This window comes from Macrosteles quadrilineatus, unplaced genomic scaffold (genome assembly GCF_028750875.1).
Source record: "Macrosteles quadrilineatus isolate MER2022 unplaced genomic scaffold, UCM_ALF_1.0 Scaffold_3__2_contigs__length_128488019, whole genome shotgun sequence".
Taxonomy (NCBI): Eukaryota; Metazoa; Arthropoda; class Insecta; order Hemiptera; family Cicadellidae; genus Macrosteles; species Macrosteles quadrilineatus.
The window spans coordinates 62096901-62358215 of NW_026542596.1; the positions used below are offsets into that span (position 1 = coordinate 62096901).

A 261315-nucleotide genomic window follows, 5' to 3' on the forward strand; every position below is an offset into this window, starting at 1 on the left:
ACTTTAACAGTAAGAGAATACTTGTAAATGTAGAATCCATGTTAAGAATAAAATAAAATGAATGCCAAGCTAAAATCTGGGTTAAACTTTATAGTGAATCTAGAATTGGCCATAAACAGAATATTTGTTCAAAACACTTCACTGATTGGACTATAAAGCGAGTAATACGGAATTGGCAGAAAACGATTTTGAGCATCCTAAAGGGGTACTTTGAATAAACTGCCATTCTTATTTAAAATAATGATTATTTTAGTTCAAATTAGTGAACTATTCACTCTGTCATTGTTTACTTCGACATCTTCCAACAACACTACTGAATATTTATATTTTGTTATATTTAAATTTGTTTCAAGTAACCAAAGTATTAAATAGAGCACAGAACAAAATGAGAAACACTGCATTAAACATAGTATGGTATTGGAAAAGACAACATTTTCATTCTAAATATGTTTTGAAATACCTAACAATAATAATAATTTCAATAATAGAGAGGTGAAAATATAAATTCCAAACCTATACTATTTGAACTTGAAAAAGTGACTTTTGTTTAATATTTTGAAGTCAATTTGAAATGAATTTTAAGAAAATTGGTGTTCAGGTAATTTTGTTAACATGACTTGCTTTTAATTGAACATATACCTACCAAACATTTTAAATTTCCCTTCATTTTTACTTCATTTTTTTGGAGTTCATTTTTACCGGAAGTATATTGTTAAATATGAATCAACTGACAGGCTAAACTAGCAAAGGTAGAAATACAATATTTGGAATTCATACTCTTTGTTAAGATTTTGCAATATTCTTAGCACTTACGGTATGTTATGTGTTACTCTATAACTTTTCATGTTAAAAAGTTTGAAAGGGTGATTGAAACAATGTAAGTATATATTATTAACTCATATAATTGAATGATAAAATATAGAAGTGTAGAAAAAGTACACAATAATACACACAAATTAACTAGCAAATAAAATCAAATACTAAAAATACTGAATGGAATCAAAACACAAGGTATATACAGTAAACAATAAATTCGATTAAATGAATGTGAAGCAAGATCATAAATAGCTTATAATACTGAAATGAAGAAATGCCCTTTTCAGCACCTGATACTGTCTACGAACATCCGTCCAAAGGTGACCTACAAACAATATCACATTCAATCCGACATCCAACAGTGAAACTCGAGTTGAAATACAAAATAATTGCTTAGCCGCCTTACACAACAGATGTTGGTTTTTATCTCAGATATACAATTTAACAATGTTTTACAAACTATATAGATTTACAAAAACTAAACAATCACTAGTTTGCTGTCAAAACAATAGGTTAACCAACACCTGCCTTAGAATTTGTTTACATATCACAACAGCAAACGGTCACCGCATTAAAATGAGTGTTTTATTAACTCTTTAACAAACAACATATAATTAGAATAATAGGATTTTCGATACATTAACAGTAAAGATGAACACCAAACTGTACAAAACTGTATAGTACAATATATATCGATAAAGGCCTTCCTAGCTCTAAAACCCCAACATTTATATTACAAGAGTCGAACGAACGACCCTCGATAATGAAAATATATCCGATTGTATCGTCCGGATTTGCTCCGTTTGGGAGATAAAGCTATAAAATAATAACACGTTAATTAAATAACTCTATAAATCTGTCGTTTGAATAATCTAGCTGCTATCAAAATATCACTCGCTAAAAGATAAGAAAGGAATGTAATAGAGGAATGAGACTGGCAACAGCGGAAGGCCAAGGAAACCTCTCCTCAGTGCTTGATAAGACTAAAACATAGGTGATAGGTGCGGAATAATATACAGAGACCTACACAAGGCTCTAATATATATATATATATATATTTCAATAGTATAACTCGATATATAGGCTATAAGTTACACTGTACGCCTGGACAGGCAGAGTCCTACAACTATCCGCTATTCATCGTAGTCGCTAATTGAAAAAATAATCACTTTCGAATTCGACAATCCTGAATGGAGATTGAGCATTTCATCTTTTAAATAATACTCGGGTTACGATACGAGTGCTTGTAGAATTAGAGTCGATACGCTCGCGTGATTCTACGCTAAAGGCTAGTTAGGCCAGTACGAATACGTGATAGCTAACGTCTACGCGATGGTGCTAACATGCGATCGTTTATTGTTACTGTACCGTAGGTTACTCGATGAAAGCGTTATAAGCTAAACTATTCTAGATTATCACTGCTAACGGAGAGGAAGGCAGAACATTTGCTGCAGGATGCCGCGCGAAGGAGGCCTTTCCAGTTCCGGTGATGACGTGAGGTCGAAGAGGTCATCAAAGTGGCGGCACCCCCACTCGTGACGTCACACGCAGTCTTCTAGTGACATCAGTAGAGGGTTTACGTACTCGAACCCTTCAAACTCTGACTGATCGATCTTGTCAATCACCCTCCTGCAACAGAACATCATTGTCAAGCAGCTTACACACTAAAATAAAACACCCCCGCTGCAGCAAACCTGCACACTGAGCAAATTCCCATTTACCTGGCTGGATTTCTACTACAATATTCCCTGAAAATTGTCAGATTTATGTTCTATTAAAAAAAAACATTAATTTTAATGAGTACCTAGGTTTGCTGCTACAGGGAAGGTATTGAGTTGTGTTTTTTATTTAAATGTTAATAGCTTAGTATGAAATAAACAAAATTGCTAAATATGATTAAAATATATCCATAAACAAGCAAAATACAACAGTTTATTTAATCTCCACAAACATAACATGGGAATTTTAAATTTTAAGTTTTTTTTTATTATCTCCATAACTGTTAGGCATACAACAATGCTTCAATATACAAAATTATTTCTTTTTAAGCTGTACAAATTGGTCTGGAAAGAAATTGTGAAATTTTATGTTTTTTGAATAAAAAATGGGAAAAACCAATTTTTACCCCATAAAACCCCCATGAATCCCCGTTCCCAAAGTCTGATCATGCTAGTCCGCAAACTCGTTCAAATAAAAGTAAATTTGTACTAAATTTCATCAATATCGGATCAATTTTGCTCAAGTTTTGCTCAATTTTGCTAACGGACATATACATATATATAAATTTATATGAATTTGAACGGAGGGTGGTTTTAGCTTCTGGGGACCTCAACACGAAAAAGTAAATCAGTTCCAGGTCTAGGTCTTACCATGAGACCTACGGTAATGGCTTCTTCCTTATATGGGAAATTCGCCACTGCAGAATTCTTGCACAAAAATAACAATCACCACAAAAAAAATATATGTTGCATTATGTTGTTGGGATTGTGGAACTCAATTCTTGGATAAAAAATATTTTAAGTCTAACTTTTTGATAAAACTTTATATACAACCAAATAAGGCTACATGTGATTCATTTCACTCAAGGGAGTCCACACAAACAGAAGTTCACTCTGCACTCAACTTTTACATTACGCTTGCCACCTGTTTAACCCCACAGATGAAACTTTCCAAATGAATTTCCTGTGACATGACAGGGGAAATATTATATTCCACAACACGGCAGTGTGATTTGCAAATGTTCCTGGGAAAGACTGCTCTATTTACTTATTCGAGGATGCATTTATATTACAGAGATGCCCAATGTTTATCTTAACACAATTTTTAATTGTGTTGTGCAAAGATAACATGGAACTATTTCTTGACAATAAAAGTCATAGTAGAAAGTTGAACAAACTTATATTTTTACAAGAGATAATTTAAAGACTACACGTCTCTAGTCAAAAATGTGAATAATTAATAAGGTAGATTTTCATATTCACGTTTATTAAGGACAATTTTTTACTAATCTCTAAATTGAAACAATATACAATACCCTACCATACTTCAGATTATGGTTCTTATCCTTAATGGTCAGTTAAAATTGTAAAAGAAGTTACATTAATATAAAAATTACAATCCCACATCAGATTTCTGTACATTATTTTCACAGAACATGTTTGCAAAAGAAAGATATTTAGAGTAATAAAATAAAAATATGTTTCTAGTTATGTTTCCTTCAGAATACAACTTTCTCAATAACCAGATTATAGGGAATGGCTCAAAAACTTTAAGAGAGGTTAAGGTAAATTAAGATTAAAGGTTTCCAAATTTATTTATAATCTAAGTAAAACTCAACCAAGTCCCACCTCAGAATTATGATGAGAGGAGTTTCAAAGTAGGAGTAATTCACATGGAAAGTTGAAGAGAGTTCAAAGTTTCAACAAAGAACGTAGAGGGAGTTGCAGTTTAGTTTCAATTCGGAACTCGCTCTTGTGTATGACGCAGGATTATCCGAGCAATTGCATTTTCATTCCCTGCCGCAATTTGGGCCTTCCTTCAGATGGAAAACTTTTCAGAAAACCGTTTTTCTCATTTGGCCTGACTTGCCCTATCAGCATCTGGATTAAAACTTTATTTATAAACTCCCAGAGATGGTTTCATCACTTAGTGAGTGTTTGACAAAAAATATTATTTATGAATAGTATAGAAAACTCTTTATGAAGGGTGTGAATCACTTTAGATTGTGAAACATAGCTTTTATCTAAACTCGCAGCACGTAGGCCACTACTGAATTTAGCTCCTGGTTTTTGTAGACATTATTGATGATGTAGTTTAACAAAATTCAAATACAAAATAGTATACTAAAACATAAAGTTTTAAACAAATCAGCAAAGTTTTACCCTTACATTTTTATTGATTATAATATTTTCAAACTGGACAATCAATTTAAAGCCGTCACGAGATTTAATTTCAGTTTCGAACAGCTCTCAATAAATATAAAAGTAGATCAAATCGGTCTAATGACACACTTGAAACATATGGTTTCACTTATACTGTTAACTCACAAGATGGTAAATACATATAAAAGATGATAAGAGGTGATTGATTTTGATTGGACACTCTCCAACCATCATGCCTATTGGGTCGAACACATTTCAATACAAAACTTAGAGTGAGTTTGTTTTCGGATAGCACAGTCAAGGACTGGTAGGTCTGGAGAGTTTAAAGACTTTTGCTGGTACCTTGTGATTTACACCTTGCATGTCAAACTTCAACACGAGTCATAGCTTTTATTCAAATATCCCTGGTCTAACATGTATGGGGCGGGGTACACTCATTTTGTGTTATCAAAACACTTAAACCCATTTGCTTTTCTGAGTTAGGTGACTTAAACTCATTTGGCACAAAAAGTAGAGTGGAGTATTATTTCTCAGATTTTACTTGGGTGGTCAAGATTTAAAATCTTTCTTATATATGATAATAAGACTTTATTATAAGTCAAAACTATGTAAATGTAATTGAAAACTATGATACATATTGTATAGTTGACCATAATAAACGTAATATGAATATTGAAAAAGAAAACTTTGGACTAAGTTTTTCCATAAAAAAACAAACTGCCACATTCGTAACAAATAGGCTCAACGAACTAAAGAGATTTTTTATTTGGCTTTCACTCTCATCGTTGGTTTGATGACCTATTAAAATAGTAGTTTTGTCTAAACGAATAATTAATTGTTCAAAATTAGATTGTTGTACAAAATATGCTTCGGTATATAAAATGAATAACCAACAAACAATATAGAAACCTACCTAGGAATATGGAACCTTACTGTATGAAAATATTTTGAAGATGCACATGTCACGTTTACCGTACTAAAAACATTATTTAAAAAATCATTCAAAAATTCTATGTCATGCAAATCCATGCAGAGAAATTCCACACAATCATAAAAAAATAAAAATCATATTGATGAAATAATAGTTACATCAAATATTAAATACAAATCTAAAAGTGAATTTAAAAATTGCTAATTTAAAAAATACTCACTTTCAGCTGTGTAATTTCTTAGTTCAACAATATGTTTAACATTTTTTGGGAAATGTTTTCTTCTTCTGTGGGTATTGAATTTTGAATTTAGGAAATAATTCAAAATATTTCACTATGATACTAAAAAGAACAGACTTGAACTTTTCTTGAGGTGATAATATTTTGCACAGAAATGGACAAAATACTCCATTAATTGCTTGGCACTAACTGAATCGTCAGTTGAAATTTACAGACGTTTCACCCTTGTGTTAGCTAGACTGAGAATGAGGTATTTAAATGCAAAGAAAAAGGGACTGGTGGTTACCTTGTTAAATATGACAACACTATTACTACATATTTACTATTAACAAAGAAAAAATGGATGGATTCTGACACTGTCCGCAAAAGCTTACACATTACGATCAAAACATACTAATAGTGTTTGCGAAAGTCAGTTCTGTAATTACCTCAAGGGTTATTTTATTTCGAGAGTAACTTTACACCTTCCTAATCTTGCTGTTACGAGATCATTAAAGTAATACTCTCGGCCACAACTACACTACGAGTTACTTACTGGTCATCGGGTGTCAAATGAACCGGTTCGTCTGTGAATTCCGGTGGGAAGTTGGCAAGATCACGTTCCGAGTCCAGTCTCGGCTTGTACGGAGGGGGAACCTGCTTCTGCTCCAGCTGGTAACAAGCAAGCGTCACAACTACGCAATACTAAGCAACAGTAACAATGGCTGCTACATTCTCCGTCGCAAGCTCCACAACATCCCAGGAACCTGTAGGAAAGGTGTCCCTGCCCTACCTTTAAATCTTTTGGGGACTGAAATGTTCATTTTGTTTACGAACCCGTTGAATTAGGGTGTTGAACTTTGGTCTTCAGAACCCGTTGTTGAACTGGTGAAAATAATGGTCAAGTTAAGAATGCGTTGCAGCTGTTCAAGGGTTGCATTTGTAGCCCTGAAGATTGAACGCAGCAAAGCACTCAAAACGTCAGTGTTTTCAGTTTCACCAGTTCACCTCTTCCGAAGACCAAGAATTCAACAGTCTACTTACTGTGGAATCCTATTTTCTAGATTAAAACGTTGGATTTGTTTGAAATTTGTATTCTGAATGTAATATTTCATATAATACGTGAATAAACTTTTGGAACTGTCAAATAATTATGTGGAACACCATATGATTGTATTTGAAAAACGTTTTTATTTGGGTTTTCAAACGGGTTGGTGAAGTTTTAGTCGGAAATACCTTTGGCCAAAAGTAAAAATGTTAGATTTTATGCATTACTTGGGATTTGAAATAGGAAATCTGTTACACTACATGTGAAATGATAATTAAGTTGATCCTAAACAGTAATCAGAAATAGTTTAATAATAAAATGTGTATTTATAAATAAATTGAATCAATAAAATATCACTTAAAGGATTTTAACGTTTTTAAATTATCTATTCTCCCAGAAAATTTATTCAACTAACGAAATTGTACTGACAAAGAATAAAACACCACCTGATAAAATTTGAAACACAATTTGTTTAAATGCAGAGTCACATTATGTATACAACTTTTAAGGGTCGAAAAGCTCAGAATCTTACCATTACCAGGTCCAGCAGGCGTTGTGGCGAAAGTAACATTGCAGCTTGCAACTACTCATACCCTATAAAAACTTAGCTATAAAAGCACTATTGAAAAACATGCTATTCTAGCTAGGAAAATGTAAAAAATCTAGCAAAAATCATTTCGAGCAAGGACACCTTTCATGGCAAACCTTGTAAAAAACAAGACAAAATAATAAATGAAAACAGAATCTGTAACAAGCACAAGACAGTAGCAGGGTAGTGAGGCGACTCACTGGTCGTCAGGTGTGAGTTGTACAGGCTCCATGGTGAACTGAGGATCAAAGTTGTCAATGTCTAGGTCCGACTCTAGAGTGGGCAAAAACGGAGCTGGCAGTCGCCTTTCGTTGAGCTATAACCACCACATATTGACTAGGGATAGATCACCTGCCAGTGTTTTCATCTAATAGACTGTGGATATGGAAACAGGTTGTTTCGAAACTCTCTCCCGATACTCCGTGATTTTCATTTTTCTAAAGGTCATAATAAAGGTATTTATTAGCAGGTCTGCTAATTTATCGAATTTGCCCAAATTCGTAACTTTAACTTCAGAAAAATTTTTTTTTCAGAATAATTCAAAAACCGATGGTTTTTGAATTATTAAGCTTTGAAAAATTAAAATAGCCGCCATTTTGAAATTGTACAAAACCTGATGCTTTGCATAGCATTAAACAAAAGAATAGTTCCTATTAGTCATCATACAGGTACCAAGTTTGAAGTTGGTACCTCTAGTAGTTCAAAAGTTATGGGAAGTTATGTAAAAAATACATTCATAGTGACAAACGGAAAACAAAGTGAGATAGGGCATATGTTTACATTTTTCTGTTTGTTTTGACCTAAGGAACATGTCCAGGAGTTTCAGGAGAGAGTTTTGAAACACTCTGTGTTATAATCTGTCAGTATGTACAGTAGGCCTACATTTGATATTGACTATGGATATGGGAATTATATATAATAATATTGACTTTCCATGATTTGTCAGTGCCACAATGTACATTTAACATAGAGTATGGATATGGTAATGGACATCTGAGGTATATTGGAGGTAGTTTTTTTGGAGCCCGTATGTCTGTGTATCTGTTTCAGGTTTCAGGAGAACAAATCTACTAAACCAAATAGTCCTTAATTTTTCACAAAGTTGGATTATGAACCTGGCCAACAGCTTGTTTCTGACTTAATCCTATCAAGCTACGCCCCATGGATGTCCAAAGTTTCAAGGCAGATATTTTGGAAGAAAATATTATTTCAATACAAAAGCTATTCAAATTTTTACTGCTCAGAACAAGTAGCAGAAAAGAAATATCAAAATACAGAATTGTTAAACATTCTGTTTCTTTGACACCTATTCAATGAGATATGTCCCTTACAGGAAAAAAAGGAAATATTAAATTGAAACAAATCAAAACAAAACAGTCCTTTATTAAAATTCATGACTATAAAACATGAAATTGTAAACATTATAGATCAAAAGGATAATGGGGCATGTGTAAATGGGGCTATTTGGCACGATACTACCCGTACTTTGTCATAACATGAAACTGGGCAAAAATTGTCTTAATGTCCATTGCAACTCACGAGTCCTTGTCCTTAACTTTTATAAATTTACGTTGACATAGTATTCAATTAATACCCAATTTAAAAATAGTTACACAGTTTTCATCAAAATTGAAAGAAGATAACTACACTCCATAGTCGTTTACTTAATCATAAAAAACCATTGGTTGTAATAATTTCTATATAAATAATTATACTTGTGATTATTAGTCAAAAGTAAAACATTATATTGAGTTAAATAATTTTCATTTTGGCATATTACGTAAAGAATGATAATGTAGGCTGAAAAGTTAATTTGGATTTAAATTTTTTATCACAATTAACAAAAAAGTGTACCTGCCTAACAATTTATTAAGATAAGTCTTTGCAAATACAGTAAAATATTATCAGGTAAAAATATCCCAGAGAAAAATTTACATGAAAATAGATAGATAATAACATAAGCAATTGTACTCCTTGTATTGTATGCAATAGTATCCCTTCAAGGATTCTTATGTATACACGATTAATAACAGATGACCATAACACATATAGTTTTACTGAGCTTGAAAATTAGTAAGTCACAAAATAGAAACTAGTGATGTGGCAACACTGCTCAGTTGGCAACAGACATGACAGCAGCCATTTTGGAAACTCTCATTCACTTTTAAAAGTTTCCCAGGGAACAAAATGTTGTGTCTTCTGTATGTTCTATGGCCCTACCTATACTTCTTCAAGGTAAGCTAGCTGCTATCCTCTTTATTTTACAATAAATTCAATGTTGTAAAGATATTTTTTTGTTTTTTTACAATTGTAGAAAACCCTGCTTACACAGTTTACGACAACATGTTTACAAACGTTATTGACAACGGCTGATATGAACAGAAGTCTTAAATATTTTGTGTAAGCTTCAAGGTAAACACGGCTTTACAACATAGCTAATTTAATTTCATTATTTTGAATCAGCAGATTGAAACTGGATGTTATCTTCTTTTTATACGTTTGCTTATCAAGCGTAATACCCCCGCCGCAGCAAACCTGCCGACTAAGCGAATTTCCATTTGTCTCAATTGATTTTAAATTAAATCTATTTAAATAACATTAGGTTTAACGAGTACCTAGGTTTGCTGCTACGAGGAAACTAATAAGAGTGTGTTTTTTGTAAAATATTAATAGTTTAGTATAAGATGAATAAGTTTGATCAAAACATATCCATAAAAAAGCAAACTACAACATTTTTCAATATACTACCAAAGAATATACAGTAGACTCCCTCTTATCCGGATTCCTCGGGACCGAGGCCAGACCGGGTAACGGGATTTCCGGTTAAACCGACGTCCCCAAAAACTTGTTAAAACGGACCGTTTGAATGCATACTGTAAACATATTTGACTTAAATTTAGGAGAGCATTGTATTTAGACACGTGATCACTGGTCTCAAATCTTTCCCACGAGAGCTGTCGTTTCAGTACCGCCCATTTCCTGCCGATCTAGTCCGGTTAAACCGATGCGCTGATAGAAATTGTTCGGTTAAACCAATGTCCGGTTAAAAGGTGTCCGGATAAGAGAGAATCAACTATAATGGGATTTTTATTTAAAATTTTTTGAATTTTCTCTTTAAAAAGGTCTAGAGACATAAAAAATTTTATGTTTTGAGGGTCAGAAAAGAAGAAAACTTAGAAACCCCTTTTTACCCCATACAACCCCCTGTAAAACCCTGTTCCCATGGTCCAATCATGTTGGTTCGCGAACTCATTCAAGTTTATCTTGCTTTACACCTTCAAACAAAATTTCATCAAAATCGGGAAAATCGGACAAAAATTACTCAAGTTATCGTGTTTACGGACACATTGTATATCTCTCTCTATATATACATGAATAAAAATTTTAGCGAATGCTGTTTTTGGCCTCTGGGGACATCAAAATGAAAAAAGTAAATCGGTCCCGGGCCTAGGTCTTACTACACCACCTACGGTAACAGCTACTTCCCTATAGAGAAACTCGTTAAGACAGGCTAACTGATCCTAATAAAATGTTCTAAACTCAAAATCCACATGATTCTTAAAGGCCTTAAAGAATCTGCATAAACAACAGATTTTACAACATTACACAGAATGAATTCCATATTAATTTGAAACTGTTTTTCTTTGTCACAGCTATTTTGAGAGAACGGCTGGGCGTATAAACTCGGTAGAGGTGTCTAAAGAATGGTCTTGGTCTGTAGATGAGCCATCAAAAGAGAAACATGGTGAATTCCCTTGGGGCTCTGCCCCCGTGGCCTTTAAATTCCCATCCCATGTTATTCTTATGGAGGAAAACGGGGTTTTTGTCACAGCTAATTTGAGAGAACGGCTGGGCGTAGAAACTTGGTAGGGGTCTCTAAAGAAAGGTCTTGGTCTGTAGATGAGCCATCAAAAGAGGAAAGAGGTAAATTCCCTTGGGGCTCTGCCCCAGAAACCCTTAAAGTTGCCTCTTCAGATTTGTTTACATTACGACCATATGCATAATTCTACACTACTTTTTAATGCAACAGCTGTTAATATTTAAATTGTGATTTTGTAACGGTAAAAATTTTACGAGATCAGAAAGCGAGCGTTCGGACGATTTCAAATGTCCCGCGCAAGGTCATTAGTTCTCCGAGCGGCCACGCACTGCGCTAGCGTCGCAACCCCTATAAAAGCGGCGCAGGACAAGGCTCAGTGGGACTTGATTGCTGGGCGAATAGCTAGCAACATCTCCCTGGTAGGGCGAGGGCGGAATAGCCCGGTAAATAAGCCAGTGGTGAAATAACCCTGGTAGCGTCGAATACTAGGTGTTAGGCCGAGGGTGGAATAGCTCTCGGATCCGCGCATATACATCGCGAAACCGTAGGTCGAGGGCGGAATAGCCCGGTAATTAGCCAGTGGTGAAATAACTCTGGTGTCGTCGAATAGTAGGTGTTAGGCCAGGGCGAAATAGCTCGGTGGACCCGCGACAATCGAATCGGTTAATTGTAAGTATAATTGGTTTTAATTCCATAAGTGAAACACGGTATATCCATTAAGTAGAGGTTTTATTTTATTTTCGAAGTTAAGATTTTAGTTAATTACGACCAGTGTTTCACTCACGGAATTTACACCTAATTACTAATTTGTTTAAATTAAGGCCTAACCCGGGCAGTGATGAATGTGTCATTTACTGAAAGCTGATGCTTTAACGACCATATCTGAGCCCATATTTTAAAACTTAACTATTATTATTACTACTAACCCTGGACTAACTCAATTAGATTAGCTATCCGAGGCCGACAGTACAATTTTGTCCCAGGACGAAATTGCACCGTCACAATTTATTGAATTTGTCAAAATGAAGTACAGTATTTGCAATGGATTTTTCTGATTTCAAAATTGATTTTCTTCTGCATCGTGTCATGTTTTGCAATATAATGTTCTATTACCAAATCAGTGAAAAATCCTAATATCACAGTAACTTTTAAAATTATTTCTTATGGAGTTAACTTATATCTAATGTATGGGTTGGTTTCTGCCTTTTTTACCACTTCTTGGAGATTGTACGTAGGTGATATTCTTTGGCATATTGCATCTGTAGACGAAACTTGGGTTGGTGTAAAAATTACAATGGAAAAGAGCGAGAAATCCTGGACAATTTGATATAGGCTAAAAATAAAACTGAATTAACACTGTGCTACATTTCTTGAGCAATCATTGAAATAACCGATTTGCAAACAATGGAAACATAGAAAAAGTCATAGAACACAACCAAGTAGAAAAAATAGAAATAATGTTTTTTTGTTACACTAAAAACACTAAAAAACAAGATCAGCTTTTTGAAAAAAGATAAGATATTTACAAAGGATTTTGATTATATCTAACTGTTGTGTAGATCGTGAGTATTTCCATAATCTTTGAGTCGCCTGTAATGCTTCGCAATTGCTCGAATTCGAGCAACAGGTACACTAGTTCCATTTATTGCTATAGTAAAGGATGTAAATTACAGAACTACCATAAAAAAAAGGAAGAACTTTAACTTTAAGTTTAACGATATACAATTAACCACCCACATTACCTCTGCAAATATGTTTTGTGTTTTCAAAAGGATACTATAAAAATAAAATACAATCTAAATTCATTTGGAAAAGGCTTAGCCAATGCAAACATTTTCTAAAAGTTTCAAATGTTTAGAACTGCTACTCATTTTCATCAGTAAAACTCAACTTACCATTTCCCAGTCGATGCTCTTGAAGAAGGCGTGGTTGGCGATGTCAAAGAAACCAGTTTCTCTGTGACAGCCGAGACGATCCCCGGGGTTCTTGTTGAGGAACCCCTTGAGTACCGAGGCTGCCTTTACTGATAGCGACCGCGGGATTCGGATAGTCTTCTCCAGGATAACTGATCAACATACAACAATGTGACATATGACACAAGTACCTAGTGAGTTAGGAGATTTACGAGGATATCACAAATAGTCCACTCTAGAACAATAAACACAACACTTAGGATACACAATTAGGATATTATATTGTCACTGACAGCAATTTTATCCAATGAAGATTTGAGTTGTTGCCTTTTTAGGTACAATGGTGAACAGAAAGATGATGTAGACATTGTCAACAATGAATATAATTTTCACTAATCAGTTTATATATGTCATCTACAAAATTTTCTTAAATTGACTATATAAGTATATGTACAGTAAAACCTCTTAAACCGCACCCGTTAAACCACAACCATTATATCAAGATTAAAATCAGTGTTTAAATGAATTTGGCAACAAGAATTGTTTACTGTGGCACATACGGCCTTGGCCAACAGAATGTAATGGAGTAGATAGCAACATGGATCTCATACTATGATAAAGATAGTATACATAGTGTGTGGGTAAAGATAGTATGTGGGTGAAATAAATCCCCTAAGAAACCAAGACCTGCACCACTACAACACCTGTCATGGCTCCAAATTTGTCCTACCAGTTCACCGAACTACTCTTTGGGAGAAAAAAAACCTTCCTACACTGGCCGCAAACTGAGGAACCATCTACCTGACTACCTGAGAGACCTGACTGGCAACAAGCTACATCAGGAGTAACTTTAACTGTTAAAGAAGTGGCTGACAGCAAGACCGCTCTACACAAAAAAAATGTATGAACATTCTCAAAATGAACATGTACAACTTACTATTGTATTGACACTATTGTAATTCTTGATGAATGAACAATAAAGAATATTGTATTGTATTGTAAGATCGGAGAACTAATTTTAAAATTACAGCAATTAAAAACACATAACAACTACTGTTATAGATGTCTTTGAATAAGTATGATCTTTAAATTGCTACCATTGATAGAATAAAATATATAGCCTATATGTTATGAATAACAAATTTGTCCCCTTTTTCGGTTAATCAGTGTTTTGCTGTTTGTGAGCCTGCTTAGGTTGGATAATGGAATTGGTATGATGAAATGTGTTATCATCGGTTAAGGTTTGGACTCGTTTGGAGTTTTTCTTGATTAGGTGAACAGTCCTTTTCATTGACTTCTCCAAAGCGTACGACTCGATCACTAGGAGAAAACTCTGTAAAGTAATGGAAAAGTATGGAATACCTAAAAAGTTATTAAATCTATCAAATTCAACTGTTTCAGGATCTAAATTCAAGGTTAACGTCAATGGAGAATTCTCAGAGGATTTTGATATAAATACTGGTGTGAGACAAGGAGATGGTTTGTCCCCATTGTTATTCAACCTAGCTCTGGAAGACTCTCTACAAGAATTACAAAAGCTAGAGGCTGGAATTACTATGGGAACCAACATAAATATCCTGGCATTTGCAGATGATGTGGCACTTGTGGCCAAAAACGAAGAACTAAAAGTTATGGTCTCAAAACTCATAAACCACACTAAAAAAGTTGGCTTAAATATCAATGTAGACAAAACCAAGATAATGGAATGTGGAAGAGCTACCCAATTAAATAATAAAAATCATGTAGAAATAGAAGGACACAAATTTTATAAAGTAAACAATTTCTCTTACCTAGGAGTAATGCTGACAAATAATAATGAAGAAGACTCTGAAATTCAGCAAAGATTAAATGCAGCTCATTAAAGTTTATCGGCATGCCACAAATTGTTGAGTTCTCGCCTACTCTCACAGAAAACTAAAATCTGTATATACAAAACTATAATAAGACCAGTATTACTATATGGCTCAGAGAATTGGGTGATAAGCAAGAGAACTGAGAAACGACTTATAGTGTTCGAAAACAAGATTCTAAGGAAAATCTTTGGACCAACCTTTGAAAACGGATAATGGAGAGTTAAGCACAACAGGGAGTTGAGAGAGTTGTACAGGGACCCAGATATTGTGGCTGAGGTGAGAAGTAGGAGATTGAGATGGGCAGGCCATGTGTTAAGAAAGGAAGAGGGATCCTTAGTAAGAAACGCCCTAAACAACAATCCTGAGGATAGAAGACCTCCTGGAAGGCCCAAGTTGAGGTGGAGAGATCAAGTGAGAAGAGACCTGAGAAGAATGGGAAGAAGGGAGGATGAAGCAGTGATCGTGCAGTATGGAGGCAGTGTGTTGGCGAGGCAAAGTACCTCCTTGGGAACCAAGAGCCACGGCAGTAGTAGTAGTAGTAGTAGGTGAACAGTCTCCATAAGATGGAGGAACCATGACTGTGTCAAAGCATAACAAATTAGACATAATAATCTACATGTCCATCAAGTATGAATATGGTGTTATCTGATTAAACTGCTGTGGTTGAGGGTGTAATCCCTATAACTTTATTACCAGTCGACAGACATCTATGGAGAAAGTTATTCGGAAGTAAAAATGTGCATTAGTGTTGGTAGGAGTTTGGAGAAGATCGTTAACGTTTCTATGATAAGGCTGGCCATCGTTGTTAATTTTGTTTGAAGCAGTGACTGAATTTGGGGAAATTTTGTTTGGATCAATGTGCAACCGCACAAGAAACTGTCATTGAGGGTCTCTAAGACTATCATGGACGTCAGTGGTCTTACAACTTGCCAATCTGTAAACTTATTTAACTTGTTCACCTGTCTCAAAATATAAACATCTGTGGCTGGCCCCATTGTTAAACTGTTTAAGATGTACAGTCTTCTGCTAACCTCACTAAACCACTTGAGCATATTTATTAGGTACGTCAACACTTATCTCTACACACATCTGTCAACTAGAAGTGGATTTCAACAGGAGTGACCTCCTTTCTTAAGATATTAAGAAAGGTGCAGTTTTGAGGCAGTATAAATTTTACCTTTTATCGGGAACAACTACTAGAACAAGAATAAACGATAAAATCGACAACATGTTCATTCAACACCACATAATCATATTGAGATGATTTTGAGGATGATTTTATGGTGCTGTGAACACATTATTATTCTGGGTTTTAGCATAGACAAAAAGAACTAAATATAGACTGTCAGCCGTTCTGTGGTTACCATAGGTTCTGGCGATCCTAGTGGTGTGCGCCAGAACCTATGGTAACCGTAGCACAGCTGACAGTCTATATTTAATTCTTTTTGTCTATGGTTTTAGTATGGAACAAAGGGGGGACCAGCTACATTAGGATAAGGGAAATCGGGTTAAGTACGGGGTGCAGGAAAAGACTACCAGCTTGCTTCATTGGAATGGATGCTTTTAGGTAACCTTAAGTTTTATTAAAACTAGGGATGGACGGGACGGGATTTTTATTTCCTTCCCAATTTTCGGAACGGGACGGGGCGGGATTTTTTCCTGTGCATAAAAAGAAAGTCTTGAGTATTGCAGTTACCAAACAAGACAAACAAAATCAATATTTACCATTTATGGTACTGATCTATAAAAACAAGAAAATGGGTAGGCCTAAAAATTTACAGGTATAAAAATGACTCGCGGTCACGGTGCGATCGTCTAAATGACTTGCGGTCACGGCATGATCGTCGGTATGACTCGCGGTCACGGTGTGATCGTTGGTATGACTCCGCGGTCACGGGTAGATCATCGGTATGACTCCACGGTCACGGCGCGATCGTCGGTATGACTCCGCGTTCTTGGCGTGATCGTCGGTATGACTTTGTGGTCACAGCATGATCGTCGAAATGACTCGAGGTCACGGCGCGATCGTCGAAATGACTCGCGATCGTCGAAATGACTCGCGATCGTCGAAATGACTCGCGATCGTCGAAATGACTCGCGATCGTCAAAATGACTCGCGATCGTCGAAATGACTCGCGATCGTCGAAATGACTAAGCGTTCTCGGCGTGATCAACGGTATGACTTTGTGGTCACAGCATGATCGTCGGTATGTATCCGCGGTCACGGCATGATTGTTGGTATGACTAGTGTTCACGGCGCGATCGTAGTATGACTCTGCGGTCACGGTGCGTTCGTCGAAATGACTTTGCCTCCTGCGTTCGCGGAACTATCGTGAACATCTTTCGCGATAGCGGCGTCATCGTCACTCTCAAAGCGGCAAAATCGCCGACGATCGGACCAAATTCCGTCCTGAAAAATTCCCGATTCAAATGTAATCCCGTCCCAAAAATCGGGAATAAATTTTTCCCGAAAATTTCCCGAAATTTCAGGACCCGTCCATCCCTAATTAAAACTCACAGTGATATCTTTGACTATTAATACAACAACTTCTGTATCCAATAGTCAATGGTGATATCCAATGTAACCACTTATAAAAAATTTTATTTTTATGATCCTAAGCAAACGGTTTAATTTGTACAATTGGATGTACCACAATCATCAGGTGTAATTAAATATAGCTCATTTCACGTTACTTTAGTGCTTTCAAAATTAATAGATGAAAAAACTCAGATAATGGTATACTTTACATATGTGCACTCTAACATTGGCTGTGGTATCGAGTTCTGGGGAAATGCCACTGATAGTAAAAAAATATTTAAAATACAAAAGAGAATTATAAGAGTTATTGCACAAGTTAATCCAAGAACATCTTGTAGAAATTTTTTTTAAAGAATGAAGTTTTTACCTGTGCCCTCTTTGTATATATTCAACACTTTAATCTTTGTCAAAAAACATTTTTCTATTTATGAAGAGAAAAGAACTAACTCCCAATACAGCTTTAGGCCCTTGAGCTCTGTGTTGCAGTACCCCATACATAAATCTGCTGCTTATGAAAAGAGTGCTTTTTATATGGGTCTCAAACTGTATAATAAGCTTCCTGTATCACTGAGAGAGGTAGAATCATTTAAAAAGTTCCGGTTACACTTACTGTCTTACCTGTTAGACAATTGTTTTGTACAGAATTGAGGATTTTTTATCAGTCTGATTGTAGTAAACATAACTTATTGACATTGATATAACTTATTTGTAAACTTTGCTAATAACCGAACTTATTTTAAAACGTTTTTATTAGGTCGCTTTCTTGTCCGCTACAAATTTTGCAACCGATTTTATACTAACTTCCCGATGAGCTAGGGACTTGAAACTTGAAACATATCTCACAAATGGAAGACAATGCAATATTATACAATTTAATTTTCATATTTCCCTTGGGCTACGCCCCATGTGCTTGTTTTTATTAAATAGATTTCTTGCAAATTTTGATACTTCCCGATGAGCTAGAGACTTGAAATTTGAAACATAGCTCACAAATGGATGACATTGCAGTATTATATCATTTAATTTTCATATTTCCTTTCGGGCTACACCCCATGGGCTTGTTTTTATTAGCTCGCTTTCCTACAAATTTTGATATCAATTTTAAACGATGTTCCCGATAAGCTAGAGACTTGAAATTTGAAACATAGCTCACAAATGCATGACAATGCAATATTATATCATTTAATTTTCATATTTCCCTTGGGCTACGCCCCATGGGCTTTCAAATTTTTCATGTTTACATTTTGAAAGGATGTAAATATATCAACTAAGTCAGCTGTAAATACTTAAATTTGACAGTTCGAAGAGCAGAGGTTAAGAGGTATAGGTTATGCTCCCAAGAGATTATTTATACAAACAAACATTTCAAAATAAAGATAAACAATCTGATTGCAGGTATCAAGGTGTTTGTAAATAATGTCAATTTTTGTTTATTTAGTATTCTATAAAGTAAACAATAAATATTTCGAGTGAATGCATTGCAGAGAAATTCCATAACAAACTATAGTTAAATTATTATATATTGTGAGTTTTCGGATTAACGAACTGTAAACATGTAATAATATCAATTATTTGTGAATATTGCATGATAACTCATATTATGGTCAAGGAGACATTCACCCAACGCAAGCGACGCCTAGAGAAGGAAAAGAAAAAAGACTAGTTAAGCTTCAACAGGAATCGCAGGTTTGTAAATCGGCAAGACTACTATGTCAGCGTCAGGCCTATGCTCAATCCACGGCTTATTGGAAGGAGACAGCCTCCCAACGCAAGCTACGGCTAGAGAAGGAGAAGAAAAAAAGACAAGTTAAGCTTCAACATGAATCGAAGACTTGTAAATCTGCAAGATTAGCAAAATGGCGTAAGCGAACTGCCCAAGTACCCAAACATGCTAATGTCGGACGCGAGAATGTCAATGAACTATTGGTCCAAGCGAGATCGGTTGAGAATACCGAAGCGCATATTTCTCGACCAGAATCGGATCGTTTGAGACATTCTGAAAATCATCCAGCATCATAACTGAGCATATTTAAAAATAATAACTAATAAGTACGGTATAGATTTAATTTCAAGTAACAATTTTATCAAATATATTTATGAATAACATTTCTTTGTACTATATTTCAGAAACATTTTGTGATTAAATAGATTGATATATTTATAGTTAGTAGGTAGGCATACATGCAATCTAATACATAATTATATGCAAAGAAACTCAAATAAACCTTAGATTTCCCACATGCCTCTGTCTTAATCTGATATAGATGCTTGAAATAGATTTAACATGCACACACATTAAAACTAAAAAGTATAAAATAATTTATAAATAAAAAACTTTTTTAAACAAAACGTTTTTAAACGCCCTAAAAAGTAGAAAATAATTTACAAATAATTTATAAATATGTTGAGAGAGTATAAATACATGTACGATTTCAAACGAAAAACGTTGGGTGCATGCAATTAATTGATAATAAAACATTAGTTCAGTAGGTGAAGGTAAAATATCTATTGCATGCACCCCACGTTTTTCGTTTTAAATCGTACAAGTATTTATACTCTCTCAACATATTTATAAATTATTTGTAAATTATTTTCTACTTTTTAGGGCGTTTAAAAACGTTTTGTTTAAAAAAGTTTTTTATTTATAAATTATTATACTTGTTTTTTAATACTGTTCAATACTGTTAATACTTTATTCTTATTATGTTTATTACTATATTTATTATTATGTTGCTTTTATTCTATACTAGTACACAATGTATATTTTGACAATTTACCAGCCTGCGTGCAGAAGCACTCCTTAGGCGTTATGTGATGTATTTTAATAAATAAATAAAAAAGTTATGACTGCGAAATGTGATGAAAAAATGCAATACCTTGGAAGAGATAATCCTCTGTATTTTGATCAGGGTTTTCAGAAGCGCCCGCAATGTCAAAAGGACTTCTGCCGGCCAACATCTCATACAGTAGAACTCCCAGCGCCCACCAGTCCACACTGGAGCAGAACATACATTGGCATTAAACTACTTGCAGATCAGCTTGAGCTGACATTAGTGTTACATACTAAAGACAAGTGGATTGAAATATAAAGTTAATTAAAGCTAGTCGAAGAAGTACAGTTATAGAAGTCTTGATTGTTCGATCTTTGTTTATCTGACCTTCTCCTACTTTTTTTTATATAAGAAGTTAACGACCTCTTTCCCTGCGGACATTAAGTAAAAATCATACTCTATTGCTATGTGAAGTGACTGTATACTGTTAACGTTGTGTTGAATCATTACCTTTTCCACCCCTATCTGTTTAAGATCCATGCAACTTGACTGTACTTTCTGTTTTTAAATGCTGCGTAACACACACATCGTCTAATCCTTATACCCACATGTCTCTCTAGTCTCTAGTACCTTTCATGTCGTAAGTCGTGTATTGAAAGAAACCTGTGACTAAATGGACAAGAATCACTATCCTATTTTTTTTAGAAAAGCAGTGGTTTACTTTCTACAAATTATTGTAATATTTAAACAAACTCAGAATCAAATTATCTATGTGAAAAGATAGATCTCCTTGTACACCTTGTAGATTTTCTGTATTTTTCAGCCTATCTGACCTTGCCACGACAGTTTTAGATTGGTAAATGAGGCTTGAATGAACTTAAAAATTAAAATGGTAACTAATCATGTATTATGTATTTAAGTCGACATCAGAAGCCATATAATGCAACTGATGAGTCGAGTCAGAGAATAACCTGGGTCTGCTATGCTTTGATATTGAGAAAGCAACAGGAAGTCTAAGATAAATAAAATCATATGATTAACACAGAAAACTGTATGGATGTGGCATATACTGAAAGAACCAACACTTACAACAGATCAATTTAATAATGATATGGGGAAGCATTAAATTTGGTAATGTGAAAAATTAGCACTTAGATGCAAGATTAAATTCTTTGTAAATAAGTTAGCTTATTCCCTAAAAATTAGCACTTGGTTTGAAAAACATGAGTAGGATTTTGTGACATGACATGGATGCAAGATCATGATGTATATGCACTAAGCTAAAAAACAAGAGGTTTAGTACCTCATCCAACTGTAAGAGTTTTATCTCATCACCCCTCATTAACATGCATGAATAGTAATTGAGTGCCTTAGGAGTTGCTTCAGCTTCCTGTATAATCTCCCTGGGATTTTTAGCATTATTTACGTTAATTCCAGAAACTGTAATCAGTAGTATAGTCTACATACAGTGAGTAACTTGTTTATTTATAAGTCTATGGACAAAGTGAGTGTGTGTTTGACAACAAAGTAGCCGTATGCAGTTGGCTATTCAAACCGTCCAAAGTCTACTGTATGAGTGCACAATGAGTTACCTGAAGCCGTAGTCCTCGCCTCTCAGTATCTCAGGTGCGATGTAGTTAGGTGTCCCACAGAATGTAGATGTAGTGTCCCCAGGTCTGATACCCTCCTTGCACATGCCGTAGTCCGTCAGCTTTATGTGACCCTCATGGTCCAGCAGAACATTGTCTAGTTTCAGGTCCCGATATATAATGCCTGGAAACATTTGTGAATAACAGTGGTTGTGTTATTTGTGCACGGCAATTACATGTAAAAGGATCCCATGAGCTTGGCACATTTTAAGAAGATGGGATTGCGGTAAAAAGGAATTCCGAAGAAAGGAGACTAAAAAGGCCATGGCAAAAATGTTAAACCTAACACATGATTCAGGTGTGAGAGATTTAAATTTGGAGGGACTTTGTTGGTGTAACCGTAGTCTGTATGATCGAAGCTGTCTGCTAACCCTAACTGGAACTTAATACCTGGGATTAAATATCCAGAAGTAGAAAGGCTGGGAAGGACGCACTTAAAGTAATCGATTGGCATAGAAATATGCACTGTGTTTCTTGGCAAGGCTATCACCTCAGGTGTGCTTGACAATTTGGGCAACAATAAGTATTGTATCTTGAGTTAACAAGTCTCACAACAACAGATTAACCAAGGTTGTTGGGACAGAGACTTTTGTGGGATGCAGCAGCACAGTGCAATGCATCTACAAAGGTTTCACATACTAAACTTATCTATTCTTTTTGGTAGAAAATATCCAGGCATTAGGCAACAAACCATTATAAATTTTAAGGCCTGATTTCCTTGCTGCTGACTATCATTGTGATTCTACGCTGCAGTGTCAGCACTGAGTCCCTGTCGAATTACGCAGCGACTGTACGTCGCAGCGGGGTATGGGACTGACTGCTCTTGGAGCAGTGACCCATCCCGAAAAGAGGTAGACACTATCGTCAACTGTTTATAGAACACTTGTGTTTGTCTGTGGATTTCATCAATGTTTCTTTTTCTGCTGGTGAAACTGGACTCTTCACCCGATTGCATGGTTAATTTTAAAACTCTTCTACAACAAAACTCTTTAACATATGCCTAATACTGTTCACGTGTGACCGGAAATATCCTTTGAACTTCGTCAAACATGGGTCTGGTAATTGCTTGAATAGTAAGCTCCTGGGTAGTAAATATATTACTTGTTTTTTGGCTTGAGGAGTATTTATGTTAAATAAGAAAGTCAGCATTAGCGTCTAAGTCCTAAATGAGTGAAAAAAGATCAGAACAACTCTTTCTTTTCATTTGCTTAGCAAAGGTGTTACGTTTTTAACAACCTAACCCCTCTCTGCAACAAAGCTTAAACGCATTAACTCCACGCCGAATACCACAGTTGTTGATTGTATAACCCCACAATCGAATTCAACAGCGTTTTACAGCAGCTAGGAAATCAAGCCTTTAGCGTTGTTAGTAAAACTCGACGTTCATATGAGATTTGGCATTGAGTTGATAAGGACAGTGTACATTATTTCGTAAAATGATCATAGTTTTCACTATAGTAAACCTTTTTCATGAAGGAAGTTGAGTGCTAAGCTTATCTCCGCTGCGTAGAACCTCGCGTGTTCCTCGGGTAGCCTCCTCTGCCGTTGCATGTGGAACATGAGGTCTCCTCCTCTCACAAACTCAATCACAAAGAACAGCCGAGACGGCGTCTGGAAGCACGAGTGTAGCCCAACCAGGAATGGGTGGTTGGACGCTGTTTCAAACACATGTTTCTCCGTTTGCACCCAGTCAATGTCCTGAGAAACAAAGAACAGGTTAAGTTTGTACAAGAAAAGAAATGTATTATGCACATTTCAAATAGCAACTAAAATACTAATTTTCTAGAGAGAAGCCAAACAAGTTAGGGTATTTGTCACCGCAGCAGATGAGCTTTGAAATTTATTTGTCGTAGGACTGCGTTGACTGCAAGTTCACCCTCCCAGTGACGCGCAAATGGTGCTCATCATCTTCATCAAAACGCTGAACTGATAACCAAGTAGCCTATTCATTTTGGAAGACGAGTGAAAGTAATCCCCAGACTACTATTACAAGACTGAAGATGTAACTTATGTAACCTTTTGTGTAAGTGAAAGTAACTCTAGGTCTGAACTATACAGTGGTTCAGGTAATATCTCCCATTTGAAGGAATGGAGGAGATCTTGTGTGCAATTTGCTGTGTAAGGGCATTGCCATGCAAACATACATTTTGACATCAGCTTTATTTTGGCCATTTGGAAACTTGATGCAGCTTTTTCCAGACAGAACTTTCATTATGTTGCTTTAGTACACTTCACAATAAAATTTAAAATGTCTATAGGTTAAGTTTATGGCCATCAAAATTCAAAAACCATATTACCGACCTCACCCATGTACACTAGTAGAAAACATGTACACTAGTTGAATTTCCAATTGCGGCACATTTTTTTTCTCTTTAATATTGTCACAATGGTCAGCACGACACTTCTGTTGTGACAGATGTGTTATAGAGGAGGTGAACACATCTGTACTAGGAAGCACAATCCGTGTCAGGCGGAATTTGTTCCTTACTTTCTGAACAGCCCTTGTACAAACAGTACACTCCAGATTAACCGAGGTTGTTGGGACAGAGACTACCTCGGAGACTGAGAATCTCGGACAACACGAAGGTCGCTTAGATTTTGAGGTTAGGAGTTACAGTACCACATTAGGAAGTCAAATACTTCTAATGTATAACTTTTTACAATACATAGCAAATAAAATTGATTATATGGCAACAATTGCAAATATTCTTCTGAATAAAGTAGTGTTAAAGAAAACGATAACATTAACATGTTCAACACTTTTTAAATCTTCTTGGAAAACTTTAAATACAGTATAATACTGTATTATTAAAATTATGATAAACCAACTCACTGCAGGATTTAACCTTCCGTCGGGCGCATTGATTTTCAAACACCAAAGGGCGCTCACGGAAGCTACCTCCGGGAGTACAAAAACTATACAATGATGAGTAAAAAACATTTTAATAGCAATAAAACTGTAAGAAAAACATTTTTTATGAGTTATTACACTATTACTTAAGCTGTATATCAAATAGAAAATGTTATAATAACAAATAAAAATACGTAAGTGTCGTGGATAAAAACGACTAACTTTTTGTACTTATACAGTACTATTGTAGGCTATATAAGAAAACAAATTTCAATATTGTATGATATAAAATCACGTACATGGTCTAATGAAAATAATCATGTTTATTATCGATAATAATCTACTTACGTATGCCAGTAGGTGTTAATTGTAGATAATTATGCTGTACATGTTTCGAGCCTAGTACGGCTCATCTTCAGCAGCATTGTTGTATGTAAAAATATTTCACATCGAGAGATGATTGTCGACTATTTACAGGAACCACATATATACACAGAACATTTTGATTTTAGCATGCTATTTACACGTATTTTCGTAGCGTACGCTCGTTTAGGTAAAACTCGACCGGACGAGTAGGCCTACAAATGTCGTCCGGTCGAGTTTTACCTAAACGAGCGTACGCTACAAAAATACGTGTAAATAGCATGATAAAATGTTCTGTGTTTTTGTATATATGTGGTTCCTGTAAATAGTCGACAATCATCTCTCGATGTGAAATATTTTTACATACAAGAATGCTGCTGAAGATGAGCCGTACTAGGCTCGAAACATGTACAGCATAATTATCTACAATTGACACCTACTGGCATACGTAAGTAGATTATTATCTATAATAAATATATTAAAGGTGTCAAGGCTGAATAATTTGATTTGAAAATAATCATTTTGTGCATGGAAAACTCATTCAATCAAAGCCCTTAGACAAAAATTGCATCAGTGTATGACATAAAAACACCTATGAGATTATGAAAAAAAATGTTTCATAAGGACAACTTACTTTGCCAAAGCTCTTAAGAAAAAAATTACAATGGTGTTCAAAATAAAACACCTATTGTCTAATGTAAAAAATCATTTGTGTCCTTTTAACACGTTTTGTCAAAGCTCTTTTTCTTGAAAAAAAAAAGGTTTCCGAACTCACGCACCATTAGTTCTTTCTACTAAATGTTGTTCCTTGTCCTCTCTTTCAACATTAGCCAACAATCTCACAATAAGTTCTTCTTCATCCATTTTATAATATCGCTAAATAAGGTCAAACACAAGCGCGCACACGGAACTAGGCTCCGGGAAACCCGTTACATCACAGGGCGCTCACGGAAGCTACTTCCAGTAGTGACGCAAACCACTCCCCAAGGTCGACTGACAACTAGGAAAGGGGTAAGAGTATAAGGTAATCCTAAACCGAATCCGCAAATAAGGTTCGTGAGGTAAATCAGGCCACAGCCCTGCCGAACACATACTATGGTATTTATAACGAAAAAAGTAGTGACCTGGAGGTAACTTCCGTGATGCGCCCGATGGAAGGTTAAAAACATAAGGTGGATCTTTCTAGTTTCAAAAGCATAAAATTACTTTTCATTTGATTTTGACCTGAGCCATAACTTGGCTAAATCATGTGAACATCAAAACATCGTACGTAAACAAAGGCTAACTAAAGCCCATGCCACTTTGATTGATTCCCAGCCTGTAGTAATAAAAGCAATTCCCAAATTTTGACGCAAAGAATCGGCTTACGTAATTAATATTAAGATATGCCAACCCCGTACAAAGGACGGGTACTCTGCTAATATTTTATTATAAAGAGTACAGTAGATTTAATCATAAATCAATGTGAACAATGTTAGATGATACAAAGAAAACATTTTAATACACCTTTATAAATTCATAGATTGCAATACAAATTATCTGCATTTGCTGTTTTTAATAACTGCATCTACAAAAAGGTAATGACGATAACATGAGTTCTAAGGTGGAAACTGGATTTTTCCCAGTCTTGTGACCAATTCCAATCCTCGTGGCCAAATACCCCATAATAGTCAAAAAATTAAAAATCCTTGGACAAAAATAAACGTTTGTGTCAGCAGATGGCTTTGATGTCACCACTGACAAGTTTATCTGCGGAAGGATGTGATTTTTTTTATGAGGGCATGGTAGACCATGGGATTGCATCGCAGCTGAAACAGCATATTGTGCACCCTCATTCACAGGTCACTCTCATTCTCCATCAAATCCCAGGTTCTTCCCTTTGATCTCCAATAGATAGGCCAAGAGAGCTCACTTGCAGACTTTGTAGGGCTGGGCACATAAATATCACGTGGAAGGCTGTCTCCTCCTCCTCTCCAAATTTTCTACATAAGAGGCTCTCAACTTGAATTCCCATCTTGTGTAGATGTCCACGGAATACCCAGTGGCCGCTGATGAAGCCAACCACTTTCCACAGGTTCTTCCTATTCAGCCCAAGGGCATCTGCCGCTATCGCACCGGTAGGTGTCTGCAGCAGTCTCTTTGATTGTATATTGCCTTCTGTTCTTTCCCAGCTCTTTCAATGTTCTTTGCCCATCCACTGGCAACCACACGTCGGCTCTGGACCCGTGAGCGGGCTTTCAGCTCCTTTGTTTGCCTACTGATGTGATTTGCACTGATGAGTATATGTACAGCAAAGAATAATTACATGCTCCTTATCTTATTAAACCCAGGAGCACATTTAAAATTTTTATAATCCAGGGTTTTTCCTAAACATTCCGAAGTTTAGTCCAGTCCCATTACAATTAAAATTTTGGTCAGACGTTAATCCCTCTTTCAAAACAGTCTCCTGAAGTTTAGCTCGGAAATTACATATTTCTGTTGATACTCCCAAAACACTCAATTGCCTTACACCTTAACGTTTCTTCCAGCTATCGGGCCATCCCTCACTTCCTGAAAAATTAGAATCACCATCTTTAAATACCTGATGAAACTGAACAGCCTTCGCTAGTAGCATCGGACAACTTACTGGACTTCCCTGCCCTCTGAGTTGAGAAAACCAGAGAAACAAGGCCTCAGATGTCTGCTCGTAATCACTCTTTTTTAGTTTTTCTTGATAAACCAACACCATTACATCCTGCAATACTTTGAAGTTACCATTTTGCAGTTTCATCATGTTTTAATTTGTGACTTCTGCCTTATTTCCTGAGCTACTTTTCTAGTAGAAATTATTCTTTTTATGGCTTTATACTTTGTTTCAATTGAAACCATGTTTTGCACTCACTATACTGTTTACGTTTTTCACGCATTATACTATTACGGTAAACACCAAAACAAACGTCACTCAAACAACGACACTTTAATAATTACAGGCTGACACTGACTGACTGACAAGTTGCAGACTGCACGGATATTGTACACTGTATACTGTACTGTCTACTGTGTATACTGTGTCTGTGTGTATACTGTGTTGTCTGTGACTGCACAGAATTTCTCGGTTCGAGCTGATAGTGCCCAGGCGGAAATGCCACAGCTATTGTTTATGTTGTGCAGCTTGCTTACGGCTCGTACAGCTTGCTTACGGCTCGTCCAGCTAGCCAACGGTTACTTAACGTTAGTACAGAAACATACATTATGAACGTAATTATAGTATTTTGACCGATATCAATAAGCAATATACAATAAGCAAAAATTACTATTTAGCTTAGTGTTTATATGTTAGTGAGAACACGAGTTGACGATCTTCAAATGAAGCATCAGGACCTCCTGAGCCAAGCCTAAAGACGCATACTTGGAATAGTCAAAACTACTTGCCTTGGAGCATAATTTATGATTGCACAAATACATGTGTACCAATGTTTAGTTAATTTAAATCGCTGAATAATTTTATAGAACAATGATAAGTTCAGTGAAATACGATGTGTGATTTAATGGCATGTACCTTTTTGTATCATCGATGTTCCTGTTTGCTTCATTGGAATTTAATGGGAAAAAACTGATCATCAAATAAATAATGTTAAGGAAAACCAAGTTATCTTTAAGGTAGAAAATCCATCATATATCAAGCAAAAATTTTAGGTATCAAGCAAAAACCAAAAATAAAAATGATCAAAACCTTTAATTTTTTTAGGTTAAGTTTAATTGTTTTAAGTCAAGTTTTTTCTGAATCCTTATTATTATGATTTGGTAAAAATATCATTGTCCAATTTTGTTTAGTACATATCTTTTGTACCCTAGTTGATTAATTGTCTCTTTTAAGCCTAGTCCGTATGTTCTAAAAACTGTGCCTTTGGACTTAAACAAAATGTCAACTAAAGATGGGTCATGTTGACTATTGTTTGTACACAATCTCTTAGCTTATATGACTCAAATTGAACTCAACCCATTCATTTCCAACATGAATCCTAATAGTCCAGCAATATAAGTTGTCTCACCGACTTTTTGTCTAATTTGTTTTGCATACTTTGGAAAGCTTTGTTAAAGTTTGCATTAGCTAGGTAATCTGCTGGTTGAACTTCCTTGTAGGCTAAAGAAGTGTGGCCTCAGTACTCTCAAGTCACCCACCTCAAGTTGTAAATGGGGTGACTTGAGTCAGAAGTGAGTTAAAATTCAAACACTCAATCTTACTCCGCTGTCTCCTGATCAGAGACAACAAATTACACCGTTCACCAATGGATAACAAGGTGAAGAACAGATAACAAGATGATCAACAACAAACGAGCCAAAGCGTACACTAACCTCATCATCAGTGACCAGTGCCTTCTTGATAACTTTCATCGCGTATATTCTTCTCGTCTTCTTCAGTTCTACCATGAGCACCTTGGCGTACGAACCTCGTCCGATCACTCTGATCAGTTCAAAGTCGTTGAGTGAGTATTGTCTCTGTGAACCCGGCTCCAGAGATTCATCACCTGTTTGCCAAATCATATAAAATATTTTAATCAAAATTAAAAATGAATCTACAAAAACTACTAGAATAATTATGCTAACTTTTAAAATTTTGAACAAATTAATTCATTTTTCATGGCAGGAAAAACAGCAAAATTTAATTAAAATTGTAACCATTGTGAAATTAAAAACTGGTCGGGTCACTTTAACAAATATTTAGAGTTTAACATTGAATGAATAACATCCACCATTTTATCCACCTGCTTTAATATATGGGGTGAATTGGTAAAATTAAGGTCTCCAAAACATAAAAATCGTACATTTTTTGGCTGACTGTACTTTTGTTGCTATCAAAATTCTACCAAGTTAAAGTGTTCATAGACCGCTCAATATTGTCCAATATTAAAGCTAATTTATCCAAATTATGAAAGCTTTTGTCTTGCATCTTGTATATCTGTTGGACAATTGACAGAAGGTCTAGATCATGACGATAGGTTAGTTATTCACATCCCTTTGTTGCTCAGAGCTTACTTGGCTTTGTGTGATCTTCAATGGGGACGGACTCGGGTGAAAGATCAAGCGGAGGTTCATGGAAATCTTTCAACTCAGGTAACAGTTCCGAAGGAGGCGTGCCTGCAATGATACAAACAAAATTGGTTTTCTTTCTTTTTAAATGGGCACAAAACCTTAAAAGAACAATTAGTGAAAACGTATTTACTGGAGGTGATAAATAGTAAGTTAAAGTTGTAGTAGATATAGATTACTCATGATAATAAACTGAATCTGACAAGATTAAATAAATTCTATACATATTACAGTTATTTAGGTAAACCTTGAATCTAAGGTATGTTTAAATAAACCAAATAATTCACAATCTTCCTAGTGGTCTTGGAAAGAATTTGGTCTATCCCTGCTCACTGGTAATGTTGTGTTTATGTGATAATCCTATGATATTAAAATGATTTATTTCTATGTGGTCATGTGTTGAGTGTATGAGATTATTCAAACCATTAATACAGCTGATCAAGTATTTTCTTAACTGATGTGTCAAACAATGGCATCCCACAGAAACAAGTAATACCTTAAACTAGAGAACCCGTGCGGCTCAATGAGCCGCATAGTATGAAACATAACTCCAAGGAAAACGTTATGCTTAAATTTGAATAATTCTAGTTACATCTTAGAGTTGTTTAAACCCTTGTTAGAAAGTAATTTTAAATATCTCTATTTGCATCGTAAAAGGTTTACCTAGGCCTACATTATTTCTGCTCTTAGTTTTAACTGATAACTTCTAATGAATGCTAAGCGATCTGCTTCAATTCGAGTTAACATGTTACAAAAACGTTTTTCCAGCATTGAGAATTAAAGAAAACTGTTGCCTTACTGATAGCCTGTGTTAAGTAATTTAAGTTTGGGTAATTTTATTTCTTTGATTTAAGACTTCCCTCTAATCAAACAAATTTTCTCCGTAGAGAATACTGAAAAGTTGGGTGATATAAACCATTTCATGTACCCCATGTTTTACCCACAAACTCTGGGTTACCAACTGGACAGCCATAATCTGCTTTGAATAGGCTAAAGCAGCAACATCATTGAAAGTTGGTTAACATATTTTAACGTGTTGTCTGTCAGTCATAGTATGTGCCCCGCATCAGAACGTTCTCACGTTGTTCAGTGGAATTCTTCTTTTAATACCTGTCCCAAAGTTTTGAAAGTATGGATTCATATGTCGAAATAGGTTGGATAACTCTTCAAGCTATAAGATTTGGATATCAATTTTCATTTTCTCTTTTTGAAATGTGTACATTATTTGCCTCTCCTGAATCATAAAATTAAACTTGATTGAATATGACAAACTTTAATATTTACTCCCAAAAAGCTAATGAGTTTCTTTTTATAAACAGCTGTTTTTGTTTTTAAATTTGTTCTGTGTATTTCTTATGGGAAAACTCCGACCTTTGAGAGGGTCTCACGCCCTTAAGAGTAGGAATTTTATAATTTTAAAACCTTATTGCAAAACTACATATTGAGACGAATCTGTTGACACCTTAAAAGTTGAAATTGGTCCACAAATAAGGGAGGAGTTGCGTTAACAAAAAACGGCTTCACGTATTATATATATAGATAGATGTAACATTTGAAACTGATGACAGGTACTGTAAACCCCATTAGTTAGAAATAACCTTTATTCAGATGATATTTAAGGTTTGTCTACAAATATGCAAGGAACTTCAAACAGTTTAAAACTAAATAGTCTTCATGTCTGATTCAGATAAGTACAATGAACACAATGTTGTGATTTGTTGATTCAGTACGGAATAGAAATTCAACATTTTTGCAAAGAAGACGCTGAGACATTTATATTCATTGTATTATTCAGGGAAGGTCCCTATGGAACTAAAGAGAGAAAGGGACTTATGATCATTTAAAAATACATAGCAGAGACCTTCCCTTCCGTTTTAGTATCTCGAGTAAGAAAGATATTTTATAAAGTGAAAGACATTTTGACAAGAGAATTTTTTAAGGTCGTGTTTCTTATTTACATAAAAGTTTTAAACACATTATTGTGAAGGAGAGAGGTTTATTAACACGTTATGCACGGTTTACTTTTAACTGTTTAAGAGACGTTTTTCAGTCAAAATGTATCTAATTTCGCAACACATTTGGAATGAGTCATATATGTGTTTAGCAATGTCCACCTGTTGTAGTAATGCCCAGTCACGTTAGAACGTTTATTAGGTTATAAATTAACAAAATCTAGCAAAGTTAAATATAAATTGACGATACAAGATTCAAAAATCAAGATACAACAAGACGTAGTATATGCTTCACTCTCATGTCACCAGGAACTTATGAATGAAAATGATGAATAAAATGTTAATTCCTTAAGAATGGTGAGCTGAGCATTAAAAGTACTTTTAACATTAATATCACATAATTTTTAACCAAACAAAACTGCCAGTTAGAGCGTGTCTCCATATAACTAATAAGAATCCAAGTTTAATTTTGTATTATTATTTCTCAAGACGAATATTGGGCTATTATGATTTCTTACTATACCTTAGTGTAGGTTTTTAAATGTAAACAAATTAGAAAACTATTGAGGGATAAATTTCAGTTATCTGTGTGTGATGTTAATCGGTACTCAAATAAAAGTCCACAAAACACAGTCTAATAGAGGACTTCATCAGAGGGCAGATTGAATAGAAGTATGATTTTGAGTACAAAACTGGAGTAAGATAGCTGAAGTCTATCTATAATGTTGAAAAACATTTATATCTACGAAAAGTACTCACAAACGGGCGTACCATCGCCATTAGACTCATCCCTGACGATCGGTTCCACTGCTTCGTTGCTGCAAGGTTTTTGTACAAGTTTGTGACATTTTTTGTGGACCAACAGTTTGCACTGGATGCATTTGAACCCCTGTCGACCGAGTCCCCAGATGCGGTCTTGACAGAAGGCACAGAACGCTCTCTGTAACATACATATCAAATGTCAAGTAGGCACTGTATGCGACATCAAGTAAAATTTCACAATGTGACACTCATAAATCAATCAAGTAGGCATTGGCTTATCATCCCAGGGTTATTACTCACCCGAAAACACTAATACACAGAAATTAAATAAAACTAAACTACAACGATGTCAAACTTATCAAAAATACCTTCACAATGTTCAATACAACTGCGAGTATCAATAAAATCAAAATTACTTTGAGATAGTTTAACAGATGTTCTGAATCTATGAAATACTTCCACCGAGTTGACATCTTATCTCAGATTGACCTCAAAGAATGAGTAAAGCATGAATAAATATTAAATATAAACAAAGTGCAGCTTAGTGACACATCTAGCCTATTATCACACTAAGATACAAATGATGGGAAATGTGATAAGATTGTAATTATACTGCTTATCATTATTTAAATGGCCCATCTATCAGTGAGAAGAGAAGTATTGAAAGAGGATCATTATGGTATTGTAGAGGAAATTATTCAATAACCAAGAAAATTTAAACTTACAAAAGATCTTTTAACCAACTATATAGGAATGATTGTAGCTTTTTAAATTTAAAATAATCAAATAACTCTATAAATTGTTTACATACTCACATAGATTACAATTAATGTCTGCAACTGTAGTACAGTAAATAATTGTTACTAAAGAAAACTGTTTTACTATTTTGGAGGTTAGCTATTTTATCCGACAATAATTTAACAGACAATACTTAATTACCAAAGAAATGTGACTTTTATGCATAATCATTTCTGAAGCTACTGATAAATATCTGTCTAATTACATTTCTCCTCAACTAATGAAAATCTATATTTTATAAAGTTTATTAAAAAAGACACTGATCAAAATTATTTGATTGCGAATCCACCATATTTAATAGCGGTTTAATTTTCATCTATACAGATAAAAAATAAAATAGGTACACCTAAGGCTGATTAAAATATGTCTCAGGTTAATAGGCATAGAGTGATGACGTGTGCATTTTGGGTAACAATGTAAGCTTTTAATTATGTTTAAACAGCTGTAAATGCAGGAAGATACTATTGGAATTTAATCATATGTTTAATTAAGGTTAGATTGGTTCCATTTTATTTTGCTGGATTCCTGTGGCCACAATACTTCACTAACGTTTGAATTTCCCTACAAGTTTTGTTAAATCAAACATAAAGCCACAAACCACCCAAAATTGTTTGTAAAGGCGTGAAGTTATTTAGTGGTGGGAAATTTCCGTAAAATGATTCACAGGCATAAAGAAAAGCTGACTGAAAGGCTTACAAGGGAGCACTAACTGGTTCACGCTTCATTTACCGCCGATAATTACACTCAGGGCGAGCCTAGGCTTTTGGTTTTCAGACCTATTCAAACCAAAATGCAGTAAACATTGCATTTAATAATTGAATTCATCACAGAAAAAGGTATTTTAATCAACATATTAGATCAGTAGATGGTGCTGTGCATGGACCCACCTAAGCAAAGGTTATCCACAATATTTATAAAGTAGGTAAAATTAAAATAGGCCACAAATTATAGCTCATAGCCTGTGACTATGTTGTTGTATTTAGCTCTTAAAAAGTTTGACTAAAGCACCAGAGACTTTAAAGCCAGCCAAGTGGGTTTTATCACACAACTAAGTTTAAAAATATCATTCAGTTATCATGGCGTAGGTCCTTTTCATTATCATATACATTACTTTTGAGTCAGGAATGCCCTGAGGTGCATATGTTATATTTATGAATGCAGTGGAGTGAGATCTTCTGAGTAGCTTTGCTTACTTACTGGTACAAGAACTTTTTAACATTATTTAAACTCATCAGCTCAGACAAATGGTTAGTTTTACTCTAAATTATAGCTTTCTAATAGAATCATTTTTAGGACTGTCATTACTTATTTTGTAGCAAACTAAATAAACATAATAGGCCTATGCAATTAAAAAGTAAACGCATATCTTCTCAAGCATTTTAGGACTTAATTTAGTCAATGATGTTACTTATAGACCACATTTGGAGACTAAAATGGAAAATAGAAAATACAACTTTAAAAATCTGTCTGCTGCGTTCATAAAATCAGATTACATGCTACAAAGACTGTTTGGTTCATTTCAAAAGTAGGACATCAAAGGATAGATTATCAAGAACGTTCATCTACTCTACTTTGGTCCACGCTGCAGAATCAGTTGTTTTCAATGTCTTTTACAGCTTTGCATCTTAGTTTCCTCTTGATTAGCGTACAACAGGAATATTGAAAGGATAAATGATTTATGGTTTTCAAAGTAAAGTTTTCTTCTACACAGAGAATGTAGGACTCTTTACCTGAGAGATCATTATTTTCTTTGCAGCTTGGTGGATTCTATTATCTATCACATAGCTAAATGATTGGCGATGAGCGGGATTTGAACTCCTGTCCCTCACACTATTCACAAGATTGGCCTTGCCCCATCCTCCGTATTTATCCTTTTTGATTTATGGTTTAACACAGCAAGACAAGGAATAAAATCTGCTGATTTGCATTGTTTTACAATAAGGGATTTTTTCATTCCTCTTATTTCACTACTTTTAATAGTGGTTGAACAGATGGTCTTATTCATCATCCCAAACTCATCCTTCATAATTTGCTTGAATTAATTTAAGCTGAGTCTGACTGGTGGTGTAAACTTTAAACAACTATTTGTTAATTGCATATTATCGGGGTTGGTAGAATAAATATTCCAAACGAGCGATAGGCAGTTGAATACCTCAATCACTTTTGATCTGATAACTGATATGGGCATAAACCAATTTCTGTGGCCTCTGTGATTAGCCAAAACTCATAAAACAAAACCATAAAAAAAACCAAAACTCATTGTTACACTAGATTAATACTAATATGAACTATCATGATTCAATATTAAAGAAATATTTTGGATGAATCAAATTATAAAATAGTCAAATTGCAGCTCTAGAACTGAATGGATGGGGATGGGAAGTTGCCAGCAGTGTTTGCAAGAGACGACTTTGCAAAGTCCCAACTCAAACATCACAACTCACCTAAAGATGTAATTAGCGCTTCAAGTTGTTAACGTTTAAAAGACAATTTGAATGAGAATTACAGCTATGGGTAAACTGCCTTATGCAGCTGCCAAGCAGGAGTTAGTATGTGTTTGAATAGTGACTTAACATTTTGTTCAAAGTCTAAGAAAAACTTAATTGCTTAACTTTTATAACTGGGAGTGAAATATTACCCATCCAGTGAATTAAAAGAGAAGAGAAACTTCAGGAGACTTTAATTAGTAAAACAAAATCCCACGCAATGTTTGATTAGAGAATCTTCATAAAATCTTTTTTCATTATAAGTTTTAAAACTGAAGTGTTTTAGAGAATTGTAAACTTTATTTCATAATTAAGACTTTCCCCCTAAGGGTACTTTGATATTTATTTTCCACAGAACACATAGGAACTGAAAAAACTTATTTTAAATCATCAAAGTGATTTCTTGATAAAGTTGTTTCGCTGAATTAAGGCTTAGTTTTTGTCTAAAAACTTCTAAAATAAAACCTGAGCAATATTTATTGTTTCACAGTTGGATATCTTCTTTCCGTTGTTTACCCATGTAGATCTAAATGAGAGGAAGGTAGTGATAAATTACTTTATCACTTACTTATTTTATTTTACTACTTATTATTACTACTTTATTTTACTTACTCTATTAAACCTCTTCGCTTGAAAAATATGTCCATTGACTCTATAAAGTTTCCTCCATCTACGAGCACCACGTCTGTATATACTTCCTGCAAACATAGAGAAAAATGTTATTTCCACATTACTCTTTTGAGGATACATGTTACAGTTCCTTCAAAACTAAGCTAAGCAACTTTATGGTAACTACACCAAGTCAGTTTTATCTTAAATACAATGTCTTATAAAGGGTGAGCCATAAAAACCTGATAGTTTTTATATTGCTCAGCTGTTATATTATCACAGAGTTCATTGTTGCAGACAGCTGTTGTTTTGTTAATGCCATTTTGATGTTAGTTACCATGGCATCAGTGGCTAGTGCATCATTGTTCTTTAGTGATTGAAACCATTGACTATATATATCTACAGATATACCTCCTGTAAGTATATATAGTCAATGTTGAAACATAAAAATGAGTCTGTTATTGTTACACAACGACAGTTTCGTGCTCAATTCAACATTGGTCGTAATGGCACCTTTCCTTTTCAAAATACGATTTTAAAGTGAGTAAGTAACTTCCGGGATACGGCTTCTGCTCTCAAAATAAAGCCAAGTGAGAGGCCTCGTACAGTTAGAACACCGGAAACTATTGGAAATGTTCACGCAAGTGTACTGCAGAGTCAATAACGTTCAGCATGTAAAAAGTCTGTTGCACAGGTCTTAGATCATGTGACTTTTGGTATGGTGCTATCTGAAAAGTAAAGTTTTTTTGTTGAAGCCTGTGATATAAGTGAGCTTAAGCAGTGTATAAGAGATGAGGTTGCTGCTATTCATCAATCAATCTTAGGCAAAATAATGGCAAGTTTATAGAAAAGATGTAAATGGACATCACTTGAGAGAAATCATCAGCCTTAAATAAAATAGTAAAATCATGTAAAGATTTTAGTTAAATTTGCAGTAATAAACTCTTTTTTGCTATCAAGAATTTCATTTTTGAAGTGTCACATTTTTTTGGCTCACCCTTGTACTATGGAATCTCTATACACCTCCGAAATTCCATACAACTAAAGACTATAAATATAAATTAAGGGGTTTGGTATAGTATTTGAGCTAGTACAAGTATATGAATCTATAACATATTGTAACACCATTAGTATTTTATGTTTTTTCTTCTTTTGTTGGAGGATAGTTCTAACCCATATCTTGTTATTGTTTGACTTCAACAGTTCTCAGACAGCATTGATTGAAAGCCGCATGAAAAACAGTATCTGGGAATCAACACTGGTTAGGATCAAACCTTCAGATTTTAAGGCTAACCACTCCGCTACAATTGGTACCCTGAGTTATAATAAATGCCAATGTCTCATGAAAAAACCACTCTAAACTAAATCATTGTTTAGTAGCTATTTTTATACTAAATGAAAACAGTGAAAAAGACAAGTTCTGATAAATTAAAAACTGACATGACCTTCCTTAATATTTTTAAGCCTGAGTCTCAAATTCGAACTAGTTGGAGACATTAGTGGCGACAATGAAAATCGACCATCCTCATCCATTTCCTATAATGGTTTATTTTGTTGTAGAATGAGTGAAATTTCCTTTACACAAATGAAAGGATGAAACAAAAACGACAGTTTCTTTTCGGACATTACAGAAGAGATTAACTAGAATTTCTGTCTGCATTTTAATCACTAGAAACAATTAAAACGTCGGACGCTGGACGCAGGTATTTGTTTTCAATGGCAGACTCTTCAACACTGGCTCGCTCTCCGCTCTCGTTATTGAGCACAGTTCCCAACTCCTCTTCAACCATCATTGCATTTCCGCCCTCATCGCTTTTTACAAACTCGCTCAGTTATTTACTTCCTAACTCGTATCCCACTTTTTATTTTGCGTCGTCCGATCATAGATAAAGTTGGCAATCGATAGATCATGGACTAGATAAATCTCTGTTGAACTACGAATTTGATTTCATACATATTTCACTTTTTGGTTTGGTACAATTATACGCATAGTAAACTCCCTTACATAACTGACTCATAGAGATGCAAATTTGTTATACCTCATTTCCACATTGTCACTCAAACAAAATAAATGTTCTCAAAATAGTGGTACTGTATTCACAAACAACATATTTAGTAATGGAATTTAAACAGCTGTTTACTATGGTGACAAAAATTCACAGTACTGTATATTAATACATTTTGAATAAACATAATGGTACACTTTTTTTAATCCAGATTAAAGTCTGGCCCTATAGTGTCCAAAAGGGAAAAGGTTTTAAACACATTTTGTTTCAATGTACAATTCTATGGACTTTTAACTATCAATTACTCATTTAGTGATTTTCGTATTCTTGCTAGCTTCCCGTATAACAGCTTATTGATTATTGGATTATATCCTATACTCTTATATGAGCAATGTTTGCTTGCATGTATGCTTGTATGCTTGCTTGCACAAAGATCTCAAAAACGGCTTTGACGATTTCCTTCAAATGTTGTAGATAATTAATTTCTGGCCAAAAAACGTGTTTAATGCAGTTAAAACTGCATAAAAAATCTAATTACATAAAAAAATGAAATTGAAAGTCAAACCTTTTTAACATATGGCCTAATGGGTTGCTAATTTGGTTTGGGTGGCTAATGTTGGTTGAACAAAATAACAAGGAAAAAGTAAACAAAAGACATGCAGTTTAACAATGTGTTCAAAATAAGCCATCCACCCACATTATACTAGCAAATTACAAAATACAGTACAAAAGGAAAACATCAGTTGTTACTATTGAGCAAAGATTACACTGAAGACAACTCATTTGGATGAAAATAGTTCCAAGTTCCGATCGAATACTGATTATTTAACTTGGCTCTCTCCTACAAAAACTTAATCCTCAAAGTAATCAGCTGTTTTAATTTAAACTAAATGTCAAAACAATGTTTAAGCAAGTATAGGCCACAGTGACAGTATAAACGAGCTACCTTTCATTGACAGTAAAATAAATAAATGTCTTGAGGATTGCCAGGTTGAAATTGTCATCATAATAAATTGAAATTCCACTGTAACTTAAATAATAAAAGCCAAAATTAGTTGTAAATAAAACGTGAGTTTCCCTTACATTACTTTTACAATCGAAATAAACTACACCATGGCTCGGTCCCCAGGTACTTGTTATCATTATTGGAAGAACAACAATATAAAATAAACTTGAACATTTGGTGTATAATCATGCAAAATGTTACAATTTGGGTACTTAAGAATCGTCAGTTACCAAAAAGTATCTGTAACAATACTACTAAGGAAGGTATAAAGTTTTTAAAACAAAAAAAAACTGGAAAACTATTTTTACAATCTAACAAAACAAGAGTCCTGGCCTCACATATCAAAGGAATGAATAAACATAAATCTGAGTTGTCTGCACAAGCATCCAAATATTCTCTCTCTGTCATAGATGAAAAGGAAACGAATATTGCTGGCTATTTTTTAAAACAAACAAGAGACCATGGTTATTTTAAATTAACACATGTGTGTGTTTATATGATGTTTAAATTGTAAAATAAGGTTTTGTGAGAAAATAAAAATAAAAATTTCAGGATTTGACAATTTTTGCCTGAGACTAAGGTTATACCTAAAATAACATATTGACCTTTAGGACGTTTGTGCTGTTATTTACATTAATGCAACTAAAAATTGTTGAACAAAAATTAACTAATACATTAAGAGTGAATATATTTAACATATCAGAAAATAAAAAGAACCATTGTATTTAGTCAATGGTTTAAAAGTAAAGTACAGTATAGTTTTACTAAAGATAATAAAACTTTCATTCCATATGTAAATGAGTTTAAGACGAAATAAACAAAGAAAATAAAGAGGTGAAAAGCATGGATTAGCTGTGCTTTGTCTAAAAAAAGAAAATGTAGTGGTTAAATTTTAAGTTTTTACCATTAGTTAAGAATCTTAGTATAGAAGAACTAGGCTATGATAACAATTAGTATTACTGAATGATAGTACAGTCTCTTAAGCATTGAATAATCAGGAATTAGGTTTAGGAGTAGAACTGTAATGCATTCAATGAGAAAAAGAAAACAAATTGTAGAAATGGAGATGGCTGGTAAATAATTAGTGGAGGGTCAACTTTTAGCGAATTCCCTCTAAAGGAAGAATAGCTAGGTAGGTCACATTGTAAGACCTAGCCTAGACCCTGAATCGATTTATATTTTCATTTTGATGTCTCTAGAGACCAAAAAAATAGTTCAAATTTGTATGAATTATATATTGATCATGTTTGTGAACTAGAAAGATTAATGGTGAAAGAGTGTTATGGGTTTTTTTTTTAATTATCCCAATTTGTATTGCACCCATGGTGAGGTTGTCGTAGAGCTTAAAAAAACAAATAATTGTGTACATCATAGCATTGTTGTACATCGTTGAACATTTAAATGGTATTTTTTCATACTTAACTATTCAAATGTAAAAAAAAAAACATTTTTTTCGTTTACCTGTAGAAGCGGACCTAATAACTCATCTGTTATTTAAGAAATCCATATCTATACTATTATATAAAAATCTAATGGTGTCTGTCTGTATGTGTATTACTAATAGGTACAAAAACTACTGAATCAACTTGGCTTAATTATCAAATGGTAATACAAAATACTCTTATTTTATCTTAACATAGCTTTCAGTTCACATTTACTTTATTTGATACATTTATTATTTGTGATTTGCCACACCACTGATTAAATTAAACCAAGGAAAATATCATAAAACTAAGCAGTACACAGTGTTTTTTGTTTCTAAAATCAATGAAATATCTGTTACTATGTTTACTTAATGGTACGTGTGAAAATGTAAAGGCAATAGACGATGGAACTGATTAAAAGAACTGGTTTGCATATTAAGTTGTTTCTTGATATTTTTGTAGAGTAGAATCAGAGATGCAATGGAACATATATACCGTTTTTGCTATTACATTTTTTAGTCCTTGATGCTTTGATATTCATATTAGTTTTGTCTGATGTATTTAATGTTAAATTATTTGTTTACATTTTTTTAAAGTAGGGTTTAGTTTCTTTAATATTTCAAAAGACACACTTTAATATAAGGCACAACATTACTTCTAAATTTTAAAACAGCTGACATTAGTTTTGCTAATGATTTATTGTGAATGAAGAAACTGAAGATGGAAGGATTTGTGATTTAATATGAAGAAGAGTGAAATAAAAAAAATGTTCATTTAAATTTAATAATTAGTATTTTTACAACTTCAAAATATAAATTTAAAATGTCAAAAATAAAGAAAATAGATATGTAGTTAAGGGAGATGAAGGTAAATCATGTATGTAAAAATTTTATTCGAAGATTTGGTCAGTTTTTTCTCATATCAGCCTACACAAGATTTAAAATTAATCAATACCAAGTGGTGGCATCCACTACTTACCAGATTTAAAAGTCATAACTTAAAAGTTTCTATTACGGCCATAGAAGTTGAATTTTGTTTCTAAAAGCGTTGGCGGATGTGTAACTATTATATGCAACAGATGTAAAGATTGAAATGTTTATATTTTGTGTCCTCTTCCCGTAAGAAATAACAAGGCACACGTGACAATGACTTGTAATGACTTCAATACACGATTAATCACATGACAACCACACCCAGTGAATGAACATGATCAAACAGAGGATATATATTGCAGTCCAATCAACCACCACTGGCCTTGTATGGGGCCTGATTGACATTATCAGCTATTGTACTGAGAAAGCATCTGCCACACCACCATAGGTGAATGGCGACTTAATAGTAGATAACACTAACATAATTTGTCTATAGTGGTTGTGGTATTTTCAGTAAACAGCTTATTTTTCATATTTAGTTAACTCTCTCCGAATAAATGACAGCTGAACAAAACAAATAAGGTTAAGTTTATTTTAAATCTACAGGATAATGTCCGTATGTATCCAATACAAAAAAATTATACAAGAGAAGTTTAAACTTAAAGTATACAGCAAAACAAAATTTGGTTAAGAAACAAATTATTTATGAAGATACGAGTAATTAACAGTAGGTATATATACAGAGAATATTTTTCGTTTGCCTAGTTTTGAAGTGCATAATGACATTTATTCCTAACCAAAACATGCTAACCTCAATGTTTTAAGAATGTTTGAGGAGCTTGTGCAATTTTTATGTATTGTGATTTTTACTTATATAAAAAAGTAATGGACATTTCCGAAAATGTAACATTTCAAATACTCTACCGGAAATAGCGGGGAAAGCGCAATATAAATATTAAACCTATAACATCTAAAATATAGGGAAAAGTGAGAAAGATAATATGAAATGTATATGCGATGAATGAACAATAAAACGATAACAAGACTTTGTCACATAATAACAACTGTATATGATAGCTGATGTGCTTTTGTGTAACAAATCGAAAATCAAACCAAAATAAGCAACATTTTTCTGATGTTAAAAAAGTACCAATTTTCTCAGTACATTGTAATAAAAAAAACAAGCTCAAAGTGTTATGGAGAAAGTATATTTTTCGTCAAAATTTTCGAGTTTGAGTTTTGAGTGGGTATATCTGTTTTTGGGTCCTCCTGAACAAAAAAGTGGTTTTAGAAGCGATGTGTCTGTGTGAATTTGTACAGAGTTACAGACCACAGCTATAGTCCGATTTTGATTAAATTTGGTATGTAGGCACTAATCAATCTATGGTATCTCCACACGTTTTTTTTCAAACGGAAAATTCAAATACCCTGCTGCAGCAATCCTGCAGACTAATCTGACTTCAATTTACCTAATTTGAATTTCACGAAAATATTACATAAAATGTCTGATTTATTTCCTATTTAAATAACATTAGATTTAATGAGTACTCCAGTTTGCTGCTACAGAGAATGTAATACAGTGTTTTTTTCAGCGAAATGTTGATAGCTTAGTATGAAATAAATACATTCGACAAATATTATCAAAATATAGCCTATCCAGAACCAGCAATTAAAAAAAACATTTCACCTAATTATAAAAATAACTGGCAATTTTGAAAATTACATATGCTTTTTAAAATTTTATCCATAACCGTTAGTCGTACCAAACGCTTCAGCATACTAAATTAATTTTTTTAAGCTCTACAAAATGGTTTATAAACAAATTGGAACCTTTATATTTTGAGAGTTGAAAATGGGAAAAGCCAATTTGACCCTATAAAGCCCTGATCCCATTGTCTGATTACCCAGGGGTTCTTCCCCAATAGTATGGGCAATTCACTAAAACGACAAGACAGTAGAAAGGAAAAACAAAACACAAAAATGCAAAGGAATATTGGTGGTCGTCTGTTCTTAAAAATAAAACCCCCGCTTAACAGTAACTTTGAAAATTTTAATTGCAAATATGTACCAACAACATATGGAATACGAAATGGTTAGAAATAGGTAGTTTAATCACAAATTGGTTGATAAAATCAATAACTACAATAAATTATGCTTTATGTTTTAAAGTTGGTATGTGTAAAATCCAAATTAAAAAAGACGTATGCAATTTTGTATTAAGATATAAAAATAAAAATAATCAAACAATTGAGTAAAACAAAATTAATTACACAATTCAAACCAACAAATTGAATTGCAATAACCACATGATACAACATATAAAGCAAATATCTAACAGCAACAAAAGGAAAGTAAAGCTAGGTAAGTTAAGCAAAAGCCAAACAAATATAAAGTAAAAAACTTACTATCCTCTCCTTGACATGGCATACCAGGAGCAGGTGGAACATTGGGGAAAACTGAAACAGACAAAAAATGACATCAGTGATGTGCTTAATGCATCTTTCTTCCTATACGGAATACACTGAGTACAATAAATACAATGTAATAAATATAAACAATGTATCCATACGACGAAAAAAAACTTGGAACAACGAAAAACACTGAATCAAGTTTTGTCCGGTTTTAGCGAATTCCCCTATAGGGAAGTAGCTATTACCGAAGGTGGCACAGTAAGACCTAGGCCTGGGACTGATTTACTTTTTCATTTTGATGTCCCAAGAGGCCAAAAACACAATTTGTTTAAATTTTATATGTCCGTGAACACGATAACTTGAGTAATTTTTGTCCGATTTTGACAAAATTTGGTTTAAAGGTGTACCTAAGGCGCGATAAACTTGAATGCGTTATCAAGTTTATCCCGTTTATATCAGTTTTAAGTTTAATGACGTTTTTATTGTGTCTGTCAGCTCATAGATTGTCTTAGGTTAACATGTTGTAGTTGAAAAAATTATACTACGTTTCTATATCATACCAACTTGTACCAAATTGACAGAAAAAATCTCTCTTTAAAAAACTACGATCACCTGGAGATATTTATTGCAATTAGACACTATTCTATTGCAAGTGTGACCAAAGCTATAATGTTTAGCCCAAACAGTCGTGGGAGAAGTTTGTGCGGCTGTCGGAGCCAAATAAGTTGTAAACAATATTTGCGACTTACGCCAACTCCAAATACCGTCCGATTAATGCTACAGGGATTGCTTTGACCCAACCCTCACACAGTTAGATTCAATTTGGAAATCCTTAGTTAAGTTAAATTGTACACTACATTTTACACATTACTTGTCTTTCAACTGTAGTACAAATTGATTAAAAAAATTCATTAATGAATTCCTAGGTAAAAAAAAAACAAACAATAACTTATTACCTAAAAAATTTTAAGAGAAGTTTGTTCAAATTGATACATTTTTCCCTTAAAAGCCAACCTTGTTATCTAAGTCTTTTGTAATTTGGCTAAGCCTTTCTCCAAAATGTTTAGCTTTCTTTTCGGATTTGACGGTAACATCTTCAGACGGGGAAAAAAACTTACGCAGAAAGGTCGCAGAATGGTTATTTATGGATTTAAAATTAGTTTTATAAATAATATGGTGAACAGAAGAAATGCATTTTTTCTTGGCAATATTTACTTTGTTTAGCTATGTTCATACTTTCTAGCGGGCTTAAGATTCAAACGGAAGATTTGTATTAATTTAAATATTATTTAACACCAGGACACTCAAGAAAATTACGAACAATTTAATACGACAAATTAGTTACCGTATTGTGTTATATTAAGTTTTATCTGGTACTATATTTTAAATCATAAACTAGTTAAAAGTTATTAAAATACGACCCTAAAATTACAACTTAATTAATAATTATACCAATAGGTATGTTTTTTTAAACCCGCAGGAAATCTACTTACCTGTCTACGCAGAATTTCGCAAAAATTCTATTTGATAATATTTTTAAACAATTTAAAAACGTTTCTTTTGTGAATTATTACCAAAAAACTCTGTGCAGTTTAACGAATTTCCCAGCGGGATGTAAAGCGTACCCGCAATAGTTGTTTACTGCATGTAACGGAAAAGCACTTAGACCCACTTATCTCGTCATTTAAATTAAACTCCAACAAACTGACACTAAATAGAAATCCCGCAGCGCAACCAGTGTAACTAGACGACCATTGCACCATTCGCAACTACCATCAGCCGGTGACAAAATAATAGTTGTGTGGTTGTGTACGGTACTGATTAATTTGCGTAATATGTTTTTGTTGTCCTAGGACGCTAGGAACGAGCCCAGAATCGTTTTTCACATTACTTCAGACTAGACCTAGGGGTTACGGCAATAGCACTTAGATAAAATCCATTGGTGATTTGGCAGGGTTTGAACCCGGGACCCCAGGAACCGCGCTCTAACCACTAGACTAGCTCGCTCCCCCACCTCATGCGTACATTAAGACATAACTCAATGAGTAATTTGCGTAATAATAAACTGTAATAATAAACAATACAACATGGATAAATTTAGAACCTAACATAGTTATTCCATATTATCTAATCCTCATATGGATTTTAGAGAAATAGCTTCTCCAACCTAAAAAAAACTCTTCATCTAACTCTATCGTTTCCTTGGTCTCTGGGTAAGTGGAGGACAAATGTTTGAAAACTCAAATCTATTGGTGATTGGAAAGATTTGAACTTGACGCTATACAAGTCCAGCACACCACTAGATCATCCTAGTTTCCACTATTGCTGAAATACAATTTTGTTAACTTTTAAGACGATTTTCTTCAGACGCTTTTGATCGAACCTCATTTTTAACCGACTTCCCCACTACCAACAAAGGAGGAGGTTCTCAATTTGTTTGTGGCGATGTTTTTTTTTTCTATGTATGTTCACCAATTTCTCTGTGATTCTTTTACCGATCAGTGTGGTTCCACCACCAAAATAACCAGGAGAATTTCTATTTGGTACCTTATATATTATGTTTAAGTATAATATTTGTTTCGGTGAAATTTTCTGAAAACCTTAAATATTCAACATTTGTTTTGTTTACATTTGTGCAGAGAAGGCAATAAATAATAATAACATTCCTACAGCTGTTAGTTGAAACCATTTAAATGAAGCTAGAGACAATTCTTAATGAAACAGTTGCTTCATACTGATCAATATACTATTTCTTGCCATGAAGCCTTTGAATTACATTGAGAAAAATGCATTTTGTTTTGGTTACTATAAAAAATGTATTTTAACGTTTGACCTGATTTGTGTATACAGTAATTCTGTTATTAGTATTGAATATTCTGACTTACAAAAACATATATGTTTCAGTGAATAGCTGTATGATATTGACAAATAAAGGTGTATTGTGAAAACCAAAGCATTCGTAAAACAATTCTAAATATAAATTAAATGCATTTATTCCTTGCACCACTTTTAGCTGAACCAATCTTTCATATACATATTTCATTTGCAGATGTGGAGTGTTTATTAATATTCTCTACCCAGTTACTATATCAGATCAATACTATTATGCCTGCTTCGGAAAGTCCTAGAGGAAGATGATTTGCAATTTCGACTAGGCTATATCTTGAGCAAACAAAACCCCCTACATGACTTACACCACTTTAAGCTGAACCAATCTTTTATATAATATTTTCCAAAGGTACTATACGTGTTAACAACCAATTTTCCACTTTTGAGAGATTTTTTAGTGCTGGTAGCTGAGGAATAACTTTCATTCTAAAAGGCTTGAGACGTTACTGCATTTCTTTTTATAATGTAGAAGTACACCGATTGCAGGAAACGATGATGTCTGATATTTCAATGTATCTAGAAAAGACAATTAGTTAGGCCTAATGTAATGGACAACTCTTTCCTTCTTAAGGAATATCTAAAAATGTTTATTTTCATACCCATTGATTATGTAACCTGAACAGGTGACTCAAGCAGTTTTAAAATAATGATTGTTCTGTGGAACTTTTGATTGTGTCAAACAGTTTTGCTTATCAAAAATCCTCAAGTAATTAATATATAAAAAATTATACAGTCACTAAAAATCATGAAATAATTTATTTTTGTAAAAAAATACAACCGACTTCAAACGCTCTAAAAAGAATGAAATAATTTCAATAAAATAAACTTTTGTATTAGGCAAGCTCACGTATTTCAAGTCGGCGTGGCTCAAACTGCAAATATGATTGAAACTAAATATTGTGTGTGTATTTTGAAAACTAATAAATTGTAGCTGGATAACATAAATATATAAAAAAACATACTGAACTGTTTCGTTTATATATTAAAGGAAATATCTTCTTGTATTTTATGTTTAGGCCTACTTCAGAATAAATGCATTATGAAAATAACACACACAAATGTTCTATATGAATAGGAAAATAATTTTGTTTGATATTATGATAGGGAAAAGAAGCTAGTTGTAACAATTCAATATTTTCACCAATATTTTTTTATAGAATAATTTAATTTCCACCATATGTTTTCATTTTATCTAAACGTTAATCCCTTTTCAAACCATATATAGTAATTAATTGTCCATGCAGACCAATAGGTAATCAATTTAATACAATATAATATAGAAATTTTCAAATAACCTAATATCATGTAAATATATAATAGCCTATAACTTTTGTAACAAAATTGATTCAAATTCAATATAATTTTATTTAAATAACTTTTCAAAATTATAATTCAGCTCTCTAGCAAATGAAATGTGTTATAATATATATGTGTGAACAGTGGCCTATAATTTTATGTTATTAAGTCGGCATTGACATATGTGAGTGCAACAATACATCAGACCATCATCACTTCCAATAGAGCCAAGATAGTATGAAGATGCAAATTAGACACTACATATTTAATATCAAAATTTTATAAAAAAAGTACATTATTCGGACAAAATTTGTGAAATTTGTTGAAAGAAGAACCATCCTTGTGACGAACATTCATAATTTATAACATCAAGAACTTTACTTCAAAGAAGACATCAATTTTGGTGAGATTACTCCAATAGACTTTTACCCCTTTGGAAGCCATTAAAACTTTTTTTAGGCCCAACCTTTGGACATTTGTACTCAAATTCAAAGTCAAGAACTTATAGAAGCTTAACCTATTCAAAATTATTATTAATTCAACCAATCTATAATTCGAACATACTTTATATTTTAAAACAAAATTTAATTAGGCTTATATATCACAAGATTAATTTCAAATGCCGCTCGATCACCCCACCTGAGAAAGATCCTTGCAGTAGCCTAAATTATAACATTGAACTTAAATAATTAAAACCATTGTAATAGGCCTAGCTTAAAGTTTTTTTTTAAAGTAAATTCATTTCCCACTGTTTGTACAATTTATTGTGAACCCCCTTTCTTTTCTTTCACTATCAGATTTGTATAATAATTAATAAATTTAAGTTTCGATTTGTACATGGAGTTTCCATTGTAGACCTAAGTTGAAGGTTGATTACAAAAATGGCGCACCAACGTATTGGCAACGAATTTAATCTTGTGATCCAAATGAAGCAATTTTGAAACCTTAGAACGAAGTTTGTTAGCAGTTAAGATAGAGAAATAACAACTCACAATTTAGTTAAAGAGATTTATTGAGTTAACATACCATAACTGTAAATAATATCCTTTTCCCTTTTGTGTAATCCCATGCCCCATAATTACAACTTAAGGTCCCGTAATACCATTCCCAACCCAATAATTATGACTGACACAGTTGACAACGTCCAAGTCCCCACTGACAATAATAACACTTACAACATTCACACAACACAGTTTGTTCGTAAATCCCGCACAACCCGACAACGTAATAACAGAACACGAAGACGAACAATCAAACAATCTACCCGGGCACAATAATAACGAACTTTTCACCGAGTTTAATAAAACCGAAGCAGAAGTAAACATGGCAGACGCCATTTCGCAAGCAGACACTGACACTGGAACTCGCCATCTTGAATGTCAAGGCCAACCGATGCCGATCTTCGCCGACGACAACACCCGAACGCTACCGAAGACTTCCGATGCTATCCCGTCTCCTTCTCCCTGCCAGCTGACTCTCACAAAGTTAAACAGTGACGTCACTGCACCTGTCAATGCCTCACCAACTAAGTCGACAGTCGTTACGGATGATTTTCAATGCAAATTAATCTCATTATTCGAATTGCTTGGAAATAAAATCGATAAAGGTCTTAATGAAGTAAAAAGCGACCTAAATGAAGTAAAAAGTGACCTAAATGAAGTAAAAAGCGACCTAAATGAAGTAAAGAACGAGGTCAAACACGAATTAAACGAGGTTAAAAATGAATTAAATTCTAAATTTGACACTTTAGCAGAAAATCAAAACAATATGCGCAAGGAGCTAGACGAAATCCGTGCTATCCAACAAGTACAGACTTTGGAACTACAACAAATTGAACACAACATAATTAAAAAGGTGTATAAACAGAATGACGAAATTAGAAAAGAAGTGTCCAATATTGTAGCCAATGAACGCATTAAGACCAATCAAATCATCACTGACGAAAGTCGCAAAATTGAAACCAAATTGACCCTAAATATCCATGAAACATCCCAGAACACTAAATCAGATTTAGAAAATTATGTAAATGTAAAAACAACTGAAATTAGAAATGAATTGGCACCGGTAGTCGAGCACAACCAAAATACAATTCGGCAAACAACAGAAACACTTAATCAAGTAACTAACCTCATACATGAACAAGAAGCTAGATTTACTAACATTAAAGTCGAGCTTGAACAAAAGCTAAAACAAGAAACCACTTTTCTAACACCTCAAATCCATGTAACTTGTGGAAGTTCAATCTTAACCAACGATTTGACTTTACCTAAATTCAGTGGTCGATCCCATAATCCCCCGGAATATCTAACACGTCTGAAGAGATATTACCAAAAATTACTTTCACGGCAAAGCACCGAGCAAAACCCCATCGAAACCTTAAAAGACGTTCTTGAAACAAGCCTTGAACACCAAGCTTCACGATGGTTTTCATTGGTAAAGAATGATTTGAAGTCATGGGAAGATTTTGAAACACAATTTATCTCGAAGTATTGGAATCGTGACCTTCAACGGGCAATCAAGCACAAAATCGAATCCGAACAATACAAGCCCAACGGAAAGTTAACTCGATCCGAGTATTTTATTGAACGAGTCATCACGCTACGATCCCTCACTCCAGCGCTGACTGAAGATGAAATAGTCGCTATTTTGTCAGACCATTTCTGCCCACTTATTCAAGACGCACGACGTGTGCAAAATGCAAGCAGTGTTTACGAGTTTGAAGCACTACTTCAACGACAAGATCTACACGACGCAGAGAAACGGCCTAAAAATAACTCCAGTCCATCACCATCCCACAATAACCAAAATCGAAACGATCGTCCTAATAACTACCATAACAATCGAAACTACCAGAACCGGCCCAGCTTTCAAGTTCAAAATCATTACCAGAACACTAATCCCCATACCTACAATCCAAAGACAGAAAAATCTCAGTACTATCAAAACCACAGGCCCCAACATAATCCAAGTTGGCAGCCAAGATATCCACCACCACCACAACAACAGCGAGGCAATGTGAATTACATGACGGTTACTCACAATCCTCAACATAACACGAATCAATTCCATGACCGTGAGTACCCAACATCAGAGCAAGTCCAAATGTGTAATTCAATTTCGCAAGTTCCTTCACAACACCGACCGCCTAACAGTACGACACAACAGTACAGCGGGCAGCTGCCTTTAAACGGGTAGGCGCTGTCGAAGCCGCATATTCGGCGGAAGGCGGTCCTAGGGTTAACCTATTCAAAATTATTATTAATTCAACCAATCTATAATTCGAACATACTTTATATTTTAAAACAAAATTTAATTAGGCTTATATCACAAGATTAATTTCAAATGCCGCTCGATCACCCCACCTGAGAAAGATCCTTGCAGTAGCCTAAATTATAACATTGAACTTAAATAATTAAAACCATTGTAATAGGCCTAGCCTAAAGTTTTTTTTTAAAGTAAATTCATTTCCCACTGTTTGTACAATTTATTGTGAACCCCCTTTCTTTTCTTTCACTATCAGATTTGTATAATAATTAATAAATTTAAGTTTCGATTTGTACATGGAGTTTCCATTGTAGACCTAAGTTGAAGGTTGATTACATAGTTTAGTATTAAAACGTTACTTTTCCAATTAAGAAACATTTAAATGCGTTATACGCTTTTTAAAGATACTCGTTAATACCACTATAATGCCGATCTCTGATTACGGTAATAAAATAACACTTAACGCATAACTATGAAAAAGACATGCAGATTAACACCTTTAGTTATAGATAGTCACCTGCAATATGGACACCCTCATTCAATTTTGTATCAAAAATCATCATAGAGCCGCGCCGACTTAAAATACGTGAGCTTGCCTAATACAAAAGTTTATTTTATTGAAATTATTTCATTCTTTTTAGAGCGTTTGAAGTCGGTTGTATTTTTTTACAAAAATAAATTATGTGTCAATTGATAAAAATATTGCCGTGAAGAATTAAAAGTATAATTCACATTCTTAATCTGAGCCTGTCCTCATGTTTGTTACGTTTATAGTTTGGTTCATGTTTATCTCATATTTTAAGGATAAAACGTGTAGTTTCCTTTGCTTTTTAGTTATCAATACTAACTAGTGTACCTGTTGCTCGAATTCGAGCAATTGCGAAGAATTACAGGCGACTCAAAGATTATGGAAATACTCACGATCTACACAACAGTTAGATATAATCAAAATCTTTTGTAAATATCTTATCTTTTTTCAAAAAGCTTATATTATTTTTTTAGTGTTTTCTACAAATTTTTCCCTCTCATAGCCGCATTAGGTTGTCTATGAAAACGATTATAAATGAAAAAACAAAAATATTTCTATTTCTTCTACTTGGTTGTGTTCTATGACTTTTTCTATGTTTCCATTGTTTGCAAATCGATTATTTCAATGATTGCTCGAGAAATGTAGAACAGTGTTAATTCAGTTTTATTTTTAGCCTATATCTAATTGTCCAGGATCTTTTGTTCTTTTCCATTGTAATAATTACACCAACCCAAGTTTCGTCTACAGATGCAATATGCCAACAAATATCACCTACGTACAATCTCCAAGAAGTGGTAAAAAAGGGAGAAACCAACCCATACAATAGATATATGTATGTTAACTCCATAAGAAATAATTTTAAGAGTTACTGTGATATTAGGATTTTCCACTGATTTGGTAATATAACATTATATTGCAAAACATGACACGATGCAGAAGAAAATCCAATTTAAAATCAGAAAACCCCATTGCAAACACTGTACTTAATTTTGACAAATTCAATAAATCACAATAATTTAAATATTAACAGCAGTTTCATTAAAAAGTAGTGTAGAATTATGCATATGGTCGTAATGTAAACAAATCTGAAGAGACAACTTTAAAGGCTTCTGGGGCAGAGCCCCAAGGGAATTTACCTCGTTCCTCTTTTGATGGCTCATCTACAGACCAAGACCTTTCTTTAGAGACCCCTACCAAGTTTCTACGCCCAGCCGTTCTCTCAAATTAGCTATGACAAAAACCCCATTTTCCTCCATAAGAATAATATGGGATGGGAATTTAAAGGCCACTGGGGCAGAGCCCCAAGGGAATTCACCATGTTTCTCTTTTGATGGCTCATCTACAGACCAAGACCTTTCTTTAGACACCTCTACCGAGTTTCTACACCCAGCCGTTCTCTCAAAATAGCTATGACAAAGAAAAACAGTTTCAAATTAATATATAGATAACCAAAGGAAAGGTGGTATTTTGCACGTAGATATTTTTATTTGTTAAAATAGTATAAAAATTGGCAACATCACGGAAAATGTAAGCAAACTAATATTTAAAACACTCCACAGACAAAAACATAGCTATAACAGTAAAAGTTAAATCGAATTAGTTTACATTGGCTCATTACTTAGGATATGGCTTGCTTTAACAATAATTTATGATGTTACATATGCCAACTTTCATGATATTATGATGAGCAGTGCAGTATACCCCACAATCAAAAAAGTTTCACAAATTTATAAATAAAAAACCTTTTTAAAAGAAAACGTTTTTAAACGCACTAAAAAGTAGAAAATAATTTCTAAATATGCGGAAAATATAAATACGTGTAAGATTTAAAACGAAAAACGTGGGGTGCATGCAATAGATTCCTTACCTATTGCCTTCACCTATTGAACTAATGTATTATTATCAATCGCATGCACCCCACGTTTTTCGTTTTAAATCTTACACGTATTTATATTTTCCGCATATTTAGAAATTATTTTCTACTTTTTAGTGCGTTTAAAAACGTTTTGTTTCAAAACAGTTTTTTATTTATAAATTATTTTCTACTTTTTAGTTTTTAATGTGTGTGGATGTTAAATCTATTTTAAGCATCTATATCAGATTAAGACAGAGGCATGTGGGAAATCTAAGGTTTATTTGAGTTTCATTTCATATAATTATGTATTAGATTGAATGTATGGCCTACCCACGAACTATAAATATATCAATCTATTTAATTTATTGTTTACTTTATAGAATACTAAATAAATAACAAATGACATTACTAACAATCACTTTAAAAATACAATCAGATTGTTTATCTTTATTTTGAAATGTTTGTATAAAGAATCTCTTGGGAGCATAACCTGTACCTCTTAACCTCTGCTCTTCGAACTGTCAAATTTAAGTATTTACAGCTGACTTAAATTAATTGATATATTTAAATTCTTTCAAAATATAAACATGGAAAATTTGGATGCCCATGGGGCGTAGCTTAAGGGAAATATGCAAATTAAATTATATAATATTGCATTGTCATCCATTTGTGAGCTATGTTTCAAATTTCAAGTCTCTAGCTCATCGGGAAGTATCAAAAATTTGCAAGAAAGCGTGTTAATAAAAATAAGCCCATGGGGCGTAGCCCAAGGTAAATATGAAAATTAAATTATATAATATTGCATTGACATCCATTTGTGAGCTGTGTTTCAAGTTTCAAGTCTCTAGCTCATCGGGAACTTAGTAAAAAATTGATTGCAAAATTTATACCGGACAAGAAAGCGAGCTAATAAAAACGTTTTAAAATATGACGGATCCATTAAATAGTTCGTGAATTCTACCTTCATGGCATGATTCGCTTGATGGTCAGCTGGGTGGTTATAGGTTTCAACCTCGTTTGGTAGTCAAAATATCACCGGTTTCGTCAAGAGATTTTTGTTGGTATAAAACTGCATTATGGTAAGAAACAACTGATCTTGAGCAACAAAGATTAAGAGAAAAATCCAATAGTTATTTGTGTAACTAGTGGAAGTTTAGTGCAGCAAAAGCAGTTTGCAATCGTGTTACACAATATATTTGTCCTACAGTTACTATAAATCATTTATAGTCTTTCAAACAAAGTAAAACACGTTTTTAGGTTAGGTTAAATCCAAACATTGAACGAAATGGGAAACGCTGAACCAGCTGATCGTAGTCGTAATGTCTTTAAGTGTTGTCAACTTATTTTCAAGCGTACACGGATTACGTGCATAACAAAAGCACGTTGTTTTGTGTTGTTTGGTTGGAATACTGGTGTGCGCCAAAGTAAGGCTTTATGTGCTATAATCTGTACAAGGAAGCCCACTTTGTCGGGTGACTGAATAAAAAAATTCTTTATGGTTCCAAACTGAACCCAGATGTGTTCGATCATTGGGATTTTACTAAATCATCCTGCCCAAGTAACCAGCTGATCTTAGTCAGTTACAAAGCTGTCAAATAGTTTATTCAATGATTCAAGACGCATAGCCTTACATGACGCACCCTGGTATATCGGTGCGTATGTAATGTAATGTATGTAATGTAATCTAATCTTTACTTTACAGATTCCATTTCAGACTCACCCTGCATATTTGGACTCAAATATATAGTTAATGTATCAATCTTAATTGGAAAGCATGTAAATAACATAGCATACCTTACAAGCATAAAATATACTTAACATAAAAACTATTTATGGTCATGCATTTTAAAACACCATAATTCCTTGAAACGGTTTAAAATAATCAAATATTAATTTGATGTGAGTGATATAAGTTGTTGTTATAACTGAGTCATACCATAGACTAAACGTCATACTCACAAAAGAATTTTAACTGGTTAAATAAAAGGCAATCGTGAATAATAAAATTAAATACAATACTCAGCAATCTCATAATAATCAATAAATGATCACAATCTAATCGACAGTTAGTCAATATACAATGTAAATATGACTAATTTGTAATATCCTATGAAATGATAGATGAAACAATATTGGGACACAACAGTGCTGAGTTGGCAAAGTAATTAGCAGAACAGTGTGACAATTACAATAAGGGCTTGTTTGGTAGTATTGGTCACATCCATCGTATATTGTATTGGTATAGTTCTGTGTTAATGGTGTTAGTGTGTATTTAGTATGTGGTCATTCGTTTCGTGGTCTTAGGTTTACAAAACAGCTAGTCAATACGTTCTGAATATGGTTGTAGACACTTTGAGTCTTATTTAATTAATTGTTGCAACGTACTTAGTTTTTAAAATTACATATACAGGGTGAGCAAGATCACCCGTGCACATACATTTACGGGAGAACACTGTCACCTAAAAACGTTAAATAAAACTATTCCCACCTAAATCACACACTAAGAATCCATTTAAAATACTTAGAACATAATCAGCACAGGGTGTTCCAGAAATGAGGGTCACGGGTTCGAATCTCGAAATTTCACTATGTCAACCTATATCCCATTGTACATTTTTAGAAAGGTATAACCTAAATTTATTGGAACGAGTTCGCGAACCAGCATGATCGGACTATGATTACTGGGGTATTTATGAGGAGTTTTATAGGGTAAAAAAGGCTTTTCCCATTTTTGACCCTAAATCACAAAATTTCACAATTTCTTTCCAAACCATTTTGTAGAGCTTAAAATAATAATAATATTTTAGTATATTGAAGCGTTATTATGCGCCTAATGGTTACGAATAAAATTCCAAAAAAATTTTAATTTTAAATTCCTATGTCATTTTTTATGGAGAATAAGTAAACTGTTGTAGTTTGCTTGTTTATGAAGATATTTTGATCAAAATTTGGAAAATACATTAATTTCTTACTAAAATACTAACATTTAAAAAAAAAACACGTTTTACCCTCCACGTTGCAGCAAAACTAAGTACTCGTTAAACTAATTCTATTTAAATATGGAATAAATGTGATATTTTTTAAGGAGACATTTTAGTGTAAATCCAATCAGGCAAATGGAAATTCGCTTAGTCTGCAGGTTTGCTGCGGCGGGGTATTTGCCTATTTCCATGACCAGAAATTTTTACAAGACTATCACTGACTTTCTAGAATATGCCTTACGTCTTCTTTATACGCATTGCCAATATCTGTCTCCAAACAGCTATTAACATTACTTTTTGAAAAATTTTAAAGTTTTCATTTATTTTTTTAAATAAATTTAACACACACTTTTTAAAAAAAAGTTCTATAAAATTGTGTGTTAAGTTTATATTGGAAAATGATTCAGCCGCTTGGCAATATTATGAAGAAACAAAGTTTTCATTTAGTTATTTTTTACTAATGTTATCTGATAAACAAAAAATCTCAAAATACGACACACAAATACCACAAACGTAACAATTTACATAAGTAAACCGATTCGACACTTATATACAGTCGACAAACACGCATTGCTATACAAGCGTATAATGTAGACAAAAACAAGCAATATAATCGCACTGTATCCAGCGACAAAAGGTTGTTATTGGAGGGACGAGCGAATATTGCATTTGCTCCACTGCAGCAACGCCCCTCTACATTGTAAAACGACATTGTGATATTGTCAGGCCAGATATCGCTACTGTGTAAATGCTGTATATACTGCTATTGAAAAATGCCATACACGTTTTAAAAACCGTATCAACGTGTTTGGCGGAAAAATCTTATAGACATGCAATAGTGGAAATAGACGGAATCCTATATAAATATTAAACCGTCCACTTTAAGAGGATTTTCAATTGCTTATATACACTTGTTTATTACTGCTTGAATGGCCTGTAAATGCTACACAGATCATCAACTAGCCTATATCTAACCCTCGCCCTGCACTCGTATCCATATCAAGAAAATCTCATCTTTCTACCAAATTTAATCAAAATCGGATCATTTTTGCTCAAGTTATCGCCCAAACGGACACATATAAATAAATATATATATCTATATCTATATGAATTTGAACGGAGAGTGTTTTTGGCCTCTAGGGACCTCAAAACGAAGTAAATCGATCCCGGGTCCAGGTCTTACCATGACAATAGCAATAGCTTATTCCCTATATGGGAAATTCGCTAAAAAGAGTAAAGCACAACTAACTGTAACAATCACTTAACAACGAATAAGAAGTCCACGTGTGGTATTCATATTGATTGTTAGAAGTAGATATTGGACATGAGCTTCATCAAATGTTAGTTTAATTTGTAATCATTAAAAACTACGTTAATGTATAGCGTGAAAAAGGGCAACAAATAATTATCTAAATACATTGCAAACCATTAAAAATATGTAATATTGGTTACTATTTACAATACAAACTATTGAGTAGAAAAGAAGAGTCAATGTACAAGGCCAGGTCAAGAAGTGGGGAGAGATGTTTCCTCGCACAGTTATGTTGGATGGTCGTACATTAAACATGAATCTCAAGACCAGCAGTTCCAACTGTACACCCACTCGCGCTTTCCATTCTGTGTAAGTTGTACTTCTGTTACAGTCTTGGTTGCGAAATGACAGGTTTTTACATTCTTAAGTGTTCTTGAATTAGCACACGTTGATGTCTGACATTTATGTCTTGGGCTTAGTGAAATAAAAAAAGCTTGAATCTATTTTTAGATAACATTGAATACAGCTATTTGAATTTTCATTTTGGATAGCAACCTTTTTTTACAAAGAAACTTGATCTGTTGTAAAATAAGTTTTAACAGTTGTACCTCCGTTGTTCGTAACTTTAACTATACATTTTTGAATTGCATGATGTATTGTGCTTAGTCACGTTGAATATACGTAATAGCACAAAATTTAGTTCTGTATCCTGTGGCAACATATTCGGGTCTTTTGCAGAAAATCCAGCACGTCCATTACTCTGTCTGTAGTTGTGAAGATATGTTAAACATGTACTTGTATTTTTCCAGATCATAGTTATTTATATAACATTGAAGTTATTTAATTTCTTGGGTAAGTGAAAAAGTAATATGAATTATTCAGACAAAATTATTTTTTTGCCTCTTCCCGTTCGATTAGATTACATTAAAATATTGTACATTATGCATTTTAACTAACTAAAATCGTTATACTAGAGTTTACAGGTCACTCAGCTTGTAGAAATTGTACATAGTAGCCGGAATAATAAAGCTCCTAGCCGGTTTTCCAATTTTTGTTTAACAAAAATGCATTTTTCGAAAGATTTTCTTTGTATAATACACAGTTTTGCACGGAAACCCTTTACATCCTTATAGCAATATGGAAAGACAACATATATCTATGACAAAAACAACGTTGAGTTAAGTTGAGAAATTTCTTTAACAAAACGACAATTTCATAGATTTAAATTAATGATATTACGTTCAAAATCAATGGTTATGTTTTAACTCTGACTTTACATTGAAACCTTTGTCCCATCAAAAAGGTTTCAGTATTAAAACTCCTAAAAACCTTCATATTTTCTCTATACTAGCGGGCATGAATCGCACCAACTGACCTGAATCAGGCAGTCGGGTATTCCTAAATTGCGCCAACTACTCCAGGGAGCCACCCGAAGACTACACAAAGTGGCGTCCCTCTTTGACTGTATAATTGAGTAGGTTAGGTTAGGTTAGGTAAACAAGGACATTCCTTCTGACAGCAACTCACAGACCTCTGGCTTGGGCTTGGCACAACTACAACATTTTTTGGGACCATTTGAGTGCTTGGAGCAATTAATACACGTCTATAGACACTGTTTTGAACAGAACACGTTAAAAACTCAACCCATAAACAACAAATGCCCGAGACACAAAAACATTGGCGTGAGTAGAGTTGAGAAAGTTAACAGCACGGTGTTTGTGTTACAAACGAGGTTCTGTCGCGGGCTAATGATGACGTCATCAATATCGGAGGGTTATTGTTTGTGGACCAAACTCCGCCCAACATACGTCTTGTTAACACGGAGCGAGATAACCACAATGTTGACTACAGTGAATTTCATTATTGGCAAACTTTTGTTCATACTTTTATGTATCAAGGCGTCAAGTAGCAGATTAATTAAAAAATCAACACGTTTGATATAAAATAACCTCAAGCTAATTAGATGCGGGTTATCATTTTACAACATCCTTTGAATTCCAAACAGTTTTTAAATATAATGTAATTGTTGAAATCAAATTAATGAATCCAATCGTTGGACGGGATTGGTATAATTCGTTCGCTTATTTTGTGTATTGCTTCTACGAGACCGTATCCATATATGTTTCTTAAACCATAGCGTCTTTAAATGCTTAAATAAATAAACATGCAATGCATATTTGTGATTCAAGTACCTATATATCTTTAGAAATAGTACTTTTTTATGAGAATAGGAACCTTCAGTCTGAAAACATAAAATTTACCAATTTCTCTCTAAACCATTTTGAATAACTTAAAAAAAAAATAATATAGTATCTATATTGAAGTGATTTTTCGGTTATTGGTTACAGAGAATATTCAAAAATTCTAAATATAAAATCCCTATGTTATTCTCATCAAAAATAACTAAACCGTTGTAGTTTGCTAGTTTATGGATACATTTTCATCAAACTTTACAAATTTATATATTTTATACTGAGCTATTAATACTATGCTAAAACACCCTTTATTATTCTCCCTGTAGCAGCAAACCTGGGCACTCGTTAAACCTGCTATTGAAATAGATTTAAAATCAAATCAGCAAAATGGAAATTCGCTTAGTCTGCAGGTTTGCTGCGGCGGGGGTTATATTTTATTTACTACCTCTCCAGATGTTTAAGGAGATACGAAAGCCTCTAAATCTCTCTATTCTAAGGATGAGCAGAACCATCGCCGAATTGTCTCTACAGTATAAACCGTACTGGGTTCCAATCGCTCCAGGCAATGTCAATATCGAGACAGATGTCTCGTGGATCAAAGTTTTACTTGAGATTCAGATTGTGTCTGGTTCGTTGGAAATTCACACAAGGTTTACGTTTTAAATTAAAAAAAATTGACATTTCATTTTATTTTCAAAAATGCAACACCTTTGCTTAATGAATTTACCAGAAACAAGTCACGGAAATAAAATCACTTAAATAAATCAAATTCCAAAGTTCTGTGATAAGAATGCATTGTTCACCGGTGAAACATTGTATAATGTTTTGGCGGATAATCTCTTTCAAAAACTCATAAGAAATGTTAAATGAAGGAATCTAACACGGTTATTCAAACCGAGTTATTTACAAAGCAATTTTTATGGTGAGGACTTTTTAAAATTGTTTAAAACATTTATATGTGTTTAGTAAGTAATATTTAACTGTGTGAGGCAATTCCCAATGTTGTATTTAGCATTAAAATATATATAACTGCCTATATCGATAACAATATCGAGTTCGAAAACATTGGGCCTAAAACTCTATGGCAAGGATTCTACAAGATCTGCAATTTTTGTCTAATTTTACTTTTTATAAGCATTGACAAATGTATGAATTACAAAAAGTAAAAAATATAGGCTATTACAAAAATGTACCTTAAAATGTTTTTTGTAATAATTCGTATAGATAATTTTAGTTCTTTGTTGCTCACTGTAATATATGATTTTGAAACGTGATCGTCGTCTAGCGCGATCGCGGCAATATGATGAACATTCCCAACTTTGATATAAAATAAAGACAAAATCCCGTATTTTCAAGACCATTTCGAAATTCAAAACTAATTCCCGACTTTCCCGTTTTTCCCGACTTCTAGACACGCTGGATTTAGAATCAGGACGAACCGTTTTCCCGACTTCTAGACAGCCTGGATTTAGAATCAGGACGACGGAGGTTTTTATTTTAAATTTCGTGTATCTCATATTAATACGTATGTACTTATTTTGTACGTATCTTAAGCTGAACATAAATCCAGAGAGATCGTAGAATTGAGTGGATCTGTAACTATGCAATGTAGTCCGTTCACAAAATAGCAGTTTAAGGGGAATTGTTCCTGGATTCCCCAACATTTTTTTTAGTTTATTGTATTTATCAACTGATTAGCTGTAAGAGTGTGTTTAATCCATGGTTCAAACATGTGACAACTCTCCATCGAAACTCAACCTTTGTACGAAAACAACCATATTCACATAACAAAAACATCATAAAACAAAGCGAATGACATGACGGGGGCGCCGCATGCTACAGCCGTCAAAACAAAGAACTTAGCCAATAAAGTAAAACAATTAGAGCGTGACGACGGAGAACAAAACGAGAAAAGTGTTGAAGTGAGAGCGTGCTTCCAATAAATGATGGAACTTGCCGCAAGACTGACGTGGAACTTGCCTTTGAAATGTTTAGCAGCTCCGTACATCGGATGTGGCTGACAGCAGCTGAGAAGTTGTAATATACTTCAGCTGAAATATAAAACCATTTGGGCACTTTCCACTTTTAATATAAGACTAGCTTCACGACGTTTTGAGATATGAAATCTGTCACTACCTGTAGAAAGGAGGAGCGTAGAACCATTGACTATTAGATAGTCAAAAGTAGAATTAAATTCCATTTTGTAGCCCCTGAACTGCTTAGTACAAACTAAATTAAAACATACCTCGTCTTGCAGTTCAAATAAATAGTGTCTTTTTCAATCCACTACATGTTTCACCATGTTGGCATTTTCAAGTGGTATACAGAAACATTGAAACTTGAAACATTATAATATCCGAATTGGACTCGTCAAATAGTAGAAGTTTACATTTAAACACAAAACTGTACATACATTTGCCACGTACGAACGAAACATTATCACGTAGGCCTAAAGTACCCTAAAGTACGTAAACCTAAAGTAAGGTACGTAACCTAAAGTAGAACATTACAAAAGTAGTTGAAAACAACATGAGATCAGCCAAATTTAAAAAAGAAGAGATCAATCAGAACTCAAGTTCTTGATCGGTGCGATTGTGATCTTGTGTGGAGTAGGATCCATCGATCGATCTTTTATAGTTTTCCAAACTTGTTTTTGTTATTTCCTTTCAAATCCACTGCTTAAACTTGTGTGGTTTACTTCAAATTATTGTATTCTTTAGCGCTGTCCAGTTTGTGAAGTAATATTGACAAAATTTTAGAGGGTTTCTCCCCACCTTGAACAAACGGAACGGACTACATGAAGCAAAATGTCTCAAAAACTGTGTTTATATGTTTTTCCGTGTTATGAGTAATGGAAAAATGATCACGCACGAAACTGTACATCCTTAATCAACACAAACATAAACCAGGAACGCAAACTTTTGGGACTTACATCACAAAGCTGAAATTCCACCCAATGAAATACGTTGCACCTAAGTAAAGATGTGCCATGTGCAGAGCTTGAAGAACAACGTGTGCGCGAAAATTTGGGGTGGAATGATCGATACAAACATTTAGATGAACTGTACCCAACAAAAGTTTTATCAAATGACATATATATCGTTTGCAATTTTGAGAATTTCTGAGATGTGTGTTGTTTTTTTATTAAAGAAAAATCTACATAAGGCTGGTCCATATTTATACGATGTTTCACAAAGTCATAAACATTATGAACTGCAATCGGACAATTCACGTGTCAACGAAAAGCTATTAGTTCACCTAAAACAGTTAAGTTCCACAAAGTTCACAATCAAAAAGCATTAGGCCCATTCCTCCAAATAAAAGACGGCATAAATCTTGGTTTAGTTATTTATAGGGCCCGGTGCGGTTTGTAGTGTTATCCGGGTTACGTTGCCAGCAACACTGATAACTGTTTTACCCTACAAGAAATAGCTTTAAGGGATATTTGTGCAAGACATAGATTAGCTATAAACTAACACATGGCCTATTTTAAGGCAAGAACTGCACTATTTTTATATACCCATGTTACGTTTCAAAATAAAAATAAAAACTAGAGCAGTATTCAAACGTTTATTTTACTCAACTAAACATCTTTTCAGTTGGTATCTTAAATTCAATGCTGATACCGTACACTTGTTACATACACACAAGTGGGTATTTCGGATAAAATTACAGAGTCTCTAGTAAACAGTTTAGAATAACAAGCAGGTTAGAATGCAGCTCAGAACTCAGCAGAGGCTTGTAGAGCCAGGAGGTTTATTCAGATCACGATGTGCATGTATCAACCTTTACCATGTTAGTTACACAAGACTTGCCAGTAGGAGCCCTTATGATACACCAAAGGAATGTGAACTGGTCTAGACCATATATCAAACATACTCTCTTATAGTTTTATCCCCCTTGTAGATTAGCTGGACAATTTTAACTGTCAAATGTTTTTCAAAGTTAGGGTGAGGTGAATGAGTGTAAGACAGGCTGCCAAGAGTAACTGTGAGAAACAAACCCTTCGGAATAATCAATAGGGCACATGGACAGCAAACTCATTTAACATATTTTAGTTAATTGCAGTAATTGCGCCAACTGACCTGAGTCAGGTAATCGGGTATTCCTGAATTGCGCCAACTAACGCAGGGATCCAACCGATACGTTCATTATCGGCTGGCGGCCGTCTTTGACTGTATAATCACATAAAACATACTACTATAACCTTTTTCTATGGTATAATTGAGTAGGTTAGGTTAGGTTAGGTTAGGATGACACGTAAACAAGGACATTGGTTTATTCCTCCTGCCGGTAACTCACCTCTACCTGGTTTGGGCTTGGCGCAACTACCAGGGTACCCACAGAAAATTTGTCATTAATTTCAATGACTTTTTATGACTATCCATGACCATTTACCATTAATTTTCCTTGACTCACGAGCTTTACTCGAAAATTATAATATAACATACTAACATGAATAATACTACCTAGACAAATTATTTCACAGAAAATACTGAAATATGTATTAACAGATAACAATGGAGAACAATAAGTACAAAAAATATCTAATACAATTAAAAACTCATAAGCTATTGACTGTAGTAAATTGAAATGTTATACAATTGTGAAAAATCCTGAAAAATTCTATAACAGTCGGGGTTACGGCCGACTAAGGCATTGAAAAGTCCCCTCAAATCCATCCATCATTGGCGATTTCCATGACTTTTTGCATATTTCCATCACTTTCAATGACCATAATTTATTTCCATGACTTTCCATGACTATCCCTAACTTTCCAGAATGTGGACACCCTGACTAAGAAACATTATTGGAGCCCTTTGAGGGCTTGGCGCAATTCAGGAACTCTTTGGCGCAATTAATACACAGCCATTTTAACCACAAATCGGCAAAAATCATAAAAAATATTTCGCCAACTCATAGCCAAAGCGACAACACAAGACAAGTTTTGCAGCATCATCACATCCACATCGCATCCAAGCTTCAGCAGATATTCCAGCACTGAGATTATACAAACTACCGTATTGACATATAAACACATAGAACCGCATACAGATCGGGTACCGAGGGGTGGAACTGAGCCAAATGTTGTTGTTAAATAATCCATGTAGTTCTGTCCCACATACCCCCCACCCCTACCCTAACCAACCTTACCTACCCAAGCCTTGCTGAATAATTACACCTACCTACACGCCCAACATGCCATCTCGACCCTGTTGTGGTGGGGCTGTGAGCTATAGCTTTGGTTTACAGTACCTTTCGGTACATTGAGATGGTAAGAGAAAACATACATACATTCACATACATACATATATACATTCTTCATTTGAACTATGAGCCACTATTTCTACTTTTGAGTAACATATATGTATTACATTCAAGCAAAAGGTATATGTATGCGATATTTTCAATTTACACACAATTTGGCATACGTTGTTTTATTGACCCTTTTTTGGTACTGCAAGTGTGTCAAACTCAAGAATGTACTCGTCCACTATACCCGCTTCAGGTATTACTCCTTTTGGGAAAGCATTTTGAGTATAAAACTATATAATCAAACTATTACTGATTATTATAACTATAATTCATAAGCTGCATAACTGAACCTCGATAGAACAATAGAATCTCTCAAAATGTAAAATGTACAGTATTGTAGGCTACCTGCTAATCTAAAGCGTTGTTAGCATGTCAAAAATAACACATAATCATAAAAACTTCAAAAAAAAACTATTCGTTACTTTTAACATTTTACAGTGAGATTCTCACTCTTTATGTGTAATGGAGGGTGAGAAAAAGTTTATAATAACGAGTTTTCTTTGGTTAAAACTGTTCGAAATTACGACTACTAACCAACCCGGTTTGTCTAGATATACCGGGCAAAAACACAAAGCCTTTAGTCGATCCATAAGGTCAATCAATCTATAAGAATGCATTTTCATTATACAATTTATTGTGCTCAATAAATTAGTTATGTAAGGAGCTTCCCACATAATGTTTTGAAAGTGGAATCTGGAAATTAATTTCCAACGTCATTCTAACAAAACGTCACGAAAATATTTTCTTTTATCCAAAAAGCAAATGTCATCGCGCGTATCTCTGTCTGTTGAAATTTGGCAGGGTGGATACGTTCCTTCTCCAGCAATCAAAGTGAGATGGGCAGAGTAGCACTCAACAATATTGAGAGGAAAATGTTTTATATTTATATTTTATATAGGGTTTATTATGTAAAAAACATAGGTCAGCTTTACCATTTGGTTTTTGTCGAAAATAAAACAACGAATGAGTACGATGATAAAATTTAATAAAAGTTAAATATCTGGTCAAATAGTTATGCAGTTACATACAAGATCAATATGCAGACAACATACAAAACGAAAAAGAAAGCTTAAGAGACCAGATACACCAATAATTTGTATAAGTCGAATACCTACGTGAGAATTTTAGACTATCTAGACTTACGAAATATAAAGAGTAGATACATAAAAAATATAAAGCCAAAAAGTAGTTTATCTTAGAATTCTGCTCATTATTAACTGAAACCATTTAAAAACTGTAAAATATTCAAGTTTAAACTAAGGGTGCTCTTTTTAGGTCTTTGCAAACACAATTATTGCAGATGATCTAAAACAAATCATTCAATGTTTAAGGTTTTTGACAAAATAATGGTAGAATACTTTCATTCTGGAATACATTTTTTCATGATAATAAATGTAACACGTAAACTAACTCTTACAAGTAAAAAAAAAAAAAAACTAATTCCTAGTAAGCTTTTAAAAGTTAACTGTCCAATGTCACACTTGAAAACAAGGTTCAAACTCACACTTAACCTTTTAAAGAGTTAAAATACCATTAAATGAATCCACGATATTATTGTAAAGGTCAAGGAAAAGAGTGAAAAGAAGCAAGGTCAAAAATGGGATGTTTTCTCAACTCTGCAATGTTAGTAAGGAGTCATCCATTATACATGAGCCTTGGGCCTACTGTCTACTGCACTACGGTGGCTTTTACTTTAAGATAAATTATTCATGTACAATAGCATACGTCGTTTAGCGTTGAAAAAATTAAACTAGACTTTTTAACTATACAGACACGACTTTGTAAATATAAAACGCAATTAAATGCATTTTAAAACTTACTAAAAAAATATTTTACTATCAGCAAAAAAATCACAAATTGAAATGATATTGCGTTAAGTTAACGGAAGTAAATAAAACTGGAACTGTGGCGTTGCCCTGTAATCCATCAACTAGGTTACGAATTGTGGATATTTATAGGCATGCACTGTGGATGCGATGCTCCCTGGTGTGGATTAACGTCCGCACTCGTGAGTATTACTATACGCAGTACTATCCTGATAATTAGACCAATTCGTTAATTACAAGGCAAAATGTGTTTCGGATTCCACTATAAACTGTAGGTCCCTTAGTTGCCATACTGTATGGACAATTAATTAACAGCTGTGTCTAAGGAACATGTCATCCTTAAGTCCCTAACAAGAATACAAGATCGCGCCCCTCATCCTACACTCATTCATCACTCATATTTGGGTTAAAATACGCACATAGTAGCGTTTAAAGCTTTTATAATTAATTGATTGATTGAAGTATATCAGAGCTAACGGCGTAATATGCGATACTAGCGCGTAGTAATCAGGATTCGCCGCTGTCACGGCTAACAGGTGTGTCACAATCGCGATACCAATCATCGACAGTGACAGTGACAGTGATGGTACATTGACAATCGCGACACTGCGCTGTTATACGTTATACAATCCCTTGTTAGTTTACAACCTCGAACCTCTATAAGACGAATTTCAAGGAATTGGGTAAACATTCGTATTATGAAGTATTTTTAACAATGAGATTCGTTTTATCGAGGTTTAATACTGCCATTATATGTCTTATAGAGGTTTCTCCTTGAGGAAGGAAGAGGGATAGGTGGGGGTTTCATGATGAGACAAGCTTCTTTTCGTTTTGAAAACTACGTACTATAGAGGTTATGATATAAAATTCGTCTTAGAGGTCGAATTCGTCTTGTAGAGGTTTTGTACAAAGAATATTCGTTGTATAGAGGTTAATCTGTCCTAGCCCACGTCACAAACAAATTCGTCTTAAGGAGGTTTTAGACCTACAGTAATTAGTACGTTGTACAGAGGTGTTTTAGCATTAACCTTTTATGAAAGTTTCGAGGGGATTTTAGAAAATTCGTCTTATCGAAGAATTCGTTATACAGAGGTTCGTACTAACTCGACTTTATAGCCAAACGTTATTGGCAATGTGTTCACCCTGAGATGCACTATACCTATTGTCAAACTTCAAAATACAAGTTGAGATGTATTTGTAAAGAATTGCATCTTTCTTGGACCAATACTGTAAGTATAAAAGGATGCGTGACCTACGGCAACCCTGCTAAGTAACTGGTTGATCGTTCTCCTAATGCTGACATTATGGAGATGCATATTGCTGTCAACCATGCCAGAAGTCGATAACCAACTAAACCAAGCCTTGCGATGTTTTTATATTTTCATATGAACCACATAGCCATTTAATATTTTCCCAACAGTCACCTGACAAAGTGGGCTCCTTGCACTGATTATAGTACAGCAATTTGCTGATTGCCGCATTTACTTACATTTACCGCACTCTTTTTACTTTTGCCGCACTCCAGTATTCCAAACAAACAACAAAAAACCGCGTGCTTTTAAGCACGTAATCCGAGTAGGCCCTACGCTTGGGAAAATGTTGGCAACACACTACGTCTACGATCAGCTGGGGCAGCATTTCCCATTTCGTTCAACGTTTGATTTAACATAACCTAAACACGTGTTATAGTGTTTACAAGACTAGTTTTTATGCAAATTTGTAGTAGCTGTAGTAAAAATATAATGTGTGACGCGTGTAAATGTGTTACACAAATAACTATAGAATTACTGCATTCTATGGCCCCGCAGAATTACAAGTCGTTGGCAAAATTACGATTCACAAACCAATTTATTAAAAAAACTACCACGAAGATTACGGTTGAAAGGTCTTAACAGCCACAAAACAATGCAGCAGACCTACTGTGTTATGTTTATACACGTTTGAGAAGCGGTAAATACAGAATACAAAGTCAAAACAAACACAAAGCCTCCAGATAGTGCTGACACGCCGTCGCAGCATAATATGCGTCTTCCGTAGAGAATATCGCACCACTATATGCGAATCTTCCAGGAAGACAAACATCACAGTCTCCACAAAACACACAAGCTGCGTAGGCATGCACTCCTCATATCAATACATTGTAGCCGCGTTTTGTAACGGTATGTAAAAGTATTTTTTATTACTAGGAGCGAAAGTGGCTCTTTTTTGACGATTAAGTACCAAAAATTCACATTGGCTCCGTGTGATGAACAACTTTTTTCATCATACTGTGTAAATAACCTTCTAATTATTGCTACAAAATGTGAGGTTATTACAAAGTCGTCATCAATGTTTACATTTCTGTTGTTTGCAAATATAACTCAAAATATCGTTTGATTAGCAGTTTTTATAATGCACTGATAACATTTTTAGGTTAACGAACCGAAATATTTAACATATGATTTTTTTCTGTTCCCTATTTGAAGTTTCCCGAAAACGATTAATTTGCGGACGATTAAGAGAACTTAAAACGGCTGCTTTCCAGACAGTATCACGTATATACAGTACACGTATATACACGGGCAAGTGCCAACCTGTCTCTATAACTCACAATATCCTGCCACCACACAATGTAAACCTCTTACACTGATATAAAACTGTACCCTGTGACCACGCAGTTGCACACATTGTGTATGTTACCGTGTGTTTTACAGAGGTCCAAGACACGTATATACACGGGCAAGTGTCAACCTGTCTCTATAACTCACAATATCCTGCCACCACACAATGTAAAGCCTCTTTCACTGATAAAACTGTGCCCTGTGACCATGCAGTTGCACACATTGTGTATGTTACTGTGTGTTAGAGGTCCAAGACACGTATATACACGGGCAAGTGTCAACCTGTCTCTATAACTCACAATATCCTGCCACCACACAATGTAAAGCCTCTTACACTGATAAAACTGTACCCTGTGACCATGCAGTTGCACACATTGTGTATGTTACTGTGTGTTTTACAGAGTTCCAAGACACGTATATACACGGGCAAGTGTCAACCTGTCCCTATAACTCACAATATCCTGCCACCGCACAATGTAAAGCCTCTTTCACTGATAAAACTGTACCCTGTGACCACGCAGTTGCACACATTGTGTATGTTACTGTGTGTTTTACAGAGGTCCAAGACACGTATATACACGGGCAAGAGTCAACCTGTCCCTATAACTCACAATATCCTGCCACCAGCCCCTGCGGTTTCGGGGTTAGAATAGAACCGCAGCCTTCCCGGGCTTGTCGTAAGAGGCGACTAAAAGGGTGACCGACGCTCTCACTGGGAGTCCTTGGGAGTGCCCCTGTTGTGTTTGCAGGGGTTGATGTGTGCTCTGCACTGCCGATGGGTATTCTCAGTGAGTCGTGAGAAACCAGCCATTTCGGTCCTTGGTCAGGGAGTGCGGCATGGATGTAGAGGTCGGGCTCTACATTGTGACGGGTGACCCCCGGCACGTCAGGTATCCGGTGCTGGGAAAACGGAGGTTGGGCCTCGGGGAACTGGGGTAGGGGCGCTGTCCCCGAGGGTATACCCGTTCCTGACTATTCCGGGCCGCCCCTTGCCGCACGATGCGCTGGTAAACACAAGATGGCTTTTATAACAAATACCCTGAACACATCTTTAATAAGTAGCTCGAATGAGCAAGAAAAGAAGTCGGAAGTAGAGCGAGACCCTTTTGGGCGAAGCTCCAAGGTCCAGAGATCGCCAACATTGAAAGGCGTGAAGACGTCCCCTCCACCTGCATCTTTCAGGTGTACAAAAGACTTGACTTTGGGATCTCCCTTGACAAGTGGAGAAGGAAACGGTGGACCACCCTCTAAGTCTGGTGAAGGGATGCCGGAGGAATCCCTAACAACAGCGTTAGATTTGGAAGTGTCGGGAATGGTACTTCTGCGTCAGCAATATCTCGACGCAGAAAATGACATTGAAAACCGGCTTCGAAACATGGAGCAGACCATAAAGGCAATGCTTGAAACCTTTAAGACGCAGAGAGGAGTTAACCAAGTGGTTAAAAATGGCATGGCTAAGCTCGAGGACGACCTTGGTTTTGTCTTCGCCTGCCGGCTGGTGAGCAAGGCGGCCATGGAAAGGATCGCCGAGAAGGTGGTGTCCCTACCTGACGACAATGCGCGACCTTCCAAGAAACGCAGGAGGCCTACATCAGAAAGCCCTCCAAAAAGAGAAGAGGTTGTTCAGACAGCAAAGCCTAAAGTTAAGGTCAAGGCGACCCAGACTTCTAGGTCCTTCTCTGACGTAGTTGCCGCTCCAGCGAAACCTCAACAGCCACAGCAACCTGCGACACCCATTGAGGGTAGCTCCCGAAAGGGGTCAGTCGTAGAAACACCATCTGGGACTGTGTGGGAAAAGCGCCTTACGAAAAAGGAGAAGAGGAAATTGAGGCACGCGGAAGTCGGCTCCAAGACATATGTGGCAGTGAGGGCGCAATCGACCGGCGTGGCCCAAGCTGTGCCTGGCTCGGCACTCGCTAAAAAGTCGCGGCCCAAAAAGCCCAGGACTGAGGCAATTTTGGTCAAGCCTTTGGAGGGAAGATCATTCGCCGAAGTCTTGGGTGTTATCAAGGCCAAGGCTAAGCCAGAGCAAACCGACACGGTTGTACGGTCGATTAGACAAACCCGGGACGGGGACGTCCTCCTCGAACTGGGTAAGTCTAAAGATAAAGCCGCCTTTGCTGCCGAACTAAAGGCAGCTGTGGAAGGTCAGGGCACCGTTCGTGCTCTCGAACCCAAGACGTCCGTCGAGGTTCGGGATATGGATTGCGTGTCAACGGAGGATGACGTCATTGATGCCCTAAAAAAAGCTGTCCCCGAGCTTGCCGGACAAACGGCTAGTCTGAGGGTGTGGCTCACGAAACCAAACCGGAGTCAACAGCGGATGGCGGTCGCCGAAATGGCAGACGCAAACGCCAGTAAGGTTTTGGCACTCCAGCATTTGAGGGTTGGATGGGTTAATTGCAGGTTGAGACGGAGGGTGGAAGTAACGAGGTGTTTTAAATGCCTTGATTTCGGCCATTCCTCCCGAAACTGCGAAGGGCCCGACCGAGGCAAGAACTGCCTTCGATGCGGGGAGGTGGGTCACACTCGTAGGGACTGTAAAGTTGAGACCTGTTTCCTCTGTAAGGAGAAAGGCCTCAATGATAAAAACGCTAAACATATAGCTGGGTCTGGGCAGTGCAGTGCATTTAAAGGCGCACTACAACAAGCGAAAGCCCAACCACGAAGATAAGGATCCTCCAGTGCAATGTAGATCGATCCAGGACGGCTGACGCGCTTCTCAGTCAGCTTGCCCTCGAACACGGTGTTGACGCGCTCTTGGTCAGCGAACAGTATCAGTACCGGGACAGGGACCCATCTCTTTGGTTTCCCGATACACTTGGTACTGCTGCGTTCTGGGTTCGTAATACAGCTAAAGTGCAGGTAAGGAGTCACGCGAAGGGCCGAGGATTCGTTTGGGTCCGGTGCGGGGATGTCACTTACTTTAGTGTATACCTCACCCCCAACGAGGCTATCCGTGACTTTCGTGGAAAGATAGACCGCCTGGAAGAGAGCGTGCGCGATACCGCCGGGCACGTTGTCGTGGCGGGGGATTTCAATGCTAGGGCTGTCGAGTGGGGAATGACTCTCACTAATTCCCGGGGGAAGTACATCCTGGACTTTGCTGCCAGGGCTGGACTTGTTGTCATAAACGAGGGCAACACGCCAACTTTCCAGCGTCCCGGAATGAGGGGAACGATCCCAGACATCACGCTTGCATCTGAGTCCCTCTTGCCGAGGATACGAGCCTGGAGAGTCCTAGAGGATTATACGGCCAGTGACCACCAGTACATCATTTTTGATGTCATGGATAGTCATCAGAGACAAGCTACCGTGTCTCGGCAGGTGCCCGTTCGGTGGAACACCAAAAAGCTGGACGTGGCCAAATTCACCGAAGTCATACTACGGGGAGAGCCAGTGGTACCTGCTGCATCCGGCGTGGCTCACGCAGAGACATCAGTTACATCATTGATGAGGCTGATAGTCTCGGCCTGCGAAGAGTCAATGCCTCGCAGGATATCCCGGTGCGATAAGCGACCTGTGTACTGGTGGACAACCGAGATCGCAGAACTACGACGGGCAGCATTGAGAGCCAGACGTCTTGCTACCAGGGCTAGAGAACCTGAAGATAGACGTCTTAAGTCTGACGCTTACAAGGTGGCAAGGAAGTCTCTTCGCCGGGCCATTAACCGGAGCAAACGCAGTTGCTGGGAGAAATTAAGGGACGATGTCGATTCCGATCCGTGGGGCCTTGGTTACAAGATAGTAACCAAGAAGCTTGGCACCCGCTCTCCACCTTCCGTTATGGACGGGGCCTCTATGGAGAGGATCGTAAAGTCCCTTTTCCCGACTCACACACTGCGTCCATTGCGGGAGTTCGGAAGGGTGGACGACGTACCGCTTTTCAGTCTCGAGGAGTTGGAGGCGGCCGTTCTGTCCCTGAAGAACAACAAGGCTCCTGGACCGGATGGGGTACCTGGTGAGGCCCTGAAGAAAGTCTTTTCAATAAACCCACAAATCCTTTTGAGCACGTACAATGCCTGTCTGGCCGAGGGGAAGTTTCCCTTCTGCTGGAAAACAGCTAGGCTTGTGCTCGTGGGGAAGGGAAAAGGAAACCCAGACCTACCCTCCTCTTACAGACCTCTCTGTATGTTGGACACTGCTGGGAAAGTCTTGGAAAAGTTGATCCGTTCCCGACTGAATTCAGCCGTGGTTGCTGCAGGGAATCTATCCCCTCGTCAGTACGGTTTCAGGAAGGGACGGTCAACGGTTGACGCTATTGAGGAGGTAAAGCGAGCCGTAATGAGAGCTGAGGAGTTTAACAACTATTCTCGTCGGGTTGTGCTGCTTGTAACACTTGATGTGCGAAACGCATTTAATTCCGCGAGGTGGTGCGATATGCTCGACGCACTGGAGAACACTTTCCACGTCCCGGCATACCTCATGCGCATGATAGAGGACTACCTCCGGTACCGCCTCATCATTTACGACACTACAGAAGGCTCCAGGACGATGGATGTAACTTCTGGTGCTGCTCAAGGATCCATACTGGGCCCGGACCTCTGGAACGTCGCCTACGACAGCCTCTTGAGATCCGAGATGCCTGAGGAAACCGTCCTAGTTGGGTATGCAGATGACGTTGCGGCTTTAATAGCTGCACGTAGCATTGAGCTTGCCCAGCTGAAACTAAATCGAGTCATGCGAACCATTAACGCATGGATGGCAGAACATGGTCTCTCGCTCGCTCTGAGCAAAACTGAGATTGTCATTCTGACTAAAAAGAGGATTGACACCATCGTGCCTTTGATGGTGGGGAACGTTGAAGTCCAAACCACTCGTGCCGCAAAGTACCTTGGGGTCATGGTGGACAGCAAGCTCAGCTGGCGAGACCAGATCACCCGTACGGCGGACAAGGCCGCTAAAATGGTTTCTTCCCTTAGTCGGTTAATGGCCAATGTCGGAGGTCCACGGTCCAGCCGCAGAAGGCTGTTGATGTCTGCGGTCCAGTCAGTGCTCCTGTACGGTGCGGAGGTCTGGGCAGACGCTCTCAATAAGGAGGTATATAGGATGCGGCTCGCCCGAGTGCAGCGTCAGGCAGCACTAAGGGTAGCATCTGCCTATCGAACAGTGTCCGAACCCGCCGTCCTGGTGGTTGCTGGAGTCATCCCCGTCAAACTTTTGGCGGCGGAGAGGAAGGCAATTTATCAGCGCCGTGGGGAGGACCAGGCAAGTATTGAGGAACGCACCCGGACCTTCCAGCTGTGGCAGGAGAGCTGGGAACAGGAGACAAGGGGGCTCTGGACCAGGCGACTGATACAACAGGTCCAACCTTGGGTTAATCGGCGGTGCGGAGAGGTGAACTTCTACCTCACCCAATTTCTGACGGGTCACGGCTTTTTCCGGTCGTACTTGTTCAGGATGGGCAAAGCCGTGTCACCCGATTGCATATACTGCCCAGGCATTCCCGATGACGTGGAACACACTTTCTTCCACTGCCAGCATTGGGAAAGGCCCCGCCTAGAGGCTCAACAGTTCGTAGGACTGCTGTCGGTGGACACGGTCATACCGATGATGATGGAGGGTGAGGACAATTGGACCTGTGTGTCACTTTACATCCAGGGTGTTCTCCGCGCCAAGAAGCTTGACCTCGACCGGGATGCGGTGTAGGTCAAAAAATAAATAATGCCAGAAACGGTGCGAGCCCTGTGGGCTTAGGTCACATGTTGGCCTGACTTGAAGTAATGTGACAAACAATTCCAGGTCTGTGTCCAACAGAGTAGAGGGGGTTTTTTAGTGAGTAGTCTGTGATAAACTCAGGAGTCTCACACTACAGGCTGGCTACCTGTGTGCGTAAAAGCATTTTCCCTCCTCACCCTAAAAAAAAAAAAAAAAAAAAAAAAAAAAAAAAAAAAAAAAAATATCCTGCCACCGCACAATGTAAAGCCTCTTTCACTGATAAAACTGTACCCTGTGACCATGCAGTTGCACACATTGTGTATGTTACTGTGTGTTAGAGGTCCAAGACACGTATATACACGGGCAAGTGTCAACCTGTCTCTATAACTCACAATATCCTGCCACCACACAATGTAAAGCCTCTTACACTGATAAAACTGTACCCTGTGACCACGCAGTTGCACACATTGTGTATGTTACTGTGTGTTTTACAGAGGTCCAAGACACGTATATACACGGGCAAGTGTCAAACTGTCTCTATAACTCACAATATCCTGAAACCACACAATGTAAAGCCTCTTACACTGATAAAACTGTACCCTGTGACCACGCAGTTGCACACATTGTGTATGTTACTGTGTGTTTTACAGAGGTCCAAGACACGTATATACACGGGCAAGTGTCAACCTGTCTCTATAACTCACAATATCCTGCCACCGCACAATGTAAAGCCTCTTTCACTGATAAAACTGTACCCTGTGACCATGCAGTTGCACACATTGTGTATGTTACTGTGTGTTTTACAGAGTTCCAAGACACGTATATACACGGGCAAGTGTCAACCTGTCCCTATAACTCACAATATCCTGCCACCGCACAATGTAAAGCCTCTTACACTGATAAAACTGTACCCTGTGACCACGCAGTTGCACACATTGTGTATGTTACTGTGTGTTTTACAGAGGTCCAAGACACGTATATACACGGGCAAGTGTCAACCTGACCCTATAACTCACAATATCCTGCCACCGCACAATGTAAAGCCTCTTTCACTGATAAAACTGTACCCTGTGACCATGCAGTTGCACACATTGTGTATGTTACTGTGTGTTTTACAGAGTTCCAAGACACGTATATACACGGGCAAGTGTCAACCTGTCTCTATAACTCACAATATCCTGCCACCGCACAATGTAAAGCCTCTTTCACTGATAAAACTGTACCCTGTGACCACGCAGTTGCACACATTGTGTATGTTACTGTGTGTTTTACAAAGGTCCAAGACACGTATATACACGGGCAAGTGTCAACCTGTCTCTATAACTCACAATATCCTGCCACCACACAATGTAAAGCCTCTTACACTGATAAAACTGTACCCTGTGACCACGCAGTTGCACAAATTGTGTAAGTTACTGTGTGTTTTACAGAGGTCCAAGACACGTATATACACGGGCAAGTGTCAACCTGTCTCTATAACTCACAATATCCTGCCACCACACAATGTAAAGCCTCTTTCACTGATAAAACTGTACCCTGTGACCATGCAGTTGCACACATTGTGTATGTTACTGTGTGTTTTACAGAGGTCCAAGACACGTATATACACGGGCAAGTGTCAACCTGTCTCTATAACTCACAATATCCTGCCACCACACAATGTAAAGCCTCTTACACTGATAAAACTGTACCCTGTGACCACGCAGTTGCACACATTGTGTATGTTACTGTGTGTTTTACAAAGGTCCAAGACACGTATATACACGGGCAAGTGTCAACCTGTCTCTATAACTCACAATATCCTGCCACCACACAATGTAAAGCCTCTTACACTGATAAAACTGTACCCTGTGACCATGCAGTTGCACACATTGTGTATGTTACTGTGTGTTTTACAGAGTTCCAAGACACGTATATACACGGGCAAGTGTCAACCTGTCTCTATAACTCACAATATCCTGCCACCACACAATGTAAAGCCTCTTACACTGATAAAAAATACATTATAGTAAGTACAGAATAGCTGTCTGGCAGCCTAAATCATCATAATGTCTATTGTTCCTTTCTTCAATATTAGGTAAGTCACATCACTTTTTTTCACTTTTAACGATCAATAATAATTCTTTCTTTTTTTACAATTATAAAACATGCACAATATAGCTATACAAAAATACGTTTAAATAGGTACATGCATAATAATTTAAAGATATTTTTAACATGCATACTTTTTAAACAATTTTAAATGTATAGAAACATCCTTTACCTTACGCTAATATATTATGGCACAACTTCATCCCTATCATACTGTAATACAAAATTTATGACCGTTTTCTTAAATACCTCCCTACTGTCCACATAAACTTGATTTCCAAACATTTTTACCAGATTATTGAAATGCTTGGGCCCGAGAGCACTGAATTGATGCCTACTGATTTCTTTTGCACAAAACCTCTCTTGAATAAGATTAAACTGTGCTGAACGAGTATCTCTAACCACTGGTCTAGCATTAAACAGACAAATATACTTTTTTACATACATTATTACGCTATAGACATGCAACTGGTTAAATGTTGATAAATTATTTTCGAGAAACAAGTGAGACACACTATCATAACGCTTAACATTAAATATTGTGCGGATGGCATTTCGTTGACACATAATAACAGATTTCAAAAGAGTTGGGTATGTACCACCAAAATGAATTATTCCATACCTTAAGACACTTTCAAACCATGACAAATAAATATTTTTCAAATAAGCATTTTTCACATGATCTTTCAGAAAGTACAAAGCATAGTTTATTTTTCTCAATTTACTACATAAATGGTTAATCTGTGGACTCCATTTCAGATATTCATCAACAAACAAACCCAAATACTTAACACTACTGACTATTTCTATACTAGTACAATTACATACATAAACGCAGTGATGCTTGTGGCACATGATATTGAAATGTTTTGTCAAAAACTCTTTTGAAATACTTTGGTCAAAGAACAATATGCATTTGGATTTTTCCGTATTTATCACTAGTTTATTACTCACCAGCCACTGTGAAATTTTTTCCAAATCACTGTTTACTTTTAGCCTTAAAGAATTCTTGTTGTAAGAAGAACATACAAGTGCTGTATCATCAGCATAAGCAAAAATTTGTGAATTTAAATTTAAACTTAACAAATCATTTACATAAATAAGAAAAATTGCAGGCCCTAGAACCCCTCCTTGAGGTGTCCCATATTCTAATTTAAGTACACCACTCAAATTGTTATCTATTTTTACTACCTGCATCCTGTCTTTGCAAAATGACATAAGCCATTCCAAAGCTTTCCCACCTATACCATACTTGCTGAACTTATGAAATAAAATGTTTAGATCTAGTACATCAAATGCCTTTTGGAAGTCCAAATACAGTGACAGTGTGTACTTATTTCTATCCATTGATTCGGTGATGCAGCTAATGTGCCTCTCTATAGCCAAGTCTGTTCCCTTGCCTGGTTAAAATCCATATTGATGATTCGAAAATAATGATTTTCTTTCAAAGTATTCAAATATTTTTTTCTTAATGAGAGATTCAAAGATTTTAGCTATTGTATTTATAACTGAGATTGGACGATATGAAACGATTTCAGAGGGGTCACCTGACTTGTAAATGGGGACAACAGTGGCTACTTTAAGTTTGTCAGGAAAAACACCCTGTGTCAACGACAACTGATAAATTTTACACAGGAGAGGGGCAAAAATATCTAAGTTTTCCTTGATTACAAAAATACTAATTCCATCAATACCTACACTAAACTTGTTTTTCATGCACTTAATAGTATTAACCACCTCCTCATCTCTAAAAGTAAAATCACTAAGAAACACTTCATACTCATCTACATCTTCCATAAACATATCATTCCCAAAGTTTTCCTGTTTTAACCTAGGGACAACATTAGCAAAAAAATTATTAAACTCATTTGCAATAGTATCCTCATTTCCTTTACGCTGTAACAACACATTGTCCACTCTTATGTTGTTAAACGACTTTTTGCTTTTTTTAATAATTTTTCTGATAACTTTCCAATACTCTCTTGAGTCACCATTTGATCTCTCTATAAGATTTGAATAGTAATTCAATTTAGCTTGTTTGATGCGTTTCGTTACATTTTTCGAAAAAGCTTTATATTCTAACTTTAACTGACCATTGTCTCTATTCTTTGAGTACAATTTATACAGATTATTTTTGCGGTTAATCAAACAAACCAAATTGTCACTTATCCATTCACTTCTTTTCCTATTCTTACTGCTGATTTTTTTTTAAATAGCAAGAGCTATCATAACATTTTTTGTATATTTTATAAAATTCATCCAAACAACCATTGACATCATTACAACGAACAACAGGTTCCCAGCTGGACAAAACAAGACGCCTACGAAATAAATCCTTATCCACAACCTTACAAAATGAATTTTCCTTTTTTTCTTTAATTATATTAACAGAAACTGATATAGCGTAGTGATCAGTTATACAAATTTTTTCCAAACAATGCTTAAAATCTAAATGACTAGAATTTCTAATAATTAAATGATCAATGCATGACAACGAATTGTCCATTACCCTGTCATTACCCCATAGTTATTGTGTATGTTACTGTGTGTTTTACAGAGGTCCGAGACACGTATATACACGGGCAAGTGTCAACCTGTCTCTATAACTCACAATATCCTGCCACCACACAATGTAAAGCCTCTTACACTGATAAAACTGTACCCTGTGACCATGCAGTTGCACACATTGTGTATGTTACTGTGTGTTTTACAGAGTTCCAAGACACGTATATACACGGGCAAGTGTCAACCTGTCTCTATAACTCACAATATCCTGCCACCACACAATGTAAAGCCTCTTACACTGATAAAACTGTACCCTGTGACCACGCAGTTGCTATCAAACTATTTTGTAAGACGTAAATACAGCTTTTTAAAACTTACAATCCTTCATTTTAAATAAAAACCACCTATGATTACTGATACATAATACAAAATCCACGTTGAGATATCAGATCTTTCATACTGCGTTCTATATCTTATATTCTAACCTCCGTTAAATCGTTATATGAGTTTGATTGTTTTAACAAAGAAAATAAAATTACATTTAGAATGTAGAAAAACTGACACCGGGATGAGTGTTTATGGAAAATATGCAATTCTTGTATTTCCCGGTACATTAAACTATAAAATACTTTCCCGGAACTTAGGAATATCTTATAGGCGCTTTTTAAAGAAGAATTACAGAACAAAGTCATATACACATAGATACTAATAGGGGATGAATTTAATTTTCTCCCCTACTTTTCGAGAACACTTCTCTTTTGCGTAACGGTGGTAATTTCCCTAAGGAAATGAAAGTTATTAAGAAGAGTATGAAAAGCAGAGGTAAAAATAATTGAACTTTCTAGAAGGGTAGAGGAACAAATGACGAAACATTTCTCTGGAAAGTGTCTCTTTAGCGTTTTGAAGAAACTTACACATTTGATACCGTATTTTCACAGTTATAAATATATCGGATAGGTGAATGTAAAAGTGGGTACATTTCATTAAAGACTGGATAAGTTGGAGCGAATAACTTGTGACCTAAGAGTTCTTGGAGGCTGGCGGCCATCTTGGATTATTTCAAACAGCTGTTGAAGGGTTATTTGTCATCCAAAAATATTTTTCAAATACCAAAGTTATTGAAATTTAAATCTCTAGTGCACTGTGATATTACACATTTCCTTCCTATTTTTGTAGCTGTTTTATGAGTTAAAAACGTCTAGGCTCCAAGAACTCTTAAGGTCCGGGTTTAAACCACACAAAACCCAATGGTCATTAGCTTGTTGTATATATAGTCAATGCTATGTTCTAGCATTGCGATCCTAGAGCATGTTCTATTTATTGGGGAACTTAATTCACTTTTTGGTAACATAATTTAGTCTATCAGTAACGAAAATAATAAAGGTATTTACTTAAAAATAACCTAACTTCTGGTCATGTAAAAACCACACTTGATTTAGCCTTTTATACATAAATACACCTATAAGCCACATTTGCTGACTTTAACCTCTAAATAGTTACTTACTTTATTATTAGTATTTATTTTCGTCTCCTTTAACGTCATTTGAGTTTTTACGTACAAACAAGTATCAAAGCAATAAAAGAAACGGTATTGTCATTTGTTATTCAGTCGAGAGGGAATATTTCAAAGCACATTTATCGTGACCTTTCAACAGTAGTGGGTGTAACTGATGCACACGCAGTACAGATATAGAGTTGTCAAAGTAGGAATGCTCATCGAATATCTGCGAGTAGGAGTTCAGAACACTATTGGAAATATTTACGGTTACATTAATACTATAATCGGATTAGTGTCAACATTCAAAGTGCAGTAGCCTAGAGTAAAATGTCAATTTTAGGTACACAAATTCGTCAAAAACTCGGGGAGCTCCCCATAGGTGTCCGGAAAGATGGGGACACGGAAACTTGGGAACAAATCGGGTTTTGAGCCGAGGGGGAGGCAAACGGAGGCTGACTAAGCTCTGAGAACGACTCTTTAAATCGACTCGTTCTCTATTGTTATTGTACCTAGGTCTAGTTGTAACTACGACTTGTTGTATTTATATCTAGTTGTATCTCCCCTTAAATTGTTCACCTTGTTTAAATGGTTACTTTTATAGAGCTTAGGGACAACAGATTTAGTACATTGAAGTGTTTAGTGCGTTGAAGTGTACAATGTGCAAACAAAAATACAATTTATTTCATAACGTTTATCGTAGGCCTACACAATCACAAAAATATTTGAATTTTAAACTAATTACGTCAGCATATCTTAACAATGTGTCAATACATTATAAACAGTAATATTATTGCATAGAATGCGTTTATATTTTCTGTAATATATATTTAACTTACCCAAAATGCGTAAAAAAGAAGCTAGGAAACCTAGGCGATTAGGCCTGAATCAATCAGTACTTGACTGACTTTTAACATTTTTAGGTTTATTGTTTGGAAATATTCTAATTATGATTTTGAAGTCAATCCCGTTACTGCAGCTCTCTGTGAACTGAAACAGGAGAACGATTCGTTATAAAAGAGTCGTTTCAGAGCCTAGTTCAGCTATTCCCTCCCTCCCCCCGGTCGAACCCCTATTTGTCCCTAACTTTCCGTGTCCCTAACTTTCCTTGTCCCCATCTTTCCTAAACTCTCCCCATAGCCCTCTTGTTTAATAGGGGAAGGAAGGGTAAGTCTTGGTGGGAAAGATGCACCATTTTGTAAAATACATCAAGTGGAGTCTACATTTTCAAACTGAACAATTAAATAAATATTGGAAAGTGCAGGTAAATTTATAATTGCACAGTAAAGAAATCGAGGTAATTGAGCTAAAGAGTATTGTACCACGAGAAAAAAAAAATAAAATAAAAAAATAAAATAAAAAACACCTACAAAACAGTTAGATTACTAACTAATTCTGAATTGATATACTTCTTAAACTCACTAAGGCGTGTATTTAAATACAGCAGAACTAGTTGTTTGGAATTGCGTTACGAGGAATTAGTAAGCGCTCGGTAATCTGCAATTGTACAAATGTCCATGAAGGTTCATGTTTGGCTACAGGAGTTAGGAGTATTTTAAAGCGTAAACCAAGGACCACGATAGATTAGTCTGTTGGTCAAACACTTAAAATATATCTTTGTTTATTTTAAAGACAGAACATTAACAGCTACAAGTACTAAGTTAAAATACGTATAAGTTAGGTTATGTTTCCAAGAGGGTCATCATAACACGTGTTCACGGAAACCACAGCTTGCGATACAAAGATAAAAAAATACGAAGGTACATCTATGTACACGGAAGCATAAGAGTGTAGGTCTATTATTTTCCAATAACGTGTGCTGGATTGTTTGCGTTGCAGGACCAACGTAGGTTATCTATGTTATTAATTATGTAAGCGATTTAAAAAATCAAAATTGTAAGAGTTTGGCAGCACGGATAATGATCGGAAAGGGCTCAAATTGGTCCCAGGGGGTCAGAAAAAATATAATATTATGTTCAAATCTACCAGAAAACGAGAAATAAAGAAAAATATCTTCCATTTAAAATGAATTGGGATTGAAAAACGCCAGCTTTGTAAATTAAGCATGTAATTACAAAAGTATTATGATATTATTATACTTTTAATTTTGTTAATAGAGTACGTGATGTTTGTTTACTAACCAACAAATAAATAATTTAGATGAATTCTGCTTTCGCTCAAATGGTCTGAAATGACTAACTTAAAATCTTTAGAGCGATATATGACTTGGTAAAATGAATTATCTTTCGGTTGTCCTTTAAACATTTTTATAAAGCAACCGTGCACAGTCTTCAAAACTTGGTTATGTCCCTACAATCCACTGGTATATTTTCAAGCTCTAGTGGCAAAAAAATTAAATTTGATTTGGTAAAATTTTCTTTATTCTAAATAAAATATTGTCATGATTCACACAGTGATAAAAAATTCGATCCTACTGTATTAATTACTAACACCTGGATTATTTCCACTCAGCGTGAGTTTTCCAAGCTCGAACAAACTGGGTCCATTGATTGACGTATAAGAGGGGAGTGACCTTTATTACCTGGATAGGTGTATTACAATTCCTCTATCTCCAACTCCTATGTGGCTTGACATCCATTTTAATTACACCTGTCATTTTACTGGATGTCACATGACAACATGACAATCGTCGATCAGGAACTATCTCTCGGGATGCGATACGATGCAAAGTGAAGTACAGTATAAGCTTTATTTTATCACTGCAGGCCAAAATATTCTGTATTATTTGCAGTAACTACATAAGACTGTGTTATTAAAGCACAGATCAAATGAATACACACATTTATATTTTTGCGATCCACAATCTACTCCTTTGCAAAAACATGAACAAACAGAACAGACAAAAAGAAAACAACTTTTAGCGTCACTTGAATAATTGATTTAAAGTTTTAGCTAAACAGGATTCTATTAAGTTGTTTAGAATACGATATATTAAACATACTCCCTAATAAATTAGACATCTTATATTTGGATTAACTGGTGCCTATTGAAGTTTATGATTTTGTTCGGTACATTTACAATGTGTAGACTGTTTTGCGTCTTCTTGTTTTCAGCCATATGTTAAACTCTCTAAGGACAGAAAAAGTTATCCTCATCTAAGGAATGTATTTATTTCTACCATCTGTGTAAGGCATTATAATATCGCTAAAGCCATTTATACACATTTAAAGGGTTTAATTAGCTTATATTTTGGTCGTTAGTTTCAAAAACATCTCGAATAATAAATGTCACCATATTACTTCGCATGCGTAACTGCAAACAACATAAATACAGGTTCACGGGTACTCTCCGCATTTAACTAACTAAACTAAAAGCTAATTCTTAACACAAAGAATAGAGTATATTGATAAACTTCCGGAATCATTTTACCTTACAGCCTGTATTTACACCATGTTGGTTTCGTCTTACCTGTAAAAAAATAAAAACTATTAGTTTCGTCACAATAAGACTCTTAATTAATACACTGATTTGTTTGGTTACATAGCCTAGATGAACAATGACACAAAAAATGAAAATAATTCCCTAGGTAAAAAATAATGTATTCACCACAAAAATACGATAAATACTATAACAATAACACCCGTATACAATCTCTACGAAAACAAATTTTAGTACTCTCGCCCAAGTGTTACCCTAACGTATGGCTATCGAATTTACCCCACTAAAATGTTCAGTTCATATCAGTTGATTTTCAGGCTGCGTTTCAGAGCGCGGCGCAAACGTTTATCAGTTTACTGTAAAATAATTTCCACCCGATTCCGTAAACGTAATTGATCGTTGGTTTACCGGTTGCGGCTGGGGGGGAGGGGAGGGAGAGAGAGAGGGCGAGTGAAGGGGGGGGGGTAGAGAGGGGCCAATACGATTGACACACGTCAGTTTATATCACACAATCAACCTGATTGAGGTCAGGTGAAACTTTACTTTATAATATTAGTAGGATAAACTCGCATTTACTCGAAAAATTAGTGAGGCTCCTACTCTGCGGCGTGCCGCACGCCGCATGTTTGTGCGGCGGCCATGCCGCCACTTGGGGTCGAAGTGTTACTTGGGCCGAGAAGTGTTACTTGGGCCAAAATGTGTTGCTTGGGCCGAAGTGTTACTTGGTCCGAGAAGTGTTACTTCCGCCGAAGTGTTACTTGGACCGAGAAGTGTTACCTGGGCCGAAGTGTTACTTGGGCCGAAGGGTTATTTGGGTTGAGAAGTGTTACTTAGGCCGAAGTGTTACTTGGGGCCGAAGTGTTACTTGGGGCCGAAGTATTACTTGGGGCCGAAGTGTTACTTGGACCGAGAAGTGTTACTTGGGCCGAAGTGTTACTTCCGCCGAAGTGTTACTTGAGGCCGAAGTGTTACTTGAGGCCGAAGTGTTACTTGGGCAGAAGTGTTACTTGGATCGAGAAGTGTTACTTGGACCGAGAAGTGTTACTTGGGCCGAGAAGTGTTACTTGGGCCGAGAAGTGTTACTTGGGCAGAAGTGTTACTTGGACCGAGAAGTGTTACTTGGACCGAAGCGTTTCTTGGACCGAGAAGTGTTACTTGGGGCCGAAGTGTTACTTGGACCGAGAAGTGTTACTTGGGCCGAGAAGTGTTACTTGGGCAGAAGTGTTACTTGGACCGAGAAGTGTTACTTGGGCCGAAGCGTTTCTTGGACCGAGAAGTGTTACTTGGGGCCGAAGTGTTACTTGGACCGAGAAGTGTTACCTGGACCGAGAAGTGTTACCTGGACCGAGAAGTGTTACTTGGGCCGACAAGTGCTACTTGGGCCGAAGTGTTACTTGGGGCCGAGAAGTGTTACTTGGGCAGAAGTGTTACTTGGACCGAGAAGAGTTACTTGGGCCGAAGTGTTACTTGGACCGAGAAGTGTTACTTGGGGCCAAGAAGTGTTACTTGGGCAGAAGTGTTACTAGGACCGAGAAGTGTTACTTGAGGCCGAGAAGTGTTACAACACGATACTGTAAGCATACGTAAACTTGCATACATTACACCAAAGACAAACAGTACGTACGGTACATATGTTGTGTTCAAATGTTCAACTAAGGAGTTAACATGCCACTCTTTCATTCCAAGAAGAGATAAAACTTCAGATACGAAGCCCGGCCAAGTTTCCAACAACTTAAATGTGTAACAACTGTTTTACGTTCGTCGTAAATAAATCCAAACTAACTTCTCTGGTTTACTTTACAAGAAGCTGCCATGTATTTATAGTGGTTATTTACTTTTATTTTGCTACTATTTTTACCATACGTCTTCAATATGACTTGTAGAGCTAAGTTATTTCAGTGCGAATGGGCAAATCATTGAAACCAGTAAATAAGACAATTTACTATTTATGTAGTGTTGAAGCTTTGGTAGTATCTTGAGTCCCATTTTCCTCGTCGTGGCATTTTCATTGAAAGTACGGGGTTAATTTGATCTACGATAGCATTGGAAATTTTTAAACAATAAAAGTGAAACCAAATTTAAAAGTGTAACTTTGCTGAGCTATTACTGACGAAATATTTTCATGTTTTTAAAATTCTGTTGGCACCATCTCAAATGTTTGGTTAGCGATTATAATAATATACCAAGGAAGTCACCGCGATAGGCCTTGCACCCTGTATGATAACAGTTTATTACGATTCAGTAGAATATGTTTTTTACGTTCAATGGCTCGAACAATCCGGTTTTACGGCAATTTCTGCCTGTAAGTCTGTCTTTGACTCTTAGAGCACATCCAGTTTCCGATTCACACTCTAGCAATTGCCAATCTTGTTCCAGCAGGTGTGTTGTGACGTTTCTACGTTTTTTAAACCAAGGAACCGAATCTGGGGCCTTCTGTGCAACGTGTAGTCAAAAATTGCTGTTTACAAACCAAAATTGTCAAAAATGATCAAGTCACGTATTAAAATGGCCAACTAAATTTAAATATGCAACAAAAAAGGAATTAATATAAACGAAAATTATATTTTGTACTTGATAAGATGATTCAAACATACTAAACTCAATATAATTTACTATTGCGATCTAAAGTCTTAACTACGACTGAGGCAAGAAGCGTGCGACACTGCGACACACGCACGTTGCGAAAGTCGTATATTTTACGTACAGAAATGTCACGTGAACATATACAGACCATGCTTTATGTCGTGGGTAATAACACGCATATAAAACATTCATCTTGCGACATTTTATAATTTCGGAGCGACTGCGAGATACGAAGGCATAGGTCAGTTGGCGCAACCAACGATGTATATCGTTGGGCGCAACTTATGCCCGCCCAGCCAAACGTTATAGCGAGAGACAAAGATACACAAAACCTAAGTACTTTATAAAAAAAAAACACTACTTGGTGTACCAAATAATAAAAAAATATATATCTTAATCGTTTTATTTGAATTGTTCAACTTACTATGCAAGCGCTTCACATACATAAAATATTGTTTCCCCATTTGCAAAGTGCACGTGAGTGAAATAGCCACCAACACAAGTGGTCGATATTCCTGACGTCAGTTGAAGAAGCATTTAAAGCTATCGACTCCGGGGTTGGCAGCGATAATTACCCAGTCAAGATCCACGACAGTCTACAACTCAAGAAGCCTGCAGTATACACGCACACTGCATCATGTAACATGTATATCAACCCAGACTGTACAAACTGTGACAGCTGTTAACGAATACTTTGAATGAGGGGGTTTCATATTGTAATCATGGCGGATAATAAGAGCACTCGCCTTGTATCTCTGAGTAACAGGTTCAAAACCCCCCCCCCTTACGAAAATTTTCAACTATTGCTAAAATGTTTTGACCCAGTGAAAACTACTATCCGTCCAATAATTTGAAAACAAAATAAATGGTATTAGCAATCTGACATATACTTTCTTCCATTAGCTTCACCCTATGAAGCGGTGGGAGTAACTATGATATTTTATGGGAAAAGTCCCATAAGTTGCAATAGTACCGTAATGTTTACAGTGATAGGGTTGTCAACTTTTGTTTGGAATAAAGGACTATACAAAATTTGAATACAAATCGGTCAAGCCGTTTTTTAATCCTACTTTTCTGTAGTTGTATGGGCGTTAAAGAAAATCATCATTAAAAATAAAATACAAACTCTAAAATGAAAAAAAAAAAACATCTAGATATACTATAAATTAGTACCCAAAAACCAAATTTCATCAAAGATGTGGCCTGTAGCTCTGTACAAATCCCTACCCACACACATATACATAAACACAAACATCACGTTTTTGGAAAACCACTATTTTTGATTCAGGGGGCCCCAAAACGGATGCATCCATCCAAAACTCGACCTGGAAAACGTTTACGAAAACCATACTTTCTCCATATAACTATGTATAGAAAGAGAAATTGTTAAAATGCTTGCTATTTCAGACAGAAAGGTTACTCAATAATGTAAAATTCCTCCGATAATATCTACACGGTAGTGTTTAATTTTACTTTTTGCGGTAATTGAAAACAATTTATACTTTAGTAAAAGTTTTGTTTTTAATAACGGTCGAATGTTTTTCTTCTTTTTTAGAAGCCATAACCTCTAGGTACACTACCTTTATACTCTATCAAGTGATACTTGTTACAAAATACGAATAAATGCAAAAGAATCACGAAGTTTTAAAAAAACTAACGTGAATATATATTTTTTTTTATTGAAATTTAAAATATAGTATGAACAAAATGTTATTTCAACATCGACCCTAATGAAGGTATCTCGACCTAAGAATGAACATTGAATTAGTTGTGAAATTTACAACTAATTCGAATGAATAAAAAATAAATATATTTTACTCTACTCCTAAAACAAGAATGGACATTGTACTAAAAACGTTGGTTCAATACGAAATAGAATTACGTAAAGTCTAAATCATTCAGCACGTTTTTAACTTGCCGTGTATGGAAGAATGCTGAGTACCAGAGGGTATAGAGTCGGCGAGAAATGTCTCATTTACATATCTGTACACAAAGAAAGGCGCACTCAAGTATGTTACCACAACACAAGGCGACACGCTACCGCAGTTAATTGGCCACCAGCATGCACCGAATGAATTTCATACATCGATTTCTAAACTGGCTTTTCTAAATTTAATCTCTCGCACAGCTTTTATAAGAGAAAATAAGTGAACTGCTGTGTTGGTAGAAACCACTGACTTAACGCAAGCTTGGATGAATGATAAACGTCATTACAAGGTACGGTTTGGTTGTTTCAAAATGAAAACACTCCAAAATGAAGACCGTTGGCTGCAATGGTAGCCAGGGTAACCATCTGTCTATTTAATATGTTTTTTTGTTGTTTGTTATGGTTTTTTTATATTGCTCACTTTATAGTGTGACAGACTTTGTAAGCTTTAAACACAACTAAAACTTTCGTTAAAAAGTACAAAAACTATGACCAAAAGAAAGAATATTCATAATATTTATTCGGAATCGTTTTGTCTTTCTAGAGCAAACCCCTAATAATGTTCAAGATTTAATTTATTGGACATTATACACCTAAAGGTTAAGTGGTACCTTGATAAAAAGACCTTCGATAACAAGTCACCCTTTATAACAAGTTGCATTTTCAAATCCCCTTAGATTTATTTTACCCCTAATTACATGTTATTTACAAACCTCGATAATAACTCAACCTTGATAACAAATCTTATTTTATAATCCCCTTGAAAGTTTAGTTATCAAGGTTCTAATATCAATAAACAGATCACTAAAGTTTAAACAAATTCTTTTAAAAACCAATTAACGTAATGTTTTTTCTTTGTTGTGTTTTTCTTCAAAAACGTAAGTACATATAATCCACTTGCTAGGGGGGTTCCTGTGTGCATTTTATGTATAGAAAAACACCCTAAGGGATCATGTAGGTACTATGTGGGTTATCATTTTTCACGTGGGTGCCAGCTTGGCAGAGTGGGCATAACCTCAGAATCCGCCATTTTAAAAATGGCGGCGGCATTTATTACATGAAACTCATTAGGAGCTTATATCTCGAAAACGGTAATATATAGCGAGTTACTTTTATAACAATAAATATTGCTTACACAATAAGGAAAAACTTTTGTATTTACAAAAATGCCCTAAATATAACTATTTAGGAGTAGTTGAGCAATTTATGTTAATTCAACCTATAAATTTTTACTTTGTTTGACAAAAAAATTCTAATATCTTTAAAAAACTGTTCCTTTTTAATTTTGCACATAGCACTTATTTCTCTTTATATTTAAGGTCAAAATACCCCCACCGAAGCAAACCTGCAGACTAAGCAAACATTTACCTGGCTGCATTTCTACTAAAATATTAAAATTGTCATATTCATAGTATTTAACCTATACATTTTATCTCGGTTGCCAAAAAATCAAATAATTATAAAAAAAGCTGTTATTTTGTAATTTGGCACATAGCAAAAATTATTTCTTCGCATTTAGGGTAAAAAACCTGCAAAAAGCATTCGAGAAGCTTCTGGCAGATATATAAGCTATTAAAATAATATAACATATTTTTAAATTATTTTTTTGTTATTAAATGACGCATACAAATATAAAAATAAATATAAGTACCTTTCTATATACTGAATTTTTATTATTACAAATAATAATAAATCTACGGATGTAATAGAAATTATTATTATAATTCATAACATTTATTATTAAAACGGCGATGGAGCGGGAACGGGACCGGCGGCTAAGTTGGTGCATCGGCCAAGCATTGACGTCGCGTTAACACAACCAGTACCTTGACATTGTCCTTGGTGGTAGGCTGCTTTGGACTGATTGTATTGATATTGAACTAGTTTCGTGGATCATAAAATTTGAGCGCAGTTATTGGATCTAAATTATAAGCCTTTTGGGTTAAGAGGAATTATATCTGTTCCCTTTTATAGTCATCAGAAAAATTAAACTATTCACAATATACTTGTGAGCATTGCGGCAAAGAGTAACCACCATCACTGTGTCCAAAACTCAAAGGATCGAGTTGAAAAACGTGTTCTTCCATGCAATGGATTTGGATGTATGTAGGCTACAATAAAAAGCACGTAAGATATGGTGTATAGTAGCTCTACCAGACAGAAAATCTTTACGAGCTAAGGATATTCTTTGTACAGTGACAGTGTAAGTATATCCAGTGTCTTAGATCAATCATAGTTTCACACTGAGTATCCTTTTTTTTAATGTGAACTAGATACTTCACTGTGTTTTTCAAACTTTATTCTATCTCTTCCTCCTCATCTTTTCCAAAGTCCATTAGCAAAGTACTGTACTTGGATTACATTTTAGGGTAGCACGCTTTGTTCCAAATTTGCTGGCAAAGTCACACCCCGTTAAAATATGGAGTGCTGAGAGAACTGAGCAAAGGTTACTTCCAAGCCTGTTTGCTATAATGTGAACTAGTACATATCATGAAGTTCTCTGGCTGTACCAAGTCGCATCCACAAATCCTGCAAACCTTCCGAAGTGAATCCATTCATAAAGTGTAAAGCCAACACTACGACATCTGTATCCGAAGACAGAACTACGACTTAATTTGATAACTCGAGCAAAAATGATCCAATTTTGATGAAATTTATCATAAACGTGTAAACCTACGTTTTCAGACGAATTCGGACTATTATACCAGCACGATCGGACTATGTGAACGGGGGTTTATGGGGAGTTTAATGGGGTAAAAATGGATTTTTCCGATTTTCGACCCTAAAAACACGACATTTTATAATGAACGAAACCATTTTGTAGAGCTCAAAAAATAAATAACTTTGTATATTGAAGCGTTGTATGCCCAAAAGTTACGGAAATAATTTAAAAAAAAATTTAAGTTTAAAATTCCCATGTTATTCTTATGGAGAATAAATAAACTGTTTTAGTTTGCTTGTTTATGGATATATTATAGTCAAATTTCAAAAATTTTGTTTCATTCATACTAAGCTATCAACATTTCAATAAAAATATATAAAAAACTCCTAAATACCTTCCCTGAAGCAGCAAACGTAAGTACTCATTACAAATCAATGTCATTTAAATAGGAAATCAATCAATCAATTTTAATATTTTAGTAGAAATGCAGCCAGGTAATGTTTGCTGATTCTGCAGGTTTGCTGCGACGGGGGTATTTAGACCTTAGATGTAAAGAGCAATTAGTGCTATGTGCCAAATTTAAAAAACAGTTTTTTATTTTTTTAAAGATATTAGAATTTTTTGTCAAACAGAGTAAAAATGTATAGATCAAATTAACATAAATTGCTCAACTACTCCTAAATAGTTATATTTAGGGCATTTTTGTAAATACAAAAGTTTTTCCTTATTGTGTAAGCTACATTTATTGTTATAAAAGTAACTCGCTATATATTACCGTTTTCGAGATATAAGCTCCTAATGAGTTTCATGTAATAAATGCCGCCGCCATTTTTAAAATGGCGGATCCTGAGGTTATGCCCACTCTGCCAAGCTGGCACCCACGTGAAAAATGATAACCCACATAGTACCTACATGATCCCTTAGGGTGTTTTTCTATACATAAAATGCACACAGGAACCCCCCTAGCAAGTGGATTAATAATATTGTTGATCATTGTCCTCACCATATTTTTTGGAAATATTGTTAATAGATTTTAGTTTTTGAAACAATTAAATAGCTGAACTCAAGGGACATTTTGTGAGCCAACTAACGTTAAGTGCCTAACCTGAATGGTTGAGGTTAAGCCAGAGAGATATCCCTTGGATAGGCACTGTAACATGGGCCTCACCACACGAACCTTTAGAACCTCAATATAGAACCTCAATTAGAACCTCTAGGGAATTGTACGACAAGGGTATTACTACAAACTGTAGCGATGTACACTTTCTTGTAGTTTTAGGATACACGATTAACCTGTTACAATACTTAAAAGCGTACAATCGACTTTTGATTCTGATAATATACTTATTTTCCTTACTCAACTTGAGCTGTTTTTGTGTGGACCATGTATTGTGCTGAATGTGCTATGTTGGGGAACTAAATATTCCTCTCTTGTTCTGAATATATTGTTTTCCACTAAACTAATGTGTAACAGTATTAAAAGACCTATTAAGAGGACGATTTGATAATAATGAACGGTAAACTAATTGACATAATAGAAATTAAAGCATACCCGGACAAAAATGGCTTGAAACGGCCCTTCTCATATGATCTATAGAATGATAACTACATGAATGAGTATTTTAAATCTATTGTACATACATAAACGCGAAGAGTTTATGTATCAATTATAAATTTTGTGTAATTTTTAAAGTAAACTGTTGGTGGGAGTGACCATTATTAGGAATAAGTTATTGAAATAAAAACGTCAAGACGCCAAATTAGTTTTACAAAACGAAAAATGTTAACGTTACGAATTACAAGAAAATTTACTGTACACAATTATGACACAATGGATTAAGAACCATCGTTAACCAAAGTGTAGAAATTAAACAAAATGCCCAAAACAAACAATTTATAAGTACTGTATTTATTTCCGAAATTAACTCTTGCCTGAACATCCACGGCCAACGAATTCAAATCTCAAGTGCCACCCATTTTACATTTAATTACAAGGTAAGTATAACCCGGTGGTTCGGAATCATGACATTATCATAACCTCTCGATTCAGAAATTACCTCACAACAAGCATTCATCTTAATAAAAACATAAAATACTTATATCAAGTTTCTCCTGACACTCCACTACTCATGTAAGCGTACATATCTGTGCAGAGTATTACAGGAGGTATTGTACGTGGCAAGATCAACATTACTAATTACAGTAATGTTCAGATTGGATTATACAAGGCTTACACCTCTAGTGTGTTACTGGCCACACTCCACTACTCATGTAAGCGTACATATCTGTGCAGAGTATTACAGGAGGTATTGTAGGTGGCAAGATCAACATTACTAATTACAGCAATGTTCAGTGTGGATTATGCAAGGCTTACACCTCCAGTGTGTTACTGACCCCACTCCACTACTCATGTAAGCGTACATATCTGTGCAGAGTATTACAGGAGGTATTGTAGGTGGCAAGATCAACATTACTAATTACAGCAATGTTCAGATTGGATTATGCAAGGCTTACACCTCCAGTGTGTTACTGACCCCACTCCACTACTCATGTAAGCGTACATATCTGTGCAGAGTATTACAGGAGGTATTGTAGGCGGCAAGATCAACATTACTAATTACAGTAATGTTCAGATTGGATTATGCAAGGCTTACACCTCCAGTGTGTTGCTGACCCCACTCCACTACTCATGTAAGCGTACATATCTGTGCAGAGTATTACAGGAGGTATTGTAGGCGGCAAGATCACATTACTAATTACAGCAATGTTCAGATTGGATTATGCAAGGCTTACACCTCCAGTGTGTTACTGACCCCACTCCACTACTCATGTAAGCGTACATATCTGTGCAGAGTATTACAGGAGGTATTGTAGGCGGCAAGATCAACATTACTAATTACAGCAATGTTCAGATTGGATTATGCAAGGCTTACACCTCCAGTGTGTTACTGACCCCACTCCACTACTCATGTAAGCGTACATATCTGTGCAGAGTATTACAGGAGGTATTGTAGGTGGCAAGATCAACATTACTAATTACAGCAATGTTCAGATTGGATTATGCAAGGCTTACACCTCCAGTGTGTTACTGACCCCACTCCACTACTCATGTAAGCGTACATATCTGTGCAGAGTATTACAGGAGGTATTGTAGGCGGCAAGATCAACATTACTAATTACAGTAATGTTCAGATTGGATTATGCAAGGCTTACACCTCCAGTGTGTTGCTGACCCCACTCCACTACTCATGTAAGCGTACATATCTGTGCAGAGTATTACAGGAGGTATTGTAGGCGGCAAGATCACATTACTAATTACAGCAATGTTCAGATTGGATTATGCAAGGCTTACACCTCCAGTGTGTTACTGACCCCACTCCACTACTCATGTAAGCGTACATATCTGTGCAGAGTATTACAGGAGGTATTGTAGGCGGCAAGATCAACATTACTAATTACAGCAATGTTCAGATTGGATTATGCAAGGCTTACACCTCCAGTGTGTTACTGACCCCACTCCACTACTCATGTAAGCGTACATATCTGTGCAGAGTATTACAGGAGGTATTGTAGGCGGCAAGATCAACATTACTAATTACAGCAATGTTCAGATTGGATTAAGCAAGGCTCCAATGTATTACTGGACCCACTGCTAATATATTACACATGTAGACATAAGTATATCCGTTCATAGTATTAAAAGACTGTATGGGAAAAAAATAGGTCCTAATGTACGTATGTCTGTATTTCTGTAGGCATTCCCTTTATACCTTTACCTACGATTCATTTGAACGCTGTAGCTTCAGGAAATAAATTTTAAATGCCTGGGAATGTCTCAATCTGATTCTCAATGTTTAACGCGTAATCTGTTAAGGTTCCAACCGAATATTCAAAGTACCGAGGTAGAGCTATGAAAAGTTAACTTGTCTTAATAGAAACAAATAAAGAATCTATAATGTTTACATTAATATGTTAGAATATATTCATATGCTATCATTCCATGTTGTTATACATTTTTAGACAGTAAAGTACATTTTCTAATGGATCTATCTACCATCGACTATAGAACTTTGTTCTACAATCAGGAGTGACACATGTTTTAATTATTATAAAAATAGCTGCTGAGTAATAATATTACTCTCTAACGGTTCTAAAAGATTGTAAGTTGAGTCAAGTCCCAACATGATTAATAATACTTGTCAGGCAGTCGTGGATCCAATAAGCCGGAGTAGGCCTATCATACAGCGAGGGACAGTTGAGGATTCATATTCAACTGAGGCTGTACGTGAGCAGTCTTCTGTGTAAGATGCAATCTTGTAAATGTATCAACTTTACATGTCTGGCGTTCTTTACAATGTCCTCTCTTCGTTGCAGCCTACTTGAGTTATAACAAAGTGGTTGAGACGTATGATTTTATAGCTTTAAAACACACTTAAAGGTGTCAGTGCCGTTAATGGACTGAAAGTGATGAAATTTTACACATTTAATGTGTAGGTTTCGAAGATATTTTGTTGATTACTGAAATTTGCAGAAACAAAACGGCGGCAAGTTGTTTGTCATTGCTCCTCCGATAATTGAGGGTTCTTTGTACTGCTGAGTACAGTGTGCTGCTAAGTATGGTGTACTGAGTGCAGTGTATTTAGTGTAGCTGCTGAGTGCAAGTGCCACATACACAAGTGACGTATGCCCGTTGCTGAGTACAGTGTGCTACTAAGTATGGTGTACTGAGTGCAGTGTATTAAGTGTAGCTGCTAAGTATGGCGAGTGCCACATACACAAGTGACGTATGCCCGTTGCTGAGTACAGTGTGCTGCTAAGTATGGTGTACTGAGTGCAGTGTATTTAGTGTAGCTGCTGAGTGCGAGTGCCACCATACACAAGTGACGTATGCCCGTTGCTGAGTACAGTGTGCTGCTAAGTATGGTGTACTGAGTGCAGTGTATTTAGTGTAGCTGCTGAGTGTGAGTGCCACATACACAAGTGACGTATGCCCGTTACTGAGTACAGTGTGCTACTAAGTATGGTGTACTGAGTGCAGTGTATTGAGTGTACGGAGCTGCTGAGTGCGAGTGCCACATACACAAGTGACGTATGCCCGTTGCTGAGTACAGTGTGCTGCTAAGTATGGTGTACTGAGTGCAGTGTATTGAGTGTACGGAGCTGCTGAGTGCGAGTGCCACATACACTAGTGACGTATGCCCGTTGCTGAGTACAGTGTGCTACTAAGTATGGTGTACTGAGTGCAGTGTATTGAGTGTACGGAGCTGCTGAGTGCGAGTGCCACCATACACTAGTGACGTATGCCCGCGGTGTTTACAGGATGGATTATTTAACAGCGCTGTTCCACCCTTATCCTGCTCCTCATTTGTTACTGTCTCGGATATAAATTATACTTCTCATAACAACTCGGTGTTTTCGGATATTTTACTTTAACCATTCAAATTTGGAGTTTATGATAGTAATCCCAAACAAACTAGACCGAACAGATAAGAGAAATAGAGTTCTTATAGACTGAGTTTTTATTTTATCTGGATAGACTGTAAATTACAATTTTTATCGATCCTTAATATATATTTAAATACATTTTAACTCTTAGTTCAAAATTGTCAGGTAGCACACTCTATTAGGATATTTAAATAAACTTAAATGATTAGTAAAAGCGTGTTTAGTGACCTACTTAGGCCATGCTTTATTTACTGTATTGTTCTAAACAACTCAAAACAATCCTAAGATATCCTAAGATATCCTAAGATTTTCGGGGAAGTGTGCTGGGTTCGTTTACTTTTATTCAAGTTTTAACCTCTACCCTACTTGATATGATAAATAAAGACTATTTTTAACGACTGGAAATAAATATTGACTTAATACAAGTAGTATTGTTTTAATACCAGGACTCTTCAACCAATGTAGTATGAATTCAACCGTTTAAAAATATGAATTGTATTAATAATTCATATTTTGAAATTAATAAAGAAAAATCATTATTTTGTGGACGATGATTAACAGTACCAAAAGGGAGAGTGTTTTCTTCATTTGTAGAGTTTTGATGTTTTTTTTTCGTGACATTTTTTTATACTATCGTCTCAATAATGTAGATCCGTCACAAAAATATGCTTACAGTACTTTAATGTTGTAAATTTTTGCTAAGCACAAAATATGTTTTTAGTTGTCACAAAAAAAACTGTAAACAAAATACATGTGCAACCTGTGTAAAAATTGTGTCCTTTTATTCGATAAATAGTAGTTTACGCAACGATTGCGTTAAGTTAGTCTTTACGACACGAGTAGAAAATTTAAGGCACGAGCCTTGGCGAGAGCCTTAAAAACTTCACGAGTGTCGTAAAGACTATTAACGCGAGTTGCGTACACTACTTTACCTACGACCGTTTTTTAATTACTAACAATCTGGTTTTTAATTACTTACAATCACTACTCATAACTTCTTAGAGAGTTTACGTTTTCGTTAATTTTCATTGCCACTGAAAGTGATGCAACGATTGTATAATCAGCTGATTTCATGTAATTACGTGTTTATAAAAATTCGTTAAATAATATGTGACTTTTTTCAGTGAATAGGTTCTGCTAGCAGCATGTTTACCATAAATACTGTATCAGGCACAATTAGGCAAATATTGCATATTTTTTTGGACAACTGAATAATATAGTAATATAGTGTCAGTTAATTTACAGTTGTAACGAGTTATTTTCCTAGGGGGGTAAATATTTGCTATTTGGCCGCGCACCGATTGTTGAGGTAGGCAAGCGGCGGCGGCGAACCTGGCTAGCGCCCTTTGACCCGGCTTATCAGTGCCGATAAGCCTGGGATATCCTAGTTTCTCAGGATAGCCTAGGACAGACATTCGAGTGGTGGATCTCGGACAGTCAAGTAGTGAGTGTTGGTGTCCTGTGCCTGTGGAGACGGCTGGCGTACGTTGGTGGTACATCGGAGTGTGGTGATACCGGTGAACAGTGTTGGTGTTAAGTTGGGTACTGACCCACTTGTGGTGAGTGGACGACTTGATATTATTAGTTTGATAATATTAATATCTGGTTTTATTTGCGAGGGTTAGAGTTGTAACCGTGCTGGTCAAAGCCTGACGGTAGTTAGGATTTATATTAGTCAGGAATAATATTAAAGTGTATTCCTGACGGTTCTGGGCAGGTGCTAGAGCGCAAATAATATAATTTAATTGACTGTAGTAGATATTATTTTGCGTTGTACCTAGAGTTAGTTATATTACTAATAACTCTGAGGCCCGACAAACCTAGGCTGCACGATTTAGCGTGCGTAGTTGGAAACACGTGGCCAGTAGGCTAGTAGCATTGACTTTATATCTCTAGCTAATATTATTAGCCTATTAACAGAAGCCCAGCTAAGTAACATAAAGTTGGTAGTAGCAGTAGCAGTAGTAGGGTTGTTATTGTTTACTCATTTGATTATTTTAATTTAACCTGAACAGCTTGCTTAGTAATCCAACACGTTAGCTTGGTAGTTTGGATAGCGGAGTACCGGCTATCAGATAATATATTTATCTAGTGTTTGGAACGTAGTTAATATTTATTTATCTGCTACTAAGTAGCTCAATATTTTAATAGTGCAATTGCCATTTAGCTTTGCTTGTTTGGCTTGGTATTTATTGAGACCAGCTACTAGTGGTGTAGTCACTCTACCTATAGTGCACTTGTATTGTTATCTGGTATTATTATTGAGTAAACTGTTTGGTTGTTAGCTTGGGCAATAGAGTTGTGTATTGGATTATATAGTGGCCTAGTAGACCCCGCCTGGTGATAACACGCGTTGTGGTTTTTATTGGCAAGTCGTCGTGTAACTCACCGTGTTTTAGGCACTCTGGGCTTAACTATCGGATAGTTAGGACGAAGCCCGAGTTGCGTAGTCAGCAACGACCCCCTAGGAGTGTGGAGAATCGGCGTAGGCCTGGTAGTGATTATTGCACGTTTGTTTTGGTGACTTGTTTTTGACTTGTTCACAGTGCCCGTGTATGAGCCAGTCCTATACCGGTTAGACCCGGCTTTTGGCCTAGTGGTTTCCCTGACCTTATCGCAGACCCTGGAACAATACCCAGCCATTGTAGGCTGAGCTATCCTCGGCAAACGGTTGCGACTGCACGCACTGTTAATATTATTTTTCCAGTGCAGAAAATCTCGTCGCAAGATGGCGCCTGCGAACAGGGACTGAGGTTGGCAGTGGTGCTGAGTTGCTGACGTATTAACGGCGCCCGAACAAAATAATTTTATTTGTGCAGATTTGCTGCGGACTTGTGCAGATTGGCTGCGGACCTGAGCTGTTGAGCAGAGTTTTAGGCAGACCTGCTGTGATTTTATAGTCGGTTGGGTAGGCCTAACCTGTTTTCTGTTACAGCGTGGTGTGTTGTGAACCCTAATTTATTTAGTGGTTGTATACATAGATATTAGTTAGTAAATTTTATTTTGCTAATTAATTGAGCTTTATCATTGAATATTATTTGAGTGAGAACCCTTATTGTGTATTTGTGGTTTGACTTTCACACCTATAATTGGTTTGATTTATTATAACGGTGTTAAATATATTTTAATTGGTTTCGCTCTTATTTTTGCGGATTAGTCGTGGTATTTGGATTTTAAATATGGTTGTGACTACGAGTACGACGTCTGTGCTAGGCGGTACGCCTATCACGTCTGCTATTGTTACAACTAGTTCTGGGGTTAGCTCCGAACTGTCGGTGATGACGACGTCGTCATTGTGGCCTGCGTCTTCGCCTGTTTGGCCGACTATTTCATCGGTCGTGGGTACGACGGTGACAACGTCTCTGACTTATTCCGCGCCAGCGACTATGTCCTTGGGGTCGCAGCCCCGGGACGGTCGCGTGGGTTGGATATATGACCTCTCGAAAGGGGAGCTCATGAGGACGATGGACCAGTATGGTTTGGTGACCACTGGGACTGCTGCGGAATTACGGCAGAGATTCTCGTCGTTTTGGAAGCAGCGGAATGCCCGTCGGTACAGCGATGACAGGCTGTGTACGGATGGGGCTGCTGCACCAACATATGTACCGCCGGCTACGAAAACTGTGGGACTTCCTGACCCCCCGAGAACCGTACCTCAGGTACTGGGTAGTACTGATTCGGGCCAAATAGAGATAGGGGAACTTAGCAGGGAGTTAGAGGCGGTCAAAGAGATTCTTGGGTTGTCTTTGGAGACTGATACCCGGACTCTTCGAGAATATCTGGCATCGGTGGTGCGACAGGCGAGAGGCTCGCCGAGTAATGAGGTCGGCTATGGGTTCGAAAGACCCGCCAACCCTATGTCCCCCGTTGTGGCTGCTCCCATGCCTACCTTTGGGTTACCAAGTAGACCCGAGGGATGGCAGCGACCTAGTGATCATTCGGAGAGACCAGTCCGTCCTTCTAGCGAGGAGGTGCCACGTGGATCGGATATGCTCTCGAATGAGGCCAGCAGGCTGGAGCCGAAGGACTGCTCCAAAGTATGTAACACGGTACGGAAGTGGGGTTTGAGGTTTGATGGCCGACGAGACCCTGTGTCGTTCCTGGAGCGTCTTGAAGAGCTGATGGTCTCGTACTCTATAAAATCAGAGGACCTGCTCAGAGCGCTGCCGGAGCTGTTGCAAGGCTCAGCGCTTCTATGGTACAGGAATTGCAAGGAGCTCCTGTACTCTTTTGAAGCTTTCCGGCATCAATTTGAGATCCAGTTCCTTCCACCTGGTTATCAGAGGAATTTGGATGAGGAGATCCGGAAAAGGACGCAGGGTGAGACCGAACACTTCCGAGATTACGTCGTGGCCATAAGTACCTTGCTTAGGCGTAGCGGTACGTTGTCGGAGCATGGTAGATTGGACTTGATCTACAACAATATGCGTCCCGAGTACAAACTGATGGTACGCCGGCGTGATTTCAGCAACCTGGCCGAGATGGTGGAGTTGGCTGAAGACTATGAGGCCTATCTGCGAGAGAAGGCGGCCTTCCGACCTCCTCCTTCACCAAATGTAGCGCTGGTTTTGGAAACCGCCTACGTTCCCAGGAAGAAAGCTGAAAAGAATCTTGAGACTGTCACGTTCGAAAGAGGTAGTTTCGAGAGACCGTCTCCTGAAGCCAAGTCAGTTGGGCAGCGGGTTAGTTCATACTCGATCGAGACTCGTGTACGAAGGCCCGCAATGACAAGGAAAGATGCTGATGGTGTACGGTGCTTTAGGTGCCAGGAGACTGGTCACTTTGCCAAAGAATGTGGCAAGCCGAGGACCGTCTCCTGTTATGGATGTGGCAAACCCGGCATGACGGTGAATCAGTGTGAATGTCGTGCGGGAAACGACAGGCCAGCTCAGGCATCACGAGGTCAACTGGGCAAGGCCACCCAAAACGAACGACCTCAGAAGAGTGGTCCGTGTGGCTCGGAAAACTAAACAGCCTGGTTGGTGGAGTAGACGAGGACCGGCTGATTTCAGAGACAAGGCCCTTTGTTGAAGTTGTGCTGATGGGCAGCGTTTTCGTGGCGTTACTGGACACTGGGTCCGTCGTCAACTTGGTTGGGCGAGGAGTCGCCGAACATCTTAAACGCCAGGGGATAGAGCCTTGTAAGAAGACCACTCCTCTAAGGATGGCAGATGGGTCACGGTCAACGGCTGAGTATTCGTTTCGGCTAGCAGGAGAAGCTGCGGGAAGACGGTGGATGGGAGATGCCTTGTACGTCCCCACTCTCACCACAGACATGATTCTGGGTATGGATGTCATCCGAGACCTCGGATTGGTGACATGTGGGACAGAGGTACTAAGAATGGGCGTGGGTGATGACTGTTCTGGCCAAGGTGGCCGCATGGACAGTGTCAAAATTGGTGACGAAGACCCCGAAGGCCCTTGCAATGGAAATCCCCGTCTGGTTCCTGATGCCAAACCATTCAGCACCATGTTGGCTGGTAGTGGCGAGTAGAAGAGTTTTTCTTTGTTTTAAGTTTGAGACCTGTGGTGTAGGGTTCACCATTGGGTTAGGGGTTGGAGTATTCTGTTTTGGCCGGAGTTCAAAGATTTTTTTTCTTTTTGGCCGTTTTCTTTTTTTTCATCCCGATGTAAGTGGGGGATGTAACGAGTTATTTTCCTAGGGGGGTAAATATTTGCTATTTGGCCGCGCACCGATTGTTGAGGTAGGCAAGCGGCGGCGGCGAACCTGGCTAGCGCCCTTTGACCCGGCTTATCAGTGCCGATAAGCCTGGGATATCCTAGTTTCTCAGGATAGCCTAGGACAGACATTCGAGTGGTGGATCTCGGACAGTCAAGTAGTGAGTGTTGGTGTCCTGTGCCTGTGGAGACGGCTGGCGTACGTTGGTGGTACATCGGAGTGTGGTGATACCGGTGAACAGTGTTGGTGTTAAGTTGGGTACTGACCCACTTGTGGTGAGTGGACGACTTGATATTATTAGTTTGATAATATTAATATCTGGTTTTATTTGCGAGGGTTAGAGTTGTAACCGTGCTGGTCAAAGCCTGACGGTAGTTAGGATTTATATTAGTCAGGAATAATATTAAAGTGTATTCCTGACGGTTCTGGGCAGGTGCTAGAGCGCAAATAATATAATTTAATTGACTGTAGTAGATATTATTTTGCGTTGTACCTAGAGTTAGTTATATTACTAATAACTCTGAGGCCCGACAAACCTAGGCTGCACGATTTAGCGTGCGTAGTTGGAAACACGTGGCCAGTAGGCTAGTAGCATTGACTTTATATCTCTAGCTAATATTATTAGCCTATTAACAGAAGCCCAGCTAAGTAACATAAAGTTGGTAGTAGCAGTAGCAGTAGTAGGGTTGTTATTGTTTACTCATTTGATTATTTTAATTTAACCTGAACAGCTTGCTTAGTAATCCAACACGTTAGCTTGGTAGTTTGGATAGCGGAGTACCGGCTATCAGATAATATATTTATCTAGTGTTTGGAACGTAGTTAATATTTATTTATCTGCTACTAAGTAGCTCAATATTTTAATAGTGCAATTGCCATTTAGCTTTGCTTGTTTGGCTTGGTATTTATTGAGACCAGCTACTAGTGGTGTAGTCACTCTACCTATAGTGCACTTGTATTGTTATCTGGTATTATTATTGAGTAAACTGTTTGGTTGTTAGCTTGGGCAATAGAGTTGTGTATTGGATTATATAGTGGCCTAGTAGACCCCGCCTGGTGATAACACGCGTTGTGGTTTTTATTGGCAAGTCGTCGTGTAACTCACCGTGTTTTAGGCACTCTGGGCTTAACTATCGGATAGTTAGGACGAAGCCCGAGTTGCGTAGTCAGCAACGACCCCCTAGGAGTGTGGAGAATCGGCGTAGGCCTGGTAGTGATTATTGCACGTTTGTTTTGGTGACTTGTTTTTGACTTGTTCACAGTGCCCGTGTATGAGCCAGTCCTATACCGGTTAGACCCGGCTTTTGGCCTAGTGGTTTCCCTGACCTTATCGCAGACCCTGGAACAATACCCAGCCATTGTAGGCTGAGCTATCCTCGGCAAACGGTTGCGACTGACTGCACTTTTAATATTTATTTTTTCCAGTGCAGAACATCGCGTCGCACAGTTAGATCCACCAACTTAGGTTAAAAATACTCGAGTAACAATAGGAACAAGTCAAATTAACAAAAACAACTGAAATTGTCAACTGATCAGCTGATCAGCTGATTAGTTGACGAACGAAGCATTACAGTTTTACTTCTTTTCTCTCAATTCTTGAACCTGATTGGCCCGTTACCCGTGTTGTTATGAGAAAAACTATGCTGTTATGAAATGAAACTATGTTATGAAAGTAAACAGCTGTTAAGTGAAACTTTTCAATTCTAAGAACTGAACTGAAATAGCTACTTTAAAGAACGGTCGTAGGTAAACGTTCTTATATTTTTAAACTGCTCACTAGTGTCACATATGACAATTTTAATTAGCCAAGCAAGATTATTCAATCACAATATGTGTTAAGTACAACAATTTAAGGTTGCAAGTGTACAGTGCTCGTCTGTTACGCGGAGTGAGACGAGATAAATGGATGAACACGACGCAATGTTGTTATACAAAAGCGACATTTCCACCAACAGAAGATGTTGATTCAGCGAGAGCAGCAGCAGGCGAAGGGCAAACAAAGACAACCTCCTTTACACGCCGACACTGCTCAGCGTACGTTGGCGTTGTTATTAATAATTAAATTTCTTTAAGTTTCAAGATTTATTTTGATTTCGGAAAATAAAGTGGGGAAGGTTCCAGACCGGTTATATGACTGTATGTTTGTGCAATTATTTTAATTTTGTCAACACTTTTCACACCCCCATGAATCTAATTCTAACGTCTCGTTGAAAGTTTTCAAATGGCGTGTTTTTTCAGTCTTGACATTATCTATTTATATATTTTTGTATCTTTTGGAGAACTTTAAAGATAGTAGCTTACCCAGCTACGTGAAAACAAACGACGCTATATATTAGTTAGGTGGATAATCTTCACTGTGCAACTCGTTTCTTATGACAACAATTCTTGAAATGAAAACTTATAAATAACACACGAAGTTTACAAATTCGTAGATTGTTTGATGAGGTTTGTTCTAGACATAATTTGTTACAAGAGATAGCCCTTTCATTGCCGATGAGACAGCATAAAATATGTCAATGGTAGATTAAGATTCATGAACTAATTAATAATCTAAGGAACTAATCATGCTACAGCATTTCAATGTTATCTATCACAATTAAATACATACATTATAATGCTAAAAAACTATAAAGTCTCAGGCATTTTTAAAACTGATATATCATTCATTAGAATTATTAATAGAAAATAATTAAGGAAAATATCTTGCAAAATGCAAACTAATTAAATAAATAAAGTTTTTCCGAGAATTAATACTTATTTAGGAATTATTCTTTTAGTATTGACAGGTAGGTTAGCTACCACTCTTAAAAGCCATAAACAAATAAACACCCCAATTTTCTATGACAATTCGTCAACAAACCGACAAAGTACGACTGCATCGCGAGTCTATACATTCACATGTCGTGGTGTGCTGATTCTGGAAACGTTCCGATCCCTAGACGGCAATAACTCTTCCTAATCAGATTAAAGATGTGTTTTATTGCACTGAGACAAAGTGGGGCAAGACGACGCCGCCGCTGATAAACCTAGTGATAACAAACTGTCAAACTAGCGCCATTAATAATATTTACTGTACCACCGAACACGTGCAAACATTTCTGGTGTAAAATAGGTTGTATTTGTATAAACACAGAAACTGAGTTACTTAACTTTTCTCTGTTGGTGTTGGTGCAATTGATGAATAGATCAGTGGTAGAATGTCAAGCCGGTTAGATAGCGACATGTGAGGTTTATAGATAGCGTTAGGTGAGCAAGCTTCGTCTACGGGCGAGCATTAATTGCGCACAAGAGTTCCTTAACTGTGCCAACCCCTAAAGGGTCCCAAAAAATGTTCCTTAGTTGTGCCAACTCCAAGCCAGGTAGAGCTGAGTTGCCGGCAGAAGGAATGCCCTTGTTTACGTGTCAACCTAACCTAACTTAACCTAACTTCTTAACATAAAACCAAACCCAACCTAACCTACTCAATTATACAGTCAAAGAGGACCGCCACTTGGTGCAATTAATAAACGTATTGGGTGGCTCCTTGGAGTAGTTGACGCAATTCAGGAATACTCGAATTCCTGACTCAGGTCAGTTGGCGCAATAAATGCCCAGCCGTTTAAACGGTACCTCGCCACACAGATCCATCCACGATAAAAGGCAGTCAATAAAAAATGGAAAAGTACTTCAAGTCCATATTATTGAATGTTGATAAAACTTCTCATCGAATTTTAAGGTGCGAATACTCATCTCGTGTGTATTTCATGTAAGTTTAGTTTTGTTGATTTCGACTTAAAGTTTCTCTATTTTTTAGGGGATTTTCTTTACTCGCTGTTTATAAACACAGATTTTTATTAATAACTAAATTCATTAGGACTAAATAGTAGAGCTAAATCTAAACAAGTCATATTTTAGCTTGTCTCGACAACCAGGATAAAGCGTATATTATAGAGATATTCGTAAAACAAGTTCAAGGTTTTGAAAAATCTGTTTAGTTATACTAGTTATATACTATAATTATATTCGGTTGGTTACAGATAAACGCTCAGAAACGAGCGAGATTTCAAGGAGGAAAACCAGTAAAAGGGCATGAATTTGAATTAACTTATTTGTATGATTACTGTATGAACACATTGTTGTTTTTTTTGTTGTTAAATTAATAATAGTTGGAAAAGTGTATAAACATAAAAAATTTAATTTTGCAAGTAGATCCTCAAGTGCTACTAATACAGGGTGATTCAAAATGAATGACCCAGTTTTAACGCTTTATAACTTTCACACTAACTTACCGCTATAAAATACACATCAAACGAAAAAGCAACTCAAAGAGTTTATGCATTCCCCTCGCCCACTATACGATTTCGGTCGTACGACACTGTGTCGGAACGACAACATTTCAACAGTGAACCATTGGATCTTATGAGAGCTCGCCCACTGTACGATAATCTCACGACTACGATAAACTGTCGTGAAGCAGTCGTCCACTGCCACTGTGATACACGACTGTCGTACGACCGTCTAACTCGCAGTGGCGTGTATGATCAAATGGGCGCTCGCCCACTATACGATTTTTATCGTATGTCATGCGTTCTCCCCAAATCCTCCTAGTCCTATTTCACGCTGAGCCTTCTCGCTGTTCACTTCGCATGACTTTCGCTAATTTAGGTTTTGTCATTTAAAATGGGGTTTTCGTCTTTTGAAATAGTTTTTTGCATAATTTTGACCATGCATATATGTTTACAATTAATTCATACTTGTTTATTATAATGTTTGATATATCGCTTAGTTTTTGTCTTTTTCAGCCAACATTTTACGTGATTTTGATCTTGTCTGTATTCCTGACAGTTCGTTCATATTTTTCTTCATACTTTTTTAATGCACTGCATTACTTAAAAGTAAATATAAAAAAAAATATATAAAACAATGCGACTTTTATTATTCCGTAATTTTTGTATAACAATTGTTATTAAATATGTTGTGTTAAATAGTTTGTCTAAAATACGTAAGTATTACTTTTTGCAGATTATATGTTTAAACAAATAGTATTAATATTTAAAAACAACACAAAACATGTTCGAACATAAACACCTTTGACCAAAACCTATGAAAGTAATATAACAAACGTCAGTTAACTTAAAAACTTGTTAAATGGCACGGACTCTATAATTTTAAAATGTCTTTAAATAGGAACATTAACTTAACATTAACCTACATTAACTTAAAAAAATAATCTAAACATAACAAATAATTACTTTTTTAATGATGTAGCCCCACACTGACCACTTCCAACAAAATGTATCAAATATATAATGTAATTATAACCTCTACGTAATAGCTAGACTTTCTTTAGAAGTGATGCAGTTCCTCAGTTTAGTATTTTGGTAAGCAATTGTAGCTTTTATTTTCTGGTGTAATTCATCAAAAGTACGCAGCAGACATTCTGAAGTAGTTGAAAAACTTGTTATCATCACGCCGAAGGTCATCAAAAAGAGTTTGAAATTATTCTGTGTGTTCCCTACTTTAATTAATAGGGTGAATCCAATACTTCCGCTTAATCCTACGACGCTTAATTCTACGCCATAGCAGCCACATAGCAACAACACGTAACGGATCCATTGTTTGACAAAACACATTGTTAAGATATTGCGCAACACATTCACTCCGCCATGGCTACCGAGCAACTGGTCATTTATCCGATAAAGTGTCGTATAGTGGGCGAGGACCACACATACGATAAGAATATCGTACGACACAGTGTCGTACGACCGAAATAGTATAGTGGGCGAGAGGCCGAAGACACATCATTTAACAAAATCGATCCAGCAGAACTGTAGATTTAATTGTACAAAGTTAAAAAGTAATCTCTAACTTTTTTACCACTAGAAATTTGGAGGTTACTTGACGTTTTTGCAAATAACTTTTAAATGGTGAGGAAACCGACCAAATTGGCAGGTAATATTCCGAAAGAGAATAAAATTTCCTACATCCTACTATAATGCATTTTTTGAAAATACTCAAGAAATGTAGCCTAAATTTGGCTTAAAATAAAAAGTGTGAAATTTAATGTTTGCTATGTTAATTGTCTACATTGAAGACGGGTATTTTCATTTTTTTTTTAGGCAATTTTTGGTACTTTTCTTGAGTATTTTCAAAAAATGCATAATAGTAGATTGTAGGAAATTTTATTCTCTTTCGGAAAATTACCTTCCACTTTGGTCGGTTTCCTCACCATTTAAAAGTTATTTGCAAAAACGTCAAGTACAGTAACCTCCAAATTTCTAGTAGTAAACAAGTTGGAGATTACTTTTTAACTTTGTACAATTAAATCTACAGTTCTGCTGCATCGATTTTGTGAAATGATGTTTCTTTGGAAGGCATAAACTCTTTGAGTTGCTTTTTCGTTTGATGTGTATTTTATAACGGTAAGTTTAATAGTATAAAAGTTATAAAGCGTTAAAACTGGGTCATTCATTTTGAATCATCCTGTATTATTAGAACAACCGCACAATAAAGTAAGTTAAATTAAACAAATGAAAATGAATACCCTTTTTTAACGAACAAAAGCTGGAGATTTTTAATACAAAAGCTTGCATTTGCATCAGCAGGGTAGAGGAGCCCGGACTCAATTACCTGGTCTTAATTTCCTGGAAAGCCACACTTCCGGTTAGTCAGATAGCGCTTCACTTCCGGTCACCCTTTATAGGCTCTAAACCGCGGTCCGGCTTATCTCTTAACACTTTTGTGAGGTACAGACCATTTAAAACTAAGAACACTTATTAAATAGTCATGAAGTTTACGCTAGTTCTTATCGGTTAATTCACAGTATTATAAACTGTCCAAGGAAGGTTCCACGATGTGCAGCTAGTGGGTGTTCGATTCGCTGCCGTCGTCGGCTCCTCGCCGTATGCTATCAGCACGCTTCAGCGGTGTGCGCCGCAACTACACTACACCACTACACTCCTAGCGGTGGACGCCAGAACATAAGCTAACCGCAACACTGATGTCGGTCTATATTTAATTCTTTTTGTCAATGGTAGTGTACAATTAGCAAGCTATAAGTCCTATTCGGCGGTTCGCCACAATCACCATACTAGTGATGGCAGACTATTGAAGAGCTGGGTCATAATCCTATTACTATTGTGTTCTGTACCGAGCTGAACACGGAGTGCTCTCCGCTTTATCCAAGTCGCTTTGGGAGAGCTGCCGGAAACGAAAAGCAAGAAAGTGCTGCTCTCTAGGAGGAAATTAACAACCGTCAATTGACTCGTCAACGTCAGCTACTTACACGCAATGCCCTAGATAAAGAGGGTAAAATGTCTGGTGTATGAAGGTTCAACACCGCCGATCAGAAGCAAGAATTGATAAAGTAAATGTACAGTAGTAAGATAAAGATTAAAATCCGATATTTAACAATTTATAGAATTACATTTCTGGTATATTAGGATAGTTGATAATTTACAACTAAACTAGCTGTTTGAAAATAGCAAAATTAACACTGCTCTCATACAGGCAAATCCAAGATGGCCGTTGGCTTCCATGGACCCAATTGGAAATACAGGGTGGCGCAGAGAAACGGGAAATTTTCAAGTCGTTATTGTTGTTAGTACACCTGTATGTCTTGTAGGAGTGAGAAACGAAAGTCATAACGCCAAGTACTAATGGACATTTAGTTAGATGGAGCAGTGGAGTGGTGCGGACCCTGCAGTCACTGTGAGAGCATACTACAAAAATTGTTACAGTGCAACAGCTGCAAATGTTTGGAAGTCTGTTAATTTCATTTAAATGGACATGTCAATAAGCAGAACATGCGTTACTGGGCTTAACAAAAACCCACTGAACTTCATCAACGTTCGTTATACAGTCCCAAAGTTACTGTATGGTGTGCAGTGTCTTGTCTTGGTGTTGATGTTGGACCTTACTTTTTTGAGGATGAAGATGGTTCCACAGTAACTGTTACATCTCAACGTTACATTCATATGCTGGAGACATTTTTTGCTCCACGGCTTCATGCTTTTCTAGAAATTGAAATCCTGCAAACCTGGTTTCAACAACACCTTCACACACTACCAATCTGTCAATGGCTGCATGGTTCGTTTGGGGAGCGCATCATTTCAAGGAACGCTAACGTCGTTTGGCCTCCACACCTCTCAACTCTCTGGTGTGCGACTTCTTTCTATGTGGACATCTAGAGCGTTGTGTACCTGACTAGGCCAAGAAATTTTATTGAGCACAAGACTCAGATCGATGAATACGTTGCCAACATCCCAGAGGACACATCGCGTCGCACAATGCTAGTCTTCAAAATCGATTGAACAAATAGGCCCAAAAGATAGTACTTAACTGATGTTAATTTTAAAAGGTGATTTTCAACAATATTCCTATTTCCAACATTTCTTATGTATTTTCCACACTTCACCAATACATTTTCACCATTAAAGACTTTTTTGTACGATTTTCTTGGTTTATTATGATTATTTCGAAATTCCCCATTTCTCTGCGCCACCCTGTCAATGGTAGTGTACAATTAGCAAGCTATAAGTCCTATTCGGCGGTCAAACAACAAACAACATTTCTAATCTCACAGTATACTAAATATTTGCATTATAATCACTTTGGTACATGAAAAACTATTTTTTGAATAAGAATTAACTCTCCAGCAGCTGTTTGAAATTATCCAAGATAGCCGCTAGCCTCCAAGGACTCTTAAAAAATCTTTTTAGTCCGAAATATAGTCAGATTTATTGATGAATTGTAAATTCTTAATTATATAGGCCTACAGTATTCCAAAAACGTACTAGTTGTTACCATGTGTTTGATCTTTGGCTTCTACTTCAGTTTAAAATGTATACTTTAGAAAAATATTTTTTCTTGTTTTAAACAAAAACAAAATCCTTGACATTTAGTCGATTTCACAAAAGCAACAACGCCGCTCTGAAGACTTCTCCAAACTCTAGAGAATTAAGTTTTTATCTTTCACAAACAACCCGGTCTTCTTCTACATGCTCTTTTGTTAGACATCTTACTTATCTATACTATTATAACGTACAGTATACTGTATTTACACCTACGTTAGTATAAACTGATCAATATACAACACAATACATTACGTTTTCTTACTCCTTTATTGAAATATTCTTTAGGAAATAAGTACAAAAGACCATTTTACTCCCAGTTTTATACTTTACTACTTATTTCATAGCAATGTAACTTTCAACTGTTCGATTTTTAACACATGCATTACAAAGTATTTATTCAAATTAAACAATTCAACGAACTTCTATATTTTTTTTTAAATTTTATGTCACGGATTATAGAAAACATACTATTATTTTTTCAACCATTATTGATATAATATCGGTAACACGTATATAAGAAAACTTTCAATCTCAGGTAATAAGTAAATATCATATTTAAGGAGGGTAGCTTTTGTCGAGTTATAGTATCTTAACACTTGTAAGCCTATTTAACAGTTAGAGTTCATAAAAAATGCAAGTTATTTAAACTGTGTAATTCAACAACGCATTACATAATGTACACGACGCGTAAGGCGATTTAGCTTTTAATCGTCCAGACACGTAAATATAATAAAAACTTGTTTTAAACTTTTTTCAAAAAGTGCCTCTTTACATAACGTCTTTACATAACACATAATAAAGTAACACACATGTAAAGATCCTGTCTTTACATAACGTATGTCAAATACAATTACAACATTTCAAATTATCTATGATCACCAAATTGTCTTTAACCATGTTCAACCATTAACGAATTGTATTTTAAAACACGTGTACAAAAGACAGTTTTAATGAGGCAGAAATGAGGAGAAACATTAGAAAATGAAAATGAGGATCCCAATGGAACAAAACCACCATTGTGGACACACAATGGGGACCGCGGCGACTCAGAGCACATTCGTGGTATGGGATTGTTCACAATATTTTGACGCAATTTTGATAAAAAAAGTTATAAAATTTATATATTTACACACATTTGTCGATTATTGTTAGCTAATCGGCTGAAATCATTATATCTGAATATGTGAAATTATAGGATTATAATTATCGGATTTTAGGAATATACGTTTTAGAAACAACTCATCTACCACCAGTTGGCGATTTGAAAGTTGGTGTTTTTTAATAACCTATTACAACTGGCAAGAACCTTAAACATGCTACAGTAATCGGATGTCGGGTGTGTCTTGTTAACGGAAAGGACAATACTAAATGCAATCCTACCAAAGGGGATTTGCACTGGAATGGTCCGATACTAATTTTAATAGCTGGTATAAATTTTTGTGTTACAAGACGATTTGTAAACAATGCTATCGAAAAGTTTAATACACTCTAGTTATCCCTTGCCCTAACCAAGTGAAAAGTAGTTTTTACTTACTAAAAAGAAGAAACACCACTTTTCCAGTGTTAGTCTTACCTGAAAAAATAAAGAAAATTTTCAACTTGGCAATCATTTTACAGATAAAGTAAATTGATATACTCTTCTGGTGATGAGTTAAGACTACTATCTTATCAAGTTATTTATTTATAGAGCACGCTTTCATTCTTATTTTCACATTAATATTTTTATCTTTAACGAATGATATCATCATGTGATTTAAGCTAACAATCGTAAGTATATTAATTATCTTAGTAAAATCGGCTTAAAACAATTTTTTTATGTAACACACTTTCTCAAGTAAACCCATTGTGAAGTCTAAAGCATAATTTGCTTCGATGTGCATCTAATTACAATTATGTACGAATAATCAATGGTGTTAAGATAAGGTATGTAGTCAACTGAACTTAAAGTTTAAGTGTAGTTGACTTTTTTAATATTTTTCCGTAGATTGTTTTCACTTTTCCTTTACTCTGCGATTAAACGGTTTGAATACAAATGGATAAACAGTGGTTTTGCTACAATCAGAAAAAAACCTTTGTAATTTTGTTGCTCTACATAAATCTGATTAACACCTTAAAATTGTCCTCAGATATAAAAAATTTGAACGAAATTTACAAGTGAGCCTTCATATCTTGCACCGCACTGAAGATTCTGCAATACCTAGAAACTCCTTGCCTTATAGTATAATTGCTTGTAAATACTGTAGAACACAGAGCACTTAGCCGTATCCCTAGGTACGAAATACATGATAATGGAGTGATCTGTATGCAGAGGGTCAACCAGTAAAGTTTCAAGTCCAGAGAGGAGGGGTCGTCCCGGCACATTAACCCGACCTAATGTCGCACAAATACACTAAGATATATAACTGAACAAGCTACGTATAGACAACAGGACGAGTCAACTTTAGTTACACTACATGGAGTAACAATTTGTAATGCTACAATTCTTAATTTAAGGATTATTTATAAAAAAAATAACTATTCATTCATTACACAAAAAAAAGTTCAATATATTTCATTCGTCATAAGCGTATATATTATACGCTAATATTATATTTATGGTATACCACAAACCGCGATGTTTCAATTGTAAATCAATCATCCCGTCAAAACCTTTACTAGCAGCCAAACTAAAAAAATAATAATAACATCACTTGTGATTCTACCAATGTCATTTACCAAAATTCCTGCAAAAACTGTCCTAAAGACTCCATTGGCAAAACCAAAAATGCTCGTATGAATGGCCACACATATGATGTAAACCATCCTGATATACAAAAACCTGTGGCTATTCATGCGAGAGAGTATTCTCAAAATTGTCAACAATGTTATTCATTAAAAGGAATAAGATAATTGGCAAAAAACGCATCACCCTCAGCTTGAGCAAGCTCATCAATTAATGCTTATATTTAAAACACCATCTAGTCTAAATTTGAGATAGTATATACCAAATCTTTTCTTTCTTTCTTTTTATTTAACTAGCGGTTTGCCCGTTCTACGTACGGGAATCTAGTAGTAAGTTAAAACCTTATATTCAGAACAGGAGTTGGTTTGCATATTTAGTGTGCATTTTTCCAGATATGATGGCAAAACTATAATTGTTTAGGAATACATATAAACCTTCTCAAATACAATATCTGACAGTTTCAAAGCCAAAACGAATGCTTCGCAATTAAATGTCACCCGATCGTGTTAGTTCATATTTTATATCTAACGATGAAAGGAATTGCTTTACAGTATAGATCTATGAGGCATAGCCCCATATAGGCCTGTAATTGGCCTGTATAGGCCTAGGTAGGCCTGTAATTGAAAGTTACTTTTCACACTGGTTAAAAGTAGTTAAAACACTACCTCAACCTCACTACTGCACACTTATTCGGGTTGAAATTTTTATTAACAATGGTGCTCTTGTCTTTTCCACGAAAAATAAGGACATTAATGCGTTACCAATAGACATACACACACAAATACAGAATTGAGTCCACACAACATTTTGGAGTCCAGACAGAAAACGCTAAAAATTATACAGTAAGAAATCAAATAAATAAGCATAAAAGCAGCAGCATTAAATTAAATAAGCAATAAGGTGCAGTGTTTATAAATAAATAGTGATGTGTTTGTAAGTTATGTAAAAATGATTCTTACTGCTACCACCGGTTCCAAAAAAGGAAAGGAAAAGTAGCATTACCAAAAACCAACATTTACATTTGAGAAAAGAACTGTAAGTAGTACTTGCGACTAATTCAACCTGTCCTTCTAATAAAACTGTATTATATGTGTTAATCTGTTGGCAAATATATAAATAAATAAATACACAGGCCACAAAACATGTAACATGTAACGTTACCAACGTAAAGCTTTAAAAACTCACTATGGTTTGCTAAAAAAACTTTCACTTGATGTGGTGCAGTACCAAAGTTATTAATCTCCTTTAGTTTTAATTTTTTTTTTAAGTTTTCGAAAATCAAAGTTGTTTCCCATTAATAACATTATTTGTAAGCAGCTTTTATTGTTAACACATCAATGACAGTTTGAAGAAACCACCTTTATCCAAACAAAGGTTTCTTATTTAAAGATTACGTAATATCTAAACAATAATCGGTAGGCTACATATATCTAGCAAACATTCGGAGGAAATGTGACAAAAAACGCACTAATCTGGGGTTTTGTACGTTTGTAGTTTTATTTCCTAAGTAGCAAAAGAACCGATATCGTTGTCGAAATGTAAGTAAGTAGAAACCAAAAGTGACACATTGGAAAAGCGAGTTTAGCTACATCTGTTAAGTTAAACCTCTGTTACGGTACGATCACAGCGAAATTAGAAAGATCTTCCAAGATCGCAGCAACATCCACGATCACCCAATGCAGTTGTGATTTTTTACTTTGCACTTAACACAACTGTCCTTGAAGCGCCGTCAATGTGTGGAAACCTTTGTAAGCTACGGTATTGGTGACGATGATTAAAAAAATGTAAGTTTCCTTGCAATAATACAACACTGATTCACGGTATTTTCCCCGGTTATCAAAACTCAAGAACAATCGTTGCACTTGCGATTAATTAAAGCGGTTAAGTAAGGCACAACGTTTTTAATCTCACTTGGTTTGGATGTGCTGACAAAACTTGATCGGAAATGGTTGCGGTATTTGTAAACAACTTTGAATGTAAGCATATCAGTGACAGCTAGAAGTGAGAACTAATCCAAACAGCTGATTGATATTTCATAAAATGTGAAAAAAATTTGTGAGAAAATTTGACAAAAATCGAACAAAATTGGGTTTTTGGTGGTTTGTTATTTTGTTTTCAAAGAAGCGAGGCCATGTTTTTATAGCCAAAGACACTCTCACCAATCCATTAAATACAGAAAAATTATTAGAACCGTGATCGGTACTCTAGTTTTCTAGGAGTAGGCCGCGTAAAATGACATTTTGGCGTTACAGACCGAGTCACAGAATGGACAGACAGACATACAGACAGAAATTGAGATAAGACTCGTTTCGGCTTTCTTAGGCTATGAAACGTAAAAATAACCAAAAACTGCATGATTCTAAGCAATGTACAGACAAAACTCTAATTTTATTTATATAGATTCTTTTTACTTATCTATAAATTATATGTATTTTAAATTTTTGCTAAACCATCTGATACAGTTGGTAAACACATTGTTTTTTTTTTTTTTTTTTTTGTTCCTGAAGAACTCTTATACCGAAATATATTGAACACGTTTTGTTAAAAGTGTTTGAATTGTTTATTTTTATAATAAATGAGCCGTTTGGCAATACAAAGAATAAACTATAATTTACAGATTATGTTGGGTTAGAAGTTGAGAAAGGTTCATACCTCTTCTTAAAAATAAAATTTAAAAAATTGACCAGACCCTTTAAAATGAAGCAGTGAGTTGCCACACGATTCTCGCAGGTCACGCAATGGTGCGTATAATCAGTGGTGCAAGACGAAGCCCAAAGAATCTAGAAAGTAATGTATCTTTAACGGACTCCACACACAGGCAATCTCCGTTGTATCAAGGGAAACCCGCCAAAATTGTCCTATATTGGCGCCAAACTGACCGCCCTTGTCGCTACAAATACCAACTTTCCACCTGAATAGAGTTGATTACTTTTTGCACACACTGGCAACTTTCGTAAATGATAACATAGACTACAGTGTAAAAGTGTACATCCTGTATGTGTCTTTGGATATTAAAAATAGAGTGTTTATTATATTATTACGTCTTAGGTATGTTTTGATCAAAAATCCGCAATGTTTTAACGGTTTAAAGGTTTTAAATAATATTTTGCACAAAGTAGTGGTCAATAAGATTGACATGTTAACTGAATTTCAACACAGTAGCTCAAACAGTCAAGGAGTTATGAATGTTGTTTTGTAAGACGCTTTGCTACAATAATGTTTGCAAGGCACTTTTTGTTTATGGAAATGGAAATATTTGAGTAAATATCCAGTCAGACAGATTGAAATTCGCTGAGTCGCAGGTTTTCTGCGGCGGGGGTATTTTCTAAAATACGTGTAATGAAAGATAATCTTTGTGCTCTTTAAATTATGTATAAAATTATACATTGCAATTCCTGAACTCGTCGCATCATTCAATTTGTTATCAGTTAAGATGTAGCAAAGCAGTCAATTTCTTATTAACTGATTAAATAACCTAATCACGTATTTTAATTCGAATGAGTGTATTTCGTGTGAGTGTAGAGTGGAGTGTGATTAAATTATATTGAGTAACCTATGTTACTAAGGAATTGATCCTACTGAGCCAACGATGAGGAACCATGAATTGTTGATTATTCTACAATAACTAATTAATTTACGACTGTATAAAAAGCATACAGGGTGATTGATATAAGTGTGCCAGCCGTTTTATTCGAAAACTATAAGAGATATCAAAAAAAGTTAAATTGTAAGTGCCTTGGATTTTTTATTTAAAAAATTGTTGTCAAGTAAAAAAAATTATTTTAGCCGCCATTTTTCCAATATGGCCGCCAACTTTGATTTTTCTTACGGAACACCCTGTATTTTATGATGTATTCTGGTAGAAAAAGTCATTTTAAGACGATTTTATTCTTGTGATTTTTTTCATTAACCTTACCGTTTCAAAGATAATAATGGTTAAAGTTTTGAAATTTCTGCATGAGAAAGAGTTTCGACAAAGGCCTAAGCAAGCATGCCAGCTGTTTTGTTCAAAAACCATTCAAAATTTCACAACTTAAACCATTATTATCTTTGAAACGGTTAGGTTTATGAAAAAAATGACAAGAATAAAATCGTCTTAATAGTATATTTCGTACCAAGGGCCGAAAATGAGGTTTTGCCGGCTCGAGATAGTTTTTAAGTTCGAGACGAAGTCGAGAACTTAAATCGATCGAGAGCTGCAAAACCATTTCGGTCCGTGGTACGAACGCTATTTTTCACCACACTATACCCTATTACCACTATTCACCACTATAATAATGCACACTGATAGTCAACACAACTACAACTTTAAGGTTAAGAAATAATTTGAGGAATCAGCAAAAATATAAATAAATAGTTGCTAGGCAACGGTGACAATAACACAATTCTATATTGCAATGCTATGGATTTTGATTGTGTATTTAAAACGCATTCATGTTCGAAGTAAGTAAGCGGACAGCTGATTTTGCGGCCCCGGCCTGTAAAAACCTGCTTGGTCCCCAAATTGGCGACAGCTGGCATGGCCAGCAAAACGTAACTTTCAGCCACCAATTAACGTATGTAATACAGCCAAAAACATCATAGTGTGGTGAAAAATTACTTTTTCTACCAGAATACATCATAAAATACAGGGTGTTCCATAAGAAAAATCAAAGTTGGCGGCCATATTGGAAAAATGGCGGCTAAAATAATTTTTTGGACTTGACTATAACTTTTTAAATAAAAAATCAAGGCACTTACCATTTAACTTGTTTTGATATCTCTTATAGTTTTCGAATAAAACGGCTGGCACACTTATATCAATCACCCTGTATACAAATCGTCAAGTAAATCGGTTCAAAACTATTTCTTAAGGAAAGTACGAAGCGAAGAATGCAGGAGACAGCTAAAGATCAGAGGTCGACCATTAAATTCATCCTGAACCACTGGTCCAGAAACGCTTGTTATTTCTTTTGCAGAGCGTTATAATTATTATCTTACCGAGATTATTTAACTTTAATATTTAAACAAATATATTTTATGTATTAAATTGTATTGTAAATAACGTGATTTTAGCGGTACATTCAAATGTCAGTACAGACCCATGTTAAAATGACAAAGCCATCTATGATGTTTTAATTTAGTATGACATCCTCACTTTTTGTATATGGCTAGGATGAATTTTTATCGGAAAACCAACTACGACGAATTTTTAAAGTCGACTCAACGCAACGCGATCACAAACACATTCCGATAATTCGAATTGTCTAATATATTTTTAAACCCACACAAATCGATGATCAAACATAGAAATAAAAAAAATCAAATGGTCCTGACAAATCGATCTATGATTAAATTGTAGCTTGCTTCAAAAATGGATTACTGCAATGTAGACAAGTATTTTCGCCATATCCCTCCAAGCCCCAGTGTCTATAATATTCTTATTTAAGTCACATCCTTAGTGCATTATAATGACTTGAGTACTTTTATAACTTCAACAATATAATCGACAGCGACGATAATATTTTTAAGAAATCTCTAATTTAAATATACTTTTAGCGTAACAATTCAGTTTAAAGCCTCCTAGAATACAGAAGCACAGCAGGTGGCGCCGTGCTAACCGCACAACGCCACGATGTTGTCGTTGCTTTAATTGAACTTGGAAATTGTATTAAACCCACGCTCAGCATTACACAATCGGAGTTGTGCGATTATCAGGACCAAAATGGCGCTTTCTTGATTAACAAAGTTGAAAATTGAACTTTTAACACCAATAGGACGGAATTTACAGAACGAGTAGACAATAAAACGTCATCACTGCTATGCTTCATGCTCTATGCAGATTTTCAATAAAACTGCTCTATGTAAGATACTACAGAAAATGTTAATCTCCATCAAGGGGTTTAAGTTTCGATTTATGAGGCATAACCTTCAGCTTAGATAGGCCATGTGACTAAGTGCGGATGTATTTTGAATGAATGTATGAGCAGATAATCTTTAAATATTCATAAACAACATAATAAATGTCTAATCAACAGTCTATACGCCTAACTGTTAGGCCCCGGGTACGATACGAGCGGCGAGCGGCGAGCGGTGAGCGGCGAGCGGCATGAGCGGCGCCGCTCTGACATCGGGTCTTATTTAGTTGCGTGTAAATTTGTTGAGGGTGGCCACGATACGTCTGAGCGGCGAGCGGCGGTGAGCGGCACCGCTCAGCGCCGCTCATGGTTCCAAGTCAAAACCGATTTTCGCGAAAACGCCGCTCGCCGCTCAGGTGAGTCATGCTTCAGTTCGGCCTAAAATGACAGGGAAACAGCAGCAAACATGCGATACTAGTCGATACGTGAGGTGCAGTCCAAGTAATGTTTATGGAATGACCAGCAAGGAAGTTTTAAAACACTTCAGTCACCAGAAAAGTATGGGAAAAAATTTGGGTTAAGGTTTTTCTAAAAACTAAGATTTTCTTTAAAGGCAAACAATTGTCAGATAGCAACAAAAGTTACAATACGTCTTGCAGGTAAGCATCGTTTACCATTTTATACTAAACTAACTCATAAAACTTGGGAAACTTGATGGGCGTTATAAATGTGCCGCTTGTATCGTAGCCACCACCGCCGCTCACGTGCCGCTCAGGTTGCCGCTCGCCGCTTGCCGCTCACCGCTCGCCGCTCGTATCGTACCCGAGGCCTTACAGAGATGCAGTGTATGTAGTGGATGATGCATTTATCGGTACACATTCCAATATATAGAAAGTTTACCTCACTTCAAAGTAAGTCAGGTGACTACAGCCACAGAAAACATACTACTATAGTAGTACGTTTTCTGTGCTACAGCTTAAAACTGGCTCCGAAAAACCTATGGACGGAGCTAAAAGTTTATCGTGATTCTCAAGAATCGAACCCATAGCGCAAGGATAGATTTTATGCGCTAATTGAAAATCGATAGTCAATGATATTGTATATAATTCTGAATACAGTGCTTAAATAACTACAATCAACATCAAACCCTTACAGAATAGTTTTAAATCGCGATAATATTTTAATTCAATTTAAACCCACTTATTACAAAGCGGTGTCAACATATCATTGAAACTGACAACAAAACCGATTGCAAATCCACATAAGAGACAAAATTATTGCAGTTTTCCCTGTATCGAGTTCCGAGCATATTCTATTGAAAGCAGAATAAATGTGACATGATCCGATTCGCGTTCGGGGAAATATACATAAATACGATTGCAACCCCTAAACTAGTGCTTTTATCCCTTGATCTCGTTGTAAGTCACAATAGCGCTTTAAGCTTTGAGTGTTTTTAACGGATAATGTTGTGTAATCATTTGTTTTATTTTGGATAGCATGATCAATTGATTAAAATGATAATGCTACGACTGTGCACGGTACAATTCCGTTGAGGAAAATATAAAATTAATATTTTGCTATTCAATTTGAGAACCAGAGTACTGTATAAACAAATCATCACTTTCATTATGTTAGAATAAAATATCTATTTACGTCAGCTTGTTAATTTATCAACCTAAGCTCCTTGGATCGCTATTACGATAACTAGCTTCAACCTCAAACTACAATCTTCCCTTGTAACAGGTAGTGTATTGGGACAGTCAGCTCGTAGTTATCTTGAAGAGTTTCGTGACCCAAACCAATGAACGATGCTCAACAACAGAGAAGGCTCGATAGTTCTGTAAAGAGTTTCACCACCTAAGCTCCTTGGATCGCTATTATAAGAACTGACTTAAACCTCAAACTACAATCTTCCCTTGTAACAAGTCGTGTATTGGCAAGTCAGCTCGTTGTTATCTTGAAGAGTTTCGTGACCCAAACCAATGAACGATGTTCAACAACAGAGAAGGCTCGATGGTTCTGTAAAGAGTTTCACCACCTAAGCTCTTTTGGTCGCGATTACAATTGATGATCGATTATAAACTCTTTTAACCCTTTTCTCAACAAAGTAATTACCAAACCTGGATTTTCTGTAGTATTGGTGTATAATTTATTCTGTAGACCTGTTTTTAATTAGGGGTATATATTTTTTTCCTCTTAAATCTGAGAATTATTTGAATTCTTAGTTGAAGGCAATTTAAAACGTCAACACTTTAGTTTTTAAATAGAGACTCTTTCTATACTCAGCTGTTTGGTATTTCACGACTACATTGTCATCTAATAAAGTTATAGTTCTATGTATCATTCTTCTAAAATCATATGAAATCTAATCCTAATTTCGCCCGGCTTACATTAATAGAGGCTGAATTGTAGTATACTAATAGTTTTCATTTCATTGAAACTATTAAAAAAATCTATTTGTACGCCAATTGCTTACAAATAGAGCTTTACAAATTGCTTAACCGAGGAGTAAAGCACAAATCACAAAATCCACCCTACGTTTAGTCAACACCAGCGCTAAAACGTCATAAACATGAACAAACATGAAGCTTCAGGTTTTCCAAAAGGATGAGTAGCCTACTAGTAGAACTACTATTCGTAGCAGTAAAACTTGTGAGAAAATGTGTTCACGTAATATCTTGATATGTGTTCTAATTTTCCTGGAGTGAGCAGCAACTGATCTTTTGCATCACCAACAGACTCACACGGCCAAACAGATGGACATAGAGATCAAAACTTTTCCCGGCTTTTTATAGGTTGTGCAGCTAAATTCACTAAAAAAATTATGATCCTACCAATGTAAAGACAAAATAATTTGTAATTTATCCGGGTATGGTTTTCTAGAGGGGACGATGAGAATAAACCATTTAAGGAAAACTAGTAGCTTACCAATAAATATTTCAAAAATTAAAAATGTATACATCTATTATCAAATATTTATTTTAGTTTTCAATTTTCCAAGACCAATCAATACAGACTAGTTGTCGCACGTGTTCGCTATAGGCAGTGCTATAAACCAAGCTGTACCTATCTCCTCTCTTTTTATAGGCTATAAACCATCTTGTTGTAAATAACTTGTTCCCGATCTGATGGATTCGGAGGGCGGAGCGGGAGGAGAGAAGGTTGGTGTTGTACCTTCAATCGATATCACCGCCTCCCGCTAATTCGCTCACCGATTTAGATTTGATTAAAGAAATCGCTTGCTCATTTTGGCGAGTGGTCTATGCATTCTTGTGCGTATTGGATACATAACAAGAATAATGAACACTGTGTGAATGAATAAATTAGCGTGAAGTGTACTAACACCATATGATAGGACATAATAATATTACAATATGAAATAATGGTTGGTTTTGTTAATGGTAGTTGGTTAATTGTTTCCCGTCATGACCAAAATTTTTAAGTATTTTCTTTATGGGGGTGTGACTTGTAGTTTTCTCAAAAGTTCATGGGTACTTTGGGATTTATATATGGATGTTCTACCTGTACGTCAACATACAATTAAATATACTTTGGTCGATTCTAATCTTTTCCCCGCAGTATTGGGTCGCTGTCAATTTAATGATAACTAAATACACCTAACGGTTTGTTATGTATTCACCAACCTAGAGGGAAACTCCAGGGACTCTATGTGACGAACGATTCACCAGGGATATTAGTCTAGTAGCAACTTGTAGCCGTTCACAAGTCTAATGTCTCCGTATATACATTTGGTAGGTGGTTGCTTATAACTTAGGTATACTGTAATAAGAAATAATATACACGTTAAAAACCACGTTCCAACATTTTTGTTCATGTTATCAAGCACAAAATTAGCGCAAAAAATTTACGCATCGTTGAGGATTAAAATACCCCCGCCGCAGCAAACCTGCCGACTAAGCGAATTTCCATTTGTCTGAATTGATTTTCAATTAAATATATTTTAATAACATTAGGGGTAATGAGTACCTAGGTTTGCTGCTACAAGGAAACTAAAAAAGTGTGTTTTTAGTAAAATATTGATAGCTTAATACGAAGTAAATAAATTTGCCAAGTTTGATCAAAATATATCCATAAACAAGCAAACTACAACATTTGACAATATTTTCCATAAGAATAACATGGGAATTTTAAATTTACAATTTTTTTAATTTTCTCCGTTACTAATAACCGAACAAAAATACTTTTATATACTAAATGATTTGTTTTTTTAAGCTCTTTAAAGAGGTCTAAAGAGAAATTGGGAAATTTTGTGTTTTGAGGGTCAAAAGTGAGAAAAACCCCGTAAAGCCCCGTTCCCATGGTCCGATCATGCTGGTTCGCGAACTCATTCAAGTTTATCATGCTTTACACCTTTAAACCAAATTTCATCAAAATCGGACAAAAATTACTCAAGTTATCGCGTTCACGGAGTTTCTCATTATTTGTGTCTCACTGTTTGGTTATATAGCCAACGATAGTAATATAGTACGGTAATATAGTGAACGAGTTATCGTTTACGATTTAATAGTATTATTTGGTTAAACGAGGTTTTAAATTACTGAAATAACAAGAAACAAATTGTAAACAAAGCAGGACATCTACAGAAAACCGGACAGAACTAACAATAACAATGGCTTCAGCTGTTCCATAAGGATGGGAAATCTACCTTAATCTAATCGTCATAACAGATCCCACACTCCGCACTGCTAAGTTAGCCTTTACTACAATGTATTCAGTAAGCTTCAGTATAATCATTGCTCAATAGTAACAAGTGATGTTTTTGCTTTTGTACTGTATTTTGTAATTTCTTTTATACTGTGGGTAGATGCCTTTATGAACACATGTGTTACAACTTACAAGTCTTTTGTTTACTTTTTCCTTGTTATTTAATTCAACCAACATGGTTACTTAGCAACCCATAAGACTAATGTTAAAAAAATGTGACTTTCAGTTTAATTTTTGTACGTAGGCCTAATTAGATTTTTGTTGGCAGTTCTAACTGCAGTAAACTCGTTTTTAGGCCAAAAATAAACTATTTACAACATATGAGGAAAATCGTCGGAGCGGTTTTCGAGATCTTTCTGCAAGCAAGCAAGCATACATACATACATACATACAAGCAAACTTTGCTCGTATTAGAGTATAGGATAAAGTGTTTAATTAAACTGTTGATTGGTTGCTGAAATAAACAAAACAGAATACAGTAATACAAATAAATAATCACACCGGATTTTAATAGGGTAAAACATTTAAAGAACAACATACAAATAAGTACAGCTGAGGTATTTTTAACACAATGTATATAAAAATTTCCTTTTGGAAAGCAATTACGACCTTAAAGGGCAATTTATGGAATAATGGATAATTTTGCGCAAGGTTTCTCGCCGTGACGAACATTTTAAGTATATGGTTTATGGGGTTGCGACTTATATTTTTCTCCAAAGTTCATAGGTACTTTGGGCCTTATAGATACCTGAAAGCACAAAACACGTCAAATAACACTGACAAAAATATATTCACACTTATACTGTAGTTTTATGTTTATTTTTTTATATCTCATACAAATTAAACACTACGAGCAATGCTTGGTCCCCTGGTACTGTGTATTTACCGTCTTGTGAGTAAACAGTATTATGTGTAAATATATCCATATATAAATCCCAAAGTACCCATGAACTTGAGAAAACTAAAAGTCACACCCCATAAACAATAGTTTTTAAATTTTCGTCATGTTGAGAAACCTTGCGCAAAACTATCCATTATTTCATAAATCGCCCTTTAAGGTCGTAATTGCTTTGGAAATGGAACTTTCTATATACCTAATGATAAAAATACCTCAGCTGTACTTATTTGTATGTTATTCTTTCAATTTATTACATTAAGTAAAATCAGGTGTGCATATTTGTTTGTATTACTGTATTCTGTTTTGTTTATTTCAGCTTAACTTAACCAATCAATAGTTTTATTAGTAGCCTACATATGAAGTCAAACGGGGTGAAGCCCGTAGGTAGTTACAGCTAGTTATTGTAAGTGTTATTTGACGTATTTTTTGTGCTTTCAGGTAATTTAATAACACGTACGATGCTGATCATGAAGTTATCTATCTATACTATTATAAAGAAGAGGTGGTGTCTGTGTGTGTGTGTGTGTGTGTGTGTTTGTATGAGCTAATCTCAAAAACTACTGAACCTATTGGGCTCAAATTGCACACACATGAAGCTACAGTTCCGAGGATACATATAGAAATATTCCCGCTTCAATATTGTCCTAGGGCTCTGCCCCGTGGGCTTTCAAAAATCGGAGGTGAGAGATTTCAAAGTAAATTTTGATTGATGGTATCCATGACAACAAAGAACAAACCTACAAAGTTTAAAAATGTAAACAAGCAGTACTAACTGTCAAATTAATTTTGATTTCACAATTCCATACAGCTGGTTCAAACATTCATTTAAATACTGCATGAATATTAGAACAGAGAGGGTAAGGATCATATTTAAAATAATGATGTCACTATCCTGAATGTAAACATTATTTAACATTAAACCATGTCCTCACCCATAACTGCAATAAGCATTTTATACTTATATGCCAACCCCGTACGAAGGACGGGTACTCTGCTATCTCTACTAAAATAATAAATATTAGGCTTTCCCAATACCATTTTGACCTATCATCGCACTCTAAAATACACCTACTTTTGATTGCAGCATCAGCTTACTCAGTAACTCAAAGTGAAATTTCAACAGATCGTTGTTCCACCGTTGATGTATCACTGCAGCACAGATAAATGAAGACGGATCCATTCTTATCCTAACAACACGGTGGCATTTATTTGTACCTAATATTAAACCAGCAGACATTGCGCAAGACTACCTGCGTGGCTAGACTTTTACTCGAATAAAGGGTGGTCCATAAATAACGGATCATGTTTAAACAAGTGTCTATTTCGTGCAGTTAACTTGCAGGGAAGGTCTCTCATCGTCACGTACCGTACAGTAAACTATCGGAAACTGTTTTCATGTGCGCTGTGCGCGGTAAAGTGTAAAGAAACTCATCACAGCAAGATATTGGTTAAGTTTATTCCGGTCAGTTGCTTTAGTTTCATAACTTTTCCGAGTTCGGCGCCAAGTTTCGAAGCCAACGTTAAAGTTTGCGCCCGATAAAAACGTGAGCTAAAATTTAAGACGCTGAGATTAAATTAGCTGGTTTGTTATGTTAAAACCTATTAATTTCATAGAAACCGACGTTTCGCTTTTCAAAACTTGGTTTCTAACCTCCTCAAAAGGTAAAAAGGATTACAGTCATATCCGGTTATACTGAAACCTCCGTGTAACATTCTATTCAGTCGTATAACCAATATAAATATCTATAAAGAAGAGGTTAATTTGGGTAGACTACCGTATCTGTTGGCACAAACAACCGAATGAAAATATAGATTGTTCGATTGTATCGTTCGATATATCGATCGATATTTTCATTCGGTTGTTTGTGTCAACAGACACGGAAGACTGTTAATTTACCTAAGTATCATCTGGTGACTCATGTACATTTCTCTAAGGGCGGATGACGATCGTTTCGGCGACTATTTCGCCTTTTTCACATCCCAGTCATGATGAGTTAAGTTTGATGTTCTTGACTAGGATCTAAAGAAAGCAACTATTCCCCTTATAGAGGGGTATATAAGAGTCACAAGACGATACTAAGATAAATTAACTCCTTATTTATGTTGAGTGACTCGACACAAAAATGAGACTAAATATCTAACCTTTTACTGCTATATAAAGACGCTCATTCTACTCTACCACACAAAGATAAGTCGTCCTTTAGGATTAGCTTAGCTATTAGCTTTGACTATTGATACAATACTGCAGTATCCAATGTTATAGGTAACCCTTTAACTCAATTTTAGCCTTTCAACCGACCAATGCAATGGGGAGTGCGGTTGATGTCTTGTCATTTCATTAACATTAAAGTCCCACGAATTAAATAGAACAGTATTTAGGTAAACAATCACTTATCCTTATTTGTTTAAAATGTAAAGAAGAGATTTTGTGTGTTCATAGTATCTTTGACTAAGATACTTCGAAGAGATCGCGCTCGCAATGAAAATAATAGGGAAATTAAGAGAAATAATCGTTTTCATCCTTATCAACTATATATACTAGGGTTGCTTTCAGAGAGGTGAAAGCCAGTTGAGCGGAACAAACGTGATTTGATATTTGTATAAGTAACTAAATGTAAAAAGGTCAATAGATTTATTTACTAATGCTGGTTTTAAAGATTAAAATTATAATATAATAATTCAAATTTACCTCTTCGAGAAGTGCATTATGGTAGTTTTGACCAGGAAAATATTACAGTAGTTGGAATCTGATATTAACATCCAAAAAGGGCATAAAAGTATAAAAAAGAGAACGGAAATTTAACATTCCAATTCAACTGTAGCCTACAACAAAAACGGTGGACTTCATTTTTCACCATTACAATTGGTTAAAGTATTTAAGTATAAAAAACAGTACCTATTAAAAAACGAGTATTGTATAACAACAGGAGAGGAAATGTGACATTTAAATTCAACTGTGCAGCATAAACATCGGTTAAACTCAGCTTTCTTTGCTGGAAATAATTTATGATTGTTAATACCAAGTATTCTTGATGGAGGATATGATTGTAATGTAACTGGAATGTAGGTCTTCTGCCATTATTAGGACGATTTAGCGACGGCATTTTAATACTGGCCTTAATAATACCATTGGCCATTGAATACAGTAGATTTTGATGAAAATGCTGGCTACAAATTCAACATGGGGATGGAATGTCTAGTTGTATTGATAGTCAAAGATAAAACATAGGCCTACGAAAAATGTAGGGCTATTTTAATGTAAGACTCAAATATAAAACGCCTTTAAAAGACTAAAATAAACTGAATTATCAGTCATGTATTTCAATGTGTAAAAACGTAAAAACTGCAAAAAGACTTACTTATTGAACAATAAAATAAGATGGCTGAAATGTAGGCATGAACATAAGTAATAAGTAAACATCGCATTCAGCTGATTTAAGCGAAAACAGAATAATATAATAAGTAGGGAAGACATGCCTTAAATATACAATGTAGATAATATAATTAGAAATTAGTAGCCTACTTCTGGACAGGCCTAGACCGTGGTTAAAAGTGTACTTCTATAAGCCCAGGTTTACTTATTACGGTTGTAACTGGACGTATGTATAGTCCGTGGCTTGGCAATTAAAAAACAGTATTTATATAGGATAGGCTACTGTTATCAACATTTGAAATGACTGAATTGTTACCAAATTACTGTTTCACAAAATACAGATTCCATTTTCAGCCAAGCCATTAAAATGAGGATTTGCCGAATAATTATTGATATTACAGAATAGTATATAATGATATACAACTTTTCACATTCCATAAATTATATGTTAGTTTTGCTATGGTCAAATGTCCAAATCCAAATGTTCTCTTTTCTTTTGGCCAGTATGTAATAATTTGCTAGAATCATTGACTTTATATAAAGTCAAAGCTAGAATACTGTAGATGGTTTGTTAAGTTAAGACCATATGCAAGCATTTTTGAAATCGTTTCCCCGTTTAACCTTAACCAACTATTCCATTCCAAAAGATAAAAATTATATGGTGCAACACAAATAAACAACCCTATCACCTACCTATAACCTACACTTTACCTTCCTAATCTAACCTTACTTCAAAACACTTAATGTAGTCACGAATACTCATAAACCCCGACCTAACTCCCCACATGCCTAAATTAGATCAGTGTTCAATCTGCGTTTTATCAATAAGTGTAATAACTTACTGTACCGTCGATGTAATTCAACATAATATAACCTATGAGGTATTATCGGATTAAATACCGATTTCGATGCGGTTCGATATATCGCTTATTAAATCCTGATTTCTAACATTGGCTGTTTCTAATCAGCTGGCAAGACAAATAGGTTCCCAAGAAAGTAGTCACCGGTCCGTATCCCTCCGCTCCTTGTTTATGCTCCGCGCATTGAGAAAGTAGTTCCGTATATTTTCTCGATATTCAGTGGATTTCGCGCCTAAAAAAAAAATGTTTTAACGGCATTTTCTTGTTTATTAAAATCATAGGAATGGTTTAAAAACGTTTAAAAGAAAAGTATAGAAAGTTCAGAAATACCTTATGATTCTCTTGTTTACATTTTTCTTGTAAACAAAAAAACTGTCATAGCTACTTTAGTCCCATAAGCCTAATGTTAAAAATTTGAAATTTTAAGTTCGTTTTAAATTGCATTAGCATTATCTAATTGAAATTTGTTTGTTTACAAACCATCTCATTATTAGTCTAAGTAGTCTTGTTAAGTTTGGCTGAAATGTGTTCAGCCGTTATTGAGTGATGGTGTTATATTGTTTGCATTGAAGTTGATCCCAAAGAGCTTCGCTCGCTCCGCTCAATCAAATATATCACGGATTTTAAGTCACGAAGTGACGCAGGCTGCTAGTATGATATATTTCTGTGTAAGCATTTTAACATCAATACTATATAACCAAACCCAAAACACACAAAATTGACAAAAGGTCGCCTATATAAATCCTGCTTACCGTTGCAATCACATCAAGGTAGAAGTTATTTAGAACAAGAAGGTTTATGATCCATAAAATCAAAGTAAAGACGAGATAGGCACACTGTGGTTTTATAGTTCAGCGAACTTACGTCGACAAAATCAATCTACAGCTTTCTCACTTCACGCAAACAAATGTAAATACCCCCGCCCCAGCAAACCTGCGGAATAAGCGAATTTCCATTTACCTGGCTGGATTAGAAATATTCACTTAAAATTGTCAGATTTATTTCCTATTTAAATCATATTAATTTTAATTGCGTACTTAGGTTTATTGCTACGGGGAAGGTATTTAGTTGTGTTTTTTTTTTTAATTTTGATAGCTTGGTATTAAGTTTTAACAAAATTGTCAAATTTGATTAAACATATCCACAAACAAGCAAACTACAACAGTTTTATTTTTACTCTATAAGACTAACATGGGAATTTTAAATTCGACAATATCTTGAATTAACTCCGTAATCTTTAGGCATACAACAACGCTTCAATAAACAAATTTATTTATTTTTAAGCTCTACAAAATGGTGCGGAAAGAAATTGTAAAATGTTGCGTTTTTAGAATAAAAAGGGATAACTGAATTTTTACCCCATAAACCCCCGTTCTCATAGTCCTATCATGCTGGTTCGCGAACTAGTTTGAATAAACGTTGGTTTACACGTTTGTACCAAATTTAATAATATACGATCATTTTTGCTAGAGTTATCACGCTAACAACACACACATATATATGAATTTGAACGGAGGGTGTTTTTGGCCTCTGGGGACATCGAAACGAAAAAGTAATTCGGTCTCGGGTCTATGTTTTACAATGAGACCTACATAGCTTATTCCCTATATGGGAAATTCGCTAAAACCACAAGTCTGAAAACCAATTCTAAATTATATGTGTTATTCTAATTGGATTACTACTATTAATTAAACTAAGTCGACCTACATGTATATGCTAATTGCAATCCTCTGCCAACAAATGATAAACTAATCGCAACTAAATGGTTAGTAACTAATTCAACTAATTACCTGCAAAAAACAGTACAGGGGACAGTTACAATGTCTGCAAGAAAGGACCGGATTACATATTTTCAAAACCCACCATCTGCAAAGGCACTAAACCAATACCACTGTACCAACACGACCTACAAGTACAGGTACAATGCAAAATACAATCTCCCAGAAACGATTAAAAAATTATCATTGTAAGTAATAAAAACAATAGGGGAATAAGAAAGCAAATTTCTTCAAAAAAGTACTTAGAATGTTTTTAAAACTTACTAGGGGGTTATGCCGGTCTACTGAGCATTCCAATAAGCCCGTTATTTGTTCTTAAATCTGTTAATCATTATGTTAATCTGTAAATCATTTAAATACTTGTTTTTCTGGGACACCAGAAGTTTCCCTAGTGAAAGATAACCATTGCAAGTCCAGTGTACTCACTGCAACGAGGGGTGTGACCGACGGGAGTTAAATAAGTGAGAGATACGACACAACTCACTAATTCACTAATGGAAATTCACCCCTCTGCACACCACGGTTTAATCTCCTTTGCATCAATTTATGTTTAATGCGTCCAAACCCTGCATAAGCAGACTTCAGTTTAAGAGATAACGTATACATGATGGACCTACACGTTTCCCTATGGATTGTGTTTACAAAAGCAACACACTAAACAGTCTACGGTCTGAACTTTTCATTGCATTGTCGAGGAATTATCATGGGCGGACATTAATTGCGCCAACTGACCTGATTCGCGTAGTTTGTAGTTTTTTATTAAGCCAACTGACCATTTTGGAGATGTACACGAAGTGGCAGTTATGCCATAAAAGTACTTAATAACATAGGTGTGCAGAGTTGAGTTTTTGTAGTGTGAACCGTTAAACAATTGACAGGAGACCCGACTTTTTATTAACCCTGTATTTGTGTAATCTGAAACTAATTTTTGTACATATTTCTATCATGTTCTACGCACAATACAGTCCAACGAAATGTTAAAACTATTGAGTAGAAGACAGCAACGGTGCTAAGAAAAGCTTTTCATTATTCAGCTGATATTCACCCAGAATCGTCTACACTTTGCAGTTTCCTCAGCTAAACACAAATGCATTTGGTAATATCAAATATTCAAAGACCTCTTGTCCGTGCCATGTTGTGTTTTTGTTGGGAACTAAAACATTGTCTATGTTTTGTCCTAGTTTTAAAGTATAGATATCTCACATTTTTGTATTATTTTTTTTACAAAAAACATATGTGTAGGCCTATATCTTTCTGCAATTAATTGTGCATTTAGTAGTTTACTTTTAATTTATTATGCAATCGTATTTATTTTTCAAACTCAAGTCACATTCGTCATTAATTCGATAACGTATTTATATTATTGTAATCCTTAACTGTGTAACATTATAGATTAAAAAATAACATATTTGCGGTTGAACAATACAAAAGAGCTTTCGTCCCTACGCACTAATTGTCTGTTGTTTCTAAAATAAAATGAATATCAACTTATTTAGGTATTATTAAAGGATAATTAGGTAATCGTTCAAGTAACAAGCTTGGTAAGTGTTTTTGTCCAACTGAGTTATACTAGTTCAGGGTTCCCACGGACCTGGAAAGTCGGGGAAAGTTTTGAAGAAAACCCTTAAGTCAGGGGAAAATTAAAAAAATTTTAAGTCTGGGATATTTACTAAAAAGTTGTATTATTCTCATTAATTTTGGGGGTGATTAGTTATGTTAAAATGAGATAGTTACTGAAAAGATTATTTAATCTCTGACACATCTGTGGTGTACCTACGTAATTGTTAATACCAACTTTTTTGTTTTATTTAGAGCTGTAAGTATTTAGAATTATATTTCTTATTTAATATTGTATTAAATAAACGGTATCAGCATTCTGACACATACTTTCTCCCATAAGTTTGTCAACAACCTTTATCATGTGTAAGCGGTGAGAGTAAATATACGGAAATGGGATTTGTACAATTTTCTTCAGAATTTAAAGGACTATAACATACAAAATTTTTATCAAAATCGTTCGAGCCAATTTTGGGAAAATCTGATTTTTCGTTATTTTATGGGGGTTTTATGGGAAAATAACATAATTTACAATAACTTTTGAACCGTAATTTTTACAGAATGGGATTTGTACCATTTTGTGCAGAATAGAAAGGACTATAACATACTAAATTTTTATCAAAATCGTCCTGCCATTTTTGGGAAAATCCTATTTTTCCGTTATTTTATGGGGTTTTATGGAAAAATCCCCATTAAAAATACAAATTTCTAAAAAATGAAAAAATACTATCAAAATTGTAAGGACCATAACATACTATGTTAAATCAAAACCGGATTTTTGTCTAAAATCCTATTTTTCGTTATTTTATGGGGGTTTTAATGGGAAAATAACATAATTTACCATAACTTTTGAACCGTAATTTTTACAGAAATGGGATTTGTACTATTTTGTTCAGAATTTAAAGGGCTACAACATACTAAATTTTTATCAAAATCGTTCGGGCCATTTTTGAAAAAATCCGATTTTTCCGGTTTTTTATGGGTTTTTATGGGAAAATCCCCATTAAAAATCAAAATTTGAAAAAAATGAAAAATACGCCTGGAGATACCATGGATTAGAACCTACATACCAAATTTCATCGAAATCGGACCACAGGTGTAGTCTCTAGCTCTGTACACATCCAGACACACAGACACACACACACACACACAGACATCACTTCGAAAACCACTTTTTTGGGTCCAGGGGGACCCAAAACGAATATATCCACTCAAAACTCAAACTCGAAAATTTTGACGAAAACAATACTTTCTCCATATACTATGGTATAGGGGGAGAAAGTAAAAATACCCTCGCCACTGCAAACCTGCATACTAAGAGAATTTCCATTTACTTGGCTGGATTTCTACAAAAAGAGTCCCTTAAAATTATCAGATTTATTTCCTATTCAAATACCATAATTAATTAATAACTTTGGTTTGCTGCTACAGAAAATGCAATAAGGAGTGTTTTCATTGAAATCTTTATAGCTTAGAATAAAATAAATAAACAAATTCTAAAAAACAAAAAAATAAATCGGTCCCGGGTCTAGGTCTTACCATGAGACCTGCAGTAACAGCTTATTCCCTATATGGGAAATTCGCTAAAATGGGGGAGGCCTTATTAACTTTAAGAAGATGTTAACTTTAAGAAGATGTTTTAATATCTAATTATCAAGAAAACGTACAGTACCTAATGTGTAAATGAATTTGAACGGATGTTGTTTTAGGCCTCTAAAAACCTCAAAACGAAAAAGTAAATCGGTTCCGGGTCCAAGTCTTACCAAGAGTACTACGGTAATAGCTAATTCCCTATATGGGAAATTCGCTAAAAAGTAAAAAAAAACGAGAAAACTGTGATTGGTGAACAAGCCTACTTCTTCTTATACTTTCCATTTAGACAAACATAATTATGCGTTGATTTCATCGTATTATCTATCTATATATTAATAGGCAAGCATGTTTCTTTAAAACCTTTTTTCTCAGCTCGTGTTCATCGTAGGGAAAATCTACGCATACCGTTAGAAAGCTATTTTCCTGTAGGTGTGCAGAATCCCTTTATAAATTTAAATAGGCTCAAAGATAAAAACAAAAAATTAGTTTAAAGTTTTGAAAAAATTAACATGGATCTTATGCGTTGCCATGCTGGTGACGAAATAACAACGAAATATAAACAGGAAATCAAAACAAATGGAAGAAACTCCAATCACATGTTTTATTTACAGTGTGGGGTGAAAATAGAGAAGTGAGTACATTATATATTTTTGGTCGAGTTTCGACCACTGGACGACCTCTCGTATGTATTATTACATGCTTCGTGAATGCAAAGCAGTCTGAGTTACGGAAGGTATCATAACGGTTCTTGTCGCCTTATTTCTGGTCCTGGAATCAGATTTCCCGCCGGGATTGAAATTGAGTCAGGGAAGCTCGCAGTTGGAAGTACGGGAAGACAGGAGGAGGGGGAGACCATCTCACATGCCTTCTATTCTCCATTACTTCCACAACTGGAATGTATTGAAAAGCTTTGCTATTTCGTGATTAAAAGAGGCCTCTCACTTACATGTACACAATATACGATGACCTATTAGCATAAAATTTTACCCCTACAAACAAATATAATCATAATACCTGAATTATTTAGGGGAAATATATTTCAGTTTATATACACTAAACTAAAATACTACCAACACTTTTTGGGAGGTAAAATAGTAATGCAAATACAGATTTTATCTTGTTTCGAACACTGCTATAAACCCCCTCCCCCATTGATTCAATACACGATAAGGTACTTCATAAAGGTAATATTACCGTATTGAAGCTACTCTAGCTGATCAGTGGCAAAGAATTTGTTAAAACTAAATCGGGTGGTTACTGCTTTAACTACGATGATACACATCCCAAATTTTTACTTGATGAAAAAGTATAAATGTGTTTATTTATACAAGGTGTTAAAAAAGGTGGGGACATAATTTACGTAGTGATTCCTTGGGTCAAAATAAAGAGAAAATGAAAGAGAACATTATTTCTAAAATCGCTTTGTTATCCAGATATCCGCCATTTAGTATTTTTTACATAAACATTTTTATCTTTCAATCTTTTCAACCTATCTTTATGAAACTTGGTATGTATGTTGAGGTAGAACACACCCATTTTAGAGTAAAAACGCATTTTGATTGAACTTAAAATTAATCACAAATGGCTGATTTTATGGAAAAAATGTGAAGAACACTTTTGTTTAGCATTTCAAATTCCCCATCAAACAATACCTTTCAAATTCCCCATCAAACAATACCAAGTTCAAAAAGATCAAATAACAAATAGCTGAGATATTGTGATTTTTAGTTGCAAAATGGGGCATACCTGACTTATACCTGTCTTAAGGAATATGTTTGGGACCCTTTGAGGGCTTGGCGCAATTAAGGAAAACGTTGGCACAATTAATGCACGACCAAAAAATTCTACGAAACCAATACTTTCTCTGTATACTATGTATAGGGGGAAGAAAGTAAAAGTAGAAACATAACAAAGCGGAGAAGCGACCTTAATGTTTAACAATGGTACATATTCGCCAATGGTCAGTCACATTGTGTCACAGCCTATACTTGCATTACCAGTGTCAGTGTCCAATGACACAATGAGCACTGCACATCCTTTATGTTATTGTGTCATCACACAATAGCGTCATAATGTGGACTGGTGGTAATGTAATTGCTGACGTCATACGCTCACTGCTGATCCTCAATTCACTGCTCAGCTGTATTTTTGTCAGCTGTTTAATGAACTTCATGGTTTAATTGTTGCTATTTTCTAACTTTTTCCAATCAGAAATTTTTTCTAACTTTGAAAAAGTAGTTATCAAACCAAAAATTGTCGTGAGTATTTTTCATGTAATTTTCTCAGCTAACCTACCATCCTCTAGCAAACAAACCTTCGTATTTGTAAACCGTCTTAACATTACTAAATAAAAATTGCCGTAAAGTAGAAAGTGATAACCATAAAGGTTGTAATCATGTCTAGATAACAAAATTACATTTTTAGAGGGAGGTTAAAGTTTTATAAACTTCATTTAGTTGTTATGACTTATTTCAAAATCAAAGCAGTTTAGCGCAAAATACATTTTATATGAAAATCACGACTAATAAAAAGACAGAGGAAGGGGTTTTTGTATAAAGTATGAAAACATTGTACATAATCTATCTTTCGTTAACACTTTTGTAGAGGATAACAAAGCTAATCATTGACACACCTACACTTGGAATATATAAAAGTTGAGATATTTCCGTCAAACTTATCTCACGACAGTCGTGATTTACGACCGACTGTCTACATGATAGTACCTACACCGTCCATCATCTATCCTTCGTTAACACTTTTGTAGAGGGTAACACAGCTAATCATTACACACCTACACTTGGAATATATAAAAGTTGAGCTATTTCCGTCAAAGTTATCTCACGACAGTCGTGATTTACGACCGACTGTCTACATGATAGTACCTACACCGTCCATCATCTATCCTTCGTTAACACTTTTGTATAGGATGACACCACTAACCATTGACACATCCGAGGATTTATAAGAAACTGATTTGTTAAGACACAGTAAAATTATCATTTCATTTAATAAATTGAATAGTTTATGTAGCCCATTGTATACATTCCCTTTGGTACTTAGTGAATTTACGACTTACAATTTTACAATTTGGTCGGATCTTTTTCGAGTACAAGGACGATGGCCTCTTTCTATGAAAACAAAGAAAATATAAATGATTAACGGGGGAGAAAACTCAATGTTGAGTCAAGCTTTCTATGAGAGGTTAACAGAGCCGCTGTCAGTTGCAGAACAAAGGATCAGAACAATATTTAATGGCTTAGGGACGCCATCTTCTTAATCTTTCTTGTTCTCGTTCTAAATAAATGTTATCTTATATTTTAGTGCAATGAAAATACTACAAGGGAATTTAATACAAAGTGCATTTTAGGGGTCCGACGTTATAAAATATATTATATAGAATATAACCATATATAGCTAAAATACAATGTTATAAACCATTAAACATTTCTGTGCAAAATCATAAACTACAAGTAGGATGCGCTTAATTTGAACACAAATAAATGTATTAAGGCAACTGTTCAAGACCTTAACAAATACAGTGTTATGATGTTACCTGGCAAATGCTACACAAACACACAGCTAGGATGAAACGCCTTACCTGAAAAACATATTAAAAATTAAAATATGATAAAATAGTGATTCAGCAAAGACAAAAAAGGGAGTTTATCCATACAGGGTGTCACAAAAAAGCGTAGAAGGCTCTGCTGAGTTAGGGTATACAATACAGTAGAATAAGTCAAAAATTTCGAATATTATTTTTAATGTCAGCTAATTTTCGTTATAATTCACCATTTTGCATTTTGTAAAAATATTAAATACCTCAAGGGCTTCTTGATTGTATTTTCATCGAACATGGCATACACTTTAAGGCAGTTATTAAAAGTCCCCAAAAACCTTTTCTGAAACCATGTGCTATTTAAGCAAGGCCTAGGATGAATTCATCGTTGATTATTACAAGTTATTGTACTAGAGAGGCCTCCGCCATCGAATAGTCGGGACCTAATAGTCTGACGATAATGAGCTTACTTCAGTAAGTTCCTACTTGCCCAGTCTGCTGAAACTTTGGACAAGAGCCGGAGACAAAGGCGTCATCTGCGAGGTGGTATGTTAGATTATATGACTATCATCACCATACAACATGCACGGGTAGAATAGTTTAATTTGGAATTTAAGTGGTATTTCTATAGTTACTTGCGTAGAATATAATTGAGATAAATACCCCCGCCACGGCAAACCTGCAGACTAAGCGAATTTCAACTTGTCTTATTACATTTTAACTTTATAAATATAAATATATATTTTATATATATATATAAATATAAATAATGCATATTTACTCCAAATTTAAATAACATTAGAATTAATGAGTGCTTAGGTTTGCTGCTACGGGGAAGGTAAAAAGTGTTTTTTTTTTACCAAACGATAATAGTATAGGTTGAAATAAATCAATTTGCCAAATTTGATTAACATACATACAGTTTTCATTTTCCCCATAAGAATGGCAATTTTAAATTTACACTTGTTTTAATTTTGTCTGTAACCGTTAGACATACAACAGTGCATCAATATACTAAATTATTTATTTTTTTAAGCTCTAGAAAATGGTTTGGACAGAAATTGTAACATTTTATGATTTTAGGGCCAAAAAGGGGAAAACGACACCCCATTTTTTTACCCCGTAAAACCCCGTTCCGATCATGCTGGTTCACGAGTTCGTTGGAATAAATGTAGGTTTACTCCTTGGTAGAAGGAAAATACATAGGTGTGCTATTCCCGTCATTTGCTGACGTCACCCAGATTGCAAAAAAAAATTTACCTGATCGTATTGCCATATAAGTGTATATTTGTATTGATTTTATTGTTATTATAATTTTTCTAAATGGTAAAATGGTGTTTGCAATCTGAGTGACGTCAGCATATGACGGGAATAGCACACCTATGTATTTTCCTTACACCATGGGTTTACTCGTTTAAACCAAAATGTCATCAATACCGGTCATTTTTGCTTTTGGATGTGCTGTAATAATTTGATCTAAGAAACAGCATGTGATACAAAGCTACATCGATCTCACTTCTACAGTTGCTCTGTTATAATTCAGCTCAAAACACGAACCCAAGTGTCACTTTAAAAGGTCTTGAATAAAATTACTGATATAAAATGACTGATTTATGACTAATATAAATGACTGATTTAAAATGAATTTCGAGATGTGAAAACGTCAAAATCACACAAAAAGTTTAAGACGAACCTTTTGTGAGGCTCAAAAGCCTAAGTTAAATCCTCTCTCACACAATAAAATCAATAATATTATAAAAGTTCGTAAATTCGTAAAAATTTAAATACCGATATAACATACTTTACCTACACAAACAAAATTAACACACTGCGGCAATGTTAAAAGAATATGCCTACATCCAAAAACACAAAATTACAACGCACGAACATGTCCGCCATAACATATAAAGTTGGATTGCATGACTGTTTTGATTGCACTTCAGTGTGTCCAACATTTGCCAATTAACAGCAACATGAGCAATGCTGCCAACCGCGCCCGCATGCCGTTGTGGTGGTAACACAGAAACACGCCAGTGGTGCGATATACGGGTATAGGGTAGATCGGTAATTAAGTGATACCAACTGTGAAACTCAGAAATGTTATAAATTGAATTTAAGGCTTTGTCACATACTAAAGTCACAAAATCACGGGGTTTAATTAGGTGGTAGATACATTGTGCCTATGGGGTGGATTTAGGGTCTTTCCCACTGTAGCCTATTTATGAGCAAACTTAAATAGATTCAGCATAATCAATTATTACAAAATATTAATTCAACATTAAATTGTTTAAATTTAAATTTTCAAATAGTATACAGAACGTACAATTTATTATCTGTGTAAGATATTCGGCCAAATTAACTGAGAGGAAAACTCTTTTCTACCAATAGTTTGTGCTTAATTTTGGCCGTATCGGTTTATAATTTAGTCGTGACAGCTTCCCAGTCAGGCAGACAGACACCACCTCAAGTTTATAATACTATGGATAGATATAAAAATGACATTATATAAAACGTAGTCAACAGAAATAGGAGGAGAGGGGTGGGTATACTCGGTGATTCAATAAACATTGAGATACAGCATTGCATGTGTGTCACAATATGTATGGATACACCTCCTTCTTTCCTCTTTGTATAACATGTATGTGAATAAAACCCGAAATACAAAAACTTACAATGAAATATCAATCGAAATGTAAAACCTAGTACTGTAATAAGTAGGTTTTGGTAATGAACCTATTCAAATTAATATATCTGTTTTAAGACAGTACAGGTAACGACTTAGCATTATATATCTTTTTGCTAAAATAATGGACTACACTACTGCCAGTTGTTTTAGATGTATCCTTTTCTTAACTACTTATATTTGAAATTATAAAGCCCTAAAAGAAGCTTAAAACATACTACATGTGAACAATAGAATTACTTGATATTGATGTCATATAAAATTGATACGTTTTACCCAAATTTTTCGATTTTAGGCAAGCCTATTCAACTGCAGCTCAGCAGCAAATCACACAATTTGCACAGAAAGCCATAAGAAAAACACTGTAAACGTGTACTATCTTTTGTTAAGCAACATTAAACTTGGTGATATAAATAACATACAATCTTTACAATATAAAAAATCACACAAAACATATTTAAGCATGTAACTTTACCAAAGCGGCAATTATTAAGTATAATCATTAGGACAAGAAGCTTTGGGAACTAGTACTGGGGGCCCCTGATAGTAAAAAATTCAATAATTTATAACCATCGGCAGTATACCGGCTATTCTTTCAAAATTACAACCCAACCGATCAATTAGTTTTTTCACACGGACTATCAAAATAACTCACAAACATCAATACTTTTCCGTTCATGGTAATAATCAAATTAATACATTTTATTGAGTTAAGTTCACTTTAAGAGCTACTAGGAAAGCAGTATTATGAATAATCAGGTTATTGATATTTCACACATGAAACATAGGTTTATGTGGTATAATATTACGTTATAGAATGTTTAAGCTATAGGAAAGCAATCAAACTTATTTAACGCAAAAAACCATTGACAAACCAATTAAAAATCAACATGGAAAAACATGAACATAATAAACATAATTGAGAGTCAAGAATATTTGTATCCACAGGGCGTGCCAAATTAGGAGCACTACAGCGTCCAAGGCTGCAGTACAGTATGGACGTGACTCCATGTACAGGGTCCACTTACCAATCAGTGATGTTACTGTACCTCCGGGAACCGACCCGCCCAATCACAACTAAACTGGTTATGCTTTTCTCGGCAGCGTCCTAAATGTCAAGTTTAATCGCGCAAATGTTGCTGAACGTACCCTATCAAAGAATTTTAACTGTTCAATTATCGTATGAAATTTATTATTCGAATTTAGGCTGATTGGGTTTTTTCACTAGGCCTATTTCAAATCGAATGCTCATGATTAATATTTACATTCAATATTACAATTTTAGCAGTTTAGGAAACGTTTTTTTTTACATTGTTCTTTTTGGGGAGAGAGGTGAACAACTTAGTTCAAAATCAAAATATGCATCTTACATTCCTGACATCATTATTCTGCCAAATAAATTTTACATCTTATTTATTTGATAAAAGAATTCGCCTAAGCGAATGAAAATATGTTCTTCAAAGTTAATTTTCATAACACTTCCATTACAAAAATTACTGACGTAGGGACAATTAATCCATTTTCAGTAACATAAGGGACATTTTATTCTCCCTCTTATACAAACCATTATTATCAATTTGTCGGTTTGATAATACCATACATCCTTGAAAGCTAAATGGAACATTTATTTCGCCATAAGATAAAACATGGGACTCATGTGAGCGGCATACAAGAGCGCGGGAGCGTTTCATAAACTCCAAATTTCACAAACTCCAACGCTTAAAATATTAAATAAACAGAGTGGTTCATAACCTCCAAATTTCATAAGCTCCAAATCTATAACATTCAAATAATCACTGTTTCACAATGTCCAAGTTTCACAAACTCCAACGTTTAAATGTTAAATAGACAGAGCGGTTCGTAATGTCCAAATTTCATAACCTCCAACGGTACAGTCTGGGCCAGAAGCTCTCTAGTGGTTACCACAGTCAGATAGCAGGCACCGTTCGCCAGCGCTCAACTACTGATTATAAGTACATTTTAATGATTGAAGAACACTCAGCTGTGTGACTCAAATACGTGTTAGCACACAATGTGCCAATCAAATTTACATTTTAGCGAATTTCCCCTAGAGGGAATAAGCTATTACCGTAGTACTCATGGTAAGACCTGGTCCCGGGAACGATTTACTTTTTCGTTTTGAGGTCCCTAGAGACCAAAAACACCATCAGTTCAAATTCATATATATATATATTTATTTATTTATATTTATTTGTGTGTCTGTTAGCGCGATACCTCGAGCAAAAATCATCCGATTTTGATGAAATTTGGTACAAACGTGTAAACTTACGTTTACTCGAACGAGTTCGCAAACCAGCATGATCGGACTATGGGAACTCTTAAGAATATATACAATATACAATATATACTCTTAAGAAAGAAATTACGGAGCAACAATGATGCTTCGTCTTGCGCCGCTACAACAGTAGAACGTGTAGCGCCTACGTGTTGGCAGTGGTAATGGCGGACGATAGAGATGTGCTAGTATGCCCGGTCTGCAATATTATATGTTTAGGCCGGGGCCACACGTGGCGGATCGTCCGCGCGGCTTATGATCGTACGATCATAAGCCGCGCGACGATGTCCCGGCCACACGGAGCGGATGAACCGCTTCCGGTTGAGGTTTCCCAGCCTACGTAGTACAAGTACTGTAAGATTAGAAAATGGTTAAATTCACTCGTTCTCGTTGTAGTCATGGACGAAACACTTATGTTAGTTTGTGCATTAGAAGCGTGTGGTGAGCTGGTCACTAAGGTTAACCGAAATCATTGGGTCCATCCTTTCATAACTGATAAACCATTTGTGTTCCAAACCTTTTACGAGCACATGCGAAACCATAGTTCGGAGTTTTTTTTTTGTTACTATCGCATGTAGATAGCATCGTTTGACGAGCTACTGAAATTGCTTTGACCACATATAACTAAGGAAGATACACTCATGAGAAATGTACAACGTGAAAAACAACATGATAAATCCCAAATTGTCTTTAACAAGTTCTATTAATTTGTCTGTATCGACACCTATAAACCGAAACGCACAAGCACAAACTCAAAAAAACAACTACAAATGCTTAAAAATGAGCTCCAACCGCGCGGACAATCCGTATCGTGTGGCCACTCTCATAAGACTACGTGTGTCATCCCCTCCAACGCGGCTTATGATCGCGCGGACAATCCGCGACATGACGCGGACAATCCGCACAGGCGGCTTAGGATCGCCCCGTGTGGCCACTCTCATTTGATTCAATGTGTTGTCGGACCACGCGGATCATTTGCGCGGATCGTCCGCGCGGATGATCCGCGTCGTGTGGCCCCGGCCTAGACGAAGAAAAAGCTATTGTTTGTGATGGTCTTTGTGCTTCGTGGCATCATGCCAAGTGCGTTAACATAAATGCGAAACAATTCAAAGATATAAAGAAGATTGAAGACATAGTTAACTGGTTTTGCCCGGCGTGCGTTACCCAAGTTAAGGTTCTCGTTGCTCAGGCTAAAGTAACATTGGCAACGACTTGTCAAAGTTAGTGAACTTTAACTGTAAAGTTCACTAACTTTGACACATCGTTGCCCTTGATTGCGTAAGCATAGACATTTTTTAAAAAGCAAACTTAGTAGAACCACTCTTTATGAACAAAATGGTGTTTGGTTCACAATTTAAATGTTAAAACTAGAATCGCTATATGATACCGCGCGAAGCGGTTTTCTGACGTTTTTCGGCGGGGGTAGGGAACCCTCTTAAGGTAGCTTAGTGGTCAAGTCTTGGTGTGAAAAGCTAGACATTTCATTTTTAAAACTGGCCTCCTAAACAATCCCTGTTGTTTAGACTGGCTTGTACCATCGATGTATGTAATACCTGTACATATTTTACATAGTTGGAGGAACAATACTTACATCGATGACCCATACATCCCGGTATTAAGGAAATCCACATACCTCCCACCTAGAATGACGGGTAGCAAAGTTTGTCCAAAGGATTTCGACAATTAACAAGTTACCAATTATAACGTCACCTCAAAACAATTAATTTTAAAAGTACCTCTAAAAACTCTTCAAATCCTTAATAAAGGTCTATTCACTATATAGTACAGGTTTGAAACGTAAACGTGGTCACAAGTAAATTATATTTAGGTACCTACTAACATTACAAAAGACTAAAAAGCCATAGAAAATTTCAAGAGCTCTATTTTCAATTAAGTAAAAGCCTATAACAATGAAGTCATAAGCTATGAACTTCATTTAAGAGGCACCTCTATTAGCTCACACACGCCCGTAAATTCCTTACTAAAGCACTATTTCCAACCAAGAGTCGTAATTTTACAGATGTGTATTCCATTTAAAGGTAACTCTAACAATAGACAAGTCACCATGATAGAACTGCCATACTAGTAACCCCGAGTATGTAGAGGATATAATGCATTTCCACCCATTAGTTGCAAGATACTCGTACATTAAAATGTACAATCACACTAATTGGATTCCATTTAAAGGTAACTCTAACAATAGACAAGTCACCATGATAGAACTGTCATACCAGTAACCCCGAGTATGTAGAGGATATAATGCATTTCCACCCATTAGTTGCAAGATACTCGTACATTAAAATGTACAATCACACTAATTGGATTCCATTTAAAGGTAACTCTAACAATAGACAAGTCACCATGATAGAACTGTCATACCAGTAACCCCGAGTATGTAGAGGATATAATGCATTTCCACCCATTAGTTGCAAGATACTCGTACATTAAAATGTACAATCACACTAATTGGATTCCATTTAAAGGTAACTCTAACAATAGACAAGTCACCATGATAGAACTGCCATACTAGTAACCCCGAGTATGTAGAGGATATAATGCATTTCCACCCATTAGTTGCAAGATACTCGTACATTAAAATGTACAATCACACTAATTGGATTCCATTTAAAGGTAACTCTAACAATAGACAAGTCACCATGATAGAACTGCCATACCAGTAACCCCGAGTATGTAGAGGATATAATGCATTTCCACCCATTAGTTGCAAGATACTCGTACATTAAAATGTACAATCACACTAATTGGATTCCATTTAAAGGTAACTCTAACAATAGACAAGTCACCATGATAGAACTGCCATACCAGTAACCCCGAGTATGTAGAGGATATAATGCATTTCCACCCATTAGTTGCAAGATACTCGTACATTAAAATGTACAATCACACTAATTGGATTCCATTTAAAGGTAACTCTGACAATAGACAAGTCACCATGATAGAACTGTCATACCAGTAACCCCGAGTATGTAGAGGATATAATGCATTTACACCCATTAGTTGCAAGATACTCGTACATTAAAATGTACAATCACACTAATTGGATTCCATTTAAAGGTAACTCTGACAATAGACAAGTCACCATGATAGAACTGCCATACCAGTAACCCCGAGTATGTAGAGGATATAATGCATTTCCACCCATTAGTTGCAAGATACTCGTACATTAAAATGTACAATCACACTAATTGGATTCCATTTAAAGGTAACTCTGACAATAGACAAGTCACCATGATAGAACTGTCATACCAGTAACCCCGAGTATGTAGAGGATATAATGCATTTACACCCATTAGTTGCAAGATACTCGTACATTAAAATGTTCAATATCACTAATTGAATTCCACTCTCTCAGACGCCAGAGACAAAAGGCCTTATTGGATTACCCCTGTTTTAAGCCAGCTGAGGGAATTAATAACATTACGTCGGCCCTCATACGATTACATTTCTTCTCCAGCTTTTAAGAAATATTACATTCCTAGGTTAAGCCAAGTTTATTGTTAAGTTTAAAAGGCTTGTAGTGGCCTTAATTATACTTATAAGTATACTTTTTTGTACAAAACCCATGTTTGTTTGGGTTTGAAATGTAGATAAACTTTATACGTAATTGTCGAAAAATATTAAATTCAATTACAAACACAAAAGGTATGGAAAAAATAGGTACTGTATAAGAAAATATGAGGACCGTCAACATCGAATCCGAGTAACCAAAACCAAAGACACAAACGAAACGTTATTCACAAAAACAAGGTAAAATACTTCCCCCGTATCAAAACTAACATATTGTTAAACCAAGAAAAGACAACAAAAAACAACCTAACACGTAAGTTGATGAAATATTATTAGAGAAGTTAACTACATACACACCGCTCCTGTAATGTTAGAGAAGTTAACTGGTGGCTTTTTTGATTAGGCATATAATCGGCGTTTTGTTTTTGCTTTTTATTTTATCATTTGGTTTCTATACGTTGACATATATGTGTGTACGCCATTATTGTTTAATGATGTTTCTTGTTCTTTTTGAAGTGGATCAGGTTTTTTTTGTTTTTTTTTTGTTTGTTTTTTATAGTAACAGAGTGAAATGATTTTAATTAGGCCTACATTGTTTGTGTAGTTCTTTTTGGCAGTGTCAAAAAGAACTTTTCCTACAGTTACCTGACAAAATGGGCTTACTTGCACTGGTTATAGTACGCCAAATGGCTAATTGTTGCATTTCCTTACTCTTACCACACTCATTTTACTTTTACCGCACTAATTTTTGGCTGCACTACAGTATTCCCATTAAACAACACAAAACAGTTTGCTTTTATTAGGTACTTACTTAAAGATACCTCGACTACGATCAGCTGATGCAGTGTTTCTCATTTCTTTCAACGCTAGGATTTAACCTAAAAACATGTTGTACCCTATAGTGTTTGGAAGACTAATTATTCCTTAGCTTTTTAGTAAGTCTGTAGGACAAACATATGTGTAACACGAGCGCAAATTGCCTTTGCTGCACTCGAGAAACTTTCGTTCCGGTAAACATTTCTCTCGTGTGCAGCAAAGTGCCATTTCGCACACTAGTTACACAAATAAACTATTAACAGAGCCAGACTAACTGGCGTCTAGGCGTCTTGTGACTGCGTCATGAATGAACAGTCCACAAATAATGATATCCATAAACAATGGAACATAGTTTAATGTTTTTTTTCATACAAAATTAAATACTTGAAGCCCATCACATCCACAAAATTTGAAATGTCCTAGATTCAGTTCTATCAAATGTTTACTTTATGCGGCTAAACCCAGGTTGGCGATCGCCCAAGTAAGCTCATTATCAAGAAGCTATTAGGCGACGATTTTATTCAATGGCTGGCAAAATCAATATAACAACACCTCCTTTGCTCTCGCTCTTTATAAACCCGCAACAATGCAAAATGCTGAGCTGATCAAAACGTTTAAGTATGCTGTAAACGTTCAGGGTTCCTTTCTGTACTATATAGAGTGAATAGAGAATTAATTCTTTATCAAGCTTATTTACCTCACAGTGGGTTATGAAGTGGGTAAGATTTAAAACAAAGATGTTTACTTTCTCCTGTTATACTATAGTATATGGAGAAAGTATTGTTTTCGTCAAAGTTTTCGAGAACGAGTCGATATCAGTTTTGGCCCCCACTGAACCCAAAAAGTGGTTTTCGAAGTGATGTCTGTCCTTCCTCCTGTGTGTGTATCCGTCTGTATGCGTGGATGTGGACAGAGCTTCAGACCACACCCGTTATCCGATTTTGATGAAATTTTGTATGTAGGTAAAAATCCATAATATCTCTAGGAGGTTTATTTTTTATTATTATTTTTTATTTTTACATTAAAACCCATACAGTACAATGAAATTGTCCCACTGATTTTGATAAAACCTAAGTATGTTTTAGTCCTTTAAATTCTGAACAACATAGTATAGGCCTAAATCTTATTTCCGTAAAAAAATAAGGTTTAAAAGTTATTGAAACTAATGTTAAATTTATATTTAAAAAATAGATTTGAGAAAAAAAGGCCTTGATTAAAATTGGTATGTTATGGTTCTTTAAATTCTGAACAAAACTGTACTACCATTTCCGTAACAATTACTGTTCAAAAGTTATTGCGGCTTTTGACGTTTTCCCTATACTCCCACCGCTTTCCCATGATAAAGGTTGTTGACAAGCTAATAGGGGAAAGTATGTGTCAGATTGCTGATACCGTTTATTTATACAAAGTGAAATAATTTTGAAATATATTTCTCAAATTAAAATTCAAATAGTTTATTGCCATTGTACATTGCCGTACATTTTACATTGTACATTGCCATTAGTTCTACAGTGTCGATAACCAAATAAATTAATAATCATCTCTTTGATTAAAATAGTTCGAGATAACAAGGAAAAGACGATCGTCACCTAAAAACCTCTCGTTTTTAAATGATCGATGGACCTACAATTTGGTTAGGCCAAGAGGGAAGGATGGATGGAGAAAAAGTGGAAAAAGAGAAACTCGAGTGAGATATAGGCGAAAAAAGAAAAGTTGGAGCTGGAAGACCACGAACAAATGGAAAGACGTTATCATAAAGAGGAAACCTGAAACCGAACAAATTTGAGATGCCCTATATGGAGAAACGAGTATAGAAGAGGTGTATCACCCCCAAATACTTCAGCTGATAAATCAACAACGATTGGTGGGTTCCGATCCACCATGCCTAGCATTATCACAAAGCTGATAGCCAGTAGCAATTGACAGGAATTCAACCCTGAACTCCATGACAAAAGTGTTGCACTCCTAAGCATACAACAAACAATACTCTGGTTGTTTTGAACCAGCGAAACAATAAAACAAACACGATTGTCATAAATAACCTAGTAACATTACATGCAGATACATTATCACCTATTCCATTACATTCATAGCCACATATAAATATTTATACCATTAATCGAGATAGCCACATAATTGCATAATGCACTTAGGCCTTGGCATTATGGGTTGCATTAGAAACGACTGTTTAACCGAACAATTCGATATTTTAACTGTAAGTAGTAACTAAATTTATCTTTGTCAATGGAGAAAATTATTTGAATTCTTAATATCATTATTTTTATATGGTACGGTATTCAATCTCAACGGAGGCTTCCTAAATATACACGTAGGAGTTTAAAAAACCAACACAACTACTGAACCGATTGAGGTTAAATGTACAAGTTTGACATTAACCTGACCAATAGGCCTACTATTAGTTAGTGTCTTAATGATGCCCTTAAAATAATTTTACGCCACACTACATTATTTTGACGAACTCCCCACGCAAGGATTTAGTCCAGAAAACAGCTGTTTGCCGCCAGCTTATTCAAATGGGGTTTAATTGCGTACTACTGTACTGCAATGAGTTTTACCGGACACCAATCAGCTGATTATACTGTCAGTGTTATTTAGGTGACAGTGAGTAAACAAACTATGACTAGTGATTTTTAGTCCTTTAGTTGGTGGAAATGTATAAGGATTTGTAGGGATTTAGTAGTATGGCGTAAACTATCGTACGTAACTCGTCCAAAATGTGTGTGCCGGACTCGTATGGTAATCCCGTGCGAGACGAAGTCGAGTATGGTAATCCCGTACTCGACTTCGTCTCGCACGGGAACGACCACACTCGTCCGGTAAACACTTATTTTCAGGACTAGTAACGTAATATACTATTGGCCACTATTGGACGTTTAAAAGTTTTGAAGTGTTGATTTTGAATATACATATCAGCTATAGTCACACCAACTGTTTAAACCTACGTTTTAAGAAAGTTTGTAATTATTTTGCACGGCTAAGCGGCTGATTATAGTAGGCTAAAGAGCTTCAATTGAGCCTTGCTTCTATAATCAATGGAGGGTGAGTACCTATTTTTACAGCGGGGTTTAAACATATTGTTCTTTTCTTACTATTCTTACTAGTTCTTTTCTTAGTTTCTTACTAGTTTTCGACTAGTTGCTAAGCACGGGTACGCAACTAATAAAATAAATGGACGATTTTTAAGGCCCTTTTTGTCATGGCTCAAATTAGGTGACAGAAAGTTGGGTCTGATGAGCAACAAAACTTATAAGAGTGTTAACTTTTTATCATACAAATTCCATAATTAAAAGTAACAAATAGTTTGATCATTACAGTATTTACATCCAAATTGTACAACCGAATTTTGAAAAAGAAGTTCTCTGCCGCCTACGGTAACAATGAAGTAAGGAGCAAGACTTAGGGGAGTAAAGTCGTCTATGGAAGATTTAACAGCCCATCGTGTTCATACAAATACAACAAACAGAATATGACAGATTTCGTATTCTCAAGTTTCCAGTCAACATCAAATAGCTACGTTGGAAAAAGAAACATAAGACTAATATATTGTGCAAATACCCTAAAAAATACCCTTTCAATATCAAAACAGTCCATTTACAAATTTTACATGTTCTATTCCTGTATTTGTTGTGTGTCATAATATAAAATGGCGTACATTTCTGTTGGTGTATTTTTTCAGAATTATCGCCAAAACTAAACCGACTCGGCTGATATTGGTTGGTCGCCCGGAGAAACAATTTTTTTTTTGTCCAAGGACGCTAGGCACGAGCCCAGGGTTGTTTTTTTCGAATTACTTCAGGCTAGACCTAGGGGTTGCGGCAAATTCACTTAGATAAAATCCATTGGTGATTTGAACCTGGGACCTCAGGGACTGATGTCCCGCGCTCTAACCACTACACCAATTCGTTCCCCCGGAAAAACACACATATTGTAAATTATGAATATACCAAATATTTCACATAACTACGTCAGGGATCTCCATACACGTCATAGATAGTTACTTCTCAGTTACAAGCAAGGGAAGGTTTACCTAATGAGCCCGCAGCAAGAGTATAACGCTGCGGCAATGAACCTTAAACATGCTTAAACTAAGGGTTGAAGAGAGTCAACTACAAGCTGAGTTTACAACCCTCGAGATTATGTAGATTAAAACTTTCAAGACCGTAGGTAGATGAGACTTGGTGCATAAATAAAATGCAAGAGAGTTAGCATAATATTACCGAGAACACTTTCAAATTATATTTTTTTCTTAAGGACGGAGTTCATGAAAAAAGAAAAATCTTTAATCAAATCTATTGAAACTATTTCTGGATATTACCTGTAACCATAGAAAAAAATGGGGAACTTTTCACCCCCTGTGGGGAAGAGGGGGAGGTGATTTTTTCACGTTTTTCAAGAATTTAGATAAGGTACAAATCAAAACCCATAAAAGGTCATTTATAAATTTTTGTTTCTAAGCTTTTTTTATGCTTTAAGATCTGTAGCAGGGTTTGGTTTGAATACAACAATTAATTGTCCTATACAATTTTTTATGTTTTAACTAGGTTGTTTTTTTTTGTTTTTTTTGTAGAATCAACAAAAAAATTAGTATAAAAATAATATGTTCTATTAGGGTTTCCTTCAAAACCTACAGATCATACAACTGAACAAAATAATCCAAAAAATCACCTAATCTTTTCTAGAAGCGGAGAGATGTTTCTAGGGTAAAAAACACAACTTTCAGGAATCCGCAGATTCAGCTGTTGGGCCTTTGTTTGAAAACAGCTGTTAGGCCCCCGCTCTTCAAAAATAATTACGCAGCCAATATAATAGACCAATATAGGGTTATACTATATGAGTTAACTATGCTTTAGGTAAATGAAGTAACAAATTTTTAGCCAGACTGTATTACTCATCGATCCAATGAATTAAATTCACAGGAAATAAATGAGTTTTCGTAGCACACTGCAGTGGCAAATGACGGTTTAACAAAAATATTTAGTTTATATTTGTTACAATTGTATAAACGTATGGTGCAAGGCTCGAATAAGTCCTTTTAATTTCTAGGTCTAGGACATGGATTGTTTCTGACATTAAAATTTGGAAAATATTTTTCGGAAGAAAATATATTAAAAGTGCCAATTATTGAATATTACCATTTTTTGCATCACAATAAAAACGTGTTTCTGTTAAGGCTATCATCGTGTACGTTAGTTAGGCCTGACTAAAATACACTAAAAGCAATAAATAGGCTAAAGGTGATTTACGACCATAGTGTAATTTTAAGCCCTAATGATAAACTATTAGAATCAGTGATTGCATGCACGACGTTTTCGGTCGGGCGAAATCGTCGGGCGGAATCGATGTCCCTTTTATGCAGTTTCTCCGCCGAGCGGAATCCGCTGTTTTTTTATGATGCTCGCGGAGGGGGTTGTCAGTGCTGCCAACTTTGTTCATTTGGCCATCATCAGTAATAGGGACCCAAGATGGATTCTTGTTTATTGGTTTATACCTATTTGTGCGTAAAGAAAATAGACGTCGGCGAAGGAGTTGTGGGTTGTACACTCGGTGAATGAAATTCGTAGGGATGGCCATTTGTACAAAAATTCCTATATCAATCCCGGGTGATACCTTTGATACAAAAATCCCTATGTCAGTCCCGGGAATACAATAGTTATATTATTCCTAAGAACAGTAAGGCTGTATTATTCCGCGGGAAAAAATTAATTTTCGCCCAGTACATTTTTCCTAATTACATCTTTTTATTTGTACTCTTCAATCAATTACAATGAATAATGATAATCTATTTCAATGATTAGGCGATTTCAATACTGTGGATGACAGAGCGTGGGGTAGGTTGGCAGCACTACATTTTGCCCGATGGAAAACGCAGTTGCATAAAAGGGTCCCATTTGAACCTATGTTAAAACAAGCTCTAGCGAAACGCCGAAACTCGGCGGAGTCTCCTCCGTCGGCTTCCGACGGAACGCTGAAACGCGACGGAGATTCCGTCGTGCATAAAAGGGTCCCATTTGAACCCATGTTAAAACACTCACCGACGGAAAGCCCGATAGATTCTGATAGATTCCGCCCGACTGAAAACGCCGTGCATAAAAGATGCCCTAACCATCGCTAAATGTAGATAAATGCTTGTTTAAACGATAACCACCAGATAACAAAATTTTCATATCTTCATCCACTTGTCATCTAATAATGAAAAATCTAATAGCGATGAACTAATTTATGGTGTACTGTATATAAAAAATTCTAATAAAAATAATTACAAACCAAGCAAAGAATGGTATTTCACATTACGGAAATTCAGTAACAAGGCTCTAAACATGTCGAAGTTAGCAAATTTAAGATCCGTGGAAATGTTATGATCTGTAAGCAGGCGAGGTAATCATGCAAATACAACCAACCCGTGGCATGTTCGGGCTTACCTTTAAGGTAAAACGGTACTTGGAGGACATGAACAAGTGAAGAAATAAGTTGCATAGTCTCCAATGCAGAAACATGCTCACGGGTCAGCAAATACATTAAAAATAGCTATAACGTAAATAATATCACCTTACTGTTGAATTACAAACGTAACCTAAATTGAAAACACTTTAATTAAACCCTCGAAGGAATAGACAATTGCCATGACGTTTAACCCTTACCAACCCACCTAGAATGGGCATGTCCAGGCTTACTTTGATGCTAAAATGGTGTATCGGTATGGTGAAGAAAGTGCCATTTAAAAAAATGGGTTTCCGTTAAAAAAATATATTTAATGGTTTGAAAAACTGAGAATATGAAAACTTTAAGAACTACGTTCCATAGACTTCAGTAGAAAACGATTAAAACGTTTGGAGAAAACCAACAATATTTGTAAGAAACGAAATAAGGCTTTCTTAATTGTAAAATTAAAGAAAATACTCACACATAAAAGAACCTATCTAGACCAGTCCGCCACGCCGTACGTCACTGCATATTCTACGTTATAGTTAATTGACCTAATCTTTGTGTTTACGTCCGTGTTTTTGAATTTTAGTGTGCTATTGTTCTACGAAAACTGACATGTTTAAATGAACAAAAATTCACAGCTTGAGGCCTGATGAAGACTCCTGACAGTCAACAACAAATGGAATATTTTAATTTAGGTTTGTTTTTTCTACAATCGACGACACTGTCCTTGGACATCATCTTATCGTCCAAGTTAAAGCTAAAAAAGTGAAAAAATTAGAGAAATTATCAAGTTAAACAATCAAATTGGTTCAAAATAGAAAAAAATACGCAAAGAATTAACAAATATAAAACCTAATTACTTTGATTTTACTAGCGGAGTACAGAATGGAAGTGTTTTTGTATTTAAATGTAAATCCAGCATTAATTTGCATTCTTACAACAATCTGATTGTGTAAGCAGTCCAATTAAATGGATATAAATGAGCCATCCGGCCTTGTTCTGGTTAGTTCCTTTCTGAAAGATTTTTTTAATTCGAATTATTTCTTTAACAAATTGGCTTAGTGAAAACTGGACCACAAAAAATAGATAAGTGGCAATTTAAAAGGTACAAATATGAAATACAAATGATTTATACAATTTAACGAGTATAATAAAAATGTAGTAAAAACGAATGAATTTAAATTAATTATATACCGATGCATGGGATATTTTTTGGGCTTAATCTAAAAACAAATTTATTTCTAACTAGTAAACACGTTGCTCGAAATCGAGCAATTGCAAAGAAGTAAAGTAGTTATTTAAAAACAAATAAAAGTCATCATAATTTCCGATGAGTTTAAAAGACTTTGAATTGAAAAATAAATAACCGCAATTAAATTATACAGCTGATCAAAATGTATATAATTAGGTGCTTCATAAGGATAACATGGGAACTTTTAACAGCCACTGGGGCAGAGCCCAAGGGACTTTAAAAAATGTAAGGCCAGTTTGCAAATCTACGTGACACGCTATTTTCAATGAGACGTCAATGGATAAAATCAACTAAGAAATGGCGGAGGAGTTCAACCGACAAAGTTTCATGTAGCGTATTAATTATATAGATAATATTACTAGTGTACATTTGTCATTAAAATTATTATACACACAGAGGGCGAGTTCTTTTATTCATACTCCGCCAGTGTATTTGTTAGAAGTTCTCTCTGTATATTCTCTTCTGCCTGCCTTTTATACATAAATCATATACTGTATTAATTGTTAATCATCTATTTACATTACTTGTTTACATTTTGTCAGTTTTGTTCTCAACCATAATAATAAACCATCAATTGTTTTTCATCTCTTTTATTTTGTAAAATCTAATCAATATCTATCATTAACAGTATTCAATGTATTTAAATTAACAAGTAGATTCTTCTTTACCAATATCCGACTTACAATATGGTCAGTTTATTATAAATCTGGCAACAACAACGAGAAAGATGTTCTTACTACTTTTTATAGTAAAATATAGTACCTACGTAATGTATAATAGATTTTAATCTTACAATAACTACTTAATGTTAAAAATGTAATAAAATTTACCCATGCAAATTGTTCGATTACCATCCATAATACTAAACAAGATTTTAAAATTCGACTAAATAGATAATTATTTATGTAATCTAATACCAGAGGCGACACAGTTGCAAATGTAATGTAACAGCATTGTCAAGACGGCAGTGGCAGAAGCAAAACCACTGTCAGCTCAGAACAATAGCTTGGAAACAATATTAATGACTCTTTGCACATTTCCACCAACCTCAATTACGTAACAGCTTTATGCACTTAGTGGTGGGAGGGGCTGCGAGATGACAATATACAGCCATCTGAGCAGCAGTAGGATAAAAACTGAGGCTAAACAATGTGAGAAGTACATACATCAGTATTACTTTGATTAGGAAAAAGTCGTTTGTGTAATTAGTGTGCGAAGTTGCACTTTGCTGCATACGGGAGAAATGTTTACGCACGAGCCGCAGGCGAGTGTAAAGGTTCCCGTAAGGTTAAACATTATATTTTTCTTACAGTTACTATAAAGCATATAAAAAATGTGTCTTTCAAACACTATACAGCACGTTTTTAGGTTAAGTTGAATCCAAGCGTTGAACAAAATGGGAAACGCTGGATCAGCTGATTGATCGTAGTCGTAGTAGTGTTGCCAACCTATTTTAAAGCGTACACGGATTACGTGCCTAATTTAGTCAAGTTAGCCAATTTAGTTGGAATACTGGAGTGCGGAAAAAGATTGCGGCAAAAGTAAGTAAATGCAGCAATTAGTAATTTCTGTACTATAATCAGTCCCACTTGTCAGGTGACTGTAGGAAAAGGTTTTTTTCTGTTTAACTACAGAAGATTGCTTAGGGTGTTACAAACAATAAGTATAGACTTTTTAAATCGATTATTAACCTTAACCAATAGAATTTAACTACTAGAATAAACGATCAGTTTCATAAGCAAATGATTCTTTGAAGTTCAAATAATGTTCTGACTGATTTAATCAGATACACATTTGGGAAAATAATGTCAAACTCCAATAACTCTTAAAAAGTTGGGATTAAAAAATTAGTTCAGTTTTTGAACTCAATATTGATAGAGAAATTAAACTGAGAGGTGCAGTCAATGTAAAACTTGAGTTTGAGTGACATGTTTAAAAAGAATTATGAAAATTGGTGAACAAAGTTTTCTAATCATAGTAATTATTGTGTCCATATAATACACAAAATGTATTAACCTTTAGCCTTTCAGAATAATATACTCATAACTATGTGGAATTTTAAAATATGATTAAATGTGAAATTTGCCGGAAAGCATACTAATAAGCTATTGTAATGAGTTCCAAGGGTTCTGAAATTCTAATTACTTTTTATGTTTGGGTTGTGGGCAAAGTAATTAATGTAAATGAGGTTAGGTCGAACATGTTTACGGCGAATGCGGCACGATCTGCTATCGATATCATGTTATCTGAAATTATAATCATTTTTATAACTTTGATCACCAAAGTCATTGCCGTTGCAATAAGATGCAATTTTTAACAAAATATTGGAGTGTAGAGACAGATGGTGACCAGCTACAATATTGTACTAGACGAATTAATTTAAATAAGGATATTTTATAAATAGTAAATTACTACTGGAGCATTTCAAAAATACAAAGTCAAGGCATCAGTTAGGTATGATTGCACTATGTATTGGGTATTGTAAAGAATATAGTTTAGTAAACAGAATTAAATTGTCACAATAATTAATTACGGAAACTGACATCTGATTAACATACGTTGACATTAGATTTTAAATGAATTCTTGACCAGCATTGTGTTGTTAAATTTACGAAAAGTAATTAAAAAATACGTCTAATAAAACTTAAAACATATATTTACACTTATATTGTTAGCTCACAAGACATTATTTATATTAGACAAATCAGACATAGTTACCTTTATTAAATTATTTAAAAAATGTTTTACGATAAACATATAAAAGGTTAAACATAGTAAGTGGTAATGGATCTCGATTGGAAACTCCAATGATACACCAAACCCAATAGGAAATTCGTCTATTGGGTCTGATGATGATTGGACTGTCTTCAGTTGAATGGTGGATTGAATTGCGTGTTTCCATTCATACACGGTTTAATAAGCTTAAAATATAGTTATGTCAATACAATCTAGCTTTAGAACTTGGCGAGTACCCAAACTTAAAGTTTCGGATCGATTAAAAACACAACTAGGTCAAGCAGTTGGAAAAAACAGTAATTCGATCGCGCTGGTACACATTAAAACTTGACTATCAAATTATGTGTTATTCACTACGGAGTCTAGGTGTTTGTCAGATGATCATATAAGAACATAACCCATACAGAGAAGGTGCTATCTACTCTAAGCACAAGATCCTGCCCGAGGGACTCAGGTTCGATTCCTGCAATTAACTAATTTTTACAGTTTGAAAGGTCCCTGGCACTAGATTGGGTTTCAAATTACTTCAGGTTAGACCTAGAGGTTGCGGCATTATCACTTAGACATATATTGGTGATTTGCGGGAATTGAACCAGGGACCTCGTGGACCGAAGTCACGAGCTCTACCACTAGACTAGCTCACTCCCCAACTGGTTTAACTACTAAAAGAAAAAATATTTCGCGTTGAACCTATGATCTTTAACTCTGTATCGATTCCTCTCCTGCCGTTATTTCCAGTGGTTTGAAAATCACTTTACGCAAAACTGTCTAGAAACTGTCTAGAAAACAAAATACCCCCGCCGCAGCAAACCTGCAGACTAAGCGAATTTCCATTAACCTGATTGGATTTACACTAAAATGCCTAGATAAAAATAGCACATTTATTTCCTATTTAAATAGAATTAGTTTAACGAGTACTTAGGTTTGCTGCAACAGGGAGGGTAAAAAAAGATTTTTTTTATAAAATGATAATAGTTTAGTAAGAAATAAAAGTATTTTCCAAAATCAATCAAAATATGTTCATAAACAAGCAAACTACAACAGTTGACTTATTCTCCATAAGAATAACATGGGAATTTTAAAATTACAATTTTTTTGAATTTTCTCCGTAACAATTAGGCGCACAATAACGCTTCAATATACTAAATTATTTGTTTTTTTAAGCTCTACAAAATGGTTTAAAAAGAAATTGTGAACTTTTGTGTTTTTAGGGTCAAAAATGGGAAAAACCTATTTTTACCCCATAAAACCCCCCATAAACCCCCGTTCCCATAGTCCGATCATGCTGGTTCGCGAACTCATTCAAGTTTATCCCGCCTTACACCTTCAAACCAAATTTTATCAAAATCGGACAAAAATTACTCAAGTTATCGTGCGGATGGACACATATATATATATATATCTCTATATATAGATATATAAAAATTTGAACGAATGGTGTTTTTGGCCTCTGGGGGCATCAAAATGAAAAAGGAAATCGGTCCCGGGCTTAGGTCTTACCATGAGACCTACGGTAATAGCTACTTCCCTATAGGGAAATTCGCTAAAAGGACAGTTTTATAAAACAAAAGTATCTTCTCCGTTATGGAGACTTGTCTCCACAGAGAGCTATACAATAATTCGATAGTTTAACCAATCATATCAACTAAAAATGTTAAAACAAAAAATATGTTTACGAACAAATACGTTAATAGTAATGAGTTTCATATAAAATTAAATGAAGTTAAAATCCAACTACTTTTTCACTTCTAACAAAACCACTAATTACTACGCATGGTTAGTTGCGACATTATTACACACACCATGTAGGAAGGCTGTAGTTATCTTTATTCTTCCCCTACTAAGTGCATAAAGCTGTTACGTAATTGTTGGTGGAAATGTGCAAAGAGTCATTAATATTGTTTCCGAGCTATTGTCCCAACCTGACTGTCTTTACTGTATTACATTACCTCACATTTTACACATGTTCTGTATCTAAATTGTTCTGAAATACCTTAAATGTGTTTCGATCATGTCAAAATGAAACTGTACTTGTAAAAACCTAAGAATGTATGGAACAGATTCTTTTGAAAATTCAGTAAAATCCTAAGTGAATTGTTTTTAATTGATAATGCAAAAAAAATGAAAACTGTTTTCAAGGTTGTTTCCTGTCTTAGATAGACTAGGCCTATATTGTTTGCAGACATTTTTTTTTATTACAACGCTCCTTTAGGAGTAATTTACAAATTAATATTCACCTTACGTACGTAAAAATACTAAGTAACCCAGAACAGAAGAAACCAAATCATTTATGAAACAGACCCTGAGAGCAATAAAAAGTATAATAATCATTTATGGACTCAATTTACCTATGTAAAACGGTAAAAAAAACTCTGTTTAACTTAATTGGTTTAGGTTGACTCATTTTTTTAATACGCCACGTTATTTCACAAAAAAAGTTGGGGTTTTATAATTAAATTGCCAAAACTAATCTTTAATTTTCTTATAATAATCTGTTGTATATAAAAATACAAAATACAGTAACCCCGAATTCGACTTTAAATTTCAAACCTCAATTATTGATGAATAAGAAAGAAGTTGACTTATCTTCAAGAAGAACTGGTAATATTGGAATTAGTATAAATTTGCAGAAATTTTTCAAAATTTCAGAAATATTGGTGAAGTGTTTATTTCAAATTTATAAGTTAACTACGTTCAAAGCAAAATTATGAGTAGGCTAGATAAATTAATTTATTGATGAAAAAGATACAAAAGGTTCCTGCGAAATGATTTAGTTAGAGGGTGTTACACTCCCTGTTTAAATCTTTTGTACATATTAATATTTTTAATTATGTATAATTTGTAAAGTATTTAATTTAGTAATATTAAATGTGAGCTGGATCTTACAGAAACGCCATGTTAAATTTATAAGAGAGGTGATTATAGTTTTCTTTTAGGACAAAATAATAATAAAATATCAAATTGGAATTAGATTTAATTGAAAGAATTATTTGAAAGTAATAACTTTTTCCGTGTCTTATACATATGTTAAACCTATTTCCAATCTTCCTCATTTTAATTTTAGCCGTTTTTCCACTCACAAAGCAAAGTTATTAAATTTCAATTACATACGACTACAAAATTTTACTCTATATACGCAAAAACGTAAACACTTTCTTGATTCAATCCTAACAATATAATTTTCTTAACATCCATTTTAACCACGAATTTCCCCAAGTATTGCGGAGTGAGGGTTGAGGGCGGTTGAGGGTGACGAAGGCAAATAGTTGGGGTGGCAAGCCGTTTAGCAGCTCTGCAAGCCAAACAATACCTGGATTGTCGAGAGTTTGAGGTAGTTGCTATCTTGCACACAGCTACTGCTACAAACCCGGTCTCGATATAGGACAGACTCTCGCAAAGCCTAGTTGCATTGTAACGTCACACAATGTAGGTCAACTACAGTAAATAATAAAAATCCTTCTTTTTTGAGCTCAATGCAGGAGTTAATTTTAAATAGCACAATCAGTGAAATAACACCAGAGCAAATTGTTTCTACTGTAAATTAACTAAATTTGACTTATTTTCCTTTCAAAACCATTATATTTCATTTAAAAAATAGATGCTTGTTAATTTGTATTGCATGCCAACCAAAAGAAGGTCCAAAAAGCCATTGTTGTAAGTGCTAGGCCACCTTCAAATGTTGTAATTGTATATTTATGATCTTTATTTGTTATCGTATGATTGTAAACCTTTAATTTGTTTCATAAAGCACTTTTTCATTTCATTTCATTCATTCAGTTCAAATAGCACAACCAAATTAAATCGTATTTAGCGGTAGTGTAGTAGAGCATATATTTGGAGGATACAATGATGGAAATCATTTTTCAATTAGTACATAGATATACAGGGAGGCGCAAAAATGTACATCTAAACTGCTGCTTATAATTGAATGATTCAGAAATATGTTCAGGAATAGTTGAAAACATGCAAAGACGAATGGAACATGTAATAAACAATGGTAAAGAACATGTAGAGCACTTAGTTTAAAAGTAGAGTAAGTTTGTACAGCTAAACAGCTAATAAATGATAATTAATTGCCGAGAAAAGAGTACCTTTTTTGGGTCACCTTATAGTATTTAATCAACACTGTTAAAACAAGGTTTACCAGGTTCAAAATTCAAAACTTAGGCTGTCGTTTGGAATAAAATATTGTATTTGCCCAATTGTGCATTAAAAACTGCTCATGGGACATTTTATTAATGTTCAAATTAAGAAAATAAGTAGGCTAATTACAATGCAACAACTAGAAAACTATGGAAGCTAAAATACGGAATATACTAACTAAAGAACATTTTATCAAAATTTAACATACACGTCTGCCAGTAGATAAATCTACTACTTAAAAAATATAACGATAAATTTCGAAACAAACATAAGCGGTAAAACTATCAATATGGAAACAATATTTAATCTTTTTTAATTATCTGTTAATATAAAGAAATATATCTCCGACTTTTGCAATTATATACTTAAACTAAGAATGACACATACAAAATAATAAACAATGACTAAAATGTATAATTTGAAGACTACATGAAATCTTCAATAGGTACTAGATAAATTTAGAGCTTAATGTTATTACTGTGAGTAATTGAAGCTTTAATAAGCCATAAAGTGTACCTGAGCTACGAGGGGTTTTCTGTGTCATCGTAGGTTCCGTTGGTATTTTATAACTTGAATTTACTAATTGCTCGAGTAATAACCGTGATCAATCTATATTAGCGAATTTCCCTATAGGGAAGTAGCTATTACCGTAGGTGGCACGGTAAGACCTAGACCCGGGACCGATTTACTTTTTTCATTTTGATGTCCCCAGAGGACAAAAACACCATTTGTTCAAATTTTTATATATGTATATATATATATATATAGACTTATATATATATATATATATATACGTCCGTGAACGCGATAACTTGAGTAATTTTTGTCCGATTTTGATGAAATTTGGTTTAAAGGTATAAAGCGGGATAAACTTGAATGAGTTTGCGAACCAGCACGATCGGACCATGGGAGCAGGGCTTTACGGGGGGTTTTATGGGGTAAAAATTGGTTTTTCTCACTTTTGACCCTCGAAACACAAAATTTCCCGATTTCTCTTTAGACCTTTTTAAAGAGCTTAAAAAAACAAATAGTTTAGTATATAAAAGTATTTTTGTTCGATTATTAGTAACGGAGAAAATTAAAAAAATTGTAAATTTAAAATTCCCATGTTATTCTTATGGAGAATATTGTCAAATGTTGTAGTTTGCTTGTATATGTATATATTTTGATCAAACTTGGCAAATTTATTTATTTTGTACTAAGCTATCAATATTTTACTCAAAAACACACTTTATTACTTTCCTTGTAGCAGCAAACCTAGGTACTCGTTAAACCTAATGTTATTAAAATATATTTAACTGAAAATCAATTCAGACAAATGGAAATTCGCTTAGTCGGCAGGTTTGCTGCGGCGGGGGCATTATTTGTTTCTATTCTCAGTGATTCCATCAAAACTCTAACAAGGTGAAATAGTTATTTGTATAAATAGTGTGCAAAGTGGCACTTTGCTGCACATAAGAGAAAGGGGAAAGTTCTCGAGTGCAGCAAAGACAATTTGCACTCGTGTTATCCGTTATATTTTTCCTACAGTTACTGTAAAGCATATAAATAATTGGCCTTCAAACACTATACACGTTTTTAGGTTAGGTTAAATCCAAGCTTTGAACGAAATGAGAAACACTGCATCAGCTGAACATAGTCGTAGTATCAGTGTTGCCAACCTATTTCAAAGCGGCCGCGGATTACGTGCCTAATGGGTTATACTGTTTTTATTGTTGGTTTAATGGTCGCACTAGAGTGCGACAGTTAAAAGAGTGCGGCAAAATTAAGTAAACAGCAATTAGCAACTTTCTGTACTATAATCAATGCAAGGAAGCCCTCTTTGTCAGGCAACTGTAGGAAAAATAGTTAGTAGGTGCAAATTTTTCAATTGGTTTATTGCTATAAAACTAAAATACAAACATTCAAAAGGACAATTTAAGGATAGAAAAATATCTTAATTATTTAAATTAAGTGTTTGTTGAAATTGAAATAAAAGTATGTGAGAACAGGTGTTTAGAAACTCGATCGTTTCTCCTTACCGACAAAAAATGAAATATTGTAAACACGCCATACTTTACCATTGAATAGGACGGTGGTATAGGGCGAGTAGTGTAAATGCCTTATAGTCCAGGAAATATAGATTTTGACAAGGGAAAAATTAATGTCCGGATTTTTTTTTCACGGATGGCTTTACTTTGGTCTAATGAACAAAAATGAAGAGTTCCTCAAAGATTGTGTGTGAGGGAATTTCACAATCTTTGTAAAATGTTCTAACGTCATATAGCAAATTTCTCCTACAGGAAATTAGCTATTACTCACGTAAAAATGGTCTGATTCTGATGATATTTAGTACAAACCATTAATGTAGCATATCAAACTTAAAGTTTGAAAACCAGCCAGATCGCTTAATCCGAAGGGGTGTTTTGGGGGGATTTTGTAGCCCAAAAATGGGGGTTTCGAGAAATTTAACATTAAAGTTTGACAGTAACTAACATTAATTGATGTTAATTAATTAACATTTAAAGTTTGAAAGATTCAAATTTTAGTTGTTACCATTGGATCAAAAATTGGTATTTTGATCATTTCTCTACGCCAATTGGTTACCGAGATATTGAAAGTGCTTAAGACAGTATGCTGTCTAATGTTATTCTTATGGAGGAATAGAAAAGTTGTACACCTCGCCTATTCGTGAACGTATACTGATGGAACTTGGTATACGGCTTCTTCTCGTTGTGGTCTATTGATATTTTCTCTAAAAACATTTTTTTTTCCAAATGCTCCTGTAGCAGCAAACCTGCATACTCAGTCCCTATGTTATTCTTATGGAGAATAATTAAAGGCTACGTCTCCCTTAATTATGAATATAAATTAATAAAACTTTTTATGTTGTTTCACCTAGTTGAGTTATATTAATATTTTCATAAAACTCATATTTTGTATTCCTTGTTGCGGCAAACCTTTGTACTCAGTTCCCATGTTTTTCTTATAGAGAATAATTCATATGCTATACAGTACACAAATATTATATGTATACATATTTCTTGTTTATGAATGCATTTTAAAGAAACTTGGTAGGTGGCTTTATGTACTAATATACAGGGTGTTTCACGGGAACCCTGACAAACATCAGGAAATGGTTCCTTGGATCAAAACTAAAAAAAAACTTCATATATGTCCTAAACTCACTCGTTTTCTATTTATACGTAAAAATAGGTTATTTTAGGTTTTCAGTGTATCTGTTTTTACATCTATGTTGAAAAATTGACAAGATATTTTGATAAATCTTGCATTGATAGAGAGAAAATTAAATTTCAAAGATAGTTCATTACTATTTTGGGCAAACATGTTGGTTGTGAGTTGTGACTATTGAAAGTAAAATATTTTTAAACAAATCTTGATTTTAAATTATTTTTCGTTTTTGACAGCTCTTCATGTAGTAACCATTCAAGCTTTTGGCTTGCAACCTTACCAAAAGTTGTAGAATTTAACGGAGAACAAGGAAATGTGAATTTATCTATAGGTACCTTTTTTCGAGATAATTTTGGTCAAAATCCAAAATATTGTAAAATATAAAAAAACTAATTAAATTAAGCGAAATAAACAAAATGGCATAAAGGTTGGTATATTGGTTCTCCTAGTTGAGAAGTAAGTATTGCACAATGGCCTAAAAGTTTCTACTTTTTCGTTTTATGATTGATAACAAGCATACCCAATTTCCTAAGATAACCTTATGGGGAAAAAATAAAATACGATAGCTCGCATATTTCTGAACACATCCAATTAAAACCTGGTATGTCCCTTTTTTAGTTGAGTACTACAAGATTGTGGCCTAAAATATCCGCTAGATCAACGATAGAAAGGTTACAGTGAATGGCTAGTAAAATAAAAACATATTTTTATCTAGTTTTTTTGGATCAAGTACTGTATTGGTTTTCAAAAGATTTGTTTACCACAGTAAATATTTCTGCACAAATTAGTAAAGGTATCTAATTAAAATTTAATATTCTATCTAATCACGAACACTTTTTTTAATATTATAAACGTCCATTAGACAAACAAAAAGTTGGAAAAACTATTTTTTTCCTAAAGGATGGGATTAAGCATGCTTTGTGCAACAGAAATGCAAAACTAGAGATTTTATGCCATAATCATGTACTACTCAACTAAAAGAAGGGATATACTAAGTTTGAATCAGATGTGTTCAGAAATATGCGAGCTATTGTATTTGATTTTTTTTTCCATAAGGTTAACATGGGAAAGTGGGTACCGATATTGCCTTTTTTCTATCTCTAAAATGAAAAAGAAGAACATTTTAGGCCATTATGCAATACTTCTCAACTAGGAGAACCCATATACCAAATTTTAATAGGATGTGTTAAAAAAATAAGCTAAATATACAATTTTGTTTATTTAAATTATATTTAAGTAATTTTTTATATTTTAAAATATTTTAGATTTTGACAAAAATTATCCCAATAAAAGATATACATCAATTCACATTTCCTTGTTCTCCGTTAAATTCTGCAACTCTTTGTAAAGCTGCAAGCGAAAAGCTTAAATGGTTACCACATGAAGAGCTGTCAAAAACAAAAAAAAAATTTAATCAAGATTTTTTGAAAATATTTTATTTTTAAACTTATTAGTCACAATCAACATGATTGCACAAAATAGTAATGAAATCTCTTTGAAATTTAATATTCTATCTACCAATACAAGCTTTATCAAAATATCTTGTCAATTTTTCAATCTAGAGGGGAAAATGTTCTACAGATTGACTAAAAACCTAAAAAAAAACAATTTTTACGTATAACTAAAAAACGAGTGAGCTTAGGACATATGCTTATAGGAAATTTTTCAGTTTTGACCTTAGGAACTATTTCCTGAAGTTTGTCAGGGTTCCGGTGAAACACTCTGTATAATGAAGTGAACTATCACAGGCCTCCTGTGAAAAAAACAAAAATTAGAACTAGCCTACATTGCGAACTTATTCTGTGAGTGCTATGTTAGATACTCCTATTAGAAGTATTCATGCAATAATTTATGATTAACCTGTTTTCTGACTTTTTTATTGAATTAGTCTACTTGTAAGAAAGAAAAAAATTCTTATCCAGATTTTTAAAATCATTATATAACTAGCAACAGTGCCCGTTGTGGTTAAATACAACGGTCTCTAGTAAAATAATGGTTATGAAATCCATACACAACTTTACTCACTAATATTAATGGTACAGATTAAGCACATAACATTAGATAATTATATTATGCATACTGGTAAACCAATTATTGCCATCTATAACAATTATTAGTTTTTCTTTTCCGAGTCGGGTTAGCTCTTTTACCCAACCGATTTTCATTATTTTGGCCTTAAACTAAAGGTATGGACGTACCACAGATTTTCCATAAAGCATCGGCATTCATTTTGACGTATATTTTGAAAGAATTTAAATTTTATTATTTTAATTTTTCACTTTAATTAAAGTTGTATTCCAGCAGTTCTATATGTTACCCCTATATGTTTTGGTTTAAAAACCTTTAGTGAAATACCAGCTTTCATTTGAGCTATTGATTATTAAGATCGGACTACCTAAAACACACTGCTGAATCACAAATCAACAATAATTACAATCGTTTTAGTACTTATCTGCAATCAATGATACGTAACTCTATTTTTATTTGAGTTATTTTAATATGTCTTGGTCTTAAAATACTTCATAGGCTTTCACTTGAGATATTGATAGTTTTAAACAGTTAAGTTTAAGATACTGTATCGCTCAATCAGAAAATATAAATTTGATTATATCTTGGATATGGAATTTAGTTTTAGATATATTTACTTAATTCTAATTACGTTATTCTATTTGTTTTGACCTAAGAACCTTCTGTGAAATACCAGCATCCATTTGATTTATAGATTATTAAAATCGGACGTACCTAAAGCACACAGCTAAATGACGTACAACACAAATTGTTCAAAAAATGTAGTTATTTATCATTGATTTATAGTCAAACGATCTTGCTTGCAACCTCAACAGTAACTGTCGACTATGACGGGTTTAACCTAGTAAATTTTTTAAAAAATCAAACTTTTATGATTATTTGCAAATCTACACAAATTAGGCTTTCCAATGACCTATTATTTAATTAAATCGGTTCAGTAGAACTGTAGATTTAATTGTACAAAGTTTAACAACAACATCTCTAATTCAGTATTTTCTCACCACTATAAATTGGGAGGTTGCTTAACGTTTTTGCAAATAACTTTGAAACGGTGAGGAAATCGACCAAAGTGGAAGGTGATATTCTGAAAGAGAATAAAATTTCCTACAAATTACTAATATGTGTTTTTGAAAATACTCAATAAAGGCAGCCTAAAGTTGGCTACAAATATAAACTTGGAAATATAAACTTGGAAAAAATGAGTTTTAAATGTATTATTGTTTATTTTTATTTTTTCACCTCAAATATCTAATAAAATCAAACTTTCATAATTATTTGCAAATCTACACAAATTAGGCTTTCCAACGACCCATTAAGTAACAAAATTGGTCCGGTAGAAGTCTAGATTTAGTTGTACAAAGCTTAACAAAAATATATCTAATTCAGTATTTTCTCACTACTATAAATTTGGAGATCACTTAGATTATTGCCAATAACTTTTAAATGGTGAGGAAATCGACCAACGTGGATGGGATATTCTGAAAGAGAATAAAATTTACTACAAACAACTATTATGCATTTCTTGTAAATGCTTAATAAAGGCAGCCAAAAGCTGGCTACAAATAGAAACTTGAAAACAGAAACTTGAAAAAGCAGTTTTTAATGTATTTTTGTTAATTTTACTTTTTTACCACAAAGATATAATAAAATCACACTTTCATAATTATTTGCAAATCTACATGAGTTGGGCTTTCCAATGACCCATTAATTAACAAAATCGGTCCAGTAGAAGTCTAGATTTAGTTGTACAAAGTTTAACAAAAATATCCCTAACTCAGTATTTTCTCTTTACTATAAATTCGGAGGTTGCCTAGCTTTTTTGCAAATAACTTTTAAATGGTGAGGAAATCGACTAAAGTGGAAGGTGATATTCTGAAAGAGAATAAAATTTCCTACAAATTGATACCATACACTTCTTGGAAACACTCAAAAAAGGCCGCAAAAAGTCGCACCCAATTAAAAAGTGTGAAAAACACCGTTTTCAATGTATTTCTTATGGAAAACATGTTTTTTTAAAGATTTTCACCATAAATCATAACAAAAACAAACTTTCATAATTATTTGCAAATCTACACGACTTGAGCTTTCCAACGACCCATTATTTAATAAAATCGGTCTAGTATAACTCTAGATTTAGTTGTACAAAGATTTTCAAAACTGAATTATATATAGAATAGATTATTTTAATTTAACCAGTAGATTGGCAAATCCGCACACACCATCAATGGGGAACTTTCTGTATTTGTTTTTTATACGTAATAGAAGATAAAAATGGAATAAAAAATCTAGCTTTAATAATTTCCTAATTTGATGATATTGTTAGCTTTATTTCCTGGACTATTACAACGTATTACCATCCATATATTATACGTTGTATTCTAAAACCGAAAGTTTTCCATAGGAATAGGAAAAATGTGATTTGATTCAAAAGACATACTTAGAGAGTATGACGCTGTCGAGGGCAATCAGTTTTACAAAATTATTAAATTTAAAATTTATTTAACGACAAAATTGAAAGAAAATTAATAACTATAATCTGAACAATAGCTTACTTCACAAATCAACTCGAGTTAGCACGAATAAGTTGCCTGCTGAGACACCATAAACATTGATTTAAAATTAACAAGTAGCATTTTAACACGATTCCAACACGAATTAATGCGCAGAACATGTAATTCAGGTGGTATCACAATTTCATTAAATGAACCATGTTTTTGCATGTATTCATGTCATAATATAAGTAAAATGTTTACACAATGACATTAATAATTTGCTTTGGAAGCCACTGATTTTCCCATTGTTGCCATCTCAATTTAATGTCTCACTCGTTTGTATGTTTACTAAAAAAAAATTTAATAAATGACATCTCTATAAAAATGATGTTTAGTAGCAATAAAAATTGCTTCTGGAATTTATCGGGCTTTGAAATTACAAATTTTAGACAAATGCATCTGGTGGAAACCCCAGATTTTTTAGGATAAATTTTATACTTTTTTCATTGGGGACTCAGTCTGTAGGCAACCGAGGACGACGACCAGTGAAACCGAGGCAGTGATTAGGAGAGTTCACGTCCCGATATCGAAATTTATCTTAAAATTTGTCAGTAAAAAAAGATAGTTTTTATCTTAAAATCTTTGCAAAAAATGTACTACTTTACTTTTTGCAATAGTATCTGGATACGACACTGCAAGCTTAAAAGGCCTATACAGGGTGATTGATATTAGTGAGTCGGCTGTTTTATTCGAAAGTTACCATAAAATAAACAGTTTTCCTATTTTCAAATTTGCTACCATTTTGGAAACTGGTGGCCATTTTTATAACAATTGAATCGATATTTTTGTTATGTATTTTATGTTTTTGTTAGAAGGTAGATGCAATTTTAAGAGTTATTTACTCTTAGCATTTACTCTCCAAACTTACTTGTTTAAGAGCTACATGACGCAGAATGTACACCGCAAGTCATTTTTCCTTAGTTATAACACGGTGTAACTCCTTCAACGAGTAGCTTTAGAGAAAAAAATCCAAAAATAAAAACGTTTTTAAATTGCATTTACTTTCTAGAAGATCATGAAATATAGTGTCTTCCATAAGAAAAATCAAAGTTGGCAGCAATATTAGAAAAATTGTGGCTAGAATTATTTTTTCTACCTTGACCAAATTTTTTTTAATAAAAATATCCAAGGCAGTTACAATTTAACATTTTTTATATCTCTTATAACTTTCGAATAAGACAGCTGGCACACCCTGTATACATTTTTAGTTTGTTGTCTGCAATGAGTTTTGAACCCGCAGACATCTTAGAAGTTTAGTATTAAAGAAGACTGTGTTGTAAAAAGACGCAAGTAAAAACTCAGGTTTATAGTGTTCCCGCTGCCGACCCTTTGTACAAACGCTAATGTTCTTAACTTTATTGTTCCAGTGCCAACGTTAATGGTTCCTTTTAACATGAATCTGTATTAAAATACCCCCGCCGCAGCAAACCTGCCGACTAAGCGAATTGCCATTTGTCTGAATTAATTTTCAATTAAATCTATTTAAATAACATTAGGTTTAATGAGTACCTAGGTTTGCTGCTACAAGGAAACTAATAAAGTTTATTTTATAGTAAAATAGTTTAGTATAATATAAATAAATTTGCCAAGTTTGACCGAAATATATACATAAACAAGAAAACTACAAAATTTTTAAAATATTCTCCATAAGAATAACATAGGAGTTTTTAATTTACAATATTTTGGATTTTCTCTGTTACCAATAACCGTACAAAAACACTTTGATATAGAAATTATTTGGTTTTTTAAGCTCTTTAAAAAGGTCTAGAAAAAAATTGGGAAATTTTGTGTTTTGAGGGTCAAAAATTAGAAAAAACATTTTTCCCATAAAACCCTCCGTAAAACCCCGTTCCTATGGTCCGACCATGCTGGTACGCGAACTCATTGAAGTTTACCCCGCCTTACACCTTGAAACAAAATTTCATCGAAATCGGACAAAAATTACTCAAGTTACACCGTCCACGGATGTATACATATATATTTTCGACGTATATAAAAATTTCGAATATTTGAACGAATGGCGTTTTTGGCCTCAGGGGACATCAAAATGACAAAGTAAATCGGTCCCGGGCCTAGATCTTACCGTGCCATAGCTACTTTCCTACAGGGAAGTAAAAACATGCATGTTTTACTTAAAATATTTAACCATCAACTACGAGGACAGTGAAGCATGTATGATTTTGCATGCATTAATTGTTTTTAATAAAACACCAAATAATTTGTTTATAGTTCAGATTAACATAACGCTTATATTTAGTCATAACACGTCTTCGAAGCAGGTTTGACACAAAAACGGGAAAATTTTGTTTCAGAGGGAATTCGTTAATAAAATAATTTGGATATTTTAATCCATCCGTATACAATTTCAGATAGTTTAACAAACAATCAATAGATTATTTCACAAGACGAACCTGCTTGTTTAATTTATGAGTAGACAATCATACAAAATCAAATAACACCTACAAAACCTAATAAAAACTCGACGTGAATCTATAAAATCGTTGTAGGATAAAACAGGGCTGTCTGAAAAAGTAATGAAGATGCTTCAGGAAGTTTCATTCGTTCTTGGAGGTAAACAATAAACTGCCCAAGGGATACAATCCAGGTCTTTAGGGAACTCTGAAAGCCTTGCTGAGTGCTTTAGTTCTGCGCTTTATTGCAAAACTGCATTTATTGGTCGATAAACAGGTCAAATGCATTTCTGGTTTACTTATCAATCTGTTCAAATTCACCGAGAATCTATTCACAATTTTATTTACGCAATTCTTACAGTTTTCTTGGTTCTGAATCGAATGTTTTTAAAGTTAATATTTTACATGTTATTTTAAAAATGTGTACGTAAATACATGTTGGGTTTCAGTTATTTATAAAAACGTTGTTTGGTATTTTACTCAATTTTTGGCGGTGCCACAGTAAAGAGAATATCAATAACAATATGTTATCGTGTTACGTTGTTGAGAAAGTAGTTCGTATTCTGTAAGAGGGTTAAAGATTGAGAGACAATTTATGAATAGTGAAATGAATATTCTTTTTAAATATCCCGCACTAAGGACCAACAAATAATATTTTAATTAAAGGGTTTAAACATAAAATATACTTGAATAATCTTTTTTACTTATAACTAAATAGTAATATTAACATTTATATGGGATATAGCTCCAATAAACAAATAAAGTAATACGAAGTTTTTAACATACCAATTTCAATAATGGCAGAAGATTTCTTACCTGTAAAAAAAGCATAAGGCAAAATAACAACATTTTAAGTACCATAGTTTCTTTATTACCTTCATACTTCATTAATGAACTCTACATTTAAACAAAAACATATTATTCGTCAACATAAAATGCATTATATGTATGTATTCCATTTAAGAATTACCCAAAAGGTCAGACCCGGTCAGACTTCGAAAATTTGTGAATAAAGGGTGTGTTCTGCTACAGGATGTTTTTTACGTAATACAAATTGCAAGTATAGAGTCACTCATTTCATACAAAGACGCGCATACGTTGGCAGACCTGCTTCCCCTATTTTATTGTCATTAAGCTGATATGAACGTTAGCACTGTTGTCTATACGGCTTAGGGTTAGTGATAATTTGTTGTTATTAAGATTCTACCATCGATGTATAATAACTCCCGATGTATAATAATGTAGAGTTATTATACATCGATGGATTCGACGCGTTTTTCTTCGAATCGCAACCCATGCTTCAACTGATATTGCACATATGGAGAAAATGAGTATTGTAATCATGTATACATCCATGTGTACGTGTTCAATTATCAGTTACTAGAATCCAACCTTAAAACTTATTTGTAATAACTTATTGGCATACAACAGACAATTTACTTATAGTGCATACTATCGTACTTTCATTTGCATAAAATTTTGCATAGTTCAAAACATAAATTTAACACAAGTGAAAGCGCCATTATGAATGTACATAGATAAAGCTTACTAAATAAAACTTTATCTGACAAAAGACGCAAAGATCAAACCAAGCAGACTCTCATTACCAGCAAGTTGCTTCTGACAAAGGGTGAACTGATATAGTTTTTGTCCCGACAACCGTTCCTGCTAAGACAGTCAATTATTTTCGTCTTTCAAACAAAGTGTAAGTTCTTTTGTTTTATAAAATCTAATGTTTCAAATCGCTGTAAGACTTAAGAGTTCAATTTCTTTTAACTTTCTTCTAGGGGACTGTAATCTTAATTGCATTCGTTTATAGAAATGCAGTATTTGTTTCGTAAAATTAAAAATGTATTTTTAAAACAACAAAACTAAGTAACGGGAATAGCCTAATCATTAAATTGTCTTAAGGACTGTGATTGAACACTTTATTTTCAGCCAAGGAATTTAAGATGTAGTTTAATTTTAATAAACAAATGGAATTTTTGAAAATTAACAACCTTCAAAATAAATTGTTTTGCATCCATTAATAAAGGTTAATATATAATTAAACGCCATTAATAAAACTATATTAACAATTTTACATTTTGTTTACTTGGTTGAAGTGTATTACAAGTATGTGTCCTACACCTTTGAAAATAAACATAAGCACAGTTAAACCCATACCGATTTCAGCTTCAACGTGGAAAGAATTGTGAAAATAAATTATAGTACAAAACATATTTAAACATCGCACAAAAATATTAGCTTAACAACTGAATAAAAATATACGAAAACAAACTACTTACATTTTGTGTTTTTAATATGTTTTAATTTTCATTTTACATATTGCATTTTATTGGGTCATAATATATTTCACTTGTTGCATTTTTTATTTAACTATAATTCCAAAATTCATCATTGAAGCGTAGTTGTAAGCCTAACGGTTACGGAAATAGTTCAAAATATTGTAAAATTTGAAATCCCCATGTTATTTTTATTGATAATAAATAAACTGATCAAATTTGGCAATTTTTTATTTCATACTTATCCAACATTTTCATACAAAAACACACCTGAATACCTTCCCTGTAGCAGCAAACCTAAGTACTCATTAACATTAATTTTACTTAAATAGGAAATAAATCTGACAATTTTAAGGGAATATTTTTGTAGAAATCCAGCCAAGAAAATGGAAATTCGCTTAGTCTGCAGGTTTGCTGCGGCGGGGGTTTATCAATTTTAAAATGTTATTTTTAAGTCAAACTAGCATTGTCCCCTACTTTGGGAAAACGGGTTTAATCAAACAAGTTTTACAAAAAGTATTGTAGGCCTACTTCAACATGGTTTCCATGTCCAATGAGCATCATTGTTATCCTACTTTAATTGTGTTCACCGATTTCAATTACATCGATATCGCAATGCCAGTAACTAGAGTAAATCCCGCTTTAAGGATACTGGAGAGTCGAATCAAGGGTTGAACACAGAACAATTTAATTACAGAGGGTTGCTTTCAAAGCATTTCCACATGAACATTCCGCCCGAAACCGTTAACTATTGCTCTTGTTCTAATTCACTGTTCTTTTACCCTTGGTGGACAAAATTACACATTTACGGAGGGGTCTCTCAGACCGGATTCTGATTTGTTTAATTTACCTTCTTTAATGTACACTAATATGATGTAGTTTACTGTGTATAGCTTTGAAACTCTTTTACCATGCCTTTCACTGCAAGGATGTGTTTTTGTATGTTTTATTATAATATTCAAAAAAACTTTGCAAAAAGTGCATAATTTCAAAAAATAATAACATTAACTTTGGAAACCATACAGACCATGTTGTATGAGAGTTTTTGTAGGTTATTAGACTGATAACACAGAAGTACTGTTCAAAATTTTAAAATCGATTACGTATCTTAGTTTTTATCACTAAAGTTCATGGACGTAAAACTTGGTAAAATATGAAATTATATGCGTTCAACATAATTACTACAAAACGGTCCCCCAGACCGCCAAAATTTACAGGCCAGAAACGTTAACTATTTCGTTATAAACCTGGTTATTATTAATAAGTTAGTTAGATAATGTATCTATGACCATTGAATTAATATAATTAGCATACGTATTAAAAGGAATGTCTTCAGTTAACTCTGACCTCCGTTTACGCTTCGAAAACTGAAATTTTCCTTTTTCTGGCCAATTTTATGTGACAACCCTAATGAATTGGTGCATTTTGAAAAATATTTTTAATATTATTTTTTTATTCGAATGTTATCTTATGTAAACCCTCTAATTATCATTGATCATCTTAGGACTCTACCCCCGGGGTTTAATTCGTTAATTATTTCCATAGAACCAGTAAGAAAGTTACAAAGTTTATGTTTTCCATGATAAAACTTATATGTGTTTCACTTAACATCACACAGAGGCAGTGGAGTTATCAGAAAAAAATAATTTTAACAAGCCGATAGGTTTTAATATGTCATAACTAATCGCATGATTATTAAAAATATGTAATCGGTAAAACTAGCCTAGGTGTTATTTCCTTACCTAAACTAAAAAATTGTAGTAGCACACACTACTTCTTGATTAAATAAGAAAACAAGAATCAACACTCTTACACATAAATAAAACAATCCACTTGTAAAAAGGATTTCTCAGAGAGTACAAATTGGATTGTCATGAAATTTGACAAAAGGGTCGTAGATACGCGCTTTAAGAAATCTTTCTGAGGAATTGAATCAAAGCTTTGTTAACCAGACCTTCTAAGAATCCATGTTATAAATATAAGCACCTTTATCATCCAAATATAATATAACCAGATAATATAACCAAATATTTCTGAACACATTGAAAATTGCATTTTACCATTGACTTCTATGTATAATTCGATTTATATGGATCATACATTACGTATATTGACCCCCACATAGTGGACTATAAATAAAATACAACTTTTCCTACGATTGCGTGGAAATCATCAAATGTCCACACCTGTAAACAGTACTCAAAGTAGCTCATTTCCACTTTACCCATTTTTACTCAAAGACAGCTGATTTCACTGTTTGCGTTCTACTGTATATACCGAACATCCGTTAAGTAAATATCTCAACCTAAATCTGCGTGTTAATCAGTGTGTATTACGAACACAAACAGCCGCTCTCAAAACACATGAAACATTGTAAAAATTAAGATCTTCATTTTAACAAAATTATTTTACACACTATTAGGTAAAGCGACAGTTTATAAGTAACAACCATCAGAATACGTCAACCACGTCGATACAAATGAGGGGGAGTTATAATAGTAGTTTACGCAACGATACCGTAAAGATTGTGTTAACGATACGAGTTGAAAATTTAAGGTACGAGCCTTGGCGAATGCCTTAAAAACTTCTACGAGTGTCATTAACACTATTTACGCGAGTACTGACAGTACAGTGATGCAACAAAACATTGTACCAAACACTAATTGCACCACTCAACAATTAAATTAGAATGAACAGATGATTGGTCGAACTTCAAATCATTACAATTTTACTTCTTCCCTCTCAATCCTTTAACCTCATTGGTCCGTTACTCATGTTGTTAAGTAAAACTATGCTGTTAAGTAAGTAAACAATGCTGTTGTGTGATACTTTCAAATTCTAAAAACTGAACTGAAACGGCTACTTCAAAAAACGGGTGTAGGTTAAATTATTTAGCTCTGAGAGGTAAATATTGAAAATATCATTAACTACTTATTTCAGCAACTCTCAATCAAACTGAGACATGATAGCCACCCAGATAGAGAAGTTTAAGTTGTGTTGCGAGCGTGGGTTTGGAGCAGGCCTTCTTCCATGGATCAATACAATCTGCATCATCAGTAAGTGAATAATTACTGGCCAGGTGTCCACCTACCAATACATCTTGTGTAGCATGGGCCAGACTCGTTAGGTCGTGAATACCACCACCACACAACGAAAATCCCATGGAAACACAAAGAAGGAAGATTAATCTTGTAGACTGTTTTAGGAAGACGAGTCTTTTACGTTAAATCAAACATTCGTATATATGGCTTTTAGTTATGGTAGTTTTCCAAGGCACCGTAAGATCTAATGGTTTGACACATATTAGGGTGAGATTTGAGCTGGCAGACGGAATTACGTAGCAAAAGTCCATTGGTTAATGGCAGGATTTGAACTCAAGTCCCCAGTCCGGAGGGTCCACATTGTAACCACTAAACTAGGTGCGCCATTAAATATTATACATTGTTTATGAAGTTTCGCCAATCTAGATTCTCCACCTCTTTATTTACACTCTCCGGAAATTCCGTTCACTAATGAACAAATTTAAGCATTTAATTTACTTAATAATTAGCGAGTGTAATTTTACCATTTGATAAAATAAGACAAATCTCAAAACGATAAACAAAGGATGTCAAAAAAACCATTAGAATATAATTGACCTAATATTGGATCAAAATAGACAACGACTTTTAGAAAGAAAGGTTATAAATATATGCATACATTACAATGACTTAATCAAGTAAACGCTATGTATTCGTCAAAAAGAAAAGATTAATCCATTACCACATTTAATTTAGAATTAGAAAAACTAGCGCATTATTAATTTATATAAGTTATTTTTAATCATCTAAACTGTTGTAATCGCCAATACAATAAAATTACTTTAATAAATTGCAATACACTCATTAATATTACTCAGTTCCTTTACCAAATTAAATTCAAAATGATTATCTGTATTGAACTAATTGTGTTTTTATTTGGAATCAATGGACCCAAAACACCAATCTTTCACCTCTTCCTCCCAAAACCAAAATATTTAAGAAAATGTATTTTTAACGTTTTACAAACTGTGCAGTATCAAACTAATTTACAACTTAAATAGGGTAAGTTATCTGCACCCAAGTTCGAATTTTAGTGACACCAGTCAGGAATATAAATCTATTTTTAAAATTACCTAACACTTTTTTTATAGAAAGACGAATTCAGGTATCATCTGAGATACAGTTAGTTGTCCTTGGTAATGGTTGATGATCTAAACTTAACAACCTTGAACAGCAACAAACAAAATATTGTGAGAGGAAATCACAAGGGTGTAGCCAGATTAAAGTCCTCTTTGTGCGAGCGCAAGACAACAGAGTGCAAATAAATGCTTTGGAATTAGACAGAGCAAAAACAAAACACTATACAAGTAGTCCCTACAAAACTAAAAAGACGGAAAGAATATACACAAATGTAACACCTCGCATTAAGGTAATTGCAGAATTAGAGGTTAGGTCTTCACACCATATGGAAAAGGTGAAGGAAATCCAGTGGTATTTTAATAAACATTTTCAATTTTTCCACGACGGTAGTCTTCTTTATCGTGTACTACTTTACGAACGTGGTAAAAATATAAAAATTACTATGGTTATCTGGGGGGGGGGAATGTAGTTATTGGTTTCAATTTTAAGTTGTTTGGTAAATTTTTTTTCAGGAATCACGTAGATTTCTATCTCTTTTCTGGTGGAATTGGTTCGTTGAACACACGTTGCGTGGTACATTATGGATTGAACGTACACAACGCCTACTATTCAAGGTGTAGTTTGTGTCAAAGTTTCAATTTTATGACATTTCAGTGATGAATTCACCTCGATTTCTATATTTTATCTAAAAGGACCCATTGGACGTTGGGTATGCCAAAGGGTAGAGATATCTGTCTAGCCTAGGCATGAGAGTTAAGATGCTCTACCTGAAGCATATCCAGGGTCAGGTTCGTCATCCTCAGAGCCCGACAGGTCGTGTACCCTGCACTGATGGTGATGTACCAACGCCGCGCTCTGGTGTAGGAAGCACTCGTGTCGCAGAATAGTGGTCGTGGACGTGGCGGGTCCGAGGCCCCGCGGTAGAGAGTTGAGCCCCGGAGGCCGCAGCACTAAGGCCAACGCACCCCCGGGGCCAGGGAAGTCTACCTCGGTGAGACTAGGCCGTCTGGAGGCGGGCGCGGGCGGGACTGCGGCGGGGATGTAGTCGTCATCGTCCGCGGATCCGCTGGACCCCGCGCTGTTGGACACAGGCGGTCCAGGGACCTGTCGTCTCGCCGGGGACCTGCCCCTGTCCGGCACCGTGGTAGCGCTCCAGTAGCCCCACGCCATGCACACACACACGCACACACACGACTGACCCGCCCCGGCCGAGGTAGGCGAAGGCGACGCATGCGCGAGACGTCACCACCCTCACCCTCGCCAATCCATACACCATACACCACCCGGAGAAAGGTTAAGGCCACCGCGCCGTGTGCCGCGTGGTGAGTACTCCACAACAACATAAATAAAACCATCAAATAATACAATTAAATACGCCTTTCTTCTAACAACAAAAGTATTTGTGTCAACCCCAATGCATGTAGATGATGTATTAAGACGAATTTAAATATCCTAAGTTCAGCATAAGAAATTATACGCACACAAATTAAAGTATTTCGGCGTTAATTCTAATTGTGTTGACTTTTTTTTCATCAAAACTGTCATTCAGGTCAATTGGTCGTTTGATTAAAATTATTTATTGTTATCAAATTAAATCAAAGTTATAAAATCAAGTTATGAACAAAAGTATTTTAACATAAAAGATACATGTTCATTTTAAGTGAATCATTAACTATGTTCACTTTCGAATGCTCTTGCGGCGTGATGTGATAAGTGATTGTTTCGTGGGGCTCTAGAACCTCTTCAACTCTTGACATTGTTGCTTCAAATTCACACTGTCATTGAGCTGTTTTAGAAACTTTGTGATCTATAAGCAGTAGAAAACACGTCACGTCACCATAGCATACTGACCGCTGTCATCTGAGGGCTGAAAGTAGCCTACCGTTTAGGGGTTAGATTACATGGACTCATGAGGAAGCTAGTGATATTACAGTGCAGACGGATATCTACTCTCGAACCAGCATTGCCTGCATTATCAGTAAATGAAGAAACAGTATGAGCTAAATTACATTGTTTACCTACTATATAAGCTCTCTAATAATTACTCAAACTGAAACATTCAATAAAAATTATGGCCAACTACCCACACATTATTGAAGGGGATCAAATTTACTACTTTAGGTTTAAAACTGTAAAAATGAAGAACAGTTCACGAGGATAGTTAAAAATGAAAATGAATCAACACTGATGGAATGAAAGGCTCGACAATAGAATAAAAACTCAAGTATGTTATGAGAATAAACATACATCTAGGCTTGTTGCAATACATAGGTCCAAAGTAGGTCATGTATGGGGGTTGGGGTTGGGACGGGGACATAGACAACTAGCCAAGTGATTGTAAACAACGTCAAACGACCGGAAGTAAACCGACAGCGGCTCAACGATTGGCGTCGTAGATCATGTCACTTCCGCTGTCAGGACAACAGAAAACCAGAGCTTCTTGACGGGAATAGGTCCATACCTACGTCTTGTTGGAAAATATTGAATCAAATTGTTATTATACTTTTTTTAGAGGTTAGCGGTCTCTTTTAACCTTATTCCGAATTCCGAATTTAACCTTATTCCGAATTATTAAGCGAATTCCGTGGCGCTACCAACAGAACCGCCGATTCACCAGCTTTAGCAAGCACATATATTTTACCCCCCCCCCCCCCTATTCTGTGTATGGTATTAAAAATTTTCGAGTTTCAGTTTTGAGTTGATGTATCCGTTTTGGGTCCCTGAACCCAAAAAAGTGGTTTTCGAAGTGATGCCTGTGTGTGTGTGATCAGACCACACCTGTAGTCCGATTTTGAAGGGATTTTGTATGTAGGCACTAATCCATTGTATCTCTAGGCAAATTTTAATTTGTAATCGTTATTTTCTCATAATACCCCATAAAAAACGGGAAAATCGTATTTTCTCAAAAATGGCACGAACGATTTTGACAACATTTTAGTATGTTATAGTCCTTAAAGTTCTTGACAAAATGGTACAAATCCCATTTCCGTAAAAAATTAAGGCTCAAAAGTTATTGCAACTTATGTTATTTTACTATAAAACCCCATCAAAACAAAAAATCGGATTTTAGGAAAAAAGCAGGCTTTGATTAAAATTAATGTATTATGGTCCTCATAATTCTAAAAAAAATCGTTCAACCCCCCCATTGCTAAAAGTGTTTGCCACTTATGAAATTTTCCTAAAATAAAATAAAATATCATCAAAATTTGGTTACCCCCGCCACCCATGATAGAGGTTGTTCACAAGCTAATGGGAGAAAATAAGTGTCAGATTGCAGATTCAGTTTATTAATTGTTTTTTCTTCAAAAATGTGTGATTATTTTTGTTTGTAGGCTAATGTTCGTGTAAAAATCACCTTTTTACTGATTTATTTGAATCACTATATTAGTCATTTAAAATGCAATCTTAACAACTTTCAACGAATTATTAACGTATAAAGAGGTATTGTTACAATGATAATGTGTTGTTAACATGGACGATAACTTAGTTACACCACACCTAACAATGTTTGCCAGAGGGAAGCGGTCGCGGCAGACAAATTTCCCCACGAACGGACATGTTTTGCCAACTTGTCCATGTTTGCCAACTTTTCCGCAGTATGGCATGTTTGTAAATTCAAAACTCGTGTAGGGGTAACATTGTAAGATGAAATAAAACTACTGAATGTTGGCTTCATTATATGAACAATACTAATAAAACAGGGAAAAATATAATTTCTGGATATTATACTACAGCTACTATCTTTTTTTTATTGAGCGAAGCTCACTTTCCCTCACTTTGTAACTTCTTTGTAAGGGCATCAGAATGTAATGGCTTGACCAATTGATATGAAATTTGGCCAACAGCTAAAGAATACTGAGCACAATGTTTTGGTAAAAAAATATTTGCAAATTTCCTTCTGGATTTCATTTTACGGGTCACGCAATTTCGCTTGTTATTTTAATGTAAGTTGAAAGAAAAATTATATTGGGTTTATGACATATGGGTTTATCGCGTTTCATTTAAATAAGATAAACATATGTTAATTGTTTGTAACTGTTTTGTTTACATTTCAATGTTTACTTTCATTCTAGGTTAAAGACTCCTTTTATCTATGGTTAAAGTTGGAATGTAACAGTTTATCAATGGAAGTAACAGTTTTGCTATATTTGTTTTGAGCATGCCTCAAAGGCCACGTCGTAATATTGGTCGTCGCACCAATAATGCAAATATTGTAAGAGAGTGGCGTCGTGAACAAGAAGAACCAGATGAAGCAGTGGCGGAAGAAGCTGATAATGATAGGCAGTTAGCTAATCAATTCCAACATGAATTAGATGCACTAACATTTTACACTTGCACTAACTGTCATCGCCAACAACTAACAGCTTCAAACCAATCACCGATTTGTTCGCGTTGTCGTTCAAATGCGGCTGAAGGCAAATAAGCCATTCTATTTTGACATAACCATTAGTGATGAAGCGCTACACCAACTACCAGTCAATGATTTTGTTCACATGAGAGTACCGTGTGTACGTGAAAACCAAGAAAGTCCTGATGAAATCGAAGAAGACCAAGTTGAAGAAACATCGGTGCCTATGATTGCGCAGTCTCGTCAAAGGGATCACGTTCAGAGACTAGTGTGGCCAACCGGAACACTGTTGAAAGGGAACATATTGTAGGTTGTTAGCTGCTTTAGCAATTGACAATCTTTAAATAATGCTTCGCTCATTTATGCGTCTAAAGTGTAACGGCAGACCACCCTAGTTTAGCTCCTTTCGTCAATAGTAAGGTAATTCTTACAAGAGTTAAAAAATGAAATTAGGATTTAAAATTTTTAAGTAGCCCTAATTTGACAATCAGATAAAATAACTTCAAACCAAAGTTTGGAAAATTTTGTGTAGATAAGCTAAACTATGAAGATAACCTATTATAGTTTATTTATTATGGCTATCTTTGTACAATGGTAATGTAAGTTAAAGTATTACACAAACTTGGGTTATTAGCATAGAGAGGTTTTTTACGCCTAATGGTTTTATAATACCTTATCTATCCAATCTATCTCCATAGACAAAACATACTGATGAAACTTTGTGAACAATAAGGCTTTTTTTTAGATTTAATCCCACATTATTATATATCAAAATTAGTTGGTGTGTAGATTTGCAAACTGACATTACATTTTTTAAGTCTCTTGGGATCTGCCCCAGTGGCTTTTAAAGTTTTCGTGTTATCCTTATGAAGAACATATTTGTTTACATTATTAGCAGCTAGATAATTTAATTGATGTTCATATTTTAGTTGCAAACATTAACTGACTTGGTTGAAATGAAATATTTACTATTTAAATTTGGGTTGGCTTAAATATTACAATGGAAAAAGCGAGAAAGCCTGGACAATTTGATGTACCTAAAAGAAAACTGAATTAACAATGTTCTGCATTTCTTGAGTAATCATTGAAAGAGCTGATTTGCAAACTATGGAAACATAGGGAAGTCATAGAACACAATTAAGTAGAAGAAATAGGAACAGTGTTTTTTGGAATTTATAATCGTTATTATGGGCAACCTAATGTGGCTATGAGTGGGAAACATTTGTAGAAAACACTAAAAAAAATCAGCTTTAGAAAAATTATAATTATAAGATATTTACAAGAAATGTTCATGATATCGAAATGTTATTGTACATCGTGAGTACTTCCAAACTCTTTGAGTCGGCTCTTTTAAAGTCATCGGAAACATAACTGTTATTCCTTTAAAAATAACACTTGTAATACTTCCGTATTTTTCTAATTCGAGCAACATGTACACTAATAATATACCTATTATTAGAAAAAAATACTAAAAATAGTTATACAGTACTATGACTTTTATGCCCACATTTGAATTTTAAATAATAATGATTCTACACAAGCATTTAACCAAATTTAAAAATAATGCACAATTATAAAGGATAATTAAATTAGTATGGTTAAAAATTTAAATTATTATATCTAACTATACGTTAAGAATTGCAGTCATATAATTTCTAGCTTAACAGAAATGCAGGTTATTAAGTGAGGGAAAGTTAATTGTCCATATCCCTTGCCCACGCTTATCCGCTTTTAATTAAATTGTGCTTCAATTTATTGTGATCCTATGGATTGATATTGGGTCATTTTTGTATCAAATGAAAATCTAATTTAAGCTCTATAGGTTTATGTAAAAAAGTGTAATGAAATTAATTTAAACGGCAGATAAAGAGGAATTCTATATTATGCAATGATTGGATATATAACATAAATCATACAATTACGAATGGGGAATTTTCAAAAACTGCTTAATTGATTTGAGTAAACTTTGTTATTTTATTTTTAGTCTGCTAAACAAACTAAATTGCTTTTCCTTTTAAGAGCTTTTAGCGCAAATGAGGGTATTTACATCCACTGGATTAGCTCTAACGCTTAAAAATATAGGCTAACAGTTTTAACTTAAGAGAAAATGTTTTATATTGATATTTAAACTTCCCATAGGAGTCTATTATATTTTAAACTATTTTATTTAAATTTGATCTTTTTTCACTTCACAAACACTCATGAAGATACAGTAAGTTTTACTTAAATCAAATAACAGTGTAGCTTAAATTTCAATGTGTCAAGTCAATCCAGTACCCTATTGAGTATTTTTATGATATTAAAAATAAATTGTTAAAACGTTGGCCGATGGCAGTTACATCCAATATCCCCTACATCCCTTCCAAATCCTAATGATGGGAGACATTAAATTTGTCCGAGAACGAAATAAAAAAAATGTACAATTAAATTTTGTTGATTAATAACTACAAACTTTTTCTTTCCTTGACATCAAATATAAAAGGTTTTCATAGTGACCAAACTGTCTTTAGTGTTTTTGTTCAAAACAATGAAACAAAACCGTTTTTATTTATATCTAATCATTGTTTGCTGGTTTACTTTTTGCTTTAGTGCTCATTACTTTGGCAATATAAGAAATCACTGTAACTGTCCGCTAACACAGAATTATTCCAGAGTAAGTTTTCATTTGTTGACTAATTTTATAGCATGCATTTAGTCAGGTAATGTAGAATAACAAGGTATCAATCAATCAATCAATCAATCAATCAATCAATCGTTGAGATGGGGACGCCAAACATAGTAGGTAGTATGTCGCACACAAAAATATGGATCGAAATACTGTAGCTTTTTATTTTTAAAAAAATCAACTTTATCTAAGCTGACCAAACTCATACAATAGCTGAGTAGAGATCTTATAAAAGTAGCAAACTGTTTAATAATAACTTCAAAATTACTATTTAAAAACACAATATAAGTAAATATTCTAACTTGACCAAATCTGCAAAATAGCTCACTAAAATTCAGTCCCACTGTATCATCCAACTTAAAATAATTCCAACACGAGTTTTGAATGTACAAACACGCCACACTGCGGAAAAGTTGGCAAAACATGGGAAAGTTGGCAAAATATGTCCGTTCGCGGCGAAAATTTGTCTGCCGCGACCGCTTCCCTCTGGCAAACATTGTTAGGAGTAACTGAGTTACTTACTGTCCATGTTAACAAAACATTATCATTGTAAAAATACCTCTTGCTATTATTTAAAAAATCCCATTTAAGTGGTAAAACATTAATAAACTATAAATTAATAATGCTGTGTTAATAATTAAAGAAACCATTAAATAATTATGTGTGTTCAAAATTGATGAAGCCGTTAAGTGAAATGTGTTTAGTACCTATGCAATTTATTATAAACTGTGATAACAAAAAATTAAATTAACAATGTGATATAGTGTAAAATAAAATAAACAGTAACAAACTAAATCGAAAATCAGGCAGAAACATGTTTTTCGTTTACTATGTAGGCCTACAGTAATGTCAAATGTGTGCATACTCCAATAGAGAGAGAATATACAGTATTTAGTTATGTAGGCTAAGACTTTTCGGTTCTCAATTTAAATATCACAATAGAAAAGAATATAAAAAAGATTTTAAATTTAGTAGGAAAACCAAAAAATATGTTTCTGTTCTTTTGGAGTAAGATTTTTTAGGATAATATAATGAGTGAAGAGCTTCATACATGTCACATCCATCTTAATAATTATATATGAGACTGTTACTTGTTTTATCAACATCTTTCCTGGATTCAAGATTTATAACTTTTTAAAACAAAAAGCTAATTTATCATAGTTATGTCACATACAACTAGGGATCACTCCAGTTTAATTAGTTATTTAATTGACGGAATCTACGCAGAATAAATAAGGGCAGTATGTTTACAAGATTTTTAATTTGAATATTTAAAATTATCTGCCTGATAGTGTAAAATTGGAAAAAAATATTTAAGGTAAATAAAGACGTTTTAAACTTTGGAATTTGTATTCTATTTCTATGCAGTAAAATCAATATCTGCCTCAGTTATTTGAGAGCCCAGAGAGCAGAGCCCTTTTGGTTGATATTAAAATGGAGATATCAATTTTCTAACAAAATATTCTATATTTGTTCAATCAAAGGTACAGTTTGATTTTAATGCAAGTTAAAGATGTAATAAAAGCAACTGTATGATCCAAACTTAAAATGGGTTTGGACCGCTTTCCCGTAAAAGTGTTTGAAATTTACAAAAATGCCACTGGTGTAGATACGCGCAAAAAAACTGTAAACATTGAAGTATTTGTATTATTTTTTTACAATGTTTACTTCCCAAAGCACTGCCTTGGAACTTTGATGCAGCTCTGAGGGAGGATCTTAGGTTGATATAGAAACAGGAATAGCCCTATAGAATTTTTTTTGTACGTAAATTATTTTAATTTAAAATTTTAGCTGGCCAGTAATTTTTTTGGTGATGGAAAAGCAGAAAGACAAACAGATAGGCGGGCACCTTATTAGCAAATTTTTCATACAGGGAATAAGCTATTATCGTTGGGCTCACGGTAAGATCAGGACCCGGGACTGATTTACTTTTTTTGTTTGGAAGTCATAAGAGGCCAAAAAAACCATCCGTTCAGATTCATATATATATATATATATATATATATATATAAATATATATTAAATCAGTATATTATTTTTACTATATTAGAGTATTATTTTTCTGAACACCTAAATTAAAATCATATATTTATATATATTTTCATTAGCACGATAACTCGAGCAAAAATAATCTGATTTTGATGAAATTTTGGTATTGGGTTTAAACCTACAATTATTCAAACGAGTTTTCTAACCAGCGTTACCAGACCATGGGAACGAAGGTTTATGGGGGGTTTTATGGGGTAAAAATGAGTTTTTCCCATTTTTGACAATAAAAACATTTTCAAAATTTTGCTTCGTTCTAAAACACCATGTAGAGCTTAAAATAAAACAAATAATTTAGTACATGGAGGTGTTGTCATGTGCTTAATGGGGTAGGAAAAAATTCATAAATCCTGTAAATTTAAAATTCCCATGTTATTATTATGGAAAAAAGCAAACTGTTGTAGTTTACTTGTTGAACATGATCAAATATGGAAAATGTATTAATTTCATGCTATACTATTAACATTTAACTATAAAAACCCTTTATTACTTTCCTCGTAGCAGCAAACCTAAGTACTCGTTAACCTAATGTTAAGGAATAAATATGACATTTTAAGGAGGTATGTTAGTTAAAATCCAATTAGGTAAATGGAAATTCACTTAATCTGCAGGTTTGCTGCGGAGGGGGTATTTTATAGTTAAATTGAAATGGTAAATAGAAGAACAGTTTTTTAACTTTCAAAATCCCTATCCAAAACCAAGTCGATAAATTTGTCTCTCTAGTCGAGTTGCTATAGAGCTCGCCTTCAACCTGTAATTTGCTGACTTGCAAGTTGATGTTTTTCCCAAGTTATTTGTCAAGCTAGAAATTAATAATTTTATCAAGCAAGTTTGAGTTGGATAGTAAAAAATTTAGTTAACAAGTGGATATAGTTAAGGGTGGATATACCACAAAGCAGCTGCTTGAATGTATTACCTCTGAGAAACACTAATAGTAGAATGGGCAGAATGGGTGGGTGTGCGTGCAAGTCAGGGTTCTGCAATTACAGCTTGACTGACTGAGGGTAAACATTGCGAGTTTGATTGTTAGAAATGTAGATTACTGATTTGTTGATCCAATATTACAAGCTCGTGAAGTCGAGCATCTTGACAAATGTTATCAATGAATTATTTTCCATTAAAACCTTTCAAGATTTTTAATTGATTTAGTTCATCATATTTCTTTTATGATTTCCCCTCATCTTATGAACACAAGAATCGTAATTTCTACAAAATCCCAACTCTTCATGGAAAATCTGAACTTATTTAATACATAACCAGCAGGGTTTTTGTGACAGTTACTCCTCTCAAACTACTGAACCGATTGACATGTTTTTGGTGTCATTGGAAAGAGCATAACGTGAAGTTGTGCAGGAAACTTTCATTTTAGGGAAATAATTAGAGGTGAGACCCTGGGGCCCTTTTAAGTTTCGTATTTCTCCATAAGATCAACATGGTAAACAACAATTGTTATGAAACTCCAGCTATTGTCAGAAACTAAAAGTGAGAAGAAGAACATATGTTAATTGTAAATGGGCAATGAGTTTGCTAATTTAACATTTTGCTACAAACATTTGCTGACTTGGTTTAAATGAAATATTTACTATTTGAATTTGGGTTGGCTTAAATATTACAATGGAAAAAAACGAGAGAGCTTGGATAATTTGATATACTAAAAAGAAAACTGAATTAACACTGTGCTCCATTTCTTAGTAACCATTGAAAGAGCCGATTTGCAAACTATGGAAACATAGGAAAGTTATATAACACCACCAAGGAGAAGAAATAGAAATATTGTTTTTTAGCGAATTTCCCTATAGGGAAGTAGCTATTACCGTAGGTCTCATGGTAAGACCTAAGCCCGGGACCGATTTACTTTTTCATTTTGATGTCCCCAGAGGCCAAAAACACCATTCGTTCAAATTTTTATATATCTATATATATATATATATATATGTGTGTGTGTGTGTGTGTCCATCCGCACGATAACTTGAGTAATTTTTGTCTGATTTTGATAAAATTTGGTTTGAAGGTGTAAGTCGGGATAAACTTGAATGATTTCGCGAACCAGCATGATCGGACTATGGGAACGGGGGTTTATGGGAGGTTTTATGGGGTAAAAATAGGTTTTTCCCATTTTTGACCCTAAAAACACAAAATTTCACAATTTCTTTCTAAACCATTTTGTAGAGCTTAAAAAAAAACAAATAATTTAGTATATTGTAGCGTTATTATGCGCCTAATTGTTACGGAGAAAATTCAAAAAAATTGTAATTTTAAAATGCCCATGTTATTCTTATGGAGAATAAGTCAACTATTGTAGTTTGCTTGTTTATGAACATATTTTGATCAAATTTGGAAAATACATTAATTTCTTACTAAACCACAGTACCTTTTAACATTTACATAAAAAAAAACTTTTTTACCCTCCCTGTTGCAGCAAACCTAAGTACTCATTAAACGAATTCTGTTTAAATAGGGAATAAATGAGATATTTTTAAGGAGACATTTTAGTTTAAATCCAATCAGGCAAATGGAAATTCGCTAAGTCTGCAGGTTTGCTGCGGCGGGGGTATTTTAATTTATAATCGTTATTATGGATAACCTAATGCGATGCGGCTATGAGTAGGCTATTAACACTAAAAAACAAGGTCAACTTTTGACAAATGATAAGATATTTACAAGAAATTTTGATTATATTGATCTGTTATGTACTGTACAGTCTTGAGTATTTCCATAATCTTTGAGTCGAATCTCTTAAAGTCTTCAGAAATTATGACTGTTATTTGTTTGAAAATAACGCCTGTAATACTTAGTAATTGCTCGAATTCGAGCAACAGGGACACTAGTATAGACTAATGAGAAATAGGAAATAGTCTAAAAGGAGTTAACTTGCACATCAAGCCAAAAAACTGAAACAAGCAAAAACTGTCAAGTTTTATATAAAAAAAGAAAAAACCATAAAAGAGTAAACCCGTCATATTATGTTACTATCCTAAACACATTGCTAAAACTTATACAAATACATTATTTACTATGAAACACAAGATGTCATTTATAAACAATTGAACTAATTTTAAGTTATTCAGGATTTTTTTCCATTTTTACAATATATTTTACAGTGTAGATCTTCAAAAGGTGTAAGGCTGAAGATAGACAAATAGGAGTTTTACCGATATCTTGTTGAATAAATTTTAGTTAAATAATTTTTTATTTTAAAAATATGGTTGGTGAAATATACTTATACATAGATGGTCAAGTAACCTCTTCAAACGGAACTCTACAGAATTGTCCAAAACCGAATAATTGTATGATTTGTAGAATTTTTGGCTTCAAAAAGAATTTTTTAATTAATTCTGGAACACAATTAGTGAAATAAGTTAAAATTATGTTATACATAAGGTAGTAGAATGAAAATTTAGGAGATTCACCTCATTAAAGAACCAAGTTTCCAAGTAATTATTGACACAGTTTTATTATTTTACAGCCACGATTTTTTATTTGTAAAAGTATAAGTTGCAGCATGAAATCTCATTCATCAGCATAAACCTCATGTGACTGTGAGAGATGCCATAATGAGGAAGCCTAAATTACTCAAGAGGACTATTACAGTACTACATCCATTGAAGCAGACTTGATCTAGCAGCTCTATCTCAACCTCAGATTGTATAAGTAAAATACCACTGTGAGCATTATAGTTTAAAGATCCAACTTTTAGCAATTTCCCTATAGGGAAGTAGCTATTACCGTGGGTGTCACTGTAAGACCTAGGCCCAGGACCAATTCACTTTTTCATTTTAAAGTCCTCAGAGGCCAAAAACACAATTCGTTCAAATTTTTATATATTGTGTCCGTGAACTAACTCAAGTAATTTTTGTCCGATTTTGATGAAATTTGGTTTTATGGTGTAAGGTGGGATAAACTTGAATGAGTTCGCTAACTAGCATGATCGGACCATGGGAACGGGGTTTTATGGTGCAAAAATTGGTTTTTCTCGTTTCTGACCCTCAAAACACAAAAATCCCAATTTCTCTTTATGCCCATTTCAAATAGCTAAAAGAAACAAATATTTTAGTATATTGGACTGTTTTTGTGTGATTTTGGCTGCAGAGAAAATTGAATAAAGTGTAAATTTAAAATTGTCATGTTATTCTTATGGATAAGGATAAGTAAACTGTTGTAGTTTGCTTGTTTATGGATATATTTTGATCAAACTTGGCATTTTTTTATTTTATACTAAGCTATTTATATTTTACTAAAAAACTCACTTTATTACCCTCTCTATAGCAGAAAACCTAGATACTTGTTAAATCTAATGTTATTTATATACAGGGTGTGTTTTTTTTTTTTTTTTTTTTTTAACTTGCATCTTTATTTATGTAAAAACCGCAATAGATAGAAATATGCAGTTTGTGGGAATCATCTATTGACGTAGGGGGCCCAATTTTTTTGAATTCAACGTTACATTCACAATCCCCACCTTTCCCCCCTGCTCCCAACTTATTTTTTTTAAATAGCAAGGTACCCCTCATGACATCAAATAAAAGAGCATAAAAAAAGAAAATGTTTGATGAAAAAAATTGAAAATCGGTTCATAAATTCGCAAGATATTTCCCCCCCCCCCCTCCCCGGAACTTAATTTTTTTTTAAAGCAAGGTACCCCTTGTGACATATCAAATGAAAGAGCGTGAAAAAAGAAAATGTTTGGTGACATTTTTTTTTCATTTGATATGTCACAAGGGCTATTAAAAAAAAAGTTACGGGTAAGGGAAAAGGGGGGGGATTATCTCACAAATTCATGAGCCGATTTTCAATTTTTTTCATCAAACATTTTCTTTTTTCCTGCTTTTTTATTTGATATGTCACAAGGGGTACCTTGCTATTTAAAAAAAATAAGTTGGGGGCAGGGGGGAAAGGGGGGAATGTGAATGTAACGTTGAATTCAAAAAAATTGTGCCACCTACGTCAATGGATGATTCCCGCAAACTGCATATTTCTATCTATTGCGGTTTTTACATAAATAAAGATGCAAGTTTAAAAAAAAACACCCTGTATATTTAATTTAAAATCCAATACTGGTAAATGGAATCTCGCTTATTGTACTGGTTAGCTGCGGCGGGGGTATTTAATTTACAGATGGGACACCGCTGGTTTAGTACTTTGAATGTAAAACTTCAGTTTTGGAAGCATGGTTTGAATCCAGCCAATCACAAAAGACAATTTCCTATGTGATAATGGCATACCATGAGGAGTTCCACCTGAATAAAATATAGGTCTTTTTGAAATGAGAATTGTCTCTTTTTGAAATGAGAGTTGTCTCACAAAAAGATTTCTCTCCACAAAAATCGGCATGACAATTTTCTAAGGTTGCTAAAACCTTATATCACTAATCAGATATTGTATAAAATAATTGGACGTAGTTATGCAAAAAGGAACCAACCCACAATTTTTTGGATCTGTTGATATGACAACCAGGTTGTAGAGCTCAACAGCATTATTTTCTATAAAAAAGAACCAACCCACAGATAGATACAACTTTTTTTATAATTATTTAAAATTACATCTGTTTAGCTTTATAGGTTTTTGCTTTCTACAAAAAAGAATCAAGCCTTTTGGTTCCTATTACAGTTAAAATAGGAGCAAAAGTGATGGTATAATGTAGCATGGTTCTCTTTTGCAAATAAAGGCATTATTAGCTATATGGCAACCAAAGACTTTTGGTTCCCTTTTGCAAAAATAAGGAATTATCAGCTTCATGACAACCAAAAGTGCTTGGTTCCTTTTGTCATTTTTTTTTTTTTGTAAAATTAAAAGATTTGAAATCAATGTATCATCTTATACCATAAATGCACCATGAATTTTATAAAAAGTTGTTTTACGATCCCAATATTGAGGATGACATCGATGGTATTGGCGGTGAACTAGATTTTGAATTTGCAGAAGATGAGAGATGATGAACTATTGATTATAGTAACAATTGTACCTGTAATATTAATATACTACAGTTATTTCATACTGTAGTGTTATCGTAAATTAAATTAAAATATAGTTTTAATAAGACAAATACTTTATTAGGTAGCTTTTACAATAAATCAAGATCCAGCATGTTTACCAACAAAAACTAAAACAAATAATATTCTAACCCCATATGTTTCCAAACACATATGAATAACAACACATCTCCCCTTTAAAGATCTAACCTCCGGGTAGATTTGAATTGTCTTGTTGATCTTCTTGGATTCGCTAAAGGATTTGCCTGCGATGCCATTGCAGGATGATCGAAAGGTTCTGATCTTCTCAGGTGTTCTGAAGGACTGGTCTGCAGTGCTGGTTGAGAGTGATCAGAAGGCATAGTAATGCTAAATCTTTGCAGTGGTCTTCTGTTCCTCCGCAAACAACCATCTTGCGTTTGAATTATATAGGATCAAGGTGCATGGTGTTTGTTTAATATAGTTGCTTCTTGATTCCTGTCCTTTATATGGACTTGAGCTCCATCAGGTAGAAACGGCAATTCTGTCATGTCTTTTGTCAAAATAAATCTTTTCACGATCAATTCTTGCTTCTTCCTTTTCCCTCAACTTTTCAGCATCTACCAGATAGGGTCTTAGTTGATCAGACATTGGAACATAAGTGCGGATCCTTCTCCCGAAAAGTAATTCCGCTGGACTTTTCCCATTTTCTTGAGGGGTTGCTCTTAACATAAGTAGCATTTTGTGGGGATCATCACGTTTTTCTAAGTGGTACTTTAAGTTTTTTACTTGCGCTTCGATGAAGCCGTTGCTTTGTGGAAATTTTGGGCTTGATGTAATCAATTTAAATCCATAATCACGACCAAGTTGTTTGAATTGACAGCAGTCAAATTGAGAACCACAGTCTGCTCTCACTGTCTCAGGTACACAATGACGTGCGAAGATGGACTTTGTATATGTCACAATAGTGCCCATTTTTAAGTCATTTAGTCTAGAAATCTCCATAAACCTGGAATAATAGTCTGAGATTAAGAGATACCAGTGACCTTTTCCCTTTAGCAAATCGGCACCCACTATTTGCCAAGGTCTGTCCGGATATGGGGTTAATATCAGCGGCTCTGCTCTTGTAGCGCGATTTTCTGCACATATCTTGAAATTTTATACTAGTTCTTTGAAGTAGTATAAAGAATGAAAGTATAAAGAAGTTAGAAAGACGAGACCACCACGCAGTCAATTTTGCAAAAGATCTACATTTTGTTATGCCTTGATGTCCTTCATGACATAGTACATTAGTTTAGTACATTAGCTCTTAGAGAATTTGGTATTATAATACGACTTCCAAAGAGAAGTATACCATTTTGCTCACTTATATCTTCTCTATGATACCAGTAGGGCAATACATCCTCTGGAATCTTAGATTTTTCTGGCCAACCTTTCACACAATACTGTGACACATGTTTTAGAGTTTCATCTTTCATAGATTACATTTTTAGAAGAAGCGAAACATGTATCACATTTTTTTAAAACTGTTTTGATACTTTTTCTTTCCTCAGATCTCAAATTAAATTATTCAAATATGCTTTCGGCCTTTTCGCCCATCATATATAGTAAGGTGTATACCTGATACGGTTCGTCTTCATTGGTGAGCCCGGATACTGCTTGAAAGCGCAAGAAACGGGTTTTCCATTTAGACCAGTTTTCTCCCTTAAAATCAAAATGTTCTGGGGAAGGAACACTAAAACCTTTCATCTTTATGTACTGTATAGCTAAAACAATAAAAAAACCCGCTGCCACCATGTAGTGTCATTGTCAATTAAAAATAAATTAAAATATAGTTTTAATAAGACAAATACTTTATTAGGTAGCTTTTACAATAAATCATGATCCAGCATGTTTACCAACAAAAACTAAAACAAATAATATTCTAACACCATATGTTTTCAAACCCATATGAATAACAACACACACACTTTTAAAACTATTATAGTACTAGCTGTAACCCGCGGGCTTTGCCCCGTTTAACTTCTTAATTTTCAAGATTATCTCATTCGCATGGCTCAATCACGTCCTGGTTGAAGTTTGTTCGCTACGCTCACTCACCTTAAGGTTGGAGCTCGTTCGCTACGCTCGCTCACCTTTAGGTTGGAGCTCGTTCGCTGCGCTCACTTGCCTTCAGGTTAGCTCGTTCGCTACGCTAACTCGCCTCCAGGTTGAAGTTCGTTCGCTACGCTCACTCACCTTTTGGTTGCAAATTAGCTGTTGTAATAAAAATGTAAAAGAAATAATAGTGCTGCACCCTGTTGGTAATCCTTGTAACTTTAATGCTATTGAACATCATAGAACAGAACCAACTAACTTGTTTAATTGAAACAGCTGTTAAGATTCAATAATTCCATTTCTCATAAGATTAACATGGGAAACTCCAGAGCCACTGGGGCGGAGCCCGAAAGGATTTTTGAAATAAGAATATGCCTATATGTTAATCGGGAATGTGAGCTATCATCATGCCAAATTTCAGCCCAATCCGACCAGTATTTTTAGCGTTCACTTGTCACAAACATACATCCATACATCCAAACTTTCTCATTTATAATATTAGTAGGATTAAGTAAAGACTTTTTTAGCATTCAAAAGCCGTAGAAGCTATAGAAAGTGTTGAACTGTCTGTTTTAAATACGTAATAAATTTATTACAAAAAAGAACCAAGCTACCAAGCTACTTGATCACCTTTTTACCCCAATTTATTATTAAAACAAAAAGGAACCAAGCTACTTGATTACTTTTTTACCCAAATTTACTTTAAAACAAAAAGGAACCATCCCACATTTTGCGTTGAAAATTAAAAACAGACGGTTACTTAAACAAAAAAACTATGCCAAATTAATTTGACAGCATTTTACTTTTACCTAAATATAAAGTATAACTGATATTATAAATAATAGAATTAGAAATAAGCGTTTACTTTGGGTCCATAAATCTCAGTTTTAACCCCCTGTGGGATGGTTCCCTTTTGCATAACAACGTCCAATTATGAGTAATAGACGGTTATACATAATTAAAATAACTTATAGTACTTCCTATAATTCTAAATAAACTTTAATCAAGATCGTATCCTTAAACCAAAATAAAACCTTTGTCTCTGCAATTAAAAAAAAATTACAAAAGTAAGCAACAACATAAAAGACAAGTTAATATACCTTTGTACAAACAGCATCCGATGAGCACACACACATACATGACGCACCACTGTCGTCTGCTAAATTAATTAAACGACCAGAGACTAGTGACTAGCAACCAGCCTCCCACATGTTACAAAGGTCCAGTTGTGTTCTATGACATCTTACTGAACAGCTGGTGCACGGCTTGCATAGTCAATCTTTACACCAGCAGCCTTAGTTGTAAAAACTGTTATATCTTGCAAGCAAAAAGCTCCTTATGTATGAAAACAGCTGTTTTGTTTCAGCTACAAATGTCATTGGTACTAACTGTGCTACCTACAACATTTTTAAATGTTACGCTAATTAATATAAAACGTCTCTTTTAAATTTTGATCATAAAGAGTCTTAAAAAACTAGAATATTTGATTTACTGTAGTTATCTTATAATGTTAAATAAAACATGGGAGGTTTTTTATTCCAAAATTCTGAATCAACCACATGAAGGATTTTCATGATTTTTGTGTTGAAATAGGTAAATATATAATTTTGAAAGGAAGGTAATGTCAAAGCCATAATTTTAATTTGGGGTTTCAGTTTTGTTTAGAAATAATGTTTTATTCATGTTAAAAAGTCTAGCAGTTGACAGTATAATTTTAAGTTTGTTTGTATAATTTAGTTGAACTAACAGCTGGTTTCAAACTGTCCCTAAAATTTTCACATTGTAAAGTTGTTAAAAAAATATTGATCTTTGGTACCGGTACTACATATTTTTACAATCATAGGCCTACTATAAATTTAGTTTTTCTTCTTACCGTACAGTATTTGCGTTTTCAGTAAATGTGTAATTTTTAACTATATAACTTATCTTAAATATTTACGTACCGGTATAGTCAAGACTCATCATAAATACAATCTATATAAATTTAAGCTTATGGTGCGGAAATTTGAATTAATTAGCCTATAGGGAAAGTTGATAGTTCTTCTCTTTATGTTTGAACATCTGTATGTCAGCATACCCAAATGTCAATTAGCAATGAAGATGTCAACCGGTATAGAAGGTAGATATTCAATATTGGTCTCTAGGAAATTGTTTGTGTCCAAATGGCTGTCAGTAGAAGCCAAAAACCAATTTATACAGTACCATAACTATCCCAGTAGCACTCACGAATACTAGAAAAGACCCAGTATGGATCATAAACATAAACAAATTACGTTTTTGGCCCGAAAGTAAACAATACCATATGTTAATTAATGCTATTAGTATAGGGGTTTTGTTTACTTTCGGGCCAAAAACATCATTTGTTTAGGTTTAATATCCATACCGGCATTTTTCTAGTATTCGTCGTAGCACTGTAATGTTCAGAATCTGGGGCACTGACCAAAGAATCTATATATATAAAAGGCAAAGCCCTCACTGACTGACTCACTCACTCACTCACTCATCACTAATTCTCCCACTTCCCATTTACCTAGGAGGCTGAAATTTGGTACACTGATTCTTTAGGCATTAAATAGGAAAACTAAGTTGTTTTTATTCTGATCGGACTCTCGGGCTCCGCCCCAGTGGCTCTGGAGTTTCCCATGTTAACCTTATGAGTACTCATATTTAAATGGAATTAATGAATCTTAACAGCTGTTTCAATTAAACAAGTTGGTTCTGTTCTATGATGTGCAATAGCATTAAAGTTACAAGGATTACCAACAGGGTGCAGCACTATTATTTTTTTTAAATTTATGACAACAGCTTAATTTGCAACCAAAAGGTGAGTGAGCGTAGCGAACGAACTTTAACCTGGAGGTGAGTTAGCGTAGCGAACGAGCTAACCCGAAGGCAAGTGAGCGCAGCGAACGAGCTCGAACCTAAAGGTGAGTGAGCGTAGCGAACGAACTTCAACCAGGACGTGGTTGAGCCATGCGAACGAGCTCACTTATGAAGTCAAACGGGGCAAAGCCCGCGGGTACAGCTAGTCTCTTATAATCTTGTTATTACTCTATTCTAAATAGTCAGCTATTAGCAAATACTTAGTTGACAGTTCTTATTGTTACCTTTGTAAATATTACATACTAGCAGAGTACCCGTACTTCGTACGGGGTTGGCGTATGATTATAAAATGCTTACTGGTATTGCAGTTATACTTGGCTTTGCGTTTGCAATGAGAGAGTACACGGTTTAAGAAAATTTTGTTCTTTTGTTTTAATTTACGGTATGCTATTAATATAGCACATCAACCATAGCCATAATGATCCACCACTGCACCTAAACAATAAAAGAAAGTAAATGTCTCATTGTATATCACAGCTTTATGTTGCTAGTTGGTTCAAATTAGCTGTTGTCATAAATGCAAAAAATTAATAGTGCTGTACCCTGTTGGTAACTTGTGTACTTGAAACAGCTGACAAAATTCTTTAATTCCTTCCAAATATGAATAGGGCTTACTCATAAGGTTAATAACATGGGAAACTCCAGAGCCAATGGGGTGGAGCCCGAAAGGATTTTTGAGATAAGAATATGTCCATAGGTTTATCGGGAATGTGAGCTATCACCATAATTTTAGCCCAATCCGACCATTAGTTATTGCGTGATTGAATTTCAAACAAACAAACTAACATACAAACAAACAAATAAACAAACAAACACACGCACAAACTTTCACATTTATAATATTAGTAAGATAAACATATCTATATAAATAAAATTACAGTTTTGTCTGTACATTGCTTAGAATCATGCAGTTTTTGGTTATTTTTACGTTTCATAGCCTAAGAAAGCCGAAACGAGTCTTATCTCAATTTCTGTCTGTATATCTGTCTGTCCATTCTGTGACTCTGTCTGTAACGCCAAATTGTCATTTTACGCGGCCTACTCCTAGGAAACTAGAGTACCGATCAAGGTTCTAATCATTTTTCTGTATTTACTGGATTGGTGAGAGTGTCTTGGGCTATAAAAACATGGCCTCGCTCCTTTGAAAACAAAATAACGAGCTATCAAAAACCCAATTTTGTTTGATTTTTGTCAAATTTTCTCCCAATGTTTCCTATTACATTTTATGAAATAACGATCAGCTGTTTGGATTAGTTCTCACTTCTAGCTGTCACTGATATGTTTACATTAAAAGTTGTTTACAAATACCGCAACAATTTCCGATCAAGTTTTGTTAGCACATCCAAACCAAGTGAGATTTGAAACGTTGTGCCTTACTTAACCTGTTTAATTAATCGCAAGTGCAACGAGTGTTCTTGAGTTTTTATAACCGGGGAAAATACCGTGAATCAGTGTTGTATTAGTTAGTGCTGGGAAACTTAAATTTTTTAAATCGTCGTCACCAATGCTTACAAAATGGTTTCCGCACTCATTTATGGCCCTTCAAGGACAGTTGTGTAAAGTGTAAAGTAAAAAATCACAACTGCAGTGGGTGATCGTGGATGTTGCTGCGATCTTGGAAGAACTGATTTCACTGTGATCGTAACAGAGGTTTAACTTACAGATGTAGCTAAACTCGCTTTTCCAAAGTGTCATTTTTTGTTTCTACTTACTTACATTTCGACAACGATATCGGTACATTTTTTCTACTTAGGAAGTAAAACTACAAACGTCCAAAACCCCAGATTTGTGAGTTTTCTGTTACATTTCCTCCGAATGTTTGCTAGATATATGTATCGATTATCGATTAGAGATTACGTAATATTTTATAAGAAACCTTTGTTTGGATAAAGGTGGTTTCTTCAAACTGTCATTAATATGTTAACATTAAAAGTTGCTTACAAATAATGCTATTAATGGGAAATAACTTTGATTTTCGAAAACTTAAAAAAAATAAAACCAAGTGAGATTATAATAACTACGGTACTGCACCACATCAAGTGAAAGTTTTTTTGAGAAAACCATAGGGAGTTTTTAAAGCTTTACGTTGTTAACATAAATGTTACATGTTTTGTGGCCTTTGTATTTATTTATTTATATATTTGCCAACGGATTAACACAAATAATACAGGTTGATTACATGGACAGTTTGAATTGTTCTTAAGTACTATAGTTCTTTTCATAAATGTGAACGTTGGTTTATGGTACTGCTACTTTTCCTTAGAACCGGTGGTAGCAGTAAGAATCATTTTTACGTACCAACACATCACTATTTACAACTATAGTTATCGTTAGTGCTGCACCTTATTTCTTATTAAATTTAATTGATGTCTTACTGTAAAATTTTTGCGTTTTCTGTCTGGACTCCAAAATGTTAGTTTATCCTATGAAAATGATCAAACATTAGTGAAAGATTTTTTTTAGCAAACCATCATGATTTTTTAAAGCTTGGCGTTGTTAACGTATAAATGTTTTGTAGACTGTGTATTTATTTACTTATTTATTTATTTGCCAAAGGATTTACACCAATCTTACAGTTTGAAAAATCCATTATCATAAAATTTGATGACAATATCAAAACTTTCAAATAATTATTTTGTTTGTAGACTACTTTGCTTTGGTTAAATGTATTTGTGTGTGTATGTCTGTTGGTAAAGCATTAATGTCTTTATTTCTCAGTGTTTCGTGGAAAAGACAAGATCACCTTTGTTAATGAAAATTTCAACCCGAATAAAACCTCAGTAGTGAGGTTGAGGTGGTATTTTCAGTGTGAAAAGTAACTTTCAATTACAGGCCTACCTTAGGGCTATGCTTCATATATCTATAAAGCAAGTCCTTTTATCATTAGATATAATATATGGACTAACACGATCGGGTGACATTTAATTGCGAAGCATTCGTTTTGGCTTTGAAACTGTCAGATATTGTATTTGCGAAGGTTTATATGTATTCCTATACAATAGTAGTTTTAACAGCATATCTGGAAAAATGCACACTAAATATGCAAACCAACTCCTGTTCTGAATATAAGGTTTCAACTTACTACAAGATTCCCGTACGTAGAACGGGCAAACAGCTAGTATGGAGTTAAAATTAATAGGTATTGTTTTTCAAAGTGCGTGCAATTCAATAGTGCGGTCACAACACTTTTTGACAAGTAAAAAAAAACCGAAATGATGACATTTTACATATCCAATAATCTTCAATTATTATTCAATCTGTTTTAATCTTCCAACCAACACTACATTTATCACATAAGCCTAAACCACCGCGATTGGCCTAAACCTAAACCAGGCGATTTGATATGGATGCTGCACAATTCAAGGAATTCTCACAAGTTTTTCAAAAAGTTTTAACAATTATTCTCACACTAGCAGAGTACCCGTCCTTCGTACGGGGTTGGCATTTAAGTATAAAATGTGTATTGCAGTTATACTCGATCTTTGCGTTTGCAATGTGAGAAGACACGGTTTGAGAAAATTAGCTTCCTAAAATTTACGGTATGCTATAGAATTACAAAAGTATTACACATCTACCATAGCCATTATGTTCTACCACTTCACCTACACAATAGAGAAAGATAGATTATTAAAAATTCGCAAAATATCACAAATTATTCATGAAACAAAAAAAGAACTGTAAAAAACTGTAAACAATCCTACTTTGACAGTTCTCATTGCGTATCACAGTTTTTTGTTGCTGCTTAGTTCAAATTAGCTATGTTTATAAATAATGGAAAAAAAATAATAGTGCTGCACCCTGTTGGTAAATCTTATAACTTTTTAATGCTTTTGCATATCATAGAACTAACTCTTAGTTGAATCAGCTGGCTAAGTTTCTTTAATTTCCTTTAAATATGAATAAGGTTCATAAGGTTAACATGGGAAACTGCAGAGCCACTGGGGCGGAGCCCGAAAGGATATTTGAAATAAGAATATGCCTATATGTTAATCGGGAATGTGAGCTATCATCATGCCAAATTTCAGTCCAATCCGAACAGTATTTTTCGCGTTTACTTGTCACAAACATACATACATCCAAACTTTCTCATTTATAATATTAGTAGGATTTCACAAAGCAAGAGAAGTCGGAGGTGTTAGTAAATCTTACAGATATTGCTCCATTTGAAAATTTTGAACGTAGATAAAAAAGTTGTCTAATTAAATAGAACACTTTGAAAATTACTATACTGTACTATGAAATTTGCTCAACTTTATGTGTACCTATTGGGTGAGTAGGCTACATTACAATTCCCTATCAGCTTTTCTAGGCCCAGAGAAAACAATAAAAGATTTTCCTTACGATGACCTTATCAAAGTCCTATTTTCGAAGCAACGATTTGATTCAAAATATTTTCGATTTGAATCGATGCAACTCGATTCAAAGCAATATGGAGTTTTTTTTTCATAAATGGAGTGAAATAACAATAGGCTAATTAAAACTTACCACATTTGTGTAATGCAAGTTTTTGTTGATATGGTATTAGGCCTATTCATACATATGACATGATATGAATTTTAGGTGAAAAAATATTTATTTTCAATCATATAAGAAGAACCTGTATTCCTGAAAATGTCAGTGAGCTGCTTTACTTGCCTATTTCATATTTTTTACTTACAGAATCATATTGTTAAGCATGTTACATATTTTATAATATTGATTTTACAAATATAAATATGTTTTGGTGTAAACAAATAAAAAAAATTTGCAAGATTTATACTGAAACTTTAAATAATTGGTTTGGATTGATAAAATTAGAGGATAGAATCAGACCTACAAACTACAAGGTAAGGTACATAGCAGACCAACAAAAATGCCAAATTTATCAGTCTAAAACATCAATCTTACTAGTTAAGTATCAAGTACAAATTTTTCAGACTTGTGTTATTTTTAGAATGATTTTGGAGTGACTTGTTTGGCTATGTTTACAGTAGTAAAACATGTCTCACACTGCTTACACTTAACAAAACTTCTCATCATATGCAATATATATACAAAAAATATATAAAACAATTTAAGGAATATTTACAAGCAAAGAATTAATTAAATAAGAACGCCTTTGCAAAGGAAACGCAACAACGCACTCCTGTATTGCAGAGTATTGCATTCACTTTCTGCAGGCGTTTTTGGTATATGGATACTGATTCCTTCATGAATCGAATCGCAATTCGATGCATGAAATCGAATCGAATCGGAATTTCGATTTCGGGATTTTGCACACCCAAGTCCTAATTCAAATGCTTGTTCCTGAGAAAAATGTAGTCGTTTCCCAACATTACTTTTTAAACATTTATCAAAGGAATGGTCAGTCAATATCAGAGTTTGTAGCCTCACTTCATCGAGACTTAGTTGTGAGTTTACACAATAAGACCCTCTAGTAGTTTTTTGGTGGTGATTTTGATTGATTGGTTAAATGTGAATGTGAATAACTGAAGAGAGGTTAATTTACATAAACCAATTAATAAAATAAACCACAACAATGAATCTTAGCCGATACGTAGCGTAGCCGAACACGGGGGGTAGATTTCTGGGGTTAGAATTACGGGGTCGGATATTTCTGATTTGGCTACTGGACTGGGGGCAGATTTCCAGGTGTAAAATTCCTTTATATGTCTATGGCAATTCACTTAATAAGCAAACAATTAAATGTTGATTATTTAATAATATATTTAGGGTAAATTTAAATTTCCAGTCGCAGGCTGGTACTCGATTGTGTATGAAAGCCCCTCGTAACGTTAAAATGACGTAGGCGTTTTTTCATGGGGGTAAATTTCTAAGGGTAGAATTCCACTACCCCAGACATAAGACTAGACCATTAGACATAGAGTTTAGAGTTGTTGTATTCACACGTTGCGTTGTCGTTTCAAAATCAAGCTCTGATGGACTAGCCCGAATCCTGGTCCTGGGCTGGACGGCCTGGAGGAAATGGCGTTCGTAGCCGATCGTCTTTTTAATGCGCTGATTTTCCTTTTCACACTAATTAATGTTATTGGTTGAGGAAGTGTCAATTTTACACGTGTTCCGTTTAACTCTCAAATAAATGTTTTTTTTTTTTTTTATACATATCCCAGAAGAATTTTTGCACATTACTAGCATAATTACAGAATTTTTGTATAATTCCCACATAGTTCCCGGTGTCATAATATTCCTGTATAGTTCCCGGTTATTACGGTTTTCCCGGTCGCCGCACACCCTGGTCAGGGTCTATACCTTAAAATATAAAATAATTTATTAAATGTCACACATATTTGTAAGTCAAGATTAGTGATGTGGGCCGGGAATATTCCCAGTGGGAGGGAACTTATAAAATGGGAATATTGCCGGGAATATTTCTTTGGCCCAAAACTGGGAATATTCCCAAAAATTGGGAATTTATGAAAATTTTAAAATTCTGAACGTTTTAACTCATATTGACGGATAAATAACCTTAAAACTACGTTACCTATAGTAAATTCTTACATTTAAATCTAAGAGTTTTCATTCCATGTACATTTCTTTAAAAAAAATTTGAAATTTATGAAACTGAATGGATTTTAATTATTGCAATCTAAGAAAAGAAACAGACTTTTATCTGAGTGAGCAGCAAAACTGACAGTTCTTTCTTACAACTGGAAACTCATGAATGCTCAACCTCTAAGAGAGAGTAAACAAGCAGAAGGCAACCCAGAGGAAACAGGACAGGAAGAAAATGAAGACATCCTGTCCCTTCTCACAATCGAAGAAGGGGATGAGGATGAGATTGACTTGACAAGTAACAATGAAGACGATTTTTGTGGATTTGGAGATGTAGATGACGAGAAGGACGAAGGAAATATAATTGACATAGAAAGTGACAGTGACTAGGAAAATCGAAGAAAAATTACTCAAGTTATCATGTTCACTGACATATATAGGCTACATATGTCCGTGTATATATATGTCCGCCATATATACATGCCATTTACGGACATAAAAATTTGAACAAACAAGTGTTTTTGGCCTCTAAGGACATCAAAACGAAAAAGTATATCGGTCCCGGCTTCAGGTCTTATCATATTATGTGCTCGTTGGTCTTACCTTGACAACTACGGTAAAAGCTACTTCCCTATAGGGAAATTCGCTAAAAGAAAACTGAATTAACACTGTGCTGCATTTCTTTGTAATAATTGAAAGAGCCGATTTGCAAACTATGGAAACGTAGGAAAGTCATAGAACACCACCAAGGAGAAGAATAGAAATAATGTTTTTTAAGAATTTATAATCATTATTATGGACAACCTAATGTGGCTATGTGTAAGGCTATTTGTAGAAAACACTAAAAAACAAGATCAGCTTTTGAAAAATGATAAGATATTTACAAGAAATGTTGATTATATCGATCTGTTATATAGATCTTGAGTATTTCCATAATTCTTGAGGCGAATCTTTTAAAGTCATCAGAAATTATGACTTTTATTCGTTTTAAAATAGCACCTGTAATACTTAGCAATAGCTTGAATTCGAGCAACAGGTACCGGTACTCTAGTTGTATTAAATCAACATTTTTTGAAAATAGATTGTTTGTGTTTTATTTAAAACAAACTACCACGGTGACCGATTTGAGCAATTTAGCTTATAAAATTATAAATTCCCAGTTATTTATTTCAATTAAAACTTTGTATTATAATATATTTCAGTTTTTGTGGTTGATTTAACCTCATAATTATGGCTTTTAACTATTAAGTTACAGTTTTTAAACCTACCTTGCTAATTAAAAATAAATTCCCGGGAATTTATGAATTTTGGGAATATTGCCGGCAATATTCCCTGGGAATATTTCCTCGATATTAAATTCCCGGGAATTTTACATCACTAGTCAAGATTGTTAAAAATATATTAACTAAATGTTTCCATTTAATATTTTTTAAACACAAAAACTAAAAATAAACTATGAAAGTTACGTACCATGAATGGTGAGCTCAGAATCTTTGTTGACTTCATAGAGGCGAATAGCTTCATCCAGTTCCATCTGTGTAGAGATGGTGCAGGGGTCACCTGAAAATATATTTTGGGTTACAATCGGATCAAAATCGGTCTTTACCTGACGTTTTGGCAAAGATGGGTACCTACCAGTAAAGTACACACTCCTCTTAATTCTCCAGTCGACAGGAACCTAGTCTTTTTGACCAATTAACATTATTGTGGCATGTGAAAGTGCCAGTGTTATGGAATGTTCAAAATAAACCAACACAAACACAACTGATGATTGCACAATAAACTGTTAATTAAGAACTGTAAAATGGGTTTCATAATTGTTGACTTCATAATTAAATTAACTCTAAATGCGATTAAGCTTGCTATAACTTATTCGAAACTATTAACTATGATGCGATACGTGGAGGGGTCTGACTCTCAAGTCCTACATCGATGCTATGGGAACGATACTGTTCGCATTGAACTTTTGAACGATTGAACTTTCTGATCACTTACGATTGAACTTTCTGATTACCTACTAGATGATCACTTACGATTGAACTTTTTGATTATTACCAGGTTATCAATTACAATTGAACTTTCTGATTATTACTAGGTGATCACTTATAATTGAAATTTCTGATTATTATTAGGCGATTACTTATAATTGAACTTTCTGATTATTACTAAGTGATCACTTACGTTTGAACCTTGATTATTACTACGTGATCACTTAAGATTGAACTTTCTGATTATTACTAGGTAATATCATTTACGATTGAACTTTCTGATTTTCTAGGTGATCACTTACAATGAACCGTGATTATTACTACAATATCAATTAAGATTGAACTTTCTGATTATTACTAGGTGATCTCTTACAATTGAACTTACTTATTATTACTAGGTGATCACTTACGATTGAACTGTTTGATTATTACCAGGTGATCACTTACGATTGAACTTTCTGATTATTACTACTATTACTGGGTGATCACTTATGATTGAACTTTCTGATTATTACTAGGTGATCACTTACAATTATTGAACCTTGATTATTACCAGGTGATCGCTTACGATTGAACTTTCTGATTATTACTACTATTACTGGCTGATTACTTATGATTGAACTTTCTGATTATTCCTAGGTGATCAATTACAATTATTGAACCTTGATTATTACTAGGCGATCACTCTAACCAATCAGCCACACAACTATATCAACAAGCTTACCTTCTTCATCCACCCATTTCATGGTGAACACTTGGTCCGTGCCGAACCTACAAATGTCCCTCATCTCTTGACAAAGCTGATCAAGCGATGTGTGGGGATCTATGTAAGTGATCATCACCTCCCTAGAAATTGACAAATTGATCAATGAAACTGTCTAGATTATTTTTTCTAAATGTATTGTATTCTAAATGTATGTACCTATATACGTTTTTTCCGGATAACAGGCATTTAAATGAAATGAAATGAAAACGTTTATTTATCCCAAGAATTATAAACTAAAACAGAGAGTAGCTATACAACTTAACAGTACAATATTTCTAAAATAAAATAAAATTTGCCTTACTTATGGAATAGGCCTACATGGGCAGGTGCCTGTGCGTAGGCCTGGCTGTTATCAGTCTAAGCAAATTGAGGGCACACACTAAAATTGGGAAGATTTTTAAGCCTTGTTAATTTAACTTGATCGTTTACCGGATAAGAGAATGTCGGCGACGACAACCAAAGCCAGTGCAATCTAAGACAGGAGACATTGTGAGGGCAAGGGGGTCGAAGGGTCAAGGATTGTTTCGTCAGGGTCAAGTAAGGTTAAGCCTAACAAGTCCCACTTCCAACACATAATGCAAAGTTTGTAGGACTATGCTGTATTGAGTTACTGTAAAGGTTTATTCATAGACCAACAATAGTGGTTTTCACCACTAGAAGTGAAAGTGGCTCATTTTGGTACGCAATCGTGTTTTACAAACGCGCAGCCGAGTTTGGAAATACGATTTAGTACAAAAAGACACTTTGCTCCGTGTGATGAACAACTATTTTCATCGTACTGTGGAAATAAGCTTCTAATTGTTACAAAAAGATACCTCATAATTTGATGTTATACAAAGTCGTCATCATTGTTTACATTTCTGTTGTTTACAAAAATAACTTTGAAAATCGTGTGATTAGTAGCGTTTTCATAATGCGCTGACATAATTTTTAGGTTAGCGTACCGAAAAGTTTACCATATGTTTTTTCTGTTCCCTTTTGGAAGTTACCCAGAAACGATGATTTTGCTGACGATTTAGAGAACTAAAAACGACTGCTTTCCGGACAATATGCTCAAAAATAGCTTATCGCATTTCTGTTCCTAAAGTGTCTGTTACTTTAGAAAATGATTTAACCCTCTTCTTATTAGTAAGTAACCACTTATAATTTCCAAAACAAACTAAGTTACATTATACTTCTGTGTGGATTAACCATGCTACAGATTAACCAATATCACTAAAAATTTTAAATAACAAAGAATATATTATCCAATTTAAATGTACATTATACAATAACAAGAAGGTCCATCATCTCGCAGGCAGACTATAGAGTTGTTTGTTTTTTACTTCACCAACCACTGTTGAGTCACTGATTAGGCTACAACCAATATTGATAAATTTTTTTTTCTTTGAGTTTTAATGTTTTGATATTACTAGTAGGCCGGAAATTTACTAGTAGTATTACTAGTAGTTACTAGTAGGCCTATACATAGGTTCTCCAATGTTATTTGTTTTGTTTTGTAAATATAAGTGTATGATAACAAGTTAAAGGTATCTCCATTGAATTAATTATGTTTCATTATTAGCTCAACCTGTCATACAAGTTTAACCATACATTCAAAGACAATGTTAATGTTATAGTCCAGTAAATACAACAAAAAAATAGGGGGTTGCTGTGCAAAAGGTCGGGTAGTTCTGATTTTTGGATATGTTGTTAGTGTTGGGCCCATAACATAAAATCCAAGTTATCCACCTCGAGATACCACCGCGCGCCGCAGGGCGCGCCACTTGTAACGAAGTAGCAAAAATCTGACCATTCCTGTGGGTTTTCACTCTATTTCGCGAACAGTTGATTTTACTGAAAGTATTACTTTATATAATTAATCGAGGATAAATTTGTGACAGTTTAAGCCCAACAGCAAGTATGTAGCGTAAATAACGGTCAAAATACAGACCTTCAAAATAAATAAATTTTCCAAAGATTTATAAAAATGAGTTTTTTTCAATGTTTCCACAATATAGTTGTTTGCAGCAAACACCGTATTGATTTAGGGAGTATGCCAGTTTATTTGCTATTAATAGTAAATAAATCAAAGTATGAATAAAAATACCCCCACCTCAGCAAACCTGCAGACTAAGCGAATTTCCATTTGCTTGATTTGATTTTCACAAACCTATTTAAATAACATTAGGTTTAACTGGTACCTAGCTTTGCTGCTACAGGGAGGGTAATATAGTATATCTTTTAATAAAATAATAATAGTATGATAAGAAACAAATAAATTTACCAAATTTCATAAAAATGTAGGTATCTATAAATTAGGAAAAACAATAATTAAAAATCTTTGCTATTAGAATAACATGTCGATTTTTTATTTGCATTTTTTTTAATTTTCTCCGTAACCAATAACTGTAAAAATCATTTTTATGTACTAAATTAATTTGTTTTTAAACTCTACAACATGTTTTACAGATACATTGTAACATTGTAACAGATACATACAACAAAATCTTAACACGTTCGCTACCGCTATAGTACAAAATTGTTCATTCATATGGACCAGTGACACACACATGCAATGGCTGGTTTCTACCCATAGACTGCCGTCGCATGCGCCGGCTAGTCACATGAAAATAGACTGACATCGCATATTTGCATAAGTGTTCCAATGTTATCAAAACGTGTATATCTTTGTCGTAGGGGTCTATTTTGAAGGCACTGAATTTTCTGCAGTGGTCTACCTGGAGATGTTGCACAACTGTGTCGCTTGGTGAGTGGATATGATGATTGATGACGTCATATGATAGTTGGAAAAACTGTTCTTTACTTTCCTGCATCACTGTATGTAGGCCTATGTATGCTGTATGTGTATGCTGAATTACCCCATATAGCTTTTATATTTGTTAAATTATAAACGGTTCTTGAAAAATCTTTTTTTTAACTTAGTTTCACCCAAAAACATAAACAAAAATGAACTGTCGCATTTATGTAGTGTTTGGGCTATTTTAAGAGAAATAGATTTCACTATTGTCTTCACTATAAACCAGGTGTCGTAAATATGTGACATTACAAAAGGATATCAAACATATAAAAAAAACAAGAATAAATTATTTACAAACAATATTGCAGAGTATTACAAAGTTGATCACTATTTAACAGGTTTTCGCCCGTAGTCAGCGTGTACTGTTAACCAAGTGACAGCCAGTCTATGTGTAAGATTAAATTGTATACCTTAGTCTGTGGTAATGATCACAGCCTCGCATATATGCGACGCTCGGTAGCGAATGCGTTAAAATGCAAAAAATAAATTGAACTTAAAATGTCAATAAAATCTGAGGTACTTAGGCCTAACAAAAAAAAGACTCTAATTCTTACCCATTGTAAGCGGTCTTCACTCGGATTTCTGGTATGTCAGAGTTTGCAAGCTGAGTAGGCATTTTGTTCAAGCTTCGAAAAAATTGTCTGCTTTTTCTAAGTCTGCGGCGATAAAACCTAATTACTACAACATATACTTCCCACAAGCAATCCAATTTGGCAAAGGACTGTAATCTGTAGAGTCAAGAATAGGTTTATATCCTGAAACAAACGTGGAATCATTAATTTTAAAATAATAAACAAATTGTGTTAATGGTGTGTTAAAATATTTGAATGACTCTACATTGTGATGTTTATTAAAATTTGAGTCTCTTAAGAAATAAAAAAAAAAAATATTTTTACAAACTTACTTAAAGGCCTAACTTAACTTACTTAACTTATTTTGCCCATATTGAAAACTTTTTCCTTTGACACTTTTGAAGGAAACGCCTAGGTAGACTCTATTGGGAGTTATTTAAACAGAAAAGGATAAGTTACCAATAATAAATAATAACCAATCAGGGACAAATAAAAAAACTAGGGTGGTCTGCCATTACACTTTAGACGCATAAATGAGCGAAGCATTATTTAAAGATTGTCAATGGCTAAAGCAGCTAACACCCTACAATATGTTCCCTTTCAACAGATTCACCGTTTGTTTGCCCGATATTATTTAAGTTCTAAAGAATGACAAATTTATCTGATAGTCCATACTGTACCTTTGTGTACTCGTGCAATCAACATTTGTTCTACAATCGTCAGGTCAGTTAATTCGTTCGGGACACTTGACACATCCATATTTATTAACGCCATGAATTTAGTTGCATTTGAACGACAACGCGAACAAATCGGTGATTGGTTTGAAGCTGTTAGTTGTTGGCGATGACAGTTAGTGTAAAGTGTAAAATTTTAGTGCATCTAATTCATGTTGGAATTGATTAGCTAACTGCATATCATTATCAGCTTCTTCCGCAACTGCTTCATCTGGTTCTTCTTGTTCACGACGCCACTCTCTTACAATATATGCATTATTAGTGCGTCAACCAATATTACGACGTGGCCTTTAAAGCATGCTCAAAACAAAAATAGCAAAACTGTTACTTCCATTGATAAACTGTTAGATTCCAAATTTAAGCTAGGATGAAAGTAAACATTGAAATGTAAACAAAACAGTTACAAACAATTAACATATGTTTATCTTATTTAAATGAAACGAGATAAACCCATATATCATAAATCCAATATAATTTTCTTTCAACTTACATTAAAATAACAAGCGAAATTGCGTGACCCTTAAATAAAATCAAGAAGGAAATTTGCAAATATTTTTTACCAAAACATTGTGCTCAGTATTCTTTAGCTGTTGGTCAAATTTCATATCAATTGGTCAAGCCATTACATTCTGATGCTCTTACAAAGAAGTTACAAAGTGAGGGAAAGTGAGCTTCGCTCAATAAAGTAGGAGCCAACACCTAACTTAGTAGGGCTAATTTACCTGTACAACTTCAAGCAGTGTTACCACACACAGTGGCGGACTTACCTATGGCACCGACCCTAGGCCCGTTCGGCCAGCCCCCCTTTGTATTTTGCGAAAAAGGAAAGGTTTCAACGTAAAAGAGATATTAAATTTCCCGTTGTTGGCATGCTTAATAATGCATTTTTCCAAGAAATACATAGGTGCAATATGAGTAGGGACCATACATTATATTTAAGTTGTATTTATAGGTATTAAGAAAACATGAATATGAATACGAATAGCCTACGAGTTTTTGCCTCGATAGCAGAAGACAACAATGATGTCTACATGACCAAGGGAGATGTTCATGATTTTGCCGCGAACGCGCAAGGCGACTATGACGTTTATTCCGTGGCCGCGGCAGTAGATTATGATGTCCAAACGGCCGTGGGAGATGTACATGATTTTGCCGCGATTGCGGACCAGTCAAAAGATACCGTATTACCTCTGGAGTGCCAGAGTGGTGCAGTGCTGGAATAGAGAGGGTATAATATATAATGTACACTATCCACAAAATAACTTAGGCCTGAAACATTTTAAATTTTACATTCACACCAGCTAATAATAGTTTTACTCATAATATAACTGTATATTGTCACATCTTTAAATGAGTTGTGTATACAATGTAACAGGAATAAAGAGGTCCTTTACTTTATTTTTAGAACCGTACTCAAAACAGGATTTTACTTGATTATATTCCACAATTCTATGCAGTTATTTGTTATACTGTTATACTTTATGCATTTTATTAATAAGTACAAGTAAAAACATGGTTTTTGCGGATATTATAATGACTGACATTTATAATAATTACTAGCCTATAATAATCTTCACCGCTACGGTAACCACCGCACGCCCATCGCCCGCTTACGCACCGTCCACCCCCTGTCATGGCCAGGCGCCCCTCATCGGCGGGCGCCCCCAGGCCCGTGCCTTATGGTAAGTCCGCCACTGGCCACACAGCTCCGGTAGGAATCCCTCCTCACAAGCATAAGAATCCCGCTTTTCCCTCACTAATCCACGCACAATCCATGCACTCTGTAAATTAACCTGAGTCTAATAGTATAGGCACCGGTAGTGCTATAAAACAAGTTTTCCATATATATTTGTTACCTAACGAAATGTAAGTTAACAGTCAAAATTATATTTTAAAGTGTAAACATCCTGTAACATATCAAGTGTTACACAGGGTTGGTACTGATTATAGAAAATGAAATTCCTGACTTTTCCAGGTTTTCCAGACTGATATTATACTTTTTCCAGGTATACCGTAAGACGATATCGAATAGTCAGAGTCAAGAATTATTAGAAAAAATGTTGGCCTAAATAGTTTACTCATAAAACCAATAAGAAAAGAATTAAACATCTGGAATCTGAAAAAGTAAGAGTACCAACTAACTTAACCTCACACTTTATGTTCTACTTGGCCTTGACTTGACACTGGCAGATAGACGATACAGTGCTTCTGATACTGATATATATCGATATTTTGCTTGCGATATCATCGGTTTATATCGGAAGAAACATGTGATATTGGAAAAATAACTACCATGCTTGTACCGGAGACAAAAAGTAGTACAAAACTAAACTAGGCCTATTAAATGTTTCAACTAGGCTAACAGGATAAGTTAGCCTAAATATTTTTTTTATAAAATCCTACAAGTTGCAGTTTTTTTAGTTTATAAAAGGTTGAATCGGTATTGGTATGAATTCAATGAGGAATTGTATTCAGTATCGTATTGAAATTGAAACGATGAATGTAGGCCTATCCTTCCGCACATCACGGTACTAACTAGCTCGGTGCGTTCAATTAAAGCCAGTAATCAGAGGGTGATGATAGAATGTCTGCGATGTTCGATGTTTTTTATATCGATGGTAGGTTCACGATGTTTTCGTCTAACTTGTAGGTTTTTGACCAAGTATTGAGACATGGATGCAAAATGCAGCATATCTGTAAAAAATGTAGTCTTTCAAGAGAAATTCCAGATTTTTTCCAAAATTCCCTGACTTTTCCAGGTTTTCCCTGACCGTACCAACCCTGTTACAGGATGTTTACACTTGATGTGTGCTTCACACAGTATTATTAGCATAGGTAGGGCCTAATTGAAAAGATAGCCTACAAAAAAATATTCAGTGAAAAAATATAGGTAGCCTAATGCTTTTAATACTTAATTTTAAAAATTACATAGGGAAACTAACTTATTGTCCTGAACACAAGTTTATTACAAGAAACCTGGAAGGTACCTACTGTACTTGTTCTGAGTCCTGACTGACTTGTCGTTGTCGTAGGCCCTAAGTTAAGTGTAACTAATATTTGTATAGACCCTACACAGTAATTAATTTCAGTAGACAAACATAAACTCAACAGCTTTGCTAAGTTATTTGAGGGTTATGAGGTTTAAGATAAATTTATCTTAAACATCATTATGTCAAACGTTATGTTGGTTATTTTGTTTTGTTTATGTTTGGTTAGGTTAGCAATGTTGCCACCAACTAACGTCTGAATGAAAATCACTAGAACAGGTACCATCCCTAGAAAACAATTCAATCTCTTGAAGTGACAAACTGTAGGCGTAGAAGTAAAGGGAGTGAAAAGAACAATAACTTAAACTTAAACCGGAAAAATATCATCGATCATTCATGAATGCACTATATTATGATCATTAACTCCTACTCATATTGAGTCACAAAGTACAAAGTGTCCCGATTTACCGTTGAAATTCCAAAATGTTTTTAAAAACTTTAAGTTACAATTGGGTGAAATCCGTGAAAAACCCGCTCACAGCCCTGATCCGGGCAAGCCCCCAAAATCCGCGCAAAAAGCGGAACTACGCGCAAAACGGCAACACTGACTTCAAGCCTATGACAGGCACTAGCTAAGTTAGGCCTAGCCTTATATAACTTACAATCTTCTCTAGGCCTACCTACTTTAGATTTAAAGATGAATATTAATCAAATAATAGGATGAACTTCATAGATTATATACTAAGCTAAAAAAACATTCAAACCAAACCACTTGAAATTGTATTAGACCTAAGTTACTCCTATGACAGCCTAGGCCTAGGCCTGTCCAATAATAAGTAATTGGCTAAATAAGTTAAGTTAATAAAAACTATCATACTTATCTGTAAACTTAATCACAGGCTAGTTAAATTTAAGGAAAATATAAAGTATCTTACCTAAATCCAATGTTAAATTACATTCAAAATACTGATGACCTAGCCAACTACTGCGAAAATAAGACACTCATTTATTGTCATAGTACATAGATGTAAATACTATTTGATGTTCACTCTTTTTTCAACTTAAGCTGGATATTGAATAAGAACACTGGCGAGGAGAATTAATAGGTCTCTATGTGTTTTAACAACTAATTGGTAAATAAATAACCAACAAATATCTATCAACATCAACGAAAAAACCACAACCAAACCAAACGACACATTTCCCAAATTCCTTAGAAAGAAAATAAAAATCATATGACTCATATGAAAAAAAACACATTGTTGCAAGCCTTACACACAGGACAGAAGCAAGACTTATTTTATTCATAGGAATTTCAATATTATTATACAGGCAGTTATATCAATTTTTTAAGATGGGGACGCCAATAATAGGTGCGTATTTTTTATTTTAACCCAAATATTAGTGAAGGATGAGTGTATATACTATATATATTTATATATATAAATTAAAATTAAAAAGCTAAAAAATAACATTAAAAATTAGTTTAAATTTTAAAAAAATTAACATGGGCCTTATAAGTTGCCATGCTGGTGACTAAATAACAACGAAATAATATTAACAGAAAATGAAAACAAATGGAAAAATTCTAATCACATGTTTTATCTACAGCTTGAGGTAAAAATAAAGAAGTCTTAACATTACATATTTTTGGCAGTTTTTGACGGGAAACGGACAGAGGAGCGCAAGTCGTAAAACTGTCAACCCCTTGGCCGGAGAATTCGTCGGGGGTAGGACCAAGGAGCGCAGAGGTGCTTGCGCTCTTTGGTCCGACCCGGGCAAGAAACTAATCCCCTACTTACGAGGGTTGAACAAGACAATGCTTGCGAGTAAATCCCATTTATTAGTCGCGCCTCACTGACTACACCATTGATTCAGGCATATTTTTCTAGTGCAACTTATTTATTACCAATTAAACTACTAATATTGTATCAACAAATTAACAAGCCGTACACTTTCACATTCGAATTCAAATTGCAATGTAAAAGCTGATCCTTCAGTTGAATGTTGAACCACATTTAGATTTTGTTTATAAAACAGTTAATAAAAATGTATGATAAATAGGCTACTTTTTGATAGTTGCGACTTGGATAAGGTAGGTGACTTTAGTCTTCATGGCGTGGATCTAAAATAAATTAATTGAATTTATTGTAAATTAGTAAGTTTATTCACTTTTAATAGCTGCTTTTAACAGAGATTATCTTTGAAAAGAGAGGGGTATTGAATAGTTAGTTTTACCTTCGAAAATGTGGTTAACCCTATTAAAATGTGCAAATTTGCAATGGGTCCCCTCGTTATTAAATATACGATTTTTTATGCAGGAATGGTTTGTAAAATCCTCAGTTAATATAAATCCATTAATACAAGTAATTGCTTTCAACATGTACACACCATTAATAGAAAACAAACCTGAATTTTACATCTTAGTTTTATGGGTAATTTCTTTATGATATATAGAACGCTTCCTGGAAAGTCTACTAGATTAGGTGTAAAGTTGAAGTAGACAGGAAAGTCACAGGAAAGACTTATAAGAAAACTTGTCCAATATCATACCAAAACGTGCAAAGGTAGAAAACGTGTGGAAAAAATCTAAACGAACTAGCTCTTTTCAATTGTACCAGAAGTTATGCATTTTACTCGTCCAACATATTTTTATTTGTAAGGTTATGAGATAGCTCTTTATCAATAGAAGAATTAGAATTAGTTTCAAGAATGGTATGCGTTGTTCCTAAATAGTACGAACCGGTAGTATTGAGCCATTGAATATCATAACACCTGATAGAAAATGTCAGGTGTTTCCGCAGGACGTAGGGTGAATCACGGGTAGAGAGAGGATAAGGACAAATTAAGAAGAATCATGCACGTTATAAGCAATAGTCGTCATGCCTTCAAAGCTATTTTAAAATTATACAAACTATACCTGCAAAACAAAATACTCTAAGCCTACATTATTTGATAATTCTCATAGAGAAAGTTTAACTGCCTCACATAATCTAATATGATTTTAATCATAATAAAATAATGCAAATTTAGTTACATAATATTTAGTGATAAATATTCTTTAATTTGTATTAAACTGCACTAAAAATATGCGGTTTTCTGTATGTTAATGGGCTTATTAACGTCGTACAAAACAAATTGTTTTTAAGATAACTACTTCGAATACAGTTTTTTGAATTGTCTCGTTAAAATATTTATAGTTTCAAAATTACTCCTTATATTTTTATTTTTAAGTGGTGTATTCGTGAGGCGCGACTTATGGGATTTACTCGCAGGGTCGACCCAGACATTGTCTCTTTTAATCCGTATAAGTAGGGGATTAGTTCCTTGCACGGGTCGGACCAAGGAGCGCAAGGTACCTCTGCGCTCCTCGGTCCTACCCCTACGGTTTTTATTTATGACCTCCCATTAGAGGAGGTATTGTGCGCTCCTCGGTCCGCGAATCGTTTTTGACCACACAACACTACTTGCGACGTTGCCACTTCAAATGCCGCGGCTGGAGTTAAATGTGGCCGTGTATAAATTTCCACGCTGGCTCACAGTCGTCTTGAAGAAACTTTTTATCCAAAAATAAGATACTACATAAGAAATAAGGAGACACTTAGTAAGTTAGTATTCAGGAGTATTATACAAGTTCGACCACATCCTTAGACTTTGTGAATTTCGGGCTAAACCGAACAAATTGATTTTGGCTTTCACCTTTACCTCCAACACCACGGCCATTTTTAACTCCACGCTTCTGTGGAAGATGGTCTCTCCAGCCCGCAGTTTGGATGAGCCCAAAAGCAATGGCTGCCTGACCTGCTTCCGTGTTGACATTTTGCAGACCTGATTTGGCTGATGGTCACTTCCATAAGATTTTTAAGGTCTCCTGAAATGGGTGTCTGGTGTTTGCCCTGATGTTTTTAAAGAATTGCTATATTTTGCCAACAATTTACAGATCTATAATGCTACACGCAGTAATATAATTGTAAAAAGCAATGAATAAAATTAAATCTGGACCTATTCTTGTACTAAAAGACTTATTTTTTTTATTTAAAACACGTTCAAGAATTACATAGGTCTACACTAATTAACTAAAAATTGACATTAGCTACAGCAAGTCTAGGATGATGGTGTATTTGTAAGAGTTTTTGTTTAATCATGTATTGTTTTTTTTTTTTTTTTGCTGATAAAAGACTTCGGTAAATATAGAAGTCAATTATAAAATCAATTCTTCATAACTATTTCATCCTTAAGAGACCAAAAGACAATTCATTTAATTGCTTTATCGTATTTAGTCAGCAACACAGGCTTTTATGGGATACGCAGCTGAATATGAATGCAAAGGTCACAGTTTTAATAATGATGATAAAATTCAGGTATACCAATCCAAATTATGAACAAAGAGTTGAACTAGCTGAAATGCTTCTTTAACAGTGGCGGATCCAGAGGGGGCGAAGGGGGCGACCGCCCCCCCCCCTGCTCGGGCATACGCAAAAATATATTCTTTTACTGCATACAGTAGAGCATAATTTCGTGAAATAATTTGTTTCACTAACTTTGGACAAAGAAATTGTATAAAACTGTCATTTTGGAGACTTAGTTTACACAAATTTTTCGGGGGGGGGGGGGGGTACCCCCGAACGCCCTTCAGACCTACTGGTTCGCCCCTCCCCTTGTGACTGATCTAGATCTGCCACTGTTCCTTTAATCTAAAAATAAGTTATCAAGTTATGTTAAAATAATTATAATGGGGCCAGGGTCCATTTTTGCCTTTGACTTCTGTGTTCTGTACCTATGACCATGAAGGTGTCATGCAAGTAAGCTGTGTATCGCAGTATCTTCAGTGAAAGCATAAAATATACTATCAAATTGGTGGAAAAGAAGAAGATTGAGGTGTTTGATGCAGCTCTTGCTCTATAAACATTCTTTTGCTCACTCACTTTTGAACCCACCAACACACATTCCTTCTTGAAGAGTGTGGTCATAAGTTTTTCCTTACTATCCGGTGGTTTCATTCGTTGAGGGAAGTCATTTAATCTATCATGCCCGCTATCTGGAACCTCAATATTACATAATATGATATATCCTAAAGGGAAGTCTGATGGAAGGTTTGACCAGACGACATTGTGTGGATTTTCTTCCCACTTGTATGAGGAAACTGGTAGGTACCTACTGGGATAAAGCCCATACAAATTATTTGCATCATAATAAAAGTAACCATGATTTCATTTTGTCTGGATCGTAGTCATCAGGATGTTCTCCAACAGCTCGTCGTTTGCCTGTGCCCAACGTCTGTAACTTTGCACGAGTCCTCATCTCCAATTGACATGCCTCTACGCCTCTACTAACAGTACCATGTCGTAGTCGCACATTAACTCCAAGACAATACCAGTGTGTTTGATCATAGCCATAGATAAAACGGTCTATGGCATAGCTTGCCATGTTAACGATCGAGCGGTCCAGAAATGTGCCACATCCAAGCCATAATGTCTGTAGCATATAGATCTAAAAGAATTCATGACATCAGTGAGGAGACAAATATCAAGTTTAAATAGAAATCATGGTAGCAACCAAAGTTTGTGAATTTTAATTTCGTCCAAACCTCTTGGGCATATAGTCTTTGTCACTCACTTCAGAATCATTTAGTTTGTTTGCAAAAGCCTCTCTGAGAGGTAGACTGGTTTCTTCAAACCTGGATTCCGAGTTAACATATAGTTGTATGGATAACCTTAATGCACAAGAGTTTGTATGCTCTTCAAGTAAAAGCCTAGCACTTTGAATAAATTTATTTTTAACTAGTTCATCAAGGCTGGCTGACATCATGCGGAAACTGTTGAGAAATCGTAGCCACATATCTTCCGATTTTCACCGATATAGCTATCAATTTTACGAACTTCACAGCCCTTCGGTTCGGTACATACTCATTGCTAATTATGAACACTTGATTTGGTCGTAGTTGGAGGTTATGAATCCAAATAATTGGAATGAAATTGGGGATTCTACTATTCTACAACTCAAGTTACATTTGTTACACAGTGAGTGTCTAAACTTTGAGTTAGGCAAGTGATCGTGATCGGCACATTTTACTGTGCGTCAGGCAATGCATCGTCAAACATCGACAACAAAGATCACATTCTGTAGCCTCTTCCATGTTTTTTACGCTCTTTCGTCAGTCATTATATATAACGTTTGGCAATTGATTTAGGCAAAGGCACGTAGCTCGAAGCACCAGGTTCCTTATATGTAAATTTACTTAGTAGGATCCAACCTGATTTTTCATCGCTATATAGCTTCGTCTTCCTCTTGGAGCAGCTTGGCACCATCACTGTGGAGCAGCTGAAGTTTCTCGTTGAAATTGTTCCATCTTCGGGATGTTCGTAACGAACTTCCAAAACCAGGTTGTATTTGAGTGATCTTGAGATGTCCAGCTCTCTGGTGAGGATTGACTTCACAGTTTTAAGCGCTGCCTTCACAAACAGCTCCAGGTCGGGAAACAAACCAAACCATCACATTTGATAGTATAGTCACGTGCTGTGTTGAGGGCTTTTTTCAAATTCCTATGTAAGGCGTGGATGTGAGGTGGATGCTGGAGGACTGTCTCTCTCTACTGAGGGCGGCGTTGGTAGTGTAGGTAGTTGAGATGAAGAATGCTTTTCTAGTCAGTTTAGCATTTCAGCTATTTGGCTAGTATGTGAAGGCGGTTTTCTTTTTGTAGGCTTGCTAGATGCAACAGGACTCGCAGAATGTACGTCTCACCACTGGCGATTTCGGCCCTCGTAGAGGGCGTCACTGCAGCACTACGAAGTTCTTTTATAAGTATGCGATCAGAGAGTCAACGTGTATGGGTGGAGCGTAGAAATTGGCAAGAGTAAGGCAGACTGTCTGATGTTTGTCTCGAGCCTGAGTAGATAGGAAGAATGCCTCTTTGCAGACGACACAAGTACATTACTGTTCCATGTGAGCAGACTGCAAGTGGACTGGCGAACTATGCCTGACATCTCCAAACAGCCTGCTTACTCGTTGGCCTCTCACTTACACAAGGCTGTAAAGTGGAGGCACTTGCATAGGACAGTGAAGGGAACTGGTGAAAGGCTGTGGTGTAATTGGGTGGAGGGAAGGCTACAGTACTCCTATATATGGGATGTTGCTTGCTCGCGAACCACACTACTACTTCAACAACTTCAACACTTCAAGAGACAGCCATCTTCGACCTTCTCTTCAACACTGTAAGTGTTGTTTTTATAACAATATTTGTTTACGCTTTTGTTTTCTACTTTAATCACATCAACTAACAGTGCAACTAATTCAGAGTTTATCTGTTTGTAGTAAATATTTAAATTGAAACAGGCTAGGGTTTTTTTCTTTAGTAAACTACAGTTACAGTATATTTTATATATAATATTTACATTTATTTCTTTTATCATCTATACTATCATGTTTTAAAAATAAAATTTTTAATTTAGGCTTTAGCACACCATATGTTTTACAGAGTGGTCTAAGGGTTAAAATCAGAAACAGGGTTGTCCAATCTACATGTATTTTCTTATTTTGAGCATAAAATTATTTCATGTCGCTACTGCTTTTTCAATAGGTAAATAGTATTTTGTAGAAATACTTTTTGGGATTTTATTTTTACTAAGGACAGTCTACTGACTCAACACTACTCATAGTTCAGATATAACTTGACTATCTGGGAGTTGGATTTTAACTGATTATAATAAATGCTCAAAATCAGTCGAGCTAGGATTTTTTCTCTTTCAATAAACTTCAATACAGAGTTTATATGCAATATTTGTTTGTCTACACATCTTTCATCTGTACTTACATTTTCTTAATACTTTGAGTTAATAATTTTAGTATTAACATATGTCGTTACAAGGTTCCAGTCTTTATATGGAGCAGGGTTTTTCTGCCTACATATATTTTATAGTGAATCTAGTTGCTAACACAGTTTGCATATCTTTCACATCTCAACTTGTGTTATTGTTTGCCAAACATGCACGTTTATAGCATAAAACCTATTTCGTATCCAGCTTGGTTTTATTTAAAGTTAACACGTTCTGGATTCTGTGTTTGGTACTATGATATATACTTATGAGTTTTATTTGGCTCTCACTTATACAAAACTAATACTAAAATATTCTTAAAATTTGGGTTTCTAGGAACATATACACAGATCATTTAAATTTTTTATTTGACTTTAAATTTTATTTTATAAATATTTTTCTTGGAAATAACCATTTGTCCAACAATTTTTTTTGTGTTATTTTGGAGAGACCTCCGTTTGTTTCTCTTCACACACCTCCTCGCCCGCGTCTGGTCTCCCGAGTACATCGGAGGCTGGTCTTGCGGCCTCCTGGAGACCCTCTTCGAGCGACGAGGGCGGACACGTGGAGGTCTCTCCATCATAGGGCAGGGCTCCTCCTCTGGTGTCTCCAACATAGGGGGCAAGGGCTCCTCCTCCTCGAGTCTCCCCAAGACTGGGACTAATGAAGGGTTATAGTTCGCTTCCTCATTTATCCCAGTTTGGGTTTTTATTATCCATAAAATGGACGACTGAGGGGGAGTCTGTAAAGTAAAAAGAAGAATATTAATTTCACAGTATTCATAATATGTTTAAGATTAATTATATTTTATCAAAAACATGGTGTTTTGTTTCAGAATCATGTCAACTTTGAACGAGAAGCTTCTAGCTCTACAGCAAGTGCCATCACTGCCTGTATATCTACTAAAGACCTTAAAAACAAGGACGGCTACACAATCGTCGATGCCAAAAGGGTAGAGACTAGGTTTGGCATCACTATAGTTTGTGAGATTGTCATGCCCGACCAAAGTCACGCTGTCACATATCTACCTTCAAGATTCCACCACGAACTTTGCAACGAGGTGTACAGTTGAAGAGCTCAGGATACAAGCTGAGGACCACAGGCATGTCTTGGCAGGGCTGTCGACCTTCTTATTTACAAGGAGTGAAACACAATGTTTTAGAGTCCTAGAGTTGTTTGATATTACATTTGGTTTTGTACAGACAATAAAAATGTTGTTATTTTCCTGACTTTTGCACATCTGTTTTAAGTTGAGTGAACATATTGCAATTTTTTTATACTGGATAGATATGATTTTTTATACACATATCATCAAACATCGTTTAATAATAGCAATTTGTGAATTTTCTTTTACTGTGATAATTTTAGATTATATAAAAAAAGACTAATTCATTAGATAATACCCATTAGTCAAAGATCAAAGATGTGAAGTTTGGTGCAGATCCGTCAAAAGGGCTCCGCCCCAGTGGCTCTGGAGTTTTCCATTCCTTACTGCTGTTCATAAGCTGCTCCTTGCAAGGCATTGGCCCTGCATCAAACATCAACCCTAGCAGGTATGCAGTGTCCATGGCTTCATCCACTGCCATCAGACCAGCTATAAAACTGATGTAGACACTTGGCTTGGTAGACATGCTGGATGGACTGACTTCCCAGACAGCACAAGGATATTTTATAAATATTTTTGAAATATATATACATCCTAAAAATATTTTATATATATTAATATTATTTTTAAAAAAAACTTTTACATTTTTTTTTAAATTTTTTAATAATATGTTAACATAATAGTTTAAGGTTGAATTTATTTACAAAATATTTTTAATATATTAAGACACAATAATTTAGTTTTTTATGTAAAAGTTTTTAAAATATTTTGTTTACCTAAAAAATATAGGCTAACTTAAGAATATTTATAGAATTGTAATGGTAAAAATATTTTTAAAAACACTTTAAACGCCTTTTTGAAGAATATTATAGAAATACTAGCTGACCCGGCGAACTTTGTATCGCCTCAGTTATAGGTTTCCCCTAATACAGACCGATGGAAAGAAAGTACCGTTACGTTTAATTTTCAAGATGATCTCGTTCGCATCGCTCAATCACGTCCTGGTTGAAGTTCGTTCGCTACGCTCACTCAACTTTGGGTTGGAGCTCGTTCGCTACGCTCACTCACCTTTAGGTTGGAGCTCGTTCGCTGCGCTCACTTGCCTTCAGGTTAGCTCGTTCACTACGCTAACTCGCCTCCAGGTTGAAGTTCGTTCGCTACGCTCACTCACCTTTGGGTTGGAGCTCGTTCGCTACGCTCACTCACCTTTAGGTTGGAGCTCGTTCGCTGCGCTCACTTGCCTTCAGGTTAGCTCGTTCGCTACGCTAACTCGCCTCCAGGTTGAAGTTCGTTCGCTACGCTCACTCACCTTTTGGTTGCAAATTAGCTGTTGTCATAAAAATGTAAAAGAAATAATAGTGCTGCACCCTGTTGGTAATCCTTGTAACTTTAATGCTATTGAACATCATAGAACAGAACCAACTTGTTTAATTGAAACAGCTGTTAAGATTCATTAATTCCATTTCTCATAAGGTTAACATGGGAAACTCCAGAGCCACTGGGGCGGAGCCCTTTTAAGAATTTCGAAACGGGAAATAGTTTACGTCCGATTCGCATACCTACAGAATTTACACACCAAATTTCATAACGATCGGTGAAGTCGTTCCGGAGGAGTTTGCAGACAAACACTGTGACACGAGAATTTTATATATTAGATTTTATAAATAATAGCCTGTTTAAGTTTTAAATACCCCCGTCGCAGCAAACCTGCAGACTAAGCGAGTTCCCATTTGCCTGATTGGATTTACACTAAAATGTCTACTAAAAAATATAACATTTATTTCCTATTTAAATAGAATAAGTTTAACAAGTACTTAGGTTTGCTGCATCAGGGAGGGTAAAACTCTTTTTTTTGTTAAATGTTGGGTAAGCGGGGGGAATTGGGTGGGCGGGGTAATTGGGTGGTAAAATTTTTAACAATTTTTATATTTTTTAATTATTGATATTTTAACATTTAAATGACATGTATGGACAGCCAATCTCTTCAAGAATAAGCCATAACCTTTTCAGATTTGTACCTTTAAACATTTAAAGGAGGGAAATAGTTTTAGGGACCCTTGTCATTTCGCGATTCTAAAAGTGGTATGCAAACTTTTTCAATCTTTCATATAAAATGCATTAAAATTTTCATACATGTGAAATTACATTATTTTTCACCATAAAATGAATAAAAATATACCAAAGAACATGCCCAATACTTATTTTCATAATAAAACTACTTCTAATTTATTTATTTATTTTCAAAAATGTTACCACCCAATTACCCCCTTACGGGAAATTGGGTGGTAAATTTTAAAACAGAGCTAATACTGTTTCCTTGGCTTAATTTAATTAAAAAAGGCAATAATAATAATATTTTATGAATATAATTCACACTAGAGTTTTAGTTTTGGTATTTCACCACTACCACCCAATTACCCCTATACCAATACCATTAACCCTATACCACCCAACACCCGTGAGTTCACGTCACATTGGACTGAACCCAGAAGACCTAAAAAAGTCACAAAATTGTATTATAGTTACTTAAATAGGCATAAAGACTGTAGTAGCGACTGAGCTGATGTAGTAAACTAATGCATTAGGCCTACAGTACATTAGTTTATACAGCCTCCCTTGTTTTATATCATGCGAAGGACTGGAAAATCGTGCCTCATTTTGTAAAGTTTCGAGACCATATTACATAATTTAAACCTTATTAGAGAAACATTTGTCCCTATTTTCCTGTTAATATTATTAATGTACTCTTTATATTATGAATTTAAAAACTGTAGGCCATAATATTTAATTGTGGTTAAAGATTTTTTTTTATGTGCGTAGTTTAGGAAAAATATGTTTGTCGCCACAAAATTTATGGTAAATTTTGTTTGTTTTTTATCAAACCTAGTTAAAAATGTTGCTTTTAGTTTCCTTTATAACACCCAATTTCCCAACTTTAATTAGCATTTAGTGTTTATGGATTGTTGACCTACCACCCAATTACCCCCATCGGGGTAATTGGGTGGTAAAAAACATTTAATTTTTTTAAATTTTTTTGGGGAATTGCGGGAAAAAAATAAAACATGAAAAAGATAGCTTTTTGTATTATAAAATTAATTAAGTAGGCATTTAACAACAAAAATAGGAAAAGTGGCCTAACCAGATACATTTGTAAAACATACCTCCCAATTCCCCCCGCTTCCTAGTTGGTAAGAAATAAAAACATTTTCCAAATTTGATCAAAGTATGTTCATAAACGAGCAAACTACAACAGTTTACTTGTTCTCCATAAGAATAACATGGGAATTTTAAATTTAATTTTTTTTTTCTACGTAACCATTAGGCGCATAATAACTCTTCAATATACTAAATTATTTGTTTTTTTAAGCTCTACAAAATGGTTTGGAAAGAAATTGCTAAATTTTATGTTTTTAGCGAATTTCCAAAGGGAAGTAGCTATTACCGTAGGTGGCACGGTAAGACCTAGACCCGAGACCGATTTACTCTTTTTCATTTTGATGTCCCCAGAGGCCAAAAACACCATTCGTTCAAATTTGTATATATGTATATATATATAGACTTATATATATATATATATATACGTCCGTGAACGCGATAACTTGAGTAATTTTTGTCCGATTTTGATGAAATTTGGTTTAAAGGTGTAAAGCGGGATAAACTTGAATGAGTTTGCGAACCAGCACGATCGGACCATGGGAACGGGGCTTTACGGGGGGTTTTATGGGGTAAAAATTGGTTTTTCTCACTTTTGACCCTCAAAACACAAAATTTCCCGATTTCTCTTTAGACCTTTTTAAAGAGCTTAAAAAAACAAATAATTTAGTATATAAAAGTATTTTTGTTCGATTATTAGTAACGGAGAAAATTAAAAAAATTGTAAATTTAAAATTCCCATGTTATTCTTATGGAGAATATTGTCAAATGTTGTAGTTTGCTTGTTTATGGATATATTTTGATCAAACTTGGCAAATTTATTTATTTTGTACTAAGCTATCAATATTTTACTCAAAAACACACTTTATTAGTTTCCTTGTAGCAGCAAACCTAGGTACTCGTTAAACCTAATGTTATTAAAATATATTTAACTGAAAATCAATTCAGACAAATGGAAATTCGCTTAGTCGGCAGGTTTGCTGCGGCGGGGGTATTTGGATCAAAAATGGGAAAAACCTATTTTTACCATATAAAACCTCCCGTTACCATAGTCTGATCATGCTGGTTCGCAAACTTGTTTGAATATAAATGTAAATGTTTGGTACACGTTTACACCAAATTTCATCAAAATCGGATAATTTTTGCTCGAGTTATCATGCTAACGGACGTATATATATTTTATACTTCTTACTAATCTATATATATAAAATCCAATGTATGTTTGTTTGTTTGTCTTTTATGGACTCCGAAACCGTTTGACAGATTGTAATGAAACTTTCAGACATTATTAAACTTCAACCCGGATGCGAGTTAGCGTAGCGAACCCAGGACGTGATTAAGCCATGCGAACGAGCTCATCTTGAAAATGAACGAGCATTTGACATAAAACCACATTAGGACAGGACGACGTCAGTCGGGCCAGCTAGTATTATAAATGTGAAAGTTTGTGTGTTTGTTTGAAGTTCAATCACGCATAAACTACTAGACGGATCGGGCTGAAATTTGGCATGATGATAGCTCACATTGCCGATTAACATATAGGTATATTCTTATTTCAAAAATCCTTTCGAGCTCCGCCCCAATGGCTTTGTAGTTCAAGGATTCATATTTAAAGGGAATTAAAGAATTTAGTCAGCTGTTTCAATTTAAAAAGTTGGTTCTATGATATGCAAAAGCATTAAAAGTTATAAGATTTACCAACAGGGTGCAGCTCTATATTTTTTTGGAAATTATGAAAACAGCTAATTTTAAGTAAGCAGCAACATAGGCCAACACTGTGATATGCAATGAGAACTGTCAAAGTAGGATTGTTTACAGTTATGTTTATGTTTTTAATTTCTAGAATAATTATTTTTATTTTGTGAACTTTTAATAATTTATTTTATTCTGTTGTTTAGGTGAAGTGGTGGAACATTACGGCTATGGTAGATGTGTAATACTATAGTATACCGTAAATTTAAAGAAGCAAATTATATCAAAATATCTCCCCCCCCCCCCATTGCAAACGCAAAGCTTGAGTTGAGTACAACTGCAATAAGCATCTTATACTTATATCATATCCCATATAGTACACATCTGTCTGTCACAGGTCACAGCGGCAGACGACATAATGCTTGCGATTGGGTGATTAGTAGTCGTGACAACTTAGCTTTACCAATGCTAGAAGAGGTCGCTTTCTAAGTGGCCGACTTATAGTAGCTTGTGGTTGAGTGATTAATGATTAGTAAATAAATCATGGCAACTTGTGGAATAACCCCGAGATAGAATAGAAAATCAAACAGAATAAATAAGTGATGTTTTTATGCCATTGTTCTATTATCTTATTTTTAGTGTTGTTATTATCTTTAAAAAGGCTACTACAATTTTATACTTTTTATAAGTTACGTTATCGAGCATTTATCGACCTTATTCATTCCTAAAACCTGTTTAAAACAAGTTTGTATCAATGTGCGTTTTCAAGTGTTGGTGTTCTATGTACTTATTTATTAAATGACGACCTTCGTATACGGAGGTGAATAACGACGCCTTGTACGGCCTGAAGATGGTTCCCTGTGAATCGAAACTATAGTTGCCACAAACAGCATTTTGGATTACTGAATGCAGGTATTTAAACCATTATAAATATTCAAACGTAATCCGGAGGCTTAACAACTCTTCAAAATGAAATTAAAAATATCACATTTATTCCCTATTTAAACAGCCTTAGTTCAACTAGTACTTAGGTTTGGTGCAACAGGGAGGGATCAGAAGTACAAAAGTAGGTAAAAAATATTACTATTTCACTTTCAGTATCTTTACCTCACAATACCAATGCAAGGTTTTTTTCAAACTCGAGCCCAAAAATCTTCTAGATGATTCCAAGACAAACAAAGATACTAATTAGAGCTAAACATCCAGGAGATTTCTTCTAGTGTTTACATGGAGACAGACATTTGTGGAAAAGACACAAAGATAATTCCTGGATGATCTTCTTGTTGATTTATTAGCTTCCACTTCACTCACAATTAGGCGTTCATGAAAACCCAGTCTGTATTGCATTGTTAACTTTTCTCATTCCATTGAAAAGAACTGTAAAATATGTCTTCTTTATCAGGCAGTTTACTTGCGATAACAAATGTTTTTCTTGATGTTGATCCTAGCCGGGCATAAGCAATGAGATCTGAAGGAGGTATGTTGCTGTTACTTTCGATACACACAATCAGGAATTGAGCGTGGAATTTTACTGGGTCACCTGCACAACGAGATTTGTTTATAGACTGAGAGTATTGTATGGAAGAGGTAAAATGTTGATGTCATCTGACTAATATGATGGTATAAAATGTTAATTCAATATGCACCAAGTGTTTTAGAATATACTAATTGATGCTTTGTCATGTTTATAGTATTCATACTAAACATTTATAACTGATAAAATAGGTTAGTACTGTAATTACAGAAATAACGAGAATATTTTGTGACAAGGCAAAGGAAAAACAAAAAAAAATAGTTTTTTTCTAAACTACTAGCAAATTAACATGTTCTGTTCATGGGGTTTGAATCTAGAATAAAAGCTTGTTGGAATTTTGAATTTATTTCCAGTATTTATGTCAGTAGGGCCTAAAAAGATATATTGACCTTGCATGAGTCTAAATTAACAGGCATTAAAATGTTTGGAAATTGACTGGCCGCTTTTTCAATTAGTGCGGCTAGTTAGAACAAATAAATTAACAAGATATTTGAGTCTAGCGTCATATACATTAAAAACTCTCATGCCGCCATTTACATTAATATGAAATCCGATCTGTAAAGACTCATGTTGAATCAGTTAATCAATAAAAGGTCCATTCTCATCAAACTTAAGTCAATCGAAAGTGTTGTGAATGTGATGAAATATAAGAAAATTACTACTCGTGTCTACTCTGCCTAGTGACTATACAAGCCTTTCCCTTAAAACGCCTAAATTTTGTGAACAAACTATAGTATACCGTATACGTCTATGTTATTGCATATCTATATATTAAGGTAAGCATGTTTCTTTAAAACCTTTTTTCTCAGCTCGTGTGCATCGCAAGGAAAATCTACGCATACTGTTGGAAAGATATTTGCCAGCAGATGTGCAGAATTCCTTCATAAACTAAAATAGGCTCAAAAATAAGCACAAAATTTGAATTTAAAATATAAAAAAAATAACATGGACCTTATGGGTTGTCATGCTGGTTGACAAAATAACAACGAAATGAACAGAAAATCATAACAAATGGAAGAAATTCCAATCTCATGTTTTATTTCCAGCGTGGGGTGAAAATAGAGAAGTCTGTACATTAGATATTTTTGGTTGAGTTTTCGACCATTGGGACGACCTCTTATATTTATTATATCGTTGCATGAGGAAATTTGTAAAATGTTACAGCTATTTTACCTGGGTACACCAAATAGTCGACACCAAATTTGTGACCATCAGTGATGTAATACCCTTTCTCCCACAAATCCCTAAACACAAAATACTTCAGCTTCTCGTGATCAGATTCTGGGAACTTCCAAATAACTTTCTTGGTGTCTGTATCACCCAGCCATTGTTCACCTGTAATTATTTTTATATTGTTAATTCCCTTGGGTCAGAAAGGAAGCACATTTTTAAACAAACAAAAACTCTATTCACAGTAGGCATATTCATAACCAAGATCAAGTGCTCGATTTGTGTGAACCAAATGTTTAAAACGGTCTTAAAAATGGTTATATTAATTGAGCGGCCCAATGCTGCATCTACAGAAGACTCCTTCTCACCTTTTAACCGGACTGCAATTGGCGGAAATGACGTCTCTTTAACCGGACAATTTTTATCAGCTCATCGGTTTAACCCGACTAGATCGGCATGAAGTGGGCAGTACTGAAACGACTGTTCTCAACAGGAAAGATATATGAGACCAGTAGTCATGTGTCTAAATACAATGCTCTCCTAAATTTTAAAGGACTAAATTTTCCTAAATTTTACTGTCAAATACTGTATACAGTATACAGTATGCATTTAAACGGTCCTTTTTAACGAGTTCTTGAAGACGTCGGTTTAACTGGAAAAAGTGTTATCCGGACTGCCCTCGGTCCCGAGGAGTCCGGATAAGAGGGAGTCTACTGTAGTTTTACTGCTTTTAAATGCGCTAAACAAATTTATACGTTACAATAGATAATAAATCACCTAAGTTTGATAAAAAGATAGCCACCCAGTACTTTCCTTCAAGATGTTTAATGTTCTGACGCAGAACATAAAAACATCTTAGGTTCTGCCTCAAATAGAGCAGTGTTTCATTTCCTATTAGTCAATAAAAAAATAAAATACCTCCGCTGCAGCAAATGTGCAGACTAAGCAAATTTCCATCTGCCTAATTGGATTTATACTAAAATGTCTCCTTAGAAATATCACACTTATTCTCTATTTAAATAGCATTAGTTTAACGAGTACTCTAGGTTTGCTGCAACAGGGTGGGTAAAAAATTTTCATTTTGTAAAATGTTAATAGTTTAGTTTGAAATAAAGCATTTTCCAAACGTGATCAAAATATGTCCATAAACAAGCAAACAACAACAGTTTAAGTTACTTATTCTCCATAAAAATAATACAAACTTAAATTTTTTTTTGGAATTTTCTCCATGGCCATTAGGCGCACAATAACGCTTCAATATACTGAAATATTTGTTTTTGAAGCTCTTCAAAATGGTTCGGAAAGAAATTGCTAAATTTTATGTTTTTATGGCCAAAAATGAGAAAACCCAATTTTTGCCCCATAAACCCCCTTTTCCATGGTCCGATCATGCTGGTTTGCAAACTCGTTTGAATAAATGTTTTACACGTTTATACTGAATTTAATCTAAATCTAATCATTTTTGCTCGAGACAGGCCTATCATGCTAACGGACACACACCCATTTATACATATGAAATTGAACGGTTGGTGTTTTTGGACTCTAGGAACCTCAAAACAAAAAATTAAATCGGTCCCGGGTCCAGGCCATGAGTACCATGAGTTACCATGAGTACTACAGTAATGTAGCTTATTCCCTATATGGGAAATTCGCTAAAATGAGAATTGGCTTAGGAAAAATAACCTTTTCATCACTCCTTACCAAAAGTTACAATATTATTTTCAATAACAGCTGATATCAAAGAAAGTTTTTAATTGCTTCACAAGCTCTAATTTAGAGGGAGGTAAAAAGTTCAGCTGATTTTCCTTCCCTCTAAATTTACTTTCCCTTGCTCTCGATTAGTTCTCCATTTATCCACTAAGTGTGCTAGTGTTTTGTTAGGTTTTTTTTCATTATTTAAATCAGCTGTTTTCATTGTTACACACCAAAGAAATCACAGGAAATATATGAAAAGGAATACAGATGTTTAGTCGTAGTAATGAAATATACTATATTACTCTGTTAAAGAATATTTTAAGAAACCCTTCACTTACTCCTCCAAAGAGCTCCTTGCGGCCTTCGCAACAGAAAATTTGTTTATTTTGCTAAGCTAACTTAAAATGTAAATAGTGTAAATATGTACAGGTACCGTTATGTAAAAATGTAATTGACGTGATTAGATGGGCTACAATCAAGGATTTTGTAATGGTAAGTAGAGTAATAATAAAGAAGGGAGAGAAAGGGACAACGAACAAATACATTTTAAATTAATATTAAGTTAGGTATCTGATAAAAAGATGGGGCATTTGCCAGGAATTATTAAGGAAGTTGACAAGTAAGCCTTAATAAATACATTTTAAATATACTTTTGGTGCTGTTAAAATATTACTTCTTTTGACAAATTTCCTAGATGTTCAGTTAAAAAAATCTAGTTTTCGGAACATAGTACTTTACTGATAGCTTGTTTCATTTTATTGCAGTAGGTCTTTAAATACTTGTTCATTCATAAGGGATATTATGTTAAGGCAAAACTATTTGTCCTAAATTTATTGATTGGGTTGTTAATTCTAAATTAACTTTAAGAGATGTATATATTGTTACTTACTTGTAAATGTTTGAACAAGGACTGGTGGGGAAAAATTCTCAGCAGATTTATTGAGCTCATTTTTCAGAATTTCTTCTCTGTCCAGTTCAATGTCCATAATTTTTTCCTCACCGACCTCACCTTCATCGCTCCTCTTTCTCTTTTTAGTATTAAGACCCAATAACTTCCTTCGCTTTCCATCTATGATCCTGTCAATCATGGAAGTTACTTGCTGTCGTCGTTGATCTTCATAACAATCCATCTGTTGGAAGAAAGTAGCATTAGTCTAATTCAACTGGAAATTGTAGGTTAAGATTTGGTTATGAACGTTACAATGCATGTAACTCGCAAACCATAATTTCTAGTCGTAAAATACCATCATTAGAGCATTACCGGAGTATTCTTTTAATCATGCTCTGAAGATAGCTACCTGCAAAAAGGCCGAAACGTACTTTACCCTTAAGTTTGAAAGTTACTTTTGATATGACACGGTTATACTCCAAAGACTAACAACCGTAGAAAATTTATTGCAATCACCTTTAACCGTAGCAAGAGACGTATTATCTTCGACAACACCATTGATGGCAGTGCTATTCCCAAGAAGACATCAGTTCATGATCTTGGGGTGGTGTTCTCCTCAAATCTTACATTTCTTGATCATGTGGAGATGATTTGTAGCAAGGCATCAAGGGCACTGGGCTCCATCATTCGCACCTCTAAACATGGTCTCAGCATCACAGCACTGAGATATCTCTTCATCTGCCTGTTAGCTCAGTACTTGGATATTGCAGCATTGTGTGGACTCCCTTTAAAGGACTGTTCACACCAGCATAGCCAGACGTAATACGTTTTCGGAATACGTCGCTAAACTAGCTCTTAATGTTATTTAAAGAGAGTGTTCACACCGGCGTATTACGTGAGCTACTGGAACTACGGCACTACCTACCGCTACGCTGGCTAGCTATGCATAGCTTGCATCGCCGAATATGCGCATGCACACTAGCACACCAGGCTGTCACTGCCAACTTCCATCCACCTCACGACATCCTTTGTGATGAGAGACAACACTTCACTAAATTCACATTGGTCCAGTCTGTAGAATGACTCGAACTTTCCATAATCTTTCATCAAATAATCCATTAAATGGTTTCTTCCTCAGTTTATTGGGTGTATCAATTTCAATGATTGTGTTGCCGAATATAATAAAAACAGTTCATTGTTACTATAACTATCACTATTCATTCATGGCAGGGTGAAGGAGGGATCGCACCATGGTACTGTATGAGACGCCATGATCTACTTCGGGCACGGCAAGATGTATGTTAGACAGCAAGAGTCTTCAAGTGTGTGGCGCTGGCGCCCAATGGTGGGGAGAATGCTGCAGCGGCTCACCGGCTATTTACAGTAGCCGTCAGACGTAGCGGCGGTGTGAACAGTACACTGGCGACATATTAATACACCGAATAGGTCTGCTGACGTCTGGCCTCGCCGGTGTGAACAGGCCTTTACGAATGGGCAAAGTGACTGCCTACAGAAGATCCAAAGAAGGTTTTTTAGAGTGGTTGGACTCTAGATGGGTTACTACGACGGCGCTGAAGGGCCACCAACTGTTAAAAAAATTTTGTCGTAATCTCTGAGTTAAAACTTAGAATTCTGAGTTTAAAGTCAGAATATAACAAGTGGGCGTTCCACTCTGAGATTAAAGTCAGAATTCAACTAGTGGGCGTTCCCTCTGATATTAAAGTCAGAATTTAACAAGTGGGCATTCCTCTCTGAGAAAAAAGTCAGAATATAACTAGTGGGCGTTCAACTCTTAAGTCAGAATTGAACTTTGGGCATTCCTCTCTTATTGCAACGATATTATCAGCATATCGATGCTATCATCCCTACTATCTTAGACAAAAGAAATAACATAAATTTCATTTCTGTTGTCTATTCTACTGTGTTCTTCTACTTGCAACGTTGCCAATTCTACCAGCCGCGGCCTGGAGTTAAAGGTGGCCGTGAGAAGAGTAGAGTAGTAGAGACTAGATAGAGTTAAGTACAATTCTTACGTTAATCTCAGAGATGAACGCCCACAATTCAATTCTGACTTAAATCTCAGAATTCTAACTCCTTTCACAGAGAGGAACGCCCACTTGTTAAATTCTGACTTTAATCTCAGAGGGGAACGCCCACTAGTTGAATTCTGACTTTAATCTCAGAGGGGAACGCCCACTAGTTGAATTCTGACTTTAATCTCAGAGGGGAACGCCCACTAGTTGAATTCTGACTTTAATCTCAGAGGGGAACGCCCACTAGTTAAATTCTGACTTTAATCTCAGAGGGGAACGCCCACTAGTTAAATTCTGACTTTAATCTCAGAGTGGAACGCCCACTTGTTATATTCTTACTTTAAACTCAGAATTCTGTGTTTTTTCTCAGAGATTAAGAAAAATATTTTTTTATAGTTGGTGGCTCTTCAGCGCCGTCGTAGGTTACAACTATACAGCAATTCCCATCAGCGATATTGAAAGTCAATTGTGGCTTCAATCTCTACTTCTGAGAACAGAATTAGCTAATGTTGCATTATATTTCTCGAGAATCTTCTAAATGGTGATGTCGTCAGCCCTGATCTGTTTGGTCAGATTAACTTTTCGAGTGCCGGGAGGAACTCTCTCAAGGAACCTCTTTGCCATTCAAGCCTATGCCAACAACTATGAGAACAACAGTGTGATACCTCGTCTCCTGGATTGGGAACCTCGTCGCCTCACGTTGACCTTTGGATCACCTCAGTTGTGATCGCCAAAAAAGTCTATCTGAAAGAGCACCATTTTTTAGTGCATTTACTGCCTGTATTTATAGTCTTTTTATTTATTGGCTATTATTTCTTGCCTGTTATTTAGGACTATAGCCTCTTTGCCTGTTAGTTTATTTTGAAATTTTTTTCTTGTAGCCTATAGCATGCTTAATAAACATAATTTATTCGAGTAACATTTTGTATTTATTATTTCATTGCATTCAGTTAGTGTTAATTAGGCTGTCTTGTATTTTGCATTAGGATTATTGTAAAAATAGTGCAACCGTGTGAAATAAATAAAAGACAACAATATTTTAATCATAAATATTACTAGTAATTAGGGCTACCTTAGAGCTTGAAAAGATGTCCATTCACATTATTTAAACAGCAATAGGCTACCTACCTCTATCCTATGACTGAATGTACAAGCCTGGAAAATAAAGTTGAGTTATCTAAAACTAGGTCACATAAAATATCTGAACAAAAAAATATATAAGTTATTTTCCTATTGATATTTTCCAAAAAGTTAGAATAAAGGAAAGTTTTTCATTGTTGGAAGGATTATCTAACCTGTTCCTTCTTGTTCTGTTCCTTGTATGAAATGTATCTCTCTTTAGTTTGTTCTGGTGGAAGTTCTGTGAGAATTGAATCATCTATGAGTCTGGCCACTTTTTTCTCGACCAATAAAGTTACTTCCTCTGGCAACAGGACCAATGGAAGGCCCTGTAAAGTTTCCTGCCTCGGAAGTCCAACCAAGCAGCCAGTTAGGTTACCAACAATTCTGTGGTCTTCCCGAAGTTTCAACCAACCTGGAAGAAAATAATATCATCACATAGGCCTATACTTAGGCGACAAATTTAAAAAATAATTTGAACAACTAATCTCATTCTGTTCTGGGTAATTTTGCAGTCAAATAGGTTAAATTTTTTACCATTTTAGATACCGGTACACGGATTAATTGAAAAAAATAAAATAAAGTAAAGTAAGTTGTCATAAAATAAAAAATTTTTTTAGAGGCACCTAAGTTAACTTACCGGTAACTTGTAACTTATAAAATGAAAACCGAGAATATGAGTTATAAAAATATATTTATCTAACTTAGTGGAGTTGTACATATAGGATCTGCGATAATCAGAAGGGTCGCTAGGGCCTAGTTCAATTTAAGAAAAGTCAGTCGTAGGACCCAACTATTCTTGATCATTGGGCTTTAAAATAAATGGCACTCTGAGTTAAGCCAGGTTTACACTATGTAGCAAAACCTGCTATATAACTTTTGCTATATAACATTGCTACTTATATAACTTTTGCCATAAAAACAGACAATTTTAGTGACTCTGGTGCTCGTGCTATATATGCTATATGTAGCACAACTTAATTCGTATTCCGTATTGACATGTCGCGCCGAAGAGACCTACTGGCGGTAGCTATCACGGTGATCTTAGGATTTTTAGGAAGTCAGAGGCGAAAGCGAAGGTTTTAGGTTCAACCTCTTCTTGCTTCAAGAAATAAGTACAGTGTAGCAGATTTATTACGGGATCTTAATGATGACGATCTTGCTAATGATCCATAATTAAAACGCGAAATAAGGTGATGGTAGCTTCAAAAACGTTTTAGGTATGACCTAACGCCGGTTGTCCACGGAACAGTTCAAAGTTTAAATGCTACCGATCCCACGCACTGACACTTCCCAGTCCTTCAATTGTAAACAAAGATCGCTGAGCAAAAACGTATGTTAGATGTAGCACGTATTTCTTTTGATCTTTACGGACTCCCGATGGATAGCAAAATTTTTGCTATATATAGCAGGATCTGCTAGCAGTGTTATATAGCACTTTTGAAAAGTAACTTTTTCTACCTCTAGAAAATGTTATATAACATTGCTAGATGTTACACAAATCTGCTATACAGCAGGTTTTGCTACATAGTGTAAACCCGGCTTTAAAAATCATTTGATCTTATCCAGTAACAACAAAGCTATAATTCGGTACATTCTATAAAATTTCAGCTCAATAACTTACGTTCATGAAGGTTTTGTCACAGAAAACATACTGTTTTAAGTGTAAAATGAACTATCTTAGGCTAACATCCACAAGTTGAAACAGTGATTTGAGGTTAGATTAGATTAGATCAAAAACATTATAAAATTTGTATTCCAGCTAAGTAATTATAAAGTAAGTTAGTGTTTTGAAAAAGGCATCTATTAACATAGGTACTTGTTTATTATTACAAAAAAAAATCATAGCCAACATTATGTTTTAGTATTAAATAATTTATGGCACTATTAGAAACCAAGTTTAGGCCTAATTCATTACCATCGGCATTCCAAATAAATCCTGACCCATTTTGGATAATTATTTTAGTAATTTCTCTCGAATCGATTAAACTCTTGTCTTCAATTCTGATTTCTCTCTGCATATTGCACACTAAAACTTACACAAACTAAATCGACATGTAAACTGTAAACATAACAACGGCCGATTTGCTTGACAGGTAGGTGAGTCGAGTCGACACCGAACCGAACGAACCGACGACGACGACAGACACCTGCTCACTGCTCAGCTCAGTGCTCAGTGCTCGGCTCAGTGCTCACTGCTCACACGACACACACCAACTACCAACTTGAACTTGGGCCTCGAGTAACTCCGGAACGAACTACTCCGACTCCGGAACGACAAGTCCAATTCCGGCTCTTGGAGCGTAGTTAGTTCCTCTCGGAACTAAAGATAGTCAATAGACCGTCATTGGTTAAGATTCAATTGTAATAAATTGTAGGTTGTTGTAGTAAATAAACATTTAAAATTTTAGAAAATCTTTTTAAAATGAATGTAGGCTATTAAGACCAGTAATTGATATTACTTGTGAGAAGTGAGAGGTCAGCAGCAGAACATCTAACATCACAATTCACAAGAATACGACTGGAACGACTCAGTCAGTCACTCACTGCCCTACTGCTTCCATTCCTCACTCCACTCTCCACTAACTATCGTCCTATCCTATCCTAGCCTAGCTTAATCATCCCGCTTGTTCAATACACACACACACACACTGAGCTATGTTCAATAACCAATAACATTTACTGGAATGGAACTATCACTATCAATAGGTGATGCGAAGAGGAACGACGGACTGGAACTGGTTGTTTATTTTATTAGTTAGTTATTATGAACCAAAATGGTTGGTGAGTGAGTGGAAACACTCTACACCGAAAGTCCTGTGTTCAACGCTCTTGTAAATTGTAAACGGAGTTGGAACTACTCCGCGGAACTAGTTCCGAGTTCCGACAACTCAATAACTCCGGAGTGAACGATAGTTCCCATCCCTACAAAACAACCAAAAATATATCCGTTACCTTAATCCGGGATCGAATTGGGAATGTCGGTCCCGGTCGTCGACCCTTCACAGGGCTAATAGCCATAGCCCTGGACCCGTCATGGGTTCTTTTCTAATAGTCTTGCTATTGCTATCCAGTCAGTATCCAAGCATTGTTCAAACACCATGAAGCTGTAACTAACTGCCAATGTTTCATTCTCTTACAAGCTCATATATTTGTTTGCTAGTTTGCTGACATATAAAGTATCTGATGAGTAAAAAAAGAAAACTTATAATAAACTTATAATTTTATCTTATTTTAAATCTAACGATTGCCGATTGCCTTAGAAATGATTACAGTTAAGTACCTATATTAAGTTTTAGTTGGCAAGTTAACATAATTCTGCTCTGCCCAGAGAACGCTGTTAATGTCTCTGCATTACTATTCAAACCACGGCCCCAAACAGACTCTAAGATGCTACAACGCTACAACTTCTAAAAGAATGTGGTATTTTCAATGGACAACGTGGCAAAAGTGTTAATACAAATCCAACAATGACTTTTAAAACTAAACTGTTTATTAGTAGTTTTGCCTTTGCTTACATTTGAAAATTTATTAATTTCAAATTTTTTTCATAAGATGCCCTTTATCAGCAAAATAAGAAATCTAAAATAATCACCCAAAGGTATATTGTCGATTTGAAGGGGACCCCCCCCCGGAAAACCAACCCCCAGGGCAAGGTGAACGTCACAAAATCTGCCAACTAATCGATATGGGAGCCGTGTCCACGACTGGAATACTACCCCCCCCCCCCCTAGCATAATGTGATGCTATGTAATTGTAATTTTCATTCCAGTAACCCCTTTTGATAACAGAAAAGCCATATGTGGGAAACATCATACAGAAATTGAAATGTTACATCAAGTTTGGTTGGTTAGGTTAGGATAGTTTAGAACAGTATGACAATGAAACTTGAGTGTCCAAAACTGGAAAACTGCCCCCCCCCCCTCGATCACTGACGTCAACAAGACGACAAAAAGTATAATTTCATTGAATCAGAATGTCATTGTTAAATGTATATTCATAAGTTAAATAATAACCGAGCCATTTGTACTTTTATAACTTTTGTAGACCATCGCCAAGTTTAAAAATTCAAGCACTGTTACAGTCAATGATGTAATTTATAGTGGGTGTGAGGTCATAGACATGAATTTATGAACCATGTCATCTTATCATTTGAAAAGATACAATCTGACTGAATCATTTTATTACATCCTTTGATCATCATTTTTGTGTCTATCATATACAATTTTATACTTTGGTTATACCATACATGTGTAATAGTAAAAAAACTACTTTGAAAATCTGGATTGATTTTAGTACGTACTCATAAAAAAGTAAAGAGGATGTGAAAAAACCCTTACTTGTGGGGAATTAATTTACCTACCTACTTTATTATGTTCTTCACAATGAAAACAAAATATACACAACATGCATAGGATAAATAATCACCACTAATTGGTTCAAAATATCAATCAATAAACTGGTTCCTGGTAAAATGTGTAACATTTTAAAATTACTAACATGAAAACATATAACAGACCACAGCAGAATGAATTGTCAATGTGCAAACAAGCCATGTGATATGAGGACAATATCTTATTAGTTTAAACGGAAGTAAGTCATATAGCTGAACGTTTTTAATTGCCAATATTTATTCACATGGACTTTTGAATACTTCCCCCCCTACTGCAGCAATCCTGTGGCTGTGGACTAAGTAAATTTCCATTGCCTTATTTATTTATTTGCCTTATTTATGGATTTTCACCAAAATATTTCTTTAAACGTATCAGATATTACTTCTCTGTTTAGTAAAATTAGGTTTAACGAATCTGTACTACTTAGCTTTCTCGTAAAAAATATAATACATATCCATTAATCCCTTTTAAGCTAAACGGGAACTTTGTTTGTTTGGGAGGAAAACCATCAGTTTGTTTGGGACAGGAAAAGTGACCTTTAGGGCAGCTAACATCTGTTTTGAAGGATTGGAAAATATGATTTTAGTAAAGCTCAGCTGCACAGAAATGAGCAATTTTTCAAATACAGGAGTGATGACAGTTTTTTTCTATCTTCATTTTCAAAAATATGTATTTAGAAAATTTTTGATTATTTTAATCAACTACAGTACCATATTATTATCAGGTTGTGAAGTTCAAAGTTGCATAAAGTTTCAAAATCGTCACTGCTGAATTTGTGTTAATTATAAACTGTTAGTCAGATTATCAGTGTGTTGATAAGTTCATGGACAGGAAAATTAGATAGTCCAACATCAGTTAGTTAGTTGTGTTGTTGTGTTAGTCTGAGGTCAGACTGAAAGTTTACATTACTGGGCGAAACCAAGATTTATTGGATACCTGTTTCAAATGTAAGTTTTTTTGCCAATGTGAAACATTAGATTAGTTCATGGGTAAGGTAACAAAATGGGTAAGGGTTTAACAAAATATTAAACTGTAGTCTAATATTTTACACACAGACTAGTTACACTATTATGTATTCTAAACTGGTACTTAGATACAGTACTTAGAACAAATTTAATAGACAAAAATAATTAAAGACTCACAGACGTGCTGCGATTAGCATAGGTTCTGTCGTCCACCGCTGGGAGCGCCATGGTTTTACGGCGTAAAAGCTATGTAACTACACTATAGGCCTAATTTATTTTCTCTATGCTCGTACTTAGTATTAAAATATAAAATATGGTATGAAACTGGAGTGATCAGTACAGTAGGCCTGCCTGTGCAAAATTGTGTTTGTTAGCGAATTTCCCTATAGGGAAGTAGCTATTACCGTAGGTCTCATGGTAAGACCTGGGCGCGGGACCGATTTACTTTTTCATTTTGATGTCCCCAGAGGCCAAAAACACTAATCGTTCAAATTCATATATATATATTTATTATGCAAGAAAATAATATATATATATATATATATATTTATATATATATATTTATATATATATATATTTATATATATATATATTTATATATATATATATATTTATATATATATATTTATATATATATATATATATATATATATTTATATATATATATTTATATATATATATTTATATATGTGTCCGTTAGCGCGATAACTCGAGCAAAAATGATCCGATTTCGATGAAATTTGGTATAAACGTGTAAACCTACGTTTATTCAAACGAGTTCGCGAAGCAGCATGATCGGACTATGGGAACGGGGGTTTACGGGGGGGTATTATGGGGTAAAAATGGGGTTTTCCCATTTTTGACCCTAAAAATAAAAAATTTTGCAATTTCTTTTTAAACCGTTTTGTAGAGCTTAAAAAAATAAATAATTTAGTATATTGAAGCGCTGTTGTATGCCTAACGGTCACGGAGAAAATTAAAAAATAGTGTAATTTAAAATTCCCATGTTATTCTTATGGAGAAAATGAAAATTGTTGTAGTTTACTTGTTTATGGATATATATTGATAAAATTTGGCAAATTTATTTATTTCATCCTATACTATTGACATATAGTCAAAAAACACTTTTTACCTTTCCCGTAGCAGCAAACCTAAGCACTCGTTAAATCTAATGTTATTTAAATAGGGGATAAAAATATGTCTTATTCATGGAAATATTTGAGCAAAAATGTAATAAGACGAGTTGAAATTCGCTTAGTCTGCAGGTTTGCTACGGCGGGGGTATTTTTTACTTTGTATGTCCATGGAAATTTAAAATGAATTTAATAGACATTTGAAGTAAGCATTTAATATCAATTAATATATTTTGTTAAATAAAAGACAGTATTTAATTTTAAATGCAGAGTTGCTTTTCCCTCTTAAATGGTTTCAGGGCCGTATTTCCCTAACGGCGGTCACGGTGGTTGCCGGGGGCCTCGGTCTAGGAGGGGGCCTCAATTTTTTTTAAATTTATTTCACCGATAATCAATTTTGCCGCGATTGAGGGAGACGTTGAAATCAAAATATCTTGTTAATTTGTTTATTTATTTGTTATCTTCACTATTTCACAGTTAACCTAGGAGTTGCCACTAATCATTCACTTGAGTGGGTATGATGTCCAAGATTATCGAGACGGCGGGAACATGTCCCCACAAAATCAGAAGATCTTCATGATTTCGTCATAATCTAAGGAGACAAAGAGGATGTCTCCACGCTCCCGCGAGATAACTATTTCTCCGCGGCCGTAGCAGACATTTATGATTATCAAAAATATATATACAACTAGCTGAACCCGGCAGACGTTGTCTTGCCTTTGACTATTTATAATCCCGCGGGCTTTGCCCCGTTTAACTTCTTAATTTTCAAGATGATCTCGTTCGCATGGCTCAATCACGTCCTGGTTGAAGTTCGTTCGCTACGCTCACTCACCTTTAAGTTGGAGCTCGTTCGCTACGCTCACTCACCTTTAGGTTGGAGCTCGTTCGCTACGCTCACTTGCCTTCAGGTTAGCTCGTTCGCTACGCTAACTTGCCTCCAGGTTGAAGTTCTTTCGCTACGCTCACTCACCTTTTGGTTGCAAATTAGCTGTTGTCATAAATGTAAAAGAAATAATAGTGCTGCACCCTGTTGGTAATCCTTGTAACTTTAATGCTATTGAACATCATAGAACAGAACCAACTTGTTTAATTGAAACAGCTGTTAAGATTCATTAATTAAATTTCTCATAAGGTTAACATGGGAAACTCCAGAGCCACTGGGGCGGAGCCGATTGGACGGATCACGAAATTGATGGTGTATAAACCTATTCCATGACATTCTACACGTATGTACCAAGTTTCGTGGCAATCGGTTCAGCGGTGTCTGAGTTTATCACTGCCAAACAAACAAACAAACAAACAATCAAATATATATACAAACATCCTCTTTTTAGTCGGGGGGCAAACTGTATTCCGTGGGATTTTTTGTGAAGGGAATGTGTGACTATGTGGAATCTCTTTATTATATGTCACATAATGGTGTAGTACCGGGTGTTTACCCTCAAATTGCGGGGTTTGGTTTTTATGACGTCGTAAATCCAAGATGGCCGCCATGTGTGACATCCATTCATGAAATTAATAATGACTCTTTTCAGAGTAAAATAATCGAATTTTAATTTAAACCATTGAATTCAGCTCAAAAATCAAACAATTTGGTGTTTTGAATCATTGCTCTATGACCATTGGTTACCGAGATATTGAAGGCGGAAATCACAGAACATGGTCCCCATGCTATCCTTATGGGGAAAAAATAAAATTGTATATCTAGCTTATTACTCAGCATATCTTAATAATAATTGGTATGTGGCTTCATTTAGTAGAAATCTACTTGATTATGGCCTAAAATCCCCCATTTTTACATTTCCGTGGCAGCAAACCTGCATACTAACTTCTAATGTTATTCTTACAGACAATTTTTTGCATGCTTGTTTATGAACATACGTGTTGAGAAATGTTAATGAGTGGCCCCATTTTAATTATTTATTGACGCATTTGCAATTCGTTGAGTATACAGGTCTGCTGCTACGGGTAGGTATGCTATAAACAAATTACAGGTATTAGAAAATAAAATAAATTAGACTATAGTTGTGAGGCATATGTAATTTTGTAGGATTTTGAATTAAGCAATTGTATGATTGTTGGCGATAGGTAATGGACATGAACATGTAGAACCGTGTACTACCGAGTATTTTGTCTGAAAGTCTGGCCAAGCTGGTGTTTTTGGCCGCCATCTTGGATCCGCCATTTTGGATATTAATAACTTTTTTTATTCAATGCTAGTGTTGTAACACATCATTATGAACTAGATTTTCACGCTGATTTCAATGCTGAAATATGTTTTGAAATATATTTTTTGTTTGGAAGATATATTCAAATAAAAACTCTCCCCCATACATTTCTTACGGACGTTTCGTACTTTGAACATTTTTAAGATTATTTTTCTTATATCTCCAGTTCCTATTAAAGCTTTCAGTTCGTTCTAGTCTTAAAATATTCAGTGATGTATGAGCTTTCATTTGAGCTGTTGATCTTTAAATTCGGTCGAGTTAGAGCGTTAGAGTCGAGCTACGAGCCCTAACACAATATTAAATTTAACTTATTACAAATCTGTTGTTATTAATTAATTAAGATTTATATCTCGGGTTGTTAATACGTCACTAAGTTCTTCCTGGTCTCAAATTACTTGTCTAATGTTTGATTTTACATTTTATTAATCACTAAATGAAATCTGACTGAGTTATTTTAAAATGAGTCATGAACCAATAAATAATTTAACATTAAATTATTTTTATGTCCAAAACTTTCTTTGGTTTAAGACATACAGGGCTGGTCATCAATGTTACAATTTTTAGACGTGGAACCGCTTAGTTTTATATGCCTCATCACACATCATTTACTTTGTACTTACACCAAACAAATGTTGTAACCCTGATGACCAGCCCTGTATGTCTTTAATTGCTTTAACCAAAGACAAATTTCAAAATAAAAATGATTATTAATGTTAAATAAAGGCCCATGACTCATTTTCAATTAGTCAGATTTCATTTAGTGATTAATAAAATTTTAAACCAAACATTTACTGAGTAATTTGAGACCAGAATGAACCGTATGACGTATTAACAACCCGAGATATAAATCTTCTAATAAAAACTGATTTGGAAAAAGTTAAATTTAATATTGTGTTGCGGTTCATAGCTCAACTATAACTCGTCAGATTTTAATGATCGATAGCTTAAATAAAAGCCCTTACATCACTGAATACTTTAAGACTATAACGAATTGCAAGCGATAATAAGAACTGGATATGAGAAAAATAATCTGAAAAATTATCAAAGTACGAAACGTCCGTAAAAAATGTATGGGGGGGAGTTTTCATTTCAATATATCTTCGAAACGAAAGACGATATTTACACGGTTTTCGGAATTAAATTAGCGTAAACACATATAGTTTATAATGATGAGTCACGACACCAGCATTACATTAAAAAAATTATATTAATATCCAATATGGTGGATCCAAGACGGCGGGCCAAAAACACCAGCTAGGCCACACTTTCATACAAAACACCCGGTAGTACACGATTCTATATGTCACCTATCTATCACCACCAATCATACAATCACACGAAATTACATATGACCTAGTATATGACCAGTATGAAATTACATATAGTCTATTTTACTTTATTTTATACCTATAATTTGTGAGATTTTTTATAGATACAATACCCCCGTAGCAGCTGACCTGTATACTCAACGAATTGCAAATGCTTCAATAAATAATTAAAATGGAGCCACACATCATCACTTCTCAAAGTATGTTCATGAACAAGCATGCAAAAAATTGTCCTTAAGAATAACATTGGAAGTTAGTATGCAGGTTTGCTGCCACGGAAATGTAAAAATGGGGGATTTTAGGCCATAATCAAGTAGAACTCTACTAAATGAAGCCACATACCAATTATTATTAAGATATGCTGAGTAATAAGCTAGATATACAATTTTATTTTTTCCCCATAAGGATAGCAAGGGGACCATGTTCTGCGATTTCCGCCTTTAATATCTCGGTAACCAATGGTCATAGAGCAATGATTCAAAACACCAAATTGTTTGATTTTTAGAGCTGAATTCAATGGTGTAAATTAAAATTCGATTATTTTACTCTGAAAAGAGTCATTATTAATTTCATGAATGGATGTCACACATGGCGGCCATCTTGGATTTACGACGTCATAAAAACCAAACCCCGCAATTTGAGGGTAAACACCCGGTACTACACCATTATGTGACATATCATAAAGAGATTCCACATAGTCACACATTCCCTTCACAAAAAATCCCACGGAAGCTGGATATGTGCAGTTTGCCCCTGGACTATTTATACTTATAGATATATTTCATGATATCAAAAAAATGAAAAGACTTTTGTTAGCAAGTCTCCTAGGTCTTTTTGTAGATCGGATGGTTGGAAACAAATTCATCGAGTTGAAGCAATAGGCTACCACGAGTATTACTAACTAAACCCTGTAGTTCCAACCTTCAAATTCAGAATTTAGTTGGGCCTCATCGATTCTAAATACGGCCCTGAATGTTTTGTTGTGTGTATTTTTCCTGAAAAGTGCTATAGAATGATATATCATTGTTCGCGTTTCATCCGAAGCGACGATATACCGTGCCGGCAGGACTTACGATGCGACAGTGAGAGTTTAAATGGGAATATCAGTTGACTCAGTTGTTGTTTCGAAACAGCGATTGTTTCTTTCGATTCCCCATACGATGGAGGCCCAATATATTGTTTCTTTAGCACTTTTAAGATGAAATATTTTTTTTTATTGATATTTTTTCTCCCACACTAGACTTTGCCCCCGTGGCAAGCCTAGCACTTTTCATACAAAATAAGTAAACAACTCTAGCATTTTTCGGAAAATTATAAAAAAAATATAGCATTGAAAGGGTTAAAACAATTAATTGACTTCAATGGAAAAGTGTAATGTTCAAAGATTTATTGCGGACATTTTCCATCAGGATGGTAAAAAACAATACATAACGTTTCGGGATCTAGAATCTGATCCCGTCCTCAGGTGAAAAAAAACTTAACCTACACATTACAACTATAACAATACACAAACGCCCAACCTAAGTTGGAATACACTACAAAGGGTAGTGGTAAAAAAATATGCACTGTATAGCAGTCAAGTCATGATACAACATGCAAATAATGTGTTAGTTATGTTTTTTTTCACCTGAGGACGGGACCAGATTCCAGATCCCGTAACGTTGTGTATAGTTTTTTACCATCGTGATGGAAAATGTCCGCAATGAACCTTTGAACAACATTAACTTACCATCACCAACAATGAACTTCAAACAAAGAAAAGTATGTAATCTTGTCAAAATTTAATCCAAATATGTATGTTACATCTATTTTAAAGTTCAAATAAAGGTTAATGTATACTATGGGTATCTAAAACCTGTTATACCTTCATCTTTGTAACTATTTTAACTTTGTTATTTTGGAAAAGAACAGTAGCAAAACCACTAGAAATCTCCAGTTTTAAATATAGTAATCATTTACCATTATTATTGTTACATCAAGGCAGGGATATAATGCTGGGTATTTTAACCTGAATGCAGGTGAACGATTAATACATCTATGGACTAAGATCAGCTGTTATTTTATTACAATTCCAATGTTCAAGGACAGCTCACGAACATAGCCAAGTTTCAAATCCCCAACAATTTATTATTAATTTTTGATTGATTAACAAGTAACATAAGTTAACAACTATAATTAGACAATGTTTAAAACTAATCCTTGCTTTATTTGACTTAAGGTTTACTACTCTGTGATTTTACTACTCTGTGATTTACTACTCTGTGATTTTAAATGCTACAATGCTACAACAATTTAGTGGTAGGCAATATTGTTACTATTGTGCAACAGGCGGCACTTGACTTTCATCTTAACCAACTTCAACTTTCAGCCACCAGCTGTTGAACCGGTTTTTTGCAAACAAGCCTGCATAAACAACATGATTAAATCAGTTAGCAAGGACAAGGCCAGGGCTTGCTCTACAGTGAATGAGGCAGTAGTGGACACAGAGACCTTAGTTTAGCTATTGTCACTCAGTATTCATTCCTATGACCAGTGTTATTCGAAGTTAAGGTAAGGTTATAAAAATAAGTATTCTACCATAGGAGCCGAACAACTATAACTGTGATACTGATACTTTCTTGTGGACTTTTACATTTCTCATTTCTCTTCCGATGGAATAAATATAGAAGGCTTATTTGGTCTTCGAAAGTGAAAATTGAAAATACTAGAGGCAATTTGGTGTCAACAGTTTTGATTAATCTTCAGCAAAATTACTAAAAATATTTTTTTTTACATTTAACATACTAAAAATAGTTTGACCATTCTCAATATACAGTATATTTATAATTGGATAGTTGGATACAAATTGATTTTTTACCTCATCGTCAAACAATACAGATTGTGCAGGTAAACCTTTTAACCTGCCAGCTGTATAAGGCAAGAGGGAAAATATAGAAACTGAAACAAAAACACTATCCATTCCAAGATTAAATAGCTTGACTAGAACTGGAGTTGCAATGCCACTTTTGATTCAATCATAGCAATCTGAAGATCTTTCTTTTTCTATTTCTTTTTTATTTTGACTATACTACTTAATTTACTTAATTTATTTATTTGTCACTTATTTGGTCACTACTTAATTAGATTATTAATTAGCTATAAATTTTAAATACCTTGATAAGCAAACTGCAGCAAAATGCCTTATTTGGGGGGCAAACAAAATATAGTTCGGCCGCTTAGAAAGCGACCTCCTCCAGCATTGGTTTAGCATTAGGAAGCGCAAATGGTCGTTTTCTAAGCGGCCGAACTATAGTTCTCAACTTGACTATTGAGTGACTCACAGTTTGCAGCAGATGTCAGGTATAGTTATCTGTTTGTTATCAGCTGATATAGGATTATCCTTGCCTGGAGGGCTGATTGTGGAAGTTTTATTACAGTCTTGTATTTGATACATTAGACGAACAGATGTATTAGTTGGACTCAAGGAGTTGACCAAAACCATAATATACTTTTTACTGAAGTGTTTTGTATTTTTACAGGTTATGACTAGATACAGCGTAGCATAGACATGTTGATGTGAAAAACCAATGACTCGGAGATGCCTCTGCAACAAAAACCTAATAAAATTGCCCCGGACGGAGGATGGGGCTGGATAATCATACTGGGATCAGGTCTCATCAACGTAAGACATATTTTCACACGTGTATATTTTTTCACAACTTTACTTTAATTAGACTCATACCACCAAAATTGCTGTTGGTTTGATCTTTTGAAAAGTCATAGTAGCTTTTTGATGTATCAAAACTGGACCATGGTCATTGGTGGATTTGCAATAGATGTCTTGGCAAACAAAGTAGCTGAACTTGGTAATAAAAAGCCAAGTAATCTTATCCATTCAACACCCATATGTTTGCCAAATTTACCTCACACCGTCATATAAATAAAATCTTAAACTAATCATCCAACTATGAGGTATCTTACTCATCCTTGTGGTATGTGGGTTAAAATAAAATATGCCTTTTTAGTTGCATTTCTATCTCAAAATTATGATATTATCTCTTTAAACAACTGCTTCAGCATACAGGTAGGAGGATGCCTACTTCAAAATCTATAAATATAATGTTCTCTATATAATTATAGACAATGTGAAATATCAAGTACCTACAATAATAAAACATAAATTTAATATTCTTCATAGCTCTGCACCCGAGCCGTAGAGCCATCTTTTGGTTTGCTGTTTGGCGATACTCTTAAGGAACTTGGGGTAGCAACAACTGGTGCAGCCTTTATCATGAGTGCTCGCGATGCCACCAACAACTTTTCAGGTAACAAAGAGAATTTTTTTGGGGTTTTTTTAACCTAATATTTTTAGACATATTTAAAAAAATCTTGTACTCAATACTTATCTATTCCAATAACAAGGAAAAAAAATATTTTTTTACCAAGGTTTTATTTTTAGGATTTCTTATGGGTCCACTCTTGAAGAACTACTCATACCGCAAAGTTGGTATCCTTGGAGCAATCCTGAGCAGTCTAGGTCTGATAACAGCTGCTTCAGCTACTAGCATGACTCACATTCTGCTCACATACAGCTTGGTTGGAGGTGAGTAAAAAAAACAATGACAACCAAACCTTTACTTATTCCACTATGGAACTAATTGAAATTCTGGACGTCATAATTGTGTACTGTATACGGGACAAGAGTGTTTTCTTTCATTATGTTGAGTTAAAGCTATTTGAACAAAGCAGTGTTTTAGTTCACCTATGAGTCCCAGGAACTATTGATTTATTTAATCATGCATGTTAGTCCTAAAAAAAATTTCATATTATAGTAGTTTATGCAACGATTGCGTAAAGATAGTGTCGTTAAGACTATTTACCCGTACACTACTTTACAAACCGTTTTTAATTACTAACAATCACTACTCATAACTTCTATGAGAGGTTATGATTTTGTTTATAACCACTCTTTGCCACTGACAGTGATGCAAAAACTCATTGTACCATTTGTACCAAACACTAATTGCACCGAGATTAACAATTCAATTGGTAAACAGCTGATTACTTGATGTTCGAAGCATTACAATTTTACTTCTTTTTTTTCAATCCTTGAACCTCATTGGTCTGTTAGCTATTTGATTCTAAAAATTCGAAAAAAAATTTCCATTGTGACATTGAAAACTCAATATCATCAATACTAAGAAATCATTTACTGATCAAGATCAAAATTATTGTGTTGTTTTAATTAGAACATTTTTTCAGTTTTGACAAAATTGTGTCTTGTTGAATCCTCTGTGTTCAGCAGCTTGCTTGTGGAAGAAGGATGTAATTTATTTGATAAATTATCCTTATATGTAAAACACTGTTGTTAAGTGAATGTTTTCAATTCTAAGACTGAGCCAAAACGGATAGTTTAAAAAAGGTCGTAGCCAATATTATTATTCACCCTACACTCGGGCCTAGCCACCTAGCTCTACCACAGATAGGTGATCCCCCCATGAGTTGCGCACCCGACCTGACCAATACGGGATTCAAACCCTCAATCATTTGACTCCCAGGTTGTTATGGTATATCAGCAGTTTTCTTAGAGTTCTGTAAACAATATATATATGTTTGTCATGTACGGCTGATAGTAGCCTTTTGGATTCAAAATATTGCAAAATATCTTAACTCAGGATCAAAAATCCATCATAAACAATTAACAGGTGTGTTCACCAGGCGTTGGTTTTGGACTGTCTTCCACTGCGGTCTTTGTTGCCTTGAACAGCTACTTTGTGAAGCGGCGAGGCCAAGCGTTTGGTCTAGCGATGGCGGGGACCGGGCTCGGCTTCATGCTGATACCTCAGGTGGTGAGCAGACTGCTGAACGAGTATGGGTTTCATGGCACCATGATGATCATGGGAGCGCTGGGACTCAACGCCGTGGTTGGCTCATGTCTGCTGCAACCGGTCAAGTGGCATTTGAAAACTGTCATTGTAGAAGAAGAGGAGGAGCTTGTACATGAACGGAAACAGGTACTATGGTATCTTGCGATAGCTATGTCCCTAAAACCAGGCACAAACTGTGTCATAGGTACCATTTTGTCTTTACCCTTAATGTGCCATTTCATTTCATGTACTCCTCTTTACAATTGGAGTATAAGGGAAATTGTATGCTTCCATACTCAAAGGTGACTCATTTTGGTCATTAGGAGATGAATGCGTTATTGGACTCTGACAACAATACTAGCATACATTTCTAACATACTGCAACAATATATCTTCAGGGCAATTCAACTCAATCATAGCATCCTTGAAAATGGAGTGTTTTTATCAGTTTTGTGATAAAGTAATTTCTCTAGGACCAAGATATAATAAGGATAAGATTATCTGTCACAAATGATTTTAAATTTCTTACTCATAGATAAAGCATGAAGATTATTAGGCCTAATTATTCTGACGCTAAGATTAACTAAAGTTTAAAAACATTTTTGCCAATATTAAATTGGTTAGATAATGTTTTTGAATTCGAATTCCCAAATATAACCAGCAGTTGCAGTCCTAGGAACTTGTCAAGGGGAGGGGGACTGTACCAGGGAGTGTTCTACAAGCCCCAAAAAGAAGGAGATGCAGGGGTCCTCTCCGCAAAATTTGGTATTTCTAAAGCAGTACAAGTATCTAAAGCCATGTTTTAGGTCAAGAACTGTGTCTAAAAACAACCGTTAGGGTTTTTGGGTGAAATGTATGTTTACATTTATTTTTCCAGAGTCCAATGGGGGCTTTAGTGCCTGAAGTCCCCCCCCCCCCTTGAAACTGCTACCGGTAACTAGAGATAAAAAGTTCTAATTCAATGATATTTTTCAGGGAGAAATCAAAGCAAACCACCTTCACAAATCCCATTCAAGTATCAATGACGATGCGGAGGCATCTCTCAGGCTAAGCATTGAAAATGAGATAAACAAAGAGACAACCAATAAAAGCAAATCATCTAATGATGGGTGCTGGCAGAAGTTGGTCAGCATTATGGACCTGGATTTGCTCTTGGATCTCTCATTTCTGAACACTCTGTTCGGCCTTTCCATGGCCTATCTGGCGGAGATAAACTTCAAACTTGTGATTCCGTTCTTCATGGCCAATCTTGGCTACACTAAGGCTGACACGGCTCAGGCCCTGAGTCTGATGGCGGTCTCGGATATCTCTGCTCGTCTTCTCATCCCTCCGATCTTTGACAAGCTTCCATTCACTCGTAGGAGCACTCTGGCCGTTGGATTGGTTTTTGTGATGATCGCACGATCAGGTAAATCTCAGATTCATCCAGATTCAGCTTAAGTCTTGTGTACACAAAATATGATTGACAAAATAAATCAAGCATCATGCTTGCTGGACATGTACCAGTACATAGATGGTTAATAATTTGCACATTTATTTGATTAGTTTATCAAACATGATATAACTTTATCAAAAATTATATAAATGCACTTTTAAATCTATTTTTATATATCCAACAATGAGAGCCAAATCCACATACCAAAATCTACATTTAAATTCTTTCTCTTTGATGTGATTTATTTTTGGTAACGAGTTCATTATTCCACAATGTATAAAAAATACCTAAATCTTCTTATCCCTGATGAATTTACCTTTAACTTGTCCAATTAAAAACAATGTACATTAGAAAACAACCAAGATTTCAGATTCAAATAGTTTTGTTTTGAATGATAAAAAAATATATTGGTTTGGAACTCAGAAATAAAATTGGATATTAGTTTTGCAAAAAGCTAGGTGATTTCTTCATGCTGGTTATATCATCGAAGGTAACTTAAACTAACTTAACTCTCTAGGAGGTATACCTAACTTAAATTTGTTTCTCAGTTCTAGCAGAGCAGACTTCATGGAGGAACTTGATCATAACTATTTTGATTCACGGATTCTTTCGTGGATTCGCTTTGATCAATTTCCCACTGGTCATATCTGAATCTGTGGTTAGAGAAAAGTTAGCCTCAGCCTATGGTCTATTTATGGTCTCCAAGGGAATATTTGTGGTCTTCCTGGGACCTTTAGCTGGTAAGATAATAATTACTATCTAAATAAATATACATTATCCTTATATATAATACGTTAAGGCAATTTCTACAAAACACTACTCCTCCGTTAATAATTGACGGATTTTTACAAACGAGGTGTCAAAATTAAGTATTTTTTGTGTAGACGCCCCCTTTCACAAATTCCTGTTATAAAAGTCTTTGGGCTTTGCTCCACAGGCCATCAAAATCCCAATGTATTTCTTATGAAGAAAAGATTTTGTTTACTTAAACAGACGAATAATTTGTATTAATTACAACTACTCATAGTAAACTCATGATACACAAGAGTGTTCGTTTTCAGGGTGAGTTCGTTTCCAGTTTCGATAACTGGAGTGGAGTGATTGATTACATTATCTTTGAGTTGACTCTTTCAAGTCAACGGAAATTGTGACTGTTATTAAAAAAAAAAAAAAAAACGCCTTTAATATTTTGCAATTGCTCGAATTCGAGCAACAGGTGCACTAGTATTGTAAAATATTTGAAAAACCTAGTATATTTCATCACTAGGGCCTAAAGTGACTCTATTCGACCCGAGCACAAGTTTTACGATCAAGGCGAAGCCGAGGTTGGAAAATGAGCGAGGTATCAGCTCGGGTGGTGCAGCTCTGGTATCAGTTTTGTGAAACTATTTCACCAATTGAGGGAAAGTGACAAACAATCCCTGAAATAATTATTTTGTTCTGTCAGATAAGTCAGTACCTAACAAAAATATAACATAAACCAATTAAGTTAAAAAAACATGTACATTTGTTGCAAAATCACTTACAATTTACTGTATTTTCTAGGTTGGATTAGAGACTTTACAGGCAGTTTCTCCATATGTCTTCACGCTCAGTCAGTTATGCTCTTGATTTGTATAGTTTCTTGGAGTGTCGAGTATTTGTTGAGCTCAAAAACAAAACTGAAAAAAGCCCAATCTACAGAGCCTTCTTGATAGCTTCATAGCTCTAGGAATGTTGAACAGATTGTAACATGCAGGCCAACCTGCTGTAATAAAAACTCACGTTCCTGTCTAACAGTTAAGACATCAAGAATATGTTTTCATAAACATTTTTGTGTAAATGTAGTCTTAAGTTTACAATTTATGACTGTGATACTTATCACCATTATCATTATCATGAAGTATCAACCACCACGTAATGTAATGTAATGTATTGTTAATGTTATTGTTTAAAGATAAAGTACAAACAATAAAAATTGTGATTTTGACGAGTTGATGTATTTTATCATTGAATTGAGAAACTGAAGTAGACATCCCATCTACATGGACCAGCTGTAAAAGTTTTTTTGCTCAAAGAGGACTATTAGTTTATGTGCTACCAGATAGGTTTACTTGCTACAGTATGATAGTTTTTGGGGACATAAATGTGGCTACAGTTGAAAAATATACAGACGAAATTCATTAGTGGAGTAAATAATGAAAAGGGGATCTTTAGCTTTCCATGTCTAAAAGTTAGTGTGTAAGAAAGAAAACATTAGGTTTACCAAAGACAAATAAAACTAAATATAGACTGACAGCAGTGCTGAGGTTAGCATAAGTTCTGGCGTCCACCACTGGGACCGCTGTGCCATGCAACGTAATTACACGGAACTCCAAGCGGTGGTCGCCAGAACTTATGCTAACCGCAGCACTGCTGTCAGTCTATATTTAATTATATTTGTCTATGGCAGTACACTCTTGGTAGTGGCTAAATTAAATTAAGTTACTTTTATTTTAAATGGTTACAACTTTAACATGAGAATGGATTGTCTACTTCACAAAAGTGTCCATAGTCGAGAGGTTTTAAACACATAAAATATGTATAAAGTACATAAGTATTAAATTGTTGTGTAAAAAAAAATAAGGCTTACGTAATCTCGCCACAGCTTGACAAAATATGTCAATTTAGGACATGTTTTGGTGTTAAAACACAATCGTCAGCTTCAGGTAGGTTTTTTAGAGTTGATCAGTTGTATTACCAAAAGAAAAAGGTAAACAATGTAGGGCACAAACAAAATTATGATAAAATTTCAAAAAATAAACATTTTTAAACAGGTCTGTTCTTTTAACAAAAGTTAACCGACCACAGGGTTAAGCAAGGGACAGACTGCTCTTGTTCAAATATTATTTTATCGTAATTTTGTTTTGCCATACAGTGATCAAATCTACCAAGTACTTGAAGCTGACAATGGTGTTTTAACAGCAAAACATGTCCTAAGTTAACAAATTTTGTTGAGCTGTGAAGGGATTGGGTTGGTAATTTAGTCTTGTGTCCAACAGCTCAAGGGCTACAAACATGGATTTTAAATAAATTAACTTGATCACTATTGACTCAATTTATTGCTTACAATCTTATAAAGATGAACTTGAATATTATAGAAATATTAAACAAATAAAACAACTTAGAGTACCTATTAAAACTATCCAAACTATATAGTCGATAATATAAGCATGCCAATGGCAGGAACACACATTTTCACTCATCTAAAATATAATTGTAATTAATGTTATTGCATGGTTTATTTCAAATGAAAATATCATCAAATTTGGCTTTACATTGACCCATTGTAGCGAATTTCCCATATAGGGAATAAGCTATTATACCGAAGTACAAATGGTAAGACCTGGACCCTGGACCGATATTATTTTTTGTTTTGAGGTCTCTAGAGGCCAAAAACACTACGGTATCCGTAAAAATTTATAAGTGTGTTCCAGTTTAGGAGTGTGTCTGTTAGCATGATAACTCGAGCGAAAATTATCCGATTTAGATGAAATTTTGTATAAACGTGTAAACCTATATTTATTCGAAGGAGTTTGCAAACCAGCATGATCGGGTAATGGGAAAAGGGTTTATGGTGGGTTTTATGGGGTAAAAATTAGTTTTTCCTATTTTTGACCCAAAAATATAGAATTTAGCAATTTCTTTCCAAACAATTTTCGTAGAGCTTAAAAAAGGAAAAAATAGTATATTGAAGCATTATAATTCGCCTAATGGTAACGGAGAAAATTCCAAAAAATTGTAAATTTAAAATTCTAATTTTATTCTTCAATGGAGAATAAGTAAACTGTTGTAGTTTGCTTTTTTATAAACATAATTTAATCAAATTTGGAAAATGCATTTATTTCTCACTTAACTATTAACATTTTACAAAAATAACCACTATTTTACCCTCCCTGTTGCAGCAAAACTAAGAACTCGTTAAACTAATTTCTATTTAAATAGGGAATAAATGTGATAATTTTTAAGGACACATGTTAGTGTAAATTCAATCAGGCAAGTTGAAATTCACTTATTCTGCAGCTTTGCTGCGGCGGTAGAGGTATTGTTAATATTTGGGTGCAACATTCCAAATTTCTGTATATCATGTGCAGCTAGAGAAACAAGTCTGAACATGTTTATAATGTAAGCTGAGATAATAAAGATGTCTAAACATGAGCTTGTTAAAAATGACAGACATACTCTTGTTAAAGAGACAGCCAAATCTCATTATAAATCTCAAGACATTTACTCTTTATCCTTTTCATATCAACTTGATCTTGACATATTTTGAAATAGTGTCAAGAATAAGGGTACCTCGATGTTTTTCAATTTACTTTCAAAAAAGAATCATCTATGATAATACAATCAAATGTATTGTTATGTATATTATTAGTTATTAATAAACTGTCCAGTGTCCATCTGCTCTTTGGTAAAATCAAAGGAATTGTTTCATTATAAAAAAGGTTTCTACTTTATTCCCGACCTTAACGTCCCTCTCTATGTTTACCCCACCTAGGTAAAAAATGTACCATTATAGGATGAAAAACAACAAAACATCCTTGCAAGTCCATTATAAATGACAATTTTTTGTTTTGAAAGTAAAATGATAGTGTTTTGTACCGGTATTAAAAAAATTGTTGGTAGAAAACTAATAAAAAATCTAAAGTCGAGCCTTCTATTTCTACACATAGAAGTCTCAAATTTTAAATTTTCAACTCACATCTTAAAGGCTAACTACGCGAGTTGCGTCACATGTTTTCTGTGGTAACCACAGTGTGGTTGCGTACACTACTTTACCTACAATCGTTTTTAATTACGTACTAACAATTACTACTCTCAAAGCATTACAATTTTACTTCTTTTCTCTCAATCCTTGAACCTCATTGGTCCAAACCGGTACTGTTAAGTAACAAAACAATGCTGTTATAGTAGTTTACACAACGATCACGTAAAGATAGTGTTAAAGACTCGTACCTTAAATTTTTACTCGTGTCGTTAACATGATTTACTTGAGTTGCATACTACACTACTTTACCTATGACAATTTTTTAGTTACTAACAATCACTACTCATACTCATAACTTATAAGAGAGGTTATGTTTTTGTTTATAACCTCTCAGTGCCACAGGC

The 261315-nt window shown here is 34.9% G+C and overlaps 3 protein-coding genes across 9 annotated transcripts; 1 reads left to right on the top strand and 2 right to left on the bottom strand.

The window, feature by feature from the left end:
* Positions 1–882: 882 nt before the first annotated feature.
* LOC128988634 (atypical protein kinase C) lies at positions 883–217852 on the bottom strand. Of its 5 annotated transcripts, none has more exons than XM_054410109.1 (15): positions 217588–217852; positions 212914–213114; positions 209518–209639; positions 208276–208365; positions 44632–44682; positions 36922–37007; positions 33035–33203; positions 30258–30359; positions 29577–29749; positions 23491–23725; positions 21971–22151; positions 20484–20602; positions 13198–13367; positions 6402–6517; positions 883–2445 (listed from the first exon to the last, which is right to left on the bottom strand). In XM_054410109.1, exons 2-15 carry the CDS (start codon positions 212973–212975, stop codon positions 2358–2360), a joined length of 1764 nt encoding a protein of 587 aa, XP_054266084.1. In that variant the 5' UTR covers positions 212976–213114; positions 217588–217852; the 3' UTR covers positions 883–2357. The 5 variants fall into 5 exon arrangements, with proteins under 5 accessions (XP_054266084.1, XP_054266082.1, XP_054266083.1 ...); XM_054410107.1 differs by having other exon boundaries at positions 33023–33203; XM_054410108.1 differs by lacking the exon at positions 6402–6517 and adding an exon at positions 7683–7798 and having other exon boundaries at positions 33023–33203.
* A 13531-nt stretch (positions 217853–231383) lies between these two features.
* On the bottom strand, positions 231384–241245 carry LOC128988869 (tRNA-splicing endonuclease subunit Sen34-like). The gene is made up of 5 exons (XM_054410591.1): positions 240772–241245; positions 239030–239268; positions 235702–235942; positions 233121–233282; positions 231384–231953 (listed from the first exon to the last, which is right to left on the bottom strand). Exons 1-5 carry the CDS (start codon positions 240872–240874, stop codon positions 231763–231765), a joined length of 936 nt encoding a protein of 311 aa, XP_054266566.1. The 5' UTR covers positions 240875–241245; the 3' UTR covers positions 231384–231762.
* A 2871-nt stretch (positions 241246–244116) lies between these two features.
* Positions 244117–259253, top strand: LOC128988868 (monocarboxylate transporter 12-B-like). 3 transcript variants are annotated; one of them, XM_054410587.1, is made up of 9 exons: positions 244148–244194; positions 251273–251454; positions 252423–252565; positions 253082–253208; positions 253343–253486; positions 254602–254897; positions 255726–256158; positions 256734–256925; positions 257731–259253. In XM_054410587.1, the coding sequence occupies exons 3-9, from the start codon at positions 252482–252484 to the stop codon at positions 257877–257879; spliced, it is 1425 nt and encodes a 474-aa protein (XP_054266562.1). In that variant the 5' UTR covers positions 244148–244194; positions 251273–251454; positions 252423–252481; the 3' UTR covers positions 257880–259253. The 3 variants fall into 3 exon arrangements, with proteins under 3 accessions (XP_054266563.1, XP_054266562.1, XP_054266565.1); XM_054410588.1 differs by lacking the exon at positions 251273–251454 and having other exon boundaries at positions 244117–244194; XM_054410590.1 differs by lacking the exons at positions 244148–244194; positions 251273–251454 and adding an exon at positions 244216–244253.
* Positions 259254–261315: the final 2062 nt, after the last annotated feature.

Coding starts and splice junctions, on each gene's coding strand:
- LOC128988634 (XM_054410107.1), bottom strand. CDS start 212,975: ATGCCTACTCAGCTTGCAAACTCTGACATACCAGAAATCCGAGTGAAG. Junction 208,366..209,517: donor GAAATGGGTGGATGAAGAAG/GTAAGCTTGTTG, acceptor ATATATTTTCAG/GTGACCCCTGCACCATCTCT. Junction 23,726..29,576: donor CACTGGTCACTGATGATGAG/GTTAGTGTACGC, acceptor TTTGTTTCTCAG/GACATTGACTGGGTGCAAAC.
- LOC128988868 (XM_054410588.1), top strand. CDS start 252,482: ATGCCTCTGCAACAAAAACCTAATAAAATTGCCCCGGACGGAGGATGG. Junction 256,159..256,733: donor TGTGATGATCGCACGATCAG/GTAAATCTCAGA, acceptor TTTGTTTCTCAG/TTCTAGCAGAGCAGACTTCA. Junction 256,926..257,730: donor CTTCCTGGGACCTTTAGCTG/GTAAGATAATAA, acceptor TGTATTTTCTAG/GTTGGATTAGAGACTTTACA.
- LOC128988869 (XM_054410591.1), bottom strand. CDS start 240,874: ATGCAGAGAGAAATCAGAATTGAAGACAAGAGTTTAATCGATTCGAGA. Junction 239,269..240,771: donor ATTTATTTGGAATGCCGATG/GTAATGAATTAG, acceptor ATTTTCTTCCAG/GTTGGTTGAAACTTCGGGAA. Junction 235,943..239,029: donor AACAGAACAAGAAGGAACAG/GTTAGATAATCC, acceptor TTCTTCCAACAG/ATGGATTGTTATGAAGATCA.